The sequence below is a fragment of the Chiloscyllium punctatum genome, chromosome 22 (assembly GCF_047496795.1).
Source record: "Chiloscyllium punctatum isolate Juve2018m chromosome 22, sChiPun1.3, whole genome shotgun sequence".
Classification (NCBI taxonomy): Eukaryota; Metazoa; Chordata; class Chondrichthyes; order Orectolobiformes; family Hemiscylliidae; genus Chiloscyllium; species Chiloscyllium punctatum.
This window is the reverse complement of record NC_092760.1, coordinates 58,185,646-58,447,242: the sequence shown is the minus strand read 5'-3', so window position 1 is coordinate 58,447,242 and position 261,597 is coordinate 58,185,646. Positions and strand designations below refer to the sequence as shown.

Here is a 261,597-nt window from a genome sequence, read left to right as displayed (position 1 = left end):
AGGGGCTTACCTGGTTTTGCACAGCCGGATCGACTCTCGTATGTCGGCAAACAATTCAGGATTTATGTTACTGTTCACTTTCTTCATTGATAAAGATGCAAGATAATACTTTCTCGACGATAATTTTATAACACATTGGTATGTTTTAAATAAGTGTGTTCTGTTCTCGTTTTAATGTTTCTCCCATTTGACCTGTGGTTGCCAAGGAGCTGGTTGATCACTCCTCCTCATCTCCTATATATTGCTGTTCCAATTTCATTTTGTTTACGATTCTCATCCTTTGATCTGGTCTTCGGCTTTCCTAATCTTCTTTCAGTTCAATTTTTATCACTTGGGTCATCCCATGTCGTCTCTGCAACATACCATTTTAACCCTGTCTTGGTTACATCAATGGTGACACAATTTTACTCAACCCCGATGTGCCATGATTTGGATATGCCAGTGTTGGACTGGGTGCACAAAGTTAAAAATCACACCACACCAGATTATAGTCCAACAGGTTTATTTGGAAGCAGTAGCTTTCGGAGTGCTGCTCCTTCATCGTGTGGTTGTTGAAGGAGCAGCGCTCTGAAAGCTAGTGCTTCCAAATAAACCTGTTGGACTATAACCTGGTGTGGTGTGATTTTTAACTTTGTAATCCCAATGTACTGACTTGCGTTTTTACAGCATGGAAAGAGGCTGTTCAATGCAGGGTCCAGTCTTCTAACATGGATCTACCCTAATCCCATTTTCCAGCACTTCACCTGTAGCCTTGTATGCTATTGTGCTTAAATGTTTGTCTAAATACTACCTGTGTCTTGAGGGTTCTACCACCATAATTAGACCGTGAGTTCCAAATATCCACAACCCTCTGATTGAAAACTTTTTACCTTAAATCCCCTCTAAACTGCAAATTCCTAACTTTAAAATTGTGCCCTTAATTATTGACCTCTCAAATAAAAGAAAAGATTTCTCCCCATCTGTTATGTTTATGCCCCTCAGAAGTTTGTAGCCTGCAATCCAATTCTGACTTAGCCTTCTCTGCTCTGAAGAAAACAATCCCAGTTCAATCTCATCTCTCTTCATAGCCGAACCATTGCAGCCCAGGAAACATCCTGGAGAATCTCCCCTACATCCTCTTCAGCCAATCACATCCCTTCTATAGTTTGGTGCCAAAAACAGCACACAATTTTCCAGCTGTCACCTAATTGATGGTATGTTTAGTTCCATCATAACCTCCTTGCTCCAATACTCAGTGTTTTGACTAATAAAGGCAAGAATCCCATGTGTCTTCTTAACCACCTTATCTACTTACCCTGCTGCCTTTAGGGATCTTTGGACATTCTATACTCCCTAGCTTCCTATCATTCACCATGTACTCTCTTGCTTTTAGTCCTCCAAAAGTGCATCACTTCCCTTTACAAGATCAAATTTCATCAGCCCATCTGACCGGCCCATCTACCTTGGCCTGTGGTAAAAGTGAGTACTGCAGATGTTGGAGGTTAAAGTCAAGATTAGACTGGTGCTGGAAAAGCACAGCAGGTCAGGCAGAATCCAAGGAGCAGGAAAATCAATGTTTTGGGCAAAAGCCCTTTGCCAGGAATGAGGCTGGGAGGCTTTGGAGTGGAGATACAAATGGGTGGGGGTGGGGGGAAGGTAGCTGAGAGTGCAAGAGGTGGATGGAGGTTGGGGTAAAGGTGATAGGTTGGAGGGGAGGAGGAGTGAATAGGTGGGAAGGAAGATGAATAGAATGGGGTGGGTCATGAGGACAGTGCTGAGCTGGAAGGTTGGAACTGGGATAAGATGGGGGGGAGGGGAAATGAGGAAACTGGTGAAATCCAAATTGATGCCATGGGGTTGGAGGGTCCTGAGGTAGAAGATGAGGCATTCTTCCTTCAGGTGTTGGGTGGTAAGGGAGTGGTAATGGAGGAGGCCCAGGACCTGCATGTCCTCAGCAGAGTGGGAGGGGGAGTTGAAGTATTCACCCATGGGGCGGTGGGGTTGATTGGTGTGGGTGTCCCAGAGATATTCTCTTGAAGCGCTTTGCGAGTAGGCATCCTGTCTCCCTGATATTGGCCTGTGGCTAAATCCTCCCCTCCTAGCTGTTTTACACATCTCCAATTTTTGTGTCAACTGTGCATGTTTAGGTCAGTAATGTATGTAATAAACATTAAAGGACCCAGCACAAGCTCCTATGGTACGCCACTGGACAAAGTCTTCCAGTCACAAAAACACCTTTCACCATCAGCTTGCCACTGAACCAATTTTGGATTCATTGGGAAATTATTCTGGATCCCATGGGCTATTAGCTTCTTAGCTAGTCTGTTTTACCAGACCTTGTCAAATGCTCCATTGAAGTCCACATTGACTGCTTGAACTGCATTACCCACATCTAAATACCCAGTCGCTTCTTTGAAAAATTAAATCAAATTTGTTCAACAAGATAGCCTCCTCCCAAACCCATGTTGACTAGCCTTGATTAAGTGAAGAGGAATTCTGTCCACCAGAAACTTTTCTAATCATTTCCTGCTTTAAGCCGCTACTCTTCTTCAATAATGCTCCCACAGTAATTCGACTAAAGTTGAGCCAATTGCCACCCCTTCTGTGGCCAAAGAGGATTTGAAAATTAATGTCAGAGACCATTGCAAGGCAAGGGCTTGGATACATCTTATCTGCAGATTTACCTACTTTCAACCATACTAAAAACAATCTGCTTCCATTCAATCTGATCTTGGCCTTGAGTACCCTCCATACACATCCCATTTCAGCATCTGTACGATGATCAGTATATTGTGTTAATGTTGATCACATTTCTACTTTACACAAGAAGGGTGGCCTCAACTATCTGTTCTTCCTTTCAGTTTCAGCCAAATATATCTAACATACCAAACTCCATTGTACAATTACCAGTTGCTCCAAGTTGACCTGATCTGTTGCTAAATTTCAATTTGCCGCCATTGACTCCAGGTTTTTTAAGCTAGAGATTTTGTTCAGATCTACATCTACAATCTTAACACTTTCAATGCAATCCTTTTACACTTGGGCAACATGGGCATCACTGGCTGGCCAACATTTATTGCCTGTCCCTAGTTGCCTTTGAGAAGGTGGTGGTGAACTTCCTTCTTGAACCACTTCAGTCCATGTGCTGTAGGTTGACCAAAAATACCCTGAAGGAGGGAATGCCATGATTTTGCCCCAGTGACAGTGAAGGAGTAGCAATATATTTTCAATTCAGGATGGGGAGTGGTTTGGAGAGGAACATGCAGGTAGTGGTGTTTCCATATATCTGCTGCCTTTGCCCTTCCGGATGGAAGTAGTTGTGAATTTGGAAGATTTTTTTAAGGATCTTCAGTGAATTTCTGCAGTGCATCTTGTAAATAGTACACATTGCGGCAACAGAGTATGTGGTGGAGGGAACAGATGCTTGTGGATGTGGTGCCAGTCAAGTGGGCCGCTTTGTCCTGGAGTGTGTCAAGCTTCTTGAGTGTTGTTTGGCCTGCACCCATCCAAGCAAGTAGGGAGAATTCCATCACACCCCTGACTTGTATCTTCTTGATGATGGACTGGCTTTGGGAAGTCAGGAGGTGAGTTAAATTGCTGTACTATTCCGAGTCTCTGATCTGCTGTTGTAGCCACTGTGTTTCTGTGGTGAGTCAGATTGAGCTTTAGGTCAAAGATAATCCTAGGTATGTTGACAGTGGAGGATTCACTATTGGTAATGCCATTGAATATCAAGGAATAGTGGTTAGACTGTCTCTTACTGGAGATGGTCATTGCCTGGCATTTTGTGGTGCAAATGTTTCTTGCCAGTGTCAGCCCAAGCCTGGATATTGTTCAGATCTTGTTGCATTTCTGGGTATGGAAGTTTTGAGTTATAGAGAATGGCTGGATAGGCTGGGATGTTTTCCACTGGAGGGTAGGAGGTTGAAGGGTGATCTGATAGAAGTTGGTAAAATAATGGGAGGTATAGGTAGAATTAATGATAGTTTATTTTCCATAGGATGGGAGATTTCAAGACTGGTGGGCACATTTTTAAGGTGAGCGAAGAGAGATTTTAAAATGTCTTTAGAGGCAATTGTTTTTTATATAGAAGGTGGTTTGTGTGTTGTATGAACTTCATGAGAACACTTTGTGGTAAAACTACAATGTTTAAAAGACATTTGTTTAGATACACGAATAGGAATGGTTTGGAGGGATATGGGCCAGGAACACGCAGGTGGGACTAGTTTAGTTTGAGATTATGTTGGCATGGACTGGTTGGACCAAAGGGTCTATTTCCATGCTATATGACTCTGACTGCATCAGTATCTGAGAAGTTGTGAATGGTGCTGAACATTATGCAATCGTCGGTGAATATTCCTATTTCAGACCTTATGGAGGGAAGAAGATTGAAGAAGCAGCTAAAGATGGTTGGACTTTTCAAAGTTGATGGCAAGTTGTCAGTTTCAGAAGTATAGCATAATGGAAGTATCAGAGGCTGACACAACTTCATCAAACAGTGATGACATACCATTTGTACTGTTATTTCTGTAATGACAATGTGTATTTATAAGGTCTCTTTATTCTAACAAAATATCCCAGGCAGCTTTATGGGAATATTGATGAAGCAAATTTTAGCACCAAGCTTCATTAGGGTAGCTGACAATGCTTTGTCAGACATAGGATTTGAGGTTTGAGTTAAAAGAGGAATTGGAGGAAAAGAAGTGAAAACGTTATAGAACTTAATTGCTCCACTTTGAATTGTGTCTTCAGATCCTTTACATGCACCCAAAAACCAGTCATGGTTTAATTTCTCATCCAAAACAAAGGGGGTAAAGGACAGATGAAGAATTTTCCAGCATTTGGCATTAACAGTCACAAAAAAGACAGTCTCTTTCTCCCCACTTTTTTTTATTTCAGGGTCTTTCATTTTAGTGGGAAGACCAACAAAAGGTTTCTCATCAGACTAATAGTAACTAAGATGCTCTTTCTCATGGGTGCCATTTTTAAGTTGTAGAATTGTCATCTTCAGCAGCTCAGATGGACTGTGATGGCACACTATTCAAGGGAGAAAAAGAGAGTTCTTCAAGTATCCTGAACAATATTTTTCACTCAACCAATATCATTAAAAACACATTACTTACCATATTGCTATTTCTGGGACCTTGAGTGCAAACTTATTTCCTCAAGTTACAACAGTATCATAACAAAGTAGCTCAGAAGTAACGTATCTTAGGTCTCCTAAATGCATAGAAGGCACAATGTAATGAAAGTTTCTTCTTTTAATTTGAATTACTTTTTTCCCATAAAACATAAAAATGACTGATTAATGTTAGCTGATTCCATTGGCCTGCGGTTAAATTGCCTCAGTTTTGGGGGGATTCAAGATGGCGGCGACCCAGTAAGTCTGAGTCTGTTGTGCTCTGCCTAAGACTTGGGCAAAGTGGGGTACCCATTTTCACCTCACCCTTTAAATTATTTAGGATAGCTTTAGCCCAGCGTACTCAGTATTTTACATCAAACTTGAACAGTTTGGCGTTTTTTTAAAAAATGACTAAGGTCAAAAACTCCCACAGCTCGCAACAGGCAGGGACCCCTCCCCCACTCCCTCTCGCAGCAGCAGAGACGTCCGCGGCTGCCTTGGGGGACTTACCTTCGGTGGTGAGCCTGTTCTCCGGGAAGCATGACCGAGAGATTGAAAAACTCGAGCAGTGTGTGGGAGGGGCTGAGCAACGGGCCACGCCTCGGAGACTGCTGCCAAGTCATCCGTGGGTAGGTTCTGGGCTCTCGAGCATCGAATCCGGACCCTGGAGGAGCACCTCGATGACCTCGATAATCGGGGTCGTCGGAAAAATATTGCTGGGCCTTCCTGAACGGGAAGAGGAATGCCAGCTTGTAGATTTTTTGGAGGAATGACTCCCACAATTATTGAAGTTGGGGTCAGGACCATGCCGGGTGCGGGTGGAGTGGGCCCACTGGGTTGCTGTACGCAGGCCCTGGCCTGACTAGAACACCCGCCCGGTCCTAATCCGACTCCAATGCTACAAAGAAAAACAAATGCTCCTGGAGGCCTCCAGAGTCCTGGGGAAGGATCCCCAGGCCAAGATGCATAAGGGTTCCAGGATAATGTTATTGCAGAACTTCTCTCCAGCCGTGGTCTGCATTTGATGAGGCGAAGAAGCGTCTGAGAGACCTCAATAGTCAATACTCCACGTGTTATCCGGCAACGCTGTGCCTCAGCCATGGAGGATCGGTTTATAACTTTGGATCACCAGAGAAAGCAAAAGAATTATTGGTCTCTCTTAAATAGACTGCAGGAGTCGGGAGTCGAACCGTATATGGATAACAACTTTATTTTGCCCACCCTTTTGTTAACCCTTTTTTTCCCCTTCTTCATCTCTCTTCCATTCATCTTTCCCTGGGGGTGGGGGGCTTGTTCTTTACTCTTCCCTTGGTCTTTTTTTTATAGTTCGTGCAGCTTACTTGATTTGGGCGGGGGGGAGATTTGTTCTGATTTGCTTTTTTTCTAGAGTGGGCTTTCCTCTTTCTTCATCTTACTTAGTTGCCTAATATTTACTGGGATTGTAATTTTGGAACGTTATATATTTCTATTTTGTATTGTTTTTACTAAATGCACCCAGGTGTTGGTGGGGGGCGCGTTGGGTCACTCACTTTTAACTCTGATTTTATAAAACGCTTGAATTTGTTTACTCCATTCTACAATGCTTGGGCCGAGGGCGGGGCTCTAGCTAGGAGAGGTTATGGTGGGGTTATTGATAGGTAGTTATGCCCCCAGGGAGCAAGGGGAAAGTCTCCTTTCAAATATGTTTTGCATTGTGTATTTCTTTTTTAGGAATAGTTCCTATTTGTGTTGGTTTAATTGTTTTAAAGATTTTTTTGTATTTGTGAATTCTCTATGGTCTTTATTCAAGGTCTTTTGGGTGGGGTTCTTCCTCCTGGAGGGTCTCTGGCTTGCTTGGACAATCATGGCCAGCCATTCGTTTAGGTGGTGCACCTGGAATGTCAAGGGGAACCATTCACCAATCAAAAGGAAAAAGATATTATCAAGTCTTAAAAAACAGGTTGATGTAGCTCTGTTACAGGAGACACATCTACTTGATAAAGAACACTTTAAAGCTACAACAGGGTGGATTTGATCAGGCTTTCATTTCATCTTTCAGTTCAAAAAGTAGGGGAGTAGCCATTCTTATTCGGAAGAATCTTCCTTTCCAAATGTTAAGCCAGATATAAGATGAGTCTGGACGGCATATATTGATCAAAGCCCTAATACATGGAGAGGATTATGGAATTTTGAATCTTTATTGCCCCCCCCCCGACGCACCCTTTTAAATTTGTAATGGAAGCGTACTCTAAGTTGATGGCTTTTAGGGTCCGCCATACAATTATAGGAGGAGATTTTAACTGTATTATGGACCCAGAGATGGGTAGGATACCTAGGAGCACTACGGGTATAGATCTAGACAGCTGGTGGATCTGAACAAGGAGCTAGGGCTAGTAGATGTGTGGAGGTGCCTTCATCCCCAGGGTAGAGCCTTTACTTTCTACTGCAATCCACACAAGTGCCATACCAGAATTGATATGTTTTTTTTTGCCTCCTCGACCCTTTTGAATTTGATACTGTCTTGTAAAATAGGTAATATAGCTATTTCTGATCATGCCACAGTATATATGGAAGTCAAGACTAGGGATGATGGGATAGGCCATACATTGGTGTATGGATCCCTTCACATTAAAGGATAGCAAATTTATAAAGTATTTTTCGCAGGAACTCAAAACCTTCTGGGAAATTAATTCAGGTACAGCCAGTAACCCATTGATGATGTGGGAGACCACTAAGGCATATGCGCAACGCTTGGTCATCTCATATTCTGCGACCCGGAAAAGACAAAAGGGAGAGCAACAGCGCCTGCTTGATGCTCACTTGAAGGCAGCTGAGACAGCGTATGTTGACAGGCCCTCCTGTCATTACTAAGCTACAAAGGATCACAGCCCTTACGGCAGCCTTGAATACTGCACTTACCCAAACAGCAAAGAGGAAAATATTATTCGCAAAGCAGAGATTATTTGAATAGGGCGACAAGCCTGGCAGATATCTAGCGTACCTTGCTAGAAAGAAAAAGGCTTCCCCCAGCCATTACGTCCATGAGAGAAAGTGCTGGTACCTTGCCTTGTGATTGTTTTAAAAGATCAATATAGCCTTTAGAAAGTTCTATTTTGAACTGTATAAATTGTAGGACTGTGAGGACAGAACTGGGAAGATGGAATCCTTCTTTAAAAATTTGGCCCTTCTAGACTTAACCTCTGAGCAGGTGTGGATCTTGAATGCCCCTCTGACAACCCAGGAAGTACTCGATGCGGTTAGGCAGCTTCAGAGTGGCAAAGCGCCTGGGCCATACGAATTCCAGGTTGAGTTCTATAAAGAGTTCATAGGGGAACTGGCCGGGACACTCATAAATATGTACAATTGCTCACATAGTAAGGGCTGCCTCCCACCTTCGTTGAAAGAAGCAAATATTTCTCATTCTTAAAAAGGGAAAGGCCCCAGTAGATTGCTCATCATATAGACCCATATCCATGCTAAATGTGGATTTCAAAACTCTTTCCAAAATGTTAGCATTAAGACTGGAGAGGGTCTTACCATACATTATAAAAGAGGATTAGATGGGGTTTATAAAGGGTTAACTAATAATATTAGCAGGGTCTTAAATACGATACAAGCCTGTCAACAGGGAACAATACCAGGTTTAGTTGTCTCCCTGGACACAGAGAAGGCATTTGATCGGGTAGAATGGCCATATCTTTTTTATACACTGGAAAGGTTCGCTGTCAGAGAGGTATTTACTAAATGGGTTTCAGTATTATATAATGATCCCAAAGCAGCGGTGATGACCAATGGTTTAGGTTCGCATAGCTTTAGTGTTGGCAGGGGCTGTCGTCAGGGTTGTCCTCTTTCACCATTATTATTCACACTGGTGATTGAACCACTAGCGGAAGCTATACAAACTGACCCTAACATAACTGCTCCGAGGTTGGATTGGGCAAGCACAAAATCTCTCCCTATGCGGATGATGACTTCCTCTTCTTAAGTGATCCTTTGATATCCATGTCCCGCCTCATTCAAGTAGTCAATCTATTTGGTATGTTCTCAGGTTATAAAATCAATTTTATGAAATCGGAGGCCATGCTGCTGGGAGGTCTGCCAGTGTATCTAATTTATAGAACATAGAACATAGAACAATACAGCACAGAACAGGCCCTTCGGCCCACGATGTTGTGCCGAACTTCTAACCTAGATTAAGCACCCATCCATGTACCTATCCAAATGCCGCTTAAAGGTCGCCAATGATTCTGACTCTACCACTCCCACGGGCAGCGCATTCCATGCCCCCACCACTCTCTGGGTAAAGAACCCACCCCTGACATCTCCCCTGTACCTTCCACCCTTCACCTTAAATTTATGTCCCCTTGTAACACTGTGTTGTACCCGGGGAAAAAGTTTCTGACTGTCTACTCTATCTATTCCTCTGATCATCTTATAAACCTCTATCAAGTCACCCCTCATCATTCGCCGTTCCAACGAGAAAAGGCCGAGAACTCTCAACCTATCCTCGTACGACCTACTCTCCATTCCAGGCAACATCCTGGTAAATCTTCTCTGCACCCTCTCCAAAGCTTCCACATCTTTCCTAAAGTGAGGCGACCAGAACTGCACACAGTACTCCAACTGTGGCCTAACCAAAGTCCTGTACAGCTGCAACATCACTTCACGACTCTTGAATTCAATCCCTCTGCCAATGAACGATAATACTCCATAGGCCTTCTTACAAACTCTATCCACCTGAGTGGCAACCTTCAAAGATCTATGTACATAGACCCCAAGATCCCTCTGTTCCTCCACCTGACTAAGAACCCTACCATTAACCCTGTATTCCGCATTCTTATTTGTTCTTCCAAAATGGACAACCTCACACTTGGTAGGGTTGAACTCCATCTGCCACTCCTCAGCCCAGCTCTGCATCATATCTAAGTCCCTCTGCAGCCGACAACAGCCCTCCTCACTGTCCACAACTCCACCTATCTTCGTATCATCTGCAAATTTACTGACCCACCCTTCGACTCCCTCATCTAAGTCATTAATAAAAATTACAAACAGCAGAGGACCCAGAACTGATCCCTGTGGAACTCCACTTGTAACTGGGCTGCAGGCTGAATATTTACCATCTACCACCACTCTCTGCCTTCGACCGGTTAGCCAGTTTTCTATCCAATTGGCCAAATTTCCCTCTATCCCATGCCTCCTGACTTTCCGCATAAGCCTACCATGGGGAACCTTATCAAATGCCTTACTAAAATCCATGTACACTACATCCACTGCTCTACCCTCATCCACATGCTTGGTCACCTCCTCGAAGAATTCAATAAGACTTGTAAGGCAAGACCTACCCTTCACAAATCCGTGCTGGCTGTCCCTAATCAAGCAGTGTCTGGACAGATCTTGTTTTCCCTTTCAGTGGTCACTAGAAGGTTTTCTATACTTAGGTATTTTTATCACTCTAGTATTTAGTCAGCTGTATAAAGCCAATTTTGTGCACTTATTAGAGAAAATAAGGGAGGACCTTCAACGCTGGGAAGATCTCCCAATATCCTGGTTAAGCAGAGTAGCCTTTGTTAAGATGAATATTCTATGTCGTCTTCTATATCCTATGAGAATGCTCCCCCTGATACTGCCGAGATTGGCGTTGCGTAAGCTGTACGGCTGGCTCGGCTCCTTTATTTGGAATCAAATACGGCCCCTTCTCAAATTAGAAAAGCTGCAGCTTCCACAAGCAAGGGGAGGACTAGACTTTCCAGATTTCAGGAGATATCAATTGAGCTCCTTATTGTCCCATGTAGCTGATTGGGTCTCTTGTGACCCACAATAATCTGGTTAGATATTGAGTCCTCCCAAGCAAAATGTTCCCTCTTCAATCTTTTATTTATGGACAAGATGAGAGCTATTATGGACTATTGTAAAACTCTACTGAATGAAATACAATTAAAGCATGGAGGATAATGCGACAAGATGAAAATGACCTGCAAAACAACCCCCTTAATACCCCAATAGTGGGAGCATCAGGATTCCAGCCAGGGCTGACAGGTGCTACATTTAAAACTTGGAAGTCGAGAGGTATCTCTTGCTTGGAAGACCTGTTCGATGGGGAGGTTATTATTATTTTGAGCAGTTGCACCACAAGTTTGGACTGCCTAACAGGGACCTCTTTCGGTATTTCCAAATACGAGACTTTATACAAAAGAAGACCACACTGATAGTTAATCCCAACAAATCGGATAGGGAAAGGAGAGTGCTATGGCTGATGAGGCTGCCCTCGGTCAGTACTCTTTATCAGATATTATATAATAAGATATCGAAGGACATGGAACGATTATATAAAGCCTGGAATCAATAATTAAGGATGGAAATTTCTTTAGAAATGTGGGAGGACATCTGGGAAAATGCCAGAAAGATCTCTATTTGTAATAGAACTCAGGCTATTTAATTAAAGGTACTGCACAGGGCTCATATAGCACCTGAACGACTCGCAAAATTCAAGGCAGGAGCATCCCCAATGTGTCCTAAATGTAAAGTAGAAGTTGGCACTCTCACACATTGTCTATGGACATGCCATAAGATCCGCAGGTATTGGGATAGAGTAGCAAATGCCTTGACAGAGATCTTGGGTATAGAGATTAGATTGGATCCAGTGTCCCTACTTTTGGGCTCTTCAGATTTTTTCCTCCCTGGATGTGTATGGGTGGAAATTATTTACCATTCTCTCCTTTTGTGCAAGGAAAATATTTTAGTGAATTGGGTAGCTGAGGGGCCCCCCAGGACTTTTGAACTGGCACAGGATAGTCGTGGAATATATCCCCATTGACTTCCTCACAAATATGGTGCACCAAAAACCAAAATTATTTTATAAAACATGGAAGCCCTTTTTTGAACTATATCGACACAGATATTTTGGCCATACTGTCCAGGGTTTTTGTTTGGCTGTGATAATGGTTCTGGCTGGTTTGGGGACCCCTGGGAGGAGGAATCCCATATAAATACTGGTATTGTTATGACTTGAAATAAATCTCTTTTGAGCATGTATCTAGTTATTTAATTATTTTGTAGTTTACTGATAGAAATGTATGATATCCCATTTTTTGTTTTGGTTGTTTGTAGGATAGGTTAGTAGTTAGTTGGTTTTTTCCCCCTTTTTTGTTTTTTCTTATTTATTTAATTTTATATTGGTGCTTATACTTGTTTGCAGTACTTTTGTAATTTTGTAAAAAAAATCTTAAGTTTTCTTTTTTCAATAAAAATACCTATTTTTTAAAAAAAACAGAAACTGCCTCAGTTTTAAAATTCCCACCCATGTTTAGACAAGCATCCCAAGTGATCTCCATGGGAATACCAACTGCAGTACAAATGGTGGTGACAAGATCTCACTTTTTTGCAAATGTTCAGTCACCAAGAAGCTGTACCATTTCAGATCGGTTATAGTAGCACGTAGAAAAGTACAGTAAAAATGTGAAGAAACAAGTAAACAAGCAAACAACAAGTTGGAGAAACCTAAACGTAAGTGCATGTGAAGAAAGAAGACATGAGTGTGAAGGAGACCCAGTATTGTCTAATCGTCCACAAGATCACTTGCAAATGGCATCAACCATTTCCCTAGGCTCTGGAAATGACAGTGAAGGACTGTTTTCTTTGTCTGCGGCAGCAGATGTAATACTGTAACGATTAGTAAAGGCCCCCAAATACAGTGACAGTTGTGGATGATCTGAAACTTCTCCCTGAAATTTTGTGGCAATGTCTATTTATGGGGATGACAGCAGTTGGAGTAACTGCGAGTCCATCAAATCTTGAAACCATGTTGTTGTAATACCCCTTCTCATTCAATCAGCAAACAGTGTTGTGCTACCCATTCCTGCACAATGTGTTTCTTTTCCTTAATTTATATTGTTTTGTCCTTCACAGTTAATCTCTTCAAAGGAGATCAGTGTGAACACAATGTGATCAAGGAAGGCTTTGTGCAAATTATTAAACTGCTCTATTTCACAATGAATGAACACATAGGGAACCAAAGTTATGATCAGAATATTTAGTTCATCTGAACATGTAACTTCATTTGCTCAGTGAAATAAAGAACATACCGTGGTTTTTGATATCAGTATTATTCAGGTTATAGTATCAAGAACAACTGTAAACAATTTTATCAAAGACTGCTAATGTTTTGAAATGCCTTTTTATGCTCTCCAAGATTTTCAGTTGCTTTTCATTCCAATTGTTAAGATCTCTCTTAAATGCTCCTTCTGTTTTAGTTGGATTTATACACTGCTTCATTTTCTACTTTACAAACTTAAAAGATATTTTAATGATCTCACCTAGGAAGAGACTGTAAAGCATCTACTTCCATCGCTATTAAGCCCAAAAACCATTCTAATCTTATATTTGCCAAAAGAGGAATGCATGTGCAATGTGTGACTGTAATGAGCATCATCCTGTTTTCCCTCCAGGAGAGGTCACTAGATAGTTATTTGGCTGAAAAGTCCTGTATGAATTTTGCTTTCCTCAACCACAGTGTAGCAGTGAAGCAAATTAGAATCACTTGCAGCACTAAGGAGCCTGTTTGCTCCATCAAATGTATGATGGGTAATACTCCCTCAGTTACCTGACTTTAGATTGGACCAAGGAAACAAGTATGTACATTTAACCAGGAAACTATTAAATACTAAAATGAAAGCAAACTGGTACAGCAACTGCAGATCTGAAATAAAATAAAACAGAATATGTTGGAGAAACTCAGCAGGTCTGCCAGAAAATATGGAGAAAGAAACAGAGATAATGTTTCATATGCAAAGTTAGACAGTGGATATCAAAAACATTTAAATATCTGGGGAAGAAATATTTACTCCTGATACTGCAGTAGAACAGTGACCACATTTCAAAAAGTACTTTACTGACTATAAGATACTTTGTTCTGGATGAGTAGTGCTGGAAGAGCAGAGCAGTTCAGGCAGCATCCGAGGAGCAGTAAAATCGACGTTTCGGGCAAAAGCCGTTCATCAGGAATAATGAAGGGCTTTTGCCCGAAACATCGATTTTACTGCTCCTCGGATGCTGCCTGAACTGTTGTGCTCTTCCAGCACCACTAATCCAGAATCTGGTTTCCAGCATCTGCAGTCATTATTTTTACCTATAAGATACTTTGTGTCATTCTGATGTTGTGAACAACACACTATAAATGCATGTCTGTCAAATGTTTATTCAGTCTTATTGTCAACCTTCAATTAATTTTTCAGTAGAAGTCAACAGTAAATTTAAATGGAAATTTTGGATTATTTTTGCTTGCTGGTCATAGGATGGTTGAGATCAATTGTAACTTTTTTATTATCACCCAGTTCAGATCAGTTGTAACAGCAAAACTAAGTATCAAAGATGGAACATAGCATTCAGTACCACAGAAAATGAGCAATTGCTTTTACCATTGGAAAACTGTATCTGGTCAATTATTGTAGCTATTCTGAAAATAAGTAACCAATTAAAACTATGTCATCACTGAAGACCTAATGTTTAACTTAATCTCAGGTGATTGGTGAGTTGCCTAAAATCCACTTCTAGCTGACTTTTTCAATTCCTTCTGATACCGATATCATCCCTATTGGAAGCAAGAGTATCCCTTATAAGTATCTAACAGGTAGGAGTACATTTTCTATGTTTATACATTTCAGAATTTATATTTAAAGCCCCCTCCATTCCATATTTTGCAGTCTTTCTTGGAAGAGATTTGATAAAGTGAAGAATCATACTATGTTTTTGTTTCACTATTGTGAGATATTACGTTATGGGTTATCTTTATTAACTCACTACCAGCTCGTTATATTAATTAATACCAGATTCCTGTTCATTCCAAATAAAGCAGTGATTTATATGCATTCCTCTCAATTTATTGCACTGTATTCACTCTCATACTGATTTCTACATTGGGAAAACTATATACAGATGACTGTTTCGCAGTTGTTTGTTGGATTTAGTCTCGAACTAGCTCCCATAGGATGATCTTTGTGCCTGCTACAATATTCTCAGGAAGCTCAACACAAGTTTGAGGAACAAGACTTTATCTTTCGGCATGGCACTCTACAACTGTCTGTATTCAACATTATGATCTATAGTTGTTAAACTCAGACTATGCCTCAATCTTGCTCCATATGTTTACTATTTCCTCTTTGTTTTGTTGGGTTGATCTTCATCGTGTTTGTCTGTTTAGATGATTTTCATGTGGAAATTCATGCCTCATTTGGCCTAACAGCCAATTTCTTTTCTAAATTCAAATGGACACAATCTTTGTTACTTCACAAAATCTGTTCCCAGCATTTTCAATTGTTGCTTCACGAAACCTTCAGTTAATTACTGTAAGCTTCTCTGGCTTTGCCCTGTCACTGTTTTTTTTTAAAATAAATTCAGATATCTAGTATCTTCAGTGTTTTGTTCATGTGTTGTCCCACAAAAAGAAAGTTGTAAAATCCATTCATTTCTTGAAACTCAAGAAAGTATCTATGGTTGACCTCAATTTGGATCACAATATCATATTCTACTCCAGTCCAATTGTGATAACTTATGCTGTAACGTTTCACTTGTATCAAAGTTTTTATTTCACATTCAATCTGAAGACATCTCAATGGATTTCAAGCTTGTTTAGTTCATCACTCAAAAATCTCAGTGATAGGATTATCGAGCTCTCAACTGTTTGTAAGACTGAGGTGTACAGTACACAACTGAGAGTAAATTAACATTAACCTGGTAATCTTGCCAAACTAGGATAGATTCATTGCTGCATGAGAAGTGGGAAAAAATATAATTGATACACTGGAGATTGCTTCACAGAAGTGCAACAAAAAAAACATTATTGCAACAGAGTAGAAAAAACTACTTGACACCAGGGAATACCAAATGCAAAAGTTACAAAAATAATAAAATACTGATGGAAAAGGATACACCAGATCTAAAAGTTGAAATTCTAAATTGGAGAAAGACCAATTTTGACAGTATTAGGCAAGAACTTTCAAAAGCTGACTGGCGGCAGATATTCGCAGCTAAAGGGATGCCTGGAAAATGGGAAGCCTTCAGAAATGAGATAACGAGACTCCAGAGAAAGGATATTCTTGTTAGGGTGAAAGGAAAGGCTGGTAGGTATAGGGAATGCTGGATGACTAAAGAAATTGAGCTTTTGGTTAAGAAAAAGAAGGGAGCATATGTAAGGGATCGACAGGATAGATCGAGTGAATCCTTAGAAGAGCATAAAGGCAGTAGGAGTATACTTAAGAGGGAAATCAGGAGGGCAAAAAGGGGACATGAGATAGCTTTGGCAAATACAGTTAAGGAGAATCCAAAGGGAATTTTACAAATACAGTAAGGACAAAAGGATAACTCTGGAGAGAATAGGGCCCCTCAAAGATCAGCAAGGCAGCCTTTGTGTGGAGCTGCAGAAAATGGGGGAGATACTAAACGAGTGTTTTGCATCAGTATTTACTGTGGAAAGGATATGGAAGATATAGACAGTTGTGAAATAGATGGTGACACCTTACAAAATGTACATATTACAGAGAAGGAAGTGCTGGATATCACGAAATGCATAAAGGTGGACAAGTCCCCAGGACCTGATCAGGTATAGCCTAGAACTCTGTGGGAAGCCAGAGAAGTGATTGCTGGGCCTCTTGCTGAGATATTTATATCATTAATAGTCACAGGTGAGCTGCCAGAAGACTGGAGGTTGGCTAACGTGGTGCCACTGTTTAAGAAGAGTAGTAAGGACAAGCCAGGGAACAATAGACCAGTGAGCCTGACCTCGGTGGTGGTCAAGTTGTTGGAGGGAATCCTGAGGGACAGGATGTACATGTATTTGGAAAGGCAAGGACTGATTAGGGATAGTCAACATGGCTTCGTACGTGGGAAATCATGTCTCACAAACTTGATTGAGTTTTTTGAGGAAGAGGATTGATGAGGGCAGAGTGGTAGATGTGATTTATATGGACTTCAGTAAGGCGTTCAACAAGGTTCCCCATGGGAGACTGATTAGCAAGGTTAAATCTCATGGAATACAGAGAGAACTAGCCATTTGGATACAGAACTGGCTCAAAGGTAGAAGACAGACGGCGTTTTTCAGAATGGAGGCCTGTGGCTAGTGTAGTGCCACAGGGATCGGTGCTGGGTCCTCTACTTTTTGTCATTTACATAAATGATTTGGATGTGAGCATAAGAGGTAGAGTTAGTAAGTTTGCAGATGACACCAAAATTGGATGTGTAGTGGACAGCGAAGAAGATTACCTCAGATTACAACAGGATCTTGATCAGATAGGCCAATGGGCTGAGAAGTTGCAGATGGAGTTTAATTCAGATAAATGTGAGGTGCTGTATTTTGGGAAAGCAGATCTTAGCAGGACTTATACACTTAATGGTAAGGTCCTAGGGAGTGTTGCTGAACAAAGAGGCCTTGGAGTGCAGGTTCATAACTCCTTGAAAGTGGAGTCACAGGTAGATAGGATAGTGAAGAAGGCATTTGATATGCTTTCCTTTATTGGTCAGAGTATTGAGTTGAAAGGTCATGTTGCAGCTGTACAGGACATTGGTTAGGCCACTGTTGGAATATTATGTGCATTTCTGGTCTACTTTCTCTTGGAAAGATGTTGTGAAACTTGAAAGGGTTCAGAGAAGATTTACAAGGATGTTGCCAGGGTTGGAGGATTTGAGATATAGGGAGAGGTTGAACAGGCTGGGGCTGTTTCCTCTGGAGCATCGGAGGCTGAGGGGTGACCTTATAGAGGTTTACAAAATTATGAGGGGCATGGATAGGATAAATAGACTTTTCCCTAGGTTGGGGAGTCCAGGACTAGAGGGCATAGGTTTATGGTGAGAGGGGAAAGATATAAAAGGGACCTAAGTGGCAACGTTTTCATGCAGAGGGTGGTACGTGTATGGAATGAGCTGCCAGAGGAAGTGGTGGAGGCTGGTACAATTGCAATATTTAAAAGGCATCCAGATGGGTATATGAATAGGAAGGGTTTAGAGGGATATGGGCCAGGTGCTGGCAGGTTGGACTAGATTGGATTGGGATATCTGGTCGGCATGGACGGGTTGGACCGAAGGGTCTGTTTCCATGCTGTACATCTCTATGACTCTATAAAGTAGCCCAATATTCTACTTCATTATGGTTCAAAAAGCAGCAATGTTCCTCAAAACATATGTTTTCTCTTTTTCTTTGTAATATATTATGTCTGATGTCTAGTAACCAAGATGGTTAAATTGTATTGCTTAAATTTTGCCAAAGACGTTGCTATTAGAGGACCTTTTGTGAATTCATAATATTACTTCTGTCTTTGTTCTTAAGAAGGTGGCTTAGAATATTTTATCAGAAACTAGATTTTAAAAATTACTGACTTGAACAGCATGTGGAAACAGAACCAACTACCTAAATAAAAATATTCAGGGTAATTTTATTTTGATAGAAGTTATAGAATTATAGAGTCATAGCGATGTACAGCATGGAAACAGACCCTTCAGTCCAACCCGTCCATGCCGACCAGATATCCCAACCCAATCTAGTCCCACCTGCCAGCACCAGGCCCATATCCATCTAAACCCTTCCTATTCATGTACCCATCTGGATGCCTTTTAAATATTGCAATTGTACCAGCCTCCATCACTTCCTCTGGCAGCTCATTCCATACATGTACCACCCTCTAAGTGAAAAGGTTGCCTCTCAGGTCTTTTTTATATCTTTCCCCTCTCACCCTAAATCTATGCCCTCTAGTTCTGGACTCGCCCCACCCCATGGAACAGGCTTTGTCTATTTATCCTATCCATGCCCCTCATGATTTTATAAACCTCTGTAATGTCACCCCTGAGCCTTCAACGCTCCAGAGAAAACAGCCCTAGCTTACTCAACCTCTCTGTATAGCTCACATCCTCCAACACTAGCAACATCCTTGTAAATCTTTTCTGAACCCTTTCAAGTTTCACAACATCTTTCCAATAGGAAGGAGACCAGAATTGCAATATTCCAACAGTGGCCTAACTAATGCCCTGTACAGCTGCAACATGACCTTCCAACTCCTGTACTCAATACTCTGACCAATAAAGGAAAACATATCAAACGTCTTCTTCATTATCCTATCTACCTACAACTCCACTTTCAAGGAGCTATGAACCTGCACTCCAAGGTCTTTTTGTTCAGTAACACTCCCTAGGACCTGACCATTAAGTGTGTACGTCCTGCTAAGATTTGCTTTCCCAAAATGCAGCACCTCACATTTATCTAAATTAAACTCCATTCTGCCACTTCTCAGTCCATTGGCCCATCTGATCAAGATCCCATTGTAATCTGAGGTAACCTGCTTCACTGTCCACTCCCCCTCCAAATTTGGTGTCATCAGCAAACTTACTAGCTGTATGTCGTATGCCTCTATCCAAATCATTTATATAAATGATCAAAAGGAGAGGACCCAGCACTGATCCTTGTGGCACTCCACTGGTCACAGGCTTCCAGTCTGAACAACAACCCTCCACCACCACGCTCTGTCTTCTACCTTTAAGCCAGTTCTGTATCCAAGTTGTATTTATATGAGACCTTCCATGTTCCATCACAGTCAGTGAAAACACTTGTATCGTCACTGTTGAAATGTAAATAAACCCAACAGTAATTTGCTCAGTGCAGGATCTAACTAACAAAGATAACAAATAATCTGTTTTAATAAAGTTGATTGAGGCATAAATAGTAGCCAATGTAATATTATTCAGTTCCTCAGAGTTCTTACAGTTCTCTAAAACAGTCTATTGCTTAGATTAGATTAGATTCCCTACAGTGTGGAAACAGACCTTTTGACCCAACAAGTCCACTCCGACCCTCGGAAGATCAACCACCCAGACCCATTCCCCTACCTTCACCTGAGACTACAGGCAATTTAGCATGGCCAATTAACCTAACCTGCACATCTTTGGACTGTGGGAAGAAACTGGAGCACCCAGAGGAAACCCACGCAGACACGGGGAGAATATGCAAACTCCACACAGACAGTTGTCTGAGGTGGGAATTGAATCTGGGTCCCTGGCACTGTGAGGCAGCAGTGCTAACCACTGAGCCACCATGCTTATTTCATCATAGTTCATAATTTAATCAAAATGATTAAATTGGAAAGAGAAAGTTCACCTTGAAACTCTACTCTGAACTAATTACCCACTGGTGCATAATAGACTTGTATGAACAATCCATGAGAACCCAATCAGTCCCCTTCAAGTCATGGATTCTGCACATATACATGGTTTGGGATCACATATAAAAAATACTGACTTCAGCAACATCCCTCATGTGTTATGCTATGGATTCGTGCCTCCAAAACAAAAGGAGAAAACTGAATTATTAAAGGAAGATAGTCAGAAACCAAAAGCAGTTGAATATTGACTTTTTACCGCAATTGGTATGTGTTCCAGCAAACAGTGAGATAAACATTTTGCAGTACAATAGTGTACCTAACACCTTAAAAGAATGAGAAGCTGCTCATTATTTGACAAAAGAAATAGATTTCAATGTAGAATATTTGTGTCACTTGAGAACTTACTGTTCTTAAAAATAACACTTGTGTTTTTATAGTGTATTTAATGCAGCAAAATATACCAAGGCACATGGAGTTCAATGCAGAAAAGTGTGAGGTAGTTCACTTTGGAAGAAGTGACAGGAATGCAGAGTACTGGGCTAATGGTAAAATTCTTGGCAGTGTAGATTAATAGAGAGATCTCAGTGTCCAGGTGCATAAATCTCTGAAAGTTGCCACCCAGGTTGATTGAGTTGTTAAGAAGGCATATGGTGTGTTGGCATTTATTAGTAGGGGGATTGAGTTTCGGAGCCACAAAGTCATGCTTCAGCTGTACAAGACACGGGTAAGGCCGCATCTGGAGTATTGTGTACAGTTCTGGTCACCGCATTACAGGAAGGATATGGAAGCTCTGGAAAGGGTTCAGAGGAGATTTACTTGGATGTTGCCTGGTATGGAAGGAAGGTCTTATGAGGAAAGGCTGAGGGAACTAAGGCTGTTTTTGTTGGTGAGAAGGAGGTTGAAAGCTGACTTAACTGAGGCTTATAAGATAACCAGAGGGTTAGATAGGATGGACAGTGAGAGCCTTTTTCCTCAGATGATGAAGGCTAACACAAGGTGACATAGCTTTACATTGAGGGGCGATAGATTTAGGACAGATATCAGGGGTAGTTTCTTTACTCAGAGAATAGTGGGGTATGGAATGACCTGCCTGCAACAGTAGTAGACTCATCGACATTAAGGGTATTTAAATGGGCATTGGACATACATATGGATAATAATGGAATGGGGTAGGTTAGATGGGCATCAGATTAATTTCACAGGCCAGCGCAACTTCAAGGGTCAAAGGGCCTGTACTGTACTATAAGGTTCTATGTTCTTTGTTCATTTCACATGAGGAATATCAAAATCATTCTGACTCTGAATCACATTATAGCATATGCTCAAATGATTGGTAAAAGAGGTATGTTTTAAGGAAACCCTTAAAGAAGGAAAGTGAGGCAGAGAATCTTTGAGCCGATAACAGTGCAGCCACTGGTGAAACAATAACAATCAGATATTTTTAAAGAGTTTAGAATTGGAGGAGCACAGATAAATATCTCAGAGAGTTAAAGGAGATTACAGGTAGAAGAAGCTGCCATGCAATAGGGGTATTTGAAAACAAGGATGATAATTTTAGAATCCAGGTCAATGATTCCCAAACTGCTTGCGAGCTCTCCCTTCTCCAATCTGAATGACAAACGTGGAGAGGAGAGTACCTCATCTGGACATCCTTGCACTCAATAGATCAGTGCCAGTAAACATCAAGCATCTGGTTGTGAGCCAAAAATTACTTCCAGTGGTGAGTTCAAGTGGGCCTGGGATACTTACCTGTATCAAGTCAGTGCACATAGATTGGCAACTGTAATTAAGTCACTGACTCACGATGGGAACAGAGTCATATGGTTGAGCCAGTAAAGTTACTGTCAACATCAAACTTTGTTGTTGTTTTTCACTTTGCCTTGTCTATTCTACAAGCTCCTTATCCTGGGTTAGCAATACAGCTTCATGGCACTAACACCTAGATCGAAGGAGCTAGGGGAGAATGGCCAGTGAATGTGTTTGAGGAGGATGGGGAGGAGGAAGACAGAAGCATTTGTGATAAGGGACTGATGATCGAGTGAGGGAAAGAGAATTGGGGCAGGAGGTTGGGAAGCGGTACAGATGAGTGAGAGTGATATGCATAGTGGGAGGTGGGTTGCCAAGGTGAGGTAAAAATCATTGCCCCTGACATCAAGGCAGCATTTAACGGATTGTAGCATCACAGACCAAAACTGGCATCAATGGAAACCGGAGGAAATCTCTGTATAGATTGGAGTTATGCCCATCACAAAGGAAAATGGCTGTGATTGTTGGATATCAATCATCTTGGTCCTGGACATCACTGCACATATTCCATAGGGTAACATCCCATGCTCCTAACCATGTTTAGCTGCCTCGTTAATGACTGCCATTCCATTGTAAAGTCAGGAGGGAATACAAATGATTACACAATATTCACTGTCAAACACAACTCCTCCAAATACAGATTTGAATTTTCGTAGCGTCAGAACAACGTGGACAATGGTGAGGAAGTTGGGAGAACACAGCGGGAATTGAAAATTTTGATTCTCAATATTAAGACAAAATCTGATTTTGCCATTAATGTTTTAGCAAGTAGTTGAGAATCTCGCTAATGATTGGCAAAGGGCTTCTTTGCATATATTAATATATTATTATCTGATCTCACCTCAGTTATATGTAGGTGGCTATTTTCCCAAGTATTGGTGAGAAACTAATTGGTGTCAATTCATGAATTAAGAGGTACCAGGTGGCTGCAGCTTTTAAGCGTCTTCTCTAGGCATCCATCTTGGCCAGCATTCCTGGATATCTCAGGGCAATGCATACTGGCTTAGCCAGTAATGTCTGCATCCTGTGAACCAATTCAAAAAAGGGCTCTATGAGTGAGTGGCTAAAAGGATTTGGGAAGAGAGGCTGCTGAAGGAGTGATTCTGTGGGGAGGTCAGTTGGGATGAAGAGTGCGAGTAAAAGAGTTGATTAGAGCATAGTCAAGAGCATGGTGCTGGAAAAGCACAGCAGTTCATGCAGCATCTGAGGAGCAGGAGAATCAACATTTTGGGCATAAGCCCTTCATCATGAATGAGGCTTGTGGGCTGGGGACCTCAGAGATAAATGGGAGGGGCTTGGGGGTAAGTAGTTGAGAATGCAATAGGTAAATGAAGGTGAGGGAGAAGGTAACAAGTCAGAGAGGAAGGTGAAGCAGATAGATGGGAAAGGTGATGGACAGGTCAGGAGGGCAGTGCTGAATTGGAGGCTTAGGGTAGGATAATGTGGGGGATGGGGAAATGATGAAACTGTTGAAATCCACATTGATCCCCTGTGGTTGCAGGGTCCCAAGGCAGAATATGAGGCATTCTTCCTCCAGGCAACACGTGGTAAGGGTTTGGCAATGGAGGAGGCCCAGGACCTGCATGTCCTTGATAGAGTGGGAGAGGGAGATGAAGTGTTCAGCCATGGGCCAATGGGGTTGGTTGGTGCAAATGTCCCAGAGACATTCTCTGAAATGATCCGCAAAGAGGCATCCCGTCTCCCTGATGAAGAGGAGACCACATCGGTGCAACAGATACAGTAGATGACGTTGGCGGAGGTATAGGTAAATTTCTGACAGATGTGGAAGGATCCTTTGGAGCCTTGGACAGAAGTGAGGGGAGTGGTGTGGCGCAGGTTTAACACTTTCTGTGGTGGCGGGGAAGGTGCCGGGAGTGGGGTGTGTGTTGGTGGCAGGTGGGAACCTGACGACGGAGTCGCAGAGGGAATGCTTTCTCTGGAATGCTGATGGGGTGGGGAGGGAAATGTAACTCTGGTGGTGGGGTCCGTTTGTAAGTGGCAGAAGTGGCAGTGAATCATGTGTTGTATGCATAGGTTGGTGGGGTAGAAGGTGAGGACCAGGGGTTTCTGTCATTGTTGTATTGGGAGGGATGGGGTTCAAGGGCAGTGGTGCAGGAAGTGGACCTCTACACCACTAAAGCCAGGCATCAACTCTGAGACATCTCCTCCTACTGTCCCCTTGACCACAACCTCACCTTCCATCACTAAACGATCATCTCCCAGACCATCTTCATCACCTCTGGGGATCTCTCATCCACAGCTCCAACTTCATTGTCCATGAATCCTGCACTGCCCATTTCTACCTCCTACCAAAGATTCACAAACCTGACTTCCCCAGTCCACCCACTGTCTTAATCTGCTCCTGTCCCACTGAACTCATCTCTGCATACCTTGACACCATCCTGTTCCCCCTTAGTCCAGGAACTCCCCAACTACATTCGGGACATCACCCACACCTGTTCCCTCCTCCAAAATTTTTGTTTCCCCAGCCACCAATGCCTCATGTTCACCATGATATTCCAGTCCCTGTGCACAGCCATCCACCACAACGAAGGCCTCCAAGCCCTCTGTTATTTCCTCTCATGCCATCCCAAGTATCTTTCCACGGGCACCCTCAACTGCCTGCCTGAATTGGTCCTCACCCTTAACAACTTCTCCTTCCAATCCTCCCACTTCCTCCAAACCAAAGGGGTAGCCATGGGCACCCGGATGGGACCCAGCTATGCCTGCCTCTTTGATGGGGACATGGAACAGTCCATTTTCCACAGTTACACTGACACCACCCCCCACCTGTTCCTCTGCTACATTGATGACTGTATCCGCACTACCTCGTGCTCCCATGAGGAGGTCAAACAGTTCATCATAGAGTCATACAGATGTACAGCATGGAAACAGACCCTTCGGTCCAACCCATCCATGCCAACCAGTTAACCCAACCCAACCTAGTCCCACCTGCCAGCACCCGGCCCATATCCCTCCAAACCCTTCCTATTCATATCCCCATCCAAATGCCTCTTAAATGTTGCAATTGTACCAGCCTCCACCACATCCTCTGGCAGCTCATTCCATACATGTACCACCCTCTGAATGAAAAGATTGCCCCTTAGGTCTCTTTTACCTCTTTCCCTCTCACCCGAAACCTATGCCCTCTATTTCTGGACTCCCTGACCCCAGGGAAAAGACATTGTCTATTTATCCTATCCATGCCTCTCATAATTTTGTAAACCTCTATAAGGTCACACCTCAGCCTCCGACGCTCCAGGGAAAACAGCCCCAGCCTGTTCAGCCTCTCCCTGTCGCTCAGATCCTCCTACCCTGGCAACATCCTTGTAAATCTTTTCCGAACTCTTTCAAGTTTCACAACATCTTTCTGATAGGAAGGAGACCAGAATTGCATGCAATATTCCAACAGTGGCCTAACCAATGTCCTGTACAGCCACAACAAGACCTCCCAACTCCTGTACTCAATACTCTTCCCAGTAAAGGAAAGCATACCAAATGCCTTCTTCACTATCCTATCTTCCTGTGACTCCACTTTCAAGAAGCTATGAACCTGCACTCCAAGGTCTCTTTGTTCAGCAACGTTCCCGAGGACCTTACTATTAAGTGTATAAGTCCTGCTAAGATTTGCTTTCCCAAAATGCAGCACCTCGCATTTATCTGAATTAAACTCCATCTGCCACTTCTCAGCCCATTGGCCCATCTGGTCCTGTTGTAATCTGGGGTAACCCTCTTCGCTGTCCACTACACCTCAAATTTTGGTGTCATCTGCAAACTTACTAACTGTACCTCTTATGCTCACATCCAAATCATTTATGTAAATGACAAAAAGTAGAGGACCCAGCACTGATCCTTGTGGCACTCCACTGGCCACAGGCCTCCAATCTGAAAAACAACCCTCCACCACCACCCTCTGTCTTCTACCTTTGAGCCAGTTCTGTATCCAGATGGCTAGTTCTCCCTGTATTCCATGAGATCTAACCTTGCTAATCAGTCTTCCATGGGGAACCTTGTTGAATGCCTTACTGAAGTTCCTATAGATCACATTGCTGCTCTACCCTGATCAATCTTCTTTGCTACTTCTTCAAAAAACTCAATCAAGTTTGTGAGACATGATTTCCCATGCACAAATCTATGTTGACTATCCCAAATCAGTTCTTGCCTTTCCAAATACATGTACATCCTGTCCTTCAGGATTCCCTCCAACAACTTGCCCACCACCGAGGTCAGGCTCACCGATCTATAGTTCCCTGGCTTGTCTTTACCGCCCTTCCTAAACAATGGCAACACATTTGCCAACCTCCAGTCTTCCGGCACCTCACCTGTGACTGTTGATGATACAAATATCACAGCAAAAGGCCCAGGGATCACTTCCCTGCTTCCCATAGAGTTCTCAGGTACACCTGATCAGATCCTGGGGATTTATCCACTTTTAACCGTTTCAAGACATCCAGCATTTCCTCCTCTGTAATCTGGCCATTTTGCAAGATGTCACCATCTATTTCCCCACAGTCTATATCTTCCATATCCTTTTCCACAGTAAATACTGATGCAAAATATTCATTTAGTATCTCCCCCATTTTCTGTGGTTCCACACAAAGGCCACCTTGCTGATCTTTGAGGGGCCCTATTCTCTCCCTAGTTACCCTTTTGCCCTTAATATATTTGTAAAACCCCTTTGGATTCTCCTTAATTCTATTTGCCAAAGCTGTCTCATGTCCCCGTTTTGCCCTCCTGATTTCCCTCTTAAGTACACTCCTACTTACTTTATACTCTTCTAAGAATTCACTCGATCTATCCAGTCTATACCTGACATATGCTTCCATCTTTCTTAATGAAACCCTCAATTTCTTTAGTCATCCAGCATTCCCTACACCTGCCAGCCTTCCCTTTCACCCTGACAGGAATGTACTTTCTCTGGATTCTTATCTCACTTCTGAAGGCTTCCCATTTTCCAGCCATCCCTTTACCTGCAAACATCTGCCTCCAATCAGCTTTCGAAAGTTCTTGCCTAATACCGTCAAAATTGGCCTTTCTCCAATTTAGGACTTCAACTTTTAGATCCGGTCCATCCGTTTCCATCACTATTTTAAAACAAATAGAGTTATGGTCGCTGGCCCCAAAGTGTTCCCCCACTGACACCTCAGTCACCTGCCCTGCCTTATTTCCCAAGAGTAGGTCATGTTTTGCACCTTCTTTAGTAAGTACATCCACATACTGAATCAGAAAATTGACTTGTACACACTTCAGAAATTCCTCTCCATCTAAACCTTTAACACTATGGCAGTCCCAGTCGATGTTTGGAAAGTTAAAATCCCCTACCATAACTAGCCTATTATTCTTACAGATAGCTGAGATCTCCTTACAAGTTTGTTTTTCAATTTCCTTCTGACTATTGGGGGGTCTATAATACAATCCCAATAAGGTGATCATCCCTTTCTTATTTCTGAGTTCCACCCAAATAACTTCCGTGGATGTATTTCTGGGAATATCCTCCCTCAGCACAGCTGTAATGCTATCCCTTATCAAAAATGCCTCTCCCCCTCCTCTCTTGCCTCTCTTTCTATCCTTCCTGTAGCATTTGTATCCTGGAACATTAAGCTGCCAGTCCTGCCCATCCCTGAGCCATGTTTCCGTAATTGACATGATATCTCAGTCCCATGTTCCTAACCATACCTTGAGTTCATCTGCCTTCCCTGTTAGGCCCCTTGCATTGAAATAAATGCAGTTTAATTTATTAGTCCTACCTTGTCCCTGCCTGCTCTGACTGTTTGACTCACTTCTGTTCTCAGCTGTACCCGTCTCAGAACGATCTCTTTCCTCACTATCTTTCTGGGTCCCACCCCTTACTAGTTTAAATCCTCCCAAGCAGTTCTAGCAAATTTCCCTGCCAGTATATTAGTCCCCTTCCAATTTAGGTGCAATCCGTCTTTCTTGTACAGGTCACTTCTACCCAAAATGAGATTCCAGTGATCCAAAAATGTGAATCCTGCTCCCATACACCAGCTCCTCAGCCATGCATTCATCTGCTCTATCCTCCTATTCCTGCTCTCACTAGCTCGTAGCATTGGGAGTAATCCAGATATTACTACCCTTGAGGACCTCCTTTTTAAATTTCTGCCTAACTCTGTAATCTCCCTTCAGAGTCTCAACCTTTTCCCTTCTAATGTCGTTGGTTCCAATGTGGACAATGACCTCCTGCTGGCCCCTCTCCCCCCGTGAGAACATTCTGCACCCTCTCTGAGACATCTTTGATCCTGGCACCAGGGAAATAACACACCATTCTGCTTTTTCTCTACTGGTCACAGAACCGTCTGTCTGTACCTCTGACTACAGAATCCCCTAACATAATTGACCTCTTGGAATTCAACATACTCCTTGTTGCATTAGAGCCAGTCTCAATACCAGAAACTTGGCTGTTCGTGCTACGTTCCCCTGAGAATCCAACACCCTCTACATTTTCCAAAACAGCATAACTGTTTGAAATGGGTATATCCACAAAAGACTCCTGCCCTAGGTGCCGATGTCTCTCACCCTTCCTGGAGTTAACCCATCTGTATGACTGTATCTGAGACTTTCCCCCTCCTATAACTGCCATCCATCACATACCGTTGCTGTTGCAAATTCCTCATTGCTTCTATCTGTCTCTCCAACCAATCCACTTGATCTGATAAGATTCACATCCAACAATATTTATGGCAGATATAATCCGCAGTAACCCTTAAACTCTCTTTAAACTCCCACATCTGACAAGAAGTACATATCACTGCAAAGGCCATTTTTGCTCCTTCACAATCTACAGACCCAGAAAATAACACTGTCTTATTCCTCTACAAACACTGCCCCAGGTTAAATTAATAACTATGGCTTATATTTTAAGTTTAATCAAGAGACTTATCTCCAAAAACATATAATCAAGAAAGAATCCACTACAGTTATTACTGCAGCCTTTCTCTTGGACAGACTTAAAACAAGAATTAACTTATCTGATTCTGTGCTGTGAACTTCGCTCAACAGTTCCTTCAAGATTAGTTGTGAATTTCACTGTTTGTTAATTTTCCCAGATGCACTCCGATGTCCAGCGATACACGAATTTAAACAGCAAAGACGGTAACTGTGCAGGTTCTCTCTCTCTCTTTCTCTCCTGCACTGTCTTCACCATGTACTTCCTTTGTCTGCTCTTCTCCCTTTTAAACTGCTGTTGTTTTGACTTTTTTTTTCACAGTTCCAAAACAATGCAACAGCATATAAAACAGTAATTTGAGGAAGTCACCTTCAACACCTAAAATACCTCAAAAAAAGGAGCAGCTCTTACAGCCAGAAATTTTTCCTGTCCTCCATCTTGGATTACAGGGACATAACAACTTCACCAAAACCTTCCACCCTGACCTCAAATTCACCTGGACCATCTCGGACACCTCCTCCCTCTTCCTGGACCTCACCATCTTCATCTCAGGTGACCTACTAACCACGGACATCTACTACAAGCGCACTATCTCCCACAGGTGTACCTCCTCCCATCCCACCTCCTATAAAAATGCCATCCCTTATTCCCAATTCCTCCCCATCCACTGCATCTGTTCCCAGGATAACAAATTCCACCTTAGAAAATCCCAGATGGCTTCCTTCTTCCAAGATTGCAACTTACTTTCCCACGTGGTCAACGATGCTGTCCAGTGCGTCTCCTCCACTTCCCACACCACTGTGCTTGAACCCCACCCATCCCAACGCCCCAGTCCTCACTTTTCATCCCACCAACCTCCGCATACATTGCATCATCCTCCGCCACTTCTGCCACCTACAAACAGACCCCACCACCAGAGATATATTTCCCTTCCCACCCCTATCACTGTTCGGAAGAGACCATTCCCTCTGTGAATCCCTTATCAGGTCCACACCTCCCCAAGTGCCCACACCCCACTCCTGGCACCTTCTCCTGCCACCACAGGAAGTGCAAAACCTGTGCCCACACCACTCCCCTCACCTCCATCCAAGGCCCCAAAGGACCCTTCCACATCTGACAGAAATTTACCTGTACCTCCACCAATATCATCTACTTTATCTGTTGCACCCGGTGTGGTCTCCTCTATATAGGGAAAACAGGGTGTCTCATTGCGAAGTGTTTCAGAGAACATCTCTGGCACACCACGCCAACCAACTCCACCATCTGTGACTGAATACTTCAACTCTCCCTCCCACTCCATGAGGGACATGCAGGTCCTGGCCTCCTCCATCGCCAAATCCTTACCACACGTCGCCTGGAGAAGAATGCCTCCAATTCCACCTTGGGACCCTGCAACACGGGGGATCAATGTGGATTTCATCAGTTTCCTCATTTCACCTACCCCCACATTTTCCCAGGCCCAAGCCTCCAACTCAGCACTGCCCTCCTGACCTTTCCCATCTATTTGCTTCACCCTTCTCTCTGACCTATCACCTTCTCACTCACCTTCATGTACCTACTGCATTCTCTACTATCTTCCCCCTAGCCCAAACCCCCTCCCATTTATCTCTGAGCCTCCCAGCCAACAGGCCTCATTCCTGATGCCTGAAATGTCGATTCCCCTACTCCTTTGATGCTGCCTGACCTGCTGTGCTTTTCCAGCAACACACTCTTGACTCTGATCTCCAGCATCTGCAGTTCTCACTTTCTACTCATAATTTGGGAAGAATGATTTGGTATTATTCAACTGTGAGCCTGTGTATATCCATGGGCAGAGTGGTGATGGGTAAATGTAACATGGTTCAAATTCAGATAGGTAGCAAAGATTTGGATAACTGTAAGGACTGATGGTATCTACCCCAGGTTTTTGAGAGAAGCAAGAGAGGAGATTGCTGGGGCTTTGACCATGATCATTGAATCCTTGCTAACCACTGGAGGACCAGAGGACTGGTGAGTATGTAATATTGTATCTCTGTTCAGGCATGGAAATAGGGTTAATCTAGGCTACTAAAGACTAGTGAGTCTCACATTGGTGGTTAAGAAGCTATTGGAGAAAATTCTTAAGGATAGGATTTATGCACATTTTGCAAAGCATAGCCTAATTAGGGACAGTCAGCATGGCTTTGTGTGGAGCAGGTCATGATTTACTGACTTGATTACATTTTTTGAGGGGGTTACAAAGATGATCAATGAGGGGAGAGCAGTGGATGTTATCTACATGGATTTTAGTAAGGCTTTCAACAATGTCCATTGTGGTAAGCTCATTCAGAAGCTTAAGATGCATGGGATCCAGGAGAACACCATTCCTGATGAAGGACTTATGCCCGAAACATTGATTCTCCAGCTCCTCGGATGCTGCCTGACCTGCTGTGATTTCCCAGCAACACACTCTCGACACTGATCTCCAGCATCTGCAGTCCCCACTTTCTCCTCTAGAATTGGCTTGCCCATAGAAGGTAGAGGGTGGTGTGGAAGAGCACTTTTCAGACTGGATGTCCGTGACCAATGGTGTTCTGCTGGGATATGTACTGGGACCTCTGCTGTTTGTGAAATACATAAATGACTTGGATGTAAATGTAGATGGGTGGGTCAGTAAGTTTGCAGACAGTACAAAGATTGATGCAGTTGTGGATAGTGTAGAAGGTTGTTAAAGGATATAGGCAGGTCTAGGCACAACAATGGCAGATGGAGTTTAATCCATGTATAAGTGTGAGATGCTGCATTTTTGGAGACCAATTGTTAAGGATAAGTATACATTTAATGGCAGGACCCTGAACAGCATTGATGTACAGAGGAATCTTGGGGTTCAAGTCCATAGCTCCCTGAAAGTGACCACGCAAGTAATTAGGGTGGTAAAGAAGGCATATGGCCTTTATTGGGTGGGGAATTGAATACAAGAGTCATGATGTCATGTTGCAGATTTATGAGTTGAGCTGGCACAGATTTGGATAATCTCCAGTTGATATTTGGTACAGAGTTCATTTTGGGGTCAAACCACCTTGGCCTCAAACAGCTACCAGGGAGAAATCAGGGGAACAGAGGTTATGATGGAGACAGAACATATTTATTTCTGGAATATTTCTGCTCTGCAGCTTTTGATATTGGGTATGCAATCTGACAACCGTGGAGACACTGGAGGTTGTTGCGAGAGGTCCTTAGTGTGCCGATGGAAACTAACGTTAAGTTTAGGGATGATAGTCCTAAGGAGCAACATGTAGAAAAATAGAAATTTGACCTTTGTTCAAGATGCCTTAGAAATTGTTGAAGGATCATTTGAGTCAATAAAGTCAAAGCCCTTATTGTTAAAGATATAAAACGACAATCTTTATTTTAGGAAAAACTGAAGATGCTAAAAACAGAAAATAATGAAACTAGTTCCGAAGATTCACGTTGGACTCGAAACGTTAACTCTATTTCTCTCTCCACAGATGTCGTCAGACCTGCTGAGTTTCTTTATTTACCTTTATTAAGATTCTTACCACGCGAGTCTGGTTTCAGCAGCTGATTACAACAGTCTGATCCCTCCTTGTTCCGGTTTAACACTATTTGTTTTATTTTATTCGCACATTGAGTAACGTCACATAACAAACATACCGACGCTCACTTTCATTTTATGTTACATTGTATATACGCTTTTCCAAAAATTTAATCCATGCCCAAAATCTGCAATGAATGTAATGAAACCATAAATTATGCACGGCTTTCGTAATCTTATCGCTTTATGTGTTTACTCTTATTAATTCATGAATTGTAGAAAGTATCGCTTATACTAAAACAATGAACAATCCAGAAAAAGGTTCTGCGACTTGAACTGGGGCACTCAAAGCTTCAACTGTACAGTTACCCTTTGTGCCCTATTTGATTCTATCCTGAACTTTATAATGTTCTGGATGAGAATGCCATTCATCAACTGTATCGAAAACGATAATCTTGAGATCGGTGATTTTAGTGTTGCACAATGGCAGCTCGAGGCGTTCTGTATCGCAGGAACAACAGAAACTGTTGGGATGCTTGCTCGGAAAAGTGCTTTGCAGAGGGACTGCGGTCGGAATTCCTGCCATTGTTCAGACAGGACGCTGCCTTGGGACAATTGACAATCGCCCCCCCCTCCCCTCCCCTCCCCTCCCCAACTTCCTTCCCACGGCATTCGATTGGAATCCTCTCGGCGTTCCAACAGAATGTCGCGTTCCCCAGCGTTCCATCCTCCCATTGTTCTGGCCGAACGTTGCGTCACACGACATTCGATCGCATTGTTACCGTAACCGCCGCCTTCGCACTTTTTTTTCAGCCTCCACCGAGATCGACCCCTCGTAAGAGCTTCCCTCCGCCCAGCCCGCATTTAAAGGGCCCCCGTTTCCAAAGCCTCGACTTGATTCCCGGAAGTGACGGCCAGTGTGTGGATACCGGAGATCGCTGGAAGATGGCGGACAGGCGCTGTGCTGAGGTGTGAGGTGAGTGGAAGCGCGCTCAACAGCTCTGCTCTTTAAAAAAAAGGAAAAAAAAAACAAATCACAGCCAGTTCTCTTAACGGTAGGAGCTCGCACTCTAAGGTAAATAGAAAAGGGTGTTCGTGCAGTCTTGTGGATGGACTTAAACTTTCACTGAGTCTGAAAATGCATGGAATAGTGTCTAAAAGTTCCAGAGTCTGTTGTAGGTGCACACTGGGGCAGAATTAGGATTTCTGAGAGTCTCTGATCAAACCGAAGCAGTCAGCGTCTTTTATTCAATGGAATTAGGTACGTGCCGTGTCGGATGTAGAGCTCGCCAGCGCGGCTCTTGAAGTGTGATCATTTGTGGCTCCGTAACGGTCTAACTCGCCGCTCTGTGCACGGGCACTTTTTTGATTTGTGAAGCCAGCTTTTTTTTAAAAGGAGTTGCCTGGTTTGAGTCTTATTTATCCGTCCATCCATTCATTCACGTTTTAAACCGAGTAATGTATTTGTCATTGTTCCTGTTTTGATATGATTCAGGACTGGCACGATTTATTTTCAAATATCGTCGCGAAGAATCAATATTTACCGATTCGCCCGGTTTGTGTCCGCGCTTTGAATATAGCAGTGTTGTAACTGAAATTTTTGCTGATATTTTGGATGGGGTGCTTTGAAAGGTGGAATGTTTCACTGACGTTTTTTACATTATTTACTGACGAGCAGCGTTACAGTTGGGTCGAGTTAACTGATGGAAAGAATTCTGCAAAACGTTTCAGTTAAATTTCGTTTCCTTCTGTTAGCGATTGCCATAATATCAAATAATACTTTGAATTTCACGTATTCATCTTAAAAAGAACTGGGGATGTTGGAAATTTGAAACAAAAAACTGCTGGAGAAACTCGGCCATTCCGTGAAGGGTCACTGGACTCGAAACGTTAATGCTGGCAGATCTGCTGTTCCTCCAACAATTTCTGTTTTTATTCTGTGTTTTTAGTCTGGGGCACCATGGTAAATATTCCTGTCAACTTTGTGCTTGCAGAGAAGTTCACCTTCAGCACTGTGAATATTTGAGCGAGTTTTGTGTTCATTGCAAAGACCTTTGTCTAAGCGCTGGAGGATGTTCAGCGTCTGCTTTACTGAGAAGCGTTTCATTCCACCAATACTGTGGGATCGTATGACTTCTAGATAAGGGTTTTTTTGGTTGTCATCCACACGATAAACTGGGATTAAAATTGTCACTCGCTTAAACGATTAATTAAGAATACCAGCACAGATTTCCTGAAGGCAAGTTTTTTTTGACTAATTTTGGTTTTTATTGATGAGATAACTGACAGGGTAGAAAGTGGTCATGCAGTTGTAGTGTGGGTAGACCTTCAAAAGGCACTTAATGACGACTCACAATAGACTCTTGAGAAAATTGAGTTAAAAGCAACATGAAGGTTGAATTGAATGATAGGAAATGTGAAGAAGGAGCAGTGTTCCTAAAGCTAGTGCTTCCAAATAAATCTGTTGGGCAAAGACCTGGGGTTGTGTGATAGGAAACAGTGGTACTTTGTCAAGACAGGAGGAGGGGGCAGAAAGCAATGAAGGTGAACAGGCAAAAGATTAACATGGAAATCTTGTCAGGATAACAGTGGAACTTCAAGGTGGACTGACTGGAAGAGAAGTGGCAATGAATTAAACACTCAAATAATATCAAAGTATTGTACATGCTGGAAATCTGAAAGTGAGAAAATGCTGCCAAAACTCAGATGTGGGAGCCTCCGAGAGGAAGAGTTAACATTTTGAATCTTCAGAACTAATGAAGGATCATACCCAATTTGAAACATTAACTCTCTCCCTCCAGATGCTGCCAGACCTGTTGAGTTTTGCCAGCATTTTGTCTTTTTGTTTTCAGACTTTTAGTTTGGGTATTCCTGAAGAAGGGTGACTGGACCCAAAATGTTCACTCTGATTTCTGTCCGCTGAATCCAGACCTGCTGACTTTTACCAGCATTTTTTTCCTTTGTGTATAGGTAGTTTTCTATTTATAACAGCACAGTGGCAAATGATTGTTGTTTGTATTTGAGGTAAATGCTTAGTTGTTGTTTGGACTTATGAAAGGCTCCTTGTGGGGTTCCCAATGGTCGATGTTAAATGTGCAAAATTTATAAATGTTACACAACATAGCAGTAAGTGTACCTTTTGAGGATGGTCTTAAATCTCAAAGTACATACTCAGGAAAGTGGAAGGTGAGGAAAAGTGGTCAATGCGATTTAATGCAGAGAATAGAAAAATGTTTTATTTTGGTGGGATAAACAAGGAGAGGTAAAATCAAGGGGTGAATTACCAATGGGGTGCATAAGGAGAGGGGTTGAGAAATACACACTAATACAAAATAATAGTAGGAGCAGGCCATTCAGTCAGTCACCCACCACAAAAACAGACCCTTCAGTCCAACCAGTCCATGCTGAACATAACCCCAAACTAAACAAACCCACCTGCTTGCTCCTGGCCCATATCACTCAACCTTTCCTATTCATGTAATTAACCAAATGTATCTGTGAAATATAATATTTTAATAAAACTACATAATGAAGCCTGCCCTCAGCTGCAGTCGTGGCTGCAGTCCAATAGGATCGTGGCTGATCTGTTTGTAACCTCAAATCCGCATGCTACTTATTCCACAAATCATTCCAGGTGGCAGGACAGAGCAGTTGGAGTGCATGACATATGGAGCTTCTTAAATTGAACAAAATTAATCAATGCAAAGAAGTTACACTAAACCTGTTTTTTTTTATAAAAGATAGTTTCAGACTCAAATGCAATATTGCATCTTACTCTGAACAGTTTCAGATTAGATTCCCTTAGTGTGGAAACAGGCCCTTTGGCCCAACAAGTCCACACTCTTACTCCGAAGAGTAACCCACCTAGACTCATTTCCTGACATATTCCCCTGACTAATGCACCTAACACTACATGGACAATTTAGCATGGCCAATCCACCTAACCTGCACATTTTTTTTTTTGACTGTGGGAGGAAACTGGAGCACCCAAACGAATCGCAGAGAATGTGCAAACTCCACACTGACAATCGCCCAAGACGAGGATCGAACCCCAGGTCTATGAGGCAGCTGTACTAACCATTGAGGCACATGGTCGAGCATGCTGAGAAGTCAGCAGACACTGACTCTGAAACCACACTTACCACCAATGCTCGCAGACAGCGTGAGCTGGCTGAGGAGCGAGGATCTAAAGCAGCATTAAGGTCCCAGACTTTTATCTTACTGCCTAGGCTCCATTTAAAAAGAATATGAACACATTAAAGAGTGCAGAAAGTTTGGGTGTTTCCAGGGCTGAAGATCTTCAGTTATGTAGATAGATCGGAGACTTCAGGCCTCTTGAAAAGGAAGTTAAGATGAAATTTGATAGCTTTCAAAATCATGATGGTCTGGAGAGAGCAGGTGGGGACGAACCTCCAGTTGGTAAAGAAATGTGAATGAGAGGACATCACTAAATGATTGATAAAAGTAGTAATGATGACATGAGAAAAAAATGTTTTGTGCTGGAAGTACACTAATTGAGAGTGTAGTGGAGGCAGATTCAGTTCTGTTTCTAAATAGAATTGGGTTATCACCTAAAGGGGAAAAAAATTGCCATGCAATAGGGAAAAGGGTGGAGTCCTGCACAGAGCTGGTAGAAACACAAGGGACAAAAGTCATTTTTCTGTGTTGTAGTCAATCTGATTTTTGTTGGAATGTCATGGGTATACAGTACACGGCTTTCGAAGGAGAAGATTTAGTGTCTTTCTTTGCAGCTTCATTCACGTTCCTCGATTGCTCAGATCCTCTGCGTATCATACTGTTTGAAAGTTCAATGTGTCAGCTCCTCCAACTCATCAAAATTATTATCTTCTGATTCACAGATTTCTGCTCAATGGTATCCTTGAAATGGCTGCAATTTGTCTCTTTCCCCCCCCCCCCCCCCTTCCCTCCCTCACTGAGAATCCTGTTGCTTCCACAGGAACTACAACTGATTATCAGAGGTTTAGGAGCTTGTGCATTTGGTATTTGAAAATCATAATGTATGTTTTGAGAATGGGTAGTCACTCGAAGAAGATATTTGAAGCATTTATTGCCACATTGTGGAACTTAAGATTTTTGACTGCTTTTCTGTTTAAATCGAACTTGTTTGAGAACTTGCAGTATATAAAATGCTGACATTAGTTAAAGCACATCTGAAATGCTTGAAATTTGTAAGAAAAGGAAGCACTCTAATTATAACTGTAAAGTGTAATAACAGGGTCAATAAGTTGAAAACTTGTGATAGTGTGTTACACTTGCTCTTCAGAAACTGAACAGTCGCAGCAGAGACGAGCCTGTGAAGTCTCTCTTGTGCTTTGCGCCATCCAGACTACTTGGTTTAATCCCACACTGTGATCACTAATATTTCTAATCGTTCAGTGTGGAATGTATCGCCAATTGTACATTCTTGCCAATCTCTATAAATGAGATTCTTTCCAGCTTTGCCTTCAGCACCATTTGTGATCTCCTCAAATTAGAACTGTTGTGTAACATCTGTTACATGTTTAAAATATTTTAATAAAATAGCAGATTTTATGTTTAACCCCTTGTGTTCTTGGACAGGGTGCATGTGGTGTCCAGCAATGTGCTCACTACTTTGAGAAAGGTGGAGTGTCTTTTTCCCTTTCCAATACCATTTTAATTTGGGACCCCTCTCTGTCTCCCTATCTCTCCCTCATTTTGGTGGTCTGCATTGCCCATGCTGAGCTTTGCACGCAATTTGACTAATCGGAAAACACGGGTAATTTACTCGTGGCGGTTAACAGATGATTTGATGGTGGGCAAAATACTATTTCGTTGCAAGTGCTTAACTCTTCCGGACATAATAGACAAAGCAGCTATGTCAAATGAGTGATTTGGTGATGACTTTTTTTTTTGAAACCTATAAGTAAGAAAACTGGAATGGCTGAATGAACAGCAACAACACAACTCTATGACCTTGTGCATTAGCCATTCTTTAATTCTTTTGTATTATGTACCACCCAATGCCCATGGTACACACACCCAATATGCAATCTGAGATGAGCTGACTGCAGAATTCTGGTAAGGTTATCATTCATGGCTCTTTTATGAATTCAAACAAATTTGTTGGACTTCACCTTGTCATATCTACACATTTGGTGTGCAAGTCTCATGGAAGCAGTTGCAGTATTTTATGTTGGAAAATCTGTACTATACACAACATCTGCCATTGTGTATTCAACACTTTTATTAAAAATGTGGGCAATTCAATGTTAAAGTTTTAATTACAGTACAATGTCACTTTGATCCCTATGATCTGAATACTTTTTATGGTATGTTGTATTTTTGCTTCCTTCCTTTCATTTTTCTGAAAATGGAACTTTTTTAAATCAATGTATACATGAGAAATCTTTGAATTGACTTCCTGAAATCTGTTTTTTTTGTTTTGCACTGTTTTATGGAGATTGTGTTCCTTGATGGCATCACCAAACTTGTAGGCAAGCCCAGTGGAAATTGATAGCATAATATGTAGGCAGTGAAATAAATATTTTGGTCTAGTTTTTTGAAAGGTTAACTTTGGTTTATGTATTTGACTAATGGTCAGTTCTCTAGTCAGCATCTGATCTGAATTGCATAATAGTTAAATTATGAATTCACAAAGATTCAAGAAAATTAAAAAAACTCTACAAAAATTTCTAGGTGCCGTGTTTACTGTGCCTAATGTATCTTGCACGCTCCCAATGAATGGCTAAGAAAAGGTTGGCAATTTGTATCAGAGCATATCCACTTTCATGCATTCTTTGAATCAAGTCTCCATTTAAGAATATAGATAAGGTCAGTTCAAGATGCATTGTAATGTCTGATCATGAATGGGAAAACTTCTTAATTTGTGATTTCTGTCTTTGCCATTTCGCATCTTGCATGGTTACGATTTGTACATAGTACTGTATTTTCTCCTCCAAAGTGTTTATTTGTTTTGGTTTTTTTTTCTGTTCAGCTGCTTCTACATTCTCAACACTTTTTTTTTTCTTCTTGACATTTTAAATTTGTTTTCTTCCATGAAATGTATACTTTCTTTTAACTTTGAACTTGAAATGGAAATTTGACTTTTTTTTTGTTCTTTCATGGGATGTGGGTATAATTAGTCAGGCTAGAATTTGTTACCTTTTCCTAACTGCTCTTCTCAATTGAATAACCTGCTATGCAATTTGAGGACAATTCAGAGTCCATGCCATTGCTTTTGGTCTTGCTGCACATGTAAACAGCAAAGCACCTTCCCCAAAGGACATCAGTGAACTAAATGCTTTATTGTGACTATTTTTATGGTGTTTTCCTGGATTGAGCTTTTCATATCATAAGTTGGCATGGTAAGGTTTTAACACATGTATCTCAGACCCACTGAAACCTCAATTAGCAGGAAGTTTTATTTAACTTTACTTACCTTTATTTAACTTTATTTTTTATATCTGTAGTGACGAGATTCACCTTTCAGTCTTCCAACTGCTGTGTGCCCAGTGACGGGAAAAATGTTAACTGCCAACAGTGAATTAAAGCTGACACTGCTTTGGAAGGAAACTGTTCACAGCAGGGATATAATTGCGAAAAGACTGACATACCATGCTGGGGAGCATGTACAATACTGAGGGTGACACCTGATATTTATTTATAGTTTGGTAAAAGATTGAGTGGGCGAGAGAGGATCTTTTGAAATTTCTTGTTTTGGCGCAAGAAGCCAGTGCATATGCGTTTACTAAGTATTTGGAATCAGAGTAACGTTTTTGGTAGGAGTAATTGTCTCCCAAGTTAAATAATATAACTGTCAATTATTTTAACTTAATGTAAACTGCTGTTGTTTCCTCTTGTAAGATTTTTCTCTGGTGTGGGAGAACAGAGGTAAACCAGTCGTTCTGACTGTTAAAATTTAACATGTTCATCACTCCCTAAAATTTATTTTCAATTACAGTGATAGAAACCGATTAACTATGTGTTGCAAAACAAATAAGTTGTATTGTTCAGGATCTGGTTCTGATCCTGCCGACAGGCCGTTTTTAAGCTGTTTTAACAACTTTCCTCCTTGGTGTGATTTGAAGGAGTTTGTTTGCTTCAGCTGTCTGTCAAAATGCTTTGTTGGGAATTGTTGTAATTTTGGGTGTTTGCATTAAGAAGATTTAAGAAGGTTTATCCTTGGTCCCTAGACCAGCCTGACTTGCTATTTAAAAAAGTATAATGCAAAGACAGTTTTGTGTTTTTTTTTTAAATGCTAAACATTGTAACTATTAACATTATAAATAAAACTTTAATAGCAGTGTTTGAATCCCAGTTTGCCCACAAGTTTCACTTCCAACTCTTCTGGATTCCCAGTATATTTTAAGACTTCTGATGAAGCGCTTGGTTGTAATTAGTAGCTGAATAAATGCTTTCTTTTCCTGTTTTTGCTGTGTACGTTATGGGATGTAAAACAGTGACTTTTTAAAGAGTATTGGAATGAGATGAGACCCTGCTCATGTCTAGTTACTGATTTATACAAAACGTCATGTAAGCAAGTGTGTAATTCAAAGGAAAGACTGAGAATGGAATTCTCTGCTGCAGAGTCCATAAATTATTAAGAGAATCATTTGAGAGCTGCTTCTGGTTTTAATTTGCTTTGCTTCTGAAGCAGAAGGATCCAGCTCCAGTGCTGAAATAACTAGAACTACTGCATACCTCTTTTTTTTTCACAGTAAGGAAAAATACTCAATGTAGTGTCTTAGAGTATGAGTTTATATTTTATTGCAGGGGCTAGTTAGCTGCTTAGGATGAATGGCTGTTTTGAAATGTAGAGTGATGCGAACAGTGTTGAATTCCAATACTGGCAGAGGTTACATAGGACATAGAACTGTACAGCACATGAACAGGCCCACTGTGTCTGTGCCAATCATGATGCGATTCTGATCTAATCCCATCTGCCAGCACATGGTTCATGTACCTCTCTTCCCTACCTATTCATGTCTGTCAACATGCCTCTAAACATTGCTAACATATCTGTTTCTAGCACCTCCTCTGGTAGGTTGTTCCGAGCACTCTTTACTGTTGTTTTAATAGAAATGCCTCTTCCCAACTCCAATAAATTTTCCCCCCCTCTCCTTTTAAAACACTGTCCCCTAGAATTTGGGTATAAACACTGAGTGAGATTCTGACCATCTATCCTTTCCATTGCCCCTCATAATTTTGTATACACTTATCAGGTCACCCCTCAGCTTTTGATGCTGAAGTGAAAATGGTCCGAATTTGTCCAGCTACTCCTTTTTAAACTAGTATGCTCCAACTCCAGCAAGGTAGTGGTTAAACTTTTCTGCACCTTCTCAAAAGCCTCCATATCCTTATGGTGTGGCAACCAAAACTGACGCTTTACTCCAAATGTGGCCAAACTAAAGTCTTATAAGATGTGACTTGTCAACGTTATACTCGATGCTCTGACCAATGATGGAAAGCATGTAGTTTGCTTTTCTTACCATCTTATCCACTAGTGTTGCCACTTTTGGGGAGCTTTGGACTTGCCTGCCAAGGTTCCTCTGCACATCAATGCTCTTGAAGGTTATGCCATTTACTGTATACTTTCCTCTTGCATTTGACCTTCCAAAATGCATTACCTCACTTGTCCAGACTAAACTCCACCTGCCATTTCCCTGCCCAACTTTCCAACTTGTCTATATTCTACACTATCCTTTAACAATCTCCCCATTATCCACAACTGTCGTGGTTTTTGTGTTGTCTGCAAACTTATTAACCTGACTATCTTCTCTTTCTAAAAGCAACAGAGGTCCCAGTACTGATGCTTGCAGCATACCACTGGTCACAGATGTGCAGTCAATAAAATACCTCCACAATTGCCCTTTGTCTTCAATGACTGAGTTGAGAGAAAGTGATGACTGCAGATGCTGGAGGTCAGAGCTGAAAAATATGTTGCTGGAAAAGCACAGCAGGTCAGGCAGCATCCAAGGAGCCGTAGAATTGACATTTCGTGGCCTCCTCTATATTGGGGAGACAGGCCGCCTACTTGCGGAACATTTCAGAGAACACCTCTGGGACACCCGCACCAACCAACCCAACTGCCCCGTGGCTAAACACTAACTCCCCCTCCCACTCCGCCAAGGACATGCAGGTCCTTGGCCGCCTCCGTTGTCACACCGTGGCAACACAACGCTTGGAGGAAGAGCGCCTCATCTTCCACCTAGGAACTCTCCCACCACCAGGGATGAATGCAGATTTCTCCAGCATCCTCATTTCCCCTCCTTCTACTTTATCTCTGTCCCAATCCTCTGACTCAGCATCGCCTTCTTGACCTGCAATTTTCTTCCCGACTTCTTCGCCCCCACCCCCTCTCCGGCCTATCACTCTCACCTTAACCTCCTTCCACCTATTGCATTCCCAACGCCCCTCCTCCCTACCTTTTTATCTTGGCCTGCATGACACACCTTCCTCATTCCTGAAGAAGGGCTTATGCCCGAAACGTAGATTCTCCTGCTCCTTGGATGCTGCCTGACCTGTGCTTTTCCAGCAATGACTGAGCTGAGTTTTGTATCCAATTTGCCAATTCCCCATGGATCCCATGTGACTTAATCATCTGGAGCAGCCTGTCATGAGAGGCCTTATGAAATTGCTTTAGTAAGATCTGTGTAGACAACATCCACTGCCCTACCCTCATCTACCATCTTCATTACTTCCTCAAAAAACTCAATCAAATTTGTGAAACAAGAAATCTCCTGAATAAAGCCAAGCTGACTTTCCCTAATGAGTCCATGCTTTTCCAAATGTGAGTAAATTCTGTCCCTAAGAATCTTCCCCAATAACCTCCTTACCAGTGATGCAAGGTTTACCAATCAATAATTTGCTGAATTATCTCTGTTATCCTTCTTAAAGGAACAGGATTGGCTTTTCTCCAGTCTTCTGCAACCTTGTCTGTGGCTAAACCATGAAGGACCTTCCTTCTCGACCTCTCCCATTGCCTGAGGCATGGTGACACTTTGGTTAAACCATTGCCAGTTGCCTCTGACAGAGGAGCCTGTGTTTTGAGAACTGTGGTGATTTTTATCTATATCTTATTGCTCAAAAGACTATGCAGCTAGTGTTTTACTCATAAATACACTACATTATACATTAGAGGTCTGTAACATTTATACTTGAAACTGACAGTGGTCAGATTTTGAAGTGATTCTTAAGTATTAGCTGGACTCACCAGGGCAATATCCAAGAATGATTTTTTTTTTCTGTGGTGCTCAGATGAGCCAGTTACTGTACAGGGTGATGTCAGAGTTTCTTTCACTCATCAGTGTTGCCCACATTTGAGAACACTGGTGCATATATGGATGTCCTGAGACGGTGAAGATTATTTCCTTCTGCTGTACTGCAGTGACCAGGAAAGTATAGGACCATGGTCCAATGACAAATTAAGGAACAGTGCTACATAGCCATGAATAGTGTGTGACTTGGAGGCACTTGTGTTCCCATGTTACAATTAAAGGGTATAAAATATTTATAGGACCATAAGAGGCCGTTCACTCCAGTTGTTCTAGACTGGTGTTTGCTGTCCACATTTCTCCCACCTAGCCTCTATATTCACTTATTGTTTGTACAAAACCAGTTGCTGGATAATGCAGAATTACCTGTACTGAAAATGAGACCCAAAGTTCTAAGTAGTTTGTCTTGCACTTGTCAGGACAAACACAACAGCAAATTTCAAACAACCACAATAATTTATACCATCAGAGAAAAGGATCCTAATTCACTGAGGTCAGTCATAAAGAAAGTTGCGATAACTGTCAGCTTGCTAAACTCCCACATGATTTTTTTTATATATAAAGCTACAAGAATTAAATGTCTATCTTGTGTTTGCAGTGATGGGCTCACTTACACGGGAACCATTGTAACATGCGTGACTGATCCTGAAGATGTCAGTGTTATTAGCATATTCAGGATTGGTCAATCATGGAATCTCATCGAACACATTATGTTTTGGGCTTTGCAAGTATGGACTAGTTGAGTATAGCTCATACTCAGCCAGTTTCAAACAACGGAACCTAAAGTGTGTTCCCTCAGTCGTCCAATGACTTTGGATACAAGGCCAGTGTATATGCCATTTGAGGGACTGAAGTTCATGTGCAATGTAGTAATCATTCAGACCCTTAGTCTGTAATCTCAAGATAAAACTAGTCCCACCTGTCTGCTCCTGGCCCATATCCCTCCCAACCTTTCCTATTCGTGTACTTATCCAAATGTCTTTTTAACATTGTAATTGTACCCAAATCCTCCACTTCCTCAGGAAGTTCATTCCACATGCAAACCATCCTCTGTGCAAAACAAAAAATTGCTCCCATGTCTTTTTCCTAAATCCCTGTCCTCTGACCTTACAAATGTAGCCCCTACCCTTAAATCTCCTATCCTTGGGAAAATACACCTCTCATTAACCCTATCTATGGGGACGGCACAGTGGCTCAGTGGCTAGCACTGCTGCCTCACAGCACCAAGGTCCCAGGTTCGATTCCAGCCTCTGGTGACTGTCTGTGTGGAGTTTGCACATTCTCTCCCCATGGGTTTCCTCCAGGTGCTCCGGTTTCCTCCCACAGTCCAAAGATGTGCAGGTCAGATGAATTGGCCATACTAAATTGCCGATAGTGTTGGGTGTATTAGTCAGAGGGAGATGGGTCTGGGTGGGTCACTCTTTGGAGGTTAAATGTGGACTTGTTGGACTGAGGGGCCTGTTTCCACACTGTAGGGAATCTAGTCTAGTTTATCCATACCCTTCAAAATTTTATAAACTTTTCTAAGTTCAACTCTCAACCTCCTATGCTCCACTGTGAAATGCTGGAACTTTTTAATAATTCAAACCTTCCAAGCACAGCAACATCCTGGTAAATCTTTTCTGGACCCTCTCTTGCTTAAAAATATCCTTCCAATAATTAGGCCCCAGAATTGGACACAGTACTCCTGAAGAGGCCTCACCAATGTCCTGTACAACCTCAACATGATTTTCCAACTTATATAATTTTCCAATTGAGTGACAAAGACACGTGTGCTAAACACCTTTTTAACCACCCTGTCTATATACGATGCAGTTATGTACCTGAACCCCTAGGTCCCTGTGCTCTCAACACTACGCAAGGTGCTACAATTAATTGTATAAGTCCTACCCTATTTGATTTACCAAAATGCAATACCTTGTATTTATCTAGATTGAACTCCATCTACCCATTTTTCAGCCCATTGACCCATATGATTAAGATCCCTTTGTAATCTTAGAAGACAGGGAAGAAGGTTTTCTATGCTGTCAATGTTTGTGTCATCCACAAATTAACCATGTCTTCTATATTTGCATCCAAATCATTTTATATAACCTCTTCAACGATGTTATAAATTGAGCTGTGTATGAATCATTGCCACTTTTATAATGGCCTTATATCTGAGCATTACATGATTTGATTCAAAGTACTGTGTTTTCACAGTTCAGAGAATCTTGTTGAAAATTCTAATCCCACCCTTCTCAACCAATAAATGTCTTTGATAACGTTCTGAAACATTTTTTAATGAGTGGTCTGGACTGTTTGTGAAAGAACAGTTTTTCTTTTTTTTTTAACAAATTACTTGGCTAAGGGGTTAAATAGCATCAAACTTTCAACATAAGTAATCAAATTCACAGTGGGTATGAGCCAGTAAAATGGAAATAGTTCTTGCAACCATCTTTAGAGGAAAGATCTGATTTGATGGTTGACTTAGTAAATATTTACGGTGTACAAATGAACAGATGAGCAATAATTTTTACCTGATTGTAGATTGCGAAAAGAAAGGGGCCTGTTCAGAACAGTATAGCCTTGTATTTGTTTCTGTTCAGCTAACAACTTGAGAAAAAGCTTAAGGGTTTTGCTGCTGTCAAAAGATATAGTAAGAAGCAGTTGGATTTGGATGACCCCAAAAATGAAAGGTCTTGGTCATTTCTTGACCCTGAGAAATGACGAGCTGTATTGTGTGCTTATATCATTGGCATAATTTTAGTACTATTCTGTTTATACAAATACTTTTAGATTAGATTAGATTACTTAGTGTGGAAACAGGCCCTTCGGCCCAACAAGTCCACACCGCCCCGCCGAAGCGCAACCCACCCATACCCCTACATCTACCCCTTACCTAACACTATGGGCAATTTAGCATGGCCAATTCACCTGAACCTGCACATCTTTGGAGTGTGGGAGGAAACCTGAGCACCCGGAGGAAACCCACGCAGACACGGGGAGAATGTGCAAACTCCACACAGAGACTCGCTTGAGTCGGGAATTGAACCCGGGTCTCTGGCGCTGTGAGGCAGCAGTGCTAACCACCGTGCCGCCCCTATTTATTACTGGCTTATAATGTTTAATCAGTTTAAATATAACTATTTCTAGAAAATTTTTTTTTTATTCATACGCTTGTGGCTGGGCATCCTAACATTTTTCACTAATCCAGAAATAGCCTTGGCTCAAGTACACTGGACAGGAGACATTAGTGCATATATGTTTGCAGCTAACAATGGTGTGCCTGTTGCTAACATTTGGATGTGTTGAAGGTGGCTACTGTCTTTTTTTTAAAAAGCAGCTGACTTTTGCTTTGCATTATTCTGTCACAGTAACAGGGCAGATATTAATTATGAAATTCTTGATTTGAATGGGCCATTGCCATTGTTTGGGTTCTGTATGAAAATGCTTTCCATCCCACTCACTCATTGCCTCACATGTGCTTTATAGGAGGCCAAAAAAATCCAGCAGCCTCACACTCTGAACTTCAGCACAAAACCTGTGTTAAAATCAAATCTGTACAAATTATCATTTGCTGCAAACTCCTAAAATAGTCTGGTTTGTGACCAGAGAAGATGTATTGCTTTTTGTTTCCTCTGCCACAGCATTGTGGAAGTTCTAATGACATGGCTGACCTGTGAGTTGTTTCATTAGCTTCCAAATTCCACAGTTGCAATTAAAGGTGGAATAAGTAGGTTTGTCTGTAGACACAGCAAACAATGAGCTTTCTAGAGTTATCAGAGGCTTTTTAACTAAACTTGAATCTGCTTTACTTTCTCCAGCTGCTCTGCATTTTTGCTAGTTTTTATTTCCATTTCTACAGAAATTTTGTCTTGTAGCCTTCACACGAGAGTATTTTAGCTCTGCATTCAATATGCAGTGTGTGCTATGTTTGCTTTGAAATCTTACCTGTATAGGATGCAGATGCCTTTTGTGCACCACCAAAGAGTGAGATTTTAAAATATCAACAGCATTGTTTCTTTTAACAGCATAATTAAATAACTTTGGGCTTGCATTGGATGTTCATTTCGGCATCTAGTCTTTTGAAAACCTACTTTTCGATAGTTGTGTGTAATTTCCAAATAATTCAAAATGGTGATTTATGGATAATTTTAAGATGCAATGCCCTGGTGGCAAACAAACTCATCCAGACAGGAAAATGAGTGACTAGGCTTTTCTTGTATTCAAAGACTGTCTGGAATGTAGATAATTGACAGCTAGGATCTGGCTTCTGTGCAAAACAAGAATTGAACTGTCCCTTCTGTAAGTCTGTCAAAACTTTGGCAACATCAGTTTAGATTATGCAGTCATTAAATTTGCTAATTTTGTTCTGTTTTAATTCTGTAGTTGAAGAGATATGAAAATAACTTGGTTTAGCATGATATCTTCATAAATCAATGAATCAATTCAACTTCTTACGATTGCAATTGTCATTGATAAAATGTGGACCAATAAAAGAAGTGGACTTTATTATTGAGTTGGAAGGGAAACAAACATAGATTTGACTAATGCATAAAGACAAAAGTGAAACACCTGAGCGTTAGAATGCTGTGGGTGGGGGAAATTTTGTAACATTTGGAAAGGTAATATCTGTTTTACCTTGGTTCTGCAATACAAGTCCTATCAGTAATCAAAAGGTTTAGAATAGGGAAGTGAATATAAGGAAGTTTGAGTGAGAAATACTAGAAACTTTGAACATTCACGGGGAAATTTTGAGGTGCTGATGTGGCTTGTTTAATCTGGAACTTTGTGCTTTCCATAGCAGTTTTGTCCTAGGGTTCGAGGAAGTGTTTCTGATAAAACGTGTCTCTGGTTGCTTTTCTTCATTCTCTTTCCTATTTAGGACCTTTTGGGTTTTCTTTGTCCCATTTGGTTTATGATCAGACCTGAAGTCTTGGTGAGAGGGTTAGTTTAGGGAGTATTTTGACAGCTCAGATCTATTTATCGAAATAGCTTGTTACATAGAGGAAATGTGCAAGAAGCAATGCTGTTTTGGGGAACTGGGCTGTAGTAATAAGGTGAGTCCATGAAGACTCTGAATTAAACTCTGCTCACTCTGTGCTAATTAAGCTGTGTACCCATGTTAGTAACTCAGTTTTGTCATTCAGGAAAATTCCCTTGTTCCAAGAGGTTTGTTTTTAAATTTTTTTTTAAAAATGCACTAGTTTAATGTTGTACAAAGAAACGTTCATAATGTAGAACAAAGAAAAGTCATGAGGAGAAACTTGACATGCTCAAGATAATGAACAGATGGTGCCATGGTGATCTTGGACGTTGCAGACGTTGCTTGTTGGTATTCCTGTTGCCTGGATGCACAAAAGGATGAAAACCTTTTGGACCCAGTTTTCTATTTGCAGCCCACAGTGAGGGCTTTGTTAGACTTCAGTTCATCAGAATAGAGCCTCTTTTCAGACTTGCAGCAAGCAACTTGAGAGTTTTGTTTAGCCGTGTAGTTTATCAAGTAGCTCAGTACCAGTTTCTCATGCGGATTTCAGATGGCTTTACCATTATGCCTTGCACATGGCAGCATCTGCAGGGCTGTGAACTACAGTATGCCTTGTGTACTCCATGCTTCAGCAGGTGTTATAAAATTGGTCAAACCTGCTAACTTTTCATTTCGGAAGCTTGTAATAAGAGAGCAGAGCTCCAAGTCCTCAAAATAGGTCTCTGATGAAGATGATGCCTGCAAGGTATCTGAATAAGCTAAGTTTCTTACATTCAGTTTCCATGACTTTAATGAGAGTAAATTTCAGCTTTTGCAGAAATGACATTTTACCTCCAAGCAAAACGCCAGAAGAAAATATAATTGCCAGAACTTTGAAACATGAGTTGGGAACACTCAATCAATCGGTCAACTGTGGAGAGGCCAAACTCTCTACAGCACAGCTGATAGGTCTGTGCTTGAAATATAAACTTTGTGCTTTCCAGAGATGCGAACTAACCCATAACTTTCCAGCATCTTCTCTTTTGTCCCTGTTATTTTTTACTTGACATAATTAAGGTCAAGTTGGCATCAGGTCAGCAGCCTGTAGACTGTCATAAATAAAGCTGCAACTATACTGAGCATTCTACATTGATAAAATATGTGGAAACAAACTAATGTACACACAAAAACAAAATCAATTTCTCCTTGGAGAATTCTTGCAAATGAATACAAATATTGTGTTTAAACTTGTTAGCATTATATTTGCATTACCACGCGAGTAATGGATAGCAACTTTGTAACCTGCGCCAGTATAATCAGGTGATGTGCTGATTATGGAAAGTTTATTTTTGAATTGAAACCACTAGGGCAAAGTGCAGTACAAGTGAGGAATTTGAACTCAAATTCATATAAGTCATTGGGACGATGCTACTATTTGATGAACCCTTAATGATTAGATTAGATTTCCCAAAGTGTGGAAACAGGCCCTTCAGCCCAACAAGTCCACACTGACCCTCCGAAGAGTAACTCACCCAAACCCATTCCCCTCTGACTAATGCACCTGACACTATGGGCGATTTAGCATGGCCAATTCACCTGCCTTGCACATCTTTGACTGTGGGAGGAAACCAGAGCACCCAGAGGAAACCCATGCAGACACTGGGAGAATGTGCAAACTCCACACAGACAGTCACCCGAGGCTAGAATTGAACCTTTTAATTACTCAAGTTTGCTGGAGGTTTATACATCCAACAGTGTCACCAGTGTATTTGTGGAAAAAGTGGATAAATTCCCAAGACCTGATCAGGAGTACCCTCGAACTCTTTGGGAAGCTAGGGATGTGATTGCTGGGCCCCTTGCTGAGATATTTGTATCATTGATAGTCACAAGTGAGGTGCTAGAAGACTGAAGTCTGGCTAATGTGGAGCTACTGCTTAAGAGGAGTGGTAAGGACAAGCCAGGGAGCTATATAGACCAGTGAACTTGACGTTCGTGGTGGGCAAGTTGTTGGAGGGACAGGATACATGTATTTGAAAAGGCAAGGACTTATTAAGGATACTGGATTAGTGGTGCTGGAAGAGCACAGCAGTTCAGGCAGCATCCAAAGAGCAGGGCAATCGACGTTTCGGGCAAAAGCCTTTGCCCAAAACGTCGATTTCGCTGCTCGTTGGATGCTGCCTGAACTGCTGTGCTCTTCCAGCACCACTAATCCAGAATCTGGTTTCCAGCATCTGCAGTCATTGTTTTTTACCTACCTGATTAAGGATAGTCAACATGGCTTTGTGGGGAGTCATGTCTCTAACTTGGTAGAGGTTTTTGAAGAAGTAACAAAGAGGATTGAGGGCAGAGCAGTGGGCATGATCTATATGGACTTCAGTAAGGCATTCATCAAGGTTCCCCATGGGAGACTGGTTAGCAAGGTTAGATCTCATGGAATATAGGAAGAACTAGCCATTTGGATACAGAGCTTGCTCAAAGGTAGGCAGGGTGGTGGTGGAGGGTTGTTTTTCAGACTGGAGGCCTGTGACCAGTGGTGTGCTACAAGGATTGGTACTTTTCATCATTTATGCTCAAATACAAATTATTTATTTAAGACTTATAGTAAGTAAGTTTGCCAATGATACTAAAATTTGAAGGTGTAGTGAACAGCGAAGAAGATTACTTCTGATTACAATGGGATCTTGATCAGATGATCCAATGGGCTGAGAAGTGACGGATGAAGTTTAATTCAGATAAATACGAGGTGCTGTATTTTGGGAAAGGAAATCTTAGCAGTACTTGCACACTTAATAGTAGGGTCCAGGGGAGTGTTGCTAAACAGACACCTTGGGATGCAGGTTCATAGCTCCTTGAAAGTGGAGTCACAGGTAGATAGGATAGTGAAGAAGGCGCTTGGCGTGCTTTCCTTTATTGGTTAGTGTTGGGAGGTCATGTTTCAGCTGTACAGGACATTAGTTAGGCTACTTATGGAATATTGCATGCAAGTCTGGTCTCCTTCCTACTGGAAGGATGTTGTGAAACTTGAAAGAGCTCAGACAAGATTGACAGGGATATTGCCAGAGTTGGAGGATTGGAGGTTTAGGGGGAGGTCGAATAGGCTGGTGCTGTTTTTTTTTCCCCTGGAGCATTGGAGGCTGAGGGGTGACCTAACAGAAATTTATAATATGAGGGGCATGGGTAGGATAAATAGACCAAGTCTTTTCCCTGGGGTGGGGGAGTCTTGAACTAGATGGCATATATTTAGTGTGAGAGGGGAAAGATTATAAAAGCGACCTAAGGGGTAACTTTTTCACACAGAGGGTGGTACATGTATGGAATGAGCTGCCAGAGGAAGTGGTGGAGTCTGGTACGATTGCAGCATTTAAGAGGCATTTGGATGGGTATATGAATAGGAGAGTTTGGAGAGATATGGGCTGGGTGCTGGCAGGTGGGACTAAATTGAGTTGGGATATCTGGGCTTGTTGGACCCAAGGGTCTGTCCACTCTGTACGTCTCTATGACTCTGCATCCTATTCAATTCCAAGCTGAGTTTCCAACAGCATAAATGCCCCATTGTGAAGACTTTGTTTTTGCCCATGTGATATCCTCTGAAATCTCCTGACCCCTGGCAAATCTGCTGCTGAAACAGTTTTCAATGGTTTTTGTCACCTCTTGCAAAGACCCTTTTATTTGTAATTTAGTTTAACAAGACTGCTAAGGAATCATTGGATTGGGGCGGGAGTGGTTAGCACTGCTCTCTCTGTGATAGGGACCTGGGTTCGATTCCAGCCGCTGGCAACTGTCTGTGCAGATATCTTTCCAGGTGCTCTGGTTTCCTTCCACAATCCAAAGGTGTGCAGGTTAGGTGTGCTAAATTGTCCATAGTGTTCAGGGATGTGTGGCTTCGGGACATTAGTTAGGGGTAAATGTAAGGAAATTAGTTTGGGTGGGATATTCTTTTGGGTTGGTGTGGTCTTGTTGGGCTGAAGGGCTTGTTTACACATTGTAGGGATTCGATGATGTTTTAATATGGATTAGCTGACTTGAGTTTTGAAGGATTGTAGAAAATAGACATGTTTTAAGTTTTTGTGGACTTATCTGGAGTGGTTCTTCAATGTCACTGAAAGTTTGCTGTGAATATTTGTAGGACAAAGTGAGGACTGCAGATGCTGGAGATCAGAGTTGAAAATGTGTTGCTGGAAAAGCGCAGCAGGTCAGGCAGCATCCAAGGAGCAGGAGAATCGACTTTTTGAACTCAGCACCGCCTTCCTAACCTGCAATCTCTTTCCTGACCTCTCCGGCCTATCACCCTCACCTTAACCTCCTTCCACCTATTGCATTTCCAACGCCCCTCCCCCAAGTCCCTCCTCCCTACCTTTTATCTTAGCCTGCTTGGCACCCTTTCCTCATTCCTGAAGAAGGGCTCCTGTCCGAAACATCAATTCTCCTTCTCCTGTGAATATTTGTAATTTACTCTAACAAGACAACTATGAAATCATTGGATTGGTGGTAACTGGCTTGCTTTGCTGTGAACCACCTAACCTGTATGTAAGTCGCCATAGTCTTACTAGACTGTAGAGCTGCTCTAATTTAGAGAGAGATATCTGGTGGTGGATTAACCTGAGGGTCAGCACATATCAAGGGGTTAGATTGCGAAGGAGGATCCTTCATCGTAACATCAGCTAGTATGGGAATTGAATACTGTTGGCATCGCTCTGCATTGCTAACCAGCTAACTGAACTAAACCATGCCATTGAGACATTAACAAACATTTTGTCCAGCATTACATTCCATGTAAGATGATCTTGATTAGGCAAAACTAATTCCTAAATATAATCTTTCCTTATTTGAATTTCTGGAGAACATGCAAAATACAAAAAGTGACCGGGGTGTGAAATAATTTAGAAGTAATTCCTGGGTTGACTGTTACGTACCTTTTTTCCTTTTTCCTCACTCTGTTTGAATATACTCTGCTGTTATGCTTACTGAGAAATACTCCTCCCACTGAGTGTACAGAAATTGAGGTCCCATGTATGTAATGCGGCAAAATGGTTCCTTTCGGTGGATAAGTATTTTGTATCAATGTGATTTTGATCACCACTGCAACCAATTGTCAAGCTGAATGCTTTATTTAAGAGGCCAGTAGTTCCTCTATTTAGTTATAATGTAGTTTGCGTACCAGTATTGTAGCACTTTGTATCTTTGTATTCCTGTTCTGCCATACAATTATCTTCACACCCTTGAATATTTGCGTTGGGTTCATTTATGGGCATTCTCTTGGCCTAATGATAACAGCATGGACTACACAGGTCACTTGACATTCTTTGCATGCCTTTGCTACAGCTTGTGTGTGCAGTAGGCATAATGATATGAGCCAGTGAAGCTTTATCACAAGAAATAGCCTCTGTTTACCTCTACACTTGTCAAAATGGAACAAAATTATCAAAACTAGGCCACGCTCTGAAGCCACAAACTTGGTTGGGTAGGAACTGAAAAAAACTGATCAATTGTTGTGAAATTTTGTAAGTGGAATTGATTGGATTGTATTTTTAATGCACAACATTCCCTGTTTCCTTTTCTTAAACTGTGATTTTGAATTATTATGTGCTGTTGCTACCTGCACTGTCTGGAGTTCAAAGGTGTGGATCATAGTTTATTTTAAAAATTGCAGATCAAGTGTCAGGCTTTGCCTCACATGGGGAGACTTGGTGGCTGAAAGCTCTTCGAGAAGCTAATTTATAGAGGTATTTTGCACGGTTTTGTTGTGGCTGACTTGATTCTCATCAATTTCTTGAATCTCACGATGGAAGAATAGCACAAAATTGAATTGTAGTCTTGAACTCTCTTTGCCATGTTTTATATTTCTGACATTAAGTTGAATGCAATTTTGAGGCTGTAGAGATTGTGATGGAGATGAAAAGTTTTCTTTTAATTTTCCAGGAGAGGTGATCTGAAATCATGTGCTGTATTAGATTTTGCCTTTTGAGGGGGGAAACAAAAGCTCTGCATATTACTTCTGGTTTATCTTGTAGGTTATTGGTTTGAACAGTAACTATTTCAGTTCTGTGTGAAATAGTTTTCCATTGCTGCTGTGCTTCAGAGCAAACCATGTTATATAGTCTTATGTGTAGAGTTTCTATTAATCCTGTAATAATGGGCCCCGCAAATACATTCAAATGCTGCCTTTGATAAAGGGACAATTACCTTTTGACAGATCATTTACATGATGAATAAGTGTTACTTTTTTGAGCAAAGGTTAAGAATCTGGTCGTACTTTTCTTTTGCTCTGGTAGTACCACCTTCAGTTGATGCTGGGGTGTTCATCTTTGGATATATTCCAGTTTTGAAATGAAGGGCAAATTCCCTTTTTTTTTGTTTTGACAGTGCTTGTTCCTGAATCTATTGCATTGCTAAAGTTTGCACATGTACTTCGCGAAAGATATTGTTACAGATGTGAGGTGTTACAAGATGGCGGCTCAGTGGTTAACACTGCTGCCTCACAGCACCAGGGTCTCTGGTTCGATTCTGCCCTTGTGTGACTGTGTGGAGTTTGCACTTTCTCCCCATGACTGCATGGATTTTCTCCAACAGCCCAAAGAAGTGCAGGCTAGGTGGATTGGCTATACTAAGTTACCCATAGTGTCCAGGGATGCAAAAGGTCTGGGGTTAGCCATGGGGAATGCAGGGTTATGGGGCCTCAGTCTGGTTGGGATGCCCTTTTGGGTGGTCGGTGTGGATTCGATGGGCCAAGTGGCCTGCTTTTGCACCAAAGTGGTTCAATTGTTCTAAATAGGAGTAATGAAGCAAGTCATTGAATCTCAATTTTGCCTGACAACAAGTTTACCTCTGGGAAATGGAGGCTCAGCCCAAGTGTAGTGCTGATGAAATGCACATGCCAGGTTTAACACCAGAGAATACCTGAAGCAGTTGTTTGTGTTGCAAACTGTCTCCCAGGAGCATTGAGAACTGGTTAATTCTGCCATAAGTGGGTGGCGCAGTCATTTAGGGTGAACCATGCTTCTCGAGGTTAGTTTGGGATCTCTGAAGATTTGAGGGAAACTGTTTTGGAAAGTTGCTAGTCACTACAAATCTGACTGAAAGCTGGGAATAACTTTTGGCTTAAAAGAACTTCAATTTTATGACAATAGTACTATAAACGCAGTACACGTGTCATAGTGAAATGCTGATGAGAGCTCTATTTTGTGAAACTTAGAGTATTAATTTTGAAGTAAGTGATATTTGTTGTAATATTACTTTTACTTTGCGATAGTAAGTCTTAAAACTTGGATGTCTTGGAGCAATTCCATGATATTGGTCACTGCAAATTCCAAATAGCTTTCAAAATGTCATTTTGGGTGAATAATGCTGACGTTTTGAAACCTGGCTTTGCTCCTAAAAATGATTAATGTGGTGCAACATAGTCTCTTGGGTAGTAGTGTGGGTCAGATTATAAGCCCGTGATTCAAGAAAACGCTGCACCTCAGGTTTGCCCACCCTCTTGTTGTCTCGGGGAATTAAGGGCTAGGGGGAGAATGCAGGTAAGTGGAGTTGAAGTGCCCAGCAGCCATGATTGAATAGCGGAGTGGACTCGATGGGCCGAATGGCCTTACTTCCACTCCTATGTCTTATGGTCTTTTGCATCAGGGTCAAGTTTCAATTTTTCTCTTGCTTGGGGACAAGTGACCAAACATCAGAAAGGCTAGGTCTACCCCAACAGGAAACAAGTCTCAGAAAAAAATTGCAAAGCAATAAACTGAATTTTAAATGAATTAATTTTAAAAAGGCATGTTAAAGAAGTGTCAGGCAATGCAGTTAACCAATAAAAATGCTCGAGGTTGAGCGGCAAAGCCAGAGGGAGGCCCCAAATACTGATCACCATGGAAGTAGCTTGGAATCTGGGCCAAATTAAGAAGTTGGATTTAAGTAACATCAACCTCATGTTACTCTGATAGTATATGATCCAAGTTGGCCTCCCTGGAATTCTTTCAAAACTAGGGTTGAAAGCAGTTTGCTTCTCTCTTTTTGTAATCTGTTCTTTTACTTCCCTGGTCCCTTGAGGCTGCCATTAATCCTGCTCCAGACACACTTGCCATGTTTCTAGGACTTCAGCTATTACCCTGATTCAGCAACCGCCTCAAGGTGCAGCTCCTTGCAGAGCCTCTTCTAGTTGCATGTAGGTTGACCCCTCGGGTAATCACATTGTAGCCCATGGGCTGCAGATTGACAACCTCGTGATAGCTGTGTTGATGTAAATCATAGATACAGACATACTTTTCAATGAGTGTAGCTCTGAATTTGGTTGCAAATGAGTTGGATTCACCTTTTCCATTTGTGTATTTGGTTTGAATGAGCTCAAAGATCAGTTGTATCTCAATGCCAAATTGAAGTCTAAGTAAACCTCTTCTCGCTTCCCCTACTTCATGGTTAAAAGTAACTATAAAAGGACCAGTTAGTCTTTCTTCCGTACTTAACAATACAAAAGCTGTACAATTATTTTAGGCAGCCAGCCACCCCACCCACACACTTTTTATAATTAAAGAAACAATGTATGGAAGAATGAGTACTACAGCTGAGTAAAAATAGCACAGTGACCTTCTCACTTTAGTTTGATACAAGTGCTTTTGGGATGGAAAGTGAAACGTTATAATGTTTTTCTTGTGCTGTTCAGTTCACAGAAACAATAACTGGCACTTGCCATTCTCGGGAATTGGGAATCCATAATCTGAATAGAGGATAATTGTTTCCAGTTACTCCTTTTGAACCAAACAGAATGAATTCGGGCACGTGTTTGATAGAGAAACAAGATTTTTCAACTTTACTTTTTTTAAATAAAGTGCCTTTTTAAGGAAAGACCGAGATCACTTCACAATGTAAACTTGTTAAACATATCATGTTTTGAGTGTTTTTATTGCAGCACTTTCCAAGGCGCTGACGTTGGGAGCTGTTTGTTCTTCAAGCATGTTAAAAAAGCAACCTTCCTGATTTTGTCCCATGAAATGGAGATATGTAAAGTATAAATAATATATTTTAAGTGATGTTCTTTACCAAGCTGTTTACACAGGGTGGCACATTCTTCTCTGCACCAAAGTACAAAGGTGTCATCCATGAGCTGGCTTTTCAACCCATCTCTTGTGACTTGGAAATTATAAAAGGAGGCATCATACATTGTAAATCAATTTTTAAGTTGAAGTAGCCAGTCTCTATTTAATCCAGTGTAGGAACTCCCAAGAAACACTTGAATGTACAATAAATCTATTTTTCTAAGACTTTAATCATTATGAATAAAACTAACCATGAATTTGTTTATCAAATTGTCAAGGGTACTTTGTGTTTAAATGCTGTGTCAGTTCAGGAAATTGTGGTATCGTTATGTTGTGAAGGAAGCGAAGTGTAACAGTTTGAAGGCTCCTATTTGTTTGTCAGGCACTCAGCCAGTCAATTCTTTACAAATCTCCATGTTCTTTCATCTCCCTCCAAAAGTTTTGTTTTTTCTGTACAGCTATGGATCTTGTGAATCAGCCAGTTTCCTGTTGCTGTTTAATGTTGGACATTTTCTTTTTTTTTAAAAGTCCAAAAGCTCTGTTCCCAGGTTGCTGTCTTTGTGTTAAATATATTTATCAGTTGGTGGAGGCATGGGTTGGGGAGAAAGCATTGGATCACTAACTGTTGTTAATGATTGGTTAATGAAGTACAAATCTAGGAATTTTTTTAGTAGATCAGAGCTAGACAAATACATAGCAGGAAATGGATTTGAGTAATCTACTGAAACAGTAGATTCGATCATCAATTAATCTACTAGTGTTGGGTAACCAACAAGATGGCTGTCTCGTGCCAGTAATGTCACAATGCTGCGCCAGGTGCTTTCTCTGACAGGATGTGCTTGTGACTGCAAACAAAGATGAATAAAATTGTGGTCTGTTGTGAGTAGTATTTCTGGTTCAACCAGTCTGTGGGCCTACAGCAACCCCAAGTTTACTGTTTGGGGTTCTGCACCCACCTTTCCAAGAATTGGTGAATTCTGTTTTTCTTGCTTTTCTTTCAAGTTGATTTCTGATTTCCTTCTGTTTTGCCTGACTTCATTTGATTACACATCTTCTGTTCTGCTTATTTTGGAACAGTGGAGTGATTCCATTCTGCTGGACTTGTTATGGCATTCTGAATAATTGATTTCAGTGAGCTGATGTTCAAGAATTGGACTCCACTCTGCAAAGTGTTTATGTGGGTAGTACCATCTTTGTTCCTGGCAGCTGCTGATCTGTTGTAGCTGTGTTTTTGTGCGTGTGGTCTTAGCAATGGTGCTGACAATAAACTCCGCCAATATAATGTGCTAAGGAAGGATTTGAATCTGGATTCGGTCTGGAATTCTGCCATCTCATGATAATATCTCAGGGTATATCTTCTCTGTATCAAACGCGTCATCGTCATCATCCACTTAGACATCAGATGGAAATCTATTTTTGTTTTGTTCCTTCCTATTGATACTAATAGGGCCAAAAATACCCTGCTATGGTTATTCAACTTTTTATCCTGTTACCACAGAAATAGACATTTTTGATTTGGATTTTTGCTTTGGGGGACAGTTTAAAATGAACAGTGGCTTTCCCATTTCTTTGCCTGAACCTTTGCATGCAGATCATGATGAATAATCTTTATAGCAAGTTAATATATATTTTCCTTTTGGATTTTTGGTTCTTTCTTTCTTTACTATTAGGAATGTAAGCAGCCTTGCATTGGGAAAGCTAATAGCTGAAATCCTGGTATGTTACATTTAACCACCAGACCATCTTGAAGTTGTCAATTAATTGTGCATTAATTTTTGTACTAAATCTCAGGCAAGTATAGGTGCTTTATTCTCATGTGATGGTTGAGTGATTAAGTTAATAACTTGAAGAATGCAATCTTGAATCCCATGGTGACAAGGTGATGAGTTTGTTATCAGATTTTTTTTATTGCTTTAAAATAATCAGTAATGTGAAAGTTGTCAGAAAGTGCTGCTTCAATGAAAATATGCAATGCTAGTTCTTTTCTTTTGATTTTATTGGAAATGATTCTTCTGGTTTTAAATTCTTAACATCTGGATAACATTGTCAGTATCAGCTGAACATTGGGTGACCCCCTCCTCCCTCTGAATGGAATGTTTATGGGCTCAAGTTGAGGTTCCACTGCAGTATGGAGGTAATGCTGCATTCAGTGTTGTCCTCTCTCTGGTAAGATGTTAAACTGAGGTTTGACCGCTGCCTTTAGTGGATTTAAGAGGCCATGAACTACTACTTAGAAGAACAAGGAAGTTATCACTAGAGACATGGCCAGATCCTTCCAATCAAGATTAGAGAAACAGCAAATCTGGTTATAAAAAGATTAATAATTGTAGGCGTTTCTTCCATCTCCTAAAGTCACTGACATTTCAGCATTTGCGTATGTGGCTGTTGAATGAGCTGACAGACTAACCTTGTGTGCTTCTCAAAACCTTTTCCACCATGCTCAGTCAACTTTTGAACAATCTGTTTTATTTTGCTTGAAAATTGATTTTTTTGTTTATTTAATTTAAAAAAAAATTCACTTAGTAATTATCCAAAATTTGAAAGTGTCTTCTAAGAATTCTGATTTTCATTTTGAAAAAAATCCTAATAATCGTGCCTTGCTGCTCTACAGGTTATCGCAAAATGTATTTGATAGAACCAAAAACAATTTATCTGACTTCATTGCTATCCAACCTGAAAGCAAACAATACTAGGTTCCTTCACTAACAGGAAAATAATTCTTCTAGCTGTTTTAATGTTAAATGATTAAATAGGAATATCTCTCTTGGCATTAATGTAATGTTAATGAGTTAAACTGTGTTATCTTTGGGTGGGAGTGACAGTCAAGCAAGAATGTGAATGACCCCACATTCCAATTAGACAGTCATTTGCTACTCTCCCTTGCTATTGTCAAGTTAAACTATAGTTGTATCTCTTCCATTTAGAAATGCTTTCTGGCCAGAGGTATGTCATGCCCACATTGTCTTGGGGAATCACCTGAATCAGGAAATCTTCTGCATAACGATTACCCAGAATTAAGGCATTAACATTTGTATTATCTCAGATGATCTCATCCTACCATTGTACCTGGGGGTAACTTGTGACTGAGTAACTGGGGGTTGTTTTGAGTGGCATATGAGTGGGGGAGCAGACAGAGCATTTGTAGGCACTGCTAACTGACCTGTATAAAGGGGATGTGTTTTCTTTGTTTGGTGCCTCACTTTGACTCACCCTTAGTTTGCAAGAGAGATTCAAAGCGGATCACCTGGCTTGTACAAGCTTTAATAAACTTTTAATTTGAGCATCTCGTGTGCAAACCCTCAGGAAAAGAGCCTAGCATAATAAGTCACTTGTAACAAAACCATTGAAAAGAGAGGATATTTAACTTGACAGAGCCTCAGTTTAATGCCCCATCTGAAACCCTTTCAAAACCTCAAACACTCCCACACTTAGTGAGCAAGTCAGTTGAAAGGCCAGTGGTTTAACATGTGTATGATGAGTGTTAAAAGAATATATAGACACTGTAAACAAAATTCTGAAGATCAAAAGTCCTGATCTCTAGGTGGAAAGTTCCTTCTCTGTGTGTCAGTTTGATGGTTTGAGATACTTGTCCAAATTATTTCACGCTTCCTGGGTGTTTTGACATTTTACTCCGATGCAGGCTCTGGAAGTTCTCAGTACACTTGGCACTTTCAGCTGCAAAGAGATGTGTTTTTTTTCAAAAACCAAAATGTATGAGTTGTTGCCAGGCAGAATTTCCTCAACTTGAAAGATTCTTTGTGACGTTCAGTCTTGACTTCAAAAAAGCACCCTCATAATGCAACTTTTTTTTTAGAATTAAGTTCCAAAAAGTACTTACAAAAGCAAAATGCTGCAGTGGGTGCTAAAGAAACGCAGAAGGTCTGGCAGCAAATTCTTCAGATTCTGGGATTGGGTAGCCACATTAGTGAATGAGATGGGTTTTAACCACCTTTAGTTATTTAATTGACACCATGTCTGATGTTTTTCTTCTGGATTTTCCTAACTCTTAGGTAAATACCGCAGCTTGTGTATCTGAATTTCTAGTCGTCTAAAATATTCATAGTAGCATACACTATCTTCAGAATATTGAATCACATGTAAGGGTGACTTGAATTTAGTGGCTTAACCATCTGTCATCTTCAAATTTTGTTTCCGGTGTTTTAATTGGATGAGAAAACTGCTGCTACTTTTTTTGTTAAAAAGACATCTTGAACACTGATCTGCTAATAATTCAAGCTGTCGAAACCCTGGTTTATTGGGCCCCTGGAAAGGAACTGCAAAAACTAAAATTAGCAGTAACTTCTATTTTCACTTGGTTGCTTAGTTTCACATTTATCTTGTAAATCTTTTGATCAAATGCTGTTGAAAGTTTCTGAAAGATCAGGTTGCTTTTTTGGTATTTTTGAACCCTATAAAGTAGATAGAATTCTACAATTTCTGGATTAGTGGTGCTGGAAGAGCACAGCAGTTCAGGCAGCATCCAAGGAGCTTTGAAATCGACGTTTCGGGCAAAAGCCCTTCATCAGGAATAAAGGCACTGAGCCTGAAGCATGGAGAGATAAGCTAGAGGAGGGTGGGGAGAGTAGCAGAGTACAATGGGTGAGTGGGGGAGGGGATGAAGGTGATAGGTCAGGGAGGAGAGGGTGGAGTGGATAGGTGGAAAAGAAGATAGGCAGGTAGGACAAGTCATGGGGACAGTGCTGAGCTGGAAGTTTAGAACTAGGGTGAGGTGGGGGAAGGGGAAATGAGGAAACTGTTGAAGTTCACATTGATGCCCTGGGGTTGAAGTGTTCTGAGGTGTTCTTCCTCCAGGCGTCTGGTGGTGAGGGAGCAGCGGTAAAAGAGACCCAGGACCTCCATGTCCCCGGCAGAGTGGGAGGGGGTGTTGAAATGTTGGGCCATGGGGCGGTGTGGTTGATTGATGCAGGTGTCCCAGAGATGTTCCCTAAAGCGTTCTGCTAGGAGGCGCCCAGTCTCCCTAATGTAGAGGAGACTGCATCGGGAGCAACGGATACAATAAATGATATTAGTGGATGTGCAAGTAAAACTTTGGATGTGCAAGTCTCCTTTCGGGCCTCAAATAGAGGTGAGGGAGGAGGTGTGGGCACAGGTTTTACAGTTCCTGCAGTGGCAGGGGAAAGTGCCAGGATGGGAGGGTGGGTTGTAGGGGGTTCATGGACCTGACCAGGTAGTCACTGAGGGAACGGTCTTTGCAGAAGGCGGAAAGGGGTGGGGAGGGAATTAACAACCTTGTGATGTGGATGCCTTAGAACATAGAACATAGAACAATACAGCACAGAACAGGCCCTTCGGCCCACTATGTTGTGCCGAACTTCTATCCTAGATTAAGCACCCATCCATGTACCTATCCAAATGCCGCTTAAAGGTCGCCAGTGATTCTGACTCTACCACTCCCACGGGCAGCGCATTCCATGCCCCCACCACTCTCTGGGTAAAGAACCCACCCCTGACATCTCCCCTATACCTTCCACCCTTCACCTTAAATTTATGTCCCCTTGCAACACTCTGTTGTACCCAGGGAAAAAGTTTCTGACTGTCTACTCAATCTATTCCTCTGATCATCTTATAAACCTCTATCAAGTCACCCCTCATCCTTCGCAGTTCCAACGAGATAAGGCCGAGAACTCTCAACCTATCCTCGTACGACCTATTCTCCATTCCAGGCAACATCCTGGTAAATCTTCTCTGCACCCTCTCCAAAGCTTCCACATCTTTCCTAAAGTGAGGTGACCAGAACTGCACACAGTACTCCAACTGTGGCCTAACCAAAGTACTGTACAGCTGCAACATCACTTCACGACTCTTGAATTCAATCCCTCTGCTAATGAACGATAATACTCCATAGGCCGCCTTACAAACTCTATCCACCTTAGTGGCAACCTTCAAAGATCTATGTACATAGACCCCAAGATCCCTCTGTTCCTCCACCTGACTAAGAACCCTACCATTAACCCTGTATTCCGCATTCTTATTTGTTCTTCCAAAACGGACAACCTCACACTTGGCAGGGTTGAACTCCATCTGCCACTCCTCAGCCCAGCTCTGCATCATATCTAAGTCCCTTTGCAAACGACAAATGCCCTCCTCACTATCCACAACTCCACCTATCTTCGTGGGATAGTAACCATGTACCTACCTCTGAGCCAGAGGTTTTAGTTCAAGTTCCACCCACTACAGAGATGTTATGATATGTAAAACATTGTAAATAAAATATCATCATTCCAACAAATTGACGATGGCTGATGTATAAATCAAGGCAAGATGGACACATGAGGAGAAAGTGAGGTCTGCAGATGCTGGAGATCAGAGCTGAAAATGTGTTGCTGGAAAAGCGCAGAAGGTCAGGCAGTATCCAAGGAACAGGAGAATCGACATTCCTGAAGCCCTTCTTCAGGAATGAGGAAAGTGTGTCCAGCAGGCTAAGATAAAAGGTATGGAGGAGGGACTTGGAGGGGTGTTGGAAATGCGATAGGTGGAAGGAGGTCAAGGTGAGTGTGATCGGCTGGGGTGGGGGTGGGGGTGGAGAGGTCAGGAAGAAGATTGCAGGTTAGGAAGGTGGTGCTGAGTTCCAGGGATTTGACTGGGACAAGGTGGGGGGAGGGGAAATGAGGAAACTGGAGAAATCTGAGTTCATCCCTTGTGGTTGGAGGGTTCCTAGGCAGAAGATGAAGCGCTCTTCTTCCAACCGTTGTGTTGCTATGGTCTGGCGATGGAGGAGTCCAAGGACCTGCATGTCCTTGGTGGAGTGGGAGTGGGAGTTGAAGTGTTGAGCTACGGGATGGTTGGGTTGGTTGGTCCGGGTGTCCCAGAGGTGTTCTCTGAAACGTTCCGCAAGTAGGCGGCCTGTCTCCCTAATATAGAGGAGGCCACATCTGGTGCAGCGGATGCAATAGATGATGTGTGTGGAGGTGCAGGTGAATTTGTGGCAGATATGGAGGTGTCCCTTGGGGCCTTGGAGGGAAGTAAGGGGGGGGGAGGTGTGGTCGCAAGTTTTGCATTTCTTGCGGTTGCAGGGGAAGGTGCCGGGAGTGAAGGTTTGGTTGGTGGGGGGGTGTGGACCTGACGAGGGAGTGGTCTTTTTGGAACGCTGATAGGGGAGGGAAGGGAAATATATCCCTGGTGGTAGGGTCTGTTTGGAGGAGGCGGAAGTGAGTGGATGATACGCTGTACATGGAGGTTAGTGGGGTGGTAGGTGAGGACCAGTAAGGTTCTGGCCAGGTGGCGGTTGGAGGGGCGGGGCTCAAGGGCGGAGGAGCAGGAAGTGTAAATAGAATGCGGTGGAGGGCATCGTCGACCAAGTCTGGGGGTAAATTGCGGTCCATACATGAGGCTTGCAAGGGAAGTTGAACGTGTATAGATTTGAAATGGAAATTTAATTGTGTCTGATTGCAAAAATTTTCATGTTAAACAAATTTGAAAGACTGCAAGATTAGTAAACAATTTGGCTTAATGTGCCATGCTATTGTTTATACTCTCGATGTTTTCACAATCCTATATAAGAACATTAAGCAAATAGCAAGAAGGTTAGGTCTTTTCATCCCTTGAATGTGTTTTGTTGTTGAATAAGATGATTGGTGATATGAATGTTTCATTTGCATTTACTTGACTCCACCCAAAACTTATGAATCTATATATTTAATCCTTCATATGAAATGGCCATCGCTGGCAAGGTTAGCATTTGTTACTCATCTATAATTGACTCTTTTTCTGTAGATTTTTTAAAAAATTCATCGTCTTTCTCATCCTAGTCTTGTATATATTCATTGAACTCTGCTATGTTACTCTCTCGGGTAAAGAAGTCCAAAGATTAATGAACACCCAAGGGAAGAAATCTTTCATCCCCATCTTATCTGGGAAATCCTTTATTCATAAACCCATACCCTATTTCTGAATTCCCTAACAAAAGGAAATATCTTTTTTCTGTAACTACCCTGTGAAGCCACCTCAATCTTGCATTTCCTCTAAATTCCATTTGAGTAAAGGTCCAACCTGTTCATCAAAGGAACAAGTCTAGTGGTTTTAATCATGAACTGTTGTAATACAAGTAAATCCTTCCTGTTCTTTTTAAAAAGGGGACTGAATCCAAATGTATTTCTCTAAATGGGATCTGACTACCCTGGACTGTTGCATAAAGCATTTCGTACTTTACACTCCATTCCACTTGCAATAAAAAGTTAATATACCAAATGTTTTCCTGTTACTTTTTACCTGCCATTTCCTGTCTGATAATTAATTTAAGAATAAAAGATTTAAAGAATAACTAACACTTTTTCAGTACAATGCACAACCTCATGACCTTATTTTATTAGTGTCATTCTCTGTCCTGAATTAAGCTAAATTTTCTATTTGTGTGTTGTCATTTAGACTAGTCAGTCTGTGAAAGCAGTCAAATGCCACCAATATATTAGGAATCATGGGGATTCATATCTGGGACTGTGTGAATAGCGCCTCTATGAATGATGTAAGAGAATACCCAATTGAAAGATTTGGAGAAGGATTAGGGCTTCAGGATCATAAGACCACGTGTCATATAGAGCCTTCTGAAATATACCAAACTAGTTGTTTGAACATACCAACAACTCTGTATCTTCTCCAAAACTAGACTAACCAAATACAAGATTTTAACAGCTGTGATGAACCCCAGCATACAGGAATTGCAACTTTAAAGAAGCTTAACAGTCAGATTTGGAAAAAGTGGTACCAGAAGTTGCAGAATTTAGTAAGAGACAATTGAACTCCAAAGCTGCTCCACGAACGTGAACCATCCTCCTTTAAGGCATTGGCTGACCCAATAAGACAAAGGTACCCTGTTAAATGTCCATTCATTTCCCCTCAACTGACATTTTGGAGGAAGAATGATTGTGACTGCAACACGTATTAATGTTGAGCTTTGTACCATTCTTTTGGAATGTAATACAGTTTTGTTTGAAATTATGGATGTCTTGGTAATCGCTCCAAGGATAGACTAAACAATCTTCAACAGCCAGTAATTTATCTCTTGATCACTCCTAGTTGAACGAGAGCCATCTGCATAACCTGCTCCATAAAGGAATGCTGAAAAAAACTTGGAAAAACTTTAGGAAGTGACATCAGATATGGTTTTATACAAAAATAAACTGAGGGTTAGAACTGTTTTGGCCTTTTTAGGCTTGAAATGGCCTTGAAACTATCCTCTAACATAAGTGGAAGTGCTACCAATAATGTCAAGCTAACATTAGTGTGGCAAGTGTTTTCTAAAGCTTATTTCAACTAAAGTAGTAATTTTAAGCAACAAACCAAAACGTTTCCATTTAGTCATAAATGAAACCGTTTGTACTCCCCATGTCTCTATGTTCATTTTGTGTTGTGATAAAACTTAATGAGGAATTAGTGTATAATTGTAGATTAGATTTCTGTCCATCAAAGTAGTGATCTTCTGTAGAGTTGTGATGACAACTTCAACTTTATCTCTGCAGACGCTGTTTTTCTTTTCAAGTATTTAAGTACAAGTGTTGGCGCTGTATTAAATAAAATTTCAAAGATATGCTTTAACTGTGCTTTACTGGTAATTATTACAGGCCTAGCCCTGCAAAAAAGGATGGTGTTTGGACTTTGCCCATACATTGTAAACACCGTCTGGGCTTTGCTGGGTGACGTGTCAATGTTTTTCTTTTTATTCACTTGTAAGTTCCTAGTAGGGAAGTTGGTAGTTAACATTTGAGAACATCTAAAAGAAAAGTTTAATTTTAGTATGATTCTCTTCTTTTAGAACTGTTCAATTTTTTTTTAGAAAAACTGAAGTGCTGTAGCTGTTACATAACTGAACACAGTTGCTATTTTACATGTAGCAAAATCCCACATCTAACAGTTAGATGGTGGCTTAGCTATTTCTGGTTTGGGGGTCGAAAGTCTTACCGAGCTTGCATTCTGGGTCTTCAACCAGTGCTGTTGATGAGGTGTAAATTCTATGTCTGAAATATCTTCAATGTGTGTTTGCATAGTCAATGTATGCCAGGGTGTAATGCTCAATCTCTGGAACAGAGTACTCCAGCTGCTGAAATAATGCACTTTTCAATGACTATGAATGTGTTGCACAAGTTTAATATGACTAAGCCATAACAATGCCTACAGCAGGTCCTTTTTTCTAAGTCCAGAAACGCAGATCTTTGTATGGCCACTCTCTCGTCGATGGTCTCCATATTTGTAATAGAATATGCATCAACATTTGTTGGCTCATGGGTTTTCCCTTTTTTTTAATGTATATAGATAACCTAGTTTAGTTATCTAGGTTTACTACTGTGCAGTAACTTAATCGGGTCCCTTTTAATGTAGTTGGAAGCAATGATTAAAATCTTGGCAGCGGCAGCAGCATCTCCATTTACTATTTGGTGTGGGACATAAATTTTAATTGATAGAATAATCAGATCTGATTGGGACCTGTGTTAGTATCAAAAAGATGTAAAATGTTAAATTTTCTGCCAGGTGCTACTGAGATAAACTATTTCTCCTCCCCTTTTGGTCACTGTTGATTTAATTGTACTTTCTCTGGTGCTGGACAGTGATTTAGACCCGACCTAAATATCATATTTCAAATTTCTTTAACTTACGATACATGGGCTGGCCTGGTATAACAAAGTAAATATTTTGTAGACAAGCCTTTGCTCCCTTCTGAACTGTGTTACTTCAACTTGCCATTAATTGGAGACTGAACCCGGCAAAAGTGAGAACTGCAGATGCTGGAGATCAACATTGGGCCTTTGTCCAAAACTTCGATTCTTCCTGCTCCTCGGATGTTGTCTGACCTGCTGTGCTTTTCCAGCACCACTCGAATCTTGATTCTGGAGAATGAACCTGCAGATTGAAAAAAATCATGTTTTTTTTTGACCAGTTGCTTATTGTCATAAAAAATTCTTTGAGTTAATGGCTTGAATTGTTAGTTATTAAAACCGATCTCTATATTAAGTATTAGATAGGTAAATAGAATATTTACTAAATTTAAAGCTGTTGGAAACTAATCCGATTTCAGAAGTTGCTGTTGGATCTGCTGTAATGAACTATAATGAAAGAAACTAGCAATGAGTCCAAACATTTAATCTTGCTGATCATGTTGATGTATTCATATGTATTTGATGTTGGATTATTCAATTGGAACAATATTGTGATAATCTTAATTTAAACTTTGTTTGTCCAAATTAATCTGGCTGTCAATCACCTTTATTCAAACAAAGAAAGTCAGTGTTATTTAGTCGAAGGGAACTATAGAATTGCAGCTTTGGTTCAGAGGGACCTACATGTCCTTGTCCTTGTAAATGAAATGTCACCATGCAAATATCCCAATTTCAGTTAGAAGGTAAACTGAACACTGGCCTCTTTTTTTAAAGGAAGGTGAATGGAAGAGAAACTTGGGGAAATATTGCTACCTATATAGCAACATGTAGTTTGGTAACCTAATTTGAGCTGAGACATTACTTTCATTGAAGGAAATTTTGGAGAAGCTTGATTGGCAGAGTCCTGGAATGAAGGGGTTGACTTTTGAGGAATGGCTAAAATTGGTTGGGTCTATACTCAGTTGGAGATTAATGAGGGATTATCATTTTGCAAAACATAATATCTGTTGGGTTTTTTATAGTAGATATTGAGAGGGTATTTCATCTGACTTGGGAATCTAGAATTGAGGAACATTTTTCAAAGTAAGGGTTTTTCCCCCTCATCTCTGGCTTAAATTAAGTTTCTTCTCCATTTCTAATCTTGAAATTCTCTTCTGCAGACATCCACGGTATTGTCTAACTCTGCCTTAAATGCATTCATATTTTTTGATTTATAAGATAGTTATGGGGAGCTGGGTTAGGGCTGTGTTGGATCATTGATTCTATTGATTCCTAGTGTAGGCTCAAGGACCTTTTTTTAATGGTGCATTCCTCCTCCTTTCTTGTGCTCTTGAAAGAGCAGCAATGCATTAATGGGTTCTCAACCTTCTTAAATGAACTTTCCTTCATCTTGATCACGGATCTCTCTTTTTTTTTTCTCTAATTTTGAACACCTGTCAAAAGACCCCTCTATCTTATTCTTATTCCTGTAAATCTCTTGTATCCCTGTCTAATCTTTCATATATTTTCTAAACTACTGTCACCAGAATTGATTTGCAGATGTCTGTGTTGGACTAGGGTGTACAAAGTTAAAAATCGCACAACACCAAGTTATAGTCCAACAGGTTTAATTGGGCGCACACTAGCTTTCGGAGCATTGCTCCTTCATCAAGTGGTACCATCTGATGGAGTGACGCTCCAAAAGAGAGTGTGCTTCAACTATAACCTGGTGTTGTGTGATTTTTAACTTTTGTCACCAGAATTGAGCACACTTCCAGTGGAGGGTAAACTGGTGTTTCATAACTTGCTTTACCTTAGACATATATTTATAAAGCTCACGATTCCAAATGCCATTATAAAGTTTCTCAACTTTTATTGCTATCTTTAATGATTTGTCTACAAATATAACCAGTCTCTCTGCCCTTCCACTCCTTGGAATTGCAACTTGAACTTCACATTGTCCCTTGTTCTTCCTGTAAGATTGTATCTCTTGATACTTTGCATCATATTTCATCTGTCATGTGCTCCCCAGCCATTGCCTGATTCCATCTTGAAGTTTATTGTTTTTGTCCTTGCAAATTTTGAAACGTGGCTAATAGCTGAGGCACAGTTTTGAATAAGAATGATGCATAAGTGTGGGAACCTAGAGGGAAGGCTGCAAGGTTCCTTCACCAGAAATCTGAAGCTAGGAAGTTTTGCCTTAGATTTTGTTATACAGGTACATGGATGTGTTGGTAGCTCATAATGAGGGTTTGTTAAATTTTAATCTCTGCAGGATGTGTGGCTTTGTAGATGGCACTTCTAATTGTTCTCTTTTATAATTCCATTTTTGTTTTTGTTTGGAGCTCTAGGTTCTGATTCTTTGGGACTTCCCAGCTAGGAACACTTGGACTTGCTGTGATAAATGGGACTCTACCAGTTAACAGCATGGCCCAGATATCCAGTCGGAATGGATTCAAGCAGTCAGCACCTCCAACAGTTGGCTACTCTGGGAAGCGAGCTGTTGACAAAGAGGAAGCCCTGCAAATGGAGGCTGAAGCCTTGGCTAAGCTGCAGAAGGAGAGAAGCCAAAGTTTAAAGGAAGATCATCCTGTGCGGTCTGCCAGCAATGCGTGTCAGAAATCTCCAAATACCGTCCAAGAATATGACCTTATTCACTTTCCAGAGGCAGAAATCTCCAAGAAACGAGCTGCTGATGCTCTTTCTGACCTAGATATAGAGAAACTAACTTCAGCTGAACTGGAAAAACTGCTTTTGGACAAAAACTTTGGACCTAAAAAAATAACTCGACCTCCTACGTTACCAAATACTCCTCTTGTAAGTCCATCGTTCTCCAGTCCGTTTTACAGTCAGGCACTATTTTCTGGGGGACAGTGGACAAGTGGAATACAGGTGCCTGTGGTCCAAACAAGTGCTTATCATGCAACACCAGTGACATACCCTAAACAGCCTGATCCATTTCAGAATGGTTTTGGTCCTAGTCCTGGACAGTCTTCATACCGACCTTCTGAATCGATTTATATTGGCCTTCAAGGACGTCAGTACATGCCTTTCCCACTCCAGTCTGCTACACCTGTACACCCTACAGGAGTTCTGCCACCTTATTCAACAGTACCACCTGAACTGGCAAAGTTATATGATAAAATAGCCAGTACATCAGAATACTTGAAAAACAGCAAGTCGAGCAATGATTTGGAATCATCAAATACGATGGTTCCTAAGTTGCCAGTTTGTGAAAACTCAAATGATGTTAGCAAGTTTGACTGGCTAGATCTTGACCCACTCAATAAAGCAAGGATTGAAAACCTGGAGTTGTCATACAGCTCAACAGATATTGAGCCAAAAGTAGATGCAGGCACTGTAGCTGCAGATCCTTGGGAGCAAGTGCTACAAAAGCAAAGCCCATTAGAAAGTAGCCCACCTGACATTAGGAGTGAGGTGGCATCATTCAACCAGTCAAGTGGGAAATCTGCGTCTGGCATTTCAGTGACACGTAGTTTATCTCTTAACCTACGGTCCACAAGTTCCCAGCTTTCTGACAGCGTTCAAGGACAGAGTGACAAATCATCACAGGTAGGAGATTGAAACACTATTTTTGCATTATGCTTGTGTTTTCTATCTATTAACTGATAGGCATATTTGCTTATGTTCTGAACATTTGTATTGTGATATGTTTGTCAAGTATTGTAAGGTGCATTCATGTTTAAAAACTAATTGTGGTATAACTTGATAGTTTTACAACTCTTCTTACCATTGCAAGAACATAAATGGAAGCAGGAATTGGCACTTCAAGCCTCAAATAATCCCAGTTTTTTGTCTTTGGAAATTGATCAAATATTCAAAGATCCCTTGTGCGCATGCTTGAAGATGGTGTTAGGCTAACAAACAAAATTGTCAAGAAAATGCTGGAACTGCTTTTCTAATTCACACTGAAACCCTGGTCATTTTTTTTTCTCAGTTTTTAGTTAGCTTTGGATTTTAATGACTTGAAAGCATGACAATAATGCAGACTTAATCTGCTTCCCTGAGCTCATGAATAAACTCCATAGGTTTGTGACTTGTGCCTCGTGCACACTGTGGGTTAAGTCTCTCGTAACAACCAAAATGTGGTCGATTTGAACTTGGTGCTGCGTTCAAATGGCATTACTGGGTTTGGGTTTCCTTTTCAATGTGCATTATTCCATGCATGCATCTCCCTTTTGTCCACCAGAAAAAAAATGGATATACCGTAAGCAGGTAGGAATTCCATGACCAGGTTCTATCCATCCATTTTGGAAGCTCTCTGGTATCTATGTAATTCTGTACAGTTCAGGGCCAAATGTCCCAATTGATTTTGTGACAAAAACAAGTCATTTGCTTTGAAGCAAAGGCAAAATGTTGCCAAATAAAAACACACAATACTGGATGTACTCCCGCTATATGGCAGCATCTATGGATTTAGAAACCTTTTTTCAGTGATGACTTCCATCAGAACAATCGTGATTTTCCTCATACACTCATACAACAGTTATGGCACGTTGGTGTCTAGCTATATTTGTTGCAAAGTAGACCAGATCTCACTAAATTTTATATGGTTAAATTTGATGCCAGAATTTTTTACAGAAGACTAGATTTTTTTTGTGTGCCAACTCTTTGGGTGCCAGTCACGCTGTCATAATGGAAGAAGGCCACACTTAAAGTAATTACAACTGTCTGCAACAGTCTCACCACTGTATTTTGTAAACAGCAAATTCTTGTCATCTGTCGAGCACTCGAGCTGGATTTTCTCTAGTTCTGTTCCTTTGTCTATGACAGAAGCTTGCATATCAACTGGTAGATTTTCTTTTGTATGTGTGGCATGTGGGCATTGCTGGCTGGCCAGTACTTACTGCCTGTCCCTAGTGGACCTTAAGGTGGCAAGTTACCTTCACCTGCTGCAGATAGACCCCAATGCCATTCAGAGAGGGAGTTCCAAGATTTTCATCCAGTGAGTGAAGAAATGGCACTAATTTCCAAGTTAGGATGCTGGGTAGCTTGGAGGAAAACTCCTCAGTTAGTGGTGTTCCCATGTATCTGATGCCCTTGACCTTCCAGATGGAAGTGATGGTGGCTGTGGAAGGTATTGTCGAAGGATCTTTGAATTTTTGCATTTTTGTAAATGACAGACACTGTTGCTACTGAGCATCAATGGTGGGGTGAGTTAAGGTTTGTGGATATGGTGCCAATCAAGTGGGCTACTTTGTTCTGGATGGTATCAAACATCTGAGTGTTGTTGGAGGTACAGTCATCCAAGGTAGCGGGGAATATTCCATCACAGTGCTGGAGGTGAGTTACTTGCCACAGTATTCTTACCCTCTGACCTGCTCTTGACATGCCACTTAAGCAAAGTGGCTGCAAGTTGGGTTTCCAGTCAATGGTCATAGTCATACAGCATGGTAACACCTTGCTATAGTTGAAGCAGTCAATGTCAAAAGGTAATCCCAAAATAAACTACTCCCACATGTCTGCTCCTAGTCTATGTCCCTCCAAAGCTTTCCTATTCATGTATCTATCCAAATGGCTTTTAAAAGTGGTAATTGTACCCATATTCACCACTTGCTCAGGAAATTTATTCCATGTGTGAGCCACCTTCTTTGTCTCTTTTTTTTTTCCCCTTCCCCCACCTTTTAAAAATGTGCCCCCTCGTCTTTAAATCCCCCATCCTTGGAAAAAGACAACTACCATCAACTCTATAAAATCAGAGGGCTATAGATGGACTTCTTTTAGGTGAACTCCCAGGATGTTGATTTACATTTTAGACTTGCCTTAACTGTAACTGACAGGTCATGCATACCTTTCGCAACAGGAAATGCCAACTTGTAAGGTGCTTTGGCATGCAGCCAATATAATCTTTTGACAATTCGATGCTGTAAAAAGTTGTTTCTGATTTGAGCATTCACAGTTGCACTCCAAATGGATTTATCCCCTGATTTTTACCAGGAGATTGTTGGTGAATCAATTCTGCAGTTATAATGGGATTTGCATTGTTTTGTAGAAGTAGAACCACTGAAAGGATAGGTTTGCACTCTGTGACCTTTTGCATTTTCTAATGTGACCCAACGAGAGATGAAATTGAGAAGTGTCCCCAGCATTTCCTGACTAATGATACACATTTTTAGTCAACAAACATTCCTTTCAACAAATGAGTCCTCCTTCCACAAGGGTATATTTCCTGTTTTGTTAAAGCCAGTTAACTTCAGACTTCTCAGAAAAGCACCATGAAAAATATACTTTGAATATTGTTCCAGGCAAATAAAGTTTTTTGTTTCTTATGTTCATCTTTTCCACGGTTTATCCAAAGTGTCTAATTTCCTTTCAGTACCATTTTTAGCATTCCAGAGCTGCAACCAGCTGTTTCATTTTTCCCTCTTGGGGTGACACTGAAGTAGACACCACCATAACAACAATATGCGGTTCAAGAAGGATTCTTAATTCCTTTTGTACTTTGACATGTCAAATATGTTGTGAATTGTCTGCAGTGCTGCTTGCAGAGCTCAGATGTGAAATCTAAGCGTTTTCCTTCTAGTGTTTTCAAACTGAATACATGAATAGTTAAATTTTTTTCTTTCTTGTACATTTTTTCTACCATCAAAATTGATTGCCACCAGATTAGGTGTAGCACAGATGTCGACAGTGTCAACATCCACTTGACTACCTCCTATCTCTGAAAGAGAAGTCTCTGGTCATTTTTTTTGTTTGATTTTTGCTTCTGACTACTTTGCAACATATGTTTTATTCAAATAAGATCCAAGACTTTCAAAGTCAGTGCAATTACTTTGATACCCATTCCCATCTCTTCAGTCAGTCTTTTATTTCAATTTGAGAAATGTATTGGAATCTTTCACCTTTTAGTTTTTCTTGGCCTCCTATTTTTGTACTTGCGTATAAATTACAAAGTAGGATTTTCTCAACGTAAGTCTTCATGCATAATGCCTTCATTATTAGCAATGCACGTGAGTTAACATTTGTTCTAGATTTGGTCAGGTTTCTTGTGAATTGTTCTAATTTATTAGGCCCCTGTTTGTCACTTTACAGTTTTGCTGAGTAATACTTCAAGTCAGTATAGTGTCCCATGTGATTATAATAGGTTCCAATTTAGATAATTATTCTGTAATGTGGCACTGAACAGATGATTAACCTTAAATGGCTGTTTTACACTTGGTTTTATTGCAGGTGAGATTAGCTATAGAATCATGTTTATACAGCACAGAAACAGACCATTTGGAACAACTTGTCCATGCTGACCAGATATTCTAAACTGATCTAGTCACTAGACTAGAAAGTCAAAATTTAGGATAATATTCTGTTGGTAAGGATTGACATCACCCTATCGAAGATAGCAAAGTTTGAGTTCATTAAATATTTAATTCCATACTTTTTAAAGTGTTAAGTACCATTTTTTAAAAAACCCATCTTGTTCACAATGAATGTCCTTCGGGGAGGATGCCTATGTGTGACTCCAGTCTCTCAGGCTCTTTAAATAGCCGAGTAAGCCTCTCAAGAACAATTGGAGATGGGCAATAAATGTTGGCCCAGACAACAACAACACATCCCAGATTGAACACAAAAAGTTCTTTTTCTCTCAGTTTGCATGGTGGGGGTAGCCTCTTTTGCAATGACCATAATAGAGGTAGATATCTAGCATTTGTACTGCTTTAAAAACTCTGAATGCTTAACCTTTTGAAAAATGAGAGAACTCATTAGTAATACAGTGTTTTCAGATATACATGTTCCGTTCAATTAGTCTCTTCAACTCTTATTCCTAATAGTGACTGGCATTAGATGACTATTGAAACCTAGTTTCTGACATAAATTTGTCAGTTTGTGTCCTTGTGTTCAGTTTTAGAAATGTGCGTGATATTCACAACATAGTAGGAAACCATTTCATGTCTATTTTTATTTTCTTTATTGTGACATTTCTTTCTTTTCCCACCTTCCCCACTCCAAAACATGGATATAACTACGGAAACTGAAGAGTTATTGTTCTTGGTTATTCCTTTGTCACTCCCAGCAGTATTTGTTCTCTGTTACAGAAATCTGGGGATGTGCTGTGCTTTCTGAAGAGTCTGGGGGAAGGAAGAAGCTTACAAAAGCAAGTGATTTATTTTTTAAGACTGCACATGCAGAATGAGGCTATTCCCCATAACAGTTCAGTGTATTTGAAGAGTTGTAGCATGTAAAGGTTTTTGATATATTCTTGCTGTGAATAATAGAAGTTGACCTGCCCTTCCTGAAGCAGTTGCCAGGAACGTTGCTTTCTGACCTGAGGAACTTTACAAGTGTTAGGAGACGTGCATTATAGATAAACTGTTCTGTTACATGCAGCAGCTTTTATGCTGAAAACAGGAAACTTTGAGGCTTTAGTAGGAAATGAGGAAGCACAAACATTTGAAGCAAAGCCAGTTTCTTTTCATAAGTGAATTTTGCTGCAAGCATTGAGTCTGCAGACTGGAATGTCAATTGGTGTGACTGCTGAAGGTTGAAAAGTCAAATTCCCATTAATGGAATGTTCTCAAATGGGTAATTTGACATCAGTCACTTTGTCTCCAGTATAAACTCTCATTTTGTTAAACCATCAAGGCTGCATTTAACTTGTCCGAGGAAGAGTCAGGCTATTTTAAACATCTAGTAAAACTACCCTTCTGTTTTGTAACAGACGTATTCTCTGCTCATTGAAAACAGTGTAGATCATGCATCCTTTTCTGACATCTGAGAAGATGGATAATTAAGCTAACCAGTGGTTGTAAATCAGCTGCTCTGACCATTTCAAGTATCCAATATGTGTTTGAGAACCAGCAGAGGGAGGTTCAGTTTGTGCAATTGAACTTTTTTTCTGATTTGAGAGGATAGTAAGACAAATGTAAGTTCGTAGTGAAACAGTGCCATTGCTCCCAACAATATTAACAATCAGTGGCTGGAAATAGGCAAGGGTTGGCCAGGCCAGCATTTGCAGAGGTAGTTAAGAGTCAACCACATTGCTGTGGGTTTGGAGTCAGAAGTGGGTCAGACCAGTTGAGCACAGCAAATTTCCTTTCCTAAAGGAAATCTGTGAACCAGAAGAGTTTTTTTTTCCCGACAATCTACGTTATAACGCAGCTTTTTATTCCAAATTTGTGTTGAGTTTAAAATCTCCCATGGTGAGATTCAAATCCATCTCCTCAGAATGTTCACCTGGGTTCTGGAGAGATCTGAATGTCACCTAAGTGCCTTAAATCACTTCAGTCACAGTAAATGCTGGCGTGCTTCCCCACTTATCTATTTATATGGTCATTTAATCAATTAACCTCCAAAAACAGATGACTAATTGCTGTATGGTCAGATTCTCCTCTCTACTTTTAAAGTTTTGAAGATTTTATATCTTTTAAATAAACTGTTTTTCTTCGGGGGATCTGAGTATATCAGGTTGGGTCAGCATTTATTGCCAATCCCTAGTTGTGCTTGGTGGTGGGTGAGCAACTTTCCTGAACCACTGCAGTCCATTTGGCATAAGTATGTGCTATCACTTGAGTGTTCAGGACTTTGACCCAGCAACAGTGATGGGAACAGGAATTTTTTTTTTCAAGTTTAGATGGTGAGTGGCAAGTAATACTCGCACTCCACAAATACCAGGCAATGACCATCTCCAGCAAGCAAATATAACGAGTCAAACCTGGTGTGGTGACAATTCAAATGGCCTTACTATCACTGAATCCCCACTCCCCCACTATCAATATCCTCTGTGACTATTGACTATATAAAAACTATGGCAACAAGAGCAGGAATCCCTCCATGTGTAACTCATCTTCTGAATCCCATATCCTGTCGGCCGTCGACAAGGAATGGAGGAAGTATTTTCATCTCTTGCCTGAGTGATTGTTGTTGGGAGGTACAGTGGAGAGAAACTTTCAGTTAGTAGTGTTTCCATGTATCTCCTTCTGTTGTCCTTCTTGATGATAGGGTTGATGTGTTTGGAATGTGCCCCCAAAGGACCCTCTTGAGTTTCTGTAGTGTATGTAGTACTGCTACTACTGAGCTGTAGTGATGGATGGGGTGAATGTTTGTTTGTGGACGTGGTACCAGTAGTGTGGGGTTTTTTTGTCTTTGGTGTTGATTTGATTTTTGGAGCTGAAGTGCATTTCTCGTCCAGTGATCAAGGCGTTTTTAATTCTGGGGGATGGAGAAGACAAAATGGGTTAAGTGTCCATAGGGGATCTTGATTGCAGCCAATCTCAAGACAATTATACTCTAAATTGCTCTGTCTGTTAATGACTACTAATCAGGCCAAGCAAACATCAATGGAATGAGAATGGATCTGAATCTAACCCAGATCAGTGCTTTGGTATAGTTGTCTCTGCCAGTCAATCACTGCCTTGTTAAAGAAAGTGAGGTGCAGTCCAGGTGTATTCCATTGAGGAGAAGGGCAGGACAAGTAAGTTTAGAACACCTTGGATAATGATTAAGCAAACAAAGTGCAAATGTCAGATCTCAAGTGGACAATAGAATTGAGTATCAGACTGATTTACAGAAGGTTCAGAGGACACTTGAAAAAGCAAATAAGAGGAGAGCGAGGATAAACTGGCAGTTGACATAAACAATTTGTGGATTATATTTTATAGACTTATCAATAACTGGCTTGCAAGGAACCTAAAGAGGAACTTAGCATGTTGTCGGGGCAATATTTAAGTATAAGAAAATGCTCAAAATGAAGGAATTTGAGACCTTTGTATCAACTTCTCGAATCTGTTAAGAGGAGATATTGTATAGGCTGTCTGTAATTAGTTAGTAAGGTTCCAGAGCCTGCTGAGGTACATGAAGGAAGGAAGTGTGAACACTGGCCATACTTTTTAAACCATCTTAAATCCGGGGGGAGTGGCCAGACGGTTGGACAATTGCAGATGTCATGTTATATCCTTATTCAAAAATGGGTATAAGAATAAGTCCAGCAACCACAGGGCAGTCGGTTTAACCTTACTCATGGGAAATATTTTGGAAACAATAGCTGCACACAGATGAATTTTTTCTTGACTAAATGTGGATTAAATTGGGGAAGCCCACACAGATGTGTAAAAAGGCAAATCTTTAACTTGCTTTCATTTTTTTTTGATTAGATAACACTGGGCAGGTAATTTCTCTGGTGTATTTAATATCCCAAAGTGCAAGTGTCTCAACAGAGTAGAGCAAAGTTGTGTTTATGGAATAATAGAGACAGTAACAATGCAGGTACAAAATTCTTTTCTGTTGCTTGAGCAAAGGGTAGAGGGGAAAGGTTGCTTTTCAAGCTGGAGGGAAGTTTTTATTGTGACATTCCCAAATGATTTGTTTTATTGTGCTTTGTACAAAATCAAGATCAATGTTAAAGTTTGACTGGAATGTGAGAAGGGGATAGCCTTCGAAAGGACGTAGGTTGGATTGGGCAGGCATGACAGATATCTCAGTGACCAAATTAGTTTTTGTGAATTCATTAAGTCATTTCATCTGTCAAAGGAGCAGCACGCTAAAAGTTTGATTTCAAATAAACCTATTGTCTATAAATCTGGTATCAGGTGACTTCTGACTTTGTCCACGCCTGGCCAGTCCAGCATGGACATCTCCACATGTTGTTTATTTTGGGAGGAAGATGCAGAAGGATATTACAAAATAAAGTACAAATCAAACAAATGCTGCATAATCTGAGGTACTTTGGGTTGAAATATGCACACTTTTATTTGAAGCTGATGAGTCCGGTTGAGTGGCTAAAAGCATTCTTGTATTTTGCAAAATGAAACATTGAGTAGAAAAGGAATTAAGGAATGAGGATCAATCTGTATGAAATCCAACAGTCTGTACTGGCGTTCTGCACACCATACATTAGGAAGGGCACAAATAAATCCGAGGTGAAAAGTAGATAAATGGGAATGATTGCCAGGATGTGGAGCTACAATTATGTAGTTAAGTGGAGAAACTAGTTTGTTTAAAAAGAGGAAAGGTACAGGGAGGACATTTCAGAGCTTCACAACTTGGCAGCCAAAGAGATAGGTACCAATGGTAAACATTTAAAATTGGAGGTAACGAGACCAGAATTAGAATTGCAGATGATGTGGCCATTTGGTTAAGGGATGAAGTGATTGGGACTAAGTTTGTAGGTAACAAAGACAGATGGAAGGATGGGTCGTATGGAGGCTACAGACCGACGTGGTCAAGCTAGGAGAATGGGCTAAGAAATGGCACACAATGCAAAGTAGGAGAGTGTTAGATTATGCACTTTGCTAAGAAGAACGCAAGGATAAAATGTTTTATAAGTGAGGAAAAGCTTTGGAAATCTGAAGCACAACGGGACTTGGGAATCCTGGTTCAGGATTTTTTTTATGGGTAACATGCAGGTTCAGTTGGCAGTTAAGGCAAATGCAATGTCGGCATTCATTTTGAGGGGTTAGATACAACAGTAGGAATGCACTGCTGAGTCTGTATAAGGCTTAGGTCAACCTGCATGGGCAATATTTTGGGCTCCATATCTAAGGAACAATGTGTTAACCTTTGAGGGGATTCAGGAAGTTTACAAGAATCATCCTGGGGCTGAAAAGCTTGTCATATGAGGAGTGGTTCAGGACTCTGGGCCTGTCCTCATTGGAAGTTAGAAGGATGAGGGGTAACCTCATTGAAACTTAGAATACTGAAAGGCCTGGTTAGAGTGGACATGAAGATGATTCCACTAAAAATACAGACTGAGGGCACAGCCTCTGTGGAAAGGGATGACTCTTTAAAAACAAGATGGGGAATTTCTTCAGCTAGACAGTGGTGAATCTGTGGGACTCATTGCTACAGAAGATTGTTGAGGTGAGGTTTTAAGACTGAGACTGGTTCTTAATTAGTACGGTGATGCTAGCTTACAGGGTGAAGGCAGAAGAGTGGGATTGAGAAACATCCAAACTATGATCGAGAGCAGACTTAGTTGACCAAATGGCCTAATTCTGCTCCGATATCTTCTGTTATGGTTGACTCTCGACTGGCTGAAATGGCCTAACAGTCAAAGGAAATCCCATATAGATGACAAATGCCTCAACATTGACCCCCACATCCCATGAAATAATTTTAAAATTTTTGTCCTTTCTGGCGGATGGGGCGGGGGGTCAAAATATTGCTTGATCAGTAGCCACTGCAGGTCAAGGAACTTGAAAGTGACTGGGAATTTGACTTGCTGAGAGTTGAAACTCAGTTGTGACCTCGAGTTAAAGAAGGGTAGAATGTTTTGTCATTTGAGTATTGTCCTGAAGTGAGTTTCACATAGTGGAAGTAGAATACAGTTGACTTTGAATAGGAAACCTGTAAGATACAATGTACGTGCATTTTAATACTTTAACTATAACTGACCATTCATGGCATGAGTTTAATGTTAGTTTAATGAGACTGCCTCTCAGATTGCATGTCACATGCAGCTAAGGTGTATGTTGTTTCAGTTTTTCAAGACCAAACGAAACCGCATTCAAATGGAAAAACTCCCAAGGTTTTTGAAATGTAATGGGAAATGGCACACTGATCTACTTTCTTGGTATGCAAGCATAACTTGATTTTCCCATGGGAAAAATCAAACTCTTTACTTTAGTTCCTAATTTTTCTTTTTTGTATGATGTCATTTTCCACTTAAAATTGTGAGAGTGCACACTAGAAGAATGTTCTGCAAATTGAGGAATTAGGTCACCTCATTTTGTTCACTGGCAAAGCACTCATGACAGACAGTGAAGCACGCTAATGATGCAGTTATATTCTTTACAATGCCTATTCCTTTGTAGAAGTCAGTGAGATGACTCTTTTCTGTGTGCATAACTTGGATGCATTCCTTAAAAGGTTAATAAAATTACGATGTAATTGGATCATTATCGGAGCATCTTTTGCAACTCATTTCCAGCTGCCTGAGGAAGGGGGGTGCTTCGAAAGCTAGCTGTTTCAAATAAACCTGTTGACCATAACCTGTTTATCATCTTGATTTTTTTTTTACTTTGTCTACCCAGTCCAACACTGGCACCTCCATATCAAGTTAAACTTGATTGCAAATTCCAGAGAATGTTTCAGTATGATGTTTTAAAGAACATATTTGCGTTCTTTTTCAGCAGGGTTTGTATGGAAAAATATGAGCTGCTTTTCGCATGTGCACTTTTCCATATTTATTTATCTGCAGCATTCATGCTATGCACTATGCTTAATGTGTTTAAGGCATTCTAGAGCCAACCTCTGTTTAGCACTGTTGGGCAGTAAATCACTAGTAAAAATTAGATATGCAATTATAATGTATAAATGTTCCAGCTTTCAGACTGAACAATAATATCGTATTGGGTATTGAGGTAATTTTAATAGTAAAATGACCTCCTTAGCTCATTTTCAGAACCTAAACTCCCTGTGGGAAAAATTTAACTAGGTTTATTGCATTGTATTTTGCTGTGCATTATGGTTAATGTGTTTAATGTATTGCACTGTCTGTTTTGATTTAGAAGTCTGGTTTCATTACAGGTTGACAATGGGACCAGTAATGATATTAAAAGTGAAAATATTCTGGAACAAATTTATTCACAAAATGAGGAGGTAGCAGCTTTTTGGCGAGAACTTATTAAGTAAGAACGAGCAACTTTAATTCATCCTAATAAATGTGATTGCTTGACTTTCAAAGTTAACTTTGTGTCATTTGCATATGAGTTCGCCAGAAGTGATGATTTTGTAGAGAAACCAGAATAAAGCTTCTGCTTCAGTGCTGTCCAGGCTTGTGAAGGTGACGTCAGCACTTCCACTTAATTCCTCACGTTTACACTCTCTCAGAAATGCATGTATAAGCTGTAAGAACATTGGATTTCAACAACCTAGCAAATCATCATCCTGAGGAAGATTAGTTGATCTTTTTTCGATATTTCAATGCGATTTCAATCTGCAGTTTTACGTGGCAAGTATATTTGAAATGGTTCTTGTCTACAGATTACTTCAACATCATGGGCATCACTGGCTGGGCCAGCAATTTAAAAAAACTTGATTGTGCCATGTGAATGACCTTGTGTAAATATTCCAATTCTGTGCTAAATATTGGTATTTCCTACTGCTGTCCGATCTATACTGCAAACATAGGCTCAAACGTGAAATTTTAGAGCTGTACAGCACGGAAACAGACCCTTGGTTCAACTCTCCGTGCCAACCAGATATCCCAACCCAGTCTAGTCCTACCTGTCAGCACCCACCCCACATTCCTCCAAACCCTTCCTACTCATATATCCATCCAGGTGCCTTTTTTAAATGTTGCAATTGTACTAGCCTCCACCACTTCCTCTGGCAGCTCATTCCATAAGTGGCCGAACCAATGTCTTGTCCAACCATAACATGACCACCCAACTCCTGTATCAGTAATCTGACCAATAATGGAAAGCGTACCAAATGCCTCCTTTATTATCCTATCTACCTGCGACTCCAATTTGAAAGAACTATGAACCTGCACTCCAAGGTTTTTGTTCAGCAACACTGCTTGGGACCTTACCATTGTGTCCTACTAAGATTTGCTTTCCCAAAATACAGCACCTCATATTTATCTGAATTAAACTCCATCTGCCACTTCTCAGACCATGGGCCCATCTGATCAAGATCCTGTAGTATTCTGACGTAGTCATCTTCGCTGTCCACTACTCCTCCAATTTTGGTGTTACCTGCAAACTTACTAATGATACCTTTTTTTTATGTTCGCATCCAAATCATTCTTTTATATAAATGAGGAAAAGCAGTGGACCCAGCACCGATCCTTGTGGCAATCCACTGGTCACAGGCCTCCAGTCTGAAAAACCACCCTCTGTCTTCTACCTTTTGAGCCAGTCCTGTATCCAAATGGCCAGTTCTCCTGTATTCCATGAGAAACTTGCTAGCTAGTCTCTCATGGGGAACCTTGTCAAATGCCTTACTGAAGTCCATATAGATCATGCCCACCACTCTGCCCTCAATCCCCTTTATTACTTCAAAAAGCTCAATCAAGTTTGAGACATGATTTTCTATACACAAAGCCATGTTGACCATGCCTAATCGTCCTTGCCTTTCCAAATACATGTACATCCTGTCCTTCGGGAATCCCTCCAACAACTTGCCCACTATTGACATCAGGCTCACTGGTCTATAGTTCCCTGGCTTGTCCTAACTACCCTTAAACAGTGGCACCACATTAGCCAATCTCCACAGTCTTCTGACTATTGATGGTACAAATATCTAAGCAAGGGACCCAGCAATCACTTCCCTAGCTTCCCACAGATTTTGTTTCAAGACATCCAGCACTTCCTCATCTGCAATATGGACATTTTTCAAGATGACACCATCTAATTCCCTATAGTCTATACCTTGCATGTCCTTTTCTAAAGTAAACACTGATGCAAAATACTCATTTAGTATCTTCCCCCAACTTCTGCTTCTCCACACAAAGGCTGCCTTGCTGATCTTTGAGGGACCCTATTCTCTGCCAAGTTAGCTTTTTGTCCTTAACATATTTTTTTAAAACCCTTTGAATTCTCCTTAACCCTAATTTGCCAAGGCTATCTCATGTCCCCTTTTTTTGCGCTCCTGATTTCCCTCTTAAGTCTATCCTACTGCTTTTATACTCTTCTTAGGATTCACTCGATCTATCCTGTCTATACCTTGCATATGCTTCCTTCTTCTTAACCAAACCCTCAATTTCTTTAGTCATCCAGCATTCTCTATACCTTTTCCTTTTACCCTAACAGGAATACACTTTCTCTGAATTCTCGTTATCTAATTTTTGAAGGCTTCCCATTTTCCAGTTGCCCCTTTTACCTGCAAACATCTGCCCCCAATCAGCTTTTGAAAGTTCTAGTCTAATACTATCAAAATTGGCCTTCCTCCAAGTTAGAACTTCAACTTTTAAATCTGGTCTATCCTTTTCCATCACTATTCTAAAACTAATAGAATTGTGGTTGCTGGCCCCTAAGTGTTCCCCCACTGACACCTCCGTCACCTGCCCTGCCTTATTTCCCAAGAGGAGGTTAAGTTTTGCACCTTCTCTAGTAGGTGCATCCGCATACTGAATCAGAAAATTTTCTTGTACACACTTAACAAATGCTTCTCCACCCTTAACACTATGGCAGTCCCAGTCTGTTTGGAAAGTTTTTAAAGTCCCCTACCACAACCATCCCTTCTATTCTTACAGATTGCTGAGAACTCTACAAATTTGTTTTTCAATTTCACTCTAACTATTAGGGGATCTATAATACCATCCCAATAAGGTGTTCTTAAGAAATGACAGTAATTGGACTCTCCGAATTAATGTAATCTGTTTTGAAGTTAAATTCTTGCTTTATCGATTTTGTTTTTTTTTTCTTGTCCCCCACACTTGTAGATTACGATCCACATTTCCATATAGTGACCACTCCACAAATCCAGGCTATATTTTGAGTCCTGTTATGCTTCACCGTGATATGAATGGAGAAAATGCTAGTGTGAAGGTCTCCATAGAGATTGAAGAGTTTCAGGAGCCGGTCACCTTCACCTGTGATGGTAAGTTTTTTTTTACCATTTTATTTTTGAGTAAGCAGTGTGAAGTGTACATTTTAGCATTATTGCAAAATGCATAGATGCCTTAATACTTTACTAGTTCCTTGAAATTTAATTTTGGTAAATTGTATGAGATGAGAAACCTTTTACATTTGACTGTAAATGTGCATGAAACATCTTGAACAAATATTCCGACGTTGGCAATTAAGGATGTGTGTTTTCAGTTGTTTTGTGAATGAGGTATCATTTAAATTTAAAATGGCTCAAAGTCATACATAGAATTCATGTGGAAGTTGATCCTTTTGTCAATATCCAGATATTGTTCCATTGTGTGACAAATCAGAAATTCTGGAAAATAGTTTGTGGAATTAATTCTTGATCTTTTTTCCCATATAAATTATTAATTCTGATAAATAGCTTTAATTGTGTGGTACTTTATTTCAGCTTGATGACAAATGTATTTTCTCATGCAAGTTTAAACATTGCTACTGTGCTGCATGTTTTAAAGCTTATAATTGTTTTAAATTTAAAATGCACATTAACATTGAACATGCGTAAATATATGCATCATCCAATAAAGACAGAGACCTCTCCTGAAAGAGTCACAGATCTGAGAATGTCTATGAATAGAGAAATGGTGTTAATATTTGTCAGTTATCAATTTCGTGTGTTTTGATGCTTCTTGATCTGATCTCTAGCTTTTTCCGTAACTTTTTTTAAGTGTTCCAGTATATACAGTGTTTATCTCTTGCATTTAAAGGGTTTTGAAGGGGTCATTTGACCTTGGGTGTTTTTTGTTTAACTTGAACATCCAAAATGCCTCCAGTAGCCTGCTTTTCAGTCACTAGTACAGGTGCAATGTAATTGAAATTATCAGTTTATATATTTCGATCGATTTAGCTATTGAGCCTGAAGTTAGGCATACAAGAAGAAAGTGAGGACTGCACATCGGACTCCGTGGTGCTGGAAAGGCGCAGCCAGTCAGGCAGCAAACGAGGAGCAGGAGAGTCGACATGTTGAACATAGGCTCTTCATCAGAGATGAAGAAGAGCTTGTGCTCGAAATGTTGACTCTCCTTGGATGCTGCCTGACCGGCTTTGCTTTTCCAGTGCCACACCTTTTGGTGCAACAAGGTACAGACTTGCTCCCGTTCCAATCTCAACAGTGCAATGTCTACCAATTAGTGCTTTTTTGAAATGCGGACACTATTTTAGAACTTCGCAAAATTGTTTTATTTTATCCCTTTCACTTGTGAAGCAGGGGAACCACAGGAAAACAGGCTATATAAGTATCTTTAACTTGTGCAATTACTCAGATTGGAATGATAGTAAATTCAAAAAATTACTATCTTCAGAAGTGCTAATGACTCTGTACAATTGCATGATCAGTGAGTCTTGACATATTTGTGAAGCAGCAACAAATGATGATTTTAGTAGAGGTTAAATTCTGTCATCTTATGAAACAAAGTCTAAACATTTCAGATGAATGAAGGATTAAAGGAATCCTTGCCAATTAGGTCTTCAATAACTTTCAGAAGAGAGAATTAGCTTTGAGCATTCATTTCTCTTGTATTTGTTCAGTTTTGAAAATTTAGCATTTATACTGTTTGCCATAGTGACATTTGCTTAGGTTCAATAGTAATGCTTATCTCAACTTAAAGACATTGGTTTATTGTTAAAATGTTAGTACATGATTATTTTAAACAGCATTTTTTTCAGTATCAGTATAAGAACATAAACATTCAACTCTTCAAGACAGCATGCAATTGTATTGTGGGTCAAGAAAACGCAACAAATGTTCTGTGCACAAATAGGTACATCTAATCAGTCACTGAATACAAATTAGAATTTTCCTTTCCCTTTTAGAGAAATTGCAAGTTGCAATTTTTCTCTGTTGCAATGATTTAACTCCAGATAATTCAATTAAACCTGGCTCAACCAACTTGCTTACAAGTGCTCAGTTAATTTGTGATAAGTGTTTAACCCACTTTTCAATTGCATAGTAAAACCTGTTTCTGCTGTTCTAACACTGTTGCTTGCTTTATGGAATGACAGACAACGGAAGATCAAATTTTAGGTATTCCTCAGTTCAAATGTGGATTTTTTTTAAACTCTGTTTTGCTTGTTGTAGAGAAAGTGTATTTTACTGATTTGGAGCAGATACGTACATGGTATTGTTTCTAGTTGCTGCTATATATTTATAACTTCCATTTTATCTTGTCTACATCTCTGCTACTCGCACACAATGGAATAGCAATAAAATCTGTGTAAGAAGCTTGCATTTTATTATTTCATTGCTCACAAAATTATGGATTTTTAAAAATCCTTTTCTTTGAGTTTGCGTGCTATTAACAAAGCCAACCATATCCAAATGGCAATTGTCCTAGAGGTGGTATTGAGCTGCCTTTCTTGTGCTACACGGTATTTTGTACAAGTACTCCAGTGCTTTTGTATATGGGAAGATCTGTTGCCAATTGTCCCTTGGAGACAATTCTACTCTGTTAGAGCTTTGCAACAGTAGTTTTAGTCATTTGCTTTTGAAATAACTGTACAGAGGCCGGTACTCTTTCACCAAGTCACCCTTTTATTCACATGCGCACAGTCCATGGACTCTGACCAGCTGGCTCAGAGCTAGTCCCTCTAATGACAAGACTCTGAATAGCCTGTAGGTGTCTGTCAGCAAAGGTTCCCTGATTGGAGATGCCAACCTGGGACAATCGAGGATCTCATAGTCTGAGATCCATTGGCACTTGTTCCAATCATTACATTTTTTAAAATGTCTGCCTTTTGTTTTTGTATCTTGCCTTTTTACCAGCTCCCCTTTTTTCTTTCTGAGCAACCACTCCTAAGTTTAACCAGAAGAATGTGTCTACTGAATTCTCAATGTTCAACAATTAAATGCTAAAAGATCCAGCATGTTGACTGTATAATGAGGAAGGAACAGGTGATAGGCTGTGAAGGAATGATGCACAACTTGAAGCAAGGTGGATGTTGGGAAAAGGCGTGATGGTTGGAGTCTTTATTCATTGCATGTCAAAGGTCAAAGTTTTGGAAGGTATCATTGGACAGCACCTTGCATTGCAACCCTGCAGTTTTCAAGCTTATGTCAGCAGAGGCCTTCCAATTGGTCTGTGTATCGTGGTCAGCCTCCGAACTAGACAAAATAGAAATGTAATGTGGTCAAGATTTCAGCAAGTAATGACTGGAGATGATTTCTACATTACACAATGCTCACTTTGCCCCTGTTTTCATTGTGCTTTACTCTCACCATGTTCTTTCTTTGCATCTTCTCCTTTGTACACTCTCCAAGGTTTGTACATTTTCCTGTTAAGAATAGGATCTGCAGTGAATAGCAGCCACACCTGATTGTGATATTTTTAGGAAGATGTTTGTTTACTTAAAAACCTCTGTAAAGCACTCTTACATGTAGTATTGTACTGTGTGCTGTTATAATTTTAGGTTTGAGATCACTTGTCCATTTTAAAAGAAGTCCTTCCACTCTAGAGAGTACAGCTGTGGTACAATGATGTATAATTGATTCAAGTCAGAATTCTATTTTTAAAGATGAAATTATTGGTACAACAAACTACAGCCGTGTGTGGGGATAGCAACTGGTTTAATTTTCATACAAAGTTTGAAACCATTTTGATTAGGCCAAAAGTTATGAGATCGACCCTTTTAACGTAGGTAATTTATTTGAGGGTATGACTGCATAATTGATTGGGACTAAAGCAACATCCGAGAAAAGTAATTGTGGAACAAAATAGAAGTATGCAGTACTAAAAGAATTCACTTTATTTATAACTCCTAACTTAATTAATTTGAATTTTTAAAGTGTACATGTTTTGAGCATTAGTTTCCTAGTGCACATTTTTCTTGAGATTAGAATGAAATCAAAATCTTTGACACCTCCGATGTGTTTAGATTTTCAGAAAAAATATGGTAAGATGCCATAAAAACTATATAATAGCTTCCAGTATTGGAGTAATGTATTAGTTTCATTGAGGATTGATTAACAAACAAGGTGGATTTGGACTTAATGGATCTTTTTTGAGCTGGAAAGACGTAACTAGTGAGGCACCACACGTTTCTGTCCAAGTGCTTCAATGATTTGTTATCTATATTGACCTAAAAGAGGAGGAAGAACATATTTCATCTAAATTTGCACATAGTACAAAAAATGGGTAGTAACCGTCTGAAATGCTCTACCCCAGAGAGATGTGAAGAGGAGGGAAGTAGATTTTTGAAATATCATGGATTTGGCAGCATTGCTCAGCTGGCATGAAGAAGTGGATTGGGGGTGGGGGAAGGTAACAAACATAGGGGAGGATGTTCTCATTCTGAAATAGTTAAGCTCAGTGTTGAGTCCTGAAGACTGTAAGGTACCTAGGCAGAACATGAGATTTTGTTTGTCCAGTTTATGTTGAGCCATGCTGGAGCACTGCAGCAGGCATGGGAATATGGCAGTGTTGAAGGGCAGGCAACTGGAAGCTCAATTATTTTATGGAGAATGAAGGGTATTTGGCAAAGCAGTCACCCAGACTGTGTTTCATCTCCCCACTGTATGGGAGACTACATTGTAAACAGCAGATACAGTGAATGAAGCACAGGCAAATATCTGCTTCACCTGGAAGGTGTCAGTCATACAGTACACACAGGCCCTCGGCCCCCACCAGGTCTATGCCAACCAACGGCATCACTTTTGCCTTAGTGTAATTTGAGGACTGCAGATGCTGGAAACTAGAATCTAGATTAGAGTGGTGCTGGAAAAGCACATCAGGTCAGGCAGCATCCGAGGAGCAGGAAAATCGACATTTCGGGCAAAAGCTGTTCATCAGGACTGGAGCTCCCTGATGAAGGGCTTTTTGCCTGAAATGTTGAACTTCCTGCTCCTCGGATGCTGCCTGACCTACTGTGCTTTTCCAGCACCACTCTAATCTAGACTCAAATTACAATAATCCCATTTATCTGCACCTAGCCCAGGTGTTTGAAGCCATAATCTAGATTAGATTAGATTAGATTACTTAGTGTGGAAACAAGCCCTTCAGCCCAACAAGTCCACACCGCCCCGCTGAAGCGCAACCCACCCATACCCCTACATCTCCCCCTTACCTAACGCTACGGGCAATTTAGCATGGCCAATTCACCTGACCTGCACATCTTTGGACTGTGGGAGGAAACCGGAGCACCCGGAGGAAACCCACGCAGACACTGGGAGAACGTGCAAACTCCACACAATCAGTCACCTGAGGCAGGAATTGAACCCGGGTCTCTGGCGCTGTGAGGCAGCAGTGCTAACCGCTGTGCCGCAGTGCTAACCACCGTGCCACCCAAATGTTGCTTAAATGTTGAGTACCTGTCTTTGCTACCTTATCAGGCAGCACAATCCTTATTTCTGTCAACTTCTAGGTGATTTTTTTTTTGCTCAACTCCCTTAAATCATTTGCTCCTCATTTTACACTTGTGCCTTTTGATCTTTAGAAACATCTATACGGGCAAAATATTCTTGTGATCTACTCTATGCCACTCATAGCTTTGTATGCCTAAAACAAATCCCCTCCCCACCCCCCACTCTTCATCCTTCTCAAAGGAAAACAAAACTCAGCCTATCCAGTCTCTCCTTAACTGAAACCTTTGACCCCCAGGCAACATCTCTTCTGCACCTTCTCCAGTGCAATCACATCCTTCCAATAGCTTGGTAACCAGAACTCCAAACAGTATTCCATCTGAGCCCTAACCCATGATTTATAAAGTTGTAACAAGGCTTCCTTCAGTATTTTATGTCCTGACTAATTAATTAAGGCAAGCTTCCTGTATGTTGTCTTCACCACCCTATCGACCTGTGCTGACACCGTCAGGGATCTGCAAACTTGTTCCCCAAGGTGCTATTGTTCCTCAGTACTTGTGTATTGTGTATATTCTTTTTCTTAGACCTCCAAAATACATCACTTCATATTTATCAGTGTTACATTTCTTCTGTCCGTTGCTCTGTCCAGTTTACCAGATGATCAATATTCGACTGTAGCCTGAGACCATCTTTCTCACTATCAGCAGCACCAATTTTTGTCATTGCAAACTTACAAATTATACCTTCTATTTTTGACTTCCAAGCCATCAATGTCCTTAACAACAAAAATGGTCCCAGCATTGATCCTGGTGGTACATTGCTGAGTCACTAGCTTCAATTACAAAAACAACCTTCCACCATCACCCTTTACCTCTATTTGTCCAGTTTTCGAACTTGCCTCTAATACTATGGACCAGCCTTCCATGTCGTATTTTTGTCAAAGGTCTTACTGAATTACATGCAAATCACCTCAACGGCACTGACGCTCATCAATGTATTTAGTCAATTTTTCAAGCAACTCCGTTAAGTTAGCCAGTCAGGATATCCCTGTAACAAATCCATGCTATCACTGATTAATCCCAGCCTTTTCCAGGTGTTGATTAATCCTGACCCTCAGGATTTTTCCAGTAATTTCCCTACTGGTAGTGTCAAGCTAACTGATCTGTAATTATCTGGCTTACTCCTGATGCCCTTGGACAAAGCAACCAGATTAGCTATCCTCCAGTGATCTGGCACTTTGCTGGGGCCCTGGTGGATAGCCATAGGCAATCTCCTCTTTTTGACTACCATAACAGCTTGGGGTATATCTCATCAGACTCTGGGGATTTATGTATTTGTGTGCCTACAAAAAAAATCTAACTCCTTATTAATCTTGCCGTATTCCAACTGATATCCCAAATTATAATATCTTGCTCATTCAGGTGCAACTCATTCAGTTTGTCCAGGTTTCACCCACTTTAGAAGCTGTGCCAATGATCCAAAAGTCTGAAACCCTACATCATTCACTAGTTCATATGACTTATTCCTATACCCAATAGCACCATGGCACTGACAGCAATCCAGCTTTAGTAGTCTTTCTCTTTTACGTACTACCTAGCTTGCTTGATTCCTGTTGTGGGACCATTTTTTTAAACTCCTGTTATTGGTACTGTTACAACACTCAGGTGAACCCCTCTTAATTAGACCAAACATCCAGAAAAGCTTGCCTTGCCTTGCCTCGCCTCGCCTCGCCTCATCTCATAATCTGTTAAAATGAGTGACTGAGAACTCCCAAATGCCACTATGTAAAGAAAGTAATATCAATTTATTCATTAACTCTAAAAATTAACATTAAACCACTATATCCACAATTCTAAGACCCCTTTTTTCTTAACTTTTTTACAATCTGCCGATAACTCTATAACAATATATACTGTTCCAGTAAGACGCTTATTAAAATTGTATCAACTTCATTTCAAAACCACACGGCTGCTGTTGTCTTCTGTGTCTTCTTGCTGAGGATCTGCATGGGTTGTCGGCTTTCTTTTTATGCATGTTTTGTATGAAAAGGTATCTTTGATAGTGTTGTCTAATTTCTTTGAGAACAAGATGTTAAATGGGCGATTAGCTTTCCATGAGTTTTTCTCTCTCTCTGACCAGTTTTCAAACTGTCCACATTTTATTCCCTCCTAACCTAACATCGGATCATTTCATTGGTTCAATGTTAGCAAAACAAACCCAAACTCGATTGGATTTTACTGTCTTGGGGTATAATTTAAACTGGTTAAATTTGAATTATTGTCCAAACATCAGCCAAAACTCAGGTATTCATTTCACAGCCAAATATTACATCTTTTAAATTTTTCAGTATACTCTGGGACTGCCCTCTAGTCAGATACACAGGTGCTTGTAATCTCTGTTCAGAACAGCATTCACTTTCACCTAAAGGTACGCTCATTCAACTTTATAATGGTAGTAGCATGTACCATGACTGCCAGTTCTTCACCCTTGTATGGTGATGAAGGAGAAAATAAATGGGCAAGCGTTGTATGGGGAGTGGAGGAGGAGTGGATCAGAGTGTCCCAGATGGCACAGTTTCTGTGGAATGCTGATAAAGGAATAAGTGTCTGGTGGTGGCATCCCTTGGATGTGGATACTGATTGGGTGGAATCAGGCCTGGGAATGCATCCTTGCTGGGTGAGGAGAGGAAAAGGATGAGGGCAGCATTTTCTGTTTTTTTTGTTATATTTAGCCTTTTGTCTACTTCTGACATTTTTGCTTACTCTGGCTGGTTTAAGAATGTTATTCTACAGCCTGAAATCTTTCTGGTATTTATTTTGTTGTGGAATTTTAAGATATCAAATTTTGAACTAAAAATAATGACTATATTTTTATAATTTGTATGTTCAGGCTTTAACTGTACAAGTCTCACTGTTCTAGGAATGTATAGAATGAGAATGTGTATTTTGATCTTTGCATTAAAACACATGGCAAATTAAGGCCCTCATAGTCTTTATTATAAAAAGGATCTACTTTGATTGCTCAATATCTTGAGAACATAAATGAGAACTGTTTGTTTGGTAAAGAAAAATGTCACTTATTTTAGGATGCTTAAAAACATTAAATTTGGGCTTCCCGATGGTTAAGCTAGCTTTCATAATGAGTGAACCAAAATAGAGGTAAGAAAGGTCCCAAGTTTTTGATCCATTGTGTCTGTTTAATTGGCTGAAATAATGAGACCGATTCTGGACAACGCAGCTTTGGAAAGTGTTCATAGAACCAAACTATGCTCACTAACTATGTGAGTGTGAAATAGAAATGTTTATGATCAAACAACACTGACTCAAAGAAAACACAGGTGAAGAGGTGTGAGATTGCTTTTGAATGCCAAAGCAGCTATTTTCTAGCAGCTGGCAGGCAAAGTGAGAGTTGCAATCCCTCACTTTTTTTTTATTAATAGTACCTTCTCCTATATTTTCTTTTCTTCAGCATCTCCACCTCAATCTGTTATTTCTGAGGATTAGAGAACCAATTAATATTTGAGTTATCCAGTTAAGCATCAATTAATTAATGTTCAGCAGTTTTGCTTTCATTACATTTTTAATCTTTTGTCCTCAATGAGATAATTTGACAAAAAAATATATGGCAAACAATTAGTTGTTTCTAATCATAAAACTACAATGAGTTGGCATGTCACTAGTATATGTTTGGAGGCAAGAATGCATGGTCTGCCAAATTAAACAATGTGAATGCCTTACTTATGTTACAAGCCAACTTGTTATAAAAGTGAGCAAAGTTTGAACACAAAATCTGTAGCTCTCAAAACAACAACACTTCATATGCAAAACAGTCTAGTTTTCAATCTCTATCTTAGATTTTCTTGAGGTATTTATGACCAGTGTCCTTTCTCTGAACTGTTTATTTTCCCTCCAACTTCCAAGATGTCCTGTACTGGCCTACCTTTTTCAAGGCAACTTCTGGATTTTAGTTTCTGTAGTATACAAATGCATCTCCCCTTCTTTTCCCCATTTTTCTCCTCTGTCATACTGGATGTCAAGTACCATCTTGCTATCCAACTGCTCATGTGATGTCAAGTTCTGCAAAAACTATTTTCTGAAACTGAACATCTTGCTTGTTTTACTAAATGTTAACTATTCCTGATCATACATCCTAATCTTTCTCATTGTAATCATCAGATATCTGTTTTAGTTGTTGTATAAATTAACCAGATGAAGTCGACTTTTAAAGTTGAAAACCTTCTGCTGCATTGACCCTGAATATTGAAGCAGCTTTTCTAAAGGCCCACTGCCTTGCTCGCTCACTCTATGCAAGTCTATTTGAATCCCCTCTCCCTGGCCATGTATTCAGTCACCTTTTTTGGTTTGTAACTCTCTCCCAAAATTGCTTAGTGACTAGGTTTATTTCTCGATGTGAAAAATCTGGTCTTGAGTATTTGCTCTATTCTGAGTTTTAACCATTTTAATTTAATCAATTAAATTCATGTCCTTTTAGCTGAATGCCATTTGTTACTCTGACAAGTGTGGTTGTGTAATTTCTTTATCTCCAAGATCAACACAGCTTTATGTCACATTAGTCTTCATTTATGCAAATTATTTAAGACTATTCTTAACTTTTGCATGTCCTAGAATGTTTGTGACAATAAACTTCTGGACAAAGTTATACATACTTTTGGAAGCTACACCAGATTGTCTTACCTGTTATGCAAATCTGCATTAAAAGGGGAAAAGTAGTCATAATTCTTTAATTTCTTCAAAATCATGGTAGAGATGGCACTGCAAACTGATTTGAGTTTTTTAATTCTGTTTAGTAGAAATTACTGGTGTAAATTAGGCGCAAGTGATGATTACAGGTCTCTTATACTAATCTTGAACTACTTTTAAATTTTCCAGTGAGTTCCCACGTTGAGCTTATTATAATGCAGGCTTTGTGCTGGGCGCATGATGACCTAAATAAAGTTGACATTGGCAGCTACATACTGAAAGTCTGTGGACAAGAGGAAGTATTGCAGAAGTAAGAGGCTCAAACACAATTATATTTCTCTAAATTATGATATGAACTTTCAGAATTACAATAACTCTTTACATTAGAATAACTCCATATTGGATATGCTTAATTTGACTTGTTTTTCTAAATGTCATGTTCAGCTGTTTTATTTTTGAATAAGTGCAGCATTTTGTGTCTCTGCAGTCTACTTTAATTAGTTGTGGTCTCTGTTATATATCATTGTCTAATTTTCTTTGAGCATCTGTTTTGAGCAGACCAAATTTCAATTCAATTTCATCAAGAATCCAATTTCCACACTCCTTTTGGTATGTTTTTAGAACTTTTTTTCCTGTTAGTTTTACACAAGGTGTGCTGAAAGGTTGAACTTGGGTCTTTCTAATGTTATATCTATACCAATTTCTTAACAAATTTCTGTGTTCAATGACTGTTAGCTGAAATATTTCAATATTTTACATGGGTGTGTAAATTAGTTTCCGCAACTGATGTCAGCTTTTGGCATCTTTCATTTTAATTAGGGAAGTAGCAGGGGACTGGGTGGTTAGAACTCCAATTCAGAGTTGAAAAACGTGTGTGAGCCTTAGAAATTGAATATTCATCTTGATTAGGAGCCAGCTTCCACATGTGGTGATACAAGTAATTTTATACTTTTTCCCCTATTAAACTATTGGCTTGAAAATTTTGTACAGATACAAGATTGCTGCCTTCTAGATCATTCCTTAAGTTTCGTATAGATACTGACATTAAAACCTTCTAATGTTTAGTCTAATATTCCTTGAATTATTCAAAGTAAATGAAAAAATGTTCATAAATTTATAAAGCAGCTGAGAGAAATGAGGTTAACGCTCTTGACTGGGGTTCTGATTAAAAGAATGCCCTGGGCTCTCGTGTATGTTGATGAACTATTTCTGGCTGCTTTTTTAAATGAAAAATTCAATGACTCCATCTAAAGCAATAATATACTACTTGCAATGATCTTGCAGGCAATGGACTACAATGGGCTGTTTTTTAAAAAAAGGATAATTGTAAGGAGCAGATTAAAAATTGGTTTTATTGCTTAAATTGTGCAGTGTGTTCTGGCCTGAAAGTCACTATCTGTTTAACTTTTAAACACTGAATCAACAGAGCTTTTCTGATATGAACTTGTAGACGTTGTTGGTCCAGCTTGCACTTTAGTGTTAAAATTTTGTCTTGACCAAGTTCATGCCCAACATTCCCAGAATTGGTGTTTGTTTGAATTTCTTTTAGTCAGGTTTCTATCTCTGCTGCATTGCCATGGTACTGTCATGTGTGACAGTGACAAAGTAAATAATTGTCCTCCTGTTTTCTATACTGTCTCTTTTGCAGGATATGTAACACTGTCTTCCATCCAGCTGTGACTGCACTTACCTGGTTTTCATTGTTTTATTATTGACCTATCTTTCTAATCAGTCGCTTCAGAGATTTTTATTGCACGCCTGTGGAACAGGTGGGACTTGAAAGTGGCTCCTCTGGTTCAGGTGTTCGGTGACTACCACTCCATTGCAAGAGGACCCTTTGCCTGATTTTCATTCTTCTGACCAGTTGCCACTCTCTCTTTTTAAAAGTGGACCATTATGTAGTTAGTTTTGCATGCTAACTTTTAATTCTCATTATCTTGGACTAGACCCTTAGCCCATTGCAGGAAGCTTTCCTCCAATTAGTTTTTTTTTAAACACTAGATTGTGAACATTTTCCATAGCCAACCTAAACCTTGAATGTCCCCTGAATGTTCTCCTAGTGACACTAGATTATACTTGGCCATTGCCAAGACCCAGGTCCAACGTTGGCTTCTTTTTCATTGGACTGGAAGCTCTGAGGTTGTCTGTCTCCCCCTCCCCCTCCCCCTCTCTCTCTGTCCATCTCCCCCTCTCCCATCCTATGTCCAGTTGATTTTTTTAATATAAGAACCCATTAAAACTACTGTCGATTTCTTGATTTTTTTTCTCTCTTAATTTCCTCGTTTACATCTTTCCCACTGACGGTCTTTAGCCTACACTAAATATGAATGCATTCTTTTTGTTTTTTGATCTATACTTCTAACCAGATATATATTCTGTCTTGAATCCTTCATTCCTGCCTATTATTTTATTTCCGAACTGGTCATCCAATGCTGCTGTTCTTGCATACTCCACTTGGTCATCTTCCCTAATTTTTCCTGATTTGACTTGGTATCTTTTTTATTTTATGGTGCCTCTGTGAAGCATCTTGGGATGCTTTTACTATATTTAAAGGAGTTTCATAAAACCAGTAACTACTTTTTAAGGTCGGGTACGTGCAATAATTCCTGTAATAGTATCTATAGGGTATAGTTAAAGAAATCTTGCAAATTGTTAAATGTAATTTTAAATGTGCCGTTTCTTCAAATATTGCAGTAAACACTGCTTAGGAAGCCACGAATATATTCAGAATTGTCGCAAGTGTGATGCTGAGATCAAGCTGCAACTATTAAACCGCAGTACAATGTCCAGAGCCATGTCACGCATGGTGAGCCCGGTTTATCAATTCACTTTTTGTACTTCTTTTGAAATAATCCTTATACTGAAGTCAAGCCAACTGAAACTTTAAAAAGTTAAAAATAGCCCTGGTGCAAAAAAAAACTTTTAATGTCATGAAATGCAGTCTCAGTTGTGATTCTTGTAGTCACTGGATTTTGATACTGAAAAGAAAATATATTTTAGCTTCTAACAATGACTGGTTAGTTAGAAATGGAATGCACTAATGTGACAATGAATCTGTACTGAATTTAGAGCTGAGGAATATCTTTAGGGAGAATAGCTGTGGCTTCTTATGGGTGCAGTGTATCTAAACTCATTTTCTGGTGTTAACTTTGGGTCAAAGTGCCAAATAATCTTCTCATTCTGTACTTCACTTCAACACACTTAGACCAAAAGGAAAGGGTAAGCTTATTGAAAACCTTTCTTTAAAGAATTAACTTTCAACAACATTGCAAAGGTTTATTTCTTAGAATTTCAAATTAAGCCTGTACTATTTTCCACAAATGCTGTTAACTTGAACAAAACATTTTTGACCTTGTTTCAGTTTTGCTGTCAAAGTACCAATGAAACTGTGAATTGTACAGCAGCAAGAGACTTTTAAGTACAGCACATTCCAATTTAATGTTGTTTCGAGTGAAATCTATTGGCAGTATGTAGCATTCTTTTGGTAGTTTGTGTAACATTTATCACTTGCAGCATATGATTCACTTGCCCCTTCATATGCTGCTTCGTGTTTTGTTCATGTTTCCACGGTTGGTATTGATAGTACTGGGGCTTGTAAACAGATTTCCTTCAAACCCAATTTTTACCATTTTGGAGTCATTCCATTCCTTATTTCATGGCTTTTTATTCCAACAAGGATAGTATCCAATTTAGCAATTTTTAAAAAAGTGCACATTTTGCTACTTGTTTGTTTAATATAAATCGCAACAGCAAATACATAGTTTAAGTCTCGATGCAAAATTTGTCATAAACATTGCATGAAAAATAGTCTGTAAATATTGTCTTCATTCTTGTGGATGGAGCGTGGCTGATGACTAGCAGTCTTGCTGGAAATGATAATGTATTCAAATAAACAGGCGGAAGATGATGAAACACCTACAGATCTTGAGAAGTATCTCTGTCGGGTGGAAAAGCCATTCAAAGACATTATTACAAGGTAAACCTTTCATTCCATAATCAAATATCATTCGCTACTACTTTGATTTGGCCACTTATGACTTTTTTTTTTTTGGCCTAGGCAATCTCTTGCTGAGCTTCTGGAAGTTTATCATACTCGTACTAAAGCATGTCTTCAGAGAGAAGTAAGTATTCGATATAAGGAAGGCCTTTATCTGGTATTTTCAAATATTAAAACATGAAAGATGATGCAGATAAATGCTCCTAAACCATGTTTAACATATCCGATTTACCCAAATCTAAATCTAGTTGAACTAGGAAACAATGTGATACACTTTCTGTTTATCGAATTTGAATTGTGTTTGCATACCTACAATGGAGTGTGCTGTTGTGTGGTTTTGCATGAATGACCCCTGGTCTTGAACATCTGTGAAAAGTGTTTACATCAATAGTCACGGAAGAGAAGGCCAGGAAGGAGTTTGGAATTATGTTTAAATAATGAGACTAATCATGGATTTTCTGCCTCCTTGAATGAGTAAAGAACAATTCCTGAGGTGTCCTTGATAACAGTCAGGCTGGACTTGATAAATGTCAAGTAAAATTTGTCACTTGACTATCAAGTAATCACTATCCCCAATAAGCAAGAATCTAGTCGTCTTCCCCTGATGTGCAATGGCATCAGCATTACTGAATTGCACCAATGTCAACATTCTTGAGAATTAACATTGATCAGAAACTAAACTGAGCCAGCTATATAAATACTATAGCTACAAAAGAATGCCAGAGGTTGAGAATCTCTGCCGTAGATTACTACTGAATCCCGAAGTCAAACTGCCATCTAAAAGGTGAGAGTCATGTGTGGTGAAATATTCTGCAGTTGGTTCAAGAGGTGCAGCTCCACCAATAGTTTAAAAGCTCAACACCATCCAGGACAAAGCAGTCCATGTAATCAATTACCCCTTTCAAACCCTAACTTGAGCATTCACTCTCTTTCCCTTCAATAGTACATGCCAAACCTACAGTCTTTCCACCTAGAATAGCATGGCAGACAAACAGGAAGATAACAATGTGCAAGATCCTTTTGCATCATCCTGGTTTACAGCTATCACCATTTTGAAGTCCTCAAACTCCAACCCAATTACCTTGTACATACACTAATGTATAGGCTGGTGTTTCAAGACGTTTCAACGATACATTCTTGAGCGTAATTGGGTATGTGCAATAAATGTTGGACTTGCTAATGATATTCACAGCAGCTTGTAAGCAGAATAGCATCCGATTATTGTAGAGCTTTCTTGTTGAGCTATGAACATTGGTCACATTCCTGATGAAGAGCTTATGCTCAACGTCAATTCTCCTGCTCCTCTTATACTGTCTGACCAGCTGTGCTTTTCCAGCACCACACTCATGAACTCTGATCTCGAGGATCTGCAGTCCTCCCTTTTCTCCATTGGTGCCTTTTGGCCTAGTAATGGAGGATTCAGCATAACGAAACAAAGCTGTGGGTACTGGACTTCAGGAAATCTGGGAGAAACTCTAAGTCTGGCAGCATCTGTGGGATCCCACTGTGAGGAGGTTCTCAAGAAGGGTCACTGGACTCAAAATTAACTCTCGTTTCACTCTACAGATGCAGTCAGACCAGGTGAGTTTATCTAAGGATTTAGTAGAGTTGTACTTAAATATTTCTCCAAATAATATGAAAAATTGCCATAATTGCTGGTCAAGTTGCTGGGTCTTCCACAAAGAAGGATAAATAGCAAGAATTTATTTCCAGGTACTGCTGCCCAAAATCACAATGATCCAAAAGTGAGACTATTTGGAATCAAAGGTGTGTCAGCTGTAACACACTTGCCTTTGGATGGTAAGGTACTGGGTTCCACTTGCACACTCGAGCTTAATCGTGAAAATTTGTGCTGACACTCCAGTGCAGAGGGAAAATTTCTCTAGTAAAGTGATGAGCTGTTAAACTGAAGCCTTATCTGCTCACTCATGTCACAGATCCAAAGGCTCCACTTTAAAGAAGACAAAGTAATTATCCCTCCTGTCCTGACCAATATGTATTCCTCAAGCAAAATCTGAAACAAAAAGATAATTTGGTCATTATCACTCTCCCTGTTTGTGGAAGTTTGCTGAGTGCAATTTAGCTGATTCCTAAATTTATAACAGTGAGTATACATCAAAAATAATTAACTGACTGCAAAGTGATTTGACATACACAATAGCTGTGATAAGTGCCTCAACGCAGCAAATCTTTTTACTTTTTATTTCTTGGATGTAGTCTTTTTAAAAAAATTGTTTCAAGCAAAATTGACTGAGCAGTGCATCAGATGAATTTCGCAGCATGCTTAATGCCAAATGAATATTTATCAAGGAATATCTCACTGTAGCTCATTTTGTGTACCATTCTTCTGCAGAAAGTAGACTAATCTAAATTGCAAGAATTGGTGTGATATTTAGAATTCTAATATTGTCTTGAATTCAAGTATATTTTGCATATATGGCTAGCTTTATCCATCTATGAACAATATTTCTGCCCTGTTTAATTTTAACTAGGGGAAACAGTACAAAATGGTGGAACAGATTACCCAATCTGTAAAGGATATTTGCAATGCACTCGATGGTGCGGAGACCAAGGCTGTCACTGATGCTGTAAAGAAACTAAAACGTGCTGTTAATCTACCAAAAAATAAAACTATTGAGGTAAGCTCATTGATTTATGCCCATTTTTCTTGATGAAAAACTGAACTATTCTCCAACAATACTTTTGTTAATGTTGCAGATTCAATATTTCCCTATTAGATGAAATCATTTAAACGAATGGTTCCGATGATCGATCGTCATTGGCTTAATTTTATTTTTTTTTAAGTGTAAAGTAATCTTTTTGCAAGGTGCACAGATTCAGTTGAGCACAAGTGGTTGCACAGTCTAGCTTGCATTTCATGTAACATTTGTTTTATAAGGTGATGGTTTTGAAAGTGTCAATTTCTTAGCTGCATTAAACTCCAACCTGTCTTATGTTATGGACCTCTCGGTGGAGAATTGGCCAATGTCACATGAGGTCGGGATGGAGGCTTACATTTCTTCTTTGGTTTCTGATGGGCATAATTACAAAGTAAAAATTCAATGTAGCTATTAATCGAGAAACTACATCTTGTGTAAGACAAGTGTCTCAGCTCATTTGAGACAGAACCACAGCTAATCTTCTACCATTTCCAATTGGATGGCTCCTCAGACTCAGTATTGAAAAAGTGATCATGTAGTTATATGTTGCTAAACTAGTAATCCAGAAAAACTCCGGTAATGCTCAGGGGACTTGTGTTCAAATCCATTAATTGGAGGAGGGCAAATTTGATGTCTCACAAGAGTTGTCTAAACCTTTGTTGTTTAAGTGTAGAAAGGAAGTTTTAGATACAGGACTGTACCCCCAACCATTGGCCATCGGTGATTGGTACTGCAACACTGCTTGTTCACCCCCTTTTTCAGTAGCTAATATTTCAGAAGACAAAGAAACTTGGCCGATATTTGGAGCAGCTTTAATTGTTATATTAGCATGATACATAGTCATATTAAATGAGGTGGCAAAAGTTCTGCAATCAGAAGACTATGCTGCTTTTGCTCCCCAAAACAAGCATCATCTTTGATTTTGGCCTGTAATTTTGTTCATACTACAATTCCAGATGATTGCCTGTTATTACACTTCAAAAACTGAACTTCAATTCAGTACAACATCAACTGAGTCCTACTTTTCTTCAGTGACTGCTGCTGTGTCACTCAGGGTGGACTATTGTATTTTTAATCTTGACTTTATTTTTTAGCCATGGTGTATGATGTTTGGCTAGAGATCCCTATCATGGCAGTCACATGATACACATTACTGGTTGACCATAAAAATCGTGTGGAACTATTCCACTTCAGCACTAATCTTGAGCAATCAGTAAATGAGGCCTAAAGATTTCAGTGCCGTGATACACAAAAAAAGTGCTTAGAATTGTGTTGCTGGACTAGCATGAGCGAAGCAAAAATGCTTGATGATATCTGAAGATTTGTTTTAAAACGGGATAATGATTGGATTTGCAATTTGAGCATAGTTGAGGTTTTTTGGAAACTTTTAAGTTATCCCAACCCAACTACGTTGTTAGTACAAACATTTCCCTGAGCAGAAAAGTGCTTTCAGCCTATCTAAAAAAACAGGTATTGCGGCAAAACTATCCATTTATATTGAAAACATTTTTAGAATCCAGCTTAGTCGATATACAGTCAAAGGGAGGCCGGAATTCAGTGTATCAAGCCACTTTGTGGCATCTAAACGTTTTTTGTCGAAAATTGAAGAGACACAGTTGGCCACTGTGCTCCTGTTGGCTGCTGTTGAATTAATCAGTGAGCTTGTGATTGGATGAGTAGCAGGCATTGTGAAAGTGAATAACTTTTTTTTTGTTTTTGCTTTCATTTGAGGTTTGTTCTCTTTCCCTCTCGCCTTTAGCCACCCAACCCCACCCAAGCGTTCTCTTGTTCTCCCAAGCAGCAGGGGACCTTGAAATAGCACTGGGGTTGAGATGGTGGAGAGGACCACGGAGGCTACAAGGACAACAGTTAGAGCATCAGCATTCATCTGGTCGGGGAGGTGGAGTCTGTGACAGGATGGAGTTCGGCAGATTGTCTTGGTCCCTTCAGACATTAAAATTCTTCCTCTGTCATAAAATAAGGAGGGTGGGAATGTGGAACTGAGATGATTTTATGCTCTTCTCTTTCCCTCCCACGTCGCTTCCAAGTGCAGGTCAGGAAAATAATGAAAAACCCAAGCTGGAGGGCAGCTCCTACTGACACCCACATTTTTTTAATATCGGGCTTCTGACCAGGCAAACTGCACCACCAGAGATGCATGTAAAGTTGATGTTAGTTAAACCCAACACTTTAGTTCAGCCTCCTTTCCCCATCTCCTTGCCTAGTGATCAAGGCTTGAGGCCTAGTGTTTCTCGCTAACTTCACTTAAGCAATGAAGCAAGAATAGTATGATTGCTAACTCCAGTTTACAAAATGATGGAGGATATATATTAATCTACCAATGTAGGATACAGAGTTATAGAGCTGTACAACACGGAAACAGACCAGGTATCCTCAATTAATCCCGTCCCATTTGCAGCATTTGGCCTATATCACTCTAACCCCTTCCCTTTCATACCCAATCAGATATCTTTTAAATGTCTTTTTAATTGTCCCAGCCGCCACCACTTCCTCTGGCAGCTCACTGCATACACTCCCCACCCTCTGCATGAAAATGTTGCTCCTTAGGTCCCTTTTTAAATCTTTCTCCTCTCATCGTAAACCTATGCCCTCTGGTTTGGGACTCCACTACCCCAGGGAAAAGGCCTTGGACTTTTGGCCTATCTATGTCCCTCTTGATTTTATAAACTTATATAAGGTCACCCCTTAGCCTCTGATGCTCCAGGGAAAACAGTCCCAGCCTATTCAGCCTCTTCCTTCATAGCTCAAACCCTCCAGCCCTGGCAACATCCTTGTAAATCTTTTTTGCTTTTTTCCTTGAACCCTTTTAACATCCCCCAGACTCTAATTGGAGAAAGGGCTGTTTTATGCTTCAAGTAAGCCAATATAAATCCTGTTCAGCCTTGAAAATATTAATTTCTAATTTAATTAGTAACAAAGTTGTGAATTCTGTCTTCCATTTAACTTTGTTAATTGCATTATTTTCTGAATCTGGCTATCTAAAATGGTGTCCCTTTATTGAAAGAGGAGTAGTTTGAAGAACATACAAGTATATAATGTTATTTTCAACCATAGTAGAATTTTTTAACCTAACAAATTGCTATCAATGCTGATGGATTTAAATACCATGTGACGAGATTAAAGTGAAATTGGACAGAGCACATCAAAAGAGTTGGAGAATGGCTGAACTGAAGTGAGAACTGAAACTAATGCTATAAATGATTTCATAAAATGGGTTATATTTCTATATGTTTGAGAGACATAGCTTTTTATGGATGTTTTGAAACATTTGCTGCTGACATCAGTTGTACTTTCATTCCTCACATTATCACCAGCACAAGGACAACACTAGGCTTTCATTTCTATGAATTTGCTCAACCTCTAACCATTTGCATTCATTCATTGCTCCGTTATGTTACAGTGCTGACTTCTGACCTGCATCTTCTATAAACTTTGTTCCCTATTATCTGCCATGTACTAACTCTTGCAATACTCACTATCTTCGTCCTTGCAGAATACTTTGGCTTCCAATACCCAACACCATAGAATTTAAAATTCATCCTTGAGTTTTACATTCTATCATATCCTTGCTCTGCCTTATCGTTATCCCCTCCATCACTAATCCTGTGTCTTACTTCTGTATACATATTTTTGGCTCCTCACATAACCTTCCATCAATTTTGCTGCTTTTGTCACCAACTATTTTAATTGTGTTAAATTCTCCATACAGCTAGTTTTGGTTACAGTGACTGTTTGTTTGTTTTTGCTGAGTCATTCATTCCACCTTGAGATCCCCTTGATCTTACTAGATAAAATTATTCCATGTTTAAAGGCAGATGATTGCTGTTTTTTATGAAGCCAACTGCAGTTCTGCTGACTAGTGCTACACTTTTTAAAATTCCAAATAAGTGATTATGAATAAAATTACTGAAGTGTTACCCGCTCTCTTTCTGTAATTGCTTTCTTTGGCTTCCACCTGCCATGCTTTATGGAAATGGTGCTCCTTTCCTTTGAACTTGATATTGGTTTTGTAGCTTCACTGTGTTCAGAACATATTTTATGGAAATAAATCCATTTTAATGTAGTACTTTGATTAGATATGAGCTTTATGGCTATTCATGAGTTGCTGCAATTGCCAGTTCTCCTAGGGCCTATTGGGCAGAATTTTTAAGGTCCTTCTGAACACCTATTAGACATCGAGGTAGTACAAGGAAAATGAAATGTTAGTGCTTTTCAGAAAATTAAAACTTTGAAAGACAAACTGCAAAGCATTTGAAATATTGTTTCTATGTATTGATTTGTGCTAATCAGTAGTTTTTTGCTGTTTCGGGGGAGTTCTGTTCTGCAAGTCTTCAACTGCTGTTAAGGGTTACAGACTTCAGCTGTCCGTTGGTCTACTGAGTAAATGCATGGAAACAATAAGTTATAAAGGGCTGAAGGCCTTGTGTTTCCTCTACTATCCTGTCCTGGTAGTTTCTCTGTATTCCTTCAATGGCTGAGCCTTCAGTCCTAAAGGCCAGATCCCAAAACTACCAAATGTTCTACTCTACTCTCCTGACTATCACCCCTGACCACCATCCCCACCATTGCCATCTTAAAACTTTTACCTTTGGCCATTTCACTGATTTCCTACTATCTCTCTCGGTTCAATCCTGAATTAGAGTCAATTTTCTTTTTTTGAAAGGAGCTATATCAAATTGAGTTGTTGGTAATGTCAAAGTGATTTTTGGGTTTAAAGGATTGCCTTTTTTTTTAATGACTCGACTTTTTTTGTTGAAATAGGGAAAACCATCATGTATTATACTTCTGCAGTTGCCTTCATGTCTTGACAAAGGGATCGAACTCCTCTAAATTTTGAAGCCAATTATAGTTTGCTTTTTTATTCACAGGTCAAATCAAAAGATAACATTGGTTCATCTAATGGTGCAAAGCATGGTATGTCAAACAAAAAAAATGTTTAATTATCTATGAATTGATTGTAAACATTTCACAAAGTTGTGAACTGATTTGAGTGTCATAGCTGTTGAATTGCTGAAGAGACTGACATAATTGATTTATGATTTGGTCCTCCCATTTCCAAAACAAAACTCTATTGGTGTAGTTTTTAACTCTTCTGTTCCACTTCAGTAAAATGACAAAGACAGTATGCGCAAACCTTTTATTAATCACTGGTTGGGTCTCAGCTGGAATGGTGTGGCCACAATTAAATCTAGCACCACACCTTTTAGAAAGCAGCTTGGATCCTTCTCATGCATTAGAGAAAACCAGAAGAGATTTACCACAATTAAACCAGGATGAAAGAATTTGAATAATGCAGTGAGGACGGATATGTTGAGTAGGCTGTCCTTTTAATGGGGGAAAAAACTGAATCGGCAAATGAAATTCAGTTGAGATAAGTGTCAGGTGGTACATTTGGTAAGGACCAACAAGGCAAAGGAATACATGGATCAGAGGGACATTGGTGCGGGTGTCCACCAGTCCCTTATCTACCTGCCCTGCTGCGATATTGGTTAGAAAGATATTATTTGCCAAGGCACAGAGTGTAACAGCAGGGATCGGAATGTGGAAGTGTCTAATATGTGGGTTAGACTGTTGCATACAGTTCTGGAATCCATACTATAGGAGGGATGTGATTGTGCTCCAGAGGAGATTTTCCAGAATGATGCCTGGGCTGGACTGTTTTAGTTATGAAGAGAGATTGACTGACTAGAATGGGGTTGTTTTCCATGGAATAGTGAACACAAAGGGGACGTGATGATTAAGATGCTTAAAATTGAGGGGCATTGACAGGTAGAGAAGGGAAGAAACTTCTTTTCCCCCTTGGTGGAGGGGTCAGTGACCAGAGAATGCAAATTTAAAGAAAGAGACAAGGTTTAAAGGAGATATGAGGGGGGGAAAAATAATGTTTCTCACAGAATGTGATGGGAATCTGGAACTGGCTGCTTTGAGGTGTAGTCTCATGACATTTTAAGTGGTATTCAGATGTGCATTTGCGAATCCAAGTGCTCAAAGATGAGATTAGAATAGTTAGGTGATTTTGTTTTTGTGTCTGGCACAGGCTCGCTGGGCTTAAAGGCCTTTATCTGTGCTGTAGATCTCTAACTTTGACATTCAAGGTGATATTCCAGATTGCAGTCATTTGATCAAATAGACAGCTGACAGTCAATAGACAAAAGATGGGTTGACTATGCTGGCAGTGAGATGCGATTGGCTTTACAGTGAAGCAAGTCAAATAACAAGGGAGTTTAAAAGAGTTGAATGTATGTACCCTGGAAAAGGAAATCCATTGGAGGGGGAGAATAGGGGCATAAGGCTTAACTTTTTTTTTGTTAAAACGCTATTATAAGCATGATGGGCCTCTCTCTGGGTATATGATTCCTTAAATTGAGTGATTTATGAATACTCCAGGTTAGGGAAAAATATTGTGGTGACGCATAATGTGATTGACGTTCAGTTTGCAAGGCAATGTTTAATGTCTGTATTCAGTTGTGTTGTTTTTGTGTGCAAGTACCTCGTGCAAACTGGTATCTTAAGGAATCTTAAGCACAGTTATGTTCAACATGTAAAATTCTTGCACTAATTTAAAAAATATTGCACCAGAGACCTGACCACCTCATTAAACATAAGAATTAATTTCCAGTTTCTAGCTAGCTGGATTGACTAATAGTGCTTTGTATTTGCTTGAATTGGAGTAATGCCTCTATAAATAGAAAGCATGCTTAATCGTCTCCTGTGTTATATGAGCAAACCTGATGTTGATGTTTCAGTATTGGAGAACACAAGTGGGAAAAACTCTACAGTATCAAATCATTTTAAGTACGCTTTTTAAATACAAATTACATTTGGTTTTTTTACACAATGGGTTGAAAACCTGACCTGAGTGGATTGTTTGAATATACGAACTGGAGTATCTGAAGATGGTCTTTTCAAAGTAATGACTGCAACTTGTTTCCTTCCAGTCTAATTGGAAAATAATGTCATTCTAAATGCAAAGGAACCTCTATTATCCAAACAGCATGAGTCAGGAGTATTTTGTTCAGATGGTTGAATGCCGGATAGCACTGTTTAGCCTAGCATCGGCAATCCAAAATTCGGATAATCAAATGCCAGACAATTGAGGTACCTTTTGTATACCTATTAAAATAAGTTTGTACCTTGGGCTTTCTGAAGACCAAAGACTCTGCTTTGAGAAGCTAGTGAATACTTATTGCAGTTGTGACTCTTTAGATTAAAGGCTGTTGGAGGGATTCCAACTTGCAGGATAATTTGTATGTTTTCTGGTAAATATGGATTCTGATATGATCTGTAAATTGCCTCATTGCAATTCATGAAATCATGAGTAGCTTTTAATTTCTGTTTCTGCATATTAACATCTATCTCTTTATTTTCATCGCATACCCGAGATAGTTGGCTGTCTGTTTCATATTTAAATGTCTGTTTTTAATTACAGGTGAGGTGAGTTGTTTAGCAAGTTATTGAAACCAATATTTGATATTACACCGACTAATGTAGGCCAGGTTTTCCAGTTGTAATGGCAGTGAAACTCAGTATTGACCACCATTAATGCATGAAATTGATGACCACTCCAAAAATCAACATGCACAAAATAACACTGAAATCTAAAATGTTTGTCTACTATTAATATCCTGCCAGACTATCAGCTACAAGACTTTCCACTCTTATGCCATTCAGTCTTGCTGTGAAAACCCTTGAGAGTTGCATCTTATGAGCTGAGGTATTACCGTTTTGACAGTGTGCTGACTTCATAATTCATGATGATCCCCTCCCACTGGCTTTAATTCTGCTCATTTTATATATATGGAATATCAAAATGCTCCATTTTATGATCTACAACTTCATTTAAAAACAAATTGTGTGATTTACACTCAAATATTAATTTCATTTTACTCTCTGAAATACTTATACTTTTAAAAAGGAATTCAGTGTTTTTTAAGCTTGCTTTGATCATTTTTTTACCACCATGTACTGTAATACCTTTTTCAAATCTGCTTGTAAACTTATTGAACTTGGGAGGCTGGAGTGTGCAGTGCCCATTCTTTTGACCTTTCACTGCATAATTACAGAATGCAGCTGCTTTGGGCTAATGTGTGTGGTTTACTGACTAGATTTTAGACAACAATCTGAAGTATTCTAATCAAAATGAATTGAATTACCTTTTGCCATTGCTGCTGTCATGTCTATGTTGTCAGTCCATTTTAAGCTTTGGGATGCCAACACTTCTGCTAAAGACTTACATTATTGATATATTATTGATTCGTGGCTTTTATGTCTATATTTTGACTTATTGTAGATTTCTACCAACTCCCTATTTGATGGTGGAAAACAGTGTGCTCTCCCTGTAAATGGTAGAGTTTTATAGAGTCAGAGTACAGTTAAAGTAAACAATATCTTTACGGTCTAGTTTCCATGCTGATGGGATTTTCAAGTTTTGGATGGCAACATTGCAAATATTTATCTTTTTAGATCACCTCAAAATGTAATGTTTTATGCCTTTTGCTTTGATCAAAGAATGAAGACTGTTGGAAATCGAAAGCTTGATTGTGTTGACAATAAACAGTCAAATCTGCTTGTCTTTTACTGTAGGTGTGGCTGTGTTATGGTAGGATTTCCTCAGTCAGTTCTAATCCTGTTTTAACTGAAACAACAATTAATGCATACCTTTTTTATACGCTTATCTGCTATTACCAGATTTACAATTTAACAACTAAGTGCCTTGCACCCATTTGTATTCTGTGCAAGAAACAAAAAGCCCAAGTCCTCATTTTTTTAATAAGTAAATTATATACCCAACAGAACAGAAGTGAACTACTTCAGATCTGTAAATCTTTTATACTTTTCCCTCTGGAAGCTGTCTTGTAAATGTGAGTCGTATTTGCATTGGGGAATTGAGTTTCTTCCAATTTTATCATCTGTTGTATACATGGGTCAGGCGAAGCAACAGTTAGATGCAGAATGAAGCTTCCTTTATTTTGGTAGCCCATTTAATCAATCATTCACTGATGCATGCTGATAATGAGAGCAGTGTACCCTGACAGTGAAGTGGACTTGGAGAATGAGGGTTTTTGGAGGGTTGAACTGTCCATATCTATTTCACTTAGGAAACCTTGAATTGAGTTTACAACCCTGTGTTCTCTTTTGCAGAACCCTATGCCTCCAAATTGTACCATCAAACACATTGTTCTATATCACATATAAAACTGACTTTATTGGTGATCTATCTCCTAAACTGGTCTAAAAGTTCACCAACAATATAACATGGCAAATCTAGCCCTTCAATAAAAGTTGGCTTCTAGATACCCCACCCCCACATTACCTTCTCTTAAATTGTCATCATTGTGTTCTCCTATTAGAATCCATTTTCTCTAGAACTCCAAATTCCTCCTGTGCATCTATTTCCCTTCGTGCCACCATTAATGATTTATATCTTTAAAGTGTTGAGAATGTGTGACTCAAATTCCCTCTATTACACCCTTTTTAGCCTTTTCTCCTCTGAGAGTCTCTTATTTGCCTCTGATCAAGCTTTTTGTCAACCCTCTGACAGTGTGTCTTTTCTTCTTTGACACTACTTTATATTTTTCAGATATTTATGAAGCATCTCATTTCATTAAAAATGCTATATAAATGCAAGTTGGTGGCAACTTAGTTTTTGTGCTTATTAGGAAAACAAAATACAGCATGTTTCCAGTCCCAACTACCTGCTGCCGGAGTTTACTTCTGCTATCCGGACAGTAGTTTACATCCCACCCCACAGGGAAGTGAAGAACGCACTTGATCAAATATACGAGAAAATGAGGACTGCAGATGCTGGAGATAAGAGCTGAAAAATGTGTTGCTGGAAAAGCGCAGCAGGTCAGGCAGCATCAAAGGAGCAGGAGAATCGATGTTTCAGGCATAAGCCCTTCAGGAATGAGGAGGGTGTGCCAAGCAGGCTAAGGTAAAAGGTAGGGAGGAGGGACTTGGGGCATTGGGAATGCGATAGGTGGAAGGAGGTTAAGGTGAGGGTGATAGGCCAGAGAGGGGTTGGGGGCAGAGAGGTCGGTAAGAAGATTGCAGGTCAAGAGGGCGGTGCTGAGTCCGAGGGTTGCGACTAAGAAAAGGTTGGGGGAGGGGAAATGAGGAAGCTGGAGAAATCTGCATTCATCCCTTGTGGTTGGAGGGTTCCTAAGCAGATGAGGTGCTCTTTCTCCAGGCATTATGTTGCCATGGTCTGGCGATGGAGGAGGCCAAGGACCTGCATGTCCTTGGCGGAGTAGGAGGGGGAGTTAATGTTTAGCCACAGGGTGGTTGGGTTGGTTGGAGCGGGTGTCCCAGAAGTGTTCTCTGAAATGTTCCGCAAGTAGTCTGCCTGTCTCCCCACTGTATAGGAGGCCACATCAGGTTCAGCGGATACAGTAAATGTTGTGTTGGAGTTGCAGGTGAATTTGTGACGGATATTGAAGGATTCCTTGGGGCCTTGGAGGGAAGTGAGGGCGGAGGTGTGGGCGCAAGTTTTGCATTTCTTGCGGTTGCAAGGAAGGTGCTGGGAGTGGAGGTTGGGTTGGTGGGGCGGTGTGGACCTGACGAGGGAGTGGTCTTTCCAGCCCGCTGATGGGGCAGGGGAGGGAAATATATCCTTGGTGGTGGGGTCTGTTTGGAGGTGGCAGAAATGACCAAAGATGATACAATGTATCTGGAGGTTGGTGGGGTGGTAGGTGAGGACCAGTGGGGTTCTGTCATGGTGGCAATTGGAGGGGCGGGGTTCAAGGGCGGAGGAGTGGGAAGTGGAGGAGATGTGGTGGATAGCATCGTCAACCACGTCTGAGGGGAAATTGCGGTCTTTGAAGAAGGAGGCCATCTGGATTGTTCAGTATTGGAATTGGTCCTCCTGGGAGCAGATGCGGCGAAGGCGAAGAAATTGGGAATATGGGGTGGCGTTTTTACAGTGGACAGGGTGGAAGGAGGTGTAATCTAGGTAGCTGTGGGAGTCAGTCGGTTTATAATAAACGTCCATGTTGAGTTGGTCGTCTGAGATAGAAATGGAGAGGTCTAGGAAGGGGAGGGAGGAGTCTGAGATGGTCCAGGTAAATTTGAGGTCAGGGTGGATGGTGTTAGTAAAGTGGATGAACTGTTCAACCTCGTGGGAGCACGAGGTAGCACCAATACAGTCATCGATGTCACGGAGGAAAAGGTGGGGGGTGTAGCTGCGGAAGATGGACTGTTCCATATATCCGACAAAGAGGCAGGCATAGCTGGGGCCCATGTGGGTGCCCATGGCTACTCCTTTGGTTTGGAGGAAGTGAGAGGATTGGAAAGAGAAGTTGTTCAGTTGATCAAATATATGCCACTACAAATAGCCTTGAGACTGAGGCCATGTACTTCATTGCCAGTGACTTCAACCAGGCCAAACTCGAATGTGCTACCAGGGTGCCAACAAAATGTCTCCTGCCATTGCTACACAATTATCAAAGACATCTTCCACTCCATTCCCTGCCCACATGTTAGTAAATCAGACAATAAGGCTGTGCTCCTTCCCTCTGCTTATAGGTAGCAACTGAATGTGAGGATCTGGTACTGAAGGTAGTTCAGTATTGGTTTGATGTAGGCACTCATCCATTACATGACTGCTTAGAGTCAGTGGTCTGGTCTACATTCAAGAACTTAACGGCTAGCCTAAATGAATATGCTACTACGTCACAAGCTACTTCAATAAGTGTGTAAAGGACAGTGTGCCAAAGGAATTGGTGTTCCCCAAATGCAAACCATGGATGAACTGGGAGATCCACTCCCTTTTTGAAGCCTTGGTCACAGGTGTTCAAAAGTGACCCTGATCTGACAGGAAATCTAAGTACAATTTTCACTATCTTCGTATGTGTGACAATAATAAAGCAAATCAAGTGTGATTTGTAAAATTCAGGAAAATGAACACTTTGTCATTCAAGGATGAAATAAAACAAAAGTTGATTTGCTTGTGTCCCAGGAGGCAAACACCCCTCCTGTACATTCAAATCAACTTTATTTGATCAACTCAAATTGATTTTTGTTAACATCATTCAAGCTATGCACAGATTTATTTCTTTATCTAGCAAATGATGAACAATCCATTGCTGTGAGATAAAAAGATATCACTCTTAGAGTCATAGAGATGTACAGCATGGAAACAGACCCTTCGGTCCAACCTGTCCATGCCGACCAGAAAGTCTGACTTAGGACAGAATTTTTTTGTTTTTCGGCACACCTACTGAGAGACATTTGTTCTTATTTGCAGGATCTTCACTTGCAGAAAATCCTGTGAATGCAAGCATCCATGCTCTAACATTAGCTGTGTACGATCTGCTACAGCTGTACCTGAGTTCTTTTAGCAGATACACAGATGCTACTGGGAGTCTGCCACAAAGTACAAAATGTACAAAGGAAGCACAGACCACAACAGAACACCTGCAGTTTACACTGTTTGCAGCGCATAGAATTCCAGGAGCATGGGTCAGCAGGTGCGTATTGAGGGAAGGTTCTGTGGGTAAATGGGTGACATCTGTTTTTGGAGGAAACGAAGTGATGAGCTGTAAATGGGTTACTGCTGTGTATTCTGGTTTAATATAGGAATCTTGACCTAGATTTTGAAATCTCTGCTGTATAATGCCTGCCATAAAAAAATCTATCACTTGAAAATCTGGAGCAAAAAGTCAAGAGCCTTGGGTATACTGTTGGAATTTAGTTACCCACTAGCACGCTAAAATAAATTTTACCTTCCTAGCTTTTGCTTAGCATCCACTTTTAAATTGTATGGAAACTGTGTGTAATGTTAAATGAGATGTATCTTCCACTTCACCAGAAGTGCTATTTAGCTTCCACTCTAATTATAAAAAAAATTAAAAGGTTACAGCATTTTAAAACAGGCTAGCTTTCATACTTCTCTACGCTCTAATACACAATTTTCCTTAATCGGTCTTGCCAGTAAATTTTCTTCCTTGTCTCCATAATTTTATCTGCCTTAATTTATCACCTGGCCCTACAGGCAAGGTAGAGATTGTAATGTTTCTAGTCCACTTTTTTACCGTAACAAAAACAAAGTACTGGCAGTGCTGTAAATCTGAAATAAAAATAGAAAACACTGGTAAAACCACAACAGACCCGGCCGTATTTGTGGCAAGAGCTGAACTTTCAGGCTGATGACTGCTTCGTCAAACATTAACTCCACTCTTCACCCATTTTGTGGTTGACAATAACCAACGGAGCATCATCCAGTTTTTTTTTTGTCCCTGACTTTGGGCGATACTTTACCATTAATTTGTGCTTCATCACTTAACAGTGCTTGGCTGTTCATATCAAATATTCAGTGAAGTAGGATTTGAATATAAACCATCAGTGGAACTGCATATTAATCTGCCATTATTCAGCATAACCATAAGCATTTTCTTCACCACTGTCAAAGGAAGGCCACCAGCATTCTTAAAGATCCATTCCACCCTGGCAATGTTTTTTTCTACAACCCGTACCATCGGGGAGAATGTACGAAGTCTGAACACACGCACCAGCCGGTTTCACAACAGTTTCTACGATCCTGTTGTTAGAACACTGAATGGACTCACAACCTCTTAACACTTCCTGTGTACCTGTGTTTCTGTGTTTTGCTGCTGTTTACCTATTGTTTACTATCTATGCTACTTAACTGTGTGATCTGCCTGTATTGTTCGCAAGGCAAAGCTTTTCACTGTGCCTAGGTACACGTGACAAAAAATTCAATTCAGTTATCCCCATATTTGGTTTCTAAACTATTTGTAAATTAGGTCATGTTACCTTAGTCTTTTGTAGTGCGTATGTGGATGCTTAATTTATTTGTCTCTCTTCCTCCTTTTGGTATAGGTGATTGGGTTTATGCATCTGGTTGTGACAATCAGAGGTCATTGTATTTGTGTGTGACACTGATTCTGCTTATCTCCTGTAATCCATCTTGCTACACTTTTACTAGGGTTTGTAATACTTTTAACAAAGCTGTTTACTGGTGTCTGATTGCTAGTGAAATTTCCAACTTCACTGTTTAAAATCAGCAAAAATGTAAATTCTGTGAAAAGAAGTTTGCACGTTCCTCCTGTGTCTGCGTGGATATGCTCCAGTTTTCTCCCACAGTCCAAAGATGTGCAGGTTGGGTGGATTGGTGATGCTAAATTGCTAATAGTATCCAGGGAGGTGCAGCCTTGGGTGGATTAGCTGTTGGAAATGTAAGGTTAGCAAAGTGTGTCTGAGTGGGATGCCCTTTTGGAGGTTCGGTGCGCACTTGATGGGTTGAATGCCTGACTTCCTCAATAAGGATTCTAAATTTATTCCATCAGTAATTTAACAAGTAATATAAAACTAGGTGGAGAAGTTAATTCTCCCTGGTGCTGAATTAGCACCAATATCTGTACTCCAATATAATAGAAATTGCTTGGTCGTATTATAGGAAATTATTATTTGATTGTTTTGTCTGTTTTAGAACAAACTTGAGTGCTTTCTGTTATTTGTTCTATAAATCTGTATCTTCTATTGTGTTTTCACTCCTCTGAATAAAAATCTGCTGCAAACAAATGAAAGTACTGTTGTCAAACCCAGCATGTCCATATAATTCCTCTATTCTACAGTTAAGACAAGAAATATATCATTCCTTCAATTACCCTAAAGTTAGCATACACATTTGTGGCATTGTGAGCAATGATAGATGTGGGAAATTTTAAAAATATACATTTCACTTGTAAAAGGAAAATGAAGTTCTCAAGTGGGTAAGTTACAATATGGTTAAAATTTGGAACACTAGCGTCTATAGTGGCAGAGAGCTGTTGCTTTTCTTTAGTGCGTAAAGAGTTAGAGAACCTCATTGATAAACACAATGATTTGGTTCCAGAGGTTATAATGTACTGACTTCAAACGCAAGGCTCAGCAATGTCCTTGATTTATTTCCCCATATCCTTCAAGAATATATTGAGTTTACCATGCATGAAGCTCAAATGCAGACATTCAACATGCAAATCTGCTTCCATTCAGCTGTGCAGTTGCAACATCATCATGATTCATGCTGGTCAAACCACCGTTTTTACAGTGCACTGGAATGCAGCAGCTAGCTTAAGTACTTCACCTTCATCAAAGACTCACTTCTGGGGGCAATACTGCTTGTATTTGATCCAGTTTACATCAATGGTTTTCCTTTTGTTATCCATGGAGGAATACAAGGGTGTAAGATACTGGGATGCAAATATATTGCATTATTAAAACTACACAGTGGAAACTGTTACTTAAAGTAACGAAGATTACGTGGAGGTGCTGGTGTTGAGGGGGGGAAGAGGTCAGATCAGGTGAAGAAGGGGGAGCACTACGAAAACTTTGATTTCAAATAAAGCTGCTGAACTTGGGTCAGAAGTCATATGACACTAAGTAATGAAGGATGGAGGCTATGCATTCTTAGGGGCTTGGTGGGTACAGCAGGAAATATCTGAAAGGCAGCTTTTTCTTCCTGCTGTAATGGAAGTGGGTCACTCTTCTTCTGTTCCACGGGCTAGGATGTTATAACCAAAATTGGTTGAAATGAATTGATGTCTCACCGTGTAAGAGCTTGAAATGGGATTTTTTGAAAAGGCTCAGAAAATGTCCAGAAATAGCAGTTCATATTTGAGATGCATAAAATTCCTTGATGCATCTATCATTTCTGGTACAAATAAGAAACTAATTGTTGTTGATATTTTAATGTCTTACTATCTAAAGTTAATAGTCCAAATGAAAAAGTTATTTTTACAGTACATAGCTATAACTATTGTAAATGTACTTCACAAAATGTAAGTTTGTTCTAATACGTGATACTTGTTTTCTCTCTAGTTTTGAGAAGTATTTTCTAATGTGTTCATTGACACACAATGGAAAAGATATTTTTAAACCAGTGCAATCTAAGAAAGTTGGGACATATCGCAGCTTTTTCTACCACATCAAGTGGGATGAACTGTGAGTGTTTTCTCTTATTTTGTGAAATAAATGGTGGTCCAATAAGTAAATCACTTTGGAATCAAAGGTTAGTTGAATTTGTTACTTTACTGCATGACTTTGACTCCCTGGAGAATTCTACATACAACTTTTGATAATTTCCTACTAAAATTGCACTACATTGCCCTGCTGGTCTTGTCAGCACCTCCTGCCAAAAAATCATTTTGATGTGAAACCATCAAGAATGGCAAACTGCAATGGGCTAAAGTATTTAATTTTAGTTGCAGTGCCACAGGAGAGTTTCATGTCCCTCAGTCTTGCTAAGAAGAATGGAGCAATGGCCTGTGTTCATGCTTGCGATCCAGTAATTCTTTGCACTCAAGTTCATGCCATTTGTGTTGAATGAAGTGACTTTTTTGGCTCCGATGTGTTGCTGAAAATCATCTGCTTTTGCTGATCATGCATATTCCTGTAATGGCGGGTAGGTGCCCCTCATATAAAAGGAGGGGCAGCAAATGGAAAAAAAAACTTTCTTGTGCTTATTTCAGTTGATGACCTGTTAACTAATTGGTGATTTGAAACTCCAAGATATTTAAACCTTCAAAGGAAATTATGAATCTTGGTTACAAAAATTGACATGCAGCTTTTACGAGGTATTTTGGTGTGTGTTTTGGCCTAACTGCTTAACTGATTGCTGGTGTTGTTAGTATGAAAGCTTCAATGTTGTATTCTATCTTATCACCACACCTATAATTTAATATTCTAAAAGCAACGCATTATTAATTGACATTTTTCAGCAAATGTGGAAGCAATCCGGTTTACATTGTATGAGAAATGGTTAATGTTCATGTTATATTAGCTTTACCACCAATTACTGGATAGGCTTGAGATTGAGGAGGATTAGTGGCAAACTACCTCAAGCAGCATTTCTCAGTTCCACATAATGGTAGAGGTGGCAAAGACTCGAGGTACCAGGAGTTGGCATCTAGGTAAAATACCACAGATCATGACTTATTTTAAGAATTAAATTATTTAAATAAGATTTTTGTTTTGTTTTATTAGATGTCCATGCAGCTTGATTTGATGTCTGCTTTTGACTGATGTGAGGTGTTTTGTGTGAATATTTTAAGTTTTTTTTTAAAAATCTAGCTTTTGACGAGTTCTGCTTTTTGATGTTGAAATCATGTCAGATTTTGAACAGACTGAAAGCTAAAAATAACTGCATTGAGATACTTGAGTTTTGTTTTCATGTAAAAACATTGCTTGTTATTTATCCTGTATTACTTAATCTTCCATCCGGGGTTGGGGGGAGCGGGGAGTGTTGTTTACTTCTGAATGATTGATTGAGTCAGTGATTTTCCTGCACATCAGGGCGTCCTGCTAGTAGGTGAAACTATCAGTGAGTTCAGTGACAGTGAATAGTGCTATTTGTGCTTGGAACAGTATACAGAATTGCTTTTCGTGCTAGTTTAATTTTAATATCAGAGAGAGACGAAAAAGATGACTGAAGCAAAAATGAACTCCTTAGTGCAGTACCTTTTTTTTAAAAAAAAATCGCCCATTGGAACCCTGTGTTTTGTTTTAAAACCAAAAACCAGCTGGTTCATCAGATTGAAATTTAGACTGCTTTGACTACTTCTTCAAAAGATGTAGTATGAGATTATTAGCTAGTTGTTTTGTAAAGTTTTACCACCCTGGAGTCTGCTCAATCTGGTAAGAGCTCATGGTGTTACATGAGAACATAACAAATAGGAGCAGGAGTAGGCCATCTGGCTGTCAAGCTTGCTTCGCCATTCAATAAGATCAAGGCTGATCTCTTCATGGACTCTGCTCCATTTAATCACCCTCTCACCATAACCCTTTAATTCCTTTTAGTTCAAAAATCTATCTACCTTTGCCTCAAAAGCATTCCACTAAGTATCCTCAAGTGCTTCAGTGGGCAGAGAATTCCATAAATTCTCAAGCTTCAGGTGAAGAGGTTCCTCCTCAACTCAGTCCTGAATTTGCTCCCCCTTTATTTTGAGGCTACTTCACCTTGTTCTAGTTTCACCTACCAATGGAAACAACCTCCCTGCTTCTATTTTATCTGTTCCCTCCATAATTTTATATATTTCTGTAGGATTTCCCTCATCTCCCCCTCCCCATTCTTCTAAATTCTAGTGAGTATCATCCTAATCTACTCAATCTCTCCTCATAAGCCAACCCTCAACTCTGGAATCAACCTAGTGAACCTCTTCTGCATTGTCTCCAATGCCAATGCATCTTTCCTAAAGTAAGGGGACCAAAACTTTGTATAGTACTCCAGGTATGGCCTCGGTAGCACCCAACAAAGTTGCAGCATAACCTCCTATTTTTAAACTCCATTCCTCGAGCAATGAAGGGCAATATTTCATTCGCATTCTTCATTTTCTGCTACACCTGTAAACCAACTTATTGTGATTCATGTACTAGGACACCCGCGTCCCTCTGCACAGCAGCATGCTGCAATTTTTCACCATTTAAATAATCCATTTTGTTGTTCCTACCAGAATGGACGACCTCTCACTTACCAAATAGTACTCCATCTGCCAGACCCTTGCCTACTCGCTTAATTATCTATATCCCTCTGCAGACTGTGTCCTCTGCACATTTTGCCCTACTGCTCTTGTAGTGTGATCTGTGAACTTTGACACACTATATTTGTCTCCAACTCTAAATCGTCCATCTAAATTGTAAACATAAGCCACTGATCATCAACCAAAAAAAAACCATTTATCCTGACTCTTTGCTTTGTTAGTTAATCAATCCTCAATCCATTCTTATACATTACCCGTTATGCCATGCATCGTTCTTATGCAACTGCCCTTTTGTACGGTACCTTGTTGAATGCTTTCTGGAAATCCAAATACACCACATCGAATTCGTCATTGTCCTCCTCAAGCTAAAGTAAATCAGATAAACATGATCTGCCTTTCATGAACCAATGCTGTCTGCCAATGGGACAATTTCTATCCAGAAGTCTTGCTATTTCTTTCTTGATGATTAGATTCAAGCATTCTCTCCACTAGTAAAGTTAAGCTTTAGGCTAGGGAAGTGAGCAAAAAATTAGCAGATGGCATACAATGTGGGAAAGTGAGGCTGTACACCTTGACCCGAAGAATAGAAGCCCAAACTATTTTCTGAATGGGGAAAAACTCTGGAAATCTCAATCACAAAAAAGGAAAGGGAGTCCTAGTTCAAGTTAGCATGCCGGTTCAGTTGGAAGACAACTGCAGTATTAGTATTTGTATCAAGAGAGCTAAAATACAAGAGCAGGAATGTACTGCTAGGCATGTTGAGTACTCTGAGCAGTTTGGACTCCTCCTAAGGAAGTTGCGCAGATCCTGGAGGGGTTCAAAGGTTCATAAGAATGATCCTGAGGATGAAAGGCTTGTCGTATCATGAGCAGTTAAGGACTTTGGGTCAGTACTTGATGGAGTTCAGAAGAATGAGGGGTGATTTCATTTGAAATGTGCAGAATATTGAGAGGATAGAGTGGACATGAAAGTATTTTCACAACTAGGACTGACTTTGATCGAAGGGCTTCAAGCTGAAGGGACAAGTCTTTAAAACTGGGATTAGGAAGAATTTCTTCAGCCAAAGGTTGGTGAATCTGTGGAATCCATTGGCTCAGAAGGTCATAGAGGGCAAGTCTTTGAGTGTATTTGACAGATCTTCTTGAGTAATAAGAGGATCCAAGATTGAGGAGAAGGCAGGAGAATGGGGTTGAGAAACACATCAGCCATGATTGAATGGTGGAGCAGATTCAGTGAGCCGAATGGCCGCATTCTGCTCCTATATCTTGTAGTCACTTGAGTTGCATCAGTTTCCATGTTGATGCTTTTAGAACCTCTTTACATCAACATTTCACATTTTTCAAAAAAAGCCACGTGACAATTGCTCACATCTTCATAAAAACTTAATTTACCAGTTTTGTTTTATTTGAAAGGTGAGCCTTTTTTGGTCTATCCCTTACCAAATATTTTAGTTATGTAATTTTTAAAAATCAAATGAGTAAAGACGATTGTGAAAATATTCAGAATTGTTTTTCAAAATGTTGCCAATAGCTTCTCAGTATTAAAGAAGTATTATCTGCCATGTTTGTATTCACATATCAATTTTATTTGCTTCCACTTTTCAGAATCAGCTTCCCTGTTCAAATTGCACAATTGCCTCTTGAAACAGTACTGAGTCTAAGCTTGTATGGCGTTCCAAATCCCTCAGCAGCAGGATCACCAGATTCGAATAAACAGCGGAAGGGACCAGAGTATCTTGGTCGAGTCTCCATGCCTCTCTTTGACTTTAAGCGGTAAAAATTACTTCTCCTTTTTTCCTTTTTTAGGCAAAGCAGTTCTAGCTTGTGGTCCAGTTCCAACAATTTGGGAAGTTACTGTTTTTATTATACTTTTGATAACTAAGCATTTTCCCCTTATGTAGTTGTCTTCTGTTTTGACAAGGGTGCTGACAAGTGGAACAAAACTGCTTGGTCTGTGTACATCTATCCTTGTGAATCCAAGTGGGACTACCAACAAAAAAGGGAATTCGATGGAGAGAATTGTGGTGCAAGTGAGTTTGACGCTCCGGTCAGTTTAAACCCTTGTTGGCTGATTTATGCTGCAAGAGATGTGACCTTTTTAAATTTGTTTGTTATGTTTTCTGCTTTAAAAAAAAAATTAGGCATTTTGCATTTGCGTGTGATGACTAAGTGTTGTTCTTGTCTAGGTATCAAAGGTATCAAGATTTGTTTAGAGAAGTTAATTTTTAAAGGACTGTATTGTGGCAATTATGCCAATTTCTCGAACAGTTGAATGACCAAGGCTGGATATTGCTGAGATCAATTAGCTGTGCTGAAAGACCAGAGAAGCCGTACTGGGTTCCAATAAGCAAACACTGCTTTCCTCTCTCAGTAGCCAAGTTGGTGACTCTCTCAGCATTCATCATTCTGCACACTTAAGTGAATTTGGTCAACTTTGCCCAAGATTTTTAATGCTCAAAACAGTCAATTCTCTTTACTATTTTACGCTCAAGTAGAGCCTTTCTTTTCCTTATAAGTAACAACTGCCATTTTGATTTTTAAAAATATCTTTTATATGCTAACCTTAACTTCTGAGATTTGAATGCATTGGTGGTCCTCTTCAAGGTTCTTTCGACTTTAGTTGCGCTCAAATCTGTAGGAACTGTTCCAATTTAACTGCACTATTTATAAAGAGTTAGAAAGAAAATGGAATTATAGACCAGTCAGCAGTGGGGAAGATACAAATGTCCACTATGAAGGATTTTATAGCATAGCACTTAGAAAACAGTGGTAGAATCAGGCACAATCAGCATGGATTTGCAAAAGGGAAATCATGCTTGACAAATATCTGGAATTCTGAAGCTGTAACTAGTCGCATTGGCCATGGGGAGGCAGTTTTGACAAATAAGATTTATATTTGGATGAATGATTGGCTCGGCGGTAGGAGCCAGATGATGATGGTGGTGGAGGGCTGCTTTTCAGACTGGAGGCCTATGACTGGTATGTTTCATAAGGATTCGTGCTAGGTCCATTACCTTTTGTCATTTTATGTCCATGATCTGGATGTGAATATAGGGGGTATAGTTACCAATTTTGGCGTCATCTGCAAAATTACTAATGTCGTTGACCACCAAGGAAGGTCACCTCCGTACAACAGGACCTTGATCAGATGGGCCGGTTAGCTAAGGAGTGGAAGATACAGCTTAATTTAGATAAATGATGTGCTGGAATTTGGAAAGGCAAATCCAGGCAGAATGTATACACTTGATGGTAAGATCCTGGGGACTGTTGCCAAATAGAGACCTTTGGGAGTACAGGTTCATAGTTCCTTGAAAATGGAGTCACTGGTAGGTAGGATAGTAAAGAAAGTGTTTGGTGTGCTTGTCAGTGCATTGTGTATAGGAGTTGGGATGTCATGTTGTATATATCGCAACGTTGGTTAGGCCCCATTGGAATACTGCGTGTAATTCTGATCTTCCTCCTATAGGGAGGATGTTGTGAAACTTGAAGGAGTTCAGAAAAGATTTAAAAGGATGTTGCCAGGGTTGGAGGATTTGAGGCTTCATGGAGAGGCTGAATAGGCTGGGGCTGTTTTCCTTGGAATATTGGAGGCTGAGGAATAACATGATAGAAGTTTTTATAAAATGATGAGAGACATGGATAGGCTGAACTGCCAAGGTCTTTTCATCATGGTAGGGGAATCCATAACTAGAGGGCATAGGTTTAAGGAGAGAGGGGAAAGATTAAAAGGGATCTAAAGAGGTAACTTTTTAACGCAGCAGGTGGTCCGTTTATGGAATGAGCTGCTAGAGGAAGTGGTGGAGGCTGGTACAGTTACAACATCTAAAAGGCATCTGGATGGGTTATATGATTAGGAAGAGTTTGGAGGGATATGGTCCAAATGCTAGCAAATAAGACTAGATTAATTTTAGGATATCTGGTTGGTGTGGGCAAGTTAGATGGAAGGGTCTGTTCCATGCTGTACATGTCTACAACTCGATGACTATATATAAAACCTAAAGCATAGAAAGAAAACTGGTTAGCAGACAGGAGAGAGAATAGGAATTTAAAAAAAGGTATTTTTCTGAATGCCAAGAAGTGTTTTATTGGGGTACTACACGGATTGGTATTTGGATCCCTGCTATTTACAATATACGTTAATAATTTAGATAATTTAAATGTACTATCTCTAAATTTGCAAATAACATAAAGTGGAGTGCAGATGTTGCAGGATGATTTGGACAGGCTGAGTGAGCAAATGCTTGGTAGATGTGATGTAATGTGGATTAATTTCGGATTGTCCATTATTGGTGGCAAAAATATAAAGGCAGATTATTATTTGGCTGTAATAATGATCTTGCTGGAGATTTTGATTATTCACAAAATCCCTATAATGTAATAGCGCACAGCAACCCTCCAAAGGGCATCCCTCCCAGACCTTATCTACCCACCCACCCCCCAAAAAAAGTAACTATGCACTTCACACAGCTAATCCACCTAACCTGCACATTCCTGGACACTCTGGGCAATTTAGCATGAACAATCCATCTAATCTGCACATCTTTGGACTGTAGGAGGAAACCAGAGCACCTGGAGGAAACCCATGCAGCCACAGGGATGACCTGCAAACTCCACACAGACAATTGCCTGAGACTGGATTCTAACCTGGGTCCCTGGCACTGAGGCAGCAGTGCTAACCACTGAGCCACCATGCTGCCATTATGACTTTATGAACAAAGACAGTAGTAGCTCCAGATGACAGCATTCCACCTCAGATGGATGGTTTAGGATGACCAGTTTACAGTTATCAAAGGGTGTAGAGATTAAGATCAGGAGAGAGTGAATGCAGAGCTTGATAGAATTTGATGGCATTGTACCCAGGCTTGAGCTGTAACTTACCATCATTAGATAGTTACATCAAATGTCAGAATGTTAATGTCTCTTTTGGGTTTATTGTGCAGATCTAACAATGTTTGCATTTGGCCTTTGACATGCCTTAACTTCAGATTATCATATCATCTATACAGAAAATAATGGTAGCTATCTGTATTGCCTCAGTTCTGTTCAAGATTTGAATGCAAGGTAACTTGCCTAATTAAATTAGTTTTCCTATTATAAAGCAGCAAATTTGTCAGAGATATGTGCACTACTTTCATTTAGGCACTTTGCAGATATTATGGATGATAAGCTTGTCTGGTTAAGTTTTTAACTTTTAGATCAGCTGAGCAGCTATAGCTTTTCAACATAAATGCATTATTTTTCTGTTATGTACAACTGAACAATAGAAATCCAATTTTAATCTCTATATTTTTTTTAATTTAGGTGGACTTTCCATCATTCACCTTTGATATAGTCTACTGTCCTCCACAACCCAGCCGAATGGTTGAGCTTGATTTTGAAACTCTCGATCAAAGTTTCCAGAAACAGCTTCTTGAGGTGTTTGCCAAAGATTTGACATATGAGTAGGTTCTTCCCATGGGCATGTTTTTGATTTCATATTTTTGTTGCCATTCATACGGTCCTATTAAAGGTCACGTGTTTAGTAATTAAGCTTACAATGTTGGTAATTCAACTAATCCATTGCATATTCTCAAATAAAGTGCTGCAAATGCTATAATTGGTCTTATGCAATTACATTGCAAGTTATCTGTGAATTAAATAGAGGTGAACTGGTATCTAAATGTAATATTTGCAGCTTCTATAATGCAGCTTTCATTGTTTTACTTGGTTGACATCTATTATTTAAATTAATATGAAAAGGAATTTTTATTTCTAACCCAAATCCTACTTCAAAGGACAGAATGCATATTAAACCGGCATCCTTCAAAGACAAAAAAAGTCACTCTTCAAAAGGCTGCTAGTAAAAGCAAACTGTTAAGCTATACATACCCAGGTTCACGTGGTTTGTTGAGTTAGCTGATCTGAAATGGATCAGTTGCAGAACAAAATCAGACTCCTGAGCCAAAGGAAGAAAATGTAATTGGAGCTGGGGATAAATTCACAACATCTTCCATCTTTAAAGGCCAGTTGCCTGTAACAGATCAATTTCTTTCCTTCCTTCCTGCATTCTATGTCGGTTGGTGTCTTATAAAAAAATTGTGCCAAACATCAAGCAAAAGTCTTTATTTGTTGGATCAATCTTGAAATTGACACTGTATTTAAACATGCTTGAAATCCGTGCAAGTTTCTGCAAGCTTAACCTTTTGATTTTTGTTTCTGTTTTGCAGTTATGTAGTGCTTCAACTTGCTGTTTGCAACTAGATGTTCAGATCACAGAACTTAATTATCATCTTTCCTTTATTCTATCATTTTAAATTTAAATTATGAGTTAGACGCTTAAAATGTGGCTCCAAGTATGTTGTGCAAGCAGAATTGCCGCAACTTTCCAATAATTCTGGCTCCTGAACTCTGTTTATGCGTAAACAAATTCTGTACGGGATGCCAGTAAGATGTCTGTTTGTTGGTCTAAATGACTGTGCTGCATTAACTTTCCCATCAGGCAATTGAGGACTGTTTATAGTCGGTCTCTCTCAGAGAACATAGCTGCAATGCAAATTGGTTCAAGGCTTGATGACAGATTAGGTACTTCATGCACTTTTTTGGTTATATGCCCTTGCTAAATTCCAGAATTGCTATTATTTATTAAGTGCATTGTCACAAAGCCAAGTAATTGCCTTGTCAGTGCCTAAATACAGTCCTTCAAGCTTGTCTCCCAGTTTAGTCAGGGAACATTCCTCCAGAATGCAAACCATTGTTTGGACAGCACCTTTGTTGTAGCCTGGATAGTCTTTATTCCTCTACTGCCATTGGCTGGTTGCACAGAGGTCTGGGCATATTGCAGAATAGTTTAAAAGGGCCACTGTTGCAATGGGAAATCAAAGCTAGGTGGATATGCAGTGGGGACTGAGTGTCAATTCTGATGAATAGTTTCTCCTATCATGAGTCCTCCGAAGTTGTCCAAAGAGTCTCTTGGTGTTGGGTTACATACCAACACCAATCGATGTGGAGAGATTAGAACCATTCTGAGATAGAGAATTCAGCAGGTGAGTAAATGATGATGAGCAGAGACTGTTGGAGCCTTGGCCTGTGATCCCCATGCAATTCTAGCCAGTTGACTGGGAAGGTTGTTGAGGGATTTAACTTTTTTTCTGTATGTTGAGGTTCTGTCAAGAGTGACACCCAGACAATGAGGCTAGTGTTTCAGTTTCTGGCCATCCAGGTTGATGTTCTGGTCCCTCTTAGTGTTGGTATTATGAAGCTGGATTGTTCAAAAGCCTAGTTTTACTAGTGTTTGATACCATATCTTGGAGTAGTTGATCAACTTCAGAAGATCATCATTGTGTTTTCCAGCTTGGAGAGTTTAAGCTTTTGTGCTAAACCTTTTTTAAAAAAAAAACTTCTGGGCCCAGGTTGGAAGGAGGTGGTTGGTGTAAAACTTGAGAGTTAAGCTAAATCAGGCTCCAGGAATTGTCCAACTGTCTGTTTATTCCAAGTGGATGTCTAGGCACCTTTTTGCAACCTGAGCCATGTTTTCTGGAGTCACAATTCAGTGGTATGTATAACCAAGAGAGGAAGAATTCTTGATATTTTGATGAATAAACCAAATTATATTGTCTAATAGTGAGGTCAAGGGAAATTTCCCTGCTTTGGGTTTCTGTGAAATGCATTTAAATGTTTGGGATTATTATGAAGATTTAATCAAGTGCTCCTTCCTTGTCAAAAGCTGCCTTGGGATGTTTTCCACTTTTTAGTGATTTAAGATCTAAAGCACACAGAAGGCTTTTCAGACAGTATGCACCAATCCACCAATAACCACCTAAATACCTGATGTCCTGAAACTACTAGGTTATTGGTCAGTAGTTTGATAATGATTTGGGTCTTTGCCTGTTTTTTTTTCTTTTGGAGGCTGAGTACTTTAGACATGCACCAGTTTCTTGGCATGTGACCCTTTATAATGAATTAGGACAACCAACAGTATGTCCATGGGCTATGGTGTTTTAAGAACCCTGGAAGATAATGGGTTTGGAGAAGATTTGTAGCTCAAGTTGAGGTTCTGGATGGTTTGTTTTCAGATGATTTGTCACCACATGAGGAAACATCATCAGTGATCCTCCAGTGAGCGCTGGTGTTATGTCCTACTTTCTATTTGTGTTTAGGTTTCCTTGGGGAGGTGATGCCATTTCCTGTATTTATCAGGGTAATAGATGGGATCCAAGTCAATGTGTTTGTTGATGGAGCTCCAGGTGGAATGCCATGCTTCTAGGGATTCTCGTGCATGTCTCTGTTTTACTTGTCTTAGAATGGGTGTGTGGTCCCAGTCAAAGTGGTGTCCTTCCTCATCTGTATGTAAGGTTGCTAGTGAGAGTGGGTCATATCGTTTTTGGACAGTTGATGTCCATGTATCCAGGTGGCTAGTTTTCTGTCTGTTTGTTCAATGTAGTGTTTGTTACAGTTCTTGCAGTTCATTTTGTAAATGACATTCGTTTTTCTTGTTGTCTGTAAAGGGTCTTTTCAAGTTCATTAGCTGCTATTTTAGTGTGTTGGCAGGTTTGTGGGCTACCATGATGCCAAGAGGTCTGAGTAGTCTGATAGTCATTTCTGAGATGCCTTTGATGTAGGAGAGAGTGGCTAGGGCTTCTGGGTGCATTTTGTCTGCTTTGTTGCTGAGAAATTTGATGGACTGTGTTCATTGGATACCTGTACTTGTAGAATACATTGTGTAGGTGGTTTTCTTCTGCTCTTCATAATTCCTCAGTGTTGCAGTGTATGGTGGCTCGTTGAAATAATGCAACTTCATTTGTGCGTGTCGAGATGATTTCTTCTGTGGTTCAGTATTTGGTTCATATGTGTTGTTTTCCTGTAGACGCTGGTTTGAATCTCCCCACTGATTACTTTGCTCTACTGTGATATCGAGGAATGGCAGTTTGTTGTGGTTTTCCTCCTCTTTTGTGAAATTTACACCTGTAAGGATGTTATTGATCTCGAAGGCTTCCTCTATCATTTTTGTTTAGTGATGACAAAGGTGTCTTCCACGTAGCAGCTCCAACGTTTGGGTTGGATGGTTGGCAGAGCTATTTGTTAGTCTTTGCATTACTGTCTCTGCAAAGAACCCTGATATTGGAGATCCAGTGGGCGTTCCATTGGTTTGTCTGTAGGTTTTGTTGAAAGTGAAGTGGGTGATAAGGCATAAGTCCACCAGCTTCATCTTGTCTTTGCTGATGAAGTTGGTGGTGTCTGGTTGTTGGGAAAAGTTAACATGGTTTGCCTGGAAGCCATTTTCCTATTCCAGCTGAGAAGCCATTTTGTAAATCTAGAGCTTTGTCAGCTATGCCTCCCTTACTATGAGGTAATGTTAAAAGTAGGCCTTATCTCTAAGGCCTCCAGCCTGTGTCAAGTTTGTGTTTTTCCCACTTTTTTGATGAATGGTCAGTACATGCTGCATAAGCAGTCAAGCGGACATAGACTTGTCAATTAGCTCTGTTTCCTTCACGAGTTATTGCCATTTCACAGTCATCCAGCTAATTAAGAGTCTCTCTGCTTAGTGTTAATGTGCTGTGTGTATAGAACAAACGGTGATGCCATTTGTTTTGGTCCACCTTGTGGAATGCATAATAATGTTTAGTTCTGAACCTAGTGACTGACCTCTGATTCAGTACCAACTTGTGAGCATATCAAAGCCTTGTAATTAATGATCAGTTCCAATCTACTTTTTCTGTATAGTCCTGTAATATCTTGATGTATTTCAGAATAGCACCAAGCCACAGTTAGGACGGTGAATTCCCTGTGATATATCGTGTAATAAACTAATCAGTTCTCAAGGTCTGTGTCTCAACAGTAGTGTATGTGTCTTTGGTTCTTCTTATTGTGTAGTCAGTGTTTCTTTGGCCAGGTTGATGTTGATGGATGTGAACAGGGCTGTTATGTCAAAGGAGACTATATTTCATCCTCTTCTATCTTGGTGCCTTTGTTCAGGAATTCTTGGGTGGAATGAATGGAATGGTGTGATTCTTCTACTAAGTGTTTTAGTCTTTGGTGTAGTTCCTTTTGGCTAATCTGTATGTTCGTGTTCCAGATAGTGAGACTATGGGTCTGAGGGGGGCTCCTGGTTTGTGAATTATTTGAACAGGAAATGGCATCACCAGCCCTAGGAAACCTAAACATAAATAGAAAGCGGGCCATAACATCAGTGCTTCACCGGAGGCTCACTGTTACCTAGTATGGTGGTGATACGTTTGAAAACAAGCCTTTCAGCTCAGCGAGCAAACATACATCCAGAACTCTGGAAGATGTTGATGCAACTGCCATTAGTTGCCCAGCTTGCTGGTTTGTAGTACTTTAACCAGCTATAGGGTGGTGAAGGGTTTTGGCAAACATCTGAAATTGTCAGAAAAAGACACTGCGAATAGAAAGATCTCTGCGATCCCTGGATTTGTTTCTTCATTGTTCCTAGTGTCGCCTACTCTGTGCAAAGGAGATGGCTCACTATCTGTTGACAGCGAGGCATTAATGATCACTGAGCTGCTCTGAAGTGTCAATAGATATCTAACGTTTCTGGTTTGAACTGAGGAAGTCCTTTTGTTGGCTCATCAAATGTAGCCCATTGAGCACAGTTCAAGGATTCAGTTAGCAAGTCTGTCATGTCTGAGTCCCTGGAGAAACCCTTGTTGAAGTTGAGGCAGACAACTGATCCAGGCAAGGTATATTCACAAAATGGTAACCCCTGGGAATGTCTGTTTCTCTTGGCTGCTTTGCAGCAGTGACTGCATGCCACTACAGTATATATGGGGCTGTTTCAGGATGGTGTCATTTCAACACTTTGTTTTGTTCCAGAATAGTCTGTATATTAGCAGGTAGTAAATTCTGAGATTTGAGGTTACTGGACATTGTGTATTTAAGATTATTTAAAAATTTGCTTTAAAAACAAATTCAGTAGCAAGAGATTTGTTAAGACTGCTTTGCTTTTTTTTTGTTACAGCCATGCATTATACGTGGCTCATTGCAGTTTTGGTCCTTTTTTTAGCTGCTAGTCCTCTTGTGTACCTGTTTTAATTGCCTTCAGTTTTAATATGCAACAGATGCTTCAAGACTATTTGATTGTTTGTGAAATTAACAATACTTTTGGGGATGCACCACCCGAAGAGAAATGCAATACTTCGCCAAAGAACAGCATGACGTTCATTACTGTTCTTCCCCTTTCAATCAATTGACGTGGCAAGCAAATGTATTCCATTTTATGTTACATGCACTGGGCTATTTAGTGCATTTCTGCTACAAATTGAAATTCTGTTTGGGGAATGTATTAATCACTGGTCAGGAATGAATCATTACTTTGGAATTCTTCTAGGACTCTGATTTTCCCACGTGATAAATGTGAAGTTGGAGTCAGTTGTCATCTTTGGTATATACTTCAAAATACTTTGTAAGAGACTCATGCAGGGAGGGGTGTGTACACTAAGGAGGATACCAACAATGTGGATTTTCAAATTTTATGACCACTATCTGTGACAAATGACCATGGCTTGTCGCTGTAGAATATACAGTGAACAAAATAAAAAAGTAGTTTTTGGCCCTTTGGATCTCTAAGCCTGTGCCAATCATCATGCCCTAACTAAACTAAAAAACAAACCTTCTGCCTTTGTGACCCATATCTCGCCACTCCCTTCCATTCACGTAACCATCCAAGCCCAACTACCCCAGCTGACCCATCATCTCTGCGTGTTCCTGCCCCATTGAACTCTTGTAATCCTATTTTAATTCCATCCTCTTCCCCCTTGGTTCAGGCACTTCCCACCCACATCTGCAACACGAACCCACATCCTCCACCTCTTCAGTAACTTCCAGTTCTCTGGCTCCCAGCGCTTTATTTTCACTATGAACAGGCAGTTCTTATACATGTTCATATCCCACGAGAATGGCTTCTAGGCCCTCAGCTGCTTCCTCTCCAACAGACCCATCCATTTCTCTTCCCCCACCCCACCCCCCCTTCAATAAAACCCCTCCTCTGTCTCAATGAACTAGTCCTCACCCTTAACTTTTTTTTTAAACTGTTCCCACTTCCTCCAAATGCAGGGTGTTTGTTTTCGGCATTCAGATGGGCCCCAGCTACACCTCCCTCTCTCAGCAACACTAAACAGCCCCTCTTCTTCTATGCAGGGACTGTGTCCCAACTCTTCCACTGTTACATTGATGACTGATTCGGCGCAGCGTCCTGCACCCAGGCTGAACTGAAGTAGTTCATTGACTTCGTCCACAGCTTCCACCCCACCGTTAAAATCACTTGGTTCATCTCAGACACGTCCCTCTCCTTTCTAACGACACCATTTCCATCTCTGGTGACCGGCTCCAGGTGGATGTTTAGTATAAACCCACGGCTCTCGCAACTACCTGGACTAAATCTCCCACCCTGTATCCTGAAAAATCTCTATCCCATGCTCGCAATTTTGCCGCCTACCCCTTCATTTGGAAAAGTTGTAAAACCCTGTCGATATACCAACCCCCCCCTCACCTCCATCCTGGACCCCAAACAGTCCTTCCAGGTGAGAGAGGTTCTGTACTAGTGCTCCTGCTGTGGTCTTCCCTACGTCAGGGAGACCAAACATAAACTAAAGGAATGTTTCATCTGGCACCTCAGCTGGACCTGCAGGGGCTGACCTGACTTCCTTGATGCCATTCACTTTAATTCCCATTCCCTTTCAGACAACCATCCTTGGACACTTCCATTGTCACAACAAATCAGATTTCAAATTGGAGAAACAATACCTCCTCTTCCAGCTGGGCAGCCTACAGCCTAGAGGACTTGATGTTGAGTTCTCCAATTTTAAGTAACCTCCTTTCCCAGCCCCTGTCCCTCCCCCTCCCTTCCATTCCTTTCATTTAACCTTTTTCACCCTCCAACCGGATTAATTCCTCCCATTGACCAACTGATTTCCAGCAACTCACTCACTCAACTCTGATCTCGTGTCTGCAGACTTCACTGTCTCCCAACCAATTTGTACCCTCTACCTGTGTTCACCCATCCCCACCTCCCCACGCTGTCCCCATCCCCTTTTATCTGCAGCTCCCCTTACACCCACCCCCAGCCCTGAAGAAGAGTTACATCTGAAACATTGACTTCTGCACCTTCTGATGCTGATGCCTGGCTTGCTGTGTTCTTCTAGCCTCATGCTTGGCTACCTTGAATTCTAGCATCTGCATTGTTTTTTTTTTGTCTCCTCCACCCCTTCTGACAGTGCATTCCAGGCTCCGACCACACTGTGAAAAACGTCCCTTGCACATCACCCTTCAACTTTCCCTTCTCACCTTGAACCTGTAGCCCCTTGAAGTTGAAATTTCAACCCTGGGAAAAAGCCTCTGACTATCACCCTATCTATGCCTCTTATAATTTTGGAGACCTCTATCTGGTCTCCTCTCAACTGCTGTCTTTCTAGTGAGAACAATCCTAGTCTTAACCTTTCCTCATAGTTAATGCCCTTGAGACCAGGTAACATCCTAGTGAATCTTCTGTGCGCTCTCCAAAGCTTCTACATCCTTCTGGTAGTGTGGCAACTAAAACTGCACACTATACTCTAAATGCAGCCTAATAAGGGTTTTATATAGCTGCAAAATGGTTTGCCAGCTCTTGTACACCATGTCCTGGCTGATGAAAGCAAGCATACCATATACCACCTTAATCACCTTGGCCACCTGTGTTGTCACTTTTGGGGAACTGTGGACCTGCATGCCTAGATCCATCGGTATCTTAATGTTCCAATGGTTCTGCCATTATAGTATAATTCCTACCTAAATTTGTTCACCCAAAATATATCATCTCTCATTTGTCTGGATAAAACTACATCTGCCATTTGTGTCCAACTCGCCAATCTATCTATATCCTGTTGTATCCTTTCACAATCGTCAGCACTCTCAGCAACTCCATCAGTCTTCATGCTGTCTGCAAACTTACTAATCAGGCCACCCACACTTTCCTCCAGATGATTTATACGTGTTACAAACAACAGAGGACACGACTGATCCCTGTGGAACATCATCAGTTACCGGTCTCCATTCTGGAAAATACCTTTCCTCTGTGACCCTCTGTCTTCTATAACTGGGCCAGTTTTGTGTCGATCTAGCCGGCTCGCCCCTGACTCCCATGTGATCTTTAGTTTTTGTACAAAATCTGCCATATGGGAGTTTATCAAATGCATTGCCAAAGTCCATATAAACTATATCTACAGCCCTTCCCTCATCAATTCTGTTTGTCACCTTTTCAAAAATTTCAATCGGTCAATGAGGCATTCCTTTCCCTGTATAAAACCATGGTGCCTGTCACTAACTAGTCCATTTTCTTCCAAATGTGTATATATCTTGTCCCTCAGTATCTTCTCCAAGAGCTCTCCCACCACAGACACCACGCTCACCTGCCTATAATTTCCTGGATTATCCCTTCTTCCTTTATTAAACAAAAGAATAGCATTACAGTCCTTCGGAACCTTGCATGCGGTCAAAGGGCCTTTGTCAATAAAAGGAATGGAAACAGATTTGCTTTTCAAGTATTACACTGCAAAATAAAAGGAAATTAAATGCTTAACTAACACTTTTTTTTTAATCAACAGACTTTCCAAGACAGAGAAAGAACTCTTATGGGATATGAGACAGTATTGTTTTTCACACAGTAACAGCCTTTCAAAGTTACTTGCTAGTGCACCAAGTTGGGACTGGGATACTGTCCCAGAAGTTTACACTCTGCTGCGTCAATGGAAACCACTCTCACCTGTTGCTGCCCTGGAACTACTGGATTCTAAGTAAGTTTGTATCAAAAATAAAACAAAACTGCATTATAAGCAGAGTTTTCCTGTATCCTACTGCTGATTTGATTTCTGACATGTCCTACTGTTAGTTACTGTCCAGTGTTTTCCAAGAGGAAGCACCGATCTTAAATACTCTATAATGGGCCATTCTGTATTCAATCAGTACAAATTACAATGGATTGGTTCTGGAGCCCCTGCTGATTGAGTCCTACCACAATCACTGTTCTTATAAGAGCAAAACAACACAGTCAAGAAGCTAGAGGAACCTGTAAAGCTGCATGTCACTAATGGTCCAGTGTCTCAAACTTTTATTATTGTAATTTTTAATTTTCCTTTGGCAGTACTATCATGCAATACATTTCGGTACTTTGAATTCACGTCTGGCAGTTATTTCAATCAAATCCTCTTACTTGAAAGGAAACTTCAGTCAAGGTGTACAAAGTTGAAAATCACAACACCAGGTTATAGTCCAACAGGTTTAATTGGAAGCACACTAGCTTTTGGAGCGCTGCTCCTTCAGGTGGTTGACCTTCAGTCAAGGTGGGCAGTGCAAAAGTCACATGTTTGAGGATTACCTTCAAGATCATCTCGGTCACTAAGCATATTCAAGGTTGAAATTTACAGATTTTTTTTATCAGTAAAAAGGAATCAAGGGTTATGGGGAAAAGGCAGGAAAGCAGAGTTGAGGATTATCAGATCATCATCCGTTATCTCATTGAATGACTGAGCACACATAATTGGCTGAATGGCCTACTTGTGCTCCTGGATTATGGTCTTTTGCTCAAAGACTGGTTCCACGGCCCTCTGTTAGAGATGTACAATGGTTGATAAACCTCTCTCTGTAAAATAACTTCTCCCCATCGCAGACCTAAATGGCATCTCTTACTTTTTTAAAATGTGCTCTTCCTCCTGCTCCCCCCCGCATTGTACCTGCATCTTTCCTGTCTTTTCCTTTTGAGTCTTAGTCATAGAGTTGTACAGCACAAACAGACCCTTCAGCCCAACTCGTCCATGCTGACTAGAATTAATTTAGTCCTATTTGGCCCATATCCATCCAGATGTCTATTAAATGTTATAGATAGACCTGCCTCCACCACTTCCTCTGGCAGTTCATTCCGTGCACACACCACCCTCTGCGTTTTTTAAAAAAAAAGTTATCCCTTAGGTCCTTCTTTTAAAACTTTTCTCTTGCCTCAAACCTACACCCTCCAGTTTTGGACTCCTTGACTCTAAGTTTCAATATAATCATGTCTCACTCTTTAAACTTGAGAATACAGACTCTGTCCAATCACTTGTTGTAGAGCAGTTCTTCTGTCTCGGGAGCAAGACTGGTGAATCTTTTTTACACTCTCCCAATGGCAACAATATAGTTCCTGAGGTTACAATATTAAACTGCACCTCATTCTCTAGGTGCAATCTAATCAAGCTCCAATATAATGGAACAGTTCCCCTTGCAATAAAAGTTAACATTCCATTTGTCATCCTAATAGCTTGCTGCACCAGCATGTTTTCTTCCTGTGATTTATCAACCAGGATACCTAGATCCTTTCTAACATCTCAACCTTCCAATCTTGCACCATTTAAGAAATACCCTGCACATTTGTTCTTCTTACCAAAGTGGATATCCTTCTGTTTTTCCACCTATTCCCTTTACCGTGTCTTTGCCTATTCACTACATTTGTCCAAACTCTCCTGAAACTTTTTAAATCTTCACAACAGCTGCTCACAATGAGCTTTATTATTACATTTGATCTCAGCCTCTAAATCACTGAACTATGTTAAAACCCAAGTACTGATTCTTGTGGCACCCCACTAGTCACAGTCAGCCAAAGTGACAATGACTGACTCATTTATTGCATTTTCCTCTTTTAGCCAATCATTAATCCATGCCAGTTCATTGCAAATATGATTTAACTTTTCTAAGCAACTCCTGTGGGACAATTTATCAACGGGTTTTTAAAATCAAAAACTGTTTTGTCTGTCAGGTCCCCATTTTTAATTAATATTTTATTCAATATCACATACTTGCTACACAATAGCATATCCTTCAGTTTGCTCTTCAACATACTGCTCTAGAAAACCCTCTCTAATATTGTCCAGAAATGCATCCCACCACTTCATTGCTTAATTTCTTTACCCAAACTATATGCAAATTGAAGTCACACATGATAATTATGTTGCCCATACTTGTTTCTCTCACCTCCTGATTAATACCCACACTACTGCTATTTTTAGTGGACTAAAAATAACTCCAACCCAATGCCTGCTGCCTCTTTTCTGTTTTGAGTTCCATCCAAACAGATTCTACACATCGGTCTTTCAATCTGAGATCCTCTTGCTAATGTACCAATCCCATTCCTTTATCAGTGCAATATCACTTCATTTTCCTCTTTCCTAAATGTTGAATATCTTGGGTAACCATTCATGTTTCTGAAATGATCATTAGATCATATCCTGTATTTCTTATTGTGGCTTTAGATCATCTACCTAATGAATGCTGAGTGCATTCTGCTAGAGTGCCTTTAACTTTGTCATTCCGTTTTCAAATTATGCATTGTGCTTGACTTTGTTTCTTCTGCCTTCAAGTCTACCTATTTTCTTTTGCTACTTCCTATTGTCAATTTACTTCCAATTTGGATTACACATTGGTTTCCCCCCTTTTTGGCAAGCTAGTTTAAACTAGCACATTTTCTGAGAAGCTGTCAGTGTCACTCTTTCTCATTAAGTTAATACAAGTCTTGCTTCCCCAGAACAGCTTCCAATGCCTTAGGAATCTGATGACCTCTATCCTACTGGAATGTGGCACTGGGAGTAATCCTGATACCACTGCCCTTGCAGTCTGATTTCTTAATTTCCTTCCAACTCCCCTGAAATCTGCATTCAGGACATCATCCTTTTTCCTATCATATCATTGTTACAAAAATGGACCATGACTTCTGGCTGAACTATACTCCCCAGAGGATGTAGCTGGTCCATGATATCTTTGATCTTGGCATGAGGAAGGCAACACTATATCCTTGAGTCATGTTTAATGCCACAAATGCCTGAGATTGCTCAACTATGGAATCCTCTGATTATTCCTCTTTCAATCTCATGATATGGGTTCTGGCTGCACTGCCTGAGAAACCATTGCCTCACTGGTTTCCAGAATGGAACAGTGATTTAGCAAACAAAATTGATTCTGTTGATCCCAGCCTGGTTTTCTTAGACTGCCTATTTCTTCCTCCTGCCTATACGCTCTTAATCCACACATTGACTACCTGTCTACACGTGGATGCCCCTGCTTTGCGCAACAGTGACTCCAACTGCTGCCTCAATTTTCCAAAAACCAGATTTCAAGCTTGTTCATCCTGTGATACTTGTGGATGTGTTTGTCTCCAAGAGACCGTATGCCCCAGACTTGAATACACTCACTTGGCCTGTCTAACCTGCTAGCCCATAACTCAGAACTATTTGTTACCCTTGTAAGTAGGTACTTATCTGACAAGTACAGGCTATTACTGTGAAAAATAAAAAGACTAGAGACTGAAACACAAACCATCTATTGAACATTCCCATTTTAAAGATGAGAAATACTGACCAATCCTACTCACCAACCCCTGCTTTCCCTGTGTTCTTGATGCTACATTGCCATTGTCTTAGGTCATTCTCGCTTTATTTCCTCTTCCCAACTCTCCCCTCATTCTGGAAACTTTATTTCTGATGAAATGTACCATTTAATTTGTGGGAGTAAAATGTTTGAGTCATGTCTACTGACTTTTTAACAAAAAACTTACTAGTCACTGTTAGATTCTATTGCATCTAAGTTACAATGGATCTGGTAGTTTGAAGAATATAATTTTGAGTTGGAATTGTAAATGCAAAGTAAAAGTCTCTTGTTTGAAGCAGCATTACTACTTGTTTTGAGCAAAGTGATTCTTTGTAGGTTTGCAGATCAGGAAGTGCGAAACACAGCAGTGAAATGGATTGAAGTAATGAATGATGATGAACTCATTGACTATCTTCCTCAGTTTGTAGAGGTAGGTTGATGCTTGTTTGTAATCTGAGTTATTGAATTCTCAGCAGTGTGAACTTGTTTGTTTCTCATGCACAACTCACTGGATACAGGTTAATCTGAAAGCATTTTGTGGGCAAAACAGAGGAAGGTGAAATTCTAGCTTTTAGTTGGCTGAGCTGTTATAAAATTCTCAGCAAGGTGATGCAGTGTTCCCTTGGTTGGCCTGAGCTAATTTATTCACTGCTCTCAGGCAATGGGATTGCTGCTTTGAGAACTTTGAAGAAACCTTGATTTGACTTTTTAAAACTTGATTGTTTTTTGTTTAGTTTTTCTCTTCCTGCATCTTGGTACCAGTGGAAAGGCATCAGCATCTTTTGAGATTCAGTTCACCATTTCACAGCATGATTGTTGAGTGGGAGTAGCCATTTGAAATGTATAAACCTAAACATAAAACAAATACATTTTGGGATCCGATGTTACTTCTATTAAGTAGTGAAATTTTCAGCATATTTAGAAATTTCTTTTTTTTTTTGATCCCTTCATCCAAGTCAAATGTAATAAAGTATAAAATAGTACACCCCCACCACTAATGAGTGGCATTCTGCATGTGAAATCTGACCAACCCAAAAATGACCCGGTACTGTCTACTTTTTTTCCTGTTAGATCAGTTGTTCTCTATCTGTTGTGATTTGTAACCCCATATGTCATTAGCTTCTTTTATGTAGTACTTTTTTGTGCCAACTTGTTAAATGTATTCTGGAATTCTGAATATAGCACACCTGCACTTTCCTATCCATCTACGTTCTGAGGAAATGTCCAATAATGTGTTAAAAGCATATCAAATGTTGAATTATTAGGCAACACTTTGAATAATTTTAGTGTGTTTTCAGCTTTCATTTATCGGTGTTTGAATTCTTTGCAAAACAAAATTTGGATTAATGTGTTTGTTCTGACCAGCTATTGGGTGCTATTGAATTCGATCTCTTTCAATTATCATTTTATGTATTCTACCTATTGGACTTTAAATTTGTTGTATTCAAATTCTGACGGTGGCATCAAATAGCTCAAAATAAATCAGGGCCTAATTTACATACATTTTTAAGAGAGAATTCCTTGTTGGATTATGTAAATCTTGCTGTTCTCGACCTGAATTTATGCTATTTTCTTAAGATGTTAAAATTTATGTTGCCTGAATACATTGCAATTTATTGTTACTTAATTTATAGGCTATGAAGCATGAGTGTTATCTAGACAATGCATTAGTGAAATTCCTTTTGTCTCGAGCTTTGGGAAATGTTGCTGTAGCACACCACTTATACTGGTAAGGAGATAATTTCTATCTTTATGCATGTAGTAAGTGTTGCTCTCTGCGAACTTGCTTGGAAAAGCAGGCATCAGTACTCTGGAATGAGGGATTGTTTTTCTCTCATTTTCCACCAATGATTTTTCTCCAGCAGTAGCCAAGTAAATAGAAAAAGCTAATGTATTGCCATCAACCAATTCAGTCATTCTGTTGAGTTAATTATGAAGTTAAAATTAAATTTACATTCAGTAGAAATGAGTGTACACCTTTTCTGAGGTGCACTTTAATATTATCAAGATCTGTTATTATCTACCAAAGTGGAAATCTCTTGTAGCACCGTGCCGATGAAAGAATATTAATGTCAAAATAGTTGTCCATGCTGAAATGCAGACACAGTAAAATATTGCAGCTTTCATTTTTGCCTATGCATGAGTGTAAACTTGTCTTTCTGATATAGCTCTAAGTGATATGCTTTAAACTGCATGCTTTTTTTTTTTAAGCAATTTTAGTATTTCAGATCATGTGCTATCTCGGTGTTGAGGATAATAATTCCTGTGTGTCAGCAGATTGTCAAACATTATTCTTTTACAAGTCTTTTCAACCTCTCTCTGCTTTTGCAGGTTTCACTTGATCGAAATCCTGGGGTTTGTTGTGGCCTGACTTTGTTGGCGACTTTACATTCTCCTTTCAAAAAATAACTTTATATAATTATTTAATTTCACTCTAATTTTATAGGTTATTGAAAGATTCACTACATGACCCATATTTTGGAATGCGCTATGAACTTCTCTTAGGTGGTCTGCTATATGTGTGTGGAAAAGGTTTGAGACAAGAATTCGAGAAACAGACCAGATTGGTACGGAAACTGGGAGTGGTAGCAGAAAAAGTGCGCCAAGCTAGTGGATCATCAAGGCAGGTATGGCATCCTCTATCAACAATTTGACAATACTGTGCATATCGCTAAAGTTGTAGCATGTGCTAAGTTAGCCTAGATTTTTGCAGTTGCTAACTGCTGCATTAAAATAAATTGTATTTACTTGTATCTCCCTTCCCTTCCACTGATCTGTTTTTCTCCTCTTTGTCCTTGAAATAATTGTTCAGCCTTTCAAACTAGCCTGCACTTTATTTGAAGATGACCATCTTAGGAACAGCTGGTCATTAATCTCCAGCGTACATGTATTAGCTTGCATGTTGTAAGAACAAACATAATTGGTATGTCCTTTGCAAGCATGAAATATACAATTATTCTGTCTTCCCTCGTGTTTTGATAAAATGTAAATTGCTGAGTATTTTTAGCTTTGCTAACAAATGCAAGGTTTACTTACCTTGTGCCACTACTTTGGTAATTCTTGAATAAATGGATTATTCTTGAATTGAAGCCCTGCTAGATGTTGGTTCACAATGACTTGAGCTGAAAATGTGTTGCTGGAAAAGCGCAGCAGGTCAGGCAGCATCCAAGGAACAGGAGAATCAACGTTTCGGGCATCAGCCCTCCTTCAGGAAGAAGGGCTGATGCCTGAAACGTAGACTCTCCTGTTCCTTGGATGCTGCCTGACCTGCTGCGCTTTTCCAGCAACACATTTTCAGCTCTGATCTCACAATGACTTGAGCCAGATAGTGCTGTGCAACACTGCAAGAAAGACTTGGCTTCTTTCCAGTGCAATACTGTTTTGAGCTGCTTAGTTTATGGGGTGGGAAATCTTGTTTCCCAAAGCTGCTTATTTCTTTACATTTGGGCTGTAAAGTTGTTCCTTTGCACATGGAAGCCACCCTTTTTTTAATCTGCTAATTCTAGTCTTGACTGTCTATACACTCCCTCCAAGCCATACCAGTAAATTACGTAGCATTAAACTTGAGTGATAATCAGCAACACTGATTTACTTGTAAAAGTGCTAATCTACTAATGTGTTTGTGAAATTGGGAAAAACTTGCTTTACACTATATTTCCTTTTTACTAATAAAACAAGGGAAATATTGAACTCTAAGGCAGAGAATGCTGGAGACATTCAGGTCTGGCAGCATCTATGGAGTGAGGGGAAAGTTTTTAACCTTTTCAGTTCAGTGTGTCTGTTTGGAACTGATATGGAGTTGGAAAATGGCAGTTTAATACTTCTGACAGTCAGGGGAGTTGTTGGGTAAGGAGATATTTTGGAAGCCAAGTATAAAAGACAGAAGGATTGCTAATTGAAGTGAAAGAGAAACAAAGGTGTAAATTAACGTGTGGAAGGATGAAAATCCTCTTGGCTGAGCACAAAGTAAACAATATGTAAACAAGTCCATGTGGGGGAGAGAAAAGTGCACAAAACATGGAGGATAGACATCATGAACACGGGCTGTGAAGTTGTGGAATTCAATATTAAGAGGCTGTAAAGTGACAAAGTGGAAAAATGAGGTGTTGTTTCTGGAACATTGCCTCAGGACAGAAACGAGAACAAGATAGTTTAATGAAATGTCAAGCAATTGGAAGATCAGGGTCATTTCTGTTCCACAAAGTGTTCAGTGTTATGACACTGGGTAAATCCTTCTGCTAATTTAAACTAGCAACACAGAAAAGATTCACCGTGCTGTAATCTGTTAAAATTCAAGAGGCAAAAGACTATCCCCGAAATCACTATTTAAAATAAAAATCAACAACTTTAGTTAATAATCTCTGTTAAACTTACGACTATTTACAATTCCTTTCTCTTAATCCTATCTTTTACCTCTACAATACTGGCCCGATAAAAGTCCTGATTACAATTTACAAAAAAAGTTTCAAAACTATTTGGCTTTGCTGAGTGTCCTCTGTAGATTTTCTCTCCAGATTGGTTTTGCAGTTTATTTTTATTCTGTGAAACTCCTTCAGACAGGGACCTCCTGAGTGTGTTCTAGCAGCCTACATCTGTTGGTCTTTTGGTAGTTCTCTTTGCTGCTCTGGCTAACTTGTTCAAAATGTCTGATATTTATATCCCAAAATACTAAATTCAAACTTGACTGGAGTTTGGTATCTTAGGGCATAATTTAAACTGGCCAAATTTTTAAATTTGTTTTTGTCTCATAGCAACCCAGTTACTCTAGCTGTTCAACCAGATATTACATTGTTACCTTGTTCAGAACACTTTGTTCTGTGTAAGGTAGTTCTGCTAGCTTTTCACTCTCCCTTTTAAAGGTACAGTACACCTCTATACTTTCATGACATTCAGCCAGACTGTTTTTGGTCTCACCAGTGTGAAGGAGAATGCATTGTGAATAGCACATACAGGATTAGACTGAAAGTAGAAGAAATAAACTGGTTCTTCACCTGAAATATGTTTTGAGGCCTTGGATAATGGTGCTGAATGGGCAAGCATTACACATTTGTGATTGCATAGGAAGGTGCAGCAGAGAGAGAGGAGATATTAGGAGTGGACCAGGATATTAGAGGGAATGGTTGTTGCAAAATACTGACGGTGAAGGGAAGATATTATTGATGGTGGCATCCTGCTGGAGATTTAGAGGATCATACTTTTAATGCAGAGACTGTTGAGATGGAAAATGAGGACAAGGGGAACCCTACAATTGTTCTGGAAAGGACGTGAAGGTGCAAGTGCTAAAGTGAGAAATGAGTTGAACATGGCTAAGGGCCCAGTCAATAACAGTTGGGGAGTCTTTCGTCTCATCTATGACTTGCTTATTTTGTTGTCAGCCAAGAGGACCTATTTAACACTTCGACACCTTTTATCATTTTCACTAGTTTTACATCTCTATTTCTCTTTCAGCCCAATTCGCAACTCTCTTTTGCACTGGACATCCACACCTTCTGTTCTCCTGGATCCTCATCTATTTCAATCAAAAATTTTGAAGTACTTTTTTCAACCCCTTTTCAGTTCTGAGGAAGCGTGCTATCAAACTCAATGTTAACTCTCTTTCTTCAGAGGTGCTGCCAGACCTACTGAGTTTTTGCAGTGATTTCTGCTTTCAGATTTCCAATATTTGCAGCATTTTGCATTTATCAAAATATTATCTAGCTGTCTTGGATTTGAACTGAATTAGTCTTCCTTTTCTCTTATAAGTTTTCACAATATGAAAAGGCACAAAGCCAGTGAGTTTCATTCCATCTCCTGCAAGAATCTGAATTCAAAAAGTAAATGCAACTAATACATTATTTTTTCTTTAAAGATTGTGCTTCAGGAAGGAATGGATCGTGTCCAGTCATTCTTCAAAAATAAATGTCGCCTGCCCCTTAATCCAAGCCTGGTGGCAAAAGAATTGAATGTTAAGGTATGACTGATCCAATAATTAATGTATCAAAACTGCCACATACGGCAATTTAAGCATCGTTTTAGTTTCAACTTATGGACTATCATTCATGATCCCAGTAGCTACACAGGAACATCTGGAATTTCAAACTTATTTTTAGCCTCTGACATTCTTGAATACTTAATCATTTGGTTGCAATATATTTGTTTTGATCTGTGAACTTATCAGTGTTGGAAGGTGCCAAATTGCTTCCAGCATTTAATTGGCATTATAATTTATTTTACTTGTGATTAACCTTAAATACACCACCTAGAAATATTATTTATGTGCCTTGCAATTAATACAATATTTATTTTTTTGCTGAAAATGCAACTTACAAATCGACTTCAGTTAATCTTGCATCACAAGGTTTGGCTCGCAAGTAGTATATCCTACTGATAAATTAATTTACAATGCATGTATATTTGTGTAGTGTTTGGTAGTCATTTGACATAGGCTTTTACAGTAGATATTTAACTTTGTTGTACGCTGCAGTACACAAAACCAGGCTTGAATATGACTCACCTATGTTGGAAAGTTTGTACTATTTTAGCATTATTTTTCAGCCCCTTTATATTGCAACACAGCTTGTGTCTTTAGCCTAAACTGCCATCAAAAAAATTTTCACTATCTTTGTTTTAAAACCCAAACCATTTTTTCAACCTGAGGAGAACTTTTTCCAGCAAGCTACTTGGCTTAGCTGCTAACCATCTGGATTCAATAAATTGAGTTCAAACCTTGTTTTAAACAAGGACACTTCGATGCTGCCTTTCACGGGTCCTTTAATTCATATGTTATTAACGCTTTATGTTCTGGAGTGTGGTCAGTCTCCCTCTAAAATTGTTTTGATTATTAATCTTTCCCTGTTTTATTACCTGCCCTTCATTTTATAGGCTTGTTCCTTCTTCAGTTCCAATGCAGTTCCACTAAAGGTGACACTGGTGAATGCTGACCCCCTGGGGGATGAAATCAATGTTATGTTTAAGGTATGTTAATATAAACATTGGGATGCAATTTTAGAGAAATTCTGGGTAGGGAGGAAGCAAGTTTGAGAGATTATGGATGGGATCACAAATCAGTTAATATAAACGCACTGACAACATTTTTGCTTCAGCTTTCATTCATCTAAGTATTCATTGCAATTGCCAACCATTGTTAAGTGAGAATAATTCGAGATCTGTGATGCTCGATGCTTATTTCTTTGGGAGCCAATCAGAGTCATACAGCATGGAAACAGACCCTTTGATCCAACATGTCCTTGCCAACCCAGGTTTCTCAAACTGAATTAGTGCCATTTGCCTGTGTCTGGTCCATATCCTTCTAAACGCTTCCTATTCATGTAGCTGTCCAAATGTATTTTTAAATGTTGTAACTATACCTGCATCTACCACTTCCTCTGGCAGTTCATTCCACATATGAACCACAGTTTGTGTGGAAAACATTGTCCCTCAAATCCCTTTTTAAATCTTTCTCCACTCCTTGAAATTATACCCTCTAGTATTGCACTCCTCTAACTTATTCACCTTATTTATGTCTCATGACTTTATAAATCTGTGAAGTTACCCCTCAACATCATATGCTCCAGTGGGGGGAAAAAAAATTCCAATCTCACCCAGTAACTCAAACCCTCCAGACCCAGTAACATCCTTGTAAATCTTTTTCGCACCTGTCCCATTTAATAATCTCCTTGCTGTAGCAGGATCATCAGAACTATACACTACTCCAGAAGTGGCCTTGTGAATATCCTGTACAGTTGCAACATGACGTCCCAATTCCTGTACTTAGTAGTCTGACCAATGAAGGCAAGTATGTCAAATACCCTCTTTACTATCTTGTCTACCTGTGATGCATCTTTCAAGAAAATATGTACCTGAACCCTTGGGTGTCTCGGCTCAAAAACTCTACTTGGGATCCTATCATTAGTTATGTGACTCCTGCACTTGTTCATCTTAGCCAAAGCAACACCTTGCATTTATATAAACTAAGCTCCATCTGCCACTTCTTGGTCCATTGGCCCAGTTGATCAAGATCCTTTTGTACTCTTGATAACCTTCTTCACGAATAACATACCAATTTTGGTGACCTCAGCAAACTTACTAACCATGCTTTTGATATTCTCCTCTAAATTGTTATATAAATGACAAACAACAGTAGACTCTGCACTGATTCCTGCAGAACACCTCTGATCACAAGCCTCAAGTTCAACCCTCCATCACCCTCTGTCCTATTGCCTTTTAATTACTGAATCGAATTGAAATCCGAAATATTGTGGTCTTGTTACTGATTGGTATTGAAATGGAAGCAACATAAAGATAGCAAGCTGGCCCTCTGATCAATTTTAATTTCAGTAGGTTATCATCACATTTGACTGCAATAGTCTCGATCAGATTTCTGCTTGATTCAATACATGAATTAAAACTAGTAATAAATAATTGAATAATGCTGCATAAGTTTGCAATTTGCATTTGTAAATGTAATTGAAGTATGTAGTAACCCACTGTGTCTTGTTTACAGATTGGTGAAGATTTGCGACAAGACATGCTTGCCCTGCAAATGATCAAAATTATGGACAAAATATGGCTTCAGGAAGGATTGGACTTGCGCATGGTCATCTTCAAATGTATCTCCACAGGGAAGGATAGAGGTATGTTGTGCAGTTACTACTGATATCAATGTTGACTTTCAAAACAATGCTAATACAGCATATTTCTTGCACCGAATTTAATAAGAATCCACTTTTGTCACACCTAAATACCATTGAGACTCTGAACAAATTCCCCTTGCAGGGCTGGAGAAAAATAAACCTTGTGTATTAACTTCTTAAACCTAGTAATGCATATAAGACTGGAAAGTAAAGGACACGCTTTGCAAATTTTATCAAAGGCATTCAGGCAATGCATAATGCTGTATCAAATCAACAGTCTGCTTGTAGAAATGTACATTTTCTTTGGGTCACTTCCCAAAAGCCACCAAAGTTGTTTTTCTTTTCTGTTATAATTGAGTTTGTTAGACCGGGTTAAAGAAGGAAAAATTGCAATTCTATATATTTCAACCGCACTCTGGATGAACTCCTTGAAACATTAAAACTGAAACAAAATTTTGCCATTTCCTTTTAAAATGAAAATTTTTCCTTTTGAGCTCCAAGAATTGTATGTATCGCTTATTCCACTCAGTCCTGAGACTTGTGCAACTTTATCCAATTCTCTAAAGGCAAAAATGGCAAAAATTAGAATTTTAAAATTGCCAGTTTAGCTGGCAGATGGTGAAGGAAGGCCTTGCTAATTTATGCAAAATGCTTAAGATATATCTGACATTGCAATTAGAAGATGTAATTACACAATTGTTTTTAGTTTAAAAAATGGATATTGAGGAAAATCTTTGTGCAGACATCGGGAATGATTTCATGACCAGGTGAGAGCTGATTAGGGGTGAACTGACGTAAACAATCTCTTAGGTTGTCATCTTGACTGTTACCTTCTGTTAATGTCACTTTATCTTCAGGTATGGTCGAGCTTGTACCAGCTTCAGAAACACTAAGAAAAATCCAAGTTGAGTACGGAGTGACTGGTTCATTCAAAGACAAACCACTAGCTGAATGGCTCAGGAAATACAATGCCACTGAAGAAGAATATGAGAAGGTGAATTGTTATTACAAAACATAATTACTTCCACTTGGTTTATATTTGTATTTCAGTTTTTGTTTAGTGCTCCATGTTTTTTGGGGGGAAAAATAATCTGTTATTTCAAGCAATTGCATTACTTAAAAACCTACAGCTATCCCAAAGCAGCAGCTATCCCAAAGCAACAATGAGGACAATTACCAGTTAATCGGTTTTTGATTGTGGTGTTTGAGGAGAAACTTCCAGTTATTGTTTTGGTAATGCCATGAGATAAATGACAGATGATTACCATGTTGACTCTGATCTCAAGTACAGCATTCTAGCTATGCAGTGCCTAATATTGAGTAATGTTGGATTTAGTTTGGCAATGCAATTGAATATTCTCCAAGTTGGAGGGAGATCTACCAGATGGCAAAGTGGTGGTCTCCCTACTCTGTTCCAATGCACTGTGCATTAACTTTTTGATGCTTCCACTTATTGCTGACAGTCGTAATTGTGCATTAGTTCAAAATGAGATTGCGTTTTTGTGACGCCATAGGATTGCCATTTGTTGTGCAGCCAAAATTATGAGCAAAATAAAAGCAAATTACTGCGAATGCTGGAATCTGAAGCCAAAAGAGAATGTTGGAAAATCTCAGCAAGTCTGGCAGCATCTGTAAGGAGAGAAAAGAGCTGACATTTAGAGTCTAACTGACCCTTTTGTCAAAGCTTTTGGAAAAAAAAAGGGGAGAAATAGGGAGGCATTTATAAGAGGCTGAGAAGGTGAGTCATGGCTCCAGAAGCAAAGGTAGCAATAAAGAGATAGTGCATAGAGGAATTACAGGAGATTAGGAGCTGTGAATGACCAAGGCTGAAGCCAATGCTGTGTGACAAAATATGGGGGGGGAGGGGAAGGGGTGAAGCAGAGGCAAAATGGAAAACGGGGGAGAAGGGTAGCAAAGGGGGAAGAGGAGAGAAAAAGATGATGAGAGTGTGGAGAGCGAGAGAAAGAGACAATCAAGAAATAAGAGGTACAGAACAGTGAAAGAAACATATTTTTTTTAAAAATGAAATAAAATTATCTGAAGTTGAATTCAGTGTTGAGACTGGCAGGCTGTAACGTGCCTATATTATGAGCAGGCTGCTACAGGAAATTTCTTCATGTAAAGTCCTTTTTAGGGGCAAGAAAACAAAAGGTATTTAAAGGTTTATGACAATTAAATTGTCTCCCCAGATCTATAAGCATTCTTAACATCATGGTATGTGCCTCACTAATATTTAATAAAAAGCAGTTATAATCAGAAGACCTGAATCATTATTGTAAGGTTTGTGAATTGTTCAGTACATGTATCATTCTGAAAATTAACTTTCTGAAACGCTCAACTTTACAGGCATCCGAAAATTTCATTTATTCATGTGCGGGCTGCTGTGTTGCTACCTATGTACTGGGAATATGTGACCGTCATAATGATAACATCATGCTCAGGTCAACTGGCCACATGTTCCATATAGACTTTGGGAAATTTCTGGGACATGCACAGATGTTTGGAAGTTTTAGAAGGTGAATTTGTCTTTTAATTTTAATCTTGCTATTTCCCAGTTTAGAATTTTGAACTGTTTCACAAGTATCAATGTCTATACTTATGCAATATAACAAACGAGTTAATGACTCAAATGGAATTAAGCAGAAACATTTGCGTCACGGAATATATTTTTACCTTGTCTATCCACTTTATCAGTGGCACATAATTTGTGGAAGAAATGGCATTTGTATTAGCAATTCCCATTTTAAATATATCTTCACTAGAATCGTTTTCATGTGAGTCAACCCAAACTGGTAAAGATTAGGTTTTGCACAATCTAGGGATCAAATAAATTATGCACATGAATTTTTGAAGGTTTTTATTGCCATCTTTAAAATTGGTTTCTAATCTTTGCCAACATGGTATATAAATAATTTAAAGATGAATTATACTTTTTACAGGCACCCCATTGCAGCATCTAACACTGCTGTGTCTGCTATCGAGTTGCTTTTGTGATTTGAGAATTAATATTGTGATAAAGGCTAATTTTAGTCTATAACTTCATCTATGGTTTGAGCTGAATCAGCTCATTAACTGGGTCACTGGATAGAGCTGCTATAATTTTTTTTTTCCATATCTGATATTAGGGTTAAAGGGTTGAATTTGGGTAAGTGTGTAAATTTGTCCAGGTTTCTATTCCTAAACGACAGCGAGTGCTGCATAAACTACACATGTGGTTTAAGGTAAGATTTGGCTTAGTTTGTTTTGTTCCAGTCAGTGTAACAATGTTATGGAAAAATGCAACATTTTGTGATATTTTGAGTGAGGGCACAATCTTACATTTTTGTCTTTCCTTCAGAGATCGAGCCCCATTTGTACTGACCTCTGACATGGCTTATGTGATTAATGGTGGAGAGAAGCCAACCAGCCGGTTTCAGTTATTTGTAGATTTGTGCTGTCAGTCCTACAATCTCATTCGCAAGCATGCCAACCACTTCCTCAATCTCCTGTCACTGGTAACTAATAACTGTTATAGAAACCCTTGAATAACTGGGCAAGCGCTGCCCAAACAATGAAAGAGAGGGAACAACCAGCTTAAGTTGAGCAGTTAAAATGAAATACTTGAGCTTCTCAGCAGATCAGTTGGTTTTTGTTTAACACATAAATTCAATTCATATTTTTGGCTGCATGCTCTTTTATTTTTAAATAAAGGTAAGCTACTCCTTTAATAGTGTTGAAGAAGAAAATGGGATAGTTAAAACATCAAGCACTTGCATTTTAGATACCTGTGTAATCTATGCCCTTATGATTTTTAATGCAATTCTTTTCTAAAGATGTTATCTGAGTTCTGTTTGAGACTTTATCACCATACCAATAAACAAAATATTTAAAGTAAAGAGAATGGAAAAGTGTATTTTGAAAATTTTAAATAAATCTACTTGGCCTTTTTTTTTGTATCTAACTAATAAAGATTTTACGTACCTCCCAGACCAATTTCCACATTGACATCCTGATGACACTGTTTTATACAAAGAGTATTGGAAGAAAATCTTCCTAATTTATTGCATCACCTCCTATCTATTACAGATGCTGTCCTCTGGATTACCAGAACTCACTACTGTGCAGGATCTGAAGTATGTCCAAGATGCTCTGCAGCCACAGACTACTGATGCTGAAGCCACAATCTTCTTCACTAGGTAAGGTGAATTGCAAATGAATGCTGCAAATTGTGTAGTACTGAGGCAGAAAGGACTACATAAGGAATCTTGTACACTGAGAAATACTAAAATCCTATAAATATATCCAGAGAGGATGGAATGAAACTTGAGTTTCACAACTTTGAAACCCAAATGCCTATCATTTTCTCATTTATATTTGACTGGATGTTGCGTCACTGGAAAGGCCAACATTTGTCACCCATTCTGAATTAGCTTTGGTGATGACCGTTGTGAATTGAGAAGCTTTTGGGGACTTTGTGCTGTTCGTGCTGCTGTTTGATGCTTGTAAGAGTAATCTCCAGCAGGTCACTGTTTGGAATTGTGCTATTGGCTCCATGAATGACTGTAGAATATTGTAAGCCATACTGATGTGATTAGCGTGCTCAATCTGAATGAAAATGGATGCAATTTATGCAGTTTTTGTTTGTCTTTTCCACTCTAGGTTGATAGAATCCAGCTTAGGCAGCATGGCTACAAAATTTAACTTTCTGATCCACAATTTGGCACAGCTACGGTTTTCGGGTTTACCTTCCAATGAGCAAGCTATACTTTCATTCTCTCCTAAAACCTATTCTCTAAAGCAAGATGGGCGAATCAAAGAAGTGACTATTTACACTTATCAGAAGAGATATAACCCAGACAAATATTATGTAAGTATAACTGTTTTTGCAGTGCAATAAAGGAGCAATAGATTTTACCTGTCAGTGTTCCATGTGTCAGATTTTAAACAAAGGGAAATATTAATCATTGACTAACCAATCTCCTCTACCAAATTGAATATGCGACAAATTTCCTTCCAGCAGGTTCCTACAATACAATAATCTACTTTTGTGTTCATAATTATCAATTGTTATCTCAATGTCACCGGAGATAGGATTAGGCCATTCAACCCTTTTGAGCCTGCTCTGTTATTCATCAATCATTCCTGATTGTCCAACTCAATAACCTAATCATGCTTTCTCCCCACAACCTTTTGATACCATTTGCCCCAAGTGCTATATCTAGCCATCTCTTGAATACATTCAATGTTTTGGCATCAAAACTTTGTGGTAATGAATTCCACAGGCTCACCACTCTCTCAATGAAGAGGTGTCTCCTCATCTCTGTCCTAAATGGTTGACCTGAATCCGCTGTTTGTGGACGCTCCCCCGGGTTCTGGACACACTCAGCATTGGGCACATCCTCCCTGCATCTGACCTATCTAGACCTTTCAGAATTTTATAGGTCTATGTGAGACACCATCCTAATCTAGTTAATCTCTCCTTGTACGTCTGTCCTGTCATAAGATCAGACCCCTGCTGTTTATCTTTCAAGTAGGTACCATATGATCTGTTGCATTCACCTCTGCAGAAGAACTCCCTTTAACGTCTCATCCAAATCCTGTACTTTCACCAATTCCTTCAGTACTTGTGGAGAATCCGCCTTGGTTTGAGAATGCTAATGAAACGGCTATGGCTGACATTATTTTCAGGGGATGGCTAATCAACAAAAGAATTTGTTACTTTCTTGTTTTGAAACACTTAATGTCTTTCAAATAAAAAAATTCTTACCCACAGATATATGTGGTGAGGGTATTACGGGAAGGGCAGATTGCTCCAACATTCATCTTCAGAACATTTGATGAATTCCAGGAGCTGCATAACAAACTGGGCATCCTGTTCCCTCTTTGGAAACTGCCAGGGTAGGTTATATTTTAAGAAAAATGTTTGTTATTTTAAATTTAACTTCTTGTTCTTAGCAATTAGACAAACCATTGTTTTTCCAGCTTTCCCAACAAAGTGGTCCTTGGAAGAACACACATTAAGGACGTGGCATCCAAGCGGAAGATAGAGCTGAACAATTATGTGCAGTGTTTGATGAATGGTTCAACAGAAGTAGCTGAGGTAAGAATTAAGTTTAATTAGGAAGAAAATTTGTCCTGTTTTGGAGCTAGTAACAATAAATAGTTAAATAGGCATTTTTCTGAGGTGCATTAGGCCAGTGCGATAAAATAAGTGGATGGTGGTTCTCCCCCCACAATTCCCTGCATGACGTTGTCAACCTGACTTCAAGATAAGTCGGATCTGCTTTGCGTATTGACTTAAACTGTAACCAGCTGTGTGTTGCAAGGATCGATGCTAGGTTATTTTTATTTTATAAAAGTGATCTGTATGAGAATACAGATGTGGTGAGTAAGTTTGTGATATAAAGGACAGTGAAGAATATGATGGAATCTTGGTAACTGGGCCATTGGGCCAAGGTGTGACAGATGGAGTTTAATTCAGGTAAATGTGAGGTGTTGTATTTTGGTAAGACAAACCAGGGCAGGACTTAACAAGTTAATGGTAGGGTACTGAAGAGTGTTGTCAAACAGACCAAGGGATGCAGGTATACAGTTTCTTGAAAGTGGCATCACAAATAGATGGGTGGGGGTGAAGAAGACATTTTGCATGCAGGCTTTCATCAGTCAGATATTGGTGAGGTCACTTTTGGTATACTGTGTACAGTTCTGGTCACCTTGCTAAAGGAAGGATGTTATTAAACTTGAAGGAGTGTAAAAGATTTACAAAGATGTTAGAGTTATTAGCTGAAGCTGGATAGGCGGGCATTTGTATCCCTGGAGCATCAGAAGTTTATAAAATCATGAGCAGTATGGTTATGGTGAATAGCCGAGGTCTTTCTCCCCAGAGTGGGCAAGTCCAAAGCTGGGGTGCGTAAAAGTTTGAGACGCGAGGGGAAAAGATTTAAAAGGGGCCTGAGGGGCAACTTTTTTTTATGCAGAGAATTATGTATGTATGGCACAAGCTTTCAGACGTGGGTACAATTACAACACTTAAAAGACATTTCGACAGCAAATGGGACAAGTTTGATTTTTGGTCAGCACAGATCTGGGCAAAAGGGCCTGTTTCCTTGCTGTATGTCGACATGAATCTAGTCAATGAAAGCACTGTAGAATCACTTAGGCTAGTGCAATGATGTCAATGATACCAAAGAGCAGAAAACTAAAAGAATCTCTCAAATTGGATGAAAGAGGAATGGCTGGAAGCCGAGAATGCTAACTCTGTTTACAATTCAAGTTGATTCCATCAGAAAATGTGCATTTGTCTGTCTGTCCATCACAGAAACACTGTATGTTTTAGCTAAAATGTTTAAAATATATTTTTCATCTCTGCCCTCAGTGCGATCTCATCTACACCTTCTTCCACCCACTAAGCCGTGATGAGAAGGCTGAAGGAATTGAGGGAATAGTCAAGCCCTCTGGTAATGCAAATGTAGTTTTGCTGAGAAGACACATGCACCTTGTTGTTGTGGTTGTGCCACCTTTGATGCAATGTTTAGCAAGTTGAAACATCAGAACTTGCTTCAACATGCAAGTTTTCTGCATTTTTATAAAACTTAAATTCCATATACATTATGTCACACACTGTTATGACCTGTTAAACAACTTTTGATGTGTTCGTAAATCCCACTTGATAGCAGATAGGACATGAAACGCTGCAAATTTGTAAGATTTGCTGAACTTGAAGCATCGAGCAGAAATACTGTTGAACCCATGCCATCCTCATTCAAACATTAGGTTTACTGTTTGGGCTCCTCCTCTTATTTCTTAACCTCTAGATATTGCTGCAGACTGATTTCAGTGCAAAACACTTTGGAAAGTACATTCTCACTGTTGTATTTCTTCTGTCAAATATTTTAACTGGAAGAGAAGAAGAATTTTACTGACAAAGGACATGTAGTATGATAGATTTGGAAACATAAATAAGACATTTTGCTTTAAGCTTTGCTTCTAAATGCAAGATTAAATTGCAGTGTTAGTCCAGTGATTAACATCCCTCTAACCTTTTCATCCAAATAGCAGCATTTTTGATGCTGCTGTACAGAATTACTGAGAATGTCTCTTCTTAAGCCATGTGAGCAACTTATAAAGAATTATTGCAATTCATTCCCATTCCATTAGTTACCAGTTCTTCTTCATTCTTCTGCCAGGATTATCTGTCATCTTTGCACAGTGTCTGAAGTAGATTCTGGAGTGCAAAAGCCTTGTTCCAAAGAGATGGAAGAGAAAGTAAAGCAAAATTGTTCATTTTAAAGCTAGTTGTTTTATTTCAAATTTAACGGAGCTACTTAACATTTGACTTTGCATATTGCACTTTATTGGAAGTTAAGTTCTATTGGCTTTGCTTTTAAACAACCTGGGAAGCTTATTTTCCTAATGAGTAGAAGCCAAAAATCTTAAATGTACTTTTCAGCAATATGCAAGAAAGATAGTGCATTCATGTTTTTCTTTCCCTTTTGTTTCTTACATAGAATCTATTCATGTTTCTTTTGTTGTAACCTACAGCTTTATTACCCTGCTGAATGAAAGATTGGACCTCACCCTTTTGGCTGTTTAATGTATTCACAGTTCACTGAGCCATGTTATATTTTGACTCTTGAGCAAGTATCAGCAGTTGTCCGTAAAATGGCAGCACAAATTCACAGTGCATTTCCTGGGGTAGAAGGGACATGACCGTGTTTTCCCCAAACTGGCACAATATTTTAAGCTGATTGCATGGAAAATATACTTCACATGAGCAACATTGAAACCTAATCATATCCTGTCCAATATCAATGCAAGTACAATCCAGGATAGTTACTTAAATCATCAAGAGCAGATCTGTGGCTAACATTTTTTTGAGTTTAAGTTCATGATTTGAACCTTGTAAACTCTGTAAAAGAGATTTCATTTTAAGTTAAAGTATTTTTAATTGAAAATTTGTCTCTGGTTATATAGATAATCCTGATTGAAGATGCTGTATCATGATTCACTGCTTTGATACATATTATAGTTAATGTGTTTCCTATGAGTAATTTGCATTTTTCGTTACATGATATCTCTTCAGAAATTGTTTTGCCGAGTCCCAGTACTGGTCAAGTGGGAGGAGAAGTTAAGCTGTCTATTTCATACAGGAACAACACATTGTTCATTATGGTAATGCACATCAGAGATTTGGTAAGTACAAGTTACACTTGGTACAAAGGTGCTCTCAAACCATTCCCCTTTTATGTATTTTCTCCTCCTGCAAGGGACTGAATTAGATAATAGAGCAAGCATGTATTCCAATATGACCCATGCATTCACCCTTTGTATTCCTTGCACCGTCTTTATTTTCCTCTCCTTGCAAACAGTACATCCATTTGGTCATCTCTCATGCTTTAGATTGACCATGTTTATTCTACAAACTGTACTTTGCTAATTGAGCACTCTGGTCTGGCATACCAGTTGTTGCAGTACAGTTCCAGTTTTGGTTTTGTACAGTTGCTGTTTGGGTCACAAGGTCATGGTCTACATGCATTTATTTTCATGAAATGCTCTTTTTTTTTTCCCGAACTTTATTGATTCAGGTTGTGTTTACTGAACGCGTCAGTTCAAAAATATCTATCTGTTGCTCACAGTTGGGTGAGGGAGGCATAAAAAAAATTAAATACACAGGAACCAATGCCTCTGATACACTTATCAAATTTTTACCAAAATGGATTTTGTTGCAAGAAAATTTTAATTGAATCTAATAACAAAATATAGCAATATTGTGTGCAGCATGTTGCACAACACTCTTTTTTTTAAACATGCTTAAAAACCTCCATGTTGCCTCTGACACAGGGGTGGCATGGTGGCTCAGTGGTTAGCGCTGCTGCCTGACACCACCAGGGCCCCAGGCTTGATTCCACCCTCTGGTGATTGTCTCTGTGGAGTTTACACGTTCTCTCATGTTTCTGGCGGATGTTCCAGTTTCCTCCCACGATCTAAAGGTGTGCAAGTTAGATGTGCATGGATTGGCCATGCTAAATTATCAAGTGTTCAGGGCTATATTGGTTAGGTGTGTTGGCTGTTTAGTGAGGCGAGGGGCTTTGCAGGGATGGTAGATGCAACTGGGTGGGATGCTCTTTGGAGGGTCAGTGTGAATTCTTTGGGCTGAATGGCCTGTTTCCACATGGTAGTGATTCTATAGGTGACCTCTATGGTATGGTAAATACTGGATTATGGACATTCATCCTCTTTCTTCACTGCTGCACTGGACATAATTATTCTTGGTTTCTGCCTCTGCCTGCCTTTGAGCTATTTTAAAAACACAAATCTTGGCGGCCACTTTGCAGAATATAATGTGTGAAATCTTTAATGGGCATGTAGCTTGCAGTGACTGACAAAAGATTTAATATTTTGCATGGTGTCAACTTTTGGTTAGTTTGCCTCATATATTTTTAACTTCAGGTAACTGAGGATGGAGCAGACCCAAACCCTTACGTAAAAACATATTTGCTTCCTGACCCACATAAGATAACCAAGCATAAAACCAAGGTTTCAAGGAAAACTGAAAACCCAACTTACAATGAAATGGTAAGTATTAGCACTTCGTGTCCTGGATGTTTCTGCAATTTGAAATTTGTTTCTCATCTTGTCATTTTGGATGTTTTCTTCTTGATTATTTTTAAGTAAGTGAGTGGCTTGAAACTGGCAGATTTAACAACTACAATACTATTTCTAATTATTAGTTTTTTTTAATCTGTTTGTAAAAGATCCTACAATACTACCTGATTTTGGCAAATACCTTGGTCTAATGTGCCACCTTGTGATAATCAGTGCTTACTGCAGGCTATGTCATTGGCTGTCCAAGGTAATTGACTTAGATAAAAACCAGAAGAACGACAGATGCTGAAAATCAGAAACAAAAACAGATTGCTGAAAAAAAACTCAACCGGACTGGCAGCATCTGAGAAGAGAAATCAAAGTTAATGTTTAGGGTCTGGTCACCCTTTCACAGAGCTGATTTGGATCTTGTTTGCTCAGACAATAAATGCTAATTTCACAGTAAGTTCTATAGAAATAGATCATTTCCTTTTGAAATCATGAATTTTGGAGTGATTTTGCAGTCTCTCTAAATGTGACAAGGCTTCTCTCTGAAGCAGTTGTTGCTTTGATGTCTCTGAATAATGGTTGCAATGTTAATTCATTTTTTCTGAAGCTAGCATTTTGACAGTGGCTCAGGATGAGGCCATTTCAAATGTTGCATTTCTGCCTCCTTTTTCAGTTGCCCTTTCAGAACATGGTGCTGCCATTAAATAGCTGAGGAAGTCATTCCTTCATGACATTATTAAACTAGTTTAATTTTTTATGAATGATTATTGCACAGTTTCATCACTTTTTTTATTTGTATGAGTTTTTTAATTTTGAAAAAAAACATTTGCTAAAGTGGATTTAAAAACTCAAAGACCTAAATGGTTTACCTTTATAGAATGTTCTCAAACTCTTGATATCCTTAATCTTAGTTTCAGTAACACCTTTTTATATACAAGTATATCAGAGACCTCAACTCTCATGGGAACTTGTACTGTCAAGAATTTCAGCTCCCACTGAAATTACAAATCCATTAAAATAAGTTTTTCTTGATTCCTAAATTGTCCTTGGGTAAAGAGAGGTGAGTTGGGGCAAGTGGTATTTTAACACACTAGGCATAGCAAAGCTAATATGTCATGGTGTGTCTGGCTCTGAATTAGACCATTTTGTCATATGGTGTTTGTAAATAAGCTTTTCATGCACATTGATCCCAATGTGGATGTAGGCCAATGGCTAGACTATCATGAGAAATACCTTGCATAAGGAAAACTCAGTGCATTATTCAAATTCCTTAAGCTGTCTTGCAAAATATTTGTAGTAGTAGTAGAATATCTTCAGTTCACTTGTAACACTTATAAATTGTAAATTGGAGTTAGTTGTACTGCACAGAAGGTGAAAGCATTAATGTGTATATGATGTCCAATTTCATGCTGTATTTTCTCTCTCCCTTTTTAGTTGGTGTACAGTGGTTACAGTAAAGAATCGCTTGAACAGAGAAAATTACAGCTGAGTGTGTTAAGTGCAGAGTCGTTGAGAGAGAACGTTTACTTGGGTGGTGTCACATTAACTCTGAAAGAGTTTGATTTGAGCAAAGAAACTGTTAACTGGTACAAGCTGACTGCTGTTCCCAGTGTGTAACACTCATTCCTCTGTGTGGAATTGGAACATATGGTAAAGACTCTCCTGAACTCCTACAAATCTTTTTACTTGAAATGTTTAACTGTGGGCAATCAGCAAATTCCAGCTGATGAACTTCACCAGTGGACCAAACTATTTTGTTGAATCACAAATTTGGTTGCATGCACTTAATGTCACCTTCATTTTATACCTATTTTTGAATATTTCAGATTAAATGATGGGGATCTGTGTGCCAAAGTAAAATACTGAAGCACTTCGCTGCTTGTGAGCAAGAAATGGTGCCTTTCACTGTCACGGCTACAAACTCTGTTATATTAAAGGTGCTAGTTTCACTGACCTACTCAAAGGCACATAACATTTCCTGGGTAAAGCACCAATGATATTAGCCACTAGGCATTAATTGCCATAATTGCACATTACAGAATTGCTTTAAGTAGATCTGAATAGAAAAGGATACAATTAGTAGTAATCATTTTATGTAGGATGTGTTTAGAATAAAGATTCAACGTTTGAAAATACTTCTTTCTGTAAACACTAATTCTGTATTCCAATTGTATTCTCAAAGCAGGTTTTCTTTTAATTGAAATTTTAGTTTTGTATACAGCCACACCACTTTTGTTTTGTGTTCTGTGAGCGGAGACTGTTCATTTGTGCTGGTGGTAGTTTATAGGGCAAAAGCATTCAATGGCATTGAAGAAGAGCCAGCATTAATAACCACTGCAGATAGACATTTAATCCATGCCAGTGCAAAACGTGTGTGGGGAAAAATTGCACAAACATCTACCAGTGGACTGGTAGATCATTAAATCAGTTGTGCAATAGGTGAGGCAACCAGAAGTGTATTTAAAAAGTAAATGTTAGGATGAAGTTATGAATTCAACAAAAGCCTGTGCTATCCTACTTATTAGTGAATCCAACTTTCAATAAAGATATTGACTTCTGAGTCACTTAAGCATTACTGCTACCACCATTTCAAAGATTTACCCTGCATAATGAACTGTGGATCTCTCAAAAGTATGTTTTCAAATTTTACTTTGAGCCATTTCTATTAAAATAAAATAAAGCCAATTAACAAACAAAGTGCTCAGAACCTTTTAAATATAAAGCTGAATAGTTATAATTGAAAAGGCACCTCAAAGATGAATTCAAATATCTCTCTGTGGTGAGGACACCTATATTTTGCTGAAATTCATTGGTAAAGAAGCATGAAGTGACAATTTTACAAAAATAGTGATTGACCAAATAGGTTTTGGATTGCATTCTACAGCTTCCACTATAGCAAATAGCTGTAAGATGGTTAGTCAGCACCAGAAGTGCTATCTAAGTAATGAGTTTTAACTGAAAGCTAAAGATGAATATATATTCTGAGAAACTGACAGTTGAAACTGGTTTTACTGTTGTCCCTTTAGCTTTAAATTTAGTCTGTTGCTGCTGTCCCAAAAAAGATTGTTCATTCACATGGAGCTGTGCAACAATCCTTAACAACACACTTGCACCTGGAGCAGCAGAAAATGCAAGATTTGTAGCTGTTTGGAAATGCAGAATTGTTTATGATTGAAACCTGGAAGTACTTTGTACTTACTGACATCAATCTCTTCCTCTGCAGCATTCAAATCCAGTACAATACTGGTAGGCTAAGAGCTTTCCCAGCAATCTGCAAATCATTCTGCACAGACATTGTTCTTGCAAGCTTGCAGTTGTCCTGTGTAACCATGGATATGTCTGCATAAGCCAAATTTGCACAAACTGACCATGCAGTGTTTTGTTATTTTATAATATCATGTTAGGTTTGAACTAATAGGTAACGAAATAAGAATAAAATCTCTTCAGCTATGCTAATGTTAGAAGTCTGCAGCAAATGATAAATGTTGCAGACTTAACACAGCTTAATCTGCATTATGAAAATGTTGCTGTTTAGATAAGGCTTCTAACTATTCAAATTCAGATCTACTGCATGGCCCACTGTAGTTTCCTGTGTGTTTTAAAATCCAATTTTAAATTGTCTAACCAAAAAGAAAGAAGTTAGTCATTCCATGGAAAGATTACTACCTTTAAAGTTGAGAGCAATTGAACTGATAAATGTAGGTTTAATTTAGTGAGTTGAAGGGCAAATCTGAGCAAAAGTTTGCTCTTTTGACAGCAAGAGAAATAGTGAACCATTTCGACAAATACCAGTTCATTCAGAATGAAATTTTTCCATCCACCTTACTGTTACAACTGAATGTGTGCAAAGAAGTTGCTCATTAGATTACATCTTTGGAAAGAATGAAATGTTGCTGCTTTCTTTTAATGTAAATACCTTATGTTTTAAAATTCTGAATGTTCATTGACTAAAGGCTTTAAAAAAATAACCAATTTAAAATTAATAATTGACAGTTGTTGAGGGTTTGCCTCAAATGGGTAGCAGAAGGGCAACTAAAGCACCTTTGCAACAACTGATCGATGAAATCGAAGACATTATATTCATTTATACTGGGTTGAATTTAGGACTCAAACTAAATTTTAGCCTTAAAAAAAATGACTGCCTTTCTGTCTTAATCATGCTATCATTAATATTTGCAGAGATTACACATTCAATCTTTGCAGATTAGTTCGTAAGTGGGAGACACTGACATTGCAGCAAATGATCAATGTGGGAGGGAGAATATCACACTATTATGGTAATTGTGATCATCAGTAAATGTTGACTGTACCAAGTGTGAATATTAGCTGAACATGAAGCACTGGGGAACCAAAAATGTTGGCTTGACTGATGTACATTGCCCTCCACTCTTAAGAATCCAATGTATGTCCAAATCATGTTTATCTTTTTACTCAAAGATGTACAGTATTTCTATCTAAATCCTGTCCACACCATAATGGACTAAATGTGACTCCATAACTACATTAAATATGTAACTTGTTTTTAATAAAGTCAGTTTCAAAATTACATGTTTGTGTGGCTTATGACTTGTGTTGTACCGTCACAAAGTTCATTAAGATCGACGAGAAACATTTGTTTATGGTTTTTGGCACAGTGACAGCAGGAAGTCGGAGGGAAAGCAATGCCAGACTTTTTTTTTATTTAAAAAAGCAGTGGTGATTCAATGGAAATCAGATACTGAAGGAGTGTCATCACTGGATAGCAGATAAATGAATATTTGGAGACCCTGGCATGGAGCATGTAGCTGAAAGAGAAGGTAAGAGTGGAGATGTGTATGAAGGTCAGAGAGCAAAGCTTTAACAGCCAAAAGCATCTGCAACACAAATGAGGGATCTGACTGGTGAGGTCTGTGAAAATAAGTTTTCTTTTAAGTTCTTAATTTTCCCCAAGTTTGAGTAGTTGAATAAGTAGTGGTGTGACAAAGCTTCACTCCTCCTGTGCCCAGGAAGTTTTTGGCACAACAGAAGTGAAATTGGCTAGAAACCATTGAAATCTAGGTTCAGAATTTTTGAACAGCAGCTAGTATTGCTGGTCCTGAGAGAGTAAAAACTATGTAAATAATACAAATCGAGAGATTAATCAGTGGAGTGACAAGGTGTGTAGCAAAAAGGGAATGGGCAGGTGATCAGGCAACTGATGCAGGAGTTCCCTCAATTTATCTTACTATCCAATCATTATTCAGTTTTGAACAGAAGAGTTATAGTTTGGGAAATGCATTCAAGACAATGGCAACTGTATTATGGTTGCCTCAGCTGTGTGGGGCAAATATGGAAGGGAGTGTTGAATGGAGGAAGCTTGGAATATAGTGGTAGTGATCAGTGTAGTTAAGGGAACGCATACATTAGGATCATTTCTCCGTGCCTGACCAGAGTGAATTGTTTTCTGCTCTTCTAGCACCCATTTAAAACAGCTCCCTCACTGAATTATCTGAACATAATTGAAGGGATCTTGAGTAAGTTGTTGGTCTTCAATGGGAGATTTAAAGATTTAGTCAAACGAGTGGTTGACACGAGTGACATAACATCAGTTCTAGTCCAACAGGTTTATTTTTAAATCACAAGGTTTTGGAGGGCTGCTGCTTTGTAAGGTAAAGTTCAGATACCTCCTGGTAATGATGGAAATATCTCATCAGCTCCAAATTTGTTTGAATCAACAATACTCATGTCACCAGCCACTTCATTTATTTAGCTACTTGAAAAAGACCTCTATGCCCTTTTCATCAAATTTTGGCAATGCTTGTACATATTTAAACAGATCTTCATCAAAATTTTGGTTTTGATGCTTTTGTTCTCCATCAGTGTCCTTATCACTACTACTTTTGAACTTTGCTATTTTGAAGTCTACTTTCATCTTTCATTTCCAACATTACTACTTTTAAGCAAAGCACACTTTATTACATAGAACGTTAGAGTAGGACAGGCTCTTCAGCCCTTGAAATTACGCTATCCTGGGAAACCAATCTAAAGCCCATCTAACCCACATTATTCCATTTTCATCTGTATGTTTATCCAATGACTATTTAAATATGCTTAATGTTGGTGAGTCTAATACTGTTGCAGGCAGGGCATTCCACACCTGGACTACTGAGTAAAGAAACTACCTCTGATGTCTGTGCTACATCTATCACCCCTCAATTTAAAGCAATGTTCCCTCACTATCTGAGGAAAAAGGCTCTCACTGTCCACCCTTCCTAACCCTCTGATTATCATATTTCCCTCTCGAGTTTCTTCTCTACAACAAAAACAGCCTCAAACTCTCCAACCTTTCCTCGTAAGCCCTTCCCTCCATACCACGCACCGTACTAATAAATCACCTCTGAACCCTTTCCATCCTTTCTATAATGTGGAAACCAGAACAGTATGCAGGGCTCCAAGTGCAGCCACAACAGAGTTTTGTGCAGCTAAAACATCACCTCATAGCTCCAAAACTCAATCCCTCTACCAATAAAAGCTTACAACCTGGGTGGTAACTTTCAGGGATCTATGCACATGGACAGAGAGAGAACTCTGCTTATCTACACAACTAAGAATCTTACTATTAGCCCAGTACTTTTTATTCTTGTCACTCCTTCCAAAGTGAATCACCTCTCTCTTTTCTGAATTAAACTACATTTGCCACCACCAGTGTTGGCCCAGTACTAAATCCAATGTGGCCTCGCCCAAATTGGCCTGTCTACATACTGTCAGGAAGTGCTCCTGCACACATTGGACAAAAGCTGACCCATCTAAAGTACTCAAACTATAATATTCCCAGTCAATATTTGGAGAGTTAAAGAACCCACGACAACTACCCTGTTACTCTCTCACTCCTATCCAGAATCACCTTTACCATCCTTTCCTCTACATCTTCAGAAATATTTGCATTATACAGTTAAAATACAAATTAAAAAAGGAAGCGAATTGGTCTAACTTTAACTCTACTAGAAAACTTTGCTAAGTAAACATCTGTGCCAGTATAGTAACATCCCATAAGTGCAAAGGCAAAGTCAATAAGATAGATTGTTTCACATGTAAACACCTAGTCCAGAAGGAAAGGATATCGAGAAAATTCTGGCAGAGTCAACGCAAGCATGTTGCTGTAGTAGGAAGAGATGTATTGCAGCTTCAAAGCCCAACAACTACTGAGAGTTAACTAAAACCCTGGTTGAGTAGGAGCCTGACTCTCCACATTCATGCTGCTTCTGTTGGTCCAACTTGAAAAAAACCCAAAGGCCTCACAAACCATTTACTTTATTGGCTTGAAACAGGCTGTTGCCACTTCTGTCTCGACCTCTATTCATTTTTTTCTAGCAAAAAAGACAAACTGCACCTCTTAAAGCTATAGTATCATCACACTTCAGTGTTCTGTAATGTAGGGTTGATGAGGGTTAAGTAGTTGAAGTAGTATGTATGAACTTCCAAAAGACACTTGATAAAATGCCAGTTGACCATTTGTTTACGCATCTGAAGACTATTGAACACAAAAGACAAAGGTTACAAAGTTGATCGAACAAAGTTATGGCTTCCGATCATGAATAAACTATTCAGCCTTGTCTAATGCACAGTTCAATAAGATCAAAGATACTTGGTTTGTGTCCTCAACTCCATTTACTGCCTACCATCTGTGATGGTTAACTCTTGTTAGTAAAAAACCTATTTACCACTCCCAAAAAAGTTTCCAAAGACTTGGGACCCGCTGAAGGAGGGTGTTGGGGTGCGGGGTGCGCATCTGCATCTTCATTGGGAGATGGCTTATTTTTAAATTGTGACGACTAATTGTCACTCCCACAGGGGTACTTTCCTTTTGGCATCCACCCTGTCAAGTCCTCTTGAAATTTGTACATTTCAATAAAATCATCTGTCATTCTTATGAACTCCAAAGGATTCAGGCCATTCCTCATAAGAGACATAGGTTGATTGACCACCTTCGTTGAGCTTAACTGTAGCCAAAAAACACAACTTTCATATTCTATTATAATGGAATAATCAACAAGAATTTGATAAGGTGCCACACGTAATGCAACTTGGTGTTGGATATTGCTACATTAGTTTGGATAGAGAATTGGCAAACTCCTAGAACACAGAGTTTGGATCAGGAAGACGTTTACAAATTGGTGTGCCACAAGGATCAATGCTGGAGCCATGATGATTTGCAATAATTATTAATGACTTGGATTAAAAAATGAATAAACTGTAGTCAAGTTTGTGGATGCTAAAAATTGGTGAGAAGGCAAATGATAAGACACAAAGAATTTGCAGAGGAATACGTGCAGGTTAAGTGAATGGGCAAAAAACTTTGCAGCTGAAAGGTAAGTGAATAGTATGCATTTTGGTAGGAAAAATAGAAGAACTAAATATTGTTTAAATGCAGAATGACTGCAGAGAGCAACAGGACAGTGGATTTTGGGAATCCTCATTCATCAATCACAAAATGCTTGCATGCAAGTTCAATGGGTAGCAGAGAAGGCAACTGGATTATTCGCCTCTATTTAAAAGGAAATTGAATTCACAAGTTGGGAGGTTTTGCTATAACTGTATAAGTCACTAGTCAGTCCTCAGCTGGAATTCTATGAACACTTTTGGGCCCCTTATCAAAGAAAGATATACCACTATTGGAGGCAGTTTAAGGAAGGCTCACTAGTCTGATAATAGATCTGGAGGGGCTGTCTTATTAGCAGAGATTAAGCCTGTTCTAATTGAAATATAGAAGAATTGAGAAGCAATCTTCTTGAAACAGAAATAGATTCTTGTAGGACTTGACAGGGTAAATGCTGAAAAGTTGTTTGCCTTTGTGGCCGACTCTCGGACCGGAAGGTATAATCTCAGAGTATGGGGTTGCAAGTTAAGATGGTGTTGAAAAGGAACTTTGTCTTTCGGAGAATTGTAAATCTGGAATTCTTTACTAAAGAGGGCTTTGGAGGTTATATCATGAAGTGTATTCAAGGCTGAGACAGACAGGTTTGAGAATAAAGGTAATGACAGGGAGATGGAATTAAGAGTTATCTGATCAGCCATGATCTCATTGAATGAAGAGAAGGTGTAATGGCCTACTTCTGCTATGTTGCATGGTCTTATTCCATTTGCCTCCTAAATCACTTGTGGTATCTGCATGTTTTTATGATTCAGATACTAGCCAACCCAGACCACCTGTACCTCAATCTAACTCCATTAAATATTATGCTGCTTTCCTATTCTTTTCTGCCAAAGTGGATAAGTGAACATTTTTTGACTTGCTGTTGATCTGCCAAATCTACACTGCTTGTCTGAACTATTTATATCCTTATGTTCTCTTCACAATTTCATTTCTTATCTATCTTCATATTATCAGCAAACTTAGCAAACATATTTGGTTCCACCATCCAAGTCCTTGATATAAAATGTGAATAGTTGAGGGCCCAGCATTGATCCCTGTAGCACACTCCACCGAGTTCTGGAGTGGTGGACAGCAAAGAAGGATGTGGCAGGTTACAGCGGGATATAGATAAGTTGCAGAGCTGGGCAGAAAGGTGGCAAATGGAGTTCAATGTAGCTAAGTGTGAAGTCATTCACTTTAGTAAGAGTAACAAGAAGATGGATTACTGGGCTAATGGTAGGCTACTTGGTAGTGTGGATGAGCAGAGGGATCTTGGTGTCCATGTACACAGATCTCTGAAGGTTGCCACCCAGGTAAATAGTGCTGTGAAGAAGGCATATGGCATACTGGGCTTTATTGGTAGAGGAATTGAGTTCCGGAGTCCTGAGGTCATGTTGCAGTTGTATAAGACTCTAGTGTGGCCTTATCTGGAGTATTGTGTACAGTTTTGGTCGCCATACTATAGGAAGGATGTGGAGGCACTGGAACAGGTGCAGAGGAGGTTTACCAGAATGTTGCCTGGCAAGATCGTATGAGGAAAGGCTGAGGCACTTGGGGCTGTTCTCATTGGAGAAAAGAAGGTTTAGGGGAGATTTGATAGAGGTGTACAAGATGATTAGGGGTTTAGATAGGGTTGATAGTGAGAACCTTTTTCCGCGTATGGAGTCAGCTGTTACTAGGGGACACAGCTTTAAATTAAGGGGAGGTTGGTATAGGACAGATGTTAGGGGTAGATTCTTTACTCAGCGGGTTGTGAGTTCATGAAATGCCCTGCCAGTATCAGTGGTGGACTCTCCCTCTTTATGGTCATTCAAGCGGGCATTGGATAAGCATATGGAGGTTATTGGGCGAGTGTAGGTTAGGTAGGCTTCGGTCGGCGCAACATCGAGGGCCGAAGGGCCTGTACTGCGCTGTATTTTTCTATGTTCTATAATATCTTAAGTGAAACTCACTAAACCTCATCCCATCTTGATTCCCTCAGCCACATTTATTTTATTTGTTTTCAGCTAATAATCCAACTTTCTGATGACATTCTTGTTTGAAACTCCTTCAACCACATGCTTCTACTGCATTCAAGATCCTAATCAAAGACAAGTGAAAAGGCTTTTCCATATATTGCAGTTGGTCTGCTACCAAGCACTTAAATCAGCATCTTCAGACTGTTTGGCCATCTATAGTACATTCCCAAAAGTGTAACTGCTGCTTTGTTTTACCTTAGTTCAATCTGAATGGCTTCATTTGATTATCCTTCTAAAAAAAATCCCGACTCACAGCTGCACTTATTCCTTACAACCCGCTGCAAGTGCCTGTGGGAGCAAGATGGAGATTAATACTCTTGAGGTGCTGCTTGCTAATTTTCTATGTGGCTCCCTAAATTTGAACTGCAAGATACATCCCTCCTTCCCTCTATGTTGTTTGTTCTGACCGTGCACTGCTAGTTCTTTATCTTCCAGGCTCAGGATTCTCTGCAGCTGTCAAGTGGCGTCTGTTTCACTACAATTATACTGAAAATGGACTATCAACATAGAACTATCAGGAACTGATTTTAATACTTGAGTGTTTCATGGACCAAAAGCTGTTTTTAAAAAGGATGCACTGATCCAAAATAGCTGTGGTGATTACCTAAGAAACTCAAAATACCCACATGCAATAAATGAAACCAACTGCATATCAATTGCCATTTCAAACTCAGAGGATGAAACTTATTGAGGCATCAAGAAATGTGCACCTCTTGCCTTATTTATTTTGCAACAACACCTAGCATATTAAGAGATGAAAGGTTGCCCATCACTACATGGACTGCAATGAAACAATGACACACACATTTGAATTGATAAAAGAGCAGTATATCTGCAACAGTCTTTGAGCAACAAAAGAGAGAAAAGAAATAACATAAACTGATAACAGCAAGGATTCTGATAGCCTTACTCCTCTTGGTCTCATACAATGGTCCAGTGGAAAAGCAATTTGGAAAAAACCAACATTTGCCAAGAAGTCAAAATTATGTACTGGCTTCATTAGGAATCAAAACCAGGACAACAGCTCAACAATTTAGACTCTGATTTCACTCTTGCAACTCAAGGACCATAAAAACTTTACAACTGCATAAAAATACCTTTATATTTCTGTCCATACAGAAATGCAACATCCTTCATTTTAAATTTGTTACCTGTTTGGTGTCATTAGTAGTTAAAACAAAAATAGACTGGAAGATGTAGGAGAAGAAGTAGTCCATTTAGCCCAAGGAGTGTCCTACGCCATTAAATGAGATCATGGCTGATCTGATAATCCTTGACTCCAGTTTTCTGTTTTTTTTAATTCTTAACCCTTAACCCTCTTAGTGATCAAAAAAATCAGTTTCAATCTTGAATATACTTAATGACATGTCTCACATTCAAGGATTCCATGGATTCAATACAATGACAGAAGGAATTCCTTATCTCTGCCTTGAGTGGGACCACTTACACTGAGAATATGCCATCTGGAACTTGACTCTTCCATAAGGGGAAATGGGGCATCTGCCCTGTCAAGCCCTTTATGAGTCTCACGTTTCCAAAAATGTCACCGTCTCATTTTTATAAACTCCTATGAGCAGACCCAAAATACTCAAACTCTTCTCAGAAGAAAATCTCTCCATGCCTGGGTCAACCTACTGCAGCTTCCCAAGACTACCTCCAATGCCAGTTTATCTTCCTTACACAAAGGTGAATCCAAACTGTTTAGCTGGTGTCCAGGTTGTCAAGAGATAGCTAAGGTTTAATCAAAGTGTAATAGCTTTACACAAAAAAATTAAACAAAGTTGTAACTGTCTGAGAAGGAGTTAATGAAAGATAAGGCACAATCCTTCCACTTCACCTGGCCATAACACAGCCTTGATCCAGGCATGAGGAAAGCAAACTATCATCCTGGAATATTGCTTACAGCTTCTGAAATGACTATCTGCTCTCCCAAACATTGCATCACCGAGCACTGTGGTTCTTCCAGTCTCTTTGAGAAGCACTGCAACTCTCTGTGCCATGTGTTCTGCTTGCACTTCCAACATGACAGCGCTGTACTGGCCCTTTGGCCCTCAATGTTGCACTGTCTTCTGAAACCAATCTAAAGCCAAGCAAAATGACACTATTCATTCATAGCTTTATCTAATGACCACTTAAATGACTTTAATGTTGGTGAATCCACTACTGTTGCAGGCAGGGCATTCCATGCCCTTACTACTCACCAAGTAAAGAACCTACCTCTGCCCTACATTTATCACCATTTAATTCTAGCCATCCCATCTGAGGAAAAAGGCTCTCACTGTTCACCCTATCTAATCCTCCGATCATCTTGTATGCCTCTATTACGTCACCTCTTAACTTTACCACCAAATAAAACAGCCTCAGATCCCTCAGCCTTTCCTCATAAGACCTTCCCTACCAGACAAAATCCTGGTAAATCTCCTCTGCACTTTCCAAAGTTTCCACATCCTTCCAATTATGCATCTACCAGAACTGTAAACATTACGACAAATGTGGCCGCAGCAGAGATTTTTACAGCTGAAACATGACCTCATGGCTCCAAAACTCAACCATCGACCAATAAAACCTAACACACCATACACATTCTTAATAACCCTATCAATCTGGGTGGCAACTTTCAGGGATTTGTGCACATGGGCACCGAGAACTTTCTGGTCATACACACTACCAAGAATCTTACCATTAGTCCAATACTTTGTGTTCGTGTTACTACTTCTAAAGTGAATCACCTCAAAATTTTCCACATTAACCTGCATTTGCGAACTCTCAGCCCAGCTCTGTAACTTATCTATGATCCTCTGCAAACACCAACATCCTTCTGTATTGTCCACGACTCCACTGAATTCAGCGTCATCTGCTAATTTACTAACCCACTAATTTTACCACAGAGTGAGAACACTGGTTAGAGAGTCTAGACTTGAAGAAAGAAGAGATAAAAACAATGACTGCAGATGCTGGAAACCAGATTCTGGATTAGTGGTGCTGGAAGAGCATAGCAGTTCAGGCAGCATACAAATAGCTTCAAAGCTACTTGGATGCTGCCTGAACTGCTGTGCTCTTCCAGCACCACTAATCCAGAATTGAAGAAAGAAGAGATGTATGAAAGGGGAAGGATCTTAAAGTGCAATTAGTTCACCTTGGCAAAGGATGGTGGTGCTGGATGGACACTATTCAAACTACTCTTAAAGGAACATGTTCGAAGTGATCAAGCCTTGATGACTTTGCCAATCGTAAGGAACGCAAAATCCCTGCAGGCTTGCCAAAAATTACTTATACGAAGCCATGAGGGGCATGGATAGGATAAATAGACAAAGTATCTTCCCTGGGGTTATGAAACTTGAAAGGGTTCAGAAAAAGATTGACAAGGATGTTGCCAAGGTTGGAGGATTTGAGATATAGGGAGAGGTTGAATAGGCTGGGGCTGTTTTCCCTGGAGCATCAGAGGCTGAGGGGTGACATTATACGAAGTCATGAGGGGCATGGATAGGATAAATAGACAAAGTATCTTCCCTGGGGTTAGAGGGAATAGGTTTAGGGTGAGAGGGGAAAGATATAAAAGAGACCTAAGGGGCAACTTTTTCATGCAGAGGATGGTACGCGTATGGAATGAGCTGCCAGATGAAGTGGTGGAGGCTGGTACAATTGCAACATTTAAAAGGCATCTGGATAGGTATATGAATAGGAAGGGTTTAGAGGGATACGGGCTGGGTGCTGGCAGGTGGGACTAAATTGGGTTGGGATATCAGATTGGCATGGACGAGTTGGACGGTGGGGTCTGTTTCCGTGGTGTCCATCTCTAAGAATCTTTGACTCTATGATTGCAGACTCCAACGAAGCTGGTCATATTTTCAAAGTGTTCGTTCATCATATCTGAACATCGTCACGCTGCCATACTCGAAATCAATTGCTTTTCTCCAACACTGATCCACTCGACTGTGTCTGCAATGAAAGAGCATATTTGGACAGATGAAAATCAGCAAACAACAGAGTAATTCTGTCAATGCAATCAACGCTCTCACTCAGAGGCAGAGGAAGGCGGAAAGTAGCAGCTCATGCGCCAATTCCTCCAGACGAGCAACTGCAGCCGTCTGTTCTCTTTGCAGCAACGTCTGCAGTGGAGCTCTTGCTGCCGTTTGAACTGAAGGCGACTGAGGAAGCGCCACGTGATCGCCGGGGGCTGTGGCGCGCGCCTGTAATCCCGCTGCTGGGAGGCTGAGGCTGGCGGATGACTTGAGGTTGGGAGTTCTGGGCTGTTGTGGTCTGTGTCGATCGGGTGCCCACACTAAGGGCAGTGTCCACATGGTGCTCCTCGGGGAACTCGGGTGTGCCAGGTGTGCTGCAGAGGGGTGAACCGGCCCAGGTCGGAAACGGAGCAGGTCAAAGCCCCCGCACTGCTCGGTAGTGGGATAGCACCTGTGAATGGATGCAGCAGTGCAGCCTGACCAATACAGTGAGACGCAGTCTTTTACACCATTCTTTACCTTGCAGCATTCCAAACTTTTGCCATCAGTGCAATCAATCTCGATGTTTCAATGCTGCTTTCTTCCTTCCCCACTCACTCCCTCCACACCCTACTCCCGCCACCTTTATTCACTCTCACGATAACCAATCTTTACAAAGTCAACAACAAATCCACACATTTTACAACAACCGAATTCTCTCTACCACTCCTCCACACTCACGCAAACACACTCTCTCCATCATTACCTTCATTATCTCACACTTCCCACACTGCCCTTTCTACCCCTCCTCGATATTCACTTCCCTTTTACTGCTCCCTGCTGTTCACAGCACCTACTGCTCTGAGAAAATCTCCACTTTACACAATCCTACCGGCCACGGCCAGCAGAGAGCGCAAAACTCTCTTCGTTTTCCTGCCCGAGTGCTCCATTGCTCACATTGCCGAAACTTCCATTGCAACCACCAAGCGTTCAAGCTGCCTCCCGGCTCCTTCCCCTCTCCGTCATCCATTCATTCATTCACTTCGGCCAATACCTTTCCGGCAAAACCGTGCCACCCTGCAACTTCCATCATGCTGTTAAGATCAGCGAGAACGAGAGAGAGAACAGCAACATTCGCAATTCCAGGGTTTTATCCCGAAGCCACAAGGCATGTCATTTTTCAAATTCCTCACCAGCACAGTGTCTCGGGACTCTCACAACCGATGGTTCCAGCCGTCCCTTTATCTGCAAATATCCGCCCACTTTCTCCCATTAAATTAAGAAATTTCTTCCCTGATGCCAATTATTGGCCTTCCTGCAAATTCCAAGTTTAATTTTTAGATCAGGTTTACGCTTTTCCATCACGGATAAAAAATGATGAACAGAATTACGATCACTGGTCCCAAAGTACTCGCCCAACGAAACGTCCTGCCTTCTTTCCCAACGGAAGCTCAGGATTTGCTCCATCTCGAGGAGGTACGTCCACATACGGAATAAGAAATTTTTCTTGCACGCACCTAACAAATTGTACTATATTCAAGCCCTTAACCCTAAGGTAGTCCCAGTCTGGGTTTTGAAATTTCAAAACACCAACCGATCCAAGCCGGCTATTCTTACAGATAACTGAAATCTGACAAATGCTTGTGTCTCAATATCCCGCTGACTATTGGGGTGTCGAGAGTACCATCCCGATAGGGTGATCATCCGTTCCTTATTTCTCAGTTCCACACAAATAACTTCACTGAATGTGCTCACTGGAATAGCCTCCCTAAGTGCAGCAGTAATGCTATCCGAAACCAAGAAAGCCTCTCGTGGTCTCCTTTCCATCCTCCATGTAGAAACTATTTCCTGGAATATTTAATTATCAATCGTGTGCATGTGTCAGCTACGTAATGGCAATGAGATATCGTTCCCGTGTACTCAACCACGTCTCACATACCCCTAAATGCACAGGCAGAGCACGGGGCAACTGCAGTAGTCTCTGAACACACCATCGACTTGAAGAAAGAGATGGATGGAAGGGGAATGTGCGATTAGTTCAGCCAGGCGAAGGAGGGTGGTTCTGGATGGGGACATTTCAAATCTCTCTTAAAGGAAGATGCTCCAAGTGATCAAGCCTTGATGACTTCGCCAATCGTAATATACTCAAAACCCCTGCAGGTTGGCAGAACTTACTTCCTGTTCCTAAATGTTTGCACTTTGTTTAAGTGAGTCATTCAAGTTGGAGGATGGGCGAAATGTCTGGCTGTAACAGGCTGCTCTTTTTCGGTGTATTTTAGGTGTTGGAGGTGATTTCCTCGAATTCCAGGAGCAGCAGTTACTGTTTTATACCCTGTTGCATTGCTTTGGAGCTTTGGAGTAAAAGGAAAGTCAAAACAACAGCACTTTTAAAAGGGAGAGGCACAGATAAATGCAGCACATGGTTAGGTCTGTACTGGAGAGAGCGAGAGAGAGAGAGAAAGCCACAGTTTTAACTGACACAACAGTGAATCTGTACAGCTATTGCCTGTGCTGTTTGAATTCATGTGTCGCTGGAGTGTATATGGGAAATTTAATTAATGGTGAAATTCACAACTAATCTTGGAGGAACCTGTTTGGGAACGGTCACATCACAGAAACAGATAAGTGAACAGAAAGTCTGCAGTAGTGATAGAGTCGGTTCCTCCTTGATTAGATGTTTTATTGAGATATGTCTCTTGATTAAACTTAAAAAAAAACAGCCATAAGTATTAAGTTAGCCTGGAGCCGTGTCTCGTAAAGGAATAAGACAGTGCTGTTTTCTGGGTCTGTAGATTGGAAGAAGCAAAAATGGCGTTTAGTAGAGTGAGATTCTCTTCTTGTTGGATGTGGGAGTTTAGGGAGAGTTGACGTGTTACTGAGGATTATATCTGCAATAAATGCCGTTGGTTGCAAATCCTATCAGATTGAATGGATCGGTTGGAGAAACAGTTAGAGGCAACGAGGAATTTACAAGAGCGAGGGGATGTGATGGATGGCAGTTCTGGGAAGGGAGAAAAGTTGTAGATACAGTCACCTAGATGGTGAACTCTAGGAAAGGTAAGAGAGGTAGGCAGGTAGTGCAGGAGTCTTCTGTGGCTATCCCCATTTCAAACAAGTATGCTGTTTTGAAAAATGTAGGGGGCGATGGATTCTCGGGGAAATGTAGCGAGAACAGCCAAGATTCTGGTATCGAGACTGGCACTAATGCAATGAGGCGTACGTCGAGTTCCAAGAGGTAAATTGTGATAGGGGACTCCCTATTCTGAGGCACAGATAGAAGTTTCTGTGGCCAGCAGCAAAAAATCCGAATGGTGTGTTGCCTTCCTGGTGCCAGGGTCAAGGATGTCTCAGAGAGGGTGCAGAATGTCCTCAAGGGGGAGAGGGACCAGCAGAAGGTCAATGACATAGACGGCAAAATGATGAGAGTCTGAAGGGAGAATATAGAGAGTTAGGCACGAATTTACAAAAGGAGATCCTCCTCCATAGTAATGTCTGGATTCCTCCCAGTGCTGCCAACTAGTGAGAGTGGGAATAGGAGGATAGAGCAGATGAAGGCATGGCTGAGGAGCTGGTGTATACGAGAAAGTTTCAGATTTTTTGGATAATTGGAATCTATTCTGGGGTGGAAGTGACCTGCACAAGGAGGACAGTTTGCACCTGAATTGGTAGGGGACTAATATTCTGGCAGGGAGATCTGCTGGAACTGCTCAGGAGGATTAAAACTATTAAGATGGGGATGGGAGAGGTGGAGAAGCTGGGAACCAGGGAGATAATGAGGAAAGAGATCAATCTGAGACTGGTACAATTGAGAAAAGAAGCGAGTCAAACAGTCAGGGCAGGCAGAGAACAAGGTAGGACTGATAAATTAAACTACAAACAAAGATTAGGATTGCCACAGTTTTAAAGGTTTAAATGGAGAAGAATTTATTAAGTGTGTACAAGAAAATTTTCTGAGTCAACATGTATGGAGTCAGCTATTACGAGGGGACATAGCTTTAAATTAAGGAGTGGTAGGTATAGGACAGACATTAAGCGTAGAGTCTTTACTCAGCGAGTCGTGAGTTCATGGAATGCCCTGTCAGTAGCAGTGGTGGACTCTCCCTCTTTATGGGCATTCAAACGGGAATTGGATATGCATATGGAGGACAGTGGGCTCGTGTAGGTTAGGTGGGCTTGGATCGGCGCAACATCGAGGGCCAAAAGGCCTGTACTGCGCTGTATTCTTCTATGTTCTATGTGGATGAACCTACCAGAGAAGTTGCAAAACTTGACCAACTCTTGGGAAATAAAACAGAACAGCTGACTGAGGTGTCAGTGAGTGCGCACTTTGGGGCCAGCGACCATAATTCTCTTAGTTTTAAAATAGTGATGGAAAAGGATAGAGCAGATCTAAAAGCTGAAGTTCTAAATTGCAGGAAGGCTAATTTTGACGGTATTAGGCAAGAACTATCCAAAACTGATTGGGGGCAGATGTTCGCATGTAAAGGGACAGCTGGAAAATGGAAAGCCTTCAGAAATGAGATAATGAGAGGCCAGTGACAGTATATTTCTGTTAGGGTGAAAGGAGAAACTGGGAGGTGTCGGGAATGCTGGATGTCTATTGAGGGTTTGGTTAAGAAAAAGAAGGAAGCATACTTCAGATGTCAGGTATAGACAAGATAGCTCGAATGAATCCTGAGAAGAGTATAAACGTGTACGTAAGAGTACGTAAGAGGGAAATCAGGAGGGAAAAAAAGGGACATGAGATAGTTTTAGCAACTAGAACTAAGGAGAATCCACAGGGATTTTTTACAAATACATTATGGAGAAAGGGGTAACTAGGAGGAGAATAGGGTCCCTCAATGATCAGCAAGGTGGCCTTTATGTGGAGCCCCAGGAGATGGGGGAGATACCAAATGAGTATTTTGCATCAGTGTTTAGTGTGGAAAAGGACATGGAAGGTATAGAAGGTAGGGAAATAGATAGTGACATCTTGAAAAATGTCCATCTCCCAGAGAAGGAAGTGCTGGGTATCTTGAAATGCATAAAAGTGGATAAATCCTCAGGGCCTGATCAGGTGTACCCTAGAACTCTGTGTGAAGCTATGAATTTCTGGCCACCTTGCTTAGAAATTTGTATCATCAATAGTCCCAGGTGAGGTGCTGCAAGGCTGGCGGTTGGCTAAGGTGGCGCCACCGTGTAAGAAGGGTGGTAAGGAGAAGCCAGGGAACTATAGACCGGTGAGGCTGACGTCGGTGTTGGGTAAGTTGTTGGAGGGAATCCTGAGGGGCAGGATGTTAATGTATTTAGAAAGGCAAGGACTGATTAGGGATAGTCAACATGGCTTTGTGCGTGGAAAATCGTGTCCCACAAGCTTGATAGAGGTTTTTGAAGAAGTAACAAAGGGGATTGGTGAGGAGAGAGCACTGGACGTGATCTATGGGGACTTCAGTAAGGTGTTGACAAGGTTCCCCAAAAGAGACTGGTTAGCAAGGTTAGATCTCATGGAATACAGGGAGAACGAGCCATTTGGAAACAGAACTGCCTTAGGTAGAAGACAGAAGGTGGTGGTCCAGAAGGTGGTGGTGGAGGGTTGTTTTCAGACAGGAGGCCTGTGATCAGTGAAGTGCCACAAGGATCGATGCTGGGTCCACTAATTTTCATCATTTATATAAATGATTTGAATGTGGCATAAGAGATAAAATTAGTAAGTTTGCAAGTGACACCAAAATTGGAGGTGTAGTGAACAGCAAAGAAGGTTAACTCAGATTACAATGGGATCTGGATCAGATGGGTCAATGGGCTGAAAGTGGAAGATGGAGTTTAATTTAGATAAATGCGAGGTGAAGCATTTTGGGAAAGCAAATCTTAGCAGGACTCATACACTTAATGCTAAGGCCCGAAGGAGTCTTTCTAAACAAAGAGACCTTGGAGTGCAGATTCAGAGTTGCTTGAAATTGGAGTCACAGGTAGGTAGGATAGTGAAGGAGTCGTTTGGTTGTTTTCCTTCACAGATCAAGAGTATTGAGTACAGGAGTTGGGAGGTCATGCTGCAGCTGTACAGGTCATCGAATCGGCCACATTTGGAATATTGTTATGAAAGGGTGTTATGAAACTTGAAAGGGTTCAGAAAAAGATTGACAAGGATGTTGCCAAGGTTGGAGGATTTGAGATATAGGGAGAGGTTGAATAGGCTGGGGCTGTTTTCCCTGGAGCATCAGAGGCTGAGGGGTGACATTATACGAAGTCATGAGGGGCATGGATAGGATAAATAGACAAAGTATCTTCCCTGGGGTTAGAGGGAATAGGTTTAGGGTGAGAGGGGAAAGATATAAAAGAGACCTAAGGGGCAACTTTTTCATGCAGAGGATGGTACGCGTATGGAATGAGCTGCCAGATGAAGTGGTGGAGGCTGGTACAATTGCAACATTTAAAAGGCATCTGGATAGGTATATGAATAGGAAGGGTTTAGAGGGATACGGGCTGGGTGCTGGCAGGTGGGACTAAATTGGGTTGGGATATCAGATTGGCATGGACGAGTTGGACGGTGGGGTGTGTTTCCGTGGTGTCCATCTCTAAGAATCTTTGACTCTATGATTGCAGACTCCAACGAAGCTGGTCATATTTTCAAAGTGTTCGTTCATCATATCTGAACATCGTCACGCTGCCATACTCGAAATCAATTGCTTTTCTCCAACACTGATCCACTCGACTGTGTCTGCAATGAAAGAGCATATTTGGACAGATGAAAATCAGCAAACAACAGAGTAATTCTGTCAATGCAATCAACGCTATCACTCAGAGGCAGAGGAACGCGGAAAGTAGCAGCTCATGCGCCAATTCCTCCAGACGAGCAACTGCAGCCGTCTGTTCTCTTTGCAGCAACGTCTGCAGTGGAGCTCTTGCTGCCGTTTGAACTGAAGGCGACTGAGGAAGCGCCACGCGATCGCCGGGGGCTGTGGCGCGCGCCTGTAATCCCGCTGCTGGGAGGCTGAGGCTGCCGGATGACTTGAGGTTGGGAGTTCTGGGATGTTGTGGTCTGTGTCGATCGGGTGCCCACCCTAAAGGCGGTGTCCGCATGGTGCTCCTCGGGGAACTCGGGTGTACCAGGTGTGTTGCAGAGGAGTGAACCGGCCCAGGTCGAAAACGGAGCAGGTCAAAGCCCCCGCGCTGCTCGGTAGTGGGATAGCACCTGTGAATGGATGCAGCAGTGCAGCCTGACCAATACAGTGAGACGCAGTCTTTTACACCATTCTTTACCTTGCAGCATTCCAAACTTTTGCCATCAGTGCAATCAATCTCGATGTTTCAATGCTGCTTTCTTCCTTCCCCACTCACACCCTCCACACCCTACTCCCGCCACCTTTATTCACTCTCACGATAACCAATCTTTACAAAGTCAACAACAAATCCACACATTTTACAACAACCGAATTCTCTCTACCACTCCTCCACACTCACGCAAACACACTCTCTCCATCATTACCTTCATTATCTCACACTTCCCACACTGCCCTTTCTTCCCCTCCTCGATATTCACTTCCCTTTTACTGCTCCCTGCTGTTCACAGCACCTACTGCTCTGAGAAAATCTCCACTTTACACAATCCTACCGGCCACGGCCAGCAGAGAGCGCAAAACTCTCTTCGTTTTCCTGCCCGAGTGCTCCATTGCTCACATTGCCGAAACTTCCATTGCAACCACCAAGCGTTCAAGCTGCCTCCCGGCTCCTTCCCCTCTCCGTCATCCATTCATTCATTCACTTCGGCCAATAACTTTCCCGCAAAACCGTGCCACCCTGCAACTTCCATCATGCTGTTAAGATCAGCGAGAACGAGAGAGAGAACAGCAACATTCGCAATTCCAGGGTTTTATCCCGAAGCCACAAGGCATGTCATTTTTCAAATTCCTCACCAGCACAGTGTCTCGGGACTCTCACAACCGATGGTTCCAGCCGTCCCTTTATCTGCAAATAACCGCCCACTTTCTCCCATCAAATTAAGAAATTTCTTCCCTGATGCCAATTATTGGCCTTCCTGCAAATTCCAAGTTTAATTTTTAGATCAGGTTTACGCTTTTCCATCACGGATAAAAAATGATGAACAGAATTACGATCACTGGTCCCAAAGTACTCGCCCAACGAAACGTCCTGCCTTCTTTCCCAACGCAAGCTCAGGATTTGCTCCATCTCGAGGAGGTACGTCCACATACGGAATAAGAAATTTTTCTTGCACACACCCAACAAATTGTACTCTATTCAAGCCCTTAACCCTAAAGTAGTCCCAGTCTGGGTTATGAAATTTCAAAACACCAACCGATCCAAGCCGGCTATTCTTACAGATAACTGAAATCTGACAAATGCTTGTGTCTCAATATCCCGCTGACTATTGGGGTGTCGAGAGTACAATCCCGATAGGGTGATCATCCGTTCCTTATTTCTCAGTTCCACACAAATAACTTCACTGAATATACTCACTGGAATAGCCTCCCTAAGTGCAGCAGTAATGCTATCCGAAACCAAGAAAGCCTCTCGTGGTCTCCTTTCCATCCTCCATGTAGAAACTATTTCCTGGAATATTTAATTATCAATCGTGTGCATGTGTCAGCTACGTAATGGCAATGAGATATCGTTCCCGTGTACTCAACCACGTCTCACATACCCCTAAATGCACAGGCAGAGCATGGGGCAACTGCAGTAGTCTCTGCACACACCATCGACTTGAAGAAAGAGATGGATGGAAGGGGAATGTGCGATTAGTTCAGCCAGGCGAAGGAGGGTGGTTCTGGATGGGGACATTTCAAATCTCTCTTTAAGGAAGATGCTCCAAGTGATCAAGCCTTGATGACTTCGCCAATCGTAATATACTCTAAACCCCTGCAGGTTTGTCAGAACTTACTTCCTGTTCCTAAATGTTTGCACTTTGTTTAAGTGAGTCATTCAAGGTGGAGGATGGGCGAAATGTCTGGCTGTAACAGGCTGCTCCTTTTCGGTGTATTTTAGGTGTTGGAGGTGATTTCCTCGAATTCCAGGAGCAGCAGTTACTGTTTTATACGCTGTTGCATTGCTTTGGAGCTTTGGAGTAAAAGGAAAGTCAAAACAACAGCACTTTTAAAAGGGAGAGGAACAGATAAATGCAGCACATGGTTAGGTCTGTACTGGAGAGAGCGAGAGAGAGAGAGAAAGCCACAGTTTTAACTGACACAACAGTGAATCTGTACAGCTATTGCCTGTGCTGTTTGAATTCATGTGTCGCTGGAGTGTATATGGGAAATTTAATTAATGGTGAAATTCACAACTAATCTTGGAGGAACCTGTTTGGGAACGGTCACATCACAGAAACAGATAAGTGAACAGAAAGTCTGCAGTAGTGATAGAGTCGGTTCCTCCTTGATTAGATGTTTTATTGAAATATGTCTCTTGATTAAACTTAAAAAAAAACAGCCATAAGTATTAAGTTAGCCTGGAGCCGTGTTTTGTAAAGGAATAAGACAGTGCTATTTTCTGGGTCTGTAGATTGGAAGAAGCAAAAATGGCGTTTAGTAGAGTGAGATTCTCTTCTTGTTGGATGTGGGAGTTTAGGGAGAGTTGACGTGTTACTGAGGATTATATCTGCAATAAATGCCGTTGGTTGCAAATCCTATCAGATTGAATGGATCGGTTGGAGAAACAGTTAGAGGCAACGAGGAATTTACAAGAGCGAGGGGATGTGATGGATGGCAGTTCTGGGAAGGGAGAAAAGTTGTAGATACAGTCACCTAGATGGTGAACTCTAGGAAAGGTAAGAGAGGTAGGCAGGTAGTGCAGGAGTCTTCTGTGGCTATCCCCATTTCAAACAAGTATGCTGTTTTGAAAAATGTAGGGGGCGATGGATTCTCGGGGAAATGTAGCGAGAACAGCCAAGATTCTGGTATCGAGACTGGCACTAATGCAATGAGGCGTACGTCGAGTTCCAAGAGGTAAATTGTGATAGGGGACTCCGTATTCTGAGGCACAGATAGAAGTTTCTGTGGCCAGCAGCAAAAAATCCGAATGGTGTGTTGCCTTCCTGGTCTCCTTTCCATCCTCCATGTAGAAACTATTTCCTGGAATATTTAATTATCAATCGTGTGCATGTGTCAGCTACGTAATGGCAATGAGATATCGTTCCCGTGTACTCAACCACGTCTCACATACCCCTAAATGCACAGGCAGAGCATGGGGCAACTGCAGTAGTCTCTGCACACACCGTCGACTTGAAGAAAGAGATGGATGGAAGGGGAATGTGCGATTAGTTCAGCCAGGCGAAGGAGGGTGGTTCTGGATGGGGACATTTCAAATCTCCCTTTAAGGAAGATGCTCCAAGTGATCAAGCCTTGATGACTTCGCCAATCGTAATATACTCTAAACCCCTGCAGGTTTGTCAGAACTTACTTCCTGTTCCTAAATGTTTGCACTTTGTTTAAGTGAGTCATTCAAGGTGGAGGATGGGCGAAATGTCTGGCTGTAACAGGCTGCTCTTTTTCGGTGTATTTTAGGTGTTGGAGGTGATTTCCTCGAATTCCAGGAGCAGCAGTTACTGTTTTATACGCTGTTGCATTGCTTTGGAACTTTGGAGTAAAAGGAAAGTCAAAACAACAGCACTTTTAAAAGGGAGAGGAACAGATAAATGCAGCACATGGTTAGGTCTGTACTGGAGAGAGAGAGAGAGAGAGAGAGAAAGCCACAGTTTTAACTGACACAACAGTGAATCTGTACAGCTATTGCCTGTGCTGTTTGAATTCATGTGTCGCTGGAGTGTATATGGGAAATTTAATAAATGGTGAAATTCACAACTAATCTTGGAGGAACCTGTTTGGGAACGGTCACATCACAGAAACAGATAAGTGAACAGAAAGTCTGCAGTAGTGATAGAGTCGGTTCCTCCTTGATTAGATGTTTTATTGAGATATGTCTCTTGATTAAACTTAAAAAAAACAGCCATAAGTATTAAGTTAGCCTGGAGCCGTGTTTTGTAAAGGAATAAGACAGTGCTATTTTCTGGGTCTGTAGATTAGAAGAAGCAAAAATGGCGTTTAGTAGAGTGAGATTCTCTTCTTGTTGGATGTGGGAGTTCAGGGAGAGTTGACGTGTTACTGAGGATTATATCTGCAATAAATGCCGTTGGTTGCAAATCCTATCAGATTGAATGGATCGGTTGGAGAAACAGTTAGAGGCAACGAGGAATTTACAAGAGCGAGGGGATGTGATGGATGGCAGTTCTGGGAAGGGAGAAAAGTTGTAGATACAGTCACCTAGATGGTGAACTCTAGGAAAGGTAAGAGAGGTAGGCAGGTAGTGCAGGAGTCTTCTGTGGCTATCCCCATTTCAAACAAGTATGCTGTTTTGAAAAATGTAGGGGGCGATGGATTCTCGGGGAAATGTAGCGAGAACAGCCAAGATTCTGGTATCGAGACTGGCACTAATGCAATGAGGCGTACGTCGAGTTCCAAGAGGTAAATTGTGATAGGGGACTCCGTATTCTGAGGCACAGATAGAAGTTTCTGTGGCCAGCAGCAAAAAATCCGAATGGTGTGTTGCCTTCCTGGTGCCAGGGTCAAGGATGTTTCAGAGAGGGTGCAGAATGTCCTCAAGGGGGAGAGGGACCAGCAGAAGGTCAATGACATAGACGGCAAAATGATGAGAGTCTGAAGGGAGAATATAGAGAGTTAGGCACGAATTTACAAAAGGAGATCCTCCACCATAGTAATGTTTGGATTCCTCCCAGTGCTGCCAGCTAGTGAGAGTAGGAATAGGAGGATAGAGCAGATGAAGGCATGGCTGAGGAGCTGGTGTATACGAGAAAGTTTCAGATTTTTTGGATAATTGGAATCTATTCTGGGGTGGAAGTGACCTGCACAAGGAGGACAGTTTGCACCTGAATTGGTAGGGGACTAATATTCTGGCAGGGAGATCTTCTGGAACTGCTCAGGAGGATTAAAACTATTAAGATGGGGATGGGAGAGGTGGGGAAGCTGGGAACCAGGGAGATAATGAGGAAAGAGATCAATCTGAGACTGGTACAATTGAGAAAAGAAGCGAGTCAAACAGTCAGGGCAGGCAGAGAACAAGGTAGGACTGATAAATTAAACTACAAACAAAGATTAGGATTGCCACAGTTTTAAAGGTTTAAATGGAGAAGAATTTATTAAGTGTGTACAAGAAAATTTTCTGAGTCAACATGTATGGAGTCAGCTATTACGAGGGGACATAGCTTTAAATTAAGGAGTGGTAGGTATAGGACAGACGTTAGGCGTAGAGTCTTTACTCAGCGAGTCGTGAGTTCATGGAATGCCCTGTCAGTAGCAGTGGTGGACTCTCCCTCTTTATGGGCATTCAAACGGGAATTGGATATGCATATGGAGGACAGTGGGCTCGTGTAGGTTAGGTGGGCTTGGATCGGCGCAACATCGAGGGCCAAAAGGCCTGTACTGCGCTGTATTCTTCTATGTTCTATGTGGATGAACCTACCAGAGAAGTTGCAAAACTTGACCAACTCTTGGGAAATAAAACAGAACAGCTGACTGAGGTGTCAGTGAGTGCGCACTTTGGGGCCAGTGACCATAATTCTCTTAGTTTTAAAATAGTGATGGAAAAGGATAGAGCAGATCTAAAAGCTGAAGTTCTAAATTGCAGGAAGGCTAATTTTGACGGTATTAGGCAAGAACTATCCAGAACTGATTGGGGGCAGATGTTCGCATGTAAAGGGACAGCTGGAAAATGGAAAGCCTTCAGAAATGAGATAATGAGAGGCCAGTGACATTATATTTCTGTTAGGGTGAAAGGAAAAACTGGGAGGTGTCGGGAATGCTGGATGTCTATTGAGGGTTTGGTTAAGAAAAAGAAGGAAGCATACTTCAGATGTCAGGTATAGACAAGATAGCTCGAATGAATCCTGAGAAGAGTATAAACGTGTACGTAAGAGTACGTAAGAGGGAAATCAGGAGGGAAAAAAAGGGGCATGAGATAGTTTTAGCAACTAGAACTACGGAGAATCCACAGGGGTTTTTTTACAAATACATTATGGAGAAAGGGGTAACAAGGAGGAGAATAGGGTCCCTCAATGATCAGCAAGGTGGCCTTTATGTGGAGCCCCAGGAGATGGGGGAGATACCAAATAAGTATTTTGCATCAGTGTTTAGTGTGGAAAAGGACATGGAAGGTATAGAAGGTAGGGAAATAGATAGTGACATCTTGAAAAATGTCCATCTCCCAGAGAAGGAAGTGCTGGGTATCTTGAAATGCATAAAAGTGGATAAATCCTCAGGGCCTGATCAGGTGTACCCTAGAACTCTGTGTGAAGCTATGGATTTCTGGGCACCTTGCTTAGAAATTTGTATCATCGATAGTCCCGGGTGAGGTGCCGCAAGGCTGGAGGTTGGCTAAGGTGGCGCCACCGTGTAAGAAGGGTGGTAAGGAGAAGCTAGGGAACTATAGACCGGTGAGGCTGACGTCGGTGTTGGGTAAGTTGTTGGAGGGAATCCTGAGGGGCAGGATGTGCATGTATTTGGAAAGGCAAGGACTGATTTGGGATAGTCAACATGGCTTTGTGCGTGGAAAATCGTGTCCCACAAGCTTGATAGAGGTTTTTGAAGAAGTAACAAAGGGGATTGGTGAGGACAGAGCACTGGACGTGATCTATGTGGACTTCAGTAAGGTGTTGACAAGGTTCCCCAACAGAGACTGGCTAGCAAGGCTAGATCTCATGGAATACAGGGAGAACGAGCCATTTGGAAACAGAACTGCCTTAGGTAGAAGACAGAAGGTGGTGGTCCAGAAGATGGTGGTGGAGGGTTGTTTTCAGACAGGAGGCCTGTGATCAGTGAAGTGCCACAAGGATCGATGCTGGGTCCACTAATTTTCATCATTTATATAAATGATTTGAATGTGGCATAAGAGATAAAATTAGTAAGTTTGCAAGTGACACCAAAATTGGAGGTGTAGTGAACAGCAAAGAAGGTTAACTCAGATTACAATGGGATCTGGATCAGATGGGTCAATGGGCTGAAAGTGGAAGATGGAGTTTAATTTAGATAAATGCGAGGTGAAGCATTTTGGGAAAGCAAATCTTAGCAGGACTCATACACTTAATGCTAAGGCCCGAAGGAGTCTTTCTAAACAAAGAGACCTTGGAGTGCAGATTCAGAGTTGCTTGAAATTGGAGTCACAGGTAGGTAGGATAGTGAAGGAGTCGTTTGGTTGTTTTCCGTCACAGATCAAGAGTATTGAGTACAGGAGTTGGGAGGTCATGCTGCAGCTGTACAGGTCATCGGATCGGCCACATTTGGAATATGGTTATGAAAGGGTGTTATGAAACTTGAAAGGGTTCAGAAAAAGATTGACAAGGATGTTGCCAAGGTTGGAGGATTTGAGATATAGGGAGAGGTTGAATAGGCTGGGGCTGTTTTCCCTGGAGCATCAGAGGCTGAGGGGTGACATTATATGAAGTCATGAGGGGCATGGATAGGATAAATAGACAAAGTATCTTCCCTGGGGTTAGAGGGAATAGGTTTAGGGTGAGAGGGGAAAGATATAAAAGAGACCTAAGGGGCAACTTTTTCATGCAGAGGATGGTACGCGTATGGAATGAGCTGCCAGATGAAGTGGTGGAGGCTGGTACAATTGCAACATTTAAAAGGCATCTGGATAGGTATATGAATAGGAAGGGTTTAGAGGAATACGGGCTGGGTGCTGGCAGGTGGGACTAAATTGGGTTGGGATATCAGATTGGCATGGACGAGTTGGACGGTGGGGTGTGTTTCCGTGGTGTCCATCTCTAAGAATCTTTGACTCTATGATTGCAGACTCCAACGAAGCTGGTCATATTTTCAAAGTGTTCGTTCATCATATCTGAACATCGTCACGCTGCCATACTCGAAATCAATTGCTTTTCTCCAACACTGATTAGGGACTGTGTCTGCAATGAAAGAGCATATTTGGACAGATGAAAATCAGCAAACAACAGAGTAATTCTGTCAATGCAATCAACGCTCTCACTCAGAGGCAGAGGAAGGCGGAAAGTAGCAGCTCATGCGCCAATTCCTCCAGACGAGCAACTGCAGCCGTCTGTTCTCTTTGCAGCAACGTCTGCAGTGGAGCTCTTGCTGCCGTTTGAACTGAAGGCGACTGAGGAAGCGCCACGCGATCGCCGGGGGCTGTGGCGCGCGCCTGTAATCCCGCTGCTGGGAGGCTGAGGCTGCCGGATGACTTGAGGTTGGGAGTTCTGGGCTGTTGTGGTCTGTGTCGATCGGGTGCCCGCACTAAGGGCGGTGTCCGCATGGTGCTCCTCGCGGAACTCGGGTGTACCAGGTGTGTTGCAGAGGGGTGAACCGGCCCAGGTCGGAAACGGAGCAGGTCAAAGCCCCCGCACTGCTCGGTAGTGGGATAGCACCTGTGAATGGATGCAGCAGTGCAGCCTGACCAATACAGTGAGACGCAGTCTTTTACACCATTCTTTACCTTGCAGCATTCCAAACTTTTGCCATCAGTGCAATCAATCTCGATGTTTCAATGCTGCTTTCTTCCTTCCCCACTCACTCCCTCCACACCCTACTCCCGCCACCTTTATTCACTCTCACGATAACCAATCTTTACAAAGTCAACAACAAATCCACACATTTTACAACAACCGAATTCTCTCTACCACTCCTCCACACTCACGCAAACACACTCTCTCCATCATTACCTTCATTATCTCACACTTCCCACACTGCCCTTTCTACCCCTCCTCGATATTCACTTCCCTTTTACTGCTCCCTGCTGTTCACAGCACCTACTGCTCTGAGAAAATCTCCACTTTACACAATCCTACCGGCCACGGCCAGCAGAGAGCGCAAAACTCTCTTCGTTTTCCTGCCCGAGTGCTCCATTGCTCACATTGCCGAAACTTCCATTGCAACCACCAAGCGTTCAAGCTGCCTCCCGGCTCCTTCCCCTCTCCGTCATCCATTCATTCATTCACTTCGGCCAATAACTTTCCCGCAAAACCGTGCCACCCTGCAACTTCCATCATGCTGTTAAGATCAGCGAGACCGAGAGAGAGAACAGCAACATTCGCAATTCCAGGGTTTTATCCCGAAGCCAGAAGGCATGTCATTTTTCAAATTCCTCACCAGCACAGTGTCTCGGGACTCTCACAACCGATGGTTCCAGCCGTCCCTTTATCTGCAAATAACCGCCCACTTTCTCCCATCAAATTAAGAAATTTCTTCCCTGATGCCAATTATTGGCCTTCCTGCAAATTCCAAGTTTAATTTTTAGATCAGGTTTACGCTTTTCCATCACGGATAAAAAATGATGAACAGAATTACGATCACTGGTCCCAAAGTACTCGCCCAACGAAACGTCCTGCCTTTTTTCCCAACGGAAGCTCAGGATTTGCTCCATCTCGAGGAGGTACGTCCACATACGGAATAAGAAATTTTTCTTGCACGCACCTAACAAATTGTACTCTATTCAAGCCCTTAACCCTAAGGTAGTCCCAGTCTGGGTTTTGAAATTTCAAAACACCAACCGATCCAAGCCGGCTATTCTTACAGATAACTGAAATCTGACAAATGCTTGTGTCTCAATATCCCGCTGACTATTGGGGTGTCGAGAGTACCATCCCGATAGGGTGATCATCCGTTCCTTATTTCTCAGTTCCACACAAATAACTTCACTGAATGTGCTCACTGGAATAGCCTCCCTAAGTGCAGCAGTAATGCTATCCGAAACCAAGAAAGCCTCTCGTGGTCTCCTTTCCATCCTCCATGTAGAAACTATTTCCTGGAATATTTAATTATCAATCGTGTGCATGTGTCAGCTACGTAATGGCAATGAGATATCGTTCCCGTGTACTCAACCACGTCTCACATACCCCTAAATGCACAGGCAGAGCACGGGGCAACTGCAGTAGTCTCTGAACACACCATCGACTTGAAGAAAGAGATGGATGGAAGGGGAATGTGCGATTAGTTCAGCCAGGCGAAGGAGGGTGGTTCTGGATGGGGACATTTCAAATCTCTCTTTAAGGAAGATGCTCCAAGTGATCAAGCCTTGATGACTTCGCCAATCGTAATATACTCAAAACCCCTGCAGGTTTGTCAGAACTTACTTCCTGTTCCTAAATGTTTGCACTTTGTTTAAGTGAGTCATTCAAGGTGGAGGATGGGCGAAATGTCTGGCTGTAACAGGCTGCTCTTTTTCGGTGTATTTTAGGTGTTGGAGGTGATTTCCTCGAATTCCAGGAGCAGCAGTTACTGTTTTATACGCTGTTGCATTGCTTTGGAGCTTTGGAGTAAAAGGAAAGTCAAAACAACAGCACTTTTAAAAGGGAGAGGAACAGATAAATGCAGCACATGGTTAGGTCTGTACTGGAGAGAGCGAGAGAGAGAGAGAAAGCCACAGTTTTAACTGACACAACAGTGAATCTGTACAGCTATTGCCTGTGCTGTTTGAATTCATGTGTCGCTGGAGTGTATATGGGAAATTTAATTAATGGTGAAATTCACAACTAATCTTGGAGGAACCTGTTTGGGAACGGTCACATCACAGAAACAGATAAGTGAACAGAAAGTCTGCAGTAGTGATAGAGTCGGTTCCTCCTTGATTAGATGTTTTATTGAGATATGTCTCTTGATTAAACTTTAAAAAAAAGCCATAAGTATTAAGTTAGCCTGGAGCCGTGTCTCGTAAAGGAATAAGACAGTGCTATTTTCTGGGTCTGTAGATTGGAAGAAGCAAAAATGGCGTTTAGTAGAGTGAGATTCTCTTCTTGTTGGATGTGGGAGTTTAGGGAGAGTTGACGTGTTACTGAGGATTATATCTGCAATAAATGCCGTTGGTTGCAAATCCTATCAGATTGAATGGATCGGTTGGAGAAACAGTTAGAGGCAACGAGGAATTTACAAGAGCAAGGGGATGTGATGGATGGCAGTTCTGGGAAGGGAGAAAAGTTGTAGATACAGTCACCTAGATGGTGAACTCTAGGAAAGGTAAGAGAGGTAGGCAGGTAGTGCAGGAGTCTTCTGTGGCTATCCCCATTTCAAACAAGTATGCTGTTTTGAAAAATGTAGGGGGCGATGGATTCTCGGGGAAATGTAGCGAGAACAGCCAAGATTCTGGTATCGAGACTGGCACTAATGCAATGAGGCGTACGTCGAGTTCCAAGAGGTAAATTGTGATAGGGGACTCCCTATTCTGAGGCACAGATAGAAGTTTCTGTGGCCAGCAGCAAAAAATCCGAATGGTGTGTTGCCTTCCTGGTGCCAGGGTCAAGGATGTTTCAGAGAGGGTGCAGAATGTCCTCAAGGGGGAGAGGGACCAGCAGAAGGTCAATGACATAGACGGCAAAATGATGAGAGTCTGAAGGGAGAATATAGAGAGTTAGGCACGAATTTACAAAAGGAGATCCTCCACCATAGTAATGTTTGGATTCCTCCCAGTGCTGCCAGCTAGTGAGAGTAGGAATAGGAGGATAGAGCAGATGAAGGCATGGCTGAGGAGCTGGTGTATACGAGAAAGTTTCAGATTTTTTGGATAATTGGAATCTATTCTGGGGTGGAAGTGACCTGCACAAGGAGGACAGTTTGCACCTGAATTGGTAGGGGACTAATATTCTGGCAGGGAGATCTTCTGGAACTGCTCAGGAGGATTAAAACTATTAAGATGGGGATGGGAGAGGTGGGGAAGCTGGGAACCAGGGAGATAATGAGGAAAGAGATCAATCTGAGACTGGTACAATTGAGAAAAGAAGCGAGTCAAACAGTCAGGGCAGGCAGAGAACAAGGTAGGACTGATAAATTAAACTACAAACAAAGATTAGGATTGCCACAGTTTTAAAGGTTTAAATGGAGAAGAATTTATTAAGTGTGTACAAGAAAATTTTCTGAGTCAACATGTATGGAGTCAGCTATTACGAGGGGACATAGCTTTAAATTAAGGAGTGGTAGGTATAGGACAGACGTTAGGCGTAGAGTCTTTACTCAGCGAGTCGCGAGTTCATGGAATGCCCTGTCAGTAGCAGTGGTGGACTCTCCCTCTTTATGGGCATTCAAACGGGAATTGGATATGCATATGGAGGACAGTGGGCTCGTGTAGGTTAGGTGGGCTTGGATCGGCGCAACATCGAGGGCCAAAAGGCCTGTACTGCGCTGTATTCTTCTATGTTCTATGTGGATGAACCTACCAGAGAAGTTGCAAAACTTGACCAACTCTTGGGAAATAAAACAGAACAGCTGACTGAGGTGTCAGTGAGTGCGCACTTTGGGGCCAGCGACCATAATTCTCTTAGTTTTAAAATAGTGATGGAAAAGGATAGAGCAGATCTAAAAGCTGAAGTTCTAAATTGCAGGAAGGCTAATTTTGACGGTATTAGGCAAGAACTATCCAGAACTGATTGGGGGCAGATGTTCGCATGTAAAGGGACAGCTGGAAAATGGAAAGCCTTCAGAAATGAGATAATGAGAGGCCAGTGACATTATATTTCTGTTAGGGTGAAAGGAAAAACTGGGAGGTGTCGGGAATGCTGGATGTCTATTGAGGGTTTGGTTAAGAAAAAGAAGGAAGCATACTTCAGATGTCAGGTATAGACAAGATAGCTCGAATGAATCCTGAGAAGAGTATAAACGTGTACGTAAGAGTACGTAAGAGGGAAATCAGGAGGGAAAAAAAGGGGCATGAGATAGTTTTAGCAACTAGAACTACGGAGAATCCACAGGGGTTTTTTTACAAATACATTATGGAGAAAGGGGTAACAAGGAGGAGAATAGGGTCCCTCAATGATCAGCAAGGTGGCCTTTATGTGGAGCCCCAGGAGATGGGGGAGATACCAAATAAGTATTTTGCATCAGTGTTTAGTGTGGAAAAGGACATGGAAGGTATAGAAGGTAGGGAAATAGATAGTGACATCTTGAAAAATGTCCATCTCCCAGAGAAGGAAGTGCTGGGTATCTTGAAATGCATAAAAGTGGATAAATCCTCAGGGCCTGATCAGGTGTACCCTAGAACTCTGTGTGAAGCTATGGATTTCTGGGCACCTTGCTTAGAAATTTGTATCATCGATAGTCCCGGGTGAGGTGCCGCAAGGCTGGAGGTTGGCTAAGGTGGCGCCACCGTGTAAGAAGGGTGGTAAGGAGAAGCTAGGGAACTATAGACCGGTGAGGCTGACGTCGGTGTTGGGTAAGTTGTTGGAGGGAATCCTGAGGGGCAGGATGTGCATGTATTTGGAAAGGCAAGGACTGATTTGGGATAGTCAACATGGCTTTGTGCGTGGAAAATCGTGTCCCACAAGCTTGATAGAGGTTTTTGAAGAAGTAACAAAGGGGATTGGTGAGGACAGAGCACTGGACGTGATCTATGTGGACTTCAGTAAGGTGTTGACAAGGTTCCCCAACAGAGACTGGCTAGCAAGGCTAGATCTCATGGAATACAGGGAGAACGAGCCATTTGGAAACAGAACTGCCTTAGGTAGAAGACAGAAGGTGGTGGTCCAGAAGATGGTGGTGGAGGGTTGTTTTCAGACAGGAGGCCTGTGATCAGTGAAGTGCCACAAGGATCGATGCTGGGTCCACTAATTTTCATCATTTATATAAATGATTTGAATGTGGCATAAGAGATAAAATTAGTAAGTTTGCAAGTGACACCAAAATTGGAGGTGTAGTGAACAGCAAAGAAGGTTAACTCAGATTACAATGGGATCTGGATCAGATGGGTCAATGGGCTGAAAGTGGAAGATGGAGTTTAATTTAGATAAATGCGAGGTGAAGCATTTTGGGAAAGCAAATCTTAGCAGGACTCATACACTTAATGCTAAGGCCCGAAGGAGTCTTTCTAAACAAAGAGACCTTGGAGTGCAGATTCAGAGTTGCTTGAAATTGGAGTCACAGGTAGGTAGGATAGTGAAGGAGTCGTTTGGTTGTTTTCCGTCACAGATCAAGAGTATTGAGTACAGGAGTTGGGAGGTCATGCTGCAGCTGTACAGGTCATCGGATCGGCCACATTTGGAATATGGTTATGAAAGGGTGTTATGAAACTTGAAAGGGTTCAGAAAAAGATTGACAAGGATGTTGCCAAGGTTGGAGGATTTGAGATATAGGGAGAGGTTGAATAGGCTGGGGCTGTTTTCCCTGGAGCATCAGAGGCTGAGGGGTGACATTATATGAAGTCATGAGGGGCATGGATAGGATAAATAGACAAAGTATCTTCCCTGGGGTTAGAGGGAATAGGTTTAGGGTGAGAGGGGAAAGATATAAAAGAGACCTAAGGGGCAACTTTTTCATGCAGAGGATGGTACGCGTATGGAATGAGCTGCCAGATGAAGTGGTGGAGGCTGGTACAATTGCAACATTTAAAAGGCATCTGGATAGGTATATGAATAGGAAGGGTTTAGAGGAATACGGGCTGGGTGCTGGCAGGTGGGACTAAATTGGGTTGGGATATCAGATTGGCATGGACGAGTTGGACGGTGGGGTGTGTTTCCGTGGTGTCCATCTCTAAGAATCTTTGACTCTATGATTGCAGACTCCAACGAAGCTGGTCATATTTTCAAAGTGTTCGTTCATCATATCTGAACATCGTCACGCTGCCATACTCGAAATCAATTGCTTTTCTCCAACACTGATCCACTCGACTGTGTCAGCAATGAAAGAGCATATTTGGACAGATGAAAATCAGCAAACAACAGAGTAATTCTGTCAATGCAATCAACGCTCTCACTCAGAGGCAGAGGAAGGCGGAAAGTAGCAGCTCATGCGCCAATTCCTCCAGACGAGCAACTGCAGCCGTCTGTTCTCTTTGCAGCAACGTCTGCAGTGGAGCTCTTGCTGCCGTTTGAACTGAAGGCGACTGAGGAAGCGCCACGCGATCGCCGGGGGCTGTGGCGCGCGCCTGTAATCCCGCTGCTGGGAGGCTGAGGCTGCCGGATGACTTGAGGTTGGGAGTTCTGGGATGTTGTGGTCTGTGTCGATCGGGTGCCCACCCTAAAGGCGGTGTCCGCATGGTGCTCCTCGGCGAACTCGGGTGTACCAGGTGTGTTGCAGAGAAGTGAACCGGCCCAGGTCGAAAACGGAGCAGATCAAAGCCCCCGCGCTGCTCGGTAGTGGGATAGCACCTGTGAATGGATGCAGCAGTGCAGCCTGACCAATACAGTGAGACGCAGTCTTTTACACCATTCTTTACCTTGCAGCATTCCAAACTTTTGCCATCAGTGCAATCAATCTCGATGTTTCAATGCTGCTTTCTTCCTTCCCCACTCACATCCTACTCCCGCCACCTTTATTCACTCTCACGATAACCAATCTTTACAAAGTCAACAACAAATCCACACATTTTACAACAACCGAATTCTCTCTACCACTCCTCCACACTCACGCAAACACACTCTCTCCATCATTACCTTCATTATCTCACACTTCCCACACTGCCCTTTCTTCCCCTCCTCGATATTCACTTCCTTTTTACTGCTCCCTGCTGTTCACAGCACCTACTGCTCTGAGAAAATCTCCACTTTACACAATCCTACCGGCCACGGCCAGCAGAGAGCGCAAAACTCTCTTCGTTTTCCTGCCCGAGTGCTCCATTGCTCACATTGCCGAAACTTCCATTGCAACCACCAAGCGTTCAAGCTGCCTCCCGGCTCCTTCCCCTCTCCGTCATCCATTCATTCATTCACTTCGGCCAATAACTTTCCCGCAAAACCGTGCCACCCTGCAACTTCCATCATGCTGTTAAGATCAGCGAGAACGAGAGAGAGAACAGCAACATTCGCAATTCCAGGGTTTTATCCCGAAGCCAGAAGGCATGTCATTTTTCAAATTCCTCACCAGCACAGTGTCTCGGGACTCTCACAACCGATGGTTCCAGCCGTCCCTTTATCTGCAAATAACCGCCCACTTTCTCCCATCAAATTAAGAAATTTCTTCCCTGATGCCAATTATTGGCCTTCCTGCAAATTCCAAGTTTAATTTTTAGATCAGGTTTACGCTTTTCCATCACGGATAAAAAATGATGAACAGAATTACGATCACTGGTCCCAAAGTACTCGCCCAACGAAACGTCCTGCCTTCTTTCCCAACGCAAGCTCAGGATTTGCTCCATCTCGAGGAGGTACGTCCACATACGGAATAAGAAATTTTTCTTGCACACACCTAACAAATTGTACTCTATTCAAGCCCTTAACCCTAAAGTAGTCCCAGTCTGGGTTATGAAATTTCAAAACACCAACCGATCCAAGCCGGCTATTCTTACAGATAACTGAAATCTGACAAATGCTTTGTGTCTCAATATCCCGCTGACTATTGGGGTGTCGAGAGTACAATCCCGATAGGGTGATCATCCGTTCCTTATTTCTCAGTTCCACACAAATAACTTCACTGAATGTACTCACTGGAATAGCCTCCCTAAGTGCAGCAGTAATGCTATCCGAAACCAAGAAAGCCTCTCGTGGTCTCCTTTCCATCCTCCATGTAGAAACTATTTCCTGGAATATTTAATTATCAATCGTGTGCATGTGTCAGCTACGTAATGGCAATGAGATATCGTTCCCGTGTACTCAACCACGTCTCACATACCCCTAAATGCACAGGCAGAGCATGGGGCAACTGCAGTAGTCTCTGCACACACCATCGACTTGAAGAAAGAGATGGATGGAAGGGGAATGTGCGATTAGTTCAGCCAGGCGAAGGAGGGTGGTTCTGGATGGGGACATTTCAAATCTCTCTTTAAGGAAGATGCTCCAAGTGATCAAGCCTTGATGACTTCGCCAATCGTAATATACTCTAAACCCCTGCAGGTTTGTCAGAACTTACTTCCTGTTCCTAAATGTTTGCACTTTGTTTAAGTGAGTCATTCAAGGTGGAGGATGGGCGAAATGTCTGGCTGTAACAGGCTGCTCCTTTTCGGTGTATTTTAGGTGTTGGAGGTGATTTCCTCGAATTCCAGGAGCAGCAGTTACTGTTTTATACGCTGTTGCATTGCTTTGGAGCTTTGGAGTAAAAGGAAAGTCAAAACAACAGCACTTTTAAAAGGGAGAGGAACAGATAAATGCAGCACATGGTTAGGTCTGTACTGGAGAGAGCGAGAGAGAGAGAGAAAGCCACAGTTTTAACTGACACAACAGTGAATCTGTACAGCTATTGCCTGTGCTGTTTGAATTCATGTGTCGCTGGAGTGTATATGGGAAATTTAATTAATGGTGAAATTCACAACTAATCTTGGAGGAACCTGTTTGGGAACGGTCACATCACAGAAACAGATAAGTGAACAGAAAGTCTGCAGTAGTGATAGAGTCGGTTCCTCCTTGATTAGATGTTTTATTGAAATATGTCTCTTGATTAAACTTAAAAAAAAACAGCCATAAGTATTAAGTTAGCCTGGAGCCGTGTCTCGTAAAGGAATAAGACAGTGCTATTTTCTGGGTCTGTAGATTGGAAGAAGCAAAAATGGCGTTTAGTAGAGTGAGATTCTCTTCTTGTTGGATGTGGGAGTTTAGGGAGAGTTGACGTGTTACTGAGGATTATATCTGCAATAAATGCCGTTGGTTGCAAATCCTATCAGATTGAATGGATCGGTTGGAGAAACAGTTAGAGGCAACGAGGAATTTACAAGAGCGAGGGGATGTGATGGATGGCAGTTCTGGGAAGGGAGAAAAGTTGTAGATACAGTCACCTAGATGGTGAACTCTAGGAAAGGTAAGAGAGGTAGGCAGGTAGTGCAGGAGTCTTCTGTGGCTATCCCCATTTCAAACAAGTATGCTGTTTTGAAAAATGTAGGGGGCGATGGATTCTCGGGGAAATGTAGCGAGAACAGCCAAGATTCTGGTATCGAGACTGGCACTAATGCAATGAGGCGTACGTCGAGTTCCAAGAGGTAAATTGTGATAGGGGACTCCCTATTCTGAGGCACAGATAGAAGTTTCTGTGGCCAGCAGCAAAAAATCCGAATGGTGTGTTGCCTTCCTGGTCTCCTTTCCATCCTCCATGTAGAAACTATTTCCTGGAATATTTAATTATCAATCGTGTGCATGTGTCAGCTACGTAATGGCAATGAGATATCGTTCCCGTGTACTCAACCACGTCTCACATACCCCTAAATGCACAGGCAGAGCATGGGGCAACTGCAGTAGTCTCTGCACACACCATCGACTTGAAGAAAGAGATGGATGGAAGGGGAATGTGCGATTAGTTCAGCCAGGCGAAGGAGGGTGGTTCTGGATGGGGACATTTCAAATCTCCCTTTAAGGAAGATGCTCCAAGTGATCAAGCCTTGATGACTTCGCCAATCGTAATATACTCTAAACCCCTGCAGGTTTGTCAGAACTTACTTCCTGTTCCTAAATGTTTGCACTTTGTTTAAGTGAGTCATTCAAGGTGGAGGATGGGCGAAATGTCTGGCTGTAACAGGCTGCTCTTTTTCGGTGTATTTTAGGTGTTGGAGGTGATTTCCTCGAATTCCAGGAGCAGCAGTTACTGTTTTATACGCTGTTGCATTGCTTTGGAACTTTGGAGTAAAAGGAAAGTCAAAACAACAGCACTTTTAAAAGGGAGAGGAACAGATAAATGCAGCACATGGTTAGGTCTGTACTGGAGAGAGAGAGAGAGAGAGAGAAAGCCACAGTTTTAACTGACACAACAGTGAATCTGTACAGCTATTGCCTGTGCTGTTTGAATTCATGTGTCGCTGGAGTGTATATGGGAAATTTAATAAATGGTGAAATTCACAACTAATCTTGGAGGAACCTGTTTGGGAACGGTCACATCACAGAAACAGATAAGTGAACAGAAAGTCTGCAGTAGTGATAGAGTCGGTTCCTCCTTGATTAGATGTTTTATTGAGATATGTCTCTTGATTAAACTTAAAAAAAACAGCCATAAGTATTAAGTTAGCCTGGAGCCGTGTTTTGTAAAGGAATAAGACAGTGCTATTTTCTGGGTCTGTAGATTGGAAGAAGCAAAAATGGCGTTTAGTAGAGTGAGATTCTCTTCTTGTTGGATGTGGGAGTTCAGGGAGAGTTGACGTGTTACTGAGGATTATATCTGCAATATATGCCGTTGGTTGCAAATCCTATCAGATTGAATGGATCGGTTGGAGAAACAGTTAGAGGCAACGAGGAATTTACAAGAGCGAGGGGATGTGATGGATGGCAGTTCTGGGAAGGGAGAAAAGTTGTAGATACAGTCACCTAGATGGTGAACTCTAGGAAAGGTAAGAGAGGTAGGCAGGTAGTGCAGGAGTCTTCTGTGGCTATCCCCATTTCAAACAAGTATGCTGTTTTGAAAAATGTAGGGGGCAATGGATTCTCGGGGAAATGTAGCAAGAACAGCCAAGATTCTGGTATCGAGACTGGCACTAATGCAATGAGGCGTACGTCGAGTTCCAAGAGGTAAATTGTGATAGGAGACTCCCTATTCTGAGGCACACATAGAAGTTTCTGTGGCCAGCAGCAAAAAATCCGAATGGTGTGTTGCCTTCCTGGTGCCAGGGTCAAGGATGTCTCAGAGAGGGTGCAGAATGTCCTCAAGGGGGAGAGGGACCAGCAGAAGGTCATTGTAGACATTGCAACCAATGACATAGACGGCAAAATGATGAGAGTCTGAAGGGAGAATATAGAGAGTTAGGCACGAATTTAAAAAGGAGATCCTCCACCATAGTAATATCTGGATTCCTCCCAGTGCTGCCAGCTAGTGAGGGTAGGAATAGGAGGATAGAGCAGATGAAGGCATGGCTGAGGAGCTGGTGTATAGGAGAAAGGTTCAGATTTTTTGGATAATTGGAATCTATTCGGGGGTGGAAGTGACCTGCACAAGGAGGACAGTTTGCACCTGATTTGTCAGGGGACTAATATTCTGGCAGGGAGATCTGCTGGAACTGCTCAGGAGGATTGAAACTATTAAGATGGGGATGGGAGAGGTGGGGAAGCTGGGAACCAGGGAGATAATGAGGAAAGAGATCAATCTGAGACTGGTACAATTGAGAAAAGAAGCGAGTCAAACAGTCAGGGCAGGCAGAGAACAAGCTAGGACTGATAAATTAAATTACAAACATAGATTAGGATTGCCACAGTTTTAAAGGTTTAAATGGAGAAGAATTTGTTAAGTGTGTACAAGAAAATTTTCTGAGTCAACATGTATGGAGTCAGCTATTACAAGGGGGCATAGCTTTAAATTAAGGAGTGGTAGGTATAGGACAGACGTTAGGCGTAGAGTCTTTACTCAGCGAGTCGTGAGTTCATGGAATGCCCTGTCAGTAGCAGTGGTGGACTCTCCCTCTTTATGGGCATTCAAACGGGAATTGGATATGCATATGGAGGACAGTGGGCTCATGTAGGTTAGGTGGGCTTGGATCGGCGCAACATCGAGGGCCAAAGGGCCTGTACTGCGCTGTATTCTTCTATGTTCTATGTGGATGAACCTACCAGAGAAGTTGCAAAACTTGACCAACTCTTGGGAAATAAAACAGAACAGCTGACTGAGGTGTCAGTGAGTGCGCACTTTGGGGCCAGCGACCATAATTCTCTTAGTTTTAAAATACTGATGGAAAAGGATAGAGCAGATCTAAAAGCTGAAGTTCTAAATTGCAGGAAGGCTAATTTTGACGGTATTAGGCAAGAACTATCCAGAACTGATTGGGGGCAGATGTTCGCATGTAAAGGGACAGCTGGAAAATGGAAAGCCTTCAGAAATGAGATAATGAGAGGCCAGTGACATTATATTTCTGTTAGGGTGAAAGGAAAAACTGGGAGGTGTCGGGAATGCTGGATGTCTATTGAGGGTTTGGTTAAGAAAAAGAAGGAAGCATACTTCAGATGTCAGGTATAGACAAGATAGCTCGAATGAATCCCGAGAAGAGTATAAACGTGTACGTAAGAGTACGTAAGAGGGAAATCAGGAGGGAAAAAAAGGGACATGAGATAGTTTTAGCAACTAGAACTAAGGAGAATCCACAGGGGTTTTTTTACAAATACATTATGGAGAAAGGGGTAACAAGGAGGAGAATAGGGTCCCTCAATGATCAGCAAGGTGGCCTTTATGTGGAGCCCCAGGAGATGGGGGAGATACCAAATGAGTATTTTGCATCAGTGTTTAGTGTGGAAAAGGACATGGAAGGTATAGAAGGTAGGGAAATAGATAGTGACATCTTGAAAAATGTCCATCTCCCAGAGAAGGAAGTGCTGGGTATCTTGAAATGCATAAAAGTGGATAAATCCTCAGGGCCTGATCAGGTGTACCCTAGAACTCTGTGTGAAGCTATGGATTTCTGGGCACCTTGCTTAGAAATTTGTATCATCGATAGTCCCGGGTGAGGTGCCGCAAGGCTGGAGGTTGGCTAAGGTGGCGCCACCGTGTAAGAAGGGTGGTAAGGAGAAGCCAGGGAACTATAGACCGGTGAGGCTGACGTCGGTGTTGGGTAAGTTGTTAGAGGGAATCCTGAGGGGCAGGATGTGCATGTATTTGGAAAGGCAAGGACTGATTAGGGATAGTCAACATGGCTTTGTGCATGGCAAGTCGTGTCCCACAAGCTTGATAGAGGTTTTTGAAGAAGTAACAAAGGGGATTGGTGAGGAGAGAGCACTGGACGTGATCTATGGGGACTTCAGTAAGGTGTTGACAAGGTTCCCCAAAAGAGACTGGTTAGCAAGGTTAGATCTCATGGAATACAGGGAGAACGAGCCATTTGGAAACAGAACTGCCTTAGGTAGAAGACAGAAGGTGGTGGTCCAGAAGATGGTGGTGAAGGGTTGTTTTCAGACAGGAGGCCTGTGATCAGTGAAGTGCCACAAGGATCGATGCTGGGTCCACTAATTTTCATCATTTATATAAATGATTTGAATGTGGCATAAGAGATAAAATTAGTAAGTTTGCAAGTGACACCAAAATTGGAGGTGTAGTAAACAGCAAAGAAGGTTAACTCAGATTACAATGGGATCTGGATCAGATGGGTCAATGGGCTGAAAGTGGAAGATGGAGTTTAATTTAGATAAATGCGAGGTGAAGCATTTTGGGAAAGCAAATCTTAGCAGGACTCATACACTTAATGCTAAGGCCCGAAGGAGTCTTTCTAAACAAAGAGACCTTGGAGTGCAGATTCAGAGTTGCTTGAAATTGGAGTCACAGGTAGGTAGGATAGTGAAGGAGTCGTTTGGTTGTTTTCCGTCACAGATCAAGAGTATTGAGTACAGGAGTTGGGAGGTCATGCTGCAGCTGTACAGGTCATCGGATCGGCCACATTTGGAATATGGTTATGAAAGGGTGTTATGAAACTTGAAAGGGTTCAGAAAAAGATTGACAAGGATGTTGCCAAGGTTGGAGGATTTGAGATATAGGGAGAGGTTGAATAGGCTGGGGCTGTTTTCCCTGGAGCATCAGAGGCTGAGGGGTGACATTATATGAAGTCATGAGGGGCATGGATAGGATAAATAGACAAAGTATCTTCCCTGGGGTTAGAGGGAATAGGTTTAGGGTGAGAGGGGAAAGATATAAAAGAGACCTAAGGGGCAACTTTTTCATGCAGAGGATGGTACGCGTATGGAATGAGCTGCCAGATGAAGTGGTGGAGGCTGGTACAATTGCAACATTTAAAAGGCATCTGGATAGGTATATGAATAGGAAGGGTTTAGAGGGATACGGGCTGGGTGCTGGCAGGTGGGACTAAATTGGGTTGGGATATCAGATTGGCATGGACGAGTTGGACGGTGGGGTGTGTTTCCGTGGTGTCCATCTCTAAGAATCTTTGACTCTATGATTGCAGACTCCAACGAAGCTGGTCATATTTTCAAAGTGTTCGTTCATCATATCTGAACATCGTCACGCTGCCATACTCGAAATCAATTGCTTTTCTCCAACACTGATTAGGGACTGTGTCTGCAATGAAAGAGCATATTTGGACAGATGAAAATCAGCAAACAACAGAGTAATTCTGTCAATGCAATCAACGCTCTCACTCAGAGGCAGAGGAAGGCGGAAAGTAGCAGCTCATGCGCCAATTCCTCCAGACGAGCAACTGCAGCCGTCTGTTCTCTTTGCAGCAACGTCTGCAGTGGAGCTCTTGCTGCCGTTTGAACTGAAGGCGACTGAGGAAGCGCCACGCGATCGCCGGGGGCTGTGGCGCGCGCCTGTAATCCCGCTGCTGGGAGGCTGAGGCTGCCGGATGACTTGAGGTTGGGAGTTCTGGGCTGTTGTGGTCTGTGTCGATCGGGTGCCCGCACTAAGGGCGGTGTCCGCATGGTGCTCCTCGCGGAACTCGGGTGTACCAGGTGTGTTGCAGAGGGGTGAACCGGCCCAGGTCGGAAACGGAGCAGGTCAAAGCCCCCGCACTGCTCGGTAGTGGGATAGCACCTGTGAATGGATGCAGCAGTGCAGCCTGACCAATACAGTGAGACGCAGTCTTTTACACCATTCTTTACCTTGCAGCATTCCAAACTTTTGCCATCAGTGCAATCAATCTCGATGTTTCAATGCTGCTTTCTTCCTTCCCCACTCACTCCCTCCACACCCTACTCCCGCCACCTTTATTCACTCTCACGATAACCAATCTTTACAAAGTCAACAACAAATCCACACATTTTACAACAACCGAATTCTCTCTACCACTCCTCCACACTCACGCAAACACACTCTCTCCATCATTACCTTCATTATCTCACACTTCCCACACTGCCCTTTCTACCCCTCCTCGATATTCACTTCCCTTTTACTGCTCCCTGCTGTTCACAGCACCTACTGCTCTGAGAAAGTCTCCACTTTACACAATCCTACCGGCCACGGCCAGCAGAGAGCGCAAAACTCTCTTCGTTTTCCTGCCCGAGTGCTCCATTGCTCACATTGCCGAAACTTCCATTGCAACCACCAAGCGTTCAAGCTGCCTCCCGGCTCCTTCCCCTCTCCGTCATCCATTCATTCATTCACTTCGGCCAATAACTTTCCCGCAAAACCGTGCCACCCTGCAACTTCCATCATGCTGTTAAGATCAGCGAGACCGAGAGAGAGAACAGCAACATTCGCAATTCCAGGGTTTTATCCCGAAGCCAGAAGGCATGTCATTTTTCAAATTCCTCACCAGCACAGTGTCTCGGGACTCTCACAACCGATGGTTCCAGCCGTCCCTTTATCTGCAAATAACCGCCCACTTTCTCCCATCAAATTAAGAAATTTCTTCCCTGATGCCAATTATTGGCCTTCCTGCAAATTCCAAGTTTAATTTTTAGATCAGGTTTACGCTTTTCCATCACGGATAAAAAATGATGAACAGAATTACGATCACTGGTCCCAAAGTACTCGCCCAACGAAACGTCCTGCCTTTTTTCCCAACGGAAGCTCAGGATTTGCTCCATCTCGAGGAGGTACGTCCACATACGGAATAAGAAATTTTTCTTGCACGCACCTAACAAATTGTACTCTATTCAAGCCCTTAACCCTAAGGTAGTCCCAGTCTGGGTTTTGAAATTTCAAAACACCAACCGATCCAAGCCGGCTATTCTTACAGATAACTGAAATCTGACAAATGCTTGTGTCTCAATATCCCGCTGACTATTGGGGTGTCGAGAGTACCATCCCGATAGGGTGATCATCCGTTCCTTATTTCTCAGTTCCACACAAATAACTTCACTGAATGTGCTCACTGGAATAGCCTCCCTAAGTGCAGCAGTAATGCTATCCGAAACCAAGAAAGCCTCTCGTGGTCTCCTTTCCATCCTCCATGTAGAAACTATTTCCTGGAATATTTAATTATTAATCGTGTGCATGTGTCAGCTACGTAATGGCAATGAGATATCGTTCCCGTGTACTCAACCACGTCTCACATACCCCTAAATGCACAGGCAGAGCACGGGGCAACTGCAGTAGTCTCTGAACACACCATCGACTTGAAGAAAGAGATGGATGGAAGGGGAATGTGCGATTAGTTCAGCCAGGCGAAGGAGGGTGGTTCTGGATGGGGACATTTCAAATCTCTCTTTAAGGAAGATGCTCCAAGTGATCAAGCCTTGATGACTTCGCCAATCGTAATATACTCAAAACCCCTGCAGGTTTGTCAGAACTTACTTCCTGTTCCTAAATGTTTGCACTTTGTTTAAGTGAGTCATTCAAGGTGGAGGATGGGCGAAATGTCTGGCTGTAACAGGCTGCTCTTTTTCGGTGTATTTTAGGTGTTGGAGGTGATTTCCTCGAATTCCAGGAGCAGCAGTTACTGTTTTATACGCTGTTGCATTGCTTTGGAGCTTTGGAGTAAAAGGAAAGTCAAAACAACAGCACTTTTAAAAGGGAGAGGAACAGATAAATGCAGCACATGGTTAGGTCTGTACTGGAGAGAGCGAGAGAGAGAGAGAAAGCCACAGTTTTAACTGACACAACAGTGAATCTGTACAGCTATTGCCTGTGCTGTTTGAATTCATGTGTCGCTGGAGTGTATATGGGAAATTTAATTAATGGTGAAATTCACAACTAATCTTGGAGGAACCTGTTTGGGAACGGTCACATCACAGAAACAGATAAGTGAACAGAAAGTCTGCAGTAGTGATAGAGTCGGTTCCTCCTTGATTAGATGTTTTATTGAGATATGTCTCTTGATTAAACTTTAAAAAAAAGCCATAAGTATTAAGTTAGCCTGGAGCCGTGTCTCGTAAAGGAATAAGACAGTGCTATTTTCTGGGTCTGTAGATTGGAAGAAGCAAAAATGGCGTTTAGTAGAGTGAGATTCTCTTCTTGTTGGATGTGGGAGTTTAGGGAGAGTTGACGTGTTACTGAGGATTATATCTGCAATAAATGCCGTTGGTTGCAAATCCTATCAGATTGAATGGATCGGTTGGAGAAACAGTTAGAGGCAACGAGGAATTTACAAGAGCAAGGGGATGTGATGGATGGCAGTTCTGGGAAGGGAGAAAAGTTGTAGATACAGTCACCTAGATGGTGAACTCTAGGAAAGGTAAGAGAGGTAGGCAGGTAGTGCAGGAGTCTTCTGTGGCTATCCCCATTTCAAACAAGTATGCTGTTTTGAAAAATGTAGGGGGCGATGGATTCTCGGGGAAATGTAGCGAGAACAGCCAAGATTCTGGTATCGAGACTGGCACTAATGCAATGAGGCGTACGTCGAGTTCCAAGAGGTAAATTGTGATAGGGGACTCCCTATTCTGAGGCACAGATAGAAGTTTCTGTGGCCAGCAGCAAAAAATCCGAATGGTGTGTTGCCTTCCTGGTGCCAGGGTCAAGGATGTTTCAGAGAGGGTGCAGAATGTCCTCAAGGGGGAGAGGGACCAGCAGAAGGTCAATGACATAGACGGCAAAATGATGAGAGTCTGAAGGGAGAATATAGAGAGTTAGGCACGAATTTACAAAAGGAGATCCTCCACCATAGTAATGTTTGGATTCCTCCCAGTGCTGCCAGCTAGTGAGAGTAGGAATAGGAGGATAGAGCAGATGAAGGCATGGCTGAGGAGCTGGTGTATACGAGAAAGTTTCAGATTTTTTGGATAATTGGAATCTATTCTGGGGTGGAAGTGACCTGCACAAGGAGGACAGTTTGCACCTGAATTGGTAGGGGACTAATATTCTGGCAGGGAGATCTTCTGGAACTGCTCAGGAGGATTAAAACTATTAAGATGGGGATGGGAGAGGTGGGGAAGCTGGGAACCAGGGAGATAATGAGGAAAGAGATCAATCTGAGACTGGTACAATTGAGAAAAGAAGCGAGTCAAACAGTCAGGGCAGGCAGAGAACAAGGTAGGACTGATAAATTAAACTACAAACAAAGATTAGGATTGCCACAGTTTTAAAGGTTTAAATGGAGAAGAATTTATTAAGTGTGTACAAGAAAATTTTCTGAGTCAACATGTATGGAGTCAGCTATTACGAGGGGACATAGCTTTAAATTAAGGAGTGGTAGGTATAGGACAGACGTTAGGCGTAGAGTCTTTACTCAGCGAGTCGCGAGTTCATGGAATGCCCTGTCAGTAGCAGTGGTGGACTCTCCCTCTTTATGGGCATTCAAACGGGAATTGGATATGCATATGGAGGACAGTGGGCTCGTGTAGGTTAGGTGGGCTTGGATCGGCGCAACATCGAGGGCCAAAAGGCCTGTACTGCGCTGTATTCTTCTATGTTCTATGTGGATGAACCTACCAGAGAAGTTGCAAAACTTGACCAACTCTTGGGAAATAAAACAGAACAGCTGACTGAGGTGTCAGTGAGTGCGCACTTTGGGGCCAGCGACCATAATTCTCTTAGTTTTAAAATAGTGATGGAAAAGGATAGAGCAGATCTAAAAGCTGAAGTTCTAAATTGCAGGAAGGCTAATTTTGACGGTATTAGGCAAGAACTATCCAGAACTGATTGGGGGCAGATGTTCGCATGTAAAGGGACAGCTGGAAAATGGAAAGCCTTCAGAAATGAGATAATGAGAGGCCAGTGACATTATATTTCTGTTAGGGTGAAAGGAAAAACTGGGAGGTGTCGGGAATGCTGGATGTCTATTGAGGGTTTGGTTAAGAAAAAGAAGGAAGCATACTTCAGATGTCAGGTATAGACAAGATAGCTCGAATGAATCCTGAGAAGAGTATAAACGTGTACGTAAGAGTACGTAAGAGGGAAATCAGGAGGGAAAAAAAGGGGCATGAGATAGTTTTAGCAACTAGAACTACGGAGAATCCACAGGGGTTTTTTTACAAATACATTATGGAGAAAGGGGTAACAAGGAGGAGAATAGGGTCCCTCAATGATCAGCAAGGTGGCCTTTATGTGGAGCCCCAGGAGATGGGGGAGATACCAAATAAGTATTTTGCATCAGTGTTTAGTGTGGAAAAGGACATGGAAGGTATAGAAGGTAGGGAAATAGATAGTGACATCTTGAAAAATGTCCATCTCCCAGAGAAGGAAGTGCTGGGTATCTTGAAATGCATAAAAGTGGATAAATCCTCAGGGCCTGATCAGGTGTACCCTAGAACTCTGTGTGAAGCTATGGATTTCTGGGCACCTTGCTTAGAAATTTGTATCATCGATAGTCCCGGGTGAGGTGCCGCAAGGCTGGAGGTTGGCTAAGGTGGCGCCACCGTGTAAGAAGGGTGGTAAGGAGAAGCTAGGGAACTATAGACCGGTGAGGCTGACGTCGGTGTTGGGTAAGTTGTTGGAGGGAATCCTGAGGGGCAGGATGTGCATGTATTTGGAAAGGCAAGGACTGATTTGGGATAGTCAACATGGCTTTGTGCGTGGAAAATCGTGTCCCACAAGCTTGATAGAGGTTTTTGAAGAAGTAACAAAGGGGATTGGTGAGGACAGAGCACTGGACGTGATCTATGTGGACTTCAGTAAGGTGTTGACAAGGTTCCCCAACAGAGACTGGCTAGCAAGGCTAGATCTCATGGAATACAGGGAGAACGAGCCATTTGGAAACAGAACTGCCTTAGGTAGAAGACAGAAGGTGGTGGTCCAGAAGATGGTGGTGGAGGGTTGTTTTCAGACAGGAGGCCTGTGATCAGTGAAGTGCCACAAGGATCGATGCTGGGTCCACTAATTTTCATCATTTATATAAATGATTTGAATGTGGCATAAGAGATAAAATTAGTAAGTTTGCAAGTGACACCAAAATTGGAGGTGTAGTGAACAGCAAAGAAGGTTAACTCAGATTACAATGGGATCTGGATCAGATGGGTCAATGGGCTGAAAGTGGAAGATGGAGTTTAATTTAGATAAATGCGAGGTGAAGCATTTTGGGAAAGCAAATCTTAGCAGGACTCATACACTTAATGCTAAGGCCCGAAGGAGTCTTTCTAAACAAAGAGACCTTGGAGTGCAGATTCAGAGTTGCTTGAAATTGGAGTCACAGGTAGGTAGGATAGTGAAGGAGTCGTTTGGTTGTTTTCCGTCACAGATCAAGAGTATTGAGTACAGGAGTTGGGAGGTCATGCTGCAGCTGTACAGGTCATCGGATCGGCCACATTTGGAATATGGTTATGAAAGGGTGTTATGAAACTTGAAAGGGTTCAGAAAAAGATTGACAAGGATGTTGCCAAGGTTGGAGGATTTGAGATATAGGGAGAGGTTGAATAGGCTGGGGCTGTTTTCCCTGGAGCATCAGAGGCTGAGGGGTGACATTATATGAAGTCATGAGGGGCATGGATAGGATAAATAGACAAAGTATCTTCCCTGGGGTTAGAGGGAATAGGTTTAGGGTGAGAGGGGAAAGATATAAAAGAGACCTAAGGGGCAACTTTTTCATGCAGAGGATGGTACGCGTATGGAATGAGCTGCCAGATGAAGTGGTGGAGGCTGGTACAATTGCAACATTTAAAAGGCATCTGGATAGGTATATGAATAGGAAGGGTTTAGAGGAATACGGGCTGGGTGCTGGCAGGTGGGACTAAATTGGGTTGGGATATCAGATTGGCATGGACGAGTTGGACGGTGGGGTGTGTTTCCGTGGTGTCCATCTCTAAGAATCTTTGACTCTATGATTGCAGACTCCAACGAAGCTGGTCATATTTTCAAAGTGTTCGTTGATCATATCTGAACATCGTCACGCTGCCATACTCGAAATCAATTGCTTTTCTCCAACACTGATCCACTCGACTGTGTCTGCAATGAAAGAGCATATTTGGACAGATGAAAATCAGCAAACAACAGAGTAATTCTGTCAATGCAATCAACGCTCTCACTCAGAGGCAGAGGAAGGCGGAAAGTAGCAGCTCATGCGCCAATTCCTCCAGACGAGCAACTGCAGCCGTCTGTTCTCTTTGCAGCAACGTCTGCAGTGGAGCTCTTGCTGCCGTTTGAACTGAAGGCGACTGAGGAAGCGCCACGCGATCGCCGGGGGCTGTGGCGCGCGCCTGTAATCCCGCTGCTGGGAGGCTGAGGCTGCCGGATGACTTGAGGTTGGGAGTTCTGGGATGTTGTGGTCTGTGTCGATCGGGTGCCCACCCTAAAGGCGGTGTCCGCATGGTGCTCCTCGGCGAACTCGGGTGTACCAGGTGTGTTGCAGAGAAGTGAGCCAGCCCAGGTCGAAAACGGAGCAGATCAAAGCCCCCGCGCTGCTCGGTAGTGGGATAGCACCTGTGAATGGATGCAGCAGTGCAGCCTGACCAATACAGTGAGACGCAGTCTTTTACACCATTCTTTACCTTGCAGCATTCCAAACTTTTGCCATCAGTGCAATCAATCTCGATGTTTCAATGCTGCTTTCTTCCTTCCCCACTCACATCCTACTCCCGCCACCTTTATTCACTCTCACGATAACCAATCTTTACAAAGTCAACAACAAATCCACACATTTTACAACAACCGAATTCTCTCTACCACTCCTCCACACTCACGCAAACACACTCTCTCCATCATTACCTTCATTATCTCACACTTCCCACACTGCCCTTTCTTCCCCTCCTCGATATTCACTTCCTTTTTACTGCTCCCTGCTGTTCACAGCACCTACTGCTCTGAGAAAATCTCCACTTTACACAATCCTACCGGCCACGGCCAGCAGAGAGCGCAAAACTCTCTTCGTTTTCCTGCCCGAGTGCTCCATTGCTCACATTGCCGAAACTTCCATTGCAACCACCAAGCGTTCAAGCTGCCTCCCGGCTCCTTCCCCTCTCCGTCATCCATTCATTCATTCACTTCGGCCAATAACTTTCCCGCAAAACCGTGCCACCCTGCAACTTCCATCATGCTGTTAAGATCAGCGAGAACGAGAGAGAGAACAGCAACATTCGCAATTCCAGGGTTTTATCCCGAAGCCAGAAGGCATGTCATTTTTCAAATTCCTCACCAGCACAGTGTCTCGGGACTCTCACAACCGATGGTTCCAGCCGTCCCTTTATCTGCAAATAACCGCCCACTTTCTCCCATCAAATTAAGAAATTTCTTCCCTGATGCCAATTATTGGCCTTCCTGCAAATTCCAAGTTTAATTTTTAGATCAGGTTTACGCTTTTCCATCACGGATAAAAAATGATGAACAGAATTACGATCACTGGTCCCAAAGTACTCGCCCAACGAAACGTCCTGCCTTCTTTCCCAACGCAAGCTCAGGATTTGCTCCATCTCGAGGAGGTACGTCCACATACGGAATAAGAAATTTTTCTTGCACACACCTAACAAATTGTACTCTATTCAAGCCCTTAACCCTAAAGTAGTCCCAGTCTGGGTTATGAAATTTCAAAACACCAACCGATCCAAGCCGGCTATTCTTACAGATAACTGAAATCTGACAAATGCTTTGTGTCTCAATATCCCGCTGTCTATTGGGGTGTCGAGAGTACAATCCCGATAGGGTGATCATCCGTTCCTTATTTCTCAGTTCCACACAAATAACTTCACTGAATGTACTCACTGGAATAGCCTCCCTAAGTGCAGCAGTAATGCTATCCGAAACCAAGAAAGCCTCTCGTGGTCTCCTTTCCATCCTCCATGTAGAAACTATTTCCTGGAATATTTAATTATCAATCGTGTGCATGTGTCAGCTACGTAATGGCAATGAGATATCGTTCCCGTGTACTCAACCACGTCTCACATACCCCTAAATGCACAGGCAGAGCATGGGGCAACTGCAGTAGTCTCTGCACACACCATCGACTTGAAGAAAGAGATGGATGGAAGGGGAATGTGCGATTAGTTCAGCCAGGCGAAGGAGGGTGGTTCTGGATGGGGACATTTCAAATCTCTCTTTAAGGAAGATGCTCCAAGTGATCAAGCCTTGATGACTTCGCCAATCGTAATATACTCAAAACCCCTGCAGGTTTGTCAGAACTTACTTCCTGTTCCTAAATGTTTGCACTTTGTTTAAGTGAGTCATTCAAGGTGGAGGATGGGCGAAATGTCTGGCTGTAACAGGCTGCTCCTTTTCGGTGTATTTTAGGTGTTGGAGGTGATTTCCTCGAATTCCAGGAGCAGCAGTTACTGTTTTATACGCTGTTGCATTGCTTTGGAGCTTTGGAGTAAAAGGAAAGTCAAAACAACAGCACTTTTAAAAGGGAGAGGAACAGATAAATGCAGCACATGGTTAGGTCTGTACTGGAGAGAGCGAGAGAGAGAGAGAAAGCCACAGTTTTAACTGACACAACAGTGAATCTGTACAGCTATTGCCTGTGCTGTTTGAATTCATGTGTCGCTGGAGTGTATATGGGAAATTTAATTAATGGTGAAATTCACAACTAATCTTGGAGGAACCTGTTTGGGAACGGTCACATCACAGAAACAGATAAGTGAACAGAAAGTCTGCAGTAGTGATAGAGTCGGTTCCTCCTTGATTAGATGTTTTATTGAAATATGTCTCTTGATTAAACTTAAAAAAAAACAGCCATAAGTATTAAGTTAGCCTGGAGCCGTGTCTCGTAAAGGAATAAGACAGTGCTATTTTCTGGGTCTGTAGATTGGAAGAAGCAAAAATGGCGTTTAGTAGAGTGAGATTCTCTTCTTGTTGGATGTGGGAGTTTAGGGAGAGTTGACGTGTTACTGAGGATTATATCTGCAATAAATGCCGTTGGTTGCAAATCCTATCAGATTGAATGGATCGGTTGGAGAAACAGTTAGAGGCAACGAGGAATTTACAAGAGCGAGGGGATGTGATGGATGGCAGTTCTGGGAAGGGAGAAAAGTTGTAGATACAGTCACCTAGATGGTGAACTCTAGGAAAGGTAAGAGAGGTAGGCAGGTAGTGCAGGAGTCTTCTGTGGCTATCCCCATTTCAAACAAGTATGCTGTTTTGAAAAATGTAGGGGGCGATGGATTCTCGGGGAAATGTAGCGAGAACAGCCAAGATTCTGGTATCGAGACTGGCACTAATGCAATGAGGCGTACGTCGAGTTCCAAGAGGTAAATTGTGATAGGGGACTCCCTATTCTGAGGCACAGATAGAAGTTTCTGTGGCCAGCAGCAAAAAATCCGAATGGTGTGTTGCCTTCCTGGTCTCCTTTCCATCCTCCATGTAGAAACTATTTCCTGGAATATTTAATTATCAATCGTGTGCATGTGTCAGCTACGTAATGGCAATGAGATATCGTTCCCGTGTACTCAACCACGTCTCACATACCCCTAAATGCACAGGCAGAGCATGGGGCAACTGCAGTAGTCTCTGCACACACCATCGACTTGAAGAAAGAGATGGATGGAAGGGGAATGTGCGATTAGTTCAGCCAGGCGAAGGAGGGTGGTTCTGGATGGGGACATTTCAAATCTCCCTTTAAGGAAGATGCTCCAAGTGATCAAGCCTTGATGACTTCGCCAATCGTAATATACTCTAAACCCCTGCAGGTTTGTCAGAACTTACTTCCTGTTCCTAAATGTTTGCACTTTGTTTAAGTGAGTCATTCAAGGTGGAGGATGGGCGAAATGTCTGGCTGTAACAGGCTGCTCTTTTTCGGTGTATTTTAGGTGTTGGAGGTGATTTCCTCGAATTCCAGGAGCAGCAGTTACTGTTTTATACGCTGTTGCATTGCTTTGGAACTTTGGAGTAAAAGGAAAGTCAAAACAACAGCACTTTTAAAAGGGAGAGGAACAGATAAATGCAGCACATGGTTAGGTCTGTACTGGAGAGAGAGAGAGAGAGAGAGAAAGCCACAGTTTTAACTGACACAACAGTGAATCTGTACAGCTATTGCCTGTGCTGTTTGAATTCATGTGTCGCTGGAGTGTATATGGGAAATTTAATAAATGGTGAAATTCACAACTAATCTTGGAGGAACCTGTTTGGGAACGGTCACATCACAGAAACAGATAAGTGAACAGAAAGTCTGCAGTAGTGATAGAGTCGGTTCCTCCTTGATTAGATGTTTTATTGAGATATGTCTCTTGATTAAACTTAAAAAAAACAGCCATAAGTATTAAGTTAGCCTGGAGCCGTGTTTTGTAAAGGAATAAGACAGTGCTATTTTCTGGGTCTGTAGATTGGAAGAAGCAAAAATGGCGTTTAGTAGAGTGAGATTCTCTTCTTGTTGGATGTGGGAGTTCAGGGAGAGTTGACGTGTTACTGAGGATTATATCTGCAATATATGCCGTTGGTTGCAAATCCTATCAGATTGAATGGATCGGTTGGAGAAACAGTTAGAGGCAACGAGGAATTTACAAGAGCGAGGGGATGTGATGGATGGCAGTTCTGGGAAGGGAGAAAAGTTGTAGATACAGTCACCTAGATGGTGAACTCTAGGAAAGGTAAGAGAGGTAGGCAGGTAGTGCAGGAGTCTTCTGTGGCTATCCCCATTTCAAACAAGTATGCTGTTTTGAAAAATGTAGGGGGCGATGGATTCTCGGGGAAATGTAGCAAGAACAGCCAAGATTCTGGTATCGAGACTGGCACTAATGCAATGAGGCGTACGTCGAGTTCCAAGAGGTAAATTGTGATAGGAGACTCCCTATTCTGAGGCACACATAGAAGTTTCTGTGGCCAGCAGCAAAAAATCCGAATGGTGTGTTGCCTTCCTGGTGCCAGGGTCAAGGATGTCTCAGAGAGGGTGCAGAATGTCCTCAAGGGGGAGAGGGACCAGCAGAAGGTCATTGTAGACATTGCAACCAATGACATAGACGGCAAAATGATGAGAGTCTGAAGGGAGAATATAGAGAGTTAGGCACGAATTTAAAAAGGAGATCCTCCACCATAGTAATATCTGGATTCCTCCCAGTGCTGCCAGCTAGTGAGGGTAGGAATAGCAGGATAGAGCAGATGAAGGCATGGCTGAGGAGCTGGTGTATAGGAGAAAGGTTCAGATTTTTTGGATAATTGGAATCTATTCGGGGGTGGAAGTGACCTGCACAAGGAGGACAGTTTGCACCTGATTTGTCAGGGGACTAATATTCTGGCAGGGAGATCTGCTGGAACTGCTCAGGAGGATTGAAACTATTAAGATGGGGATGGGAGAGGTGGGGAAGCTGGGAACCAGGGAGATAATGAGGAAAGAGATCAATCTGAGACTGGTACAATTGAGAAAAGAAGCGAGTCAAACAGTCAGGGCAGGCAGAGAACAAGCTAGGACTGATAAATTAAATTACAAACATAGATTAGGATTGCCACAGTTTTAAAGGTTTAAATGGAGAAGAATTTGTTAAGTGTGTACAAGAAAATTTTCTGAGTCAACATGTATGGAGTCAGCTATTACAAGGGGGCATAGCTTTAAATTAAGGAGTGGTAGGTATAGGACAGACGTTAGGCGTAGAGTCTTTACTCAGCGAGTCGTGAGTTCATGGAATGCCCTGTCAGTAGCAGTGGTGGACTCTCCCTCTTTATGGGCATTCAAACGGGAATTGGATATGCATATGGAGGACAGTGGGCTCATGTAGGTTAGGTGGGCTTGGATCGGCGCAACATCGAGGGCCAAAGGGCCTGTACTGCGCTGTATTCTTCTATGTTCTATGTGGATGAACCTACCAGAGAAGGTGCAAAACTTGACCAACTCTTGGGAAATAAAACGAAACAGCTGACTGAGGTGTCAGTGAGTGCGCACTTTGGGGCCAGCGACCATAATTCTCTTAGTTTTAAAATAGTGATGGAAAAGGATAGAGCAGATCTAAAAGCTGAAGTTCTAAATTGCAGGAAGGCTAATTTTGACGGTATTAGGCAAGAACTATCCAAAAATGATTGGGGGCAGATGTTCGCATGTAAAGGGACAGTTGGAAAATGGAAAGCCTTCAGAAATGAGATAATGAGAGGCCAGTGACAGTATATTTCTGTTCGGGTGAAAGAAAAAACTGGGAGGTGTCGGGAATGCTGGATGTCTATTGAGGGTTTGGTTAAGAAAAAGAAGGAAGCATACTTCAGATGTCAGGTATAGACAAGATAGCTCGAATGAATCCTGAGCAGTGTATAAACGTGTACGTAAGAGTACGTAAGAGGGAAATCAGGAGGGAGAAAAAGGGACATGAGATAGTTTTAGCAACTAGAACTAAGGAGAATCCACAGGGGTTTTTTTTTACAAATACATTATGGAGAAAGGGGTAACAAGGAGGACAATAGGGTCCCTCAATGGTCAGTAAGATGGCCTCTATGTGGAGCCCCAGGAGATGGGGGAGATACCAAATGAGTATTTTGCATCAGTGTTTCGTGTGGAAAAGGACATGGAAGGTATAGAAGGTAGGGAAATAGATAGTGACATCTTGAAAAATGTCCATCTCCCAGAGAAGGAAGTGCTGGGTATCTTGAAATGCATAAAAGTGGATAAATCCTCAGGGCCTGATCAGGTGTACCCTAGAACTCTGTGTGAAGCTATGAATTTCTGGCCACCTTGCTTAGAAATTTGTATCATCGATAGTCCCAGGTGAGGTGCTGCAAGGCTGGAGGTTGGCTAAGGTGGCGCCACCGTGTAAGAAGGGTGGTAAGGAGAAGCCAGGGAACTATAGACCGGTGAGGCTGACGTCGGTGTTGGGTAAGTTGTTGGAGGGAATCCTGAGGGGCAGGATGTGCATGTATTTGGAAAGGCAAGGACTGATTAGGGATAGTCAACATGGCTTTGTGCGTGGAAAATCGTGTCCCACAAGCTTGATAGAGGTTTTTGAAGAAGTAACAAAGGGGATTGGTGAGGAGAGAGCACTGGACGTGATCTATGGGGACTTCAGTAAGGTGTTGACAAGGTTCCCCAAAAGAGACTGGTTAGCAAGGTTAGATCTCATGGAATACAGGGAGAACGAGCCATTTGGAAACAGAACTGCCTTAGGTAGAAGACAGAAGGTGGTGGTCCAGAAGGTGGTGGTGGAGGGTTGTTTTCAGACAGGAGGCCTGTGATCAGTGAAGTGCCACAAGGATCGATGCTGGGTCCACTAATTTTCATCATTTATATAAATGATTTGAATGTGGCATAAGAGATAAAATTAGTAAGTTTGCAAGTGACACCAAAATTGGAGGTGTAGTGAACAGCAAAGAAGGTTAACTCAGATTACAATGGGATCTGGATCAGATGGGTCAATGGGCTGAAAGTGGAAGATGGAGTTTAATTTAGATAAATGCGAGGTGAAGCATTTTGGGAAAGCAAATCTTAGCAGGACTCATACACTTAATGCTAAGGCCCGAAGGAGTCTTTCTAAACAAAGAGACCTTGGAGTGCAGATTCAGAGTTGCTTGAAATTGGAGTCACAGGTAGGTAGGATAGTGAAGGAGTCGTTTGGTTGTTTTCCTTCACAGATCAAGAGTATTGAGTACAGGAGTTGGGAGGTCATGCTGCAGCTGTACAGGTCATCGAATCGGCCACATTTGGAATATTGTTATGAAAGGGTGTTATGAAATTTGAAAGGGTTCAGAAAAAGATTGACAAGGATGTTGCCAAGGTTGGAGGATTTGAGATATAGGGAGAGGTTGAATAGGCTGGGGCTGTTTTCCCTGGAGCATCAGAGGCTGAGGGGTGACATTATATGAAGTCATGAGGGGCATGGATAGGATAAATAGACAAAGTATCTTCCCTGGGGTTAGGGAGTTGAGAACTAGAGGGAATAGGTTTAGGGTGAGAGGGGAAAGATATAAAAGAGACCTAAGGGGCAACTTTTTCATGCAGAGGATGGTACGCGTATGGAATGAGCTGCCAGATGAAGTGGTGGAGGCTGGTACAATTGCAACATTTAAAAGGCATCTGGATAGGTATATGAATAGGAAGGGTTTAGAGGGATACGGGCTGGGTGCTGGCAGGTGGGACTAAATTGGGTTGGGATATCAGATTGGCATGGACGAGTTGGACGGTGGGGTGTGTTTCCGTGGTGTCCATCTCTAAGAATCTTTGACTCTATGATTGCAGACTCCAACGAAGCTGGTCATATTTTCAAAGTGTTCGTTCATCATATCTGAACATCGTCACGCTGCCATACTCGAAATCAATTGCTTTTCTCCAACACTGATTAGGGACTGTGTCTGCAATGAAAGAGCATATTTGGACAGATGAAAATCAGCAAACAACAGAGTAATTCTGTCAATGCAATCAACGCTCTCACTCAGAGGCAGAGGAAGGCGGAAAGTAGCAGCTCATGCGCCAATTCCTCCAGACGAGCAACTGCAGCCGTCTGTTCTCTTTGCAGCAACGTCTGCAGTGGAGCTCTTGCTGCCGTTTGAACTGAAGGCGACTGAGGAAGCGCCACGCGATCGCCGGGGGCTGTGGCGCGCGCCTGTAATCCCGCTGCTGGGAGGCTGAGGCTGCCGGATGACTTGAGGTTGGGAGTTCTGGGCTGTTGTGGTCTGTGTCGATCGGGTGCCCACACTAAGGGCGGTGTCCGCATGGTGCTCCTCGGGGAACTCGGGTGTACCAGGTGTGTTGCAGAGGAGTGAACCGGCCCAGGTCGGAAACGGAGCAGGTCAAAGCCCCCGCACTGCTCGGTAGTGGGATAGCACCTGTGAATGGATGCAGCAGTGCAGCCTGACCAATACAGTGAGACGCAGTCTTTTACACCATTCTTTACCTTGCAGCATTCCAAACTTTTGCCATCAGTGCAATCAATCTCGATGTTTCAATGCTGCTTTCTTCCTTCCCCACTCACTCCCTCCACACCCTACTCCCGCCACCTTTATTCACTCTCACGATAACCAATCTTTACAAAGTCAACAACAAATCCACACATTTTACAACAACCGAATTCTCTCTACCACTCCTCCACACTCACGCAAACACACTCTCTCCATCATTACCTTCATTATCTCACACTTCCCACACTGCCCTTTCTACCCCTCCTCGATATTCACTTCCCTTTTACTGCTCCCTGCTGTTCACAGCACCTACTGCTCTGAGAAAGTCTCCACTTTACACAATCCTACCGGCCACGGCCAGCAGAGAGCGCAAAACTCTCTTCGTTTTCCTGCCCGAGTGCTCCATTGCTCACATTGCCGAAACTTCCATTGCAACCACCAAGCGTTCAAGCTGCCTCCCGGCTCCTTCCCCTCTCCGTCATCCATTCATTCATTCACTTCGGCCAATAACTTTCCCGCAAAACCGTGCCACCCTGCAACTTCCATCATGCTGTTAAGATCAGCGAGACCGAGAGAGAGAACAGCAACATTCGCAATTCCAGGGTTTTATCCCGAAGCCAGAAGGCATGTCATTTTTCAAATTCCTCACCAGCACAGTGTCTCGGGACTCTCACAACCGATGGTTCCAGCCGTCCCTTTATCTGCAAATAACCGCCCACTTTCTCCCATCAAATTAAGAAATTTCTTCCCTGATGCCAATTATTGGCCTTCCTGCAAATTCCAAGTTTAATTTTTAGATCAGGTTTACGCTTTTCCATCACGGATAAAAAATGATGAACAGAATTACGATCACTGGTCCCAAAGTACTCGCCCAACGAAACGTCCTGCCTTTTTTCCCAACGGAAGCTCAGGATTTGCTCCATCTCGAGGAGGTACGTCCACATACGGAATAAGAAATTTTTCTTGCACGCACCTAACAAATTGTACTCTATTCAAGCCCTTAACCCTAAGGTAGTCCCAGTCTGGGTTTTGAAATTTCAAAACACCAACCGATCCAAGCCGGCTATTCTTACAGATAACTGAAATCTGACAAATGCTTGTGTCTCAATATCCCGCTGACTATTGGGGTGTCGAGAGTACCATCCCGATAGGGTGATCATCCGTTCCTTATTTCTCAGTTCCACACAAATAACTTCACTGAATGTGCTCACTGGAATAGCCTCCCTAAGTGCAGCAGTAATGCTATCCGAAACCAAGAAAGCCTCTCGTGGTCTCCTTTCCATCCTCCATGTAGAAACTATTTCCTGGAATATTTAATTATCAATCGTGTGCATGTGTCAGCTACGTAATGGCAATGAGATATCGTTCCCGTGTACTCAACCACGTCTCACATACCCCTAAATGCACAGGCAGAGCACGGGGCAACTGCAGTAGTCTCTGAACACACCATCGACTTGAAGAAAGAGATGGATGGAAGGGGAATGTGCGATTAGTTCAGCCAGGCGAAGGAGGGTGGTTCTGGATGGGGACATTTCAAATCTCTCTTTAAGGAAGATGCTCCAAGTGATCAAGCCTTGATGACTTCGCCAATCGTAATATACTCAAAACCCCTGCAGGTTTGTCAGAACTTACTTCCTGTTCCTAAATGTTTGCACTTTGTTTAAGTGAGTCATTCAAGGTGGAGGATGGGCGAAATGTCTGGCTGTAACAGGCTGCTCTTTTTCGGTGTATTTTAGGTGTTGGAGGTGATTTCCTCGAATTCCAGGAGCAGCAGTTACTGTTTTATACGCTGTTGCATTGCTTTGGAGCTTTGGAGTAAAAGGAAAGTCAAAACAACAGCACTTTTAAAAGGGAGAGGAACAGATAAATGCAGCACATGGTTAGGTCTGTACTGGAGAGAGAGAGAGAGAGAGAGAAAGCCACAGTTTTAACTGACACAACAGTGAATCTGTACAGCTATTGCCTGTGCTGTTTGAATTCATGTGTCGCTGGAGTGTATATGGGAAATTTAATTAATGGTGAAATTCACAACTAATCTTGGAGGAACCTGTTTGGGAACGGTCACATCACAGAAACAGATAAGTGAACAGAAAGTCTGCAGTAGTGATAGAGTCGGTTCCTCCTTGATTAGATGTTTTATTGAAATATGTCTCTTGATTAAACTTAAAAAAAAACAGCCATAAGTATTAAGTTAGCCTGGAGCCGTGTTTTGTAAAGGAATAAGACAGTGCTATTTTCTGGGTCTGTAGATTGGAAGAAGCAAAAATGGCGTTTAGTAGAGTGAGATTCTCTTCTTGTTGGATGTGGGAGTTTAGGGAGAGTTGACGTGTTACTGAGGATTATATCTGCAATAAATGCCGTTGGTTGCAAATCCTATCAGATTGAATGGATCGGTTGGAGAAACAGTTAGAGGCAACGAGGAATTTACAAGAGCGAGGGGATGTGATGGATGGCAGTTCTGGGAAGGGAGAAAAGTTGTAGATACAGTCACCTAGATGGTGAACTCTAGGAAAGGTAAGAGAGGTAGGCAGGTAGTGCAGGAGTCTTCTGTGGCTATCCCCATTTCAAACAAGTATGCTGTTTTGAAAAATGTAGGGGGCGATGGATTCTCGGGGAAATGTAGCGAGAACAGCCAAGATTCTGGTATCGAGACTGGCACTAATGCAATGAGGCATACGTCGAGTTCCAAGAGGTAAATTGTGATAGGGGACTCCCTATTCTGAGGCACAGATAGAAGTTTCTGTGGCCAGCAGCAAAAAATCCGAATGGTGTGTTGCCTTCCTGGTGCCAGGGTCAAGGATGTCTCAGAGAGGGTGCAGAATGTCCTCAAGGGGGAGAGGGACCAGCAGAAGGTCAATGACATAGACGGGAAAATGATGAGAGTCTGAAGGGAGAATATAGAGAGTTAGGCACGAATTTACAAAAGGAGATCCTCCACCATAGTAATGTCTGGATTCCTCCCAGTGCTGCCAACTAGTGAGAGTAGGAATAGGAGGATAGAGCAGATGAAGGCATGGCTGAGGAGCTGGTGTATACGAGAAAGTTTCAGATTTTTTGGATAATTGGAATCTATTCTGGGGTGGAAGTGACCTGCACAAGGAGGACAGTTTGCACCTGAATTGGTAGGGGACTAATATTCTGGCAGGGAGATCTGCTGGAACTGCTCAGGAGGATTAAAACTATTAAGATGGGGATGGGAGAGGTGGGGAAGCTGGGAACCAGGGAGATAATGAGGAAAGAGATCAATCTGAGACTGGTACAATTGAGAAAAGAAGCGAGTCAAACAGTCAGGGCAGGCAGAGAACAAGCTAGGACTGATAAATTAAACTACAAACATAGATTAGGATTGCCACAGTTTTAAAGGTTTAAATGGAGAAGAATTTGTTAAGTGTGTACAAGAAAATTTTCTGAGTCAACATGTATGGAGTCAGCTATTACGAGGGGATATAGCTTTAAATTAAGGAGTGGTAGGTATAGGACAGACGTTAGGCGTAGAGTCTTTACTCAGCGAGTCGCGAGTTCATGGAATGCCCTGTCAGTAGCAGTGGTGGACTCTCCCTCTTTATGGGCATTCAAACGGGAATTGGATATGCATATGGAGGACAGTGGGCTCGTGTAGGTTAGGTGGGCTTGGATCGGCGCAACATCGAGGGCCAAAAGGCCTGTACTGCGCTGTATTCTTCTATGTTCTATGTGGATGAACCTACCAGAGAAGTTGCAAAACTTGACCAACTCTTGGGAAATAAAACAGAACAGCTGACTGAGGTGTCAGTGAGTGCGCACTTTGGGGCCAGCGACCATAATTCTCTTAGTTTTAAAATAGTGATGGAAAAGGATAGAGCAGATCTAAAAGCTGAAGTTCTAAATTGCAGGAAGGCTAATTTTGACGGTATTAGGCAAGAACTATCCAGAACTGATTGGGGGCAGATGTTCGCATGTAAAGGGACAGCTGGAAAATGGAAAGCCTTCAGAAATGAGATAATGAGAGGCCAGTGACAGTATATTTCTGTTCGGGTGAAAGGAAAAACTGGGAGGTGTCGGGAATGCTGGATGTCTATTGAGGGTTTGGTTAAGAAAAAGAAGGAAGCATACTTCAGATGTCAGGTATAGACAAGATAGCTCGAATGAATCCTGAGAAGAGTATAAACGTGTACGTAAGAGTACGTAAGAGGGAAATCAGGAGGGAAAAAAAGGGGCATGAGATAGTTTTAGCAACTAGAACTAAGGAGAATCCACAGGGGTTTTTTTACAAATACATTATGGAGAAAGGGGTAACAAGGAGGAGAATAGGGTCCCTCAATGATCAGCAATGTGGCCTTTATGTGGAGCCCCAGGAGATGGGGGAGATACCAAATAAGTATTTTGCATCAGTGTTTAGTGTGGAAAAGCACATGGAAGGTATAGAAGGTAGGGAAATAGATAGTGACATCTTGAAAAATGTCCATCTCCCAGAGAAGGAAGTGCTGGGTATCTTGAAATGCATAAAAGTGGATAAATCCTCAGGGCCTGATCAGGTGTACCCTAGAACTCTGTGTGAAGCTATGGATTTCTGGGCACCTTGCTTAGAAATTTGTATCATCGATAGTCCCGGGTGAGGTGCCGCAAGGCTGGAGGTTGGCTAAGGTGGCGCCACCGTGTAAGAAGGGTGGTAAGGAGAAGCTAGGGAACTATAGACCGGTGAGGCTGACGTCGGTGTTGGGTAAGTTGTTGGAGGGAATCCTGAGGGGCAGGATGTGCATGTATTTGGAAAGGCAAGGACTGATTTGGGATAGTCAACATGGCTTTGTGCGTGGAAAATCGTGTCCCACAAGCTTGATAGAGGTTTTTGAAGAAGTAACAAAGGGGATTGGTGAGGACAGAGCACTGGACGTGATCTATGTGGACTTCAGTAAGGTGTTGACAAGGTTCCCCAACAGAGACTGGCTAGCAAGGCTAGATCTCATGGAATACAGGGAGAACGAGCCATTTGGAAACAGAACTGCCTTAGGTAGAAGACAGAAGGTGGTGGTCCAGAAGATGGTGGTGGAGGGTTGTTTTCAGACAGGAGGCCTGTGATCAGTGAAGTGCCACAAGGATCGATGCTGGGTCCACTAATTTTCATCATTTATATAAATGATTTGAATGTGGCATAAGAGATAAAATTAGTAAGTTTGCAAGTGACACCAAAATTGGAGGTGTAGTGAACAGCAAAGAAGGTTAACTCAGATTACAATGGGATCTGGATCAGATGGGTCAATGGGCTGAAAGTGGAAGATGGAGTTTAATTTAGATAAATGCGAGGTGAAGCATTTTGGGAAAGCAAATCTTAGCAGGACTCATACACTTAATGCTAAGGCCCGAAGGAGTCTTTCTAAACAAAGAGACCTTGGAGTGCAGATTCAGAGTTGCTTGAAATTGGAGTCACAGGTAGGTAGGATAGTGAAGGAGTCGTTTGGTTGTTTTCCTTCACAGATCAAGAGTATTGAGTACAGGAGTTGGGAGGTCATGCTGCAGCTGTACAGGACATCGGATCGGCCACATTTGGAATATTGTTATGAAAGGGTGTTATGAAACTTGAAAGGGTTCAGAAAAAGATTGACAAGGATGTTGCCAAGGTTGGAGGATTTGAGATATAGGGAGAGGTTGAATAGGCTGGGGCTGTTTTCCCTGGAGCATCAGAGGCTGAGGGGTGACATTATACGAAGTCATGAGGGGCATGGATAGGATAAATAGACAAAGTATCTTCCCTGGGGTTAGAGGGAATAGGTTTAGGGTGAGAGGGGAAAGATATAAAAGAGACCTAAGGGGCAACTTTTTCATGCAGAGGATGGTACGCGTATGGAATGAGCTGCCAGATGAAGTGGTGGAGGCTGGTACAATTGCAACATTTAAAAGGCATCTGGATAGGTATATGAATAGGAAGGGTTTAGAGGGATACGGGCTGGGTGCTGGCAGGTGGGACTAAATTGGGTTGGGATATCAGATTGGCATGGACGAGTTGGACGGTGGGGTGTGTTTCCGTGGTGTCCATCTCTAAGAATCTTTGACTCTATGATTGCAGACTCCAACGAAGCTGGTCATATTTTCAAAGTGTTCGTTCATCATATCTGAACATCGTCACGCTGCCATACTCGAAATCAATTGCTTTTCTCCAACACTGATCCACTCGACTGTGTCTGCAATGAAAGAGCATATTTGGACAGATGAAAATCAGCAAACAACAGAGTAATTCTGTCAATGTAATCAACGCTCTCACTCAGAGGCAGAGGAAGGCGGAAAGTAGCAGCTCATGCGCCAATTCCTCCAGACGAGCAACTGCAGCCGCCTGTTCTCTTTGCAGCAACGTCTGCAGTGGAGCTCTTGCTGCCGTTTGAACTGAAGGCGACTGAGGAAGCGCCACGCGATCGCCGGGGGCTGTGGCGCGCGCCTGTAATCCCGCTGCTGGGAGGCTGAGGCTGCCGGATGACTTGAGGTTGGGAGTTTTGGGCTGTTGTGGTCTGTGTCGATCGGGTGCCCACACTAAGGGCGGTGTCCACATGGTGCTCCTCGGGGAACTCGGGTGTGCCAGGTGTGCTGCAGAGGGGTGAACCGGCCCAGGTCGGAAACGGAGCAGGTCAAAGCCCCCGCACTGCTCGGTAGTGGGATAGCACCTGTGAATGGATGCAGCAGTGCAGCCTGACCAATACAGTGAGACGCAGTCTTTTACACCATTCTTTACCTTGCAGCATTCCAAACTTTTGCCATCAGTGCAATCAATCTCGATGTTTCAATGCTGCTTTCTTCCTTCCCCACTCACTCCCTCCACCCCCTACGCCCGCCACGTTTATTCACTCTCACGATAACCAATCTTTACAAAGTCAACAACAAATCCACACATTTTACAACAACCGAATTCTCTCTACCACTCCTCCACACTCACGCAAACACACTCTCTCCATCATTACCTTCATTATCTCACACTTCCCACACTGCCCTTTCTACCCCTCCTCGATATTCACTTCCCTTTTACTGCTCCCTGCTGTTCACAGCACCTACTGCTCTGAGAAAATCTCCACTTTACACAATCCTACCGGCCACGGCCAGCAGAGAGCGCAAAACTCTCTTCGTTTTCCTGCCCGAGTGCTCCATTGCTCACATTGCCGAAACTTCCATTGCAACCACCAAGCGTTCAAGCTGCCTCCCGGCTCCTTCCCCTCTCCGTCATCCATTCATTCATTCACTTCGGCCAATAACTTTCCCGCAAAACCGTGCCACCCTGCAACTTCCATCATGCTGTTAAGATCAGCGAGAACGAGAGAGAGAACAGCAACATTCGCAATTCCAGGGTTTTATCCCGAAGCCAGAAGGCATGTCATTTTTCAAATTCCTCACCAGCACAGTGTCTCGGGACTCTCACAACCGATGGTTCCAGCCGTCCCTTTATCTGCAAATATCCGCCCACTTTCTCCCATTAAATTAAGAAATTTCTTCCCTGATGCCAATTATTGGCCTTCCTGCCAGTTCCAAGTTTAATTTTTAGATCAGGTTTACGCTTTTCCATCACGGATAAAAAAATGATGAACAGAATTACGATCACTGGTCCCAAAGTACTCGCCCAACGAAACGTCCTGCCTTCTTTCCCAACGCAAGCTCAGGATTTGCTCCATCTCGAGGAGGTACGTCCACATACGGAATAAGAAATTTTTCTTGCACACACCTAACAAATTGTACTCTATTCAAGCCCTTAACCCTAAAGTAGTCCCAGTCTGGGTTATGAAATTTCAAAACACCAACCGATCCAAGCCGGCTATTCTTACAGATAACTGAAATCTGACAAATGCTTGTGTCTCAATATCCCGCTGACTATTGGGGTGTCGAGAGTACAATCCCGATAGGGTGATCATCCGTTCCTTATTTCTCAGTTCCACACAAATAACTTCACTGAATATACTCACTGGAATAGCCTCCCTAAGTGCAGCAGTAATGCTATCCGAAACCAAGAAAGCCTCTCGTGGTCTCCTTTCCATCCTCCATGTAGAAACTATTTCCTGGAATATTTAATTATCAATCGTGTGCATGTGTCAGCTACGTAATGGCAATGAGATATCGTTCCCGTGTACTCAACCACGTCTCACATACCCCTAAATGCACAGGCAGAGCATGGGGCAACTGCAGTAGTCTCTGCACACACCATCGACTTGAAGAAAGAGATGGATGGAAGGGGAATGTGCGATTAGTTCAGCCAGGCGAAGGAGGGTGGTTCTGGATGGGGACATTTCAAATCTCTCTTTAAGGAAGATGCTCCAAGTGATCAAGCCTTGATGACTTCGCCAATCGTAATATACTCTAAACCCCTGCAGGTTTGTCAGAACTTACTTCCTGTTCCTAAATGTTTGCACTTTGTTTAAGTGAGTCATTCAAGGTGGAGGATGGGCGAAATGTCTGGCTGTAACAGGCTGCTCCTTTTCGGTGTATTTTAGGTGTTGGAGGTGATTTCCTCGAATTCCAGGAGCAGCAGTTACTGTTTTATACGCTGTTGCATTGCTTTGGAGCTTTGGAGTAAAAGGAAAGTCAAAACAACAGCACTTTTAAAAGGGAGAGGAACAGATAAATGCAGCACATGGTTAGGTCTGTACTGGAGAGAGCGAGAGAGAGAGAGAAAGCCACAGTTTTAACTGACACAACAGTGAATCTGTACAGCTATTGCCTGTGCTGTTTGAATTCATGTGTCGCTGGAGTGTATATGGGAAATTTAATTAATGGTGAAATTCACAACTAATCTTGGAGGAACCTGTTTGGGAACGGTCACATCACAGAAACAGATAAGTGAACAGAAAGTCTGCAGTAGTGATAGAGTCGGTTCCTCCTTGATTAGATGTTTTATTGAAATATGTCTCTTGATTAAACTTAAAAAAAAACAGCCATAAGTATTAAGTTAGCCTGGAGCCGTGTTTTGTAAAGGAATAAGACAGTGCTATTTTCTGGGTCTGTAGATTGGAAGAAGCAAAAATGGCGTTTAGTAGAGTGAGATTCTCTTCTTGTTGGATGTGGGAGTTTAGGGAGAGTTGACGTGTTACTGAGGATTATATCTGCAATAAATGCCGTTGGTTGCAAATCCTATCAGATTGAATGGATCGGTTGGAGAAACAGTTAGAGGCAACGAGGAATTTACAAGAGCGAGGGGATGTGATGGATGGCAGTTCTGGGAAGGGAGAAAAGTTGTAGATACAGTCACCTAGATGGTGAACTCTAGGAAAGGTAAGAGAGGTAGGCAGGTAGTGCAGGAGTCTTCTGTGGCTATCCCCATTTCAAACAAGTATGCTGTTTTGAAAAATGTAGGGGGCGATGGATTCTCGGGGAAATGTAGCGAGAACAGCCAAGATTCTGGTATCGAGACTGGCACTAATGCAATGAGGCGTACGTCGAGTTCCAAGAGGTAAATTGTGATAGGGGACTCCCTATTCTGAGGCACAGATAGAAGTTTCTGTGGCCAGCAGCAAAAAATCCGAATGGTGTGTTGCCTTCCTGGTGCCAGGGTCAAGGATGTCTCAGAGAGGGTGCAGAATGTCCTCAAGGGGGAGAGGGACCAGCAGAAGGTCATTGTAGACATTGCAACCAATGACATAGACGGCAAAATGATGAGAGTCTGAAGGGAGAATATAGAGAGTTAGGCACGAATTTAAAAAGGAGATCCTCCACCATAGTAATATCTGGATTCCTCCCAGTGCTGCCAGCTAGTGAGGGTAGGAATAGGAGGATAGAGAAAAAAAGGCATGGCTGAGGAGCTGGTGTATAGGAGAAAGGTTCAGATTTTTTGGATAATTGGAATCTATTCTGGGGTGGAAGTGACCTGCACAAGGAGGACAGTTTGCACCTGAATTGGTAGGGGACTAATATTCTGGCAGGGAGATCTGCTGGAACTGCTCAGGAGGATTGAAACTATTAAGATGGGGATGGGAGAGGTGGGGAAGCTGGGAACCAGGGAGATAATGAGGAAAGAGATCAATCTGAGACTGGTACAATTGAGAAAAGAAGCGAGTCAAACAGTCAGGGCAGGCAGAGGACAATCTAGGACTGATAAATTAAATTACAAACATAGATTAGGATTGCCACAGTTTTAAAGGTTTAAATGGAGAAGAATTTGTTAAGTGTGTACAAGAAAATTTTCTGAGTCAACATGTATGGAGTCAGCTATTACGAGGGGGCATAGCTTTAAATTAAGGAGTGGTAGGTATAGGACAGACGTTAGGCGTAGAGTCTTTACTCAGCGAGTCGTGAGTTCATGGAATGCCCTGTCAGTAGCAGTGGTGGACTCTCCCTCTTTATGGGCATTCAAACGGGAATTGGATATGCATATGGAGGACAGTGGGTTCGTGTAGGTTAGGTGGGCTTGGATAGGCGCAACATCGAGGGCCAAAAGGCCTGTACTGCGCTGTATTCTTCTATGTTCTATGTGGATGAACCTACCAGAGAAGTTGCAAAACTTGACCAACTCTTGGGAAATAAAACAGAACAGCTGACTGAGGTGTCAGTGAGTGCGCACTTTGGGGCCAGCGACCATAATTCTCTTAGTTTTAAAATAGTGATGGAAAAGGATAGAGCAGATCTAAAAGCTGAAGTTCTAAATTGCAGGAAGGCTAATTTTGACGGTATTAGGCAAGAACTATCCAAAACTGATTGGGGGCAGATGTTCGCATGTAAAGGGACAGTTGGAAAATGGAAAGCCTTCAGAAATGAGATAATGAGAGGCCAGTGACAGTATATTTCTGTTCGGGTGAAAGGAAAAACTGGGAGGTGTCGGGAATGCTGGATGTCTATTGAGGGTTTGGTTAAGAAAAAGAAGGAAGCATACTTCAGATGTCAGGTATAGACAAGATAGCTCGAATGAATCCTGAGCAGAGTATAAACGTGTACATAAGAGTACGTAAGAGGGAAATCAGGAGGGAAAAAAAGGGACATGAGATAGTTTTAGCAACTAGAACTAAGGAGAATCCACAGGGGTTTTTTTTACAAATACATTATGGAGAAAGGGGTAACTAGGAGGAGAATAGGGTCCCTCAATGATCAGTAAGATGGCCTCTATGTGGAGCCCCAGGAGATGGGGGAGATACCAAATGAGTATTTTGCATCAGTGTTTAGTGTGGAAAAGCACATGGAAGGTATAGAAGGTAGGGAAATAGATAGTGACATCTTGAAAAATGTCCATCTCCCAGAGAAGGAAGTGCTGGGTATCTTGAAATGCATAAAAGTGGATAAATCCTCAGGGCCTGATCAGGTGTACCCTAGAACTCTGTGTGAAGCTATGGATTTCTGGCCACCTTGCTTAGAAATTTGTATCATCGATAGTCCCAGGTGAGGTGCCGCAAGGCTGGAGGTTGGCTAAGGTGGCGCCACCGTGTAAGAAGGGTGGTAAGGAGAAGCCAGGGAACTATAGACCGGTGAGGCTGACGTCGGTGTTGGGTAAGTTGTTGGAGGGAATCCTGCGGGGCAGGATGTGCATGTATTTGGAAAGGCAAGGACTGATTAGGGATAGTCAACATGGCTTTGTGCATGGAAAATCGTGTCCCACAAGCTTGATAGAGGTTTTTGAAGAAGTAACAAAGGGGATTGGTGAGGAGAGAGCACTGGACGTGATCTATGGGGACTTCAGTAAGGTGTTGACAAGGTTCCCCAAAAGAGACTGGTTAGCAAGGTTAGATCTCATGGAATACAGGGAGAACGAGCCATTTGGAAACAGAACTGCCTTAGGTAGAAGACAGAAGGTGGTGGTCCAGAAGGTGGTGGTGGAGGGTTGTTTTCAGACAGGAGGCCTGTGATCAGTGAAGTGCCACAAGGATCGATGCTGGGTCCACTAATTTTCATCATTTATATAAATGATTTGAATGTGGCATAAGAGATAAAATTAGTAAGTTTGCAAGTGACACCAAAATTGGAGGTGTAGTGAACAGCAAAGAAGGTTAACTCAGATTACAATGGGATCTGGATCAGATGGGTCAATGGGCTGAAAGTGGAAGATGGAGTTTAATAGACAATAGACAATAGATGCAGGAGTAGGCCATTCTGCCCTTCGAGCCTGCACCGCCATACAATATGATCATGGCTGATCATTCCTAATTAGTATCCTGTTCCAGCCTTATCTCCATACCCCTTGACTCCACTATCTTTAAGAGCTCTATCCAATTCTTTCTTAAAAGAATCCAGAGACTGGGCCTCCACTGCCCTCTGGGGCAGAGCATTCCACACAGCCACCACTCTCTGTGTGAAGTAGTTTCTCCTCATCTCTGTCCTAAATGGTCTACCCAGTATTTTTAAGTTGTGTCCTCTGGTTCGGCACTCCCCCATCAACGGAAATATGTTCCCTCCTGCCAGAGTGTCCAGTCCTTTCATAAGCCTATACGTTTCAATCAGATCCCCTCTCAGTCTTCTAAACTCAAGGGTATACAAGCCCAGTCGCTTCAGTCTTTCCGTGTAAGGCAATCCTGCCATTCCAGGAATTGACCTCGTGAACCTACGCTGCACTCCCTCAATAGCCAGAATGTCTTTCCTCAAATTTGGAGACCAGAACTGTACACAGTACTCCAGGTGTGGTCTCACCAGGGCCCTGTACAGCTGCAGAAGCACCTCTTTGCTTCTATACTCAATCCCTCTTGTTATGAAGGCCAGCATGCTATTAGCCTTCTTCACGACCTGCTGTACCTGCATGCTTGCCTTCATTGACTGGTGGACAAGAACACCCAGATCTCTCTGAACAGCCCCTTTACCTAATTTGATACCATTGAGGTAGTAATCTGCCTTCCTGTTCTTGCCACCAAAGTGGATAACCAGACATTTATCCACATTAAACTGCATCTGCCATGCATCTGCCCACTCACCTAACTTGTCCAGGTCACCCTGTAATCCCCTAACATCCTCATCACATTTCACCCTACCACCTAGCTTTGTGTCATCAGCAAATTTGCTAATGTTATTGCTGATACCATCTTCTATATCATTTACATATATTGTAAAAAGCTGCGGTCCCAGCACGGATCCCTGCGGTACCCGCAGGGTAAATGCGAGGTGAAGCATTTTGGCAAAGCAAATCTTAGCAGGACTCATACACTTAATGCTAAGGCCCGAAGGAGTCTTTCTAAACAAAGAGACCTTGGAGTGCAGATTCAGAGTTGCTTGAAATTGGAGTCACAGGTAGGTAGGATAGTGAAGGAGTCGTTTGGTTGTTTTCCTTCACAGATCAAGAGTATTGAGTACAGGAGTTGGGAGGTCATGCTGCAGCTGTACAGGACATCGGATCGGCCACATTTGGAATATTGTTATGAAAGGGTGTTATGAAACTTGAAAGGGTTCAGAAAAAGATTGACAAGGATGTTGCCAAGGTTGGAGGATTTGAGATATAGGGAGAGGTTGAATAGGCTGGGGCTGTTTTCCCTGGAGCATCAGAGGCTGAGGGGTGACATTATATGAAGTCATGAGGGGCATGGATAGGATAAATAGACAAAGTATCTTCCCTGGGGTTAGAGGGAATAGGTTTAGGGTGAGAGGGGAAAGATATAAAAGAGACCTAAGGGGCAACTTTTTCATGCAGAGGATGGTACGCGTATGGAATGAGCTGCCAGATGAAGTGGTGGAGGCTGGTACAATTGCAACATTTAAAAGGCATCTGGATAGGTATATGAATAGGAAGGGTTTAGAGGGATACGGGCTGGGTGCTGGCAGGTGGGACTAAATTGGGTTGGGATATCAGATTGGCATGGACGAGTTGGACGGTGGGGTGTGTTTCCGTGGTGTCCATCTCGAAGAATCTTTGACTCTATGATTGCAGACACCAACGAAGCTGGTCATATTTTCAAAGTGTTCGTTCATCATATCTGAACATCGTCACGCTGCCATACTCGAAATCAATTGCTTTTCTCCAACACTGATCCACTCGACTGTGTCTGCAATGAAAGAGCATATTTGGACAGATGAAAATCAGCAAACAACAGAGTAATTCTGTCAATGCAATCAACGCTCTCACTCAGAGGCAGAGGAAGGCGGAAAGTAGCAGCTCATGCGCCAATTCCTCCAGACGAGCAACTGCAGCCGCCTGTTCTCTTTGCAGCAACGTCTGCAGTGGAGCTCTTGCTGCCGTTTGAACTGAAGGCGACTGAGGAAGCGCCATGCGATCGCCGGGGGCTGTGGCGCGCGCCTGTAATCCCGCTGCTGGGCGGCTGAGGCTGCCGGATGACTTGAGGTTGGGAGTTCTGGGATGTTGTGGTCTGTGTCGATCGGGTGCCCACACTAAGGGCAGTGTCCACATGGTGCTCCTGGGGGAACTCGGGTGTGCCAGGTGTGCTGCAGAGGGGTGAACCGGCCCAGGTCGGAAACGGAGCAGGTCAAAGCCCCCGCACTGCTCGGTAGTGGGATAGCACCTGTGAATGGATGCAGCAGTGCAGGCTGACCAATACAGTGAGACGCAGTCTTTTACACCATTCTTTACCTTGCAGCATTCCAAACTTTTGCCATCAGTGCAATCAATCTCGATGTTTCAATGCTGCTTTCTTCCTTCCCCACTCACTCCCTCCACCCCCTACGCCCGCCACGTTTATTCACTCTCACGATAACCAATCTTTACAAAGTCAACAACAAATCCACACATTTTACAACAACCGAATTCTCTCTACCACTCCTCCACACTCACGCAAACACACTCTCTCCATCATTACCTTCATTATCTCACACTTCCCACACTGCCCTTTCTACCCCTCCTCGATATTCACTTCCCTTTTACTGCTCCCTGCTGTTCACAGCACCTACTGCTCTGAGAAAATCTCCACTTTACACAATCCTACCGGCCACGGCCAGCAGAGAGCGCAAAACTCTCTTCGTTTTCCTGCCCGAGTGCTCCATTGCTCACATTGCCGAAACTTCCATTGCAACCACCAAGCGTTCAAGCTGCCTCCCGGCTCCTTCCCCTCTCCGTCATCCATTCATTCATTCACTTCGGCCAATAACTTTCCCGCAAAACCGTGCCACCCTGCAACTTCCATCATGCTGTTAAGATCAGCGAGAACGAGAGATAGAACAGCAACATTCGCAATTCCAGGGTTTTATCCCGAAGCCACAAGGCATGTCATTTTTCAAATTCCTCACCAGCACAGTGTCTCGGGACTCTCACAACCGATGGTTCCAGCCGTCCCTTTATCTGCAAATATCCGCCCACTTTCTCCCATCAAATTAAGAAATTTCTTCCCTGATGCCAATTATTGGCCTTCCTGCCAGTTCCAAGTTTAATTTTTAGATCAGGTTTACGCTTTTCCATCACGGATAAAAAAATGATGAACGGAATTACGATCACTGGTCCCAAAGTACTCGCCCAACGAAACGTCCTGCCTTCTTTCCCAACGCAAGCTCAGGATTTGCTCCATCTCGAGGAGGTACGTCCACATACGGAATAAGAAATTTTTCTTGCACACACCTAACAAATTGTACTCTATTCAAGCCCTTAACCCTAAGGTAGTCCCAGTCTGGGTTATGAAATTTCAAAACACCAACCGATCCAAGCCGGCTATTCTTACAGATAACTGAAATCTGACAAATGCTTGTGTCTCAATATCCCGCTGACTATTGGGGTGTCGAGAGTACAATCCCGATAGGGTGATCATCCGTTCCTTATTTCTCAGTTCCACACAAATAACTTCACTGAATGTACTCACTGGAATAGCCTCCCTAAGTGCAGCAGTAATGCTATCCGATGCCAAGAAAGCCTCTCGTGGTCTCCTTTCCATCCTCCATGTAGAAACTATTTCCTGGAATATTTAATTATCAATCGTGTGCATGTGTCAGCTACGTAATGGCAATGAGATATCGTTCCCGTGTACTCAACCACGTCTCACATACCCCTAAATGCACAGGCAGAGCATGGGGCAACTGCAGTAGTCTCTGCACACACCATCGACTTGAAGAAAGAGATGGATGGAAGGGGAATGTGCGATTAGTTCAGCCAGGCGAAGGAGGGTGGTTCTGGATGGGGACATTTCAAATCTCTCTTTAAGGAAGATGCTCCAAGTGATCAAGCCTTGATGACTTCGCCAATCGTAATATACTCTAAACCCCTGCAGGTTTGTCAGAACTTACTTCCTGTTCCTAAATGTTTGCACTTTGTTTAAGTGAGTCATTCAAGGTGGAGGATGGGCGAAATGTCTGGCTGTAACAGGCTGCTCCTTTTCGGTGTATTTTAGGTGTTGGAGGTGATTTCCTCGAATTCCAGGAGCAGCAGTTACTGTTTTATACGCTGTTGCATTGCTTTGGAGCTTTGGAGTAAAAGGAAAGTCAAAACAACAGCACTTTTAAAAGGGAGAGGAACAGATAAATGCAGCACATGGTTAGGTCTGTACTGGAGAGAGCGAGAGAGAGAGAGAAAGCCACAGTTTTAACTGACACAACAGTGAATCTGTACAGCTATTGCCTGTGCTGTTTGAATTCATGTGTCGCTGGAGTGTATATGGGAAATTTAATAAATGGTGAAATTCACAACTAATCTTGGAGGAACCTGTTTGGGAACGGTCACATCACAGAAACAGATAAGTGAACAGAAAGTCTGCAGTAGTGATAGAGTCGGTTCCTACTTGATTAGATGTTTTATTGAGATATGTCTCTTGATTAAACTTTAAAAAAAAGCCATAAGTATTAAGTTAGCCTGGAGCCGTGTTTTGTAAAGGAATAAGACAGTGCTATTTTCTGGGTCTGTAGATTGGAAGAAGCAAAAATGGCGTTTAGTAGAGTGAGATTCTCTTCTTGTTGGATGTGGGAGTTCAGGGAGAGTTGACGTGTTACTGAGGATTATATCTGCAATAAATGCCGTTGGTTGCAAATCCTATCAGATTGAATGGATCGGTTGGAGAAACAGTTAGAGGCAACGAGGAATTTACAAGAGCGAGGGGATGTGATGGATGGCAGTTCTGGGAAGGGAGAAAAGTTGTAGATACAGTCACCTAGATGGTGAACTCTAGGAAAGGTAAGAGAGGTAGGCAGGTAGTGCAGGAGTCTTCTGTGGCTATCCCCATTTCAAACAAGTATGCTGTTTTGAAAAATGTAGGGGGTGATGGATTCTCGGGGAAATGTAGCGAGAACAGCCAAGATTCTGGTATCGAGACTGGCACTAATGCAATGAGGCGTACGTCGAGTTCCAAGAGGTAAATTGTGATAGGGGACTCCGTATTCTGAGGCACAGATAGAAGTTTCTGTGGCCAGCAGCAAAAAATCCGAATGGTGTGTTGCCTTCCTGGTGCCAGGGTCAAGGATGTCTCAGAGAGGGTGCAGAATGTCCTCAAGGGGGAGAGGGACCAGCAGAAGGTCATTGTAGACATTGCAACCAATGACATAGACGGCAAAATGATGAGAGTCTGAAGGGAGAATATAGAGAGTTAGGCACGAATTTAAAAAGGAGATCCTCCACCATAGTAATATCTGGATTCCTCCCAGTGCTGCTAGCTAGTGAGGGTAGGAATAGGAGGATAGAGCAGATGAAGGCATGGCTGAGGAGCTGGTGTATAGGAGAAAGGTTCAGATTTTTTGGATAATTGGAATCTATTCTGGGGTGGAAGTGACCTGCACAAGGAGGACAGTTTGCACCTGAATTGGTAGGGGACTAATATTCTGGCAGGGAGATCTGCTGGAACTGCTCAGGAGGATTGAAACTATTAAGATGGGGATGGGAGAGGTGGGGAAGCTGGGAACCAGGGAGATAATGAGGAAAGAGATCAATCTGAGACTGGTACAATTGAGAAAAGAAGCGAGTCAAACAGTCAGGGCAGGCAGAGGACAATCTAGGACTGATAAATTAAATTACAAACATAGATTAGGATTGCCACAGTTTTAAAGGTTTAAATGGAGAAGAATTTGTTAAGTGTGTACAAGAAAATTTTCTGAGTCAACATGTATGGAGTCAGCTATTACGAGGGGGCATAGCTTTAAATTAAGGAGTGGTAGGTATAGGACAGACGTTAGGCGTAGAGTCTTTACTCAGCGAGTCGTGAGTTCATGGAATGCCCTGTCAGTAGCAGTGGTGGACTCTCCCTCTTTATGGGCATTCAAACGGGAATTGGATATGCATATGGAGGACAGTGGGTTCGTGTAGGTTAGGTGGGCTTGGATAGGCGCAACATCGAGGGCCAAAAGGCCTGTACTGCGCTGTATTCTTCTATGTTCTATGTGGATGAACCTACCAGAGAAGTTGCAAAACTTGACCAACTCTTGGGAAATAAAACAGAACAGCTGACTGAGGTGTCAGTGAGTGCGCACTTTGGGGCCAGCGACCATAATTCTCTTAGTTTTAAAATAGTGATGGAAAAGGATAGAGCAGATCTAAAAGCTGAAGTTCTAAATTGCAGGAAGGCTAATTTTGACGGTATTAGGCAAGAACTATCCAAAACTGATTGGGGGCAGATGTTCGCATGTAAAGGGACAGTTGGAAAATGGAAAGCCTTCAGAAATGAGATAATGAGAGGCCAGTGACAGTATATTTCTGTTCGGGTGAAAGGAAAAACTGGGAGGTGTCGGGAATGCTGGATGTCTATTGAGGGTTTGGTTAAGAAAAAGAAGGAAGCATACTTCAGATGTCAGGTATAGACAAGATAGCTCGAATGAATCCTGAGCAGAGTATAAACGTGTACGTAAGAGTACGTAAGAGGGAAATCAGGAGGGAAAAAAAGGGACATGAGATAGTTTTAGCAACTAGAACTAAGGAGAATCCACAGGGGTTTTTTTTACAAATACATTATGGAGAAAGGGGTAACTAGGAGGAGAATAGGGTCCCTCAATGATCAGTAAGATGGCCTCTATGTGGAGCCCCAGGAGATGGGGGAGATACCAAATGAGTATTTTGCATCAGTGTTTAGTGTGGAAAAGCACATGGAAGGTATAGAAGGTAGGGAAATAGATAGTGACATCTTGAAAAATGTCCATCTCCCAGAGAAGGAAGTGCTGGGTATCTTGAAATGCATAAAAGTGGATAAATCCTCAGGGCCTGATCAGGTGTACCCTAGAACTCTGTGTGAAGCTATGGATTTCTGGCCACCTTGCTTAGAAATTTGTATCATCGATAGTCCCAGGTGAGGTGCCGCAAGGCTGGAGGTTGGCTAAGGTGGCGCCACCGTGTAAGAAGGGTGGTAAGGAGAAGCCAGGGAACTATAGACCGGTGAGGCTGACGTCGGTGTTGGGTAAGTTGTTGGAGGGAATCCTGAGGGGCAGGATGTGCATGTATTTGGAAAGGCAAGGACTGATTAGGGATAGTCAACATGGCTTTGTGCATGGAAAATCGTGTCCCACAAGCTTGATAGAGGTTTTTGAAGAAGTAACAAAGGGGATTGGTGAGGAGAGAGCACTGGACGTGATCTATGGGGACTTCAGTAAGGTGTTGACAAGGTTCCCCAAAAGAGACTGGTTAGCAAGGTTAGATCTCATGGAATACAGGGAGAACGAGCCATTTGGAAACAGAACTGCCTTAGGTAGAAGACAGAAGGTGGTGGTCCAGAAGGTGGTGGTGGAGGGTTGTTTTCAGACAGGAGGCCTGTGATCAGTGAAGTGCCACAAGGATCGATGCTGGGTCCACTAATTTTCATCATTTATATAAATGATTTGAATGTGGCATAAGAGATAAAATTAGTAAGTTTGCAAGTGACACCAAAATTGGAGGTGTAGTGAACAGCAAAGAAGGTTAACTCAGATTACAATGGGATCTGGATCAGATGGGTCAATGGGCTGAAAGTGGAAGATGGAGTTTAATAGACAATAGACAATAGATGCAGGAGTAGGCCATTCTGCCCTTCGAGCCTGCACCGCCATACAATATGATCATGGCTGATCATTCCTAATTAGTATCCTGTTCCAGCCTTATCTCCATACCCCTTGACTCCACTATCTTTAAGAGCTCTATCCAATTCTTTCTTAAAAGAATCCAGAGACTGGGCCTCCACTGCCCTCTGGGGCAGAGCATTCCACACAGCCACCACTCTCTGTGTGAAGTAGTTTCTCCTCATCTCTGTCCTAAATGGTCTACCCAGTATTTTTAAGTTGTGTCCTCTGGTTCGGCACTCCCCCATCAACGGAAATATGTTCCCTCCTGCCAGAGTGTCCAGTCCTTTCATAAGCCTATACGTTTCAATCAGATCCCCTCTCAGTCTTCTAAACTCAAGGGTATACAAGCCCAGTCGCTTCAGTCTTTCCGTGTAAGGCAATCCTGCCATTCCAGGAATTGACCTCGTGAACCTACGCTGCACTCCCTCAATAGCCAGAATGTCTTTCCTCAAATTTGGAGACCAGAACTGTACACAGTACTCCAGGTGTGGTCTCACCAGGGCCCTGTACAGCTGCAGAAGCACCTCTTTGCTTCTATACTCAATCCCTCTTGTTATGAAGGCCAGCATGCTATTAGCCTTCTTCACGACCTGCTGTACCTGCATGCTTGCCTTCATTGACTGGTGGACAAGAACACCCAGATCTCTCGGAACAGCCCCTTTACCTAATTTGATACCATTGAGGTAGTAATCTGCCTTCCTGTTCTTGCCACCAAAGTGGATAACCAGACATTTATCCACATTAAACTGCATCTGCCATGCATCTGCCCACTCACCTAACTTGTCCAGGTCACCCTGTAATCCCCTAACATCCTCATCACATTTCACCCTACCACCTAGCTTTGTGTCATCAGCAAATTTGCTAATGTTATTGCTGATACCATCTTCTATATCATTTACATATATTGTAAAAAGCTGCGGTCCCAGCACGGATCCCTGCGGTACCCGCAGGGTAAATGCGAGGTGAAGCATTTTGGCAAAGCAAATCTTAGCAGGACTCATACACTTAATGCTAAGGCCCGAAGGAGTCTTTCTAAACAAAGAGACCTTGGAGTGCAGATTCAGAGTTGCTTGAAATTGGAGTCACAGGTAGGTAGGATAGTGAAGGAGTCGTTTGGTTGTTTTCCTTCACAGATCAAGAGTATTGAGTACAGGAGTTGGGAGGTCATGCTGCAGCTGTACAGGACATCGGATCGGCCACATTTGGAATATTGTTATGAAAGGGTGTTATGAAACTTGAAAGGGTTCAGAAAAAGATTGACAAGGATGTTGCCAAGGTTGGAGGATTTGAGATATAGGGAGAGGTTGAATAGGCTGGGGCTGTTTTCCCTGGAGCATCAGAGGCTGAGGGGTGACATTATATGAAGTCATGAGGGGCATGGATAGGATAAATAGACAAAGTATCTTCCCTGGGGTTAGAGGGAATAGGTTTAGGGTGAGAGGGGAAAGATATAAAAGAGACCTAAGGGGCAACTTTTTCATGCAGAGGATGGTACGCGTATGGAATGAGCTGCCAGATGAAGTGGTGGAGGCTGGTACAATTGCAACATTTAAAAGGCATCTGGATAGGTATATGAATAGGAAGGGTTTAGAGGGATACGGGCTGGGTGCTGGCAGGTGGGACTAAATTGGGTTGGGATATCAGATTGGCATGGACGAGTTGGACGGTGGGGTGTGTTTCCGTGGTGTCCATCTCGAAGAATCTTTGACTCTATGATTGCAGACACCAACGAAGCTGGTCATATTTTCAAAGTGTTCGTTCATCATATCTGAACATCGTCACGCTGCCATACTCGAAATCAATTGCTTTTCTCCAACACTGATCCACTCGACTGTGTCTGCAATGAAAGAGCATATTTGGACAGATGAAAATCAGCAAACAACAGAGTAATTCTGTCAATGCAATCAACGCTCTCACTCAGAGGCAGAGGAAGGCGGAAAGTAGCAGCTCATGCGCCAATTCCTCCAGACGAGCAACTGCAGCCGCCTGTTCTCTTTGCAGCAACGTCTGCAGTGGAGCTCTTGCTGCCGTTTGAACTGAAGGCGACTGAGGAAGCGCCATGCGATCGCCGGGGGCTGTGGCGCGCGCCTGTAATCCCGCTGCTGGGCGGCTGAGGCTGCCGGATGACTTGAGGTTGGGAGTTCTGGGATGTTGTGGTCTGTGTCGATCGGGTGCCCACACTAAGGGCAGTGTCCACATGGTGCTCCTGGGGGAACTCGGGTGTGCCAGGTGTGCTGCAGAGGGGTGAACCGGCCCAGGTCGGAAACGGAGCAGGTCAAAGCCCCCGCACTGCTCGGTAGTGGGATAGCACCTGTGAATGGATGCAGCAGTGCAGGCTGACCAATACAGTGAGACGCAGTCTTTTACACCATTCTTTACCTTGCAGCATTCCAAACTTTTGCCATCAGTGCAATCAATCTCGATGTTTCAATGCTGCTTTCTTCCTTCCCCACTCACTCCCTCCACCCCCTACGCCCGCCACGTTTATTCACTCTCACGATAACCAATCTTTACAAAGTCAACAACAAATCCACACATTTTACAACAACCGAATTCTCTCTACCACTCCTCCACACTCACGCAAACACACTCTCTCCATCATTACCTTCATTATCTCACACTTCCCACACTGCCCTTTCTACCCCTCCTCGATATTCACTTCCCTTTTACTGCTCCCTGCTGTTCACAGCACCTACTGCTCTGAGAAAATCTCCACTTTACACAATCCTACCGGCCACGGCCAGCAGAGAGCGCAAAACTCTCTTCGTTTTCCTGCCCGAGTGCTCCATTGCTCACATTGCCGAAACTTCCATTGCAACCACCAAGCGTTCAAGCTGCCTCCCGGCTCCTTCCCCTCTCCGTCATCCATTCATTCATTCACTTCGGCCAATAACTTTCCCGCAAAACCGTGCCACCCTGCAACTTCCATCATGCTGTTAAGATCAGCGAGAACGAGAGATAGAACAGCAACATTCGCAATTCCAGGGTTTTATCCCGAAGCCACAAGGCATGTCATTTTTCAAATTCCTCACCAGCACAGTGTCTCGGGACTCTCACAACCGATGGTTCCAGCCGTCCCTTTATCTGCAAATATCCGCCCACTTTCTCCCATCAAATTAAGAAATTTCTTCCCTGATGCCAATTATTGGCCTTCCTGCCAGTTCCAAGTTTAATTTTTAGATCAGGTTTACGCTTTTCCATCACGGATAAAAAAATGATGAACGGAATTACGATCACTGGTCCCAAAGTACTCGCCCAACGAAACGTCCTGCCTTCTTTCCCAACGCAAGCTCAGGATTTGCTCCATCTCGAGGAGGTACGTCCACATACGGAATAAGAAATTTTTCTTGCACACACCTAACAAATTGTACTCTATTCAAGCCCTTAACCCTAAGGTAGTCCCAGTCTGGGTTATGAAATTTCAAAACACCAACCGATCCAAGCCGGCTATTCTTACAGATAACTGAAATCTGACAAATGCTTGTGTCTCAATATCCCGCTGACTATTGGGGTGTCGAGAGTACAATCCCGATAGGGTGATCATCCGTTCCTTATTTCTCAGTTCCACACAAATAACTTCACTGAATGTACTCACTGGAATAGCCTCCCTAAGTGCAGCAGTAATGCTATCCGATGCCAAGAAAGCCTCTCGTGGTCTCCTTTCCATCCTCCATGTAGAAACTATTTCCTGGAATATTTAATTATCAATCGTGTGCATGTGTCAGCTACGTAATGGCAATGAGATATCGTTCCCGTGTACTCAACCACGTCTCACATACCCCTAAATGCACAGGCAGAGCATGGGGCAACTGCAGTAGTCTCTGCACACACCATCGACTTGAAGAAAGAGATGGATGGAAGGGGAATGTGCGATTAGTTCAGCCAGGCGAAGGAGGGTGGTTCTGGATGGGGACATTTCAAATCTCTCTTTAAGGAAGATGCTCCAAGTGATCAAGCCTTGATGACTTCGCCAATCGTAATATACTCTAAACCCCTGCAGGTTTGTCAGAACTTACTTCCTGTTCCTAAATGTTTGCACTTTGTTTAAGTGAGTCATTCAAGGTGGAGGATGGGCGAAATGTCTGGCTGTAACAGGCTGCTCCTTTTCGGTGTATTTTAGGTGTTGGAGGTGATTTCCTCGAATTCCAGGAGCAGCAGTTACTGTTTTATACGCTGTTGCATTGCTTTGGAGCTTTGGAGTAAAAGGAAAGTCAAAACAACAGCACTTTTAAAAGGGAGAGGAACAGATAAATGCAGCACATGGTTAGGTCTGTACTGGAGAGAGCGAGAGAGAGAGAGAAAGCCACAGTTTTAACTGACACAACAGTGAATCTGTACAGCTATTGCCTGTGCTGTTTGAATTCATGTGTCGCTGGAGTGTATATGGGAAATTTAATAAATGGTGAAATTCACAACTAATCTTGGAGGAACCTGTTTGGGAACGGTCACATCACAGAAACAGATAAGTGAACAGAAAGTCTGCAGTAGTGATAGAGTCGGTTCCTACTTGATTAGATGTTTTATTGAGATATGTCTCTTGATTAAACTTTAAAAAAAAGCCATAAGTATTAAGTTAGCCTGGAGCCGTGTTTTGTAAAGGAATAAGACAGTGCTATTTTCTGGGTCTGTAGATTGGAAGAAGCAAAAATGGCGTTTAGTAGAGTGAGATTCTCTTCTTGTTGGATGTGGGAGTTCAGGGAGAGTTGACGTGTTACTGAGGATTATATCTGCAATAAATGCCGTTGGTTGCAAATCCTATCAGATTGAATGGATCGGTTGGAGAAACAGTTAGAGGCAACGAGGAATTTACAAGAGCGAGGGGATGTGATGGATGGCAGTTCTGGGAAGGGAGAAAAGTTGTAGATACAGTCACCTAGATGGTGAACTCTAGGAAAGGTAAGAGAGGTAGGCAGGTAGTGCAGGAGTCTTCTGTGGCTATCCCCATTTCAAACAAGTATGCTGTTTTGAAAAATGTAGGGGGTGATGGATTCTCGGGGAAATGTAGCGAGAACAGCCAAGATTCTGGTATCGAGACTGGCACTAATGCAATGAGGCGTACGTCGAGTTCCAAGAGGTAAATTGTGATAGGGGACTCCGTATTCTGAGGCACAGATAGAAGTTTCTGTGGCCAGCAGCAAAAAATCCGAATGGTGTGTTGCCTTCCTGGTGCCAGGGTCAAGGATGTCTCAGAGAGGGTGCAGAATGTCCTCAAGGGGGAGAGGGACCAGCAGAAGGTCATTGTAGACATTGCAACCAATGACATAGACGGCAAAATGATGAGAGTCTGAAGGGAGAATATAGAGAGTTAGGCACGAATTTACAAAAGGAGATCCTCCACCATAGTAATATCTGGATTCCTCCCAGTGCTGCCAGCTAGTGAGGGTAGGAATAGGAGGATAGAGCAGATGAAGGCATGGCTGAGGAGCTGGTGTATAGGAGAAAGGTTCAGATTTTTTGGATAATTGGAATCTATTCTGGGGTGGAAGTGACCTGCACAAGGAGGACAGTTTGCACCTGAATTGGTAGGGGACTAATATTCTGGCAGGGAGATCTGCTGGAACTGCTCAGGAGGATTGAAACTATTAAGATGGGGATGGGAGAGGTGGGGAAGCTGGGAACCAGGGAGATAATGAGGAAAGAGATCAATCTGAGACTGGTACAATTGAGAAAAGAAGCGAGTCAAACAGTCAGGGCAGGCAGAGGACAAGCTAGGACTGATAAATTAAATTACAAACATAGATTAGGATTGCCACAGTTTTAAAGGTTTAAATGGAGAAGAATTTGTTAAGTGTGTACAAGAAAATTTTCTGAGTCAACATGTATGGAGTCAGCTATTACGAGGGGGCATAGCTTTAAATTAAGGAGTGGTAGGTATAGGACAGACGTTAGGCGTAGAGTCTTTACTCAGCGAGTCGTGAGTTCATGGAATGCCCTGTCAGTAGCAGTGGTGGACTCTCCCTCTTTATGGGCATTCAAACGGGAATTGGATATGCATATGGAGGACAGTGGGTTCGTGTAGGTTAGGTGGGCTTGGATCGGCGCAACATCGAGGGCCAAAAGGCCTGTACTGCGCTGTATTCTTCTTTGTTCTATGTGGATGAACCTACCAGAGAAGTTGCAAAACTTGACCAACTCTTGGGAAATAAAACAGAACAGCTGACTGAGGTGTCAGTGAGTGCGCACTTTGGGGCCAGCGACAATAATTCTCTTAGTTTTAAAATAGTGATGGAAAAGGATAGAGCAGATCTAAAAGCTGAAGTTCTAAATTGCAGGAAGGCTAATTTTGACGGTATTAGGCAAGAACTATCCAAAACTGATTGGGGGCAGATGTTCGCATGTAAAGGGACAGTTGGAAAATGGAAAGCCTTCAGAAATGAGATAATGAGAGGCCAGTGACAGTATATTTCTGTTCGGGTGAAAGGAAAAACTGGGAGGTGTCGGGAATGCTGGATGTCTATTGAGGGTTTGGTTAAGAAAAAGAAGGAAGCATACTTCAGATGTCAGGTATAGACAAGATAGCTCGAATGAATCCTGAGCAGAGTATAAACGTGTACGTAAGAGTACGTAAGAGGGAAATCAGGAGGGAAAAAAAGGGACATGAGATAGTTTTAGCAACTAGAACTAAGGAGAATCCACAGGGGTTTTTTTTACAAATACATTATGGAGAAAGGGGTAACTAGGAGGAGAATAGGGTCCCTCAATGATCAGTAAGATGGCCTCTATGTGGAGCCCCAGGAGATGGGGGAGATACCAAATGAGTATTTTGCATCAGTGTTTAGTGTGGAAAAGGACATGGAAGGTATAGAAGGTAGGGAAATAGATAGTGACATCTTGAAAAATGTCCATCTCCCAGAGAAGGAAGTGCTGGGTATCTTGAAATGCATAAAAGTGGATAAATCCTCAGGGCCTGATCAGGTGTACCCTAGAACTCTGTGTGAAGCTATGGATTTCTGGCCACCTTGCTTAGAAATTTGTATCATCGATAGTCCCAGGTGAGGTGCCGCAAGGCTGGAGGTTGGCTAAGGTGGCGCCACCGTGTAAGAAGGGTGGTAAGGAGAAGCCAGGGAACTATAGACCGGTGAGGCTGACGTCGGTGTTGGGTAAGTTGTTGGAGGGAATCCTGAGGGGCAGGATGTGCATGTATTTGGAAAGGCAAGGACTGATTAGGGATAGTCAACATGGCTTTGTGCATGGAAAATCGTGTCCCACAAGCTTGATAGAGGTTTTTGAAGAAGTAACAAAGGGGATTGGTGAGGAGAGAGCACTGGACGTGATCTATGGGGACTTCAGTAAGGTGTTGACAAGGTTCCCCAAAAGAGACTGGTTAGCAAGGTTAGATCTCATGGAATACAGGGAGAACGAGCCATTTGGAAACAGAACTGCCTTAGGTAGAAGACAGAAGGTGGTGGTCCAGAAGGTGGTGGTGGAGGGTTGTTTTCAGACAGGAGGCCTGTGATCAGTGAAGTGCCACAAGGATCGATGCTGGGTCCACTAATTTTCATCATTTATATAAATGATTTGAATGTGGCATAAGAGATAAAATTAGTAAGTTTGCAAGTGACACCAAAATTGGAGGTGTAGTGAACAGCAAAGAAGGTTAACTCAGATTACAATGGGATCTGGATCAGATGGGTCAATGGGCTGAAAGTGGAAGATGGAGTTTAATTTAGATAAATGCGAGGTGAAGCATTTTGGGAACGCAAATCTTAGCAGGACTCATACACTTAATGCTAAGGCCCGAAGGAGTCTTTCTAAACAAAGAGACCTTGGAGTGCAGATTCAGAGTTGCTTGAAATTGGAGTCACAGGTAGGTAGGATAGTGAAGGAGTCGTTTGGTTGTTTTCCGTCACAGATCAAGAGTATTGAGTACAGGAGTTGGGAGGTCATGCTGCAGCTGTACAGGTCATCGGATCGGCCACATTTGGAATATGGTTATGAAAGGGTGTTATGAAACTTGAAAGGGTTCAGAAAAAGATTGACAAGGATGTTGCCAAGGTTGGAGGATTTGAGATATAGGGAGAGGTTGAATAGGCTGGGGCTGTTTTCCCTGGAGCATCAGAGGCTGAGGGGTGACATTATATGAAGTCATGAGGGGCATGGATAGGATAAATAGACAAAGTATCTTCCCTGGGGTTAGAGGGAATAGGTTTAGGGTGAGAGGGGAAAGATATAAAAGAGACCTAAGGGGCAACTTTTTCATGCAGAGGATGGTACGCGTATGGAATGAGCTGCCAGATGAAGTGGTGGAGGCTGGTACAATTGCAACATTTAAAAGGCATCTGGATAGGTATATGAATAGGAAGGGTTTAGAGGAATACGGGCTGGGTGCTGGCAGGTGGGACTAAATTGGGTTGGGATATCAGATTGGCATGGACGAGTTGGACGGTGGGGTGTGTTTCCGTGGTGTCCATCTCTAAGAATCTTTGACTCTATGATTGCAGACTCCAACGAAGCTGGTCATATTTTCAAAGTGTTCGTTCATCATATCTGAACATCGTCACGCTGCCATACTCGAAATCAATTGCTTTTCTCCAACACTGATCCACTCGACTGTGTCTGCAATGAAAGAGCATATTTGGACAGATGAAAATCAGCAAACAACAGAGTAATTCTGTCAATGCAATCAACGCTCTCACTCAGAGGCAGAGGAAGGCGGAAAGTAGCAGCTCATGCGCCAATTCCTCCAGACGAGCAACTGCAGCCGTCTGTTCTCTTTGCAGCAACGTCTGCAGTGGAGCTCTTGCTGCCGTTTGAACTGAAGGCGACTGAGGAAGCGCCACGCGATCGCCGGGGGCTGTGGCGCGCGCCTGTAATCCCGCTGCTGGGAGGCTGAGGCTGCCGGATGACTTGAGGTTGGGAGTTCTGGGATGTTGTGGTCTGTGTCGATCGGGTGCCCACCCTAAAGGCGGTGTCCGCATGGTGCTCCTCGGCGAACTCGGGTGTACCAGGTGTGTTGCAGAGAAGTGAACCAGCCCAGGTCGAAAACGGAGCAGATCAAAGCCCCCGCGCTGCTCGGTAGTGGGATAGCACCTGTGAATGGATGCAGCAGTGCAGCCTGACCAATACAGTGAGACGCAGTCTTTTACACCATTCTTTACCTTGCAGCATTCCAAACTTTTGCCATCAGTGCAATCAATCTCGATGTTTCAATGCTGCTTTCTTCCTTCCCCACTCACTCCCTCCACCCCCTACGCCCGCCACGTTTATTCACTCTCACGATAACCAATCTTTACAAAGTCAACAACAAATCCACACATTTTACAACAACCGAATTCTCTCTACCACTCCTCCACACTCACGCAAACACACTCTCTCCATCATTACCTTCATTATCTCACACTTCCCACACTGCCCTTTCTACCCCTCCTCGATATTCACTTCCCTTTTACTGCTCCCTGCTGTTCACAGCACCTACTGCTCTGAGAAAATCTCCACTTTACACAATCCTACCGGCCACGGCCAGCAGAGAGCGCAAAACTCTCTTCGTTTTCCTGCCCGAGTGCTCCATTGCTCACATTGCCGAAACTTCCATTGCAACCACCAAGCGTTCAAGCTGCCTCCCGGCTCCTTCCCCTCTCCGTCATCCATTCATTCATTCACTTCGGCCAATAACTTTCCCGCAAAACCGTGCCACCCTGCAACTTCCATCATGCTGTTAAGATCAGCGAGAACGAGAGATAGAACAGCAACATTCGCAATTCCAGGGTTTTATCCCGAAGCCACAAGGCATGTCATTTTTCAAATTCCTCACCAGCACAGTGTCTCGGGACTCTCACAACCGATGGTTCCAGCCGTCCCTTTATCTGCAAATATCCGCCCACTTTCTCCCATCAAATTAAGAAATTTCTTCCCTGATGCCAATTATTGGCCTTCCTGCCAGTTCCAAGTTTAATTTTTAGATCAGGTTTACGCTTTTCCATCACGGATAAAAAAATGATGAACGGAATTACGATCACTGGTCCCAAAGTACTCGCCCAACGAAACGTCCTGCCTTCTTTCCCAACGCAAGCTCAGGATTTGCTCCATCTCGAGGAGGTACGTCCACATACGGAATAAGAAATTTTTCTTGCACACACCTAACAAATTGTACTCTATTCAAGCCCTTAACCCTAAGGTAGTCCCAGTCTGGGTTATGAAATTTCAAAACACCAACCGATCCAAGCCGGCTATTCTTACAGATAACTGAAATCTGACAAATGCTTGTGTCTCAATATCCCGCTGACTATTGGGGTGTCGAGAGTACAATCCCGATAGGGTGATCATCCGTTCCTTATTTCTCAGTTCCACACAAATAACTTCACTGAATGTACTCACTGGAATAGCCTCCCTAAGTGCAGCAGTAATGCTATCCGAAACCAAGAAAGCCTCTCGTGGTCTCCTTTCCATCCTCCATGTAGAAACTATTTCCTGGAATATTTAATTATCAATCGTGTGCATGTGTCAGCTACGTAATGGCAATGAGATATCGTTCCCGTGTACTCAACCACGTCTCACATACCCCTAAATGCACAGGCAGAGCATGGGGCAACTGCAGTAGTCTCTGCACACACCATCGACTTGAAGAAAGAGATGGATGGAAGGGGAATGTGCGATTAGTTCAGCCAGGCGAAGGAGGGTGGTTCTGGATGGGGACATTTCAAATCTCTCTTTAAGGAAGATGCTCCAAGTGATCAAGCCTTGATGACTTCGCCAATCGTAATATACTCTAAACCCCTGCAGGTTTGTCAGAACTTACTTCCTGTTCCTAAATGTTTGCACTTTGTTTAAGTGAGTCATTCAAGGTGGAGGATGGGCGAAATGTCTGGCTGTAACAGGCTGCTCCTTTTCGGTGTATTTTAGGTGTTGGAGGTGATTTCCTCGAATTCCAGGAGCAGCAGTTACTGTTTTATACGCTGTTGCATTGCTTTGGAGCTTTGGAGTAAAAGGAAAGTCAAAACAACAGCACTTTTAAAAGGGAGAGGAACAGATAAATGCAGCACATGGTTAGGTCTGTACTGGAGAGAGCGAGAGAGAGAGAGAAAGCCACAGTTTTAACTGACACAACAGTGAATCTGTACAGCTATTGCCTGTGCTGTTTGAATTCATGTGTCGCTGGAGTGTATATGGGAAATTTAATAAATGGTGAAATTCACAACTAATCTTGGAGGAACCTGTTTGGGAACGGTCACATCACAGAAACAGATAAGTGAACAGAAAGTCTGCAGTAGTGATAGAGTCGGTTCCTACTTGATTAGATGTTTTATTGAGATATGTCTCTTGATTAAACTTTAAAAAAAAGCCATAAGTATTAAGTTAGCCTGGAGCCGTGTTTTGTAAAGGAATAAGACAGTGCTATTTTCTGGGTCTGTAGATTGGAAGAAGCAAAAATGGCGTTTAGTAGAGTGAGATTCTCTTCTTGTTGGATGTGGGAGTTCAGGGAGAGTTGACGTGTTACTGAGGATTATATCTGCAATAAATGCCGTTGGTTGCAAATCCTATCAGATTGAATGGATCGGTTGGAGAAACAGTTAGAGGCAACGAGGAATTTACAAGAGCGAGGGGATGTGATGGATGGCAGTTCTGGGAAGGGAGAAAAGTTGTAGATACAGTCACCTAGATGGTGAACTCTAGGAAAGGTAAGAGAGGTAGGCAGGTAGTGCAGGAGTCTTCTGTGGCTATCCCCATTTCAAACAAGTATGCTGTTTTGAAAAATGTAGGGGGCGATGGATTCTCGGGGAAATGTAGCGAGAACAGTCAAGATTCTGGTATCGAGACTGGCACTAATGCAATGAGGCGTACGTCGAGTTCCAAGAGGTAAATTGTGATAGGGGACTCCCTATTCTGAGGCACAGATAGAAGTTTCTGTGGCCAGCAGCAAAAAATCCGAATGGTGTGTTGCCTTCCTGGTGCCAGGGTCAAGGATGTCTCAGAGAGGGTGCAGAATGTCCTCAAGGGGGAGAGGGACCAGCAGAAGGTCAATGACATAGACGGCAAAATGATGAGAGTCTGAAGGGAGAATATAGAGAGTTAGGCACGAATTTACAAAAGGAGATCCTCCACCATAGTAATGTCTGGATTCCTCCCAGTGCTGCCAACTAGTGAGAGTAGGAATAGGAGGATAGAGCAGATGAAGGCATGGCTGAGGAGCTGGTGTATACGAGAAAGTTTCAGATTTTTTGGATAATTGGAATCTATTCTGGGGTGGAAGTGACCTGCACAAGGAGGACAGTTTGCACCTGAATTGGTAGGGGACTAATATTCTGGCAGGGAGATCTGCTGGAACTGCTCAGGAGGATTAAAACTATTAAGATGGGGATGGGAGAGGTGGGGAAGCTGGGAACCAGGGAGATAATGAGGAAAGAGATCAATCTGAGACTGGTACAATTGAGAAAAGAAGCGAGTCAAACAGTCAGCGCAGGCAGAGAACAAGCTAGGACTGATAAATTAAACTACAAACATAGATTAGGATTGCCACAGTTTTAAAGGTTTAAATGGAGAAGAATTTGTTAAGTGTGTACAAGAAAATTTTCTGAGTCAACATGTATGGAGTCAGCTATTACGAGGGGGCATAGCTTTAAATTAAGGAGTGGTAGGTATAGGACAGATGTTAGGCGTAGAGTCTTTACTCAGCGAGTCGTGAGTTCATGGAATGCCCTGTCAGTAGCAGTGGTGGACTCTCCCTCTTTATGGGCATTCAAACGGGAATTGGATATGCATATGGAGGACAGTAGGTTCGTGTAGGTTAGGTGGGCTTGGATCGGCGCAACATCGAGGGCCAAAAGGCCTGTACTGCGCTGTATTCTTCTATGTTCTATGTGGATGAACCTACCAGAGAAGTTGCAAAACTTGACCAACTCTTGGGAAATAAAACAGAACAGCTGACTGAGGTGTCAGTGAGTGCGCACTTTGGGGCCAGCGACCATAATTCTCTTAGTTTTAAAATAGTGATGGAAAAGGATAGAGCAGATCTAAAAGCTGAAGTTCTAAATTGCAGGAAGGCTAATTTTGACGGTATTAGGCAAGAACTATCCAAAACTGATTGGGGGCAGATGTTCGCATGTAAAGGGACAGTTGGAAAATGGAAAGCCTTCAGAAATGAGATAATGAGAGGCCAGTGACAGTATATTTCTGTTCGGGTGAAAGGAAAAACTGGGAGGTGTCGGGAATGCTGGATGTCTATTGAGGGTTTGGTTAAGAAAAAGAAGGAAGCATACTTCAGATGTCAGGTATAGACAAGATAGCTCGAATGAATCCTGAGCAGAGTATAAACGTGTACGTAAGAGTACGTAAGAGGGAAATCAGGAGGGAAAAAAAGGGACATGAGATAGTTTTAGCAACTAGAACTAAGGAGAATCCACAGGGGTTTTTTTTACAAATACATTATGGAGAAAGGGGTAACTAGGAGGAGAATAGGGTCCCTCAATGATCAGTAAGATGGCCTCTATGTGGAGCCCCAGGAGATGGGGGAGATACCAAATGAGTATTTTGCATCAGTGTTTAGTGTGGAAAAGGACATGGAAGGTATAGAAGGTAGGGAAATAGATAGTGACATCTTGAAAAATGTCCATCTCCCAGAGAAGGAAGTGCTGGGTATCTTGAAATGCATAAAAGTGGATAAATCCTCAGGGCCTGATCAGGTGTACCCTAGAACTCTGTGTGAAGCTATGGATTTCTGGCCACCTTGCTTAGAAATTTGTATCATCGATAGTCCCAGGTGAGGTGCCGCAAGGCTGGAGGTTGGCTAAGGTGGCACCACCGTGTAAGAAGGGTGGTAAGGAGAAGCCAGGGAACTATAGACCGGTGAGGCTGACGTCGGTGTTGGGTAAGTTGTTGGAGGGAATCCTGAGGGGCAGGATGTGCATGTATTTGGAAAGGCAAGGACTGATTAGGGATAGTCAACATGGCTTTGTGCATGGAAAATCGTGTCCCACAAGCTTGATAGAGGTTTTTGAAGAAGTAACAAAGGGGATTGGTGAGGAGAGAGCACTGGACGTGATCTATGGGGACTTCAGTAAGGTGTTGACAAGGTTCCCCAAAAGAGACTGGTTAGCAAGGTTAGATCTCATGGAATACAGGGAGAACGAGCCATTTGGAAACAGAACTGCCTTAGGTAGAAGACAGAAGGTGGTGGTCCAGAAGGTGGTGGTGGAGGGTTGTTTTCAGACAGGAGGCCTGTGATCAGTGAAGTGCCACAAGGATCGATGCTGGGTCCACTAATTTTCATCATTTATATAAATGATTTGAATGTGGCATAAGAGATAAAATTAGTAAGTTTGCAAGTGACACCAAAATTGGAGGTGTAGTGAACAGCAAAGAAGGTTAACTCAGATTACAATGGGATCTGGATCAGATGGGTCAATGGGCTGAAAGTGGAAGATGGAGTTTAATTTAGATAAATGCGAGGTGAAGCATTTTGGCAAAGCAAATCTTAGCAGGACTCATACACTTAATGCTAAGGCCCGAAGGAGTCTTTCTAAACAAAGAGACCTTGGAGTGCAGATTCAGAGTTGCTTGAAATTGGAGTCACAGGTAGGTCGGATAGTGAAGGAGTCGTTTGGTTGTTTTCCGTCACAGATCAAGAGTATTGAGTACAGGAGTTGGGAGGTCATGCTGCAGCTGTACAGGTCATCGGATCGGCCACATTTGGAATATGGTTATGAAAGGGTGTTATGAAACTTGAAAGGGTTCAGAAAAAGATTGACAAGGATGTTGCCAAGGTTGGAGGATTTGAGATATAGGGAGAGCTTGAATAGGCTGGGGCTGTTTTCCCTGGAGCATCAGAGGCTGAGGGGTGACATTATATGAAGTCATGAGGGGCATGGATAGGATAAATAGACAAAGTATCTTCCCTGGGGTTGGAGGGAATAGGTTTAGGGTGAGAGGGGAAAGATATAAAAGAGACCTAAGGGGCAACTTTTTCATGCAGAGGATGGTACGCGTATGGAATGAGCTGCCAGATGAAGTGGTGGAGGCTGGTACAATTGCAACATTTAAAAGGCATCTGGATAGGTATATGAATAGGAAGGGTTTAGAGGGATACGGGCTGGGTGCTGGCAGGTGGGACTAAATTGGGTTGGGATATCAGATTGGCATGGACGAGTTGGACGGTGGGATGTGTTTCCGTGGTGTCCATCTCGAAGAATCTTTGACTCTATGATTGCAGACTCCAACGAAGCTGGTCATATTTTCAAAGTGTTCGTTCATCATATCTGAACATCGTCACGCTGCCATACTCGAAATCAATTGCTTTTCTCCAACACTGATCCACTCGACTGTGTCTGCAATGAAAGAGCATATTTGGACAGATGAAAATCAGCAAACAACAGAGTAATTCTGTCAATGCAATCAACGCTCTCACTCAGAGGCAGAGGAAGGCGGAAAGTAGCAGCTCATGCGCCAATTCCTCCAGACGAGCAACTGCAGCCGCCTGTTCTCTTTGCAGCAACGTCTGCAGTGGAGCTCTTGCTGCCGTTTGAACTAAAGGCGACTGAGGAAGCGCCACGCGATCGCCGGGGGCTGTGGCGCGCGCCTGTAATCCCACTGCTGGGAGGCTGAGGCTGCCGGATGACTTGAGGTTGGGAGTTCTGGGCTGTTGTGGTCTGTGTCGATCGGGTGCCCACACTGAGGGCAGTGTCCACATGGTGCTCCGCGGGGAACTCGGGTGTGCCAGGTGTGCTGCAGAGGGGTGAACCGGCCCAGGTCGGAAACGGAGCAGGTCAAAGCCCCCGCACTGCTCGGTAGTGGGATAGCACCCGTGAATGGATGCAGCAGTGCAGCCTGACCAATACAGTGAGACGCAGTCTTTTACACCATTCTTTACTTTGCAGCATTCCAAACTTTTGCCATCAGTGCAATCAATCTCGATGTTTCAATGCTGCTTTCTTCCTTCCCCACTCACTCCCTCCACCCCCTACGCCCGCCACGTTTATTCACTCTCACGATAACCAATCTTTACAAAGTCAACAACAAATCCACACATTTTACAACAACCGAATTCTCTCTACCACTCCTCCACACTCACGCAAACACACTCTCTCCATCATTACCTTCATTATCTCACACTTCCCACACTGCCCTTTCTACCCCTCCTCGATATTCACTTCCCTTTTACTGCTCCCTGCTGTTCACAGCACCTACTGCTCTGAGAAAATCTCCACTTTACACAATCCTACCGGCCACGGCCAGCAGAGAGCGCAAAACTCTCTTCGTTTTCCTGCCCGAGTGCTCCATTGCTCACATTGCCGAAACTTCCATTGCAACCACCAAGCGTTCAAGCTGCCTCCCGGCTCCTTCCCCTCTCCGTCATCCATTCATTCATTCACTTCGGCCAATAACTTTCCCGCAAAACCGTGCCACCCTGCAACTTCCATCATGCTGTTAAGATCAGCGAGAACGAGAGATAGAACAGCAACATTCGCAATTCCAGGGTTTTATCCCGAAGCCACAAGGCATGTCATTTTTCAAATTCCTCACCAGCACAGTGTCTCGGGACTCTCACAACCGATGGTTCCAGCCGTCCCTTTATCTGCAAATATCCGCCCACTTTCTCCCATCAAATTAAGAAATTTCTTCCCTGATGCCAATTATTGGCCTTCCTGCCAGTTCCAAGTTTAATTTTTAGATCAGGTTTACGCTTTTCCATCACGGATAAAAAAATGATGAACGGAATTACGATCACTGGTCCCAAAGTACTCGCCCAACGAAACGTCCTGCCTTCTTTCCCAACGCAAGCTCAGGATTTGCTCCATCTCGAGGAGGTACGTCCACATACGGAATAAGAAATTTTTCTTGCACACACCTAACAAATTGTACTCTATTCAAGCCCTTAACCCTAAGGTAGTCCCAGTCTGGGTTATGAAATTTCAAAACACCAACCGATCCAAGCCGGCTATTCTTACAGATAACTGAAATCTGACAAATGCTTGTGTCTCAATATCCCGCTGACTATTGGGGTGTCGAGAGTACAATCCCGATAGGGTGATCATCCGTTCCTTATTTCTCAGTTCCACACAAATAACTTCACTGAATGTACTCACTGGAATAGCCTCCCTAAGTGCAGCAGTAATGCTATCCGAAACCAAGAAAGCCTCTCGTGGTCTCCTTTCCATCCTCCATGTAGAAACTATTTCCTGGAATATTTAATTATCAATCGTGTGCATGTGTCAGCTACGTAATGGCAATGAGATATCGTTCCCGTGTACTCAACCACGTCTCACATACCCCTAAATGCACAGGCAGAGCATGGGGCAACTGCAGTAGTCTCTGCACACACCACCGACTTGAAGAAAGAGATGGATGGAAGGGGAATGTGCGATTAGTTCAGCCAGGCGAAGGAGGGTGGTTCTGGATGGGGACATTTCAAATCTCTCTTTAAGGAAGATGCTCCAAGTGATCAAGCCTTGATGACTTCGCCAATCGTAATATACTCTAAACCCCTGCAGGTTTGTCAGAACTTACTTCCTGTTCCTAAATGTTTGCACTTTGTTTAAGTGAGTCATTCAAGGTGGAGGATGGGCGAAATGTCTGGCTGTAACAGGCTGCTCCTTTTCGGTGTATTTTAGGTGTTGGAGGTGATTTCCTCGAATTCCAGGAGCAGCAGTTACTGTTTTATACGCTGTTGCATTGCTTTGCAGCTTTGGAGTAAAAGGAAAGTCAAAACAACAGCACTTTTAAAAGGGAGAGGAACAGATAAATGCAGCACATGGTTAGGTCTGTACTGGAGAGAGCGAGAGAGAGAGAGAAAGCCACAGTTTTAACTGACACAACAGTGAATCTGTACAGCTATTGCCTGTGCTGTTTGAATTCATGTGTCGCTGGAGTGTATATGGGAAATTTAATTAATGGTGAAATTCACAACTAATCTTGGAGGAACCTGTTTGGGAACGGTCACATCACAGAAACAGATAAGTGAACAGAAAGTCTGCAGTAGTGATAGAGTCGGTTCCTACTTGATTAGATGTTTTATTGAGATATGTCTCTTGATTAAACTTTTAAAAAAAGCCATAAGTATTAAGTTAGCCTGGAGCCGTGTTTTGTAAAGGAATAAGACAGTGCTATTTTCTGGGTCTGTAGATTGGAAGAAGCAAAAATGGCGTTTAGTAGAGTGAGATTCTCTTCTTGTTCGATGTGGGAGTTCAGGGAGAGTTGACGTGTTACTGAGGATTATATCTGCAATAAATGCCGTTGGTTGCAAATCCTATCAGATTGAATGGATCGGTTGGAGAAACAGTTAGAGGCAACGAGGAATTTACAAGAGCGAGGGGATGTGATGGATGGCAGTTCTGGGAAGGGAGAAAAGTTGTAGATACAGTCACCTAGATGGTGAACTCTAGGAATGGTAAGAGAGGTAGGCAGGTAGTGCAGGAGTCTTCTGTGGCTGTCCCCATTTCAAACAAGTATGCTGTTTTGAAAAATGTAGGGGGCGATGGATTCTCGGGGAAATGTAGCGAGAACAGTCAAGATTCTGGTATCGAGACTGGCACTAATGCAATGAGGCGTACGTCGAGTTCCAAGAGGTAAATTGTGATAGGGGACTCCCTATTCTGAGGCACAGATAGAAGTTTCTGTGGCCAGCAGCAAAAAATCCGAATGGTGTGTTGCCTTCCTGGTGCCAGGGTCAAGGATGTCTCAGAGAGGGTGCAGAATGTCCTCAAGGGGGAGAGGGACCAGCAGAAGGTCAATGACATAGACGGCAAAATGATGAGAGTCTGAAGGGAGAATATAGAGAGTTAGGCACGAATTTACAAAAGGAGATCCTCCACCATAGTAATGTCTGGATTCCTCCCAGTGCTGCCAGCTAGTGAGAGTAGGAATAGGAGGATAGAGCAGATGAAGGCATGGCTGAGGAGCTGGTGTATACGAGAAAGTTTCAGATTTTTTGGATAATTGGAATCTATTCTGGGGTGGAAGTGACCTGCACAAGGAGGACAGTTTGCACCTGAATTGGTAGGGGACTAATATTCTGGCAGGGAGATCTGCTGGAACTGCTCAGGAGGATTAAAACTATTAAGATGGGGATGGGAGAGGTGGGGAAGCTGGGAACCAGGGAGATAATGAGGAAAGCGATCAATCTGAGACTGGTACAATTGAGAAAAGAAGCGAGTCAAACAGTCAGCGCAGGCAGAGAACAAGCTAGGACTGATAAATTAAACTACAAACATAGATTAGGATTGCCACAGTTTTAAAGGTTTAAATGGAGAAGAATTTATTAAGTGTGTACAAGAAAATTTTCTGAGTCAACATGTATGGAGTCAGCTATTACGAGGGGGCATAGCTTTAAATTAAGGAGTGGTAGGTATAGGACAGACGTTAGGCGTAGAGTCTTTACTCAGCGAGTCGTGAGTTCATGGAATGCCCTGTCAGTAGCAGTGGTGGACTCTCCCTCTTTATGGGCATTCAAACGGGAATTGGATATGCATATGGAGGACAGTGGGCTCGTGTAGGTTAGGTGGGCTTGGATCGGCGCAACATCGAGGGCCAAAGGGCCTGTACTGCGCTGTATTCTTCTATGTTCTATGTGGATGAACCTACCAGAGAAGTTGCAAAACTTGACCAACTCTTGGGAAATAAAACAGAACAGCTGACTGAGGTGTCAGTGAGTGTGCACTTTGGGGCCAGCGACCATAATTCTCTTAGTTTTAAAATAGTGATGGAAAAGGATAGAGCAGATCTAAAAGCTGAAGTTCTAAATTGCAGGAAGGCTAATTTTGACGGTATTAGGCAAGAACTATCCAAAACTGATTGGGGGCAGATGTTCGCATGTAAAGGGACAGTTGGAAAATGGAAAGCCTTCAGAAATGAGATAATGAGAGGCCAGTGACAGTATATTTCTGTTCGGGTGAAAGGAAAAACTGGGAGGTGTCGGGAATGCTGGATGTCTATTGAGGGTTTGGTTAAGAAAAAGAAGGAAGCATACTTCAGATGTCAGGTATAGACAAGATAGCTCGAATGAATCCTGAGCAGAGTATAAACGTGTACGTAAGAGTACGTAAGAGGGAAATCAGGAGGGAAAAAAAGGGACATGAGATAGTTTTAGCAACTAGAACTAAGGAGAATCCACAGGGGTTTTTTTTACAAATACATTATGGAGAAAGGGGTAACTATGAGGAGAATAGGGTCCCTCAATGATCAGTAAGATGGCCTCTATGTGGAGCCCCAGGAGATGGGGGAGATACCAAATGAGTATTTTGCATCAGTGTTTAGTGTGGAAAAGGACATGGAAGGTATAGAAGGTAGGGAAATAGATAGTGACATCTTGAAAAATGTCCATCTCCCAGAGAAGGAAGTGCTGGGTATCTTGAAATGCATAAAAGTGGATAAATCCTCAGGGCCTGATCAGGTGTACCCTAGAACTCTGTGTGAAGCTATGGATTTCTGGCCACCTTGCTTAGAAATTTGTATCATCGATAGTCCCAGGTGAGGTGCCGCAAGGCTGGAGGTTGGCTAAGGTGGCGCCACCGTGTAAGAAGGGTGGTAAGGAGAAGCCAGGGAACTATAGACCGGTGAGGCTGACGTCGGTGTTGGGTAAGTTGTTGGAGGGAATCCTGAGGGGCAGGATGTGCATGTATTTGGAAAGGCAAGGACTGATTAGGGATAGTCAACATGGCTTTGTGCATGGAAAATCGTGTCCCACAAGCTTGATAGAGGTTTTTGAAGAAGTAACAAAGGGGATTGGTGAGGACAGAGCACTGGACGTGATCTATGTGGACTTCAGTAAGGTGTTGACAAGGTTCCCCAAAAGAGACTGGTTAGCAAGGTTAGATCTCATGGAATACAGGGAGAACGAGCCATTTGGAAACAGAACTGCCTTAGGTAGAAGACAGAAGGTGGTGGTCCAGAAGGTGGTGGTGGAGGGTTGTTTTCAGACAGGAGGCCTGTGATCAGTGAAGTGCCACAAGGATCGATGCTGGGTCCACTAATTTTCATCATTTATATAAATGATTTGAATGTGGCATAAGAGATAAAATTAGTAAGTTTGCAAGTGACACCAAAATTGGAGGTGTAGTGAACAGCAAAGAAGGTTAACTCAGATTACAATGGGATCTGGATCAGATGGGTCAATGGGCTGAAAGTGGAAGATGGAGTTTAATTTAGATAAATGCGAGGTGAAGCATTTTGGCAAAGCAAATCTTAGCAGGACTCATACACTTAATGCTAAGGCCCGAAGGAGTCTTTCTAAACAAAGAGACCTTGGAGTGCAGATTCAGAGTTGCTTGAAATTGGAGTCACAGGTAGGTCGGATAGTGAAGGAGTCGTTTGGTTGTTTTCCGTCACAGATCAAGAGTATTGAGTACAGGAGTTGGGAGGTCATGCTGCAGCTGTACAGGTCATCGGATCGGCCACATTTGGAATATGGTTATGAAAGGGTGTTATGAAACTTGAAAGGGTTCAGAAAAAGATTGACAAGGATGTTGCCAAGGTTGGAGGATTTGAGATATAGGGAGAGGTTGAATAGGCTGGGGCTGTTTTCCCTGGAGCATCAGAGGCTGAGGGGTGACATTATATGAAGTCATGAGGGGCATGGATAGGATAAATAGACAAAGTATCTTCCCTGGGGTTGGAGGGAATAGGTTTAGGGTGAGAGGGGAAAGATATAAAAGAGACCTAAGGGGCAACTTTTTCATGCAGAGGATGGTACGCGTATGGAATGAGCTGCCAGATGAAGTGGTGGAGGCTGGTACAATTGCAACATTTAAAAGGCATCTGGATAGGTATATGAATAGGAAGGGTTTAGAGGGATACGGGCTGGGTGCTGGCAGGTGGGACTAAATTGGGTTGGGATATCAGATTGGCATGGACGAGTTGGACGGTGGGGTGTGTTTCCGTGGTGTCCATCTCGAAGAATCTTTGACTCTATGATTGCAGACTCCAACGAAGCTGGTCATATTTTCAAAGTGTTCGTTCATCATATCTGAACATCGTCACGCTGCCATACTCGAAATCAATTGCTTTTCTCCAACACTGATCCACTCGACTGTGTCTGCAATGAAAGAGCATATTTGGACAGATGAAAATCAGCAAACAACAGAGTAATTCTGTCAATGCAATCAACGCTCTCACTCAGAGGCAGAGGAAGGCGGAAAGTAGCAGCTCATGCGCCAATTCCTCCAGACGAGCAACTGCAGCCGCCTGTTCTCTTTGCAGCAACGTCTGCAGTGGAGCTCTTGCTGCCGTTTGAACTGAAGGCGACTGAGGAAGCGCCACGCGATCGCCGGGGGCTGTGGCGCGCGCCTGTAATCCCACTGCTGGGAGGCTGAGGCTGCCGGATGACTTGAGGTTGGGAGTTCTGGGCTGTTGTGGTCTGTGTCGATCGGGTGCCCACACTGAGGGCAGTGTCCACATGGTGCTCCTCGGGGAACTCGGGTATGCCAGGTGTGCTGCAGTGGGGTGAACCGGCCCAGGTCGGAAACGGAGCAGGTCAAAGCCCCCGCACTGCTCGGTAGTGGGATAGCACCCGTGAATGGATGCAGCAGTGCAGCCTGACCAATACAGTGAGACGCAGTCTTTTACACCATTCTTTACTTTGCAGCATTCCAAACTTTTGCCATCAGTGCAATCAATCTCGATGTTTCAATGCTGCTTTCTTCCTTCCCCACTCACTCCCTCCACCCCCTACGCCCGCCACGTTTATTCACTCTCACGATAACCAATCTTTACAAAGTCAACAACAAATCCACACATTTTACAACAACCGAATTCTCTCTACCACTCCTCCACACTCACGCAAACACACTCTCTCCATCATTACCTTCATTATCTCACACTTCCCACACTGCCCTTTCTACCCCTCCTCGATATTCACTTCCCTTTTACTGCTCCCTGCTGTTCACAGCACCTACTGCTCTGAGAAAATCTCCACTTTACACAATCCTACCGGCCACGGCCAGCAGAGAGCGCAAAACTCTCTTCGTTTTCCTGCCCGAGTGCTCCATTGCTCACATTGCCGAAACTTCCATTGCAACCACCAAGCGTTCAAGCTGCCTCCCGGCTCCTTCCCCTCTCCGTCATCCATTCATTCATTCACTTCGGCCAATAACTTTCCCGCAAAACCGTGCCACCCTGCAACTTCCATCATGCTGTTAAGATCAGCGAGAACGAGAGATAGAACAGCAACATTCGCAATTCCAGGGTTTTATCCCGAAGCCACAAGGCATGTCATTTTTCAAATTCCTCACCAGCACAGTGTCTCGGGACTCTCACAACCGATGGTTCCAGCCGTCCCTTTATCTGCAAATATCCGCCCACTTTCTCCCATCAAATTAAGAAATTTCTTCCCTGATGCCAATTATTGGCCTTCCTGCCAGTTCCAAGTTTAATTTTTAGATCAGGTTTACGCTTTTCCATCACGGATAAAAAAATGATGAACGGAATTACGATCACTGGTCCCAAAGTACTCGCCCAACGAAACGTCCTGCCTTCTTTCCCAACGCAAGCTCAGGATTTGCTCCATCTCGAGGAGGTACGTCCACATACGGAATAAGAAATTTTTCTTGCACACACCTAACAAATTGTACTCTATTCAAGCCCTTAACCCTAAGGTAGTCCCAGTCTGGGTTATGAAATTTCAAAACACCAACCGATCCAAGCCGGCTATTCTTACAGATAACTGAAATCTGACAAATGCTTGTGTCTCAATATCCCGCTGACTATTGGGGTGTCGAGAGTACAATCCCGATAGGGTGATCATCCGTTCCTTATTTCTCA

At 41.8% G+C, this 261,597-nt stretch overlaps 1 protein-coding gene across 2 annotated transcripts; it reads left to right on the top strand.

Moving 5' to 3' along the window:
• The first annotated feature begins 33,130 nt into the window (after positions 1-33,130).
• pik3c2a (phosphatidylinositol-4-phosphate 3-kinase, catalytic subunit type 2 alpha) lies at positions 33,131-163,026 on the top strand. Of its 2 annotated transcripts, none has more exons than XM_072592398.1 (33): positions 33,131-33,414; positions 70,599-71,820; positions 82,726-82,826; positions 85,586-85,743; positions 95,976-96,096; positions 98,481-98,592; positions 99,683-99,762; positions 99,844-99,907; positions 102,276-102,422; positions 107,333-107,378; positions 114,709-114,931; positions 118,284-118,406; positions 122,545-122,712; positions 122,861-122,969; positions 126,241-126,380; positions 135,513-135,701; positions 139,633-139,726; positions 140,931-141,025; positions 141,743-141,923; positions 145,145-145,246; positions 146,158-146,250; positions 147,779-147,908; positions 148,766-148,902; positions 150,255-150,424; positions 151,246-151,402; positions 151,974-152,083; positions 152,547-152,754; positions 153,661-153,785; positions 153,870-153,987; positions 155,263-155,344; positions 156,970-157,079; positions 158,337-158,462; positions 159,915-163,026. In XM_072592398.1, exons 2-33 carry the CDS (start codon positions 70,675-70,677, stop codon positions 160,095-160,097), a joined length of 5,148 nt encoding a protein of 1,715 aa, XP_072448499.1. In that variant the 5' UTR covers positions 33,131-33,414; positions 70,599-70,674; the 3' UTR covers positions 160,098-163,026. The 2 variants fall into 2 exon arrangements, with proteins under 2 accessions (XP_072448499.1, XP_072448500.1); XM_072592399.1 differs by having other exon boundaries at positions 70,593-71,820.
• Positions 163,027-261,597: the final 98,571 nt, after the last annotated feature.

Coding starts and splice junctions, on each gene's coding strand:
- pik3c2a (XM_072592398.1), top strand. CDS start 70,675: ATGGCCCAGATATCCAGTCGGAATGGATTCAAGCAGTCAGCACCTCCA. Junction 82,827..85,585: donor TTTTGGCGAGAACTTATTAA/GTAAGAACGAGC, acceptor CCACACTTGTAG/ATTACGATCCACATTTCCAT. Junction 148,903..150,254: donor CTGAAGAAGAATATGAGAAG/GTGAATTGTTAT, acceptor TCAACTTTACAG/GCATCCGAAAATTTCATTTA.